This window comes from Myxine glutinosa, chromosome 13 (genome assembly GCF_964187855.1).
Source record: "Myxine glutinosa chromosome 13, kmMyxGlut1.1, whole genome shotgun sequence".
NCBI lineage: Eukaryota > Metazoa > Chordata > Myxini > Myxiniformes > Myxinidae > Myxine > Myxine glutinosa.
This window is the reverse complement of record NC_136273.1, coordinates 7,528,414-7,816,771: the sequence shown is the minus strand read 5'-3', so window position 1 is coordinate 7,816,771 and position 288,358 is coordinate 7,528,414. Positions and strand designations below refer to the sequence as shown.

At 46.8% G+C, this 288,358-nt stretch overlaps 2 protein-coding genes across 6 annotated transcripts in view; both read right to left on the bottom strand.

Moving 5' to 3' along the window:
* The window catches only part of LOC137438556 (medium-chain acyl-CoA ligase ACSF2, mitochondrial-like), a 179,302-nt gene extending 124,883 nt beyond the window's left edge, over nucleotides 1-54,419 (bottom strand). For 3 of the 5 annotated variants that reach the window (XM_078767047.1, XM_068133700.2, XM_078767048.1), the window contains exons 1-4: nucleotides 53,993-54,145; nucleotides 31,862-32,078; nucleotides 18,925-19,053; nucleotides 9,301-9,354 (exon numbers count right to left, since the gene is read on the bottom strand). In XM_078767047.1, the coding sequence (XP_078623173.1) occupies nucleotides 9,301-9,354; nucleotides 18,925-19,053; nucleotides 31,862-32,078; nucleotides 53,993-54,093 (501 nt within the window). In that variant the 5' untranslated portion in view covers nucleotides 54,094-54,145. Of the gene's footprint in view, nucleotides 1-9,300; nucleotides 9,355-18,924; nucleotides 19,054-31,861; nucleotides 32,079-53,992 lie in introns of all 5 variants that reach the window. The other 2 variants (XR_013621151.1, XM_078767049.1) reach the window with 2 other exon arrangements.
* A 68,893-nt stretch (nucleotides 54,420-123,312) lies between these two features.
* Nucleotides 123,313-275,601, bottom strand: LOC137438553 (medium-chain acyl-CoA ligase ACSF2, mitochondrial). Its single transcript, XM_068133694.2, has 16 exons — nucleotides 275,397-275,601; nucleotides 242,836-243,046; nucleotides 241,433-241,561; nucleotides 203,715-203,768; nucleotides 196,353-196,471; nucleotides 188,667-188,829; nucleotides 181,762-181,857; nucleotides 180,567-180,715; nucleotides 158,796-158,887; nucleotides 157,344-157,420; nucleotides 151,311-151,418; nucleotides 132,065-132,216; nucleotides 129,597-129,738; nucleotides 129,376-129,486; nucleotides 128,957-129,025; nucleotides 123,313-124,645 (listed from the first exon to the last, which is right to left on the bottom strand). The coding sequence occupies exons 1-16, from the start codon at nucleotides 275,486-275,488 to the stop codon at nucleotides 124,592-124,594; spliced, it is 1,818 nt and encodes a 605-aa protein (XP_067989795.2). The 5' UTR covers nucleotides 275,489-275,601; the 3' UTR covers nucleotides 123,313-124,591.
* Between the last annotated feature and the right edge of the window lie 12,757 nt (nucleotides 275,602-288,358).

The window sequence follows — 288,358 nt, the reverse complement described above, 5'->3', positions numbered from 1 at the left end:
TGTCGTTCATCCCGAAGATCCTTAAGCATCTGGAGGAGGCCGGCATGGAGCTGGTCAAGGCCTTCCAGCTCCTTGATCAGGCCAAGGAGGAGCTCGAAAAGATCCAAGGCTGCCGTAAGGAGATCCTGCTCACCAAGTTCAAGGCGGTGCTGCAGCGCAATCCCGACATTGGTGTGCTGAGGACAGTAGCTTTGATCCTGGATGGAGATCAGCACGGATCTGAGGTTGGTGTGCCGGCTGGAGTCAAGCTTGCCGACATCCCCCTCTTGAGGTACTGCCCCATCGTCAGCGTCGACGTGGAAAGGTCCTTCTCCGTCTACAGAAACGTCCTCACCGACCGCCGACACCGCCTCACCAAGGAGAACATTACCAAGATAATGATTTCAAACACCTACTTTAACCGTTCCTAAAAGGGTCTGTCAATTTCTTCTAGTCCTCTACTTATCAAACAATGCGGTTGCAATAAAGGTACCTGAACGTCATTTTTTACCTGTTTACTAGCCCAGAGTGCTTAATGTTGTGCAGGAAAAATCTTACCATTTTTTGTCCTTTTTTTGACTGATTTCTGAAAAACTTGGTAATAATAAAAAATGAATAAAACGGGGGGAAAAAATATTTCGGGATTTTTTCACATTAAAAAAATATATTTCCGCTTTTCAAAACATAAAAGGCCTATTTTCTTAACATAAAAATCCGTAGTCTAATTTAATCACTAACGGAAAGAGAGTTGCTATTCCATATGTGAGAAAATTGCATGCTTGATCAGGATCGCACACATTGCTCAGACGGCAGAGCCCTGGTTCGGTTCATCAGAGGACCTGTATTCGATTCCTGATCTGGGCGTGTAATTTTCCCACATATATCAATTAATATATATATATATTGTTGCAAGATTAAAGCTAGAGTACCGTTTTTTAAAAATGAACAAGAATTTAACTGTTTTTAATGATGTCATATGCAAACTTGATGATGATGATTTGTTAATCATTTCTCCTTGAAACCATTTTAGTTATTGTGTTTCTTTCTTTATGACTGTACATAACTGATCCTTTTCACTTTTGTAATAAAAGGAAGAAAAAGTCTGTCTGTCTCTCTCTCTCTCTCTGTCTGTCTGTCTGTCTCTCTGTCTTTGTCTCTCTCTCTCTCTCTCTCTCTCTGTCTGTCTGTCTGTCTGTCTGTCTCTGTCTCTCTGTCTTTGTCTCTCTCTCTGTGTGTCTCTCTCTGTGTCTCTCTCTCTTGTCTCCCGCTCCCTTTATTATATGTGCCAGCACTTATACGAGCCTCGACTCAGTGTACAAAAAAAAAAAAAAGATTAAAGGCTATCATGATGCCTCTGGCCCTTTACAAACAGTTGTTAACATGGGTCCTGTGAGATATTGTTATAAGTTAATTGTGCTAATTTGCTTTAATGTGCTATTTGAGGTTTTAAAAATATACTTCCGGATCCGGAAGGGTGGAGCTTAGCGAGCGTGCCATGCCGGCAATGGAGATGTTTGCTGTGATTATTGCTCCTGCTGAATGACTTTGGTTTTCGCTTACAATAAACCTTTGTTGATGAACTTCAAGGAGTGATACTGGATCCTGGAGGGATTACATAATTGGTGAATGAATGAATGAATGATCGTTTTAAGGCCATTTCCCCCGCTAGAGCAGGGGTTAGCCTGGATTACATAATTGGTGACGAGGAAAAATACATTCTTGAGATGGCGGTTTATGGAAAATTGGACGAGTTCCAGCCGGAGAGAGAGTCGTGGGAGGCCTACATTGAGAGCCATTCGTTTTACTGTGAGGCCAACCAGATCACTGATGAGAACAAAAAGAGGGTGATATTGCTGTCTATCGTCGGAGCAGAAGTATACCAAGTAATACAATCGTTGGTGTCACCTTCCAAGCCTGCAGAGGTAACATATGAGGAGAATGTGAAGAGGGTGAAGGAACATTATTCTCCGAGGCCACATAAAACCTTAACACGGTTTCGGTTGAGGGTGTGTGTGCAGCAGCCGGGACAGGGTATAAGTGTATACCTCACACAACTTCGAGAAATGAGTGAGCATTGTAAGTATGGAGCTCTGTTGGAGGACATTATACGGGAACAGTTCACCTTTGGGGTGAGGGATGAGGCTCTGTCTGCAGAATAAATTGTTGGAGTCTAATCTTGGATTGGGGCAAGCTATAGAGAAAGTCTCGGCTCATGAGGCGGCAAAAGGCAGAGTGGTGGCGATTCGTGAAGTGTCGAGCGGATTGGCGTTGAAATCGAGTGTTTGATGCAGGACTCAATAAGCTGTCCTGGAGGAGCAAGCTTAGCGAAGAATCTGATTCGGCTTATTCAAGGATGGGTTTCTGGAGGTGTGGAGGCAGACATGCTTCAGAAATCTGCCGATTTCAGAACGAGAAGTGTTTCTAATGTGACAAAGTGGGCCACGTTGCCCGACGCTGTATAACAAAGCCAGCGGTCACGCAGGTGTGCAAGCCAAAGCCGTCACGTTAGCAGTCAGAGTTGAAGCACTTGGAGATGTCGGGCATAGGCGAGGTCGGTGATAACCAATCACCAAAGGGTGTGGGCAGACGCAGTGAGGTGGAGTAAGATGTATCTACCATACACCAGGTGCCGGAGCCTATGTGTGTACACTCAACGTTGGAGGTGTGGACGTTCCGATGGAGATTGACACGGGGGCGTCATGCTCTGTCATCAACCAAAAAGTTTTTGACTCACTCGCACAGAAACCTGCCATGCTGCCATATCATCGAATAATCAAAACGCTTATAGGTGAGCAAGTCCCGGTACTCGGTCAAGTCGATGTAGACGTGGTGTTCCAGGGAGTGAAATGGATATTGGGACTAATCATAACCAAAACTGGTCCTAGCCTGATTGGCAGGAACTGGCTGGACAAGCTGAGATTTAATTGGTCAGAAATCAAGCAGTTGCAGTATACTGGGGGCCAAGGGCAAGACCCCGGAGCAAGCCTGATAAGCGAATACAAGGATTTGTTTAATACGGGAGTAGGACAAGTCAAGGGTATGAAGGCAAAGCTGGGCATCAGAGAAGGAGGAAGGCCTAAGTTTCTCAAGGCTAGACCTGTGCCTTTTGCATTGAAAGCCAAACTGGAGGCAGAATTGGACCATTTGGAGACCGAGGGAATAATTGAGAAAACCAATTACTCAGAATGGGCATCGTCTGTGGCTCCTGTTCTGAAAGCCAATGGCTCTCTTAGGATATGTGGGGATTACAAGTCAACGTTTAATCAGGTAGCAGTCGTGGATCAGTACCCAATTCCTAAGGTTGCAGAAATATTGGCTGTGATGAGCGGTGGTCAGATATGGTCTAAGTTGGACCTAACGGCTGCATATCAACAGCTGGAGCTAGAAGAGGGCTCTAAGGACTATACGGCCATTAATATCCTTTGCAGGTTGTATCATTACAACCCTATCCCCTATGGCATATCGTCTGTTCCAGCGATTTTCCAGAAATTCATGGAAGGCATATTAAGATCGATACCATTTGTAGTGGCTCGTCTGGACGACATCCTTGTGTCAGGCAGGAACCAGGAAGACCACCTTTTCACTTACGTGAAGTGTTTCATCGTCTGAGACAGGCCGGCATTAGGTGGAACCGAGCAAAATGTTTCTTCTTCGCATAATCCGTTGTCTACTATGGATACCGAATTGACAGGACAGGTACTTGGCCGGTCCAGGAGTCTGTGCGGGCCAATGTGGATGCTCCTCAGCCACAGAATGTGAGCCAGCTGAAAAGTTTTCTGGGGGTGTTGAACTATTCCCACCGTTTCTTTCCAAAAGTTTCATCGGTGTTAGAACCCCTACACCATTTGTTCCGTGAGGGCAATGCATGGGAATGGGGTGTTGAACAGCAGCGAGCTTTTCAGCATTCAGAGCGGTTGTTGACGTCGGCAGAAGTCCTTGTGCATTACGACAGTAACAAGCCGTTAGTGCTATCGGTAGATGCTTCACCCTACAGAGTAGGTGCAGTATTGTTGCATGTGATGGACGATGGTACCCAACGGCCTTGCTTCAAGGACTCTTAACCAGGCAGAACAGAACAATGCTCAAGTGGACAGAGAATGGTTAGCGGTCATTTTTGGAGTGAAACTACTCCACCAACACATTTGGGGTCGCCATGTGGAGCTTCACATTGATCATATGTGAAGTTGGGGTTATTGGGTTTATTGGGAGAAGACCGACCCATTCCACAGATGGCCTCTCCTCGTATCTTGAAGTGAGGTGAATGAATGAATGAATGAATGAATGATCGTTTTAAAGGCTATTTTCCCGCTAGAGCGGGGGTTGGCCGTATCTTGAAGTGAGGTCTGGAAGCTTTCTCAATACAGAAGTCAAAATACTACACAGTACTGCCTTGCTCAGATGAGGCTCTGTCTGCAGAATAAATTGTTGGAGTCTGATCTTGGATTGGGGCAGGCTATAGAGAAAGTCTCGGCTCATGAGGCGGCAAAAGGCAGAGTGGCGGCGATTCGTGAAGTGTCCCATACTGTTTTCCCATACCCATGGAACAGCAGACATGTGACAAATCCTCTGATGATGATGGCCTAAGCCACCAGCAACCTCTTCAACTTCCAGACATACCCCATATTCCTTGTCGACTTTCGGAAAACACCAACAATGAGTCAACCACACTCACCGCTGATCCAATTCCTTGTTGGTCATGTTGTATCATCGGCCTAAAGTGCGGTGATTAAAGCTGGTACTGCGACAACATCTGAAAGTATTTTGGTTGGATATTCGCTAACAACCCTGGTGTTGGGCTAGCGCTAGGGTGCCGGCTTAGGATATCCAAGGATCCTGGGTTCGAATCCCGGTCGATTGCTGAATGTTGGATATTCGCTAACAACCCTGGTGTTGGGCTAGCGCTAGGGTGCCGGCTTAGGATATCCAAGGATCCTGGGTTCGAATCCCGGTCGATTGCTGAATTAACGCCAGGGGGGTTGACTCAGCCTGGTCATCCTTCCGAGGTCAGCTAATTGAGTACCAGTTCACTGGTAATTCCCTGCTTGTCGTTAAAGGCGGCAAAAAGGGTTGGCGTCAGGAAGGGCATCTGGCCGTAAAACATTGCCTCAAAAAGGGGACCGAAAAACAACAACAACCACGGTTCCCGAAAAAGGCCAACCCCCGCTTTGTGGGGAAAAATGGCCTCTAAAGGTGGTTTTTTTATATTTAAATTCGCTAAGAAGGAAGGAGAGGTATTTATCCGTATTGGTGCAGTGAGGTTGACGAAGAAGGTTATGGCAGACATGTTATACAGGTGATCATTTGGTAATCACAGAGATCTTAATAAAAGTACAGTGCTCCAACAGGTTTGAAGGGCGGTGTTCACAATTCTCTGCAGGTATGAATGTTTATGGTCCAGGTGATGTCATAATCGTTCTTGATCAAAACTGTAGCCTTAATGTGAGGTCTAAAGTCAATCACACACATTCACAAAAGTCTTGTTTGGTTTTTACATACCAATAGTTCTCTTTACAACTACTTTAACCTGTTGATTTAGCAATCACTTTTTTTTTTTTTTTCCAGGACTTTGTAATTTTTTTCACATGATCTGAGGCTCGTAGTGGACCTGCCACACACACACACACACACACACACACACACACACACACACACACACACACACACACACACACACACACACACACACACACACGTGACGCAACTGTAACGTATTATTCTGACTTGTATTTGCATTGTTGTTGTGGTTTATCGGACGCGCTTATTCGTCAGACACGAGTGAATCATCACCGCGTCAATAAACGCGCTTTTCCGCTTCCGGCACGATGGAGTCTGCTTGAGTTCGTTACATGGTGTCAGAAGTTCGTTGATATTCACGCCATAAGCCGCCATTCGTCTCCATAAATATGGCATCTCCGAACTTTGATCATCCCTCGATCGACTGGGAGAGTCTGGATCTCTACCAGGAGTTTTGCCGGTTCAGAAATCACGTCAGTTTTGTCTTGTCAGGGCCGCTCGCAGACATAACGAAGCCTCGTCAAGCAGGATGGCTCGGAACGTGGATCGGCGAACAAGGTCGTCAAATCTACCAAACTCTATCTTGGGAGGAAGGAGAGAAAGACGACCCGCAGGAAGTGCTGAACAAATTCCAGAACTATGTGCAGCCCAGAAAGAACAAAAGAGTTGCCAGACACCGACTGAAACAAAGGCGCCAGCGGAGTGGTGAGTCTTTTGATCATTTCATAAAAGATCTGAGGATAATTCTCATGGATTGCGATTACCAAGACCCAGACGACATAATCGTCGATTGCATCATTGATGGCAGCCATGATAAGAGGGTCCAAGAGAAAATTCCTCTGACGTGTACTGACTTCCGGAATCGCTTCGCAGCTTCTCTGGAATACCATGTCGAGGGTCTTGGTAATCGCAATCCATGAGAATTATCCTCAGATCTTTTATGAAATGATCAAAAGACTCACCACTCCGCTGGCGCCTTTGTTTCAGTCGGTGTCTGGCAACTCTTCTGCTTACTGCAGAAGGAGTGCTACCAGATCCATTCAAGACGAAGGCAGTTGAGAAAATGCCACGTCCAACAGACAAACAAGGCGTCAAGCGTTTCCTTGGATTCGTTCAGTATTTAGGGAAGTTTATTCCCAACCTAAGTGACACAAGCAAGCCTCTCCGTGATCTCTGCAAGGCGGACGTGGAGTTCTCCTGGCAGTCAGCTCAGGAGCTGTCCTTCAAGAAGCTGAAGCAAGCATGTATTTCGGCCCCGGTCCTTCAGTACTACGATGTAAGTCAGCCAGTTGAAATACAAGCCGATGCCAGCCAAAACGCTGTAGGAGCCTGTTTGCTCCAGAACGGCAACCCTATAGCGTTCACATCACGCAGTATGACTGATACTGAGTGTCGCTACGCTATGATTGAGAAGGAAATGCTCTCAATCGTCCATGCAACAGAAGCATTTCACTACTATATCTTTGGAAAATCAGTAGTGGTTTATAATGACCATAAACCCCTTGAGGAAATCTTCAAGAAGCCTCTCCTATCTTCTCCCATGCGTTTACAGCGTATGTTGCTCAAGCTTCAACGGTATGACTTGGAGGTTAACTACTGCCGTGGTTCTGAGATGGTGCTCCCCGACACATTGTCCCGTGCACCTCTACCGGACACCGACTCAGAAGCTGGGAAAGACCTTGAGCCTGTGAACATGTTCCAGTTCCTTGCGATCACGAGTGGGAAATACCTCGAAATCCAGGAAGCTACTCTGAGTCAAATGAGCCTTCTCTGCGGTGTCATTGCAAGTGGATGGCCTGACTCCCGAAAGGAAGTCCCAGCACAGGTCCGTCCGTACTTTGACTCCAGAACGCAATTGGCAGTCTCAGACAGTGTTGTCTACAAAGGCATGCGCCTTGTCATCCCGCCAAGCCTCAGACCCAGAATGCTGAGCTTGATTCATGAATCGCACCTCGGAGTGAACAAGTGTAAGCAGCGTGCTCGTGAGGTCATGTATTGGCCCTCAATGAACTCTGACATCGAAGAAACTGTACGGAATTGTTGCAAGTGTGCAGAGTATCAAAGCGCTCAGCAACGGGAGCCTCTCTTGCCGACTTACACGCCTGATCTTCCATTCATCGAAGTTGGAAGCGACGTTTTTGACTTCGAATCAAAGCAGTATTTGCTCACGGTCGATTATTACTCCAAGTTTGTGGAGGTGGATTGCCTCAAGGACATTACAGCTCGCTCTGTAATCGAAGCTCTCAAGCAGCAGTTTTGTCGACATGGTATTCCAGAGAAGCTGCGAAGCGATTCCGGAAGTCAGTACACGTCAGAGGAATTTTCTCAGTTTTGCAAAGAATATGGCATAACTCACGACATTGTGTCCCCCAAGCACCAACGTGCCAATGGAGAGGCAGAAAGAGCGATCCAGACAGTGAAAAGGCTCTGGAAGAAGTCAGCAGATAAGTACTTAGCCCTGCTAGACTACCGCACCACTCCACTTGAAGGAATAAACTTGTCCCCGGCTCAGCTCCTAATGGGAAGACGCCCCAGAAACACACTGCCTTGCAACCGCACTCTTCTCATGCCTGCGCGGTATGACCATCACCTTGTGAGATCACGCCTTGACACACAGAAGGAGAAACAAAAATACTATCATGACAAGCCATCTATGTCAGATTTGCCACCGCTCCAGCCGGGAGACAGTGTTAGGATGTTGCCAAACCCGGAGGCCAGGCATTGGATTCCGGCTGTAGTTGAGGCGCGCCACAACAGCCCCCGGTCATATTTGCTGAGGACCCCAAACAATGTGTACCGGCGTAACAGGCTCCATCTCCGCAGAGTGCCTCATTCAGCCAATGTTGGCCCGGTGGGAAGTCAGCCACTCTCTCGCTTTTACTCTTCCCAGGACATGAGGGACTTCCCTGATCCCACCACTCAACAGGACACCCCAGTGGGGAACTGCTGCAAGTCCCCAAGTCCAAGTGAGCAAGCATCTGAATCCCAAAGTCTCCCAACAGTGTCATCGCCTCGAGCCACTGCATCTCCCAGAAATACCAAGTTCATCACAAGGAGCGGCAGAGCGGTTAACCCTCCCAGACGTCTGGATCTTTAAATTTAAATCAATTGATTCACGTGATCTGAATGTGATGCTGTTTGTTAATTAATTCATTGTAAGTTTTACTTTATAGAGTTATTTGTTTTGCTGGTTTCCTTTAAAGTGGCTTCCTTGAAAGAAAGGAGGATGTAACGTATTATTCTGACTTGTATTTGCATTGTTGTTGTGGTTTATCGGACGCGCTTATTCGTCAGACACGAGTGAATCATCACCGCGTCAATAAACGCGCTTTTCCGCTTCCGGCACGATGGAGTCTGCTTGAGTTCGTTACAGCAACACAGGACTGTTAGATGAGACAAACGGAAGTGCCGTCACTACCCGGAATAATCTGGGTACCAGCGACGTCATAACAATGGTGCTGCCTTTCTCCTACTCAGCGGGGCATTTCCTTCCTAAGGAGGAATTTCCTCTTCCCCATGGATGCTAACCTAATGGGATTGTCCGTGCTCTTATCCCTTTAAATGCTGATCACCAAGGAAGTAACCAGCACGTAACATCTTTCAAGTCTTTGCTATAACTCGGCCAGGATTTGAACCACAGACCACCCAGACTTGGAGCAAATGCTCTAACCATGATCAATAATTGAAGCTAGAGCACAAAGCAAATTGAATTAACAATCATAAAAAGTATCAATATTATGTTGGCAGGAAAGTTAATAAATAAACATTTGAAGCCGTTACAATGGAATGCAGTTGTGGAAGGCGAACCTTTTTCAGGGCAAACTCAAGTTCATCTTTCACGTAGATAGGATTTATTGCAACCTGTAGATAAAAGAAAGCATCACGATGTGTCATAGACAAAAGTCGATAACGACCAAAACAATCAAAACTTCTATAACGACCAAAATAATGAAAACTGCTATAACGACCAAAATAACCAAAACTGCTTTAAAAACCAAAATAACCAAAACTGCTATAAAAACCAAAATAACCAAAACTGCTATAATGACCAAAATAACCAAAACTGCTATAACGACCAAAATAACCAAAACTGCTATAACGACCAAAATAACCAAAACTGCTATAATGACCAAAATAACCAAAACTGCTATAAAGACCAAAATAATCAAAACTGCCAAAAAAAAAAAAATACGCAAAACTGCTATAATGACCAAAATAACCCAAACTGCTATAACGACTAAAATAACCAAAAATGTCATAAGGACCAAAATAACCAAAACTGCTATAATGACCAAAATAACCAAAACTGCTATAACGACCAAAATAACCAAAACTGCTATAACGACCAAAATAACCAAAACTGCTATAATGACCAAAATAACCAAAACTGCTATAAAGACCAAAATAATCCAAACTGCAAAAAAAAAAAAATACCCAAAACTGCTATAATGACCAAAATAACCCAAACTGCTATAACGACTAAAATAACCAAAAATGTCATCAGGACCAAAATAACCAAAACTTCTCTAAAGACCAAAATAACCAAAACTGCTATGTGATGAAATTATGGAATTACATCTGAGGCAGTTCTCTCTCTAGTGGTCACGCCTTTATAAGTAAGTTGGATTGAGGGTGAGGGGACTGTCTGCTTGAGACTGAGTTCAAGTTGGTAAGCTTTGTATGTTTCTTGCTCGTGGCTCCTTTGCATAATGATACTTTATATTACTGCTTGCTTATTGTATGCCATTCTTTTGTAGATGAGTGGAGACATTGAATAAAAGCTCACTCTACGGAGTTTGTGGAATGTTCATTTCACCACATTTCTTATTCAATCAACTTCCTCGCTTGAATGTGCCACTTCCTGGCTTGAACATGGACAAGCTGCTGAAGATTGAGCACTTCGCTGGAGATCCCCAAGCGCCAGATGCCGCCGAACATTGGGCCCATTGGTTCTGTGCTCTATCGAACTATCTGGCGGTCGCGTCGAACATTACGCCACCGCAGAAACTCTCGATACTAGTGTGTTATGTGACCACCTCGGTCTATGGCTACTTTTCTCATTGCGAAACTTATGAGGATGCCATCGAGACTTCGAAAGGTCTTTATGTCAAGCCAAATAGTGCACTGTATGGTCACCACATGTTGGCCAGCCTCCGTCAGGAGCCGTCCGAGACGCTGGAGCAATACCTCCAAGAACTGAGACGTCTCGGTAAGGATTGCCTGATGGAGCCTCGCACGGTTGCCGAATCAACGGCTGATTTAATGCGTGATGCATTTGTGGAGGGGTTCGCTTCGTCCGCCATACGATTGTGATTATTGGAGAACAAGACTTTGTCGCTTTATGAAGCTTTCGAGCAAGGACGAGTCTTGCAGTTGGCTCACACCCGCTCGGAAGCTTACGGCCACCCTTACATCATGGCGGGGGCTACCACGGACACGCGCACGGTGTGGCATGTTATGGCGGAGTGTTCTCTCACTGATGCCGCTGCGTCGGCTGGATCAATCGACGTGCCGCCGGCCCGGGATGAGGAGCCTTTGAGACAGGCTGTCGTGGCTTCTTCTTCTTCAGAGAACACTCCACGCTGTTATTTCTGTGGCAATAAGCATCACACACGGTCTCTTTGTCCCGCTAAAGACTCGCAGTGTCATAATTGTGGAAGGAAAGGACATTTGGCAAAAGTTTGCCACGCAGCAAAAACACGGCGCTCAACCCTCGCTGGGGCCGACTTACTCCCTGGAACCAACACTTCCCGGGCTGCGCGTGCTGGGGACCCCGGGCTATCGCATGGCCTCGCCCGAGCTGTGCTTCCGGTCCTCGTGGAGGGAGAATCGGCTGAGGCTCTGATTGATACAGGGAGCAGTACCAGCTTTGTCAGTTAGGCACTGGTGCAAAGATATGGGTGGACCATTGGCCAAGCTACACGACCCAGCTATATGGCCTCTTCGGGGTTGTACACTCGCACTAAGGGCTTGTGCATGGTTAATTTGGTTATCAACGATGTGGAATATTCCGGTGTTAAACTCTTAATAATGCTGGATCTGTGCGCGGATGTGCTGCTGGGACATGATTTCTTGCAGAGGCATGGTCGCCTCGAGATGCGGGTTTAACGTGGGGAGAATACACTTTCGGTTTGCGGACTGGCTGAGATGGCTATAGAGCCACCAGCTCTTTCCTAGCTTTATGACCGACTGTAAACCACAAACAGTAAAGTCTAGATGGTATACTCATGCTGACACGCTGTTCATTGCTGCCGAGACCAGGCGATTGCTGCGAGAAGGGATAATAGAGCCAAGTAATTCCCCGTGGAGGGCTCAGGTGCTGGTGGTGCATACGGGCAACCATAGGAAGCGCCTAGTCGTCGATTATTCGCAGACTATAAATAGATACACTCAGTTGGATGCGTACCCGTTACCCAAGATGAATGATCGAGTACACGACATGGCTACGTACCGAGTGTTTAGCACCCTGGACTTGAAAAGCGCATATCATCAGATCCCGATACGCGAGACGGACAAACCCTATACGGGGTTCGAATCTGGCCAGAGGCTATATCAATTTCACACATACCCTTCGGGGTGACAAACGGGGTGTCATGCTTTCAACGTGCGATTGATGACATTGTGGCAAAAGGGCAATTAAAAGACATTTTCGTGTACGTTGATAATATGACGATCTGTGGGCACGCTCAGGACAATCACGACGCCAACTTGCGGCGATTCCTGGACGTGGCAAAAAAGTACAATCTGACCTTCAATGAGGATAAGTGCCACTATGCGGCCAGGACAATCGACCTGCTCTGGTACATGGTGACCGGGGGTGAGATAAAACCTGATGCCGAGCGCCTGCGACCTTTGCTTGACATGGCACCTCCAAGTGATAAGGACTCGTTGAGGAGGGCCTTAGGGCTATTCCCCCATTATTCTCGGTGGGTGCAAGGTTACTCAGAGAAGATTAGGCCTTTGATTGATTGTAATGTTTTTCCCTTATCTATGGCTGCCAAGGCCGCTTTCCAGCAGCTGAAGGAAGATATCGCTGGGGCGGGGGTAACCTCCATAGACGACGCAATACCGTTCTTGGTCGAGACAGATGCCTCGAATTGTGTGATTGCAGCGACTCTCACACAAGGAGGTCGACCTCTGGCCTTCTTTTTGCTCACTCTGACCCAGAGTGAACGCCGCCACTCTGCTATTGAGAAGGAGGCGTACGCTATCGCGGAGGTGGTTAGGCGGTGGTGTCACTTGCTTCTGGGCAAGGAGTTTCAGCTAATGACCGATCAAAACTCTGTCTCGTTTATGTACGACCATCGTGTTTATGAACGTACAACGCATTAAGAATGAGCCGCCACGAGCAATTACATCCCCCTCCGCCACCGGTTCCAAAACCCTGGGCACGGAAGGTAGGCTTGGCTCCAGCGAGGACAGAGTATTCAGCTCCACTGTACCCCGCTCGTCACTCGGCCTGGCGCCGGGACTCTCCACACACAGAGCTAGATGCGACACTGACACGGTGACCAAACGTCCATCGCCCATCCATATGTGCGCATAATCCGGGTTTGCCTCAGGCACTTCCACTCGGGCAACCGCTGGCTCGTATTTACTCTGACGAACGATTCGCTTCAAATACGCAGGCCCCAGCTCGGCTAGCCAGCCGGGCAATGATCGACCACTCGCGCTGCATCTCTGGTAACGGAACATCCGATCATGGGGTGTTTCATTAGTGGCGGTACTCTGTTATGTACCACCACAAATGAAACAAACATGCTCCGTAGAGTAGCATTGGCAGCAGGAAAATACAAGTGGCGGCATGATCAGGTGCTGGCGGTGATAGTGCAAATGGTGCAACAAGAGGTGCTGAGATCAAGAAAGAGAAGAGTGGAGAAGGAGATCGATGGGGGAGAGGTGTTGTTTGTCAAAGAGGGCCAAGTGGTAAGAGGTGGAAAGAGGAGGAGGTGGAAAGCAAGAGGGCTGGCAGACCTAAAGCCACAATTGGTATTCCCAGAGGAGATGTGTGTGACAAGGTTGCGGCCTGACTGTTATCTGGTCAGGTGCAACAAGACAGGTCATCTTAGGGGAATTGTCTGTACCTTGGGAAGAGAACATGGAGGAGGTGCACGGTGGAAGAGAGGAAAGTACAGTGAGCTGGAGGCAGAGTGTCGGGAGAAGGGTTGGCGAGTTTCTTGTCAGCCATTTGAGGTGGTGTGTAGAGGGTATATTGGCAATTCCTTTTCTGCATTTCTTGCTCGGCTTGGAGTGTGTGGTACAAAAAGAAGGAGGATGTGTGACAAAGTTGCCCAGGTTGCCTTGAAAGGCTCACTTTGGATATGGAGGAAGTTTATGGAGGCACGTCAAACAGTGTAGGTTGAGGTTGTGGGTGGTGTTTCATTTCAGTCTAAAGGGTTAGTGACTGAGCGGAGAAATCAAGTTTTCTCTTGCGGCCACTTCCAGGGAGGTTGGCGACAGTGCCATGGACCTTAAACTTCCTGATAACATTGCGTATGGTGGACACAGGAACATAACGGTTTCTGGAGATGGACTTGTAGCCTTGAGATTGTCCATGCTTGGCTGCAATCTTGTGTCTGACCTCCCCAGACAATTCTCTGGTTTTCTTTCTTTTCTCCATGCTCATTGCGGTACACACAGTGCCACGAAACAGCAGAATGACTCCTTTTCTCTATTCAAACTGGTTGAATGACTGATTTATATATTGCAGGCACCTGCAACTCACCACAGGTGAGTTCAGTTCCGAAGTAAAGGAGAATCAGCTGCTTGAATGAATGAATGAATGATCGTTTTGAGGCCATTTTTCCCCGCTACAGCGGGGGTTAGCCTTGCGGGCCCCATGACCTCATGGTTCCCTTTTTGAGGCAGTTTTTATGGCCGGATGCCCTTCCTGACGCCAACCCTTAGTCACCTCTTACGATGAGCAGGGATACAGTGTATCTATTCTAAACCAGGGCACACACCGGGATCATTCATCCCAGCAAGCTGGTACTCAATTTGCCGACCTCGGAAGGATGACAGGCTGAGTCAACCCCCCTGGTGTTAATTCAGGGGGGTTGACTCAGCCTGTCATCCTTCCGAGGTCGGCAGCTTGAAGTCAAATTATTCCTAACAACTTCTAAAAGGTGCCAATAATATTGTCCGGGCCATTTTAAGATTTCTTTGTGAAATAAGCTAAGATTTAGGAATTTTTTCAGCTTTTTTTGTTTTGTTCCACTGCAAACCAAAGAAATACAAATGTGGATACCAAAATATTTATTAATTTCAACAATATTCTGGAAGAAATGGTGCATCATTTGAAAAAAGTGCAAGGGTGCCAATATTTTTGGCCACAACTGTATATAATACATATATACATACTCCTGATGCTGCTTTATTATTTTGGTCGTTATAGCAGTTTTGGTTATTACTGCTGTAATATATATTTATATATGTATACACATATGTATATGGTATAATATTGGGGCGGTTGGGATTATCCATTATAAAAAGAAGAAAGGCACTTCCAACCCAAACGTAAACTATATCTATTCTGATAATTTGAGTAATACGAAAAAGCAGACCCGGTCTCAGGCGATTTTCACCCGCTTCACAGGAGCTTCCTAAGGCCAAATAGACCCTGAGCCTCGGCATGCGTCCGCTTTTATTCCCGATGCGACCGCTCATTTCCAGTCACGTGTCGGTGAGCAAGGTCAAATAGAGGAGTGTTTATATTTTGACAAACCTTAAATTTTTTGCCAAATTTGTATCATTGATGGGCCGCTTTGCTCTTTTTATTACTTACACTTGATCTAGTGTTCTCTGTGTGGGGGTCAGCGTGTGTGTATGCTTGTTGTTGTTTTTGGGTTTCTGGAGCATGAACATGGCTGGTTTCGTGTCCGGGTTAGACGTGATGGGGTGTGAGTTGTCTGACTGTTGGAGTTCCCATTGGGGGTTGTATGTGTGTGGGTGTGGTGTTGTGTACTGAGCGCTGTTTCTTTCTCACCTTATCCAGTTGCTTGCACAATCCAGTTTTCACTATTTGTATTGGAGGTGTGTATTGTGTCGGTCTGCTCATGCCCACACCCACAAAGTACACACCTCTCATACAAATGGTAAAAACTGGATGGTATGTGACTTTGTTTGATTATTTATAACATACGAGAAGGGGGGAGGGTTATGTTTACTAACATATGTTTAGCTTAGTCAGGTGTGTAATTCAAAATACCTCTCCAAAATACCTCTCACTGCGTAATTCAAAAACACTTCACTGCACTGGAAAACGTGGGGACAGGACTACTGGACTGTGAAGGGTGCGGACTTGTAATACCCTCTCCTGCCTGAAGTGGCGCCACAAGATACACATTTACATAGAAGGTTTGCATCCACCCTTCTCGCCCACCACCTCCATCCAAGACAAAAACACGAAATGCACTAATTGGGGTCATGTTGATCCTATGTAGCAAGTCTGGATGTAATTGGCCTTGAACTGTAGGAGTAGCATGACAAACACACACACACCAGTCTGTGAATTATCGTAAAGCTTCCTCATGCACCTCATCATGGAGGAAGAAACATGGGTGTATCCAGTCTGTTTGAAGCCTTGGAGGGAACAGTGAGACAGAACAGCCTCTGAAAGACGATTCCATGGATGGGAGAATCGAGGAATAAAAGTATACCTGCATCATGGATTTTCTCGGTAGGTACAGCGAACCTAGAGAGAGGATGCAGCAATGTTGGACAATATTGATCGAAAACATAGACACCACCGACCTGCCTGTGTTGTGAAAGCACCGGACCTTGTGCTTCGGCCTCATCATGGGAGATTCCAATAATATTGAGATCTTTCAATTCCACAGACTCCAGGAGACATATATTTGATGCTGTGGTGCCAGCCAATCGAGGTAGCGGTATTGCATTGAGCTGTGGACAAAGGCATTGCAAACTGCGAGTATCTCTGATTTTCCAAGGAAAGATATGGATCGACAGAGGATACCCAGTTTTTGGCTGGCTTTGGAGGGCAGCTTTGCTCTGTGGTAGGCCCAGGAAAGGTCATGGTTGATTGTGAGGACTGGAAATTCAAGAGACAAAACCTCTTCCAGTGGACGAAAGGAAATAGATACGTGACTTTGGTTGATGATCTTTCCAAAGTGAGAGCGTGAGACTATGGGCTTTTCCAGGATTGAAGGACATGTTTGCTTTCTCAGAGCAGAATTTCCAGATTACTAGAGAGAGATGCAGCAACTGTCTGCCAAGCAGAGGAATGGGGTACTTCATGGCACAATGTGGTGTCATCAGCAACAAGGAAGAGTTTCCAGGGCATGATCATCATAATAGAGGTGAGGAACAAGACCGGGCCTAAAACAGTGCATCGAGGAACCCCAGCCTCCACTGGGAGAAGTCAGAAATCCAGGGATGAAGGTGGCCTTCTATGCCGACAGGCAGAGAGCTTGGTCAGCAAAGCAGGATACCATACTATGTCGAATAGACGAGATATATCCAGGGAGAGGGTCCTAAACTCTTCTTTGAGATTGAGGGTCTCCAACCATTGCTGAGAGAGGATCAGAAGCATGTCCAGCATTGAATGGCCGGGACAAGATTCAGACTGATGGTCGGAGATCAGACCTTTTGAAAACAGCAAGGACATGAAGCATCGATGGTTTCCATGACTTTGCTTGTAATTGGAATGCTGGTAGACATTAAAGATGCCATGGCATTTTTCAACAAGGAGTAGATGACGTATTGGTGGCATACAGGTAAATTCCAAATTCCATCTTTAACCTGGTTCAGAGAGGACAGAGAGACCACTGGTCTATTTCAGTGGTTCTTAACCTTTTTCTCAACAGGGACCGATAAATGACCACGGACTGTCAATTGAAAACCACGTAATTAATGGTCTTTACTGTCTGTACTTCAACATATCATACATCTATATGATGAAGCAGGAGGGTCTGCCTGTCCATTCCTGAACTACTTCCTCAGTTTTGGGGTACTAACTACTACTACTGCTACTACTACTACTACTACTACTACTAGTACTAAAGTCCGTCCCTGAACCACCTCCCCGCAAAACTTTCTGTGGAACGTTTTGGGGTCCCAGCAGGTGTCCCCAAGTGGAAGATTTCATAAATTTCTCAATACAATTATGATTTTGAGTTTCCAGCCGTACGAAGCTGTTCTCTTTCCACGTGTAAACTCATTCACAGATGTGCAGCTTTTGGGGTCCCTGCATGTGTCGTAGAGTGGGTGGGAGTTTTCATATAATTTCTCAAAACATATATTTTTAGAGATTTTGGGCTCCCACCCATGCGTAGCACGGGTACTTCACTAGTCTCTAATGTAATAACTTTTTACACTAACATAGTTTTCTTTATAATTACCTAGTTTAGCTGCCTTTGATGTCATCCGCCTTTTAGTAAACATGAAGTGCCTGATGGAATGACTTGAAAACTTGTTGCTGGACTCATTGCTGGAAAAAAAAAACACTGCCATGCCATGTGCTGTCATGGCACCTAAGAACCAGTGTGCGAAATTAACGCCAGCCCGACAGCCCATGGCTGGTAACTTTTGTCCCGGGCTGGTATCTTTATTGAGTTGCCAACCCGGTGGTCTGGATAGATTTTGCCCCTAACCCTAACCCTAACCCTAACCCTGAACACTCCTAAAATGCACCAATTTGACTCCTTATTTTCATCTCAGTTCTTCGGGCTGGTAACTTTTTCTTCGGGCTGGTAACTCTCAAAAGTTACCAGCCCAAATGGCTGGTAACTATATGCCCCAATTTCACACACTGCTAAGAACAGATCAAATATTACTCTTGGTCAGAGGCTCGGAGCGTGTAAAAAATATACATACCATGGAAACGTGGAAAGTGTTCATATCAACCCTTCCTCTCCCACCCCTCCCAACATGCAGCCAATGTGGTCAGCAGATGCTCAGAGTGCACCTGAGAGCACCTATATCCCAAAGCTTCCTGGCCCCTTGAGTGGGCCCCAGAGGACCCCATGCCTTGATGGCTTCGCACTCGCAGCATCTAGGTGCAGAGTATGCACACTGTTCCCATCATTTCAAGATCCCTCTCCCCCAACATTCAAAAAATCCTGGATCCTCCCCTGAAGTAGGTGATACATGTATATACTTGCTCCATTACATATAGCTTGATTGGGTGCTGCAAGCGGGTGAGTGACAGTAATTTTTGTTTTTTTGGAATTACTCCGCAGACCCCTATCTTTCCTTCTGCGGACCAGCAGCGATCCCCAAACCAGCGGTTACGAATCTGTGGTCTATTTGATCATATGAATGCCAGCATGGAGCCAGAATGATGTTTTGATCATGGGATACATCATGTTAGAAGAAACTTACATTGCATTACTCACACTTTATAACAGCCAATAAAGCCATTGTTATCCAAAAAACGTTACTGAAAATCATTAGAACAAAATGATTACTCACCAGAATGATGCCCGCATGTGCTGCTGCTAGTTGGGTGAGCACCCAAGACAGCGAGTTTGGCCCCAGCACTCCAATGCGATCTCCTGGTTGCAGGCCCAGGGCCAAAAAACCCTGGGCAAGTTTTTTTACCTGACAAAGACAGGGCAATAATAACGTCACAATTAAACCAGAAAAGTCTTAACTTGTAATAAAACACACTGTACAGCCTAAAGCAATTCAACCAAATTCTCCTTCATAGTGGAGAACAAACCCCAACCCTCCTTCATAGTGGAGAACCAACCCTCCTTCATCCTGGAGAACCAACCCTCCTTCATCGTGGAGAACCAACCCTCCTTCATAGTGGAGAACCAACCCTCCTTCATAGTGGAGAACAAACCCCAACCCTCCTTCATAGTGGAGAACAAACCCTCCTTCATCGTGGAGAACCAACCCTCCTTCATAGTGGAGAACCAATCCCAACCCTCCTTCATAGTGGAGAACCAACCATCCTTCATAGTGGAGAACCAACCCTCCTTCATAGTGGAGAACCAACCCCAACCCTCCTTCATAGTGGAGAACGAACCCCAACCCTCCTTCATCGTGGAGAACCAACCCCAACCCTCCTTCATAGTGGAGAACCAACCCTCCTTCATAGTGGAGAACCAACCCTCCTTCATAGTGGAGAACCAACCCTCCTTCATAGTGGAGAACCAATCCCAACTCTCCTTCATAGTGGAGAACCAACCCTCCTTCATCGTGGAGAACCAACCCTCCTTCATAGTGGAGAACCAACCCTCCTTCATAGTGGAGAAGCAACCCCAACCCTCCTTCATCGTGGAGAACCAACCCTCCTTCATAGTGGAGAACCAACCCCAACCCTCCTTCATAGTGGGGAACCAACCCCAACCCTCCTTCATAGTGGAGAACCAACCCTCCTTCATAGTGGAGAACCAACCCCAACCCTCCTTCATAGTGGAGAACCAACACTCCTTCATAATGAAGAACCAACCCTCCTTCATAGTGGAGAACCAACCCTCCTTCATCGTGGAGAACCAACCCTCCTTCATCGTGGAGAACCAACCCTCCTTCATAGTGGAGAACCAACCCTCCTTCATAGTGGAGAAGCAACCCTCCTTCATAGTGGAGAAGCAACCCTCCTTCATAGTGGAGAACCAACCCTCCTTCATAGTGGAGAACCAACCCCAAACCTCCTTCATAGTGGAGAACCAACCCTCCTTCATAGTGGAGAACCAACACTCCTTCATAGTGGAGAACCAACCCCAACCCTCCTTCATAGTGAAGAACCAACCCTCCTTCATCGTGGAGAAGCAATCCTCCTTCATAGTGGAGAACCAACCCTCCTTCATAGTGGAGAACCAACCCTCCTTCATAGTGGAGAACCAACCCCAACCCCCTTCATAGTGGAGAACCAACCCTCCTTCATAGTGAAGAACCAACACTCCTTCATAGTGGAGAACCAACCCCAAACCTCCTTCATAGTGGAGAACCAACACTCCTTCATCGTGAAGAACCAACCCTCCTTCATAGTGGAGAACCAACCCTCCTTCATAGTGGAGAACCAACCCTCCTTCGTAGTGAAGAACCAACCCTCCTTCATAGTGATGAACCAACCCTCCTTCATCGTGGAGAAGCAACTCCAACCCTCCTGCACAGTGGAGAACCCACCCTCCTTCATAGTGGAGAACCAACCCTCCTTCATAGTGGAGAACCAACCCCAACCCTCCTTCATAGTGGAGAACCAACCCCAACCCTCCTTCATAGTGGAGAACCAACCCTCCTTCATAGTGGAGAACCAACCCTCCTTCATAGTGGAGAACCAACCCTCCTTCATAGTGGAGAACCAACCCTCCTTCATAGTGGAGAACCAACCCTCCTTCGTAGTGGAGAACCAACACTCCTTCATCGTGAAGAATCATCCCTCCTTCATCGTGGAGAAGCAACCCCAACCCTCCTTCACAGTGGAGAACCCACCCTCCTTCATAGTGGAGAACCAACCCTCCTTCATAGTGGAGAACCAACCCCAACCCTCCTTCATAGTGGAGAACCAACCCCAACCCTCCTTCATAGTGGAGAACCAACCCTCCTTCATAGTGGAGAACCAACCCTCCTTCATAGTGGAGAACCAACCCTCCTTCATAGTGGAGAACCAACCCTCCTTCATAGTGGAGAACCAACCCTCCTTCATAGTGGAGAACCAACCCTCCAAGCGTGGGCTTGCTCCATGCTGACACTCCTGACCCAGGATATTATTTTTTTTCGGTTTTTCGGTGGAGGTTTTTCACGGTTTTTCGAAGCTGTTCCACGATCTTCATGCACGCTCAAAGTTAAGTAATTGTCACATTTGTATTTTTGTCGAAACTGTATTTATCTTACGTGTGTACCTTTTTGCGTGTCCCTCGGAAGATTATCGGTGTTAATCTTTCATACCTGTAAACAATAGTCGAGTATTTCGTGCCACGCGGCCTCGTTGTTGAAGCTTCCGACCTTGAGGCTTGGTTCTCTCCGGGGCATCCAAAGCGGTTATTTTTTCATTCGTGTGGTTGTCTAATTTCAACTCGTTATTTTATAGTCCATGCATTATTGTTTGTTTATAGTTAGTTTTGGTTTGAATTTCCTGTAACTCGTAATTAATTAATCGTGTTCTGCTCCGCGTGTGCGGCCTTGTACCTCCGTCGGTGTTTGTTAACTTAAGTACCCTACATCATGTTTTGCTTGGCTCTTAGATTTTTCCCTTCTACCCCGAACATAATACTCTTTGTCTAACGTTTTAAATCCCACCCCTCCACCCCCCAAAAACAAACAAACAAAAAAAATAACCAAAAACATTTATTTTCCTTTCTCCACGTGTGCTGTTGTCTCATCCTGTACATTCTGTCCAGGCGTGCTGTTCGCCCCGCCCCCACTATCTCCTTGCCATCCACCTTTTGCCCTGTTCACGTGACTCGTGGTGGTCCCTCTCGGCTCTCCCCCCGTTGGTATTTTGTGCATATAAGATTGTTCACGGTTCTGTTTAAATATTATTTAAATATGTTTAAACTTTCCCCTTCAGTGTTTTATTCAGTGGTATATTACAACACGCTGTTTTTCTTCCTATTTAAAAGGCTTTTTTCAATTTCCTCTCCAACTCATTCCATTTCAAAAAAAAGAAATTCAATCTCTGATACGTCTCCCTCACCACATGGTCTAAATTCACATTCATTCCACCCCTCCTCCATCGTTCTGAATCGGACTGCTAACTTGAAAATCACAACAACCCCAATTTGTTATCAATGTTCGTCTTTCATTAATCATCCACTTTCTAAACTCCCCTCTTGCCCCTCCTCTCCAAATCCCCCCCCTTGCACCGACACTCCTAAACTCCCCCCTTGCCCCTCCACTCCTAAACTCCCCCCTTGCCCTTCCCCTCCTAAACTCCCCCCTTGCCCCTCCCCTCCAAATCCCCCCTTGCCCCTACACTCCTAAACTCCCCCCTTGCCCCTCCACTCCTAAACTCCCCCTCTTGCCCCTCCCCTCCTAAACTCCCCCCTCACTTCTCCCCTTCAAAACTCCCCCCCAACCCCTCCCATTCAAATCTCCCCCCATACCATTCCTCTCCAATTCTCCCTCCTTCCCCCTCCTCCTCAAAGCTGCGTCCTCCCCACTTCATCTCCCTTCTCTCTCATACCTTCACCCCCCCCCCCAACCTTCTACTTTCCTCTGCCCCCCCTCAAACAACCCCTCACTGTGCCTCATCCCTTCACCATCAAACCTTTCATCCTCCTCATCCTTCCATTTCTTGGAACTCTTCTGTAATCTCTGACACACTATCAACTGCTCTCCCTACCTCCCCCTCTCATCCTTCATCTTACCCCACTCCTCCCCTCCCCTGTCCTGTACCCGATGCTCCCTCTCTCTCTTCATTAACGGTATGGACCTCAAACATCCAGGGCCTTCGCTCAAACCTGACTGATCTCTCCATACAGGTTGCTTCTGACAATCCAGACTTGATCTGCTTAACAGAGACTTTCCTCCTTCAAGATGTCTCTGATTCCTTAATATCTCTTCTTGGTTACTCCCTCCTCCGGTATGATAGACCTGAGCCTCATCTTGGTGGTGGGGTGGCTATCTTTATCAAAAACTCTCTTCCTCACTCTCCTTGCATTGCCCTCTCTCCTCTTCATCCCCAGGAGTACCTCTGGCTACGTCTTCCTCTCCACTCCCACCTTTTGTTCATATGTGTTCTGTACCGTCCTCCAAACAGTGATGACTCCATTTACATTTCACTGTCTGACAACATGGACCAACTTCTATCCACTCATCCCAACTCTCTCTTCCTCATATGTGGTGACTTCAACTGTCATCATGCCAGCTGGTTGGGTGTGGGTGCCTCTCTCAACCGTCATGGCACCTCAGCAAAGGACTTCTGTGACTCACTGGGATTGACACAATCTGTCAATTTCCCGACCCCGGATCTCAGCCAATGGAGTATCTTCTCTTCTTGACTTGGTTATGACAAACTTCCCTGCTAATGTCTGCTGCTCTTCTTCTGCTCCAATCGGTTCTTCTGATCATGTGCTTGTTAAAGTGGACATCTCTCTGGCAATTCTCAGAGAGCCTTCTCAGTGCCGACGAGTCTGGCATTTCACTCAGGCTAGCTGGCACGGCCTGCCAGCAGCCATCAATCATCTGGACTGGTCTCCCATCTCCACTGCCTCTTACATCAATTCTTCCTGGGAATTCTTCCAAAGCAAACTGCTCTCTCTCATGCACAGATTTATCCCATCTCGTCTTCAGTTGTCTTACCCTTCCTCTCTTCCATGGTACACTGAATCTTGTGGTGAGGCAGTTGACCTGAAACAACTTGCCTTTGCCTCTTGGAAGGCTAATCCAACTGAAGGCAATCTCAGTTCCTTCCACCAAGCTCGGAACAAGTGTGTGTCTACCCTCAGGAGTGCCAGGAAGCACTATCTCTCCACACTCAAGAATGAACTCTCAAACCTGTCTCCTTCCTCCAAATCCTGGTGGCGTCTGGTCAAATCCGTTTCTGGTGTTTGTTCCCCCTCCATCCCCTCCCTTACCTGAAATGGCCACACAGTTGACATCGCACGTGACAAAGCCGAATGCCTCAACTCTGTGTTTGCCTCAAAATCTTTAGGCCCAAACCCACTTCTCTCTGTTCCCACCTTTCCCAGTCGAACCAAACTGCTCCTGGACTCTGTGTCCTTCTCTCCTGACAAGGTGGAGGAGTTTTTGTCTAACCTCGACTCTGATTCTGCAACTGGACCAGATGGCATCAGCCCATGGGTCCTAAAATCCTGCTCTGCCTCTCTATCTCACCCTCTCTCTGTTCTTTTCACCCTATCTTTTGCTCAGGGTCATCTGCCAGCATCCTGGAAATCAGCAAACATTACCGCTTTACACAAAAAAGGTACAAAAACAGATCCTTGCAACTACAGACCAATCAGCCTGCTCCCAATTATCAGCAAAGTCATGGAATCCATCATTGCTTTGGATATGAAATCTTTCCTCTTCTCCAATGGCTTGATCTCTGATCATCAATTTGGTTTCAGACCAGGTCACTCTACTCTGGACATGCTGCTTCTGCTGTCTCAACATTGGATGGAGGCCCTCAATGCCAAACAGGAAATCAGAGCTGTCTCCCTTGACATATCACGTGCATTCGATACGGTCTGGCACACATCTCTACTCACCAAACTCTCCTACTTTGGTATCCAAGGAAATCTCCATGCATGGCTTGCGGACTTCCTCTCTGGTCGTAGTCAACATGTGGCCCTGAATGGATTTCTCTCATCTCCCCTTCCTGTTCAGGCTGGAGTTCCCCAAGGCAGTGTTCTGGGCCCTGTGCTTTTTCTGGTCTTTATCAGTGATCTCTCCGACTCTCTGGAAAATCCTCTCTGTCTCTTTGCTGATGACTCCACTCTCTGCCGCTCCATTTCTCTTCCCTCAGATCGGCAGTCTGCAGCCTCCTCACTCTCTGAAGACCTGGACAAAATCACAGACTGGTCAAACAAGTGGAACATGTCTATCAATCCTGACAAATCTCACACTCTTACTATGTCTCTCCGAAAAGATCGACTGGACAACCCTCCCATCTACATTCTCAACAATCCTCTCCAAGAAGTTCTGTCACTCAAGCTTTTGGGTCTCACTATCTGCCATGATCTTTCTTGGGAAAATCACATTTCCAAGCTGGCCTCCAAAGCCAGTTGCCGACTGGGCATCCTCCGTCGTGCGAAGTCCTTCCTAGGCACACCTGAGCTCCTCACCACATACAAGGCTTTCATCCGCAGCTCAATGGAATACTGTTCTCCCCTATGGGCCGGTGCTCCTGCCTCACACCTAGCTCGGGTTCACGCTGTTGAAACCAAAGCTTTCAGAATCAGTGGAATCTCCCGCGATGAAGCTGTCTCTGAGGGCATTTCACTCACTCACCGCAGGCAGGTAGGTGGTCTTTCTGTCTTCTACCGACTCCTCTCCGGCCTTGCTCCCCCAGCTCTCTCTGTGCTCTGTCCCCCAAATATTCCTACAGGTCACACAAGATCTGCCAGCAACCCTCTGATGGTTAAACTGCCGAAATCTCGGCTCTCTGCTCACCTTCACTCTTTCATTTGCTCTTTTCTCCCGCCTCTGGAACAAACTCCCACACTCCCTTCAATCCCAATCCTCCCTCCAGGTCTTTAAAACAGCTGTTCACCACCATCTCTTATCTTCCCCCATCCAAAACCTTGATCTTTTCTACCCCCACTAATTCACCCCAGATCCACCTTGTTTGAAATTCCAACTTCTTTCCTGGAAGTCCTGGCAGTGTCCATATGTTTTATACCTCTCCCACCCCCCCTTCCCATGCCTCCCCCCCAACGCCCTCTCCCTCCCACAGATCTCTCGATGTCTCCATTTCTCTCGGTCCCTGCTCTCAAATGTTGTGTTTGTGTCCTTCCCCCTCTCTCCCCATCTTGTCTACCGCTCCCGATGTTATATGTTTTATGTGTCGGTTTGTCTTTCTGTGTGATTAATGTTCGCTCTTTCACGAGCCTCGATCTTGTATCCAAAAAAAAATAAAAATACAAGAGTGTCCGGTTCCGACCAGCTCAATATGCCTCCTCCCACCCCTCCCCCCTTGTTGAGAGTAATTCAGCTTCCAAGAGGACAAGAGGAGAGTAGCAAAGTGGAAGAGACAAGAGTGTGCAGAGAGAAGAGAGTGGAAAGAGAGAGAGAGCGGAAAGAGCCAAGAAATAAAAAGAGCCAAGAGAGAGAGAGCGAAAGAGTCTGGTTACGGCCTTTTAGCACCTTCCCTGGCAGCCATGCACCACACTTTCACAAATTCTTGCGCATTCCCTAGCACCGGCCAATGAGTTGGTACGTCTCCAACATTGTAACGACATCATGTCAATGGAGTGTTGCCACAGCCATCACCCAAACCAATGACGTAACACCTTGCAGTGCGCCAATGGCAGTGTGCCCTTGGGGAGGTCCTAGTGACGGCCAGCACCATGCCGGATGCCTTGTACTAAGAGCACGGGCCGCAAGGGGGGTTTATAGACCCAAACATGAATCAAGACACTGTAGCGGTTACCGCTGGATGTACATAATCGCCTTGCACCGGCCAGAACACGGCCAGACGCGCCTCTCCCGGGCATGCCCGGACTCACTGTTCCCGGGCACGCCCGAACCTCCCGGGCACGCCCGGTCTCGTCTTTCCCGGGCATGCCCGCTCTCGCCTTTCCAGGGCTCGCCCAGAGCGTCCGGGCATGCCCGCTATCGCCTTTCCAGGGCTCGCCCAGAGCGTCCGGGCATGCCCGCTATCGCCTTTCCAGGGCACGCCCAGAGCGTCCGGGCATGCCCGCTATCGCCTTTCCAGGGCTCGCCCAGAGCGTCCGGGCATGCCCGCTATCGCCTTTCCAGTGCTCGCCCAGAGCGCCCGGGCACGCCCAGCCTCGACTTGCCAGGCCGCAGCCAAACACGCCCGGGCAGGTCCAGACTCGCCTTTCCAAGGCTCGCCCTTGATACCCGGGCATGCCTGGTATAGCTTTTGCCGGGCAAACTTCCCGACATAAATGTGTATATATATTGTTGCCCGAAAAACGGGCTTGTCAGAATACCTGAGCTGTTTTGTTTCAATAAAGCAACTCGGACGAATTCCGTCTTTGGTCGCGTCAATTCTTTCGACTCGCGTTGGAGCGCAGTTCCTTCATTGGTGACCTACCGACATGGATACGGCAGTGACGCTTAAACTGCCTACCTTCTGGGAGGCTCACGCGGCTGTTTGGTTCGCCCAGGCGGACTCCCAGTTCGCCCTGCGAGGCATCACCGCGGACGACACCCGCTTCCACCATGTTGTGGCGGCGCTCGGTTCCGCCACCGCGGCCCGCGCCTTGAGCCTCCTCCAGCACCCGCCGGCTGCTGACAAATACGACGCGCTGAAGACGCTCCTCCTCGGCGCTTTCGCCCTCTCACCGGCAGCACGCGCACGGCGCCTGCTTGACCTGCCCGAGCTCAGCGACACGCGCCCGTCCGAGCGCATGGACTATATGCTCTCGTTGCTCGGCGAGCACTCTCCGGCATTCCTGTTCCGGGAGCTGTTCCTCCGTCAGCTGCCTAACCCGGTACGCCTCGCCCTGGCTGGCACGTTGATCACGGATTCCCGCGCCCTCGCCAGGGAAGCCGATAAGATCTCCTCGGCGGGCCAGCACATCGGCGCGGTTACCTGGAGCCCGCCGCCGTCTGAGGCGACGCCCACGACGCCCGAGCGCCCTGCGCGGTTGGAGGCCGAACTGCCGGTGCAACTGGCGGCCGCCACGCCGCACCGCCCGCTTCCGACACGACGGCCGGGGCCTCCACCTGACCGGGCGTGGTGTTATTACCACGCCAGGTTCGGACACAAGGCTCGGACGTGCCGGCCCCCGTGCACTTTCGGCAGGTCGGGAAACGGCCGGGCCGGCGTTCATTCCCAGCCATGAGCGCCGGCCACTCGGGCAACTTGCTGTTTATTCGGGACAAAGCGTCTGGATGGCGTTTCCTGTGCGACACCGGCGCCCAACTGAGCGTCATACCTGCCTCCGAGCAGGACAGGCTGGACGCAGTTTGCGGCCCCTCTTTGGTCGCTGCTAATGGCTCGGCCATACGCACTTTCGGCCCACGCGTCGTCACCCTCTGCTTCGGCAGCCAGCGCTTTCAATGGACTTTTGTTACCGCCAGCGTCCCCGTGGCTTTGCTGGGCGCCGACTTCCTCTGCGCGCACGGGCTGCTGGTCGACGTCAAATGACGTCGCCTTGTCCACGCCGAGACCTTCAGCTCCCTGGCGTGCACAATGAGCAGCTCTGCGCCGACCGAACTGGCGTGCGCCCTCCCGGCAACGAACGAGTTCGCTCGCCTGCTCGTGGAATTCCCGGCCCTCACGCGGCCGACGTTTTCGGCCGTCGCGGTGCGGCACGGGATCGAGCACCACATACCCACTACGGGCCCGCCGGTCTACGCCAGGGCCCGCCGCCTCGACCCAGCCAAGCTCGCCGTGGCAAAGGCCGAATTCGACGCGTTGGAGCACCTCGGCATCGTGCGGCGCTCCGATAGCGCGTGGGCCTCGCCATTGCACATCGTGCCAAAGCCAGGGGGTGGATGGCGCCCGTGTGGCGACTACCGCCGTCTCAATGACGCTACCACCCCCGACAGGTACCCGATCCCGCATATTCAGGACTTTTCCGCCCGTTTGGCGGGACGGGTCATCTTTTCGAAAATTGACCTGATACGGGGCTACCACCAGGTACCTGTCCGGGCGGCCGACGTCCCGAAGACGGCCGTCATCACGCCGTTCGGCCTGTTCGAATTTTTGCGGATGCCGTTTGGCCTCAAGAACGCGGCCCAGGCGTTCCAGCGCTTGATGGACGGCGTGCTGCGCGACCTGCCGTTTCTTTTCATCTATCTGGACGACATCCTCATCGCCAGCACGTCCCGCGCCGAGCACCTCCTCCACCTCCGAACACTGTTCGGTCGCCTCAGCGAGCACGGCTTAATTGTCAACCCGGTCAAATGCCACTTCGGCGCGACGACCGTTGACTTTTTGGGCCACCGCATCACCAAGACCGGGGCCGTGCCGCTGCCGACCAAGGTCGAGGCCATCACCACGTTCCCGCGTCCCCGTTCCATCAAGGCCCTCCAAGAGTTCCTCGGCATGGTGAATTTTTATCACCGATTCGTGCCCCGCGCTGCTCAGCTCATGCGGCCCCTTTACGAGGCCCTCCGGGGCAAGCCGGCCAAGCATGACATTGTTTGGTCCGCGGCCATGGACGCGGCCTTCGCCAGTGCCAAACGGGCCCTCGCCGACGCAACGCTGCTGGCTCACCCGGTGCTCAACGCGCCCATCGCCCTCACTACGGACGCCTCCAACTACGCGGTGGGCGCCGTCCATGAGCAATGGGTGGACGGGGTTTGGCAGCCACTCGCTTTTTTCAGCCGGCAACTCCGGCCGAACGAGTTAAACTACAGCACGTTCGACCGCGAGCTGCTCGGGCTATTCCTGGCCGTTCGCCATTTCCGACACCTCCTGGAGGGCCGCCCGTTCACGGCTTTCGTCGACCACAAGCCGTTGGTCTACGCAAAGGCTAAGGTCACGGAGCCGTGGTCGGCCCGCCAGCAGCGCCACCTCTCCGCCGTGTCAGAGTTCACCACGGACATCCAGCACGTCGCCGGCAAAGACAACGCCGTGGCCGACTGCCTTTCGCGGGCCAGCGCGAACGCGGTCCACCTCGGCGTGGTCTTCACGCTCATGGCGGCCGACCAGACCACCGACGCCTCGGTGCAGGCACTCTGCGTGGCGGACTCGGGCCTCCGCCTGGCCGACATCCCCTTCGCGGGCACCGTCCTGCTCTGCGACGTCTCCCAGGGCCAGCCTCGCCCCATCCTGCCCGTTTCCTGGCAGCGCCGCATCTTCGCCTCCATCCACGGCCTTTCTCACCCGGGCCGGAAAGCTTCTCAGAAGCTGGTGTCGGCGCGTTTCGTCTGGCACGGCCTTCGACGAAACATCCGCGACTGGGCCAACGCCTGCACGGCCTGCCAGCGAGCCAAGGTCCACCGCCACACCCAGGCCCCGCTGGCACCTTTCGCCATGCCTGAACGGCGTTTCGACCACGTCCACGTGGACCTGGTGGGTCCCCTGCCCCCCTCGCGGGGGTTCACCCACCTGCTCACCATGGTGGACAGGACCACCAGGTGGCCGGAGGCCGTGCCCCTCACCACCACCACCACCGCCGACGTGGCGCAGGCGTTCATCGCCACCTGGGTCGCGCGCTTCGGCGCACCAGCGGACATCTCGTCCGACCGCGGCCCACAGTTCACGTCTGAGCTTTGGGGCGCGGTCGCCCGTTCGTTGGGGGTCACGCTGCACCGCACCACGGCCTACCACCCCCAAGCCAATGGGTTGTGCGAGCGGTTTCACCGCTCCATGAAGGCCGCACTCATGGCCGGCCTTCAGGACGACGGTTGGGCCGACCGGCTGCCGTGGGTCCTTTTGGGCCTTCGCACGGCCCCCAAGGAAGACCTCCAGGCGTCCGCCGCCGAGCTCGTCTACGGCCAGCCACTCCGCGTCCCGGGCGAATTCGTGCCTGACGCTACCAGTCCCTGGTCCGCCGCTCGCCAGCGCTTGGACCTCCAGGAGGCCGCCCGACGATTTGCCCCCGTGCCGACGTCCCGCCACGGTGGCCCCCAGTCCTACGTCCCCCCGGCGCTTCGCACAGCGGAGTACGTCTTTGTGCGTCATGACGCGCACCGGGGGCCACTCCGGCCGCCGTACGACGGGCCCTTCTGGGTCCTGCGATGGGGCGACAAGTCTTTCATCGTCGACTTCGGCGGCCGGCCGGACCGGATTTCTGTGGACCGCCTCAAACCGGCGCACATGGACGTCGACCGACCACCACAGTTGGCCCTTCCTCAGTTAGCACCGTGAAGGGGGCGAGGCCGCCCCCCGTCCACAGTTCCCCCCGCTCGACCACCCACCACCACGTCAGACCCCTCCCCACGACCCTCCAGGGGTCGCTTCGGCCGGGTCATCCGGACCCCCCTTAAATTGACCCTGCCGGTGCAGGTCGATTCTGGAGGGGCGTGTGTAGCGGTTACCGCTGGATGTACATAATCGCCTTGCACCGGCCAGAACACGGCCAGACGCGCCTCTCCCGGGCATGCCCGGACTCACTGTTCCCGGGCACGCCCGAACCTCCCGGGCACGCCCGGTCTCGTCTTTCCCGGGCTCGCCCAGAGCGTCCGGGCATGCCTGCTATCGCCTTTCCAGGGCACGCCCAGAGCGTCCGGGCATGCCCGCTATCGCCTTTCCAGGGCTCGCCCAGAGCGTCCGGGCATGCCCGCTATCGCCTTTCCAGTGCTCGCCCAGGGCGCCCGGGCACGCCCAGCCTCGACTTGCCAGGCCGCAGCCAAACACGCCCGGGCAGGTCCAGACTCGCCTTTCCAAGGCTCGCCCTTGATACCCGGGCATGCCCGGTATAGCTTTTGCCGGGCAAACTTCCCGACATAAATGTGTATATATATTGTTGCCCGAAAAACGGGCTTGTCAGAATACCTGAGCTGTTTTGTTTCAATAAAGCAACTCGGACGAATTCCGTCTTTGGTCGCGTCAATTATTTCGACTCGCGTTGGAGCGCAGTTCCTTCAACACAACCAAATGCATCCCTGTCCTACCTTGCCTGGGTAACTTGGCCGGCTTTACAAAGGACACGGACGAATTACACCTCCCTATCTACCTCCTTATGTTTACGATACCGCCCCTCATGGCATGCATAAAAAGAAGAAGATGTCTTCACTCTAATGGCTGCCTGGTTACAAAAAATGCTCCAACCAACACATAAACCGGACCATGCTAACTTATGATAGCCAATACGTACCCCCACCAACATAACAATACCTCCACTCCTCAAAAACAAATGCACTTGCTCACCTCCTCAAAAACCTGGTGGAAGGTGCGTCTTTCTCCTTCGTTTGCAAATATGAAAGCTTCTCGCTCAGGCCAGAGTTGTGCAGCACGTTCTATGCAGGTGCCAATGGTATCAGGCAGCAGTGGCGGTCCATTAGCACCGTGAACATAACTTTTGGCGAGCCAAGGCTGTGTGGGTGGTACGTCACATCCTTCATGAAGTCGAGCCGCTGGATAAGATCTGGTAGAAAGCAGAGTCCAAATAAAATTTTACACAAACAAGAAACGTTAAAGTGAGACAGAAATAAAAATTGCAAAAGCTGAGAATTAATTGCTCTGATTACAACCACAATTTTCACTTATTATGCAGGTATCAATTGAGGATCATGGAAGAACAGAATGACGGTGGCAATGTATCGACAGACAAGATAGGGCAAAGGGAAAACAGCTGGATGACAAAAAATGGATGCAACACAGTACAAGGAAAGAAAATTGCAGAGGAAGGGTGAGACTGTGGTCGAAGCGGCGTAGTGAGGCTCAGTGGTATAAATGGGAGACCACAAGGTGGTGATGGACAGCAAACATGAGATCATGTAGGGAAGATCTTATGAAAATGGAATCAGGAAGACAGTTAACCACTGGCGAGAAAATAAAGGTATGAAAGAATGGTGGGAGATTAGTGTTAAATTCAGACTTGGATGGGGGTGATATAGACTTTGGATTCAGATTCAGACTTGGATTCAGATGACGAAACCAGGTCGGTAACTGTGAGTTTTGCATACACTTGTGATAGTATCTGAATTTATCATCCATAATGACGCACTGCTAGATGGCCCCTCCAGAGCTTGGCAGGCAATGCAGACATGCGTGGCGATGACGTCATGACTTTCGCTCATTGGGTTGGAGAACCAAATTACAGATACTAATATATATATAAGAGTTATATATATAGTTATATATACAGATACTAATATATATATTGTTACGGTTTTTAGAGCCTTCACTTTGTAAATTTAGTATTAACATTTCCTATGTACATTTCCCCTTTAAAAAAACCAACCACCGTTTAGAGGCCATTTTTCCCTGCAAAGTTCCCTGCAAAGCGGGGGTTGGCCTTTTCGGGGACCGTGGTAGTTGTATGTTTTTTGGTCCCCTTTTTGAAGCAATGTTTTACAGCCGGATGCCCTTCCTGACGCCAACCCTTTTTGGTCAACCCTTTTTGCCGCCTTCAACGACAAGCAGGGAATTACCAGTGAACTGGTACTCAATTAGCCGACCTCGGAAGGATGACAGGCTGAGTCAACCCCCCTGGCATTAATTCGGCGATCGACCGAGATTCGAACCCAGGATCCTAGGATCATAAGCCGGCACCCTAGCCGCTAGCCCAACACCAGGGTTGGTTTAATTAAAGGTTCCCCTTTAATTGGCTGTTAATTGAAATGAGTGCACCGTAGCTAGTCCATATGCAAGCACGTAGGCCACCATAGAACCTTTCTATAGTTATTTCTTTATTCTATGTCAGTATAAGGCTCTGTCTCCCATTAATTGACTCTGCATTGCACCGAATTGAAATAAGATAGATTCCCTTTCATTGCCAAAAACCTCCATTGCCAACCGCATTACCAACTGCATTTGCCGCCATTACGCACGCGGCCAGCTCAGAGAAGAAAGGCGTGTCTCCACCTCATCATAGGAAGGAGGAGTGAGCCAGCCCCGATCAACCAACCAAGCACGAGGGGTTTGGCTTGAGAGGGCGGAGAGAGAACGATCGGGCAGTTTCGCGAACGTTCCAGGGTGTGGCGCTATAAAACCCGTCACGCGGCGCCCCCCACCAGAGTTGAGTTCAGTGGAGGAGGAGCAGCAGAGTTCAGTTCAGTGGAGGAGTGAGCACTGAGAGAGTTGAGTGAACAAACCGCAGTTTTGAGTCCACCGCAGCTGAACCAACCGCAGCTTTTAGACCACCGTAGTCCGGCCCCCCTGTGACACGCAGCTTCGACCCGCTGCTACACGGGAACCAGATTGCTGTGGGATCAGTGGCATCGGTAGCCGTCGAGGTCGAGCCCGGCGTCCCGGGCGGGAGCAAAACTCCAGCTGAACCTTCCTCCCCTTCCAGCCATTCGTTCCTGTCATTCCTATCATCATTCCCCGTGTAAGTCTGACTGTCGTCCGTCTTTTGTGTTGTCCTGGGGTTTAAGTAAGACTGCATAGGTAAGCTAGAATTGCTCTGTGTCCTTCTGATCCTTCCATCCTTCTGTAAATTATTTTCGTATCTTTCCTTCTCCTTGGTTCCTTTGATTGTGTAAATAGTAGTAATAAATTATATTTGTTCTTCCTTACCTTCTGGTTTCCTCACATCCGTTCGTCCTTGTCTTTTCCCAATTGAATACCTGTGGCACGATTTGGCCAACGTTCAAGAATCGGGTCTAGTACTTGCTAATGGTTTGTGCCGCGGCTGCTAATCCGCTCGGCAATTAACATCTTGTCCGCGGTCGCGAACGAGGTTGCTCACCTGCCTCTCCGGAGGGAGCTGGGCAACTTCAGGACTCACGTTGGTCAGTCGCACACAAGGGGATTAATCCCCCCTTGGTAAGGGAAAAAGGCCGACGTTGAGATCCGCAACAATTGGTAGTCAGGAGTTGGGATTCGAACCTGGGACTAAATTTATTTAGCCCAAATTTTGGACACCAATTGTGCTATTGGCCGCAACAATTGGTGTCAGGAGCGAGATTCGGACCTGAAGTGCGCTTAGCGCACTCAAATTACGAGTGGCCAAAATTTTATTTTATATTCCAAATTAAAAATCGTGCCATGGATGATCAAGGCGATCGGATGCCGGTGGGTAAGTTAGAAGGAGGGGTAGAAGCGACCCAGGACCCCATGGAGGAGGTGGGAGTAATAATGGAGGAGGAGAGCAATGAGGATGTGGTCGCGGAGGTTTCAGGCACACGAGATGGCGGCGCCTCGCATGAGGTGGGAGGCGCACAAAATGGCGGCTCGCACGTGGTAGCGGCGAGAGCTGCGCCCTTTGTGCCAACGGCTGTTGAAATGCAAGCCTTTATGGCACAGGTGGAGGCCCTTATTGTCAAGACGTATGAACGAATAGGAAATAGGCTGGGAAGCCAAATTGAGGAAATGGGAAATAATGGGAAAACCAAATTCGGGGGATTGAGTAAGGAGGTGGAAAAGATGGATGCAAGGCCAATGAGGGAAGAAGTAAGAGCCAACACCAATAACTTGGGAAGCAAATTGGAGGGACTCGGAAGCAAATTTGAGGGATTCGGAAGCAGATTAGGGGACAAACTGGAGGGCATAATTGGCCAAGCCAAAGAAATTAATGAGGGGTTGGCGAGGGGGCAAGCCGCATATGAGGTGAGGGAAGCCGAGAGGGAGGTTGACCGCAGGTTGGGCGAGAGGTCCCAAGGGTGCACGACGAGGTAAAGCAGGTCGAGAAGCGCTGGTTGAGCGAGGCGGAGGAAAGCGCGGGTAAAATGACGGGTGTAGAGATCGCGACCCGGGGTTTAGGGAAGCCGGCGACTGCTGAGGTAGGAGAGAAAATTTTATTAAAGCCAGCGGTCGTTGAGATGAATAAATAAAATGTAGTGGTGGGTATAGTTTAAATTGAAAAGACGACGGAGGTAGCCCGGGAATTGAAGGGAGAAATGGATTATGTGCAAAGTCCGTGCTCACACCCTGATGCCGTACTTGCTAATCCTTATAAAGATTTGCAGGTGCGCGTGGAGAAGAGGACCCCGAAAGTGAGACGGGCTGTATATGGTGCTAAGAGGTTTTTCGGCAGAGTGTTTAGCGCGAAGAGAATTGTCGCGCGCTTGGGATCGCGAAAGCACCCAGGCGTTCGTGGAAGGTCCTTTGTGTGTTGTGTTAAAGCGAATGGCACGCGTGTGAGGAAAAAGTGTGCGTCAAAGAGTAAGCGTGTTATAAAGTGTACGGAGTGTGACACAGAGAGTGAGAGCGATACGGAGTGTATGTGCGAGGGTGAGAATGACCCGGAGAGTGAGTTTGTGGAGTAGCGGGTGCGAGGATGCACGTTTGGGATGAACGGCGAGAGTGTGCAAGAAAGCACACCTGAGTTGGTTGTGGCGCGGGTGTGGGAGGGCCCATTGAAGCGCGTGAGTGGGTGGATGCGAGAGTGCACGCCAATGGTGAGTGGTACGGAGTACGTACCGAGGGAGAGTGCGCAAGACGGTGCGCGAGGTGTGTTAAGGAAGTGTGCGAACGACGAGTGTGCGCGAGAGGTGTGGTGTGTAACAGGGAGTGCGGTGGTGGAATGGATGGAGTGTGTGCAATGTACGGGCAGCGTTGGAACGCTGGGCTTGGTGAGTGTAAAACGGGTCGCGTATGCGAGTGAAGCATCGACGTTGACCGGGGCAGCGTTTAGGGTGACGGATAGCGTGCGCGGTGCGCTTTGTTGGATGCGAGGCCCGGCGCGGGTCGGTGTTGCGTCGCTTCTCTTCGAAGCGTCGTTGCCGATTCGGGCCTGGCCCCGCCCTGCACGGTCGAGTCCAGGCCTCGCCAGGCAAGGCGAACGGTCCGGTTCAAGGGCAGGTAGGAGGAAGCGGAGCGGTGCCCCCTGGCAGGGACGGGGTTCCGACCGTGCGAGATTGCGCCATCGGGCCAGGGACCGGAAGGTGCCGCGCCGAGATGGTGCGTGGAATCTCGGCCCGACCAAACCGCCTCCCTTGAACCGAATGCCGGATGGATTCAACCTGCAGGCGACCAAACCACCCGAATTCATTGCTCGGCTTTGCGAAGCCGAGTTTTAATGATGTGACGACGCACCGAAGTTCAGATATAGCGGACTGTGATGATGATCGTGTTTTGGATTCGAAATTTTGGGATATGGAATTTGTGATTGGTTGGAATTTGATGGCAAAATTGGTAGTGAGAGATGTCCGATGTGGAGGGATGGCAAATCCACCATCCCTCATCACACGGGGCACATGAGCTATCGGTTTATGGGGTTTGGCAGTGAACACTAGCCCGGGAGGGTTAGGATATAATGTATAGGGTCCTAGAGATGACCATAGGTAACTGAAGATTTAAGTAGCGACATTGGACAGGTAGTCGGGGACATAGAGAGATTAGTTTGGATTATAACGACGAGGGAGCGCAATAGTTTAAAGGGGCGACTGGGAAGCGCAAGTTTCAGAAGGGAGTAGTCAGCTTAGATGATGCCGTGTGTTTGAGAATCGAAAGTGTATGGAGCAGAGTATGAGGAACAATTGTGGTTGTGCATTGTATTGAATGAATGAAGAAGCCTGGGAGGAAGGAGGGTGCAGGAGGCACCAGGAGTGATTGCACAGGTGTGCAAATGAACAGGTGTATGGAGAATGGTTGTGTGGAATACATGGAGCATGGAATATATGGAGTATGGAATGTATGGTGTGGAGTGAGTATGGTGGAAACTGTGGAGTGGAGTGGATGGTGCGAAGGTGTGTATGGGGAGGATGGACCCCATCATGAATACCCGGGGAGGGTAGTTTAAGAGTTAGGTAGAGGGAGTAGGTAAATTGTGGTTGGATATTGGCATCTGTGGTGCGTGGTGGAAGAATGGTGTTTGGATGGGTGCATTAGTGTTGTGGAAATGGCTGGGCGTGTGGCCTGTTAGTGTGTGTAGTTAAATGGGCACTCCACCACTGTGAGGATGTCGGCCAGGTGAGGCTGCAGGTGGGCTCTGGGAGCCATTAGAGTTGTGGATGGGGCCCGAGGATCCGGAGGACGGACCCGGGTAGCCCAGTGCCAGAGAGGGCACCGAGTGGGGAGAGTGCCAGAGGGCCTTCCCCAGTTAGATAGGTTAGGGTAAGGAGCAGGTAAGCTCGGAGGCAACTGCAGTGGTGGAGGTGTGCAGGTGGGTAGACCTGCTGGGAGAGCCACTCGACCCAGTCCTGAAATTGTGCAAAGGCACAGGGAGTTGAATCGGGGGAATGAGACCCCAAATTGATGAAGCACCACAGTTTGGTCAATGGGAATTTGGTTCTTAGAACCGCATGGAGTAAGATGGCCAATGGGTTGGCAGGGAAAGACCCCGGGTAGTGTAAATTGTATTAAAGTCATTTAGAGGATAGTTAGGATTGAAATCTCCTTGCACCATCTACATCCACTCACCTGAGGTAACGACGGTGCTCCACACCATGCCATGGTTTGTTGGTTTTATTATTTTTGTGCAAATGTTTGGATTGTGAGATGCATCATGACGTGGGTGTGACATTGTGCTTTGTTGTTCCATCTCTTCCTCCTTAAGAGGGATTGATGATGAATTGGTGATGGCAAATTTTGGATTAGAGGGATTGTGGTGACGAATTTGGTATTAGGGGAAATATGGGGAAGACGTGACAGTAGCGACGAATTGGTAATGTGTAGATTTTTTTTGTACATACGGGGGTAAGGGGCAAGGGTAGAACAGGTGACGGGTGGGGTGATGTATGATAGGGACGAGCTTTTCTCCGCTCGGTCTCCAGGCGCACCTCACCTTGCATTGCCTTTATTGATGTGTACCCTTGTGACCTTATCCCTCGCTAACCTGCCCTCTCTGTCTTCCTTCCCCAACCCATGGATCGTGCTCTTTGGGGCACTGAGGGGAGCGTGCGGGAGTCCGCCATTGTGTGCCCGAACCCCCGCAACCAGCTGCCTGCATCGATGCACCACTTATGGACCACATGTCTGTGGCTGAGCACCACTCATGGACCCCACGGGTTGGGGCATGGCCCCTCTGCTGGGACCGGCCATGATGGCCCAGGATCTTGCTTGCGGACCTCGGTGACATGGCACCTATGCCACACAGGTGAACCACCCCTAGTCGGCCCCTGTGGGCCATAAATAAAAAGTGGACACGTTTTGTGCTTTTTATGTCCAAATAGGCCGACAGCAAGAAGACGAAAAAAGACAACATCTGGAAGAACATTGGCCAGCAGAGGGAGCCGAAGAACAAGACACCAACAGGGGTTTGTTTTGTTATTATGAACTGTGGTGACTGTGCACTCTGGTGCGTTTATGGTGCTCTTTGTTGGTGCTGGTGCGTCGATGCAGCGCAGGCTGTCTCCCCTCCCTCCCCCCCCCCCCCTCCCCCAAAAGAACAATCGCAGGTCCTGGGTTGCGTTTTGTAAATAGACCAAGTAGCGTCACTTGTAAATAATGCTCCCCACCGTACATGTTTAGTTTAAGAACCATTCCGCAATTCGGTTATCCTGTGGGTGTGAATCTGTTAGATAGGGTGCAATGCAGCAGAGGGACATACTTATTTGTGTTTTAAAACTGTCACACTCAGGGTCAGGTTAAATGTAGAGGGAACTACACCTACGTGCCACACTAAAGTTAAAGTTTTATAGGCCCGAGGACGTGCCTGGAGGATGAAGGTGCAGTGTTGCGGATTTGTAATTGTTGTAAATATCACCCTCTGTAAGTGTAATGAATTCTTGTAAATATCTCCGTTTGGTGTGTAAAGGTCAAAGGTCGTCCTCCTTAGTTACTCCATATACATACACGTAGCCAATCATATACCCTCTTAAATAGTTATCTCCTTATTCTATGTAGTTGAAGGCTCTGTTCCCACTAGTTGACACTGCATTGCATCGAATTCAAATAAGGTAGAATCCCCTGAAATATCCCCTTGGCCTCCGAAAACCTGCCAGCAAGGCGGCGTTCGCCGCTGCTGCTTTGGGGTTGTGTTCTTCTCCGCAAGACTCCATTAGCCACGAGGTAATCTCGGAGAAGAAAGGCGTGTCTCCGCCCCTCATCATCGGAAGGAGGAGTGAGCCAGCCCTTGCCGACCAACCAAGGATGAGTGGGTATGGCTCAAGAGGGTGGGGTTATAAAACCCATTGCATCAGCCCCCACCCAGAGTTGCGTCAGAAAGAAATGAGCCCTTGGAGAGCACGCGACGCACCCCACCTGAGCCGAGTTGAGGAGGGAGATAGGAGCACCGGAGCTGAATCACAGCAGCTTTGATAGCTGAACCACAGCAGCTTTGATTTCTGAACCACAGCAGCTTTGATTTCTGAACCACCGCAGCTTTGAACAAACTGGAGCTGAACCAACAGCAGTTTTGGCCACAGCAGCTTTGAGCGTCGAAAGCGGTTTTCGGCCGCGGCTACAAAGCGACGCCGCCGTGCGAACACGCCTGCGGAGGGGCGGCGGCTGCTCACTCCCAGCCCGACCCTTCTCCTGCTCCAGCTGAACCTTCCTCTCCTTCCTGCCATTCCTGTCATCCATCCATTCGTGTGAGTCTGACCGTAGTCTGTCTTTTGTCTTGTCCTGGGGTTAAGTAAGACTGTTTAGGTAAGTTAATATTGCACTGTGTCCTTCTGATTCTTCCATCCTTCTGTATTTATTTTATTATCCTTCCTCCTCCTTGGTTCTTATTATTGTGTAAATAATAGCTAGTAATCAATTATATTTGTATTTCCTACCTTTGTTCTTCTTTCCTTTACATCCGTTTCATCCTCGTCTTTTCCCTCATTGAATACCTGTGGCACAATTTGGCCAACGTTACGAATCGGGTCTAGTTCTTGTTAATAGTTCGTGCCGCGGTTGCTAAACCGCTCGGCAATTAACATCTGTCCGCGGTCGCGAACGGGGTTGCGCTCCTGCCTCTCCGGAGGGAGCTGTGCATTGGCAGGACTCACGTCGGTCAGTCACGAACAAGGGGACTAATCCCCCCTTCTTAAGGGGAAGAAGGCCGACGTAGAGATCCGCAACAGTATATTATGGAGCAAATTTAACACTCCTATACTAAACTGATATAATGTAACTAAAAGACTTACATAGCCTTACAATATAATATTAAATAAATGCAACTATAAGGCTTACCTAGCCTTACAATATTATATTAATCTCGATTATGTAACAAACAATTTTCTAATAAACTGATATCCAAAGGTTGAGGGTCATGTCCTTGATTTGTGACAGTGATTGTAACTAAATATTACACAATACCATAGTAACTTGAATCCCACACATTTAAACTTTATATGTTTAGCTAAGAAGATAAATACATGAAACAAAAGTACTGCCATTATAGAACTTACTTAGCTTTACACTAGTATATTTTAATCTCGATTATGAAATCGACATGTTATTTGCTTAGCTTTGATTATGTGGTATGACACGTCAGATTAAAACCAAATTTCACTCCCAGTAGTCTCGTTATATCATTAACCAAAACAAGAAAATAAACACATTTATCTAATGTAGTCAAATAATGGGTGATATAAAAGCCACTTAATTGTACTCGGTCTTCACATAAATAGCTCCACATAAATGTGGAATTATTCGCAAATCTCTTCATAGAAGTCGTCCAAGTCCTTCAACAAATCATTAACATTATCAACGAATGCTCTCACTGCTTCAGGTGTGTTCTCATGGTCATTATCTTTGAAGTGAGCAGCTATCGCAGTACAATGCTGATTAATATTTTCAATGCTGTCTTTCTCTTTTCTGTCATGCCAAGCTTTAAAGCTGTGAAATAGTGTTCTCCACATGGCTTCCATTGTGAGTTTATGTGCACGGACAGCATGGTTCCAAGATTTACCTTGCATCATTGTTTGTGCAACACATTCACTGTACACCCCAGCTTCGATCCAGATGTCTGAAAGACCAGACTGAGCAAAGTGCCTTCCGAGAACACCCAGGTAATTCATTGCTGTGTGGAACGATCCAAGTCGTACTATGACATCACTCAACTTCTCTGGATGAAGCCATACCAGCTCCTTTGCCTTATGATACAGTGCCTGATCCAATGTGATGACGGTTGTTGTTTGGCCCTGCTTTAGTGCAATTGTTTTGCTTCTCATTAGAAACGTCATTACAGTATCGAGGTCATGCGCTGGCGCTGGAATGATTGGAAGATAACTGACTGTAGTTACTTCTGCTGTGGATCTTGATAATGACTGATTGAAGCCGGTCCATGATGGCACGTTTTGAGTATCGCCAACTTCCAATCGACTCAGAACCCATAATAGATCAATCTTGCGGCATTCAGATGACCGAGAAGGTGGACATATCAGGCTATTCTGCGTTAAAGGCTGAGTGAAGCGTGGAGGAATGTGTTGTGCTGGAGCATCAGCAGATATTATACGATGGAATTCTGGAGGGACACTGCTGAGGGTTGTGCTTCTCCCAATAGTTGTATGCCCTTTGTTTAATATATTTGGTGGGCCCCGCTGAAATATGGCCATTTGCGTAACATGAAGAGTGCCCTTTCCGTCTAAAGTTTCTTCTTGCATATCGAAGTTATCAGCTGCGAACTGCATGAATTTGCCAGGAACAACACTTTCAGGAATGAAAGTGTTGTGATTATTCTGAAACCTTGATAATTGCGTTTGAGCTATTGAGGAATCTATTGTATTGATCGTAGGATAACTAATACTGTCACCTGCATCATGCAGATATTCTATAAGTTGTTTGGACCGTGTCATGTGGTGGACAAACAGTCCTGTCCCAATATGTTTTGGCGTATTCTTTCTCCCCATCGAGACGTTATAGACAATGTTTTGGCCAATGTTCAGGATTCGTTGATGCAAGGCGGGTGCAATGTCCTCATCGTTTGAACCTTGGTCTGAAGTGTCTTTTACATCAGTCTCATCTTGTAGAATCCATTTGATAAGTAAAGACTTGTTGGTACGCATTGTTCTGCCGCCTCTTGATTCAAATTCTCATAACCGCGATGACCTGCAGCTTCTTTCAAATCTGATTTCAGCTTAGTTGCTACTGTATGCAAAGCGTGCAGGAAATAGGATTCGTGACTAATCTCATCACCTGTACAGCTTTCTTTACATGTGGATATCTGTTGTTTTGCAATCATCGCCCCAATAGCATCTTCAGTGGTAGTGGCTGCAGGAATCAGAAGCAGAGGTTGGTTGGCTAGTCGCTGTTTGCGGAATATAATTCGGTTACCATAGTGCTTCTGTAGTTTGTGTTTCAAGACGTGTGTCCGGCATGATGGATTGAGAATTCCAGATCGTGTCATAAGATAAATGTATTTATCGGTCACAATGTCCATGCTATAGATGTGGCCACTCTGAAAGCCATTGCCTAGTATCTGTATCAGATCTTCTAGAGCGGGGTCCGTTGTAATCCCAGTGATTTCACTGGGGTGAATAGAACGGCTGATTTTGTCTGCTTTGTGTTTGCAGGAGGAATGGTAATGTGCTTCGTACGCTATCAAATCATTTTCCCCAATTTTGCATTTGAGGTTTTGATCATTCTTTGCCTGACTGTGGATGCTTGCAGCTACTTCATCTGACTGGACTCGGTGTACTTTTTCACGCTTACGACTCTGGCAATAAATACACTGCTTCCAGTCAACCTTACGTATTACTGTGCGTGTCAGTGGTTTTGTGCTTGAACTCGCATCACCCGCATCTCCTGCAGCAGTGGCTTCCATGTAACGTTTCTTGACAAGGTCAATGTTGGTTTGGTTTGTGAATGAAGCATAACAGTTTTTGTGCCATTTTTCCTGTTTATCACTGAGATTTGTTGTTGTTGCTTCTGATTGCAGTCGTTCTGTAATGTCAGTGGTTTCAATGTGAATTCTATCTTGAAGGGCTGAACATACTTTCGCAACGCCCTGATGACTAGCGTTAGACAAACCGTGAGTACCTTGGCAGAATAGGCATTTTAACCAATTCGTCTGCAACTTGCGCCTTTTAACAGGCATCACCACTCTAGGCTCAATAATCTCCTCCTGTTCCGTGTTAGACGCCATGGTTACTAGGGAGTAGGATTCATCAGCAGCAGAGCAGCAGGACACCGGTTTCAACGTACTGCAATACAAACGAAAAGTATAATAAATAAACATATCTAGGTCATTGATTTACAATTAAACGAAAATTTATTGACCTTTTGCCGCTGATAAAAAATGTAATTAGATTCTAAATGTAGTGAAATCGTATTCGTACTGAACCCGGGGTGATGCTCGCTGCTCGTTGACACCACTAGGGGCGCGACTATAAGACCCGCTGCTGCGGACGGTGCTCCGAGACTTCTCCTGTGACACGTTACATCTGGTAGACTCGCTAACGGTATGCCAGCATATAATATTCAGCTTGCTTGCATTGAATGTTATGAATGGTCCCATGTGATGCCACATCGTATACTTATTGCATTTCCTGCATTACAGGATGATGTCATGATCTAAATGGAATTAAACCACAAGTTGGACTAAAGTTGTGTGGACCTGATTGGTTTTCCACAACACTTAATTCCATTTAAATCTACCGACATGGCTGGCAACAAGACGCTGGCGGTTGCCATATTCTGCGCCGACCCGCAAGCCCCGGATGGTGGCTTGCAACTGAAGCACTGGCTCAGAACATTGGAGAATCATTTCGAGGAGCCTGAGACCGCGCCGACGGCTGCCGTGAAGCTAGCAATGCTTCATTCAAAAATCGACTACAAGGTGTACAATTCCATCGCTCAATTCGCGACGTACGACCTCTCGATCGCGGAGCTCAAACGGCTGTACATAAAGGAAAAAAGCCCGGTGTATGCATGATATTTGCTGCTAACGCTATGTCAGCAACCCAACGAGGCGATGGACCACTACGCCCAGGAGCTCCGGCAGCTCTTGCTGGACAGCATCAGGGAGCCACGGACTCCCGCGCAGTCTCAGGATGATCTTCTTTTAGACGCCTATATTGCAGGGGTCTCCTCCCAGGAACTAAGGCTCAAGCTCCTAGAGAAGACCGACCTGACCTTTGCTACGGCACTTTAGCAAGGGAAAGTATACACCGAAGCGCGGATGCAATCGAACACCTATGATCGCACGCGCCTCTTGGCGGGAACTACGCTACACGCCCGGCCGGAGAGTGCTACCGCCGAGGACGCGGACCTGCTCGCGGAACTCCGGGATGCTCCGGAGGAAGACCCAGTCCTGACGGCTGCCGCTACGGCCAGACCCAAGGCCTTACGTGGGGCCGCCTGCTTTTTCTGTGGGGGGCCACGTCATGCCCGGCCCGTGTGTCCGGCACGAGACGCAATATGTCATTTGTGCTCGCAAAAGGGACATTACGCGAAAGTGTGCAGGAAAACGGCACGCGGCTCGCGGCTGCGCGCGACCTTGAATGGGCTCATTGTGGAGCCTGCGAGCTGAGCCCGAAACCCGGCGCCTTACCCGGCTTCGAAGGGCAGGGCCCCTCTCTGCGGGCCCCTGGGCGCTCAGACGTCCTTGGCGGGCGTCACCGGACAGCCACCACAGTCTCATCCTCAATCGGGCACGAAGTACGTGTCCTTGACCAAACTCCGGGCCACGCAAGGGGCTTTGAAGCCTCGCCAAGCCCCAGCGGAACGTTCTCCTCGTGTCGTCCACGAGCTAACGGTGGCCCTCACCCCGGAAAAGGCGATTTCAAATACTACGGAGGCCTTTTCCTGCCAAAAGTGTCAAAAGGCGTTTTCAAATACTACGGAGGCCTTTTCCCGTCAAAATTGTCAGATTTTGAATCGCAAAACACCGGAATGCATGGGAAAGCCCTCTGATGGCATTAATGGATTCCTCATGGACAACGAATACTCCGGCCACGACCGCAAAACTGCTGCTGGCATAGGATCCACCCGCGAGGCTTGTCCGACCCATTCGGGGGGTTCAGTCCCACTCCCAGCAGGCTCGTCCGGCCTGGCTCAAGCCCTTATTCCCCTCATGGTCGAAGGCCATTGTGTTCGGGCCTTGGTGGATACAGGGTCTACGGATAGTTTTATCGACCAGCGACTAGTGCTCAGGCATGGATGGCGGATCTGGAGGTCTACGAGACGGATCTTCATGGCTTCCCAGGGGCTTCGACTCAGCACGAAGGGGGAATGCCGATTGAAACTCGTGCTAAAGGGATGGGTTTTTCCTGATGTACACCTTATGGTTTTACCTGCTTTATGTGCTGATATTCTGTTAGGACACGATTTTCTTAAGCTGCATGGACGTCTGGTAATGGAGTTTGGTGGGCCTGACACGCTTGTTGTGGGGGCGGACGACGCGCTTGCGGTGTGCGCCCTAGCGCAAATGGACATCCAGCCACTTTCGCTGTTCCCCCAATCTAACCTCCGACTGTACCCCTGTCGCGGTGAAATCACGGCGCTACTCTCGCGCAGACATGCAATTCATTGCGGACGAAACGGCTCAGCTCTTGAAAGACGGTATCATAGAACCTAGCAGGTCGCCGTGGCGCGCCCAGGTCTTGGTGGTGTGAAGCGAGGCCCACCGCAGACGCATGGTAATCGACTATTCCCAAACGATTAACCGCTTTACGCAGCTGGATGCCTACCCCCTTCCGGGGATGGACGCGCTGGTGCAACAGGTGTCCCAGTATTTGGTCTATAGCACTCTCGATCTCCGTAGTGCGTACCACCAGATCCCTATCTCTAGGGCGGATCGTATCTATACCGCTTTTGAGTCGGGGCAGCGGTTGTACCAATTTACTCAATTGCCTTTTGGGGTAACGAACGGGGTCGCTTGTTTCCAGAGGGCCATGGATGACCTCATTGCGAGGGAGCACTTAACCGATGTTTTCGTCTACCTCGACAATCTTACGGTTTGTGGATATGACCAAGGGCACCATGATGCTAATCTGAAGCGCTTCCTTGAGGTCGCGCAGAGGTATCACTTAACTATGAACGAGGATAAGTGCCAATACTCCCTACGCACGATAGATCTTCTGGGGTACACCGTGACCCATGGCTCTGTCGCTCCGGATAAGGAGCGTCTGCGACCTATGCTCGACATGGCCCCTCCCTGTGATCGGGCGTCCCTGAAGCGCGCCCTCGGGCTACTCGCCCATTACCCCAAATGGGTGCAAAATTTCTCCGCGAAACTTCGCCCCCTCGTGGCCTGCGACACCTTCCCACTGAGTCCGGCCGCATTGGCGGCCTTTGAAGGCCTTAAGGCCGACATCGCCCGAGCCGCCGTGGCGACAATCGACGAGAGCGGATCTTTCGTCCTCGAAAGTGACGCCTCGGATCAGGCCATCGCGGCGACCCTCTCCCAAGGAGGGCATCCCGTGGCTTTCTTTTCACGGACTCTTACCACCGCTGAGCGGAGACACTCATCCGTCGAAAAGGAAGCGTATGCGATCGTCGTCTATTCGGCGATGGCGCCCGTACTTACTCGGGCGGTGCTTCCAAATCATCACGGACCAGCAAAGCGTTGCGTTCATGTACGACACCTTACACGCCCAGCGCATTAAGAATGAGAAAATCACTCGCTGGCGTATCGAACTCGCCGACTTCTGTTACACCATCAAATATCGCCCGGGGAAGGATAACCGGGCCGCCGATGCCTTATCACGACCGGCTACATGCGCGGGTATCACCTCTTTGGAGGGCCTGCGTGTGCTGCATGCCACTGCGGGCCATCCCGGCGTAACGCGTTTCGCTCATTTTGTGCGGCGTGGCAATCTCCCATACTCGATTGACGATATCCGCCGTATCTGTCGCGACTGCGCTATCTGCGCGGAAATCAAACCGCGTTTCTATAACCCTCCCATGGGGACTCTGGTTAAGGCTACGAGGCCGTGGGAACGCTTGGCGATGGATTTCAAGGTCCCATTGCCGGTGTCGAGCAGCTCTCGCTATCTGCTCACTGTCGTCGATGAGTACTCGCGATTCCCCTTTGCTTATACGTGCGCGGACATGACTGCTGCCACGGTGATGCGATGCTTACAGAACTTGTTCTCAATGTTCGGGTACCCGGCCTATGTCCATACCGACCGGGGTGCGGTCTTCTTGTCTCAGGAGGTGCGCGGCTACCTGCTCCAAAATAACATTGCTTCTAGTTACACCACGCCGTACAGACCCCAGGCTAATGGGCAGATCGAACGCTTCAACGGGATTATCTGGAGGGCCATCATGCTCAACCTCCGGACCCTCGGCCGGGGCCTCGATAAATGGGCTTGGTCGCTACCTGCAGCGTTGAACTCGATCAGGGCTCTCCTGTGTATGGCAACCAACCAAACTCCCCACGAGCGACTTTTCCACCACCCCAGGAGCACGGGGTGTATACGGTCTTTGCCCAGTTGGCTCGCTGGGCCCGGGCCAGCCTACCTTAAACGGGCGGTTCGCGCGAGCAAGTACGACCCCCTAGTGGACAAAGTGCAGATTCTCCAGGCTAATCCTGAGCATGCTCGTGTGATGACGGCTGATGGCCGTGAGACTACTGTCTCCGTCCGTCACCTTGTCCCTTGCGGGGTCGCCGACCTGAGTAGGGAATCGGACGAACCGATCGAACCCATCTATGAGACTATGGCCTCTCCCGACGCTCCCATCGCCGAAAGTCTACCGACCCTCCCCTCGCCGAGTCTACCTGGGCCCGACGACTTGGAGTTACCCCCTTCGTCACCCGACCCCGATGACGCCGGGGACACAGGGATACGTGATGCCGTACCCGGGGAATTTCGGACGCGTGCTGGCAGAGAAATTCGCCGCCCGGCCCGATACGGTTGGGTCGACTGATGTTCCGCACCCTGTTCGTGCTGACGCTCACTCGCTTCTAGCCGCACTGCCGTATAATTCTGACGGGGGGAGAATGTAGTGAAATCGTATTCGTACTGAACCCGGGGTGATGCTCGCTGCTCGTTGACACCACTAGGGGCGCGACTATAAGACCCGTTGCTGCGGACGGTGCTCCGAGACTTCTCCTGTGACACGTTACATCTGGTAGACTCGCTAACGGTACGCCAGCATAGAATATTCAGCTTGCTTGCATTGAATGTTATGAATGGTCCCATGTGATGCCACATCGTATACTTATTGCATTTCCTGCATTACAGGATGATGTCATGATCTAAATGGAATTAAACCACAAGTTGGACTAAAGTTGTGTGGACCTGATTGGTTTTCCACAACACTAAAGAATAAGTAAAATGAATACCCAGATTAGTATGTGATAGTCTGGAATGAACCGGGCGCCAGACCTGAAAACATATGTATATACATGATATATGTATGCCATATGGACATTTTCGTTTTCATGAAAAATAAGGGGGTAGCCTTAGTTTTGCTTCACTGAGAGTTTATTAATGGTATACATTTCTTGATTATGTGATCTTATTTTGAAGTGTAATAAATGGGGATGATTTTGGTGTATCAAACATATAAATCGGTCATATACTTTTGGGGTTATGAACAAAATGATGGGGGACTAGAACCTAAACTGAAACGGAATTTTGACAAAATTTTGAAGTTTTTGGTGGCTTGAAGAATGAAAAGCTAAGATAAGGCCTTATGGTGATACTCTATGTGTGCAGTTTGTCTTTCCGGTCAATTTGATACCATACAAAGCTCCCCACGCTGTATATTTGTCCATGTAGATACGTTATACCAAATTCAGTAAGTGGTGGAAATGGTGTACACAAATGAATCAGCAAAATGCTTATAAATCGGTAATGCACACCTATCTAGAATTAAAACCGGGCATATCTACTGCCCATAGGACCCCTCCACCAAACTATATAGGTTTCAGGTATATACACTGATGCGTGAACGGAATCACTAAATAAGGCACTTTTTCCAATGTGGTTCCTGCACAAGAATACTGGCAAGTGTGCCCAGCAACCTTCTTCTGGTGAAATTGCCAAAATCAAGACTCTCTGCTCACCTTCACTCTTTCATTCCTCTTTTCTCCCGCCTCTGGAACAAACTCCCTCACTCTCTTCAATCCCACTCCTCCCTCCAGGTCTTTAAAACAGCTGTTCGCCACCATCTCTTATCTTCCCCCATCCAAAACCTTGATCTTTTCTACCCCTGTTAATTCACCCCAGATCCACTTTTCTGAAATACCGACTTCCTTCCTGGAAGTTCTTGCAGTGTCCATGTGTTTTATACCTCTCCCACCCCCGCCCCCCACCCCTTCTCACGCCTCCTCCCCCCAAGCCCTCTCGCTCCCACAGATCTCCCGATGTCCCTGTTCTGCACTGTTGTGCTTGTGTGCTTCCCGCCCCCTCCCCATCTTGTCTCCCGCTCCCTTTATCATATTTTCTATGTGTTCGTTTTTTTTGGGATTGATGTTAGCTCTTTTACGAGCCTCGATCCTGTGTACAAAAAAAAACCAAAAAAAAAAAACGGAAGTTTGTTTCATAAAGCAACCTTCACCAAGGCCTCAATTTACTATCCAAGCGACTGTACTGCAGAAGGTTGATCATATGAAAATACTGGGTGTTATAATCTCATCTCATCTGAAGTGGTACCTTCACATTCACAATATTGTCACCAGGTAAATGGAAAGTTGTTTATGTTGAAGATGCTGAAAAACTTTAACTTTGCAGTGGAAGATTTGCTCACCATTTACAAAGACTATGTTTGATCACTTTTAGAGGATGCTGTTCCAGTTTCGAATACCGGTCTCACAATCCGCCAAAGTAACGACCTGGAACAGGTGCAGAAAAGGGCTCTCCGAATAAATATAGGACAATCTTACATTCATTATGATCAGGCTCTTCAGTTTTGTGATATTCCAACCTTGAAACAACGCAGGTTTGAAATTTGTTTGACATTCGCAGGCCAACTACTAACATCTAATGAGTTTAGACATTGGCTTCCAGACCTCGGGCAAGACAGGACACAATACTCTCTTAGAAATTCATCTTAACTCTCACAATCACATGTAAAACTCAAAGGTACAAAAACAGTGCCATACCATACTTTCTTACGATTCATAACGAATAGTATACATTGTACTGTGGCGGACACGAAAGCTCACTGGCGCGAGGGCATCGTTCCGCGCACCAAGTGGGCGGCGGCCACGCCCGAGGGGTAGGCGTGGCCGCGGGATATACACCGGGCGCGCAGCCCGGAACGCTCCAGTGTTACAGTGGAGCTCTTGAATAAAGACTCTTACAACTTACCGCGTTGTCCGCTTCCTCCTTGCTTACAAGCAGCGCGCGTAACACCGCGCTTCAGTACTCTCTATTTTAACGACGTCCTCTTTAACAATTTTTAAAAAGAAAGTAATTATTTGTACATGTAAATCTCTTAAAATAACAATCTGCTGATTTTGATGCACCTATTTTCTAGAATCCTTCCCCTGTTTTTTGCTGTATTTAGCCTCCGTTAGTTTATCCTTCCTTATGATCATGTCAGAACTTGGTCCAAAACGGGGGTTTATGGTGTGCGTCCGCAACCAGATCACGACGATCTATGGACCAATTTTGTTCATGCTTGGCACAAAGACAGTACATGACGGTATACATATGCACATCATTTTGTGTTGTGATGCTATAAAGATGGCTGAATGGCGGCCATTTTAGTTGTAAAAACCTGATATTGACCATGTCCCCAACCAAATCTCTGACATACATGGACCGATTTTCTTCAGACTTGGCACAAACACAATCACGATAGTACACTGTACACATATGCAGAACATTTTGTTTTGTAATCCGACCAAAGATGGCCGGCTGATGACCTTCAACTCCATACAGCAAAATTACTAAAACCACGGGGGTAGGGGGAGGGTTTACACATTGGTTTGCATTCCCTGTCATTCCAAGTTTTTTTTTTGCATTTCTTGTCATTCCTTAGGATGTGCAGATGACAGGTCGTTCCATTGCACTTGTTTTTAAATTATTTATATGCCACATATACAATGTAGATGGTTTCCCCTTTTTGACTTGCAGTCATCAATTCCGTTTGTAAATTTGTCTGTGCTTTGTTATAATGTGCCTTTTTCATCATGTTAATTCGTACAAAATGTAATTATATTACAATGTACTATTTTGCTGCCATTTTTATTTTCTCAATGTTTGATTATTTATGATCGGTTGAATAAAATAATTTTTTACTACTACTCCGACTACTACTACGACTACTACTTACTACTTCTTACTACTACTACTATTACTACTGCTACTACTACTTACTACATGACACGACTGAGAATTCCATATGTGGCTGGGCTGTGTGAGAAAGTGAGAAGATCCTTCTCCAAGTTTGACATTGTTACATCATATAAATCACACATAATTCTGTGCAGCAGTTAGTTCATGTTGAGGGCAAGATCCAGAAGGATAGGAAGCACGACTTGGTGTATGGCATCAGAGGTGGAGACCCATCAGGCACCGAGACCTACATAGGAGAAACTCAGCAAACTCTTTAGGCCCAGAATGAACCAACATCGTCGTCCAGCTTATGAAGAGGCATTGAACTCTGCTGTATATACACACCTGAACCTGCACGGACACAGCTTTGATAAGTCACGTGGTCATCTTAGACACAGAGAAAAGTGGTTTGCTCTTTGCTCGTGGTGTAAAGGAATCCATTTGGGAAAGAGTTGAATCACCATCTCTCAACAAAAGTGGTGGTTTGCGAGTTCATCTGTCACGGACGTGGGACAAGGCTATAACATCATCTCTCCACGCAAAACACAAAACTACATGGACAGATGGTCGGTCGATTGGTCAGAGTTCATTTTAATATCCTTTTAATGCTCAGACCTCTGACTTGTCGGAGGGATGGAGGACAAAAATACAAATTGTGACACATTGTCCACATAAACAACTAGATGGTATTCATAGAATACTTACCCTGCGCAGTCAACTTGGTGTGAGCCAACTCTTCTGTTTATGAATGTTTCTTTTTATTTTTGATCCAATATGGCTGCCAGACCACGTGAGCGATGACATCATAAATTTATATTCTCGAAACAATTGTTGCATAGATCATGCTCAATAAATTTCAAACTGATCAGACCAAGCATTGTCCTTGTCGAATTATGACATCATAATTATGGCACCAATGACGTCATCATTAACAACACCTATTCCCCATATGGAGTTATTTACAATGAGCGACGTTTCCATTTTTTCCATGGAGCGGTTTTGGAGATATAGAGGTGCAACGTTTTTCGGTTTTTCCAAGATGGCGCCTGTAACACATGACCTATGACGTAATGATTATCATTAAAATATTCTAAAGGAGGAGGCGCTCCTATGGTGAAAATTTCGTGTCCATCAAACCAACAGTTGCTGAAAAAAAATTAATACTGATCGGATGGATAAGTGTTGTATTTGTCGAATTATGACGTCATAACGAAGGCACCGATGACATGATCATTAACATATCTTATTCCCCCATGGAGAGTCGGTGACAATGAACCAGGTCTCAATTTTTTGCATGGAGTGGTTTCCGAGATATAGAGGTGCGAGGTTTTTCCAAGATGGCGCCTGTACCACGTGACCTATGACGTCATAATAATCAGTAAAATATTCTACAGGAGGAGGCCCTCCTATGGTGAAATTTTTTTGTGAATCGGACCAAGAATTGCAGAGAAAAAAATTCACACTGATCGAATCAAGTGTTGTACTTGTCGAATTATGACGTCATAATTAAAGTACCGATGACATCATCATTAACATATCTTATTCCCCAAGCGGAGTACTTGACAATGAGCCATGTTTCAGTTTTTTCCATGGAGCGGTTTCGGAGATACAGAGTTGCAACCTTTTTTCGATTTTTCCAAGATGGCGCCTGTACCACGTGACATATGACGTCATAATTATCATTTTAAAAATTCCACAGGAGGAGCCGCTCACACTGAAAATTTCGTGCCAATCGGACTAAGTTGCAGAGGATTTTTTTTTCATCCTGATCAGATCAAGTGTTGTACTTGTCCAATAATGACGTCATAATTAAGGCACCTATGACATCATCATTTACATATCTTATTCCCCATGGGGTGTACTTGACAATGAGCCATGTTTCCGTTTTTTCCATTGAGCGGTTTGGGAGATATAGAGGTGTAACTTTTTTCCAAGATGGCGCCTGGACCACGTGACCTATGACGTCATAATATTCATTAAAATATTCTACAGGAGGAGGCGCTCCTATGGTGAAAATTTCATGTCAATCGGACCAACGGTTGCCGAGAAAATGAATTTTTCAAATGCAGACACGGCACTCACTCTGCTTCACTGCAATGCAGACACGTACGTACTCGAATGCTTAACCCCGGTTTTCGCTTCGCCAGCGCAGCGTAAATATGTGGTTCCCTGGGAGACTGTCCCTCCCTCAGCAAGTACTGAGTTTGAAAGAAATCATCATCTTTACCATAATCGTCCTTACCCTCAACATGGCGCCCGCTTTGAAAGCGACATGAGGTTTGGAATATTTTTCTTTTCAACGCTCCGTCTCCATTCTTGTTATAAAGTTCAGGAATATAAAACTTACGTTGTGTGGTCATATCCGCAACATCCACGGTAACCGGAGAGCCATGTTGTCCGGGATGGACGGGAGAGTGCACACGAAACCCCACAAAGTACACGGATCATGCTGAGGAATCAGATGACGCACTTTGAGATAGTGATATCGGATGTGCTTTTAAAATATTTGAAGGTTTGTTTGGTGTAGGCGGAGCCGAAGCCCTGAAGGGGAGGAGCGTCACGCATGAAGGTGCAGCGAGTGTCAGCAGCGGTGATGGTGCAGCAAGTGCAGGCAGCGGTGATGGTGCAGCAAGTGCAGGCAGCGGTGATGGTGCAGCAAGTGCAGGCAGCGGTGATGGTGCAGCAAGTGCAGGCAGAGGTGAAGCGCAGTAATAAAGATAGGAGTTATGGGGCTGCAGATTATTGTCAAAAAGTGCCTTAAAAATGGCGGAACTGGCAACTAGCTTCCTACCAGCTACTTTTGGTATTTTTATAAAGTAGGGGCCTTGACAAGTTCACAAACCAAAAATACCCAGAATACCTCTGGGGGGAACATGCTTAAATGACGTCATCGAAATGGCTGCCAAAATTGTAAAGTTTGGCATTGTGTACAGGTGCTGACGTGGAACCTAACCGTTTATATAGAAGTTTTACTGTCAAGAGAAAAAGCATCAGCCTTTTCCTGGGATGAACACTGTTTCATTTGTGGAGAACCAGAGAATAAAAAGAAAGGAATAAAACTTACAGCAGCGAATATGAAGCCAGCAGAAGTTCGTGAGAATGTGCTTACAATGGTTCTGATTACAAAAATTCTTCCCAAATACTTCACCGTGCAGTTAGTATTATTCGCAGAGACATAGAAAAACAAGAGAAAAATGACCACAGTGTGGTCACCAGCTGCGACGTGTAGAATCATGAGGATATCCGTTGCAATATGCGTATTAAAATGTATGCGCACGCGCTATTCAAAAAGGCACCCCAACAATTACAACCAACAACTGAATACCCTAATACCCAAGAAATTGATCTTAATGCATCAGCTGCGTTTAATTTAAATATTATTTAAATATAATTTAAATATTTAAATCAAATTATTAAATTAATTTAAATGCATTTAAATGCATTGCATGCATGCATGCATGCATTTAAATTAATTTATGATTTAAATATTATTTTTAATATTGTTGCGGATCTCCGACGTCGGCTCTCCCCTTAGCAAGAGGGGGTTAATCCCATTGTCTCTTATCTGGCCGACGCGATCCTGGGGGTTATCACGTTCCTTCCGGACGACGTTAACTAGGGTTGTAAGCCGACTTATTTTTACCTACTTATTAACGCCGCCCAGGAAGCAAGGAAATAACTCCCGCTCGAACCACGGATATTGATGCGATATGCCGAGCGGATAGCAATCCGCGATCCGAGCTGTTAACCAGTGACTAGACCCGATTATAGTGGTTCCGAATCATGCCACGTTTACCCAATGGAGAAAAGACTAGGACGATTGAGAGGAAACCAGGAAAATAGGAAGAACAGATTGGTTTATTAATTATGTACAAATAAGAAGAGGAAACGAAAGAATGTACAAGAAAGAAAGAGGAAGGAAAAGTACACAGGGCAGCCTTCGACAGTCTTATTATATTCCCTGGACACGGGCCCGATCGCTCTCAGATTCAGTCTGAGACGCAGACTCACGCGGGGATGTAGAAGGTAGGGTGGAAGGTCCGGCGATGGTGTTCAGGCTCCGGTCCGGCTCCGGTCCTCGACCTGTACCAGCAGACGAAACCCGGCAGGCAGCTCTCCACGTAGTGTAGGCGCGGACGGACAATTATAGTGACGAGGGAAGGGTAAGCTGGGCTAGTGCGACTTCGTAATATGTGGATCGGCGCTTTGACACGCGCTACCGGTCTTACTCGCCCAAGCGCCCCTTCCCCAATGTCTTTCGGCACGCTGCAGTTCTCGGCAATGCGTGCCGCACGCTCGCCCGTTGTAAAGCTGGTTGCCACAGCGCGTCTCTCCCTCTCGTAAAGCGCAATTCCCTTTCAATACCAATCTTTGGCTTCAGTCCTTTCGCAATGAGCACTGCTCCGTAAGTCCTGATCATAAGCCAACCTTCCAACGAGTCCTCTCCAACAAGTCCTTTCGAGGGCTTTGCGTGCGTGCTTTTATAACCAAGCCAGCGAACGCTCTCGGAGCCCAAAACCATGCCCTGTCAGGCGACCTCACCTCAGCCCTGGTTGGCTGGTGTTGGCTTACCGGCTCCGCCTTGATGGCTGGTTGACGTGGCCACACCTCCATCCTGGCGCTCCGCCCTCTTTTCGGGCCTTAACTCGTGGGTTTCTGGGCTGGTTTGAGCAGAAGCCCAGCGAGGTTGCAAACGCCGCTGGCCCTAAAGGGCGAGGGCGATGGCTAGCGCTTAATGGCGTCGCTTGGAGGGGAGGCTGCCAAACTGAACGGATGGGGACCTACTCTTATTTGTTTGACACAACGCAGATGCAACTACTGGACAGGGCTTTATCTAACACATACTAAGAAATAACTGACGTCCTAAGGTGACCTACGTGTTGCTTGTGGCCTATCTATGGGGTGCTACCTTTTAACCTTTAATGATGTTATATTTACAAGTGTGGGTTCTCAAAACAACAACAACAATAACAACATGCATTTTAAAGGCCATTTTCCCTGCTAGAGCGGGGGTTAGCCTTCTCAAAATGGGTTCTCAAAACCACAACAATATTATTAAATATAATTAATAATATTATTTTTAAGTATTGTTAAATATTAATATTATTAAATAGAATATTTAAATCAGATGCTAGTATCATTTTATTACAGATCAGGACACAGGGACCCTCAATGTAAAAACAAAATACAAAAACTTAATAAAAATGGACGCCATCTTGATGACGTCACTTGAACATGTTCCCCCAAGGGGATTCTGGGTATTTTTGGTGTGTGAACTAGTCAGGGCCCATACTTTATAAAAAATATCAAAATTAGCTAGTAGGAAGCTAGTTGCCACTTCACCCTCATTTTCATGCTCAATCTGCAGCCCTATTAGGGACATTGAAGGAAGGCTGAAGTCGTGACATCAAGACATCATGAAATCATGACATCAGGTCGGCAGGAAGAAGTTGGTTGAGGTACACCTTGGAGAAAATCATGCAGGGAAAGTTTACTCAGAGGTTTTGAAAAATAGATGCAGGATATTAGAAAGGGTTGTGAGGTAATGTTTTCTGGGATTCTCCCAAGATTACAAAATGGAATATAAATTATGAGCAGAGCGATAGATGTGAACCAATGGCTGGAAGAATGGTGTTGGGAGGAAGTGTTTTCATTTAAGAGGTAGTGGGGAATCATTTGGGGGGCAAAACAGGTGCTTCCAGAATGATGGCCAGATGCTGAATAGTAAGGGGGCAGCAAGGTTTGCATTCGGAATTGAGGAAGGAATTCAGTTTCGTTGTTTTAGGTCAATGGAGGGTGAGGAAGCTACAAAGGAAGGAACTGATGTAATTGTGATTGATAAAGCCACACAAGAAAATATCGTTTTAGGAAAGGAAAATTAAACATATTCCATACCAGGAGTTTAAATAATAAAGTGGAAGAGCTTGAGGCTAAAGTAGATAGCGAGTGGTATGCTTTAGTTCCGGTAAGTGAGACGAGGTTTAATGAGGAGAGTAACTGGAGGACAGGATTAGGGGATACAAGATGTATCGGTGTGATAGGAAGGAGAAAATAGGAGGAGGTGAAGCAATGTGGATAAAATACAGCATTGCATGAGAAAAAGAGGTGCCATAGGAGAGAATTAATGTAGAGATTCTGTTTGGGGAGAGATTAGAGATTGTAAAAACAATAATATACCAGTAGGATCCTTTTATAGGGTTCCTGGTATGAGGGAAGAGGAGGAACGAGTACATGCATCATTCAGAAGGGCATGTGGTAAGGTATTGATTATGGGGGATTTAAACTTTCCTGGGATAGATTGGGTCCAGGAAGAGGGAAAGGGCAGCGCAGATGAGGATTTCCGATATATATTCCAGGATTGCTTTGTAACCCAGTTTGTAGATAGGCCCACGAGGTGGAGTGCATGGTCAGGCCTCGTTTTAAGTAATGATCCTAAGATGGTGGAGGAGGCGAAGATAGGGGAGCATTTAGGACCAAGTGACCAAAACATAGTGTGCAAGTATTCTGTTAAGAGTTAAAGTTCAGGATAATAGAGTAAGACTATTAGCTTTCAGGAAGGCAAACCATGAGGGTATGAGAGAGAGCTGGGTGACGGAGATTGGGAGAGGCCAAACAGATGACAATCAGCATCGGAGAAATGGGAAACCTTAACCTTTATCTTTACCAAAAACTCTCTTCCTCAATCTCCTTGCACTGCTCTCTCTCACCAGCCATGGCACCTCAGCAAAGGACTTCTGCGACTCACTGGGACTGACACAATCTGCCAATTTCCCAACCCGGATCTCAGTCAATGAAGTATCTTCTCTTCTGGACTTGGTTATGACTAACTTCCCTGCAAATATCTGCTGCTCTTCTTCTGCTCCAATCGGTTCTTCTGATCATGTGCTTGTTAAAGTGGACATCTCTCTGGCCATTCTCAGAGAGCCTCCTCAGCGCCGACGAGTCTGACATTTCACTCAGGCCGACTGGGACGGTCTGCAAGCAGCCATCAATCATCTGGACTGGTCTCCCATCTCTACTGCCTCTGACATTAATTCTTCCTGGGAATTCTTCCAAAGCAAACTGCTCTCTCTCATGCACGGATTTATCCCATCTCGTCTTCAGTTGTCTTACCCTTCCTCCCATCCATGGTACACTGAATCTTGTAGTGAGGCAGTTGCCCTGAAACAACTTGCCTTTGCCTCTTGGAAGACAAATCCAACTGAAGGCAATCTCAGTTCCTTCCACCAAGCTCGGAACAAGTGTGTGTCTACCCTCAGGAGTGCCAGGAAGCACTATCTCTCCATACTCAAAAATGAACTCGCAAACCTGTCTCCTTCCTCCAAATCCTGGTGGCGTCTGGTCAAATCCGTTTCTGGTGTTTGTTCCCCCTCCATCCCCTCCCTTACCTCAAATGGCTACATGCCTCAACTCTGTGTTTGCCTCAAAATCTTGTGTCCCAAACCCATCTCTCTCTGTTCCCACCTTGCCCAGTCGAACGCAACTGCTCCTGGACTCTGTGTCCTTCTCTCCTGACAAGGTGGAGAAGTTTTTGTCAAACCTCGACTCTGATTCTGCAACTGGACCAGACGGCATCAGCCCACGTGTCCTAAAATCCTGCTCTGCCACTCTATCGCACCCTCTCTCTGTTCTTTTCACCCTCTCTTTTGCTCAATGTCATCTGCCATCTGCTTGGAAATCAGCAAACATTACCGCTTTACACAAAAAGGTGCAAAAACAGATCCTTGCAACCACAGACCAATCAGCCTGCTCCCAATTATCAGCAAGGTCATGCAATCCATCATTGCTTCGGTTATCAAATCCTTCCTATTCTCCAATGGCTTGATCTCCGATCATCAATTTGGATTCAGACCAGGTCACTCTACTCTGGACATGCTGCTTCTGCTGCATCAACAATGGATGGAGGTCCTCAATGCCAAACAGGAAATTAGAGCTGTCTCCCTTGACATATCACGTGCCTTCGATACGGTCTGGCACCCCGCTCTGCTCACCAAACTCTCCTCCTTTGGTATCCATGGAAATCTCCACGTTTGCCTTGCAGACTTCCTCTCTAGTCGTAGTCAACGTGTGGCCCTGAATGGGTTTCTCTCATCTCCCCTTCCTGTTCAGGCTGGAGTTCCCCAAGGCAGTGTTCTGGGCCCTGTGCTTTTTCTGGTCTTCATCAATGATCTTTCTGACTCTCTTGAAAATCCTCTCTATCTCTTTGTTGATGACTCCACTCTCTGTCGCTCCATTCCTCATCCCTCAGATCTGCAGTCTGCAGCCTCCTCACTCTCTGCAGACCTGGACAAAATCACAGACTGGTCAAACAGGTGGAACATGTCTTTCAATCCTGACAAATCTCACACTCTTACTATGTCTCTCTGAAAAGATCGTTTGGAAAACCCTCCCATCCATTTTCTGAATAATCCTCTCCAGGAAGTTCTGTCACGCAAGCTTTTGGGTCTCACGATCTGCCATGATCTTTCCTGGGAAAACCACATTTCCAAGTTAGCCTCCAAAGCCAGTCGCCGACTGGGCATCCTCCATCGTGCGAAGTCCTTTCCTTGGCACACCTAAGCTCCTCAGCACATACAAGGCTTTCATCCGCAGCTCAATGGAATACTGTTCCCCCTCTGGGCCGGTGCTCCTGCCTCACACCTAGCTCGTCCTCACGCTGTTGAAACCAAAGCTTTCAGAATCATTGGAATCTCCTGCGATGAAGCTCACTCTGAGGGCCTTTCACTCACTCACCGCAGGCAGGTAGGTGGTCTTTCTGTCTTCTACCGACTCCTCTCCGGCCTTGCTCCTCCAGCTCTGTCTGTGCTCTGTCCCCCAAATATTCCTACAGGTCGCACAAGATCTGCCAGCAACCCTCTTATGGTTAAACAGTCAAAATCTAGGCTATCTGCTCACCTTCACTCTTTCATTCCTCTTTTCTCCCACCTCTGGAACAAATTCCCTCACTCTCTTCAATCCCACTCCTCCCTCCAGGTCTTTAAAACAGCTGTTCACCACCATCTCTTATCTTCCCCCATCCAAAACCTTGATCTTTTCTGCCCCCGCTAATTCATCCCAGAAGCACGTTTTTGAAATTCCAACTTCTTTCCTGGAAGTCCTTGCAGTGTCCTTGTGTTTTATACCTCTCCCACCCCTCCCCCCCCTCCCACGCCTCCTTTCCCCAAGCCCTCTTCCTCCCACAGATCTCCCGATGTCGCTGCTCTCAAATGTTGTGTTTGCGTGCTTCCCCTTCTCTCCACATCTTGTGTACCTCTACCCTTTTATATGTTTTGTGTGTCTGTTTGATTTGGTTTTTTTTGTGTGATAAATGTTAGCTCTTTCACGAGCCTCGATCCTGTATACAAAAAAAGAAACAAACAAAAAAAAACTTTGAGTTCACATACTGATATGGACTCCACCTTCAGTAGTTGCCTCTTTTTGTGTGTGCGTGTGTGTGTGTGTGTGTGTGTGTGTGTGTGTGTGTGTGTGTGTGTGTGTGTGTGTGTGTGTGTGTCATGTGCTGCTGGAATGTATGATTCTCTTTTAAATGTCTGCACATTCAAAATCAAATTATTTATTAAAGCCCGACTGATGGCCTTTAATCTAGTAAATTAAAAATTTGAATAAATTTACAAATTCGAGAAGAAAGTATGGTAAACATGTGGTATTCTTTTATTTTTTTGAAACAACATAATTTACCATCGGCAATGGACTCGCTTAGCTGTATCTGGGACTGAACAGCATCAAGGGATGAAGTACCAACTACAGTACGAGTGCTCCAGTTGTATTCTTTTTGTTGCAATCCTCTTTCGTGTATCATCAGATGGCCAGCTCAGTGTCGTGCAGCCATGCCCTCGTCTCTGGTCGTACGTCGAAGAGGCCGGCTTCTGAAGGTGGTCTGCATAGGGGGCAGGTGGTCAGACGGTTCGTCAATGTCATGTTGCATTGTCAGACGGTTCGTGTACTAAATCTGTCCTGTATCGTTTTGGAAGTCTCCGTGTACGTCGGCCAGAGCATATCCAGGTGTATTGACCAAAGCATGTGTCTTGCAATTTACTTTGTTAGTTAGTGTTACGTCAGACTGAGTCTGTGAGAGGCATGGACTTGTGTGTCTGTGTGTCTGTATGTCTGTATGTCTGTGTGTCTGTGTGTCTGTGGGGACTTCACACAAAAAAGAGTTGTCGTTTGGTTTCCGGCCTTCTCGTCGAACTTTATCTCCCAAATTTTCCCTCGTTCTGGGTTCCGGAGAAAACGGTGCATTGATTTCCCCTGTCTGAACGATTAGAACAACCGTATGCCGAACAGCACGGCATTTTTTTTTTTGACTGATGAAAAACGAAGCGAATGCATGCGATGCGATACGCGTTCTACGCGTTACGGAGGTCGGGTAACAACATGGCGCCTGTGCATCACATGACAGCGCTTAACCAATCATAGGGCAGACCAGACCAGTTGAAACCGGGTTGACCGAACTCCCTGTCGACGGCTCTGGACGTCACGTGCTGATTATCGGGGCAGGGGTGGTCGGACGAGGAGGTCAAATGGAAATAACATCTATTAAAACAATTACAATGTATTAATTCAAGAAAGGATTTAAAAATCGACATTACTATTAGACAACTCTTGTATGGTGCTGTTCTCTATTGCGTTCTCATCTTGTGTAATACTGCGCATTGTTATTTGCATATTCTGTATCTATTATCTTATTCTAATATCTACCATCGCTTTCTTTGTCTTGCAGATTGATTGTTCATCGTTGTTGCTAATAAACCTGCATTCAATTGATACATTCTTGTTTATGAACAATCAACTCATCTGAAGATGCCTGCTGCAGTCTGACCCTTCCCGAGCTGTGTCTACGTTACTGACAGCACTGACAATGCCGTTGCTGCTATCCAGCTCTCCATCCACGCCATGACTCACACGTCCATTGCACCAGCCAAACCGGACAAAGTCAGCCGTCCTCGTATCCAAACCGGCGGTACCAGCGAAGATTGGCAATATTTCACCAGAAGATGGGATGGTTACAAGGCAGCGACCCAGATAATCGGCAATGATGTTCGCGTTCAACTCCTTGAATGTTGTGATGCTAACCTACGACGTGACCTCCACCGCAGCAACCCACGCATTGAAATCAAGGACGAGGCAGCTATACTACAAGCCATTCGGTCCCTTGCTGTCCGAGAGGAGAATACTATGGTGTCCCGCGTCAACCTCCACAACATGCGGCAGGACCGAGAAGAACCAATTCGTACCTACGCAGCCCGTCTGGCTGGTCAAGCTGAGATCTGCAAGTTTTCTGTTGTATGCTCATGCAATCCCCCTACTGATGTCGACTACACCAAGGACATGGTTCGCGATGTCCTATGTCGGGGACTCGCCGATCAAGATATACAACAGGACATTCTCGGCGATCAAAATCAGAACATGAGCTTGGAGGAAGTTCTCATTTTCGTCGAGGCCAAGGAAGCAGGGAAACGTTCCCAGAATGTCTTGCTCGATAGTGAAGGCGCTCATGGCACAAGCCAATACAAAAACTGGAAGAACAAAAGAGCCCTGATCACTACCGACAAGCAGGCGGCCATTTGTAGTTATTGCGGCAAAACTGGTCATGGCAAACAGCCGAACATCGACCAAAGGCGTCAATTCTGCAATGCCTACGGGAAAACATGCAGTAAATGCGCCACTCGCGGCCATTTTGCACATGTCTGCCGGGGAGGCACGAAAAAGGCGGACAACAAACCTACGGACAAATCAATGGATGCTCATGATGTGGAAGAAAGCAGCCAGGTCCACGATCTCCTCTGCTCTGTCACGGAACGAGAAATGGCCATTTGGAAGCCGCAAATTAAAAGGGCCATGGCCACCTTGTCAACTCCACTACACCTCGACCACCATATATTTGACCACCTCTCTGGCTGGACCAAGAAGAAGTCTCAACCACAGCCGTACATAAAACTCATAGCACGGATCGATAAGGAAGCTTATGACCATTTCGGCCAGCCACTGTCATCCCGACCAAAATCGGCCAGGCTCCAGGCCATGGCCGACACTGGCTGTCAAAGCTGCCTCACAGGACTTAATATTTTCCACAAACTCGGGCTGCGTAATGAAGACCTATTACCTGTCAACCTGAAGATGAATGCTGTTAACAGTGGAAGGGTCCGGATTATCGGCGCCACGCTCCTACACCTGTCTGGTCGCACAGCCAATGGCGACATTATTAAAACCCGACAAATCTGCTACATCTCACCTGACACACGGAACATGTATCTCAGTCATGAAGGCCTCGTGTCTAGTAGCTTCCCAACCATTGGCGAATCCAACACAGTTGGTGCTGCAGTGGCAGCAGTTATCGATGCAAATTGTAACTGCCCGGAAAGATCGCTTCCCCCTACACTGCCTACATCTATCCCATTTCCGGCCACTGACGAGAACCGAGAGAGGCTGGAGAAATGGCTACTGGAGTACTACAAAAGCAGCACATTCAATGTCTGCGAACACCAGCCACTACCCCACATGGAAGGTCCGCCTCTCACACTGATGGTTGACCCCGAGGCAACACCAAAAGCGGTGCACACCCCAGTGCCTGTCCCCTTACACTGGCAGGCAGAAGTCAAGGCTGGTATCGATCGCGACATCAGGTTAGGGGTTCTGGAACCGGTGCCAATTGGTGAACCAGTGACATGGTGCAGCAGAATGGTCGTCTGTCCAAAGAAGGATGGGACCCCACGGAGGACAGTTGATCTGCAACCACTGAATGCGCACTGCACACGTGAGACCCACCACACCCAGTCACCCTTCCATCAAGCAATGGCGGTGCCACATAACACCAAAAAGACGGTAACAGACGCCTGGAATGGCTATCACAGCGTTCCAATCAGAGAATGTGACCGCCATCTGACAACGTTCATCACACCATGGGGCCGATACCGTTACTGCACCACTCCCCAAGGTTACATCGCTTCAGGTGATGGATACTCCAGACGATTTGACGAAATTGTATCGGACTTCAAAAAGAAGTCCAAATGTATTGATGATACCATCATGTGGAGCGACACATTGGAAGAGAGCTTTTTTCAGACATACAACTGGCTCGACCTGTGCGGCCGTAATGGGATTACGCAAAATCCGACGAAATTCCATTTTGGTCAGGACACGGTCGAATTCGCTGGATTCGAGATCACCATGGACAGTGTACGACCATGCCAAAGGTATCTCCAAGCGATACAGGACTTCCCCACACCAAAAACAATTACTGACATTCGCTCCTGGTTTGGGCTAGTCAATCAGGTAACATACTGCTTCAGCATGACCGAGAGGATGCGACCTTTTCGGGACCTCCTAAAACCATCCACCCCCTTCTACTGGGATGCAACACCACAATCCCTATTCGAAGAATCAAAACGACTCATCATATCTGAAGTCGCAAATGGGGTCCGGATCTTTGACAAGGAACGGACAACATGTCTCGCAACTGACTGGTCGAAGGATGGGATTGGCTTCTGGCTCCTCCAAAAACACTGCAGATGCCCTGGTGAAACCCCACAGTGCTGCCCCGATGGCTGGAAAATCACCCTTGCTGGAGGCCGCTTCACCCATGCAGCGGAGTCGCGCTATGCTCCGATAGAGGGTGAAGCTCTAGCAGTGGCGGACAGCCTGGAAAAAGTAAAGTATTTTGTGTTGGGATGCAAGAACCTGATTATTGCCGTCGATCACAAGCCCTTAATCAAGCTTCTTGGCGACAGACGATTAGAGGACATCCATAACACGCGGCTTGCCAACTTGAAAGAAAGGACTCTAGCATATCGTTTCCGAATTATCCACATCCCGGGAAAACGACACTGCGTACCAGATGCGATTTCACGACATCCGTCGGGTGCCAGACCATCGGAACGACTGCCACTGGTGGATGACATTTCCTCCATTATGGATGTGGCCACATCGACTACACTAAGACAGCACACCTTGACTGGGCTGTGGACCACAGATGACGACACTGGCATGGAAATGGCTATTTCTATGGCAGCCATCAAGACACTCGATTCTGTGCGGTCCGTCACTTGGGACGATGTTCGGGACGAAACAGCAAGTGACACTCAGATGCTGCAGTTACTCAATTCTATTGAGCAGGGTCTACCTGCCAGTCGGGACGATTTCCCTGTGTCCATTTTGGAATACTTTCTCTTCCGTGAACACCTCTACACTATTGATGGCATAGTGGTCTACAAGGGGAGGATTATCATCCCACCGAAGCTACGGAAGCTTGTCCTTGAGAATCTTCATGCTGCTCACCAAGGAGTCACGGCTATGACCACCCGGGCCAGCAGCTCGATCTTTTGGCCTGGAATCACTCCCCAGATTCATGAGATGCGCAATCGCTGCTCACACTGCAATCGGATGGCCCCATCGCAACCAAGCGCTCCACCTACAGCCTCAGCTGAACCTGCCTACCCTTTCCAGTACGTTTGTTCAGATTACTTTCATCACAAGGGTCGGAGTTATTTGGTCACCGTTGATCGTTACTCTAATTGGCCAATCATTCAGCTAACAACTGGCGGGGCACAAGGCCTAGTGAAATGTCTGCGGTCGAACTTCGCCACTTATGGTATCCCCGACGAATTGGCATCTGACGGTGGGCCAGAATTCACGGCACATGACACCCAAGACTTCTTGCGTCGGTGGGGCGTTAACCATCGGTTGTCATCCACTGCCTTCCCACACAGCAACTGTCGTGCCGAGATCGCAGTCAAAACATCGAAAAGAATGATCACCGATAACACTGGTTCCAATGGTGAACTAGACACTGATCGGTTCCAACGTGCAATACTCCAGTACCGGAATGCACCGGATCAGGACATTAGGTTGTCTCCAGCCATGATCATCTTCAAGAGGCCAGTCAAGGACTTCATACCCATCATCCCAGGCAGATACTTGCCATCGGACACCTGGCGGGAAACACGCAACAATCGTGAGGAAGCTTTGTGCATTCGGCATGCCAGGGAGATCGAAAGACTCTCTGAACACACGACAAAATTACCTCCACTGGCCGTCGGGGACCATGTCCGGATCCAGAACCAGACCGGCCTGGAACCACGAAAATGGGACCGGACAGGAATCGTGATTGAGGTAAAACAATTCGATCGATACGTCGTCAAGGTGGATGGCTCCGGAAGAATCACTCTCCGGAATCGTAAGTTCCTGCGACGTTTTACGCCTTTCAGCATGACAACTCCCACTACGACTGGCAAAAGTGGCATGCTGCCAAGCGTTATGCCAAGCGTTATGCCAAGCGTTATGCCAAGTGTTATGCCAATCGTACCGAAATACTTAATGTCTGGTACCCAACCCATCGCCGCTCCAAGAGTCTGTCTCAATCCTGTTACCACTCCCCAGAAGGGTGAACCCCAACATGTCATTGCGCCGGGCTTACCATCACAGACATTCCGCTCCACTACCGCGATGACACCACCCGCGAGAGTCGCTAACCAACCACATGTGCAGACCACCGCCACACCTCCACGGTCACTGCCTATTTCTGCCCCCTTGACGGTTCGGGTGATGATGGACCAGCTGGAGGGGACTCCGGCGTCGGACAGGGCGATAGTGAACCACCCACCGGAGACTCCCACAATGGACCAGGAAATTACGAACTGCCCTCAGAGGACTCCGACGATTGATCGGGTGGTGACGGGCCGCCCGAAGCGGATTATCAAACCACCAGCCCGATTCAATTCAGAAGAATATCAATTATAAACTCATGTGATCCTTTTTCTCGGTCTCCAGTTTCGTTCTATTCTGTGTCACAATTGAACGTTTTTGGGAAAGGGAGATAGACAACTCTTGTATGGTGCTGTTCTCTATTGCGTTCTCATCTTGTGTAATACTGCGCATTGTTATTTGCATATTCTGTATCTATTATCTTATTCTAATATCTACCATCGCTTTCTTTGTCTTGCAGATTGATTGTTCATCGTTGTTGCTAATAAACCTGCATTCAATTGATACATTCTTGTTTAACTATTATTATGATTAAAATAGAATCAGAAAATCAACTTCCGGTGTCCCAAACTACCCCGAAAGCAACTTCCCGAAAATAAATATAAAACCATTGCTTTATTTTTAAAATTAATAAATAACGATGATGAAGACTTAAAATCTACCAATTAAACTTAACTCCTCATTATTTGACGTCTGACGATGACGGCTGATGACGATGACGGCTGACGTCACAAATGTATCACGTGGTAACGGTGTACGACGACGAAAACAACATATCAATGCACATTGTCGATGTAGTGTAGGCTGTTATGTCATTTCGTGTTTTTTTTTTGTTAAAAGCAAAATTCCACTTGATTCCTTGTCTTTGGGCTGTCACATGTTCGAAAAAATAGGTTGTTAATTTTTTAAAACGGATTAAGGGTGTCAAATCCAAGATGGCCGCCAAAATATATAAATTCCATTAAAACTGGTATTCTGAACACAGTATGAGGTCCAAATTAATGATAATACCCATAATTTCAATACCAAGGAGTTCAAAATCAAAATCCAAGATAGCCGCCACTTCTTAAATAACCACAGTACAAAAACTTAATGTTCTTGATAACACAAATTGTGAATGATGAAATAGGTCCATTTTGGTGGTAATGCCCACATAAGTAATGCTAGGCCGTTGGGGAAACATGTTACCGATTCGTTGAAATCCGTGGATGCCAGCCATAGTGAGAAATAGTGAGAAAATCCAATATGGCTACCACTGTTTTACACAAAGGTCCACATTGCTATAACAATGATAGCGTAATGTAATTTCCTGTTTGACCATATTTAAATATTCCTGTCTCACAATCATCCGTTTTACCTTACAAGTCCTCGTGTTCATCTCCCACAATGTTCTGAGCTGATTGTTCATTGTTGCTACAGCCGTAGTTCAAACAGCTACAGACCTCTGTGCATGGGAGTTTATTGCTGCGGCAACTACAGGAGTTTCCTTTGCATCCTGATTTGCAGCCACATTTTACCAGCTTAGTCACGGCCTCTGGTGCTGGAGGGTTCAAACACATCACCGGAAGAAATCTATTTTCCTCTGACTTCCATCCGTAGTCAGTGGGAGAAGGAAGGGACGGTTGACTTTCGCATGCCTGCATCCATATCATTGCGATATAATGTGCTCGCAGAATGTGTGGTGTCAATGATCCAGAGGTTGGAGGCAGACTCTCTCCCTCGGCCTGTCGATTTGAGTACAAGAACCATCGTAGTGCATTTACTTTGGTGTGTGTTTTGGATCTGTACAACAAGCAAACGAACCTTTCCAGTTGGTCAATTGCGTTTGGAGAGGGTGTAGCAGCAGATTTGCCAAGTGAAGCAAGTGAATCCAGTATCATATCATCGCAGGACATGAACACCTTCATACACCAGTCCTTTGTCCTGCCGGCGAACCTGCCACACATATCTGATCCTGTGAAAGAATGAAACCCGAGAATAGCTGAGGCGCGGTTAACTCCTAACTTTTCAAAGATAGGTTTGACTGCAATTTTCCTATTCAGTTTTCCTTTTCCGGTAAGGAAATATGTCTCAGCAGGTAGCTGTGGATACATGTGGATCATCAGCAAGAAGACATCGGTATCTGGAGAGTCTATTACAAGTTCTACATCGCCGTTAACTGTTAGGGCATGGAGCAAGAGTAACGTATCCGCTTCTTCATGACCGTGTTTTACCAATTCATCAGGCACACTTACATTGCCTTTTGTCTCAGTGCCGAAGGTTACCATGAACTTCTTCAATTTGTTGGCAGAGCTGTTGCTGTGATCCAGAGTCTTTGCAGCTAAATACTCTACAAGTTCTGCCTTGGTTTTGACACTTGAAAGGAAGTCCTTCAAGGAAATATTCTGGATCAGTGTACTATCTTGGATGTGATAGTAGGTCGAGTTTCCCTTTGTTCTCTTTTTTCTCATTTGCTCTTTCAGAGAACTTTCGACGTATCTGTCAAATACCAGTCTTACTTCGTCGTAGTTAGCTGCAATCCTGATAAGCTTTTCAAGAAATGACATGGCAAAATCACTGCATGTTTTCATTTTGTCTGTCTTGGAGATGGAGTTAACGAGGGCCATGCCATCTATGACTACAACTTTAAATTTCTCAGACATGTCGGACATGTCAGTTGAAGCTTCTTGCTCAGGCTGCGCTTCTTGTACTTCAGGCGCCTCGGCTTGGGGTGGTACTTCAGTTTGGGAGTTTTCACTCAATACTTGGTCGCCAGAAACACTCGGTATGGCATTAGCTGGATCGCTTGTGGCTTCTGTTGGGCTAGGTTGCTCCTTGGTAACTAGCGCTTCAAGATGATGAAGGACCTTAGCCTTGTCATATGCTAGGAGAAGTGACCCATCCGAAGCGAAAAGGGCACGTGGAACAATTCCAAATTCATACTTCCCAATACAGTCCTTTAGATCAAGGTCTGGACGGCTTCTTGATGCTACTACAAACCTCTGAAGGATAGTTTCAAACTGCCTCAAGTAGTTACGGATGTAGTAGTGTTGAATTGGTGCTGGATTGCTTTCAAACTGTCCCAACTTTGTGAGGATATCTCTAGATTCGAACATGGTCATGGTTTCTCTGACGGCATCTCTGAGGTTTTGACGGTTGCCTGTGTTCATGCTGATATCTTTCTGATATGCTTTTTCCAAATCGATGGACGCTTCACTTAGGAACACTTTCTCTTCTGGTGCTTTTGTTAGGAACCTGTCAAAGTAGAGATGGTATAGAGCAAGCAATGTTACAGTATGTGCTTCTAGGGACCTGTAGAGATGTTTTCCATTTAGGATTTGCGTTACGGTTGTTGGAGAATATAGTCCAGCTTCGACCCAAGCCTGGTCAATGCCGCTTCCTTCTGCCGTATTGAAATTGAATTTGAATTTGACTGCCATATTGAAATTAATTGTTTTTGAACTCCTTGGTATTGAAATTATGGGTATTATCATTAATTTGGACCTCATACTGTGTTCAGAATACCAGTTTTAATGGAATTTATATATTTTGGCGGCCATCTTGGATTTGACACCCTTAATCCGTTTTAAAAAATTAACAACCTATTTTTTCGAACATGTGACACCCCAAAGACAAGGAATCAAGTGGAATTTTGCTTTTAACAAAAAAAAAACACGACAGCCATTTTTAAGACATAGCAGCCTACACTAATGAGCTGGATGTTTTCTCGGGAGCTCGCGAATTATTCGTTGAAATTATCTCAACACACTCCTCCTCCTCCCCTCGTTCGATCTTTCTTTATTTCCCAAGATACGTCTTCGTAAGAAGACATCGCAACGAAGGTATCTTCTAGTTATACGGGTTTTCACAACATCAAGTGAATTTTATCTCCATGTCGAGTATTGATTGTGATTTGTGTGCTAATCGATGTACGTCCGGCATCACCTCCTCAGGAAAACGACGTAGTGGAGTTTATTATTTATTAATTACGAGTATAAAGCCCGTCAAAAATGACGGGTTGGAGCAGTTTTTGACGGTGCAGCAGCGGCGTGAGCGTGTTGAAGTCTGGGCCTAGTGACGGTGTCAGGGGTGCTTCGTAGGGTGCCTAGATCATCTTTATTTATTAGACATTCGACAGACGTAAATGAACACTCGTTTTACTCTCCGCACTTTGCACGTCACTTTCAGCGAATGTCGTCTCCCTGTGCCTTGTATTTATTGTGATTTTAAAAAAACGCTTCTGTACACCGCCCTTGAGGCTCGGTTTGCAAGCCGCCGTCTACAATTCCAATGTAAGACATGATTACTCTTATTTTGGGTCTTTAGAGTCCTCGGGGTCTTTTAGGTCCTCTGGTTCATTCGGGACTTTTGGGTCATTTGGGTCCTCAGGGTCTTTTGGGTCATTTGAGTTTTGAGTCCTCTGGATCTTTGGGGTCCTCGGGTCTTTGGGGTATTTTGGGTCTTTGGGGTCCACTGCACCCTCAGGGTCTTTAAGGGTATTTTTGGTGTTTTCGATTGACATCCCACAGACGTAAATTAACACTCGGTTTACTCTGCACACTTTGCACTTCACATTCAGCGAATTTCACCTCCCTACGCCATGTATTTATTGTAATTTTAAAAAACCGCTTCCATACACCGACCTTGAGGCTCGGTTTGCAAGCCACCATCTACAATTCCAATGTAAGAGACATGATTACTCTTCTTTTGGGTCTTCAGAGTCCAAAGGGTCTCTTGGGTCCTCTGGTTAATTTGGGTCCTTTGGGTGCCCAAGCTCTTTTGCATCCTTGGGATCTTCAGGTTAATTTGGGTCTTCAGGGTGTTTTAGGTCATTTCGGTCCTCTGCCTCTTTGGGGTCCTTGGGTCTTTTCAGTCATCTCGGTATTTTGGGTCTTTGGGGGTAATTTGGGTCTTTGGGTTCCACTGGGTCCTCAGGGTCTTTAAAAGTCTTTTTGGTGTTTTGGATTGTTTGGTTCTGTGGGGTCATTAAGGGTCTTCTGAGTATTTTGGGTTTTCAGGAACTTTTTGGTCTTCTGGGTCTTTTAGATTTTTTGGGGTCTTTGGGATATTTTAGGTCTCTGGGATCTTTTGGGTCTTTTTGGGTCTTTTTGGTCTTCTGGGTCTTTAAGGGTCTTTGAGATATTTTGGGTCCTTGAGGTATTTAAGGGTGTTTTGGGTCTTTTGGATCTTTGGGGTATTCTTAGTTTTCATGGTCTGTTTGGTCTTCTGGGTATTTTATTTTATTTATTTTTTTTGGATACTGAATCGAGGCTTGTGAAAGAGCTAACATTTATTTTACAAACAAATCAACCAGACAAACAAAATATATAAAAAGAGGGAGCGGAAGACAAGATGGGGAGAGAAGGGAAAGCACACAAACACAACATTTGAGAGCAGGGAGAAGTGTGGGGGGGAGGAGGCGTGGGAAGGGGGGGAAAGGTATAAAACACAAGGGGACCAAGGACGTCCAGGACAGAAGTTGGTATTTCAAAAAAAAAAAAAGTAGGATTTTGGGTGAAATTAGCGGGGGTAGAAAAGATCAAGGTTTTGGATGGGGGAAGATAAGAGATGGTGCTGAACAGCTGTTTTAAACACTTGGAGGGTGGAGTGGGATTGAAGAGAGTGGGGGAGTTTGTTCCAGAGGCGGGAGAAAAGAGGAATGAAGGAGTGAAGGTGAGCAGAGAGTCTTGATTTTGGCAGTTTAACCAAAAGAGGGTTGCAGGCAGATCTTGTGCGACCTGTAGGAATATTTGCGGGACAGAGCCCAGAGAGAGCTGGTGGGGCAAGGCCAGACAGGAGTCGGTAGAAGACGGAAAGACCACCAACCTGCCTGCGGTGAGTGAGTGAGAGGCCCTTGGAGTTAGCTTCATCACGGGAGATTCCAATGATTCTGAATGCTTTGGTTTCAACAGCGCGAAGGCGAGCTAGGTGTGAGGCAGGAGCACCAGCCCAGAGGGGAGAGCAGTATTCCATTGAGCTGCGGATGAAAGCCTTGTATGTGGTGAGGAGCTCAGGTGTGCCAAGGAATGACTTCGCACGACGGAGGATGCCCAGTCGGCGACTGGCTTTGGAGGCCAGATTTGAAATGTGGTTTTTCCAGGAAAGATAATGGCAGATAGTGAGACCCAAAAGCTTGAGTGACAGAACTTCTTGGAGAGGATTATTCAGAAAGTGGATGGGAGGGTTGTCCAGTCGGTCTTTTCGGAGAGACATCGTAAGAGTGTGAGATTTGTCAGGATTGAAAGACATGTTCCACTTGTTTGCCCAGTCTGTGATTTTGTCAAGGTCTGCAGAGAGTGAGAAGGCTGCAGACTGCCGATCTGAGGGATGAAGAATGGAGTGACAGAGAGTAGAGTCGTCAGCAAAGAGATAGAGAGGATTTTCAAGAGAGTCAGAGAGATCATTGATGAAGACCAGAAAAAGCACAGGACCCAGAACACTGCCTTGGGGAACTCCAGCCTGAACAGGAAGAGGAGATGAGAGAAACCCATTCAGGGCCACACGTTGACTACGACTAGAGAGGACGTCCGCCAGCCATGCGTGGAGATTTCCATGGATACCAAAAGAGGAGAGTTTGGTGAGCAGAGCGGGGTGCCAGACCGTATCGAAGGCACGTGATATGTCAAGGGAGACTGCTCTAATTTCCTGTTTGGCATTGAGGACCTCCATCCATTGTTGAGAAAGCAGAAGCAGCATGTCCAGAGTGGAGTGTCCAGGTCTGAAACCAAATTGATGATCAGAGATCAAGCCATTGGAGAAGAGGAAAGATTTCATATCTGAAGCAATGATGGATTCCATGACTTTGCTGATAATTGGGAGAAGGCTGATTGGTCTGTAGTTGCTGGGATCAGTTTTTGCACCTTTTTTGTGCAAAACGGTGATGTTGGCAGATTTCCAAGCAGATGGAAGATGACCTTGAGCAAAAGAGAGGGTGAAGAGAACAGAGAGAGGGAGTGAAAGAGCGGAAGAACATGATTTTAGGACCCATGGGCTGATGCCGTCAGGTCCAGTTACAGAATCAGAATCGAGGGTTGACAGAAACTTTTCCACCTTGTCAGGAGGAAAGGACACAGAGTCCAGGAGCAGCTGGGTACGACTGGGTACGGTGGGTACAGAGGGGGATGGGTTTGGGACACAAGATTTAGAGGCAAACACAGAGTTGAGGCATTCAGCTTTTTCACGTGCGGAGTCAGCCATGTGGCCATTTAAGGTGAGGGAGGGGATGGAGGGGGAACAAACACCAGAAACAGATTTTACCAGACGCCACCAGGATTTGGAAGAGGGAGACAGATAAGAGAGTTCGGTCCTGAGGACGGAGAGATATTGTTTCCTGGCTCTCCTGAGGGTGGACACACACTTGTTTCGGGCTTTGTGAAAGGAAATGAGATTTCCTTCCGTTGGATTTGCTTTCCAGGAGACGAAAGCAAGTTGTTTCTGGGCAATAGCCTCACCACAAGATTCCGTGTACCATGGATGGGAGGAAGGGTATGACAACTGAAGACGAGAAGGGATAAATCTGTGCATGAGAGAGAGCAATTTACTTTGGAAGAATTCCCAGGATGAGTTGATGTCAGAGGCAGTAGAGATGGGAGACCAGTCCAGATGATTGATGGCTGCTTGAAGACCGTGCCAGTTGGCCTGAGTGAAATGCCAGACACGTCGACGCTGAGGAGGCTCTCTGAAAATGGTCAGAGAGATGTCCACTTTAACAAGCACATGATCAGAAGAGCCGATTGGAGCAGAAGAAGAGCAGCAGACATTTTCAGGGAAGTTAGTCATAACCAAGTCCAGAAGAGAAGATTCTCCGTTGACTGAGATCCGGGTTGGGAAATTGACAGATTGTGTCAGTCCCAGTGAGTCACAGAAGTCCTTTGCTGAAGAGCCATGGCTGGTGAGAGAGGTACCCACCCCCAGCCAACTGGCATGGTGACAGTTGAAATCACCACATATGAGGAAGAGAGAGTTGGGATGGGTAGATAGAAGTTGGTCCATATTATCAGACAGCGAGATGTAGATGGAGTCATCACTGTTTGGTGGACGGTACAACACGCATATGAACAAAAGGTGGGAGCGAAGGGGAAGCCGTAGCCAAAGGTATTCCTGGGGGTGAGGTGGAGAGAGGGCAGTGCAGGGCGAGTGAGGAAGAGTTTTTTATAAAGACAGCAACCCCACCTCCAGGACGAGGCTCAGGTCTATCATACCGGAGGAGGGAGTAACCTGGGAGAGATACCAAGGAATCAGAGACATCATGAAGGAGGAAGGTTTCTGTTAAGCAGATCACGTCTGGTTTGTCAGAAGCAACCTGTATGGAGAGATCAGTTAAGTTTGAGCGAAGGCCCCGGATGTTTGAGGTCCATACTGTTAAGGAAGAAGAAGGGGGAGCATCGGATACAGAGCAGGGGGGGGGGGGGAGCGGTAGGGCAGGATGTGGAAGAGGAGGAAGAGGTAGGGAGAGCTGTTGCAGGTGTGTCAGAGATTACAGAATAGCTTGGAGAAAGGGAAGAATGGGGCGGACAAAAGGTTTGATGGTGTTTGGGTGAGGCGCAGTGAGGTGTTATTTGAGGAGGGGGAAGAGTGAGGCAGAAGGTTGAGGAAGATGAAGGTGAAAGTTGGAAGGGGGAAGAAGCGGGGAGGACGCTTTGAGGAGGAGGGGTGAGAGGGGAGTCTAGGAGGGGAGGAGTGAGGGAGAGTCTTGGAGGGGAGGGGTGTGGGGGGAGTTTTGGAGGGAAGGGGCAGGGGGGGAGATTTGAAAGGGATGGGTGTTTGGGAAGATTTGAGGGGGATGGGCAAGGGGGAAGATTTGACAGAGATGGGTGATGGGGAAGATTTGGAGGGGAGGGGTGTGATTGGATTTTGAAAAGTGTACGATTTATGGGAAACGAACATTTATTGCAAAATGAGTTTCTTGAGACATTCGAGTCAAAAATACGTTTGAGGACGCTGAAGGATGAAATTTGGTGTATGTTGACCTTTTGGCCTATGTTTACCTCAAAAATACTTGGAGGTTGAATTCACTGACCAGATCTTCAAATTTAAAGTCATTCGGATGAAAATTTAGGATTTTAGAAATTTGAAGAAGTTGGTGACTTTTTGGATTATGTTGACCTATTGACCCAAAAAAACAATAGGCTTCTTGCTTATGACCAACTCTACCATTTGGTGAAGTTTAGTGAAGATCTGTTGAAAATTGTGACCTGTAGGTGACTGACATACAGACAGATGGTCTGAGGGGGAGGGGTGAATTAAAAAGTATTATATATATATATTATATATAGTATTATATTATATATATATATATTATATATCCCCCCACACACATCCCCACACACACATCCCCACACCCCTCCACACATACACATCAGATCCTGGGGGGACAGGGCCTTCTCCATCGCTGCTCCCACACTCTGGAACTCACTACCTCAAACCATCAGAGACTCCTCCTCACTCACCACATTCAAATCATCACTCAAGACCCACCTGTTCAACACCGCAATCAACCCCTAATCGTCTCTTCTCCTTCTCCTTCCTTTCTGTTTGTTATTTAATTATGTATTTTTGTCTTTTTTGTCTTTGTTTTACGTACTATGTCAAAGCCTCATTGGGTTTCTTGAAAAGCGCTATACAAAATAAATGTATTATTATTATTATTATTATATATATTGTTACAGACGCGGTTGTGGATGTTGGTTTACCGAGCGGTTTGGTATGACCGCGTCTGCACAGTTTACCCGATTATACTCGAACGTTGGCCGAGTCGCGCTACGCTAAATCAATTGAGGAAAGGACACAACGGCTGGGTTAAAATGACACGACACCAGGGGTACAGTTCTCAAGACCTCCGGAGGAGGTTATAATATTTCGGAACGTTAGATTACAAGGACGAGAGAGACAGCATAGGAAGGTAGGCACTTAATCACGGTCTGATAGTAACCCCGACAGACCACAGATAAACAGGACAAAACTGACTCACACGGGGATTGATGGCAAGGAAGGGCAGGTAGTCGAGGCTCAAGGTGCACCTTGGCTCAGGGGCAGAATTGACCAGGTCCGGTCCAGAGATGCGGGAGGTCTCTCAGTGCTCGGAGGTGGCGACTGGTTCTCCTCACTTCAAGCTCGGGGCGCATCTGACGTCACGTCCGGTAAGTCGCTGCGTATATCCGGCGGGGAGTGACACGCCCTCGGCTCGTTAGCTCCGCCCCAGATGGAATCGGCCCGTTGCTTCTCATTGGGTGCGGGGGGTTACCGGGCTCCGCCCTTGACGAGGGGCCGACAGTCAGCCCCTTCGTGGTAACCCCGTCGGCGCACATGGGCAATGGCGGCTAACCGAGCCGGAGTGAGGACGCACACTCCCCGCGCGCTGTTGTTGTAGTTGTTGTTGTTGTTGTTGTTGTTGTTTCATGGGGAAGATGGGAGGAGGTATGGGGAGGTCCTAAACTCACTACTGGTGCCATACAATCACATTCTGGTGCAACGAAGAGTCAGAATTAATGGAAACGAGTCCTTAACTGACAGAGACTAAGAATAACTAGCAAGATGTCCGAAAGTTGTCTACGTGAGATGCGGTGGACCTGGGCACGACATTTAATGGGGGAAAAAGGGGAAGGTCGGTTCTACAGAGTGTTGTTTACAGACAATGGGACTAGGGAATGGGGGATTGGGGATAGTTGGGGAGTATTGGGGAAATAGAGGAATATTTACAAGCGGATATGGAGGCCAAATCCCATATCCGCAACATTGCACCCTTCTCTACCCTCGGGGCGTCCCGACCCGATAAATTTTTACCTATTTTAGTGTGGCACTCAGATGTAGTTCCCTCTACTATTAACTCTACCCTGAGTGCGACAGTTTTACAGATATTCACAAATGAGTAAATATGTCCCCCTGCGACGTTGCACCCTTCTCCTCACAGAAACACACCCACAGGATAACCGAATCGCGGAAAGAATTCGCAAACTAAACATACAGCCGGTAGGGAGCATTATTTACAAGACTACGCTGATATTTACACTACGATCCAGGACCTGTTTTTGGAGGAACACATGCAGATGTTATGCATAGAGAGAGCACGCATGCCAGCATCGATACACCAACCCACGAGTGCTCTGTGGCCTTACGGCCTTTAATAATGTGCAGAGCACCCCTTCCAAGCACCAAAAGCACCACCCCATCATGTACAATCAGCACCATCCGGTGCACCAATAAAGTGTTTATAAATCACCGGTGGTGTCGCAGCCGGCCGATGTTCTGCCGCTGGTCCTGCCTTCGTGTGGTGCACTTGGTGTTCTGGCTTCTTTAAAAATAAAGAAAGGCGCCAACCGCGTCCATTTCTTTATTGTGGCCGTCAGGGGGCCAACTATTAGTGGTTCACCTGTATGGCATAGGTGCCACGTTGACCCATAGGTCCATCCATGGGTGGTGCTTGCCCGCAAAAGAACTGCGGTCCATTGTGGGTGGCCACAAACATTGCGGTCCATATGGTGTATCGATCCCGGCAGCAAGCAGCGAAAGTGCAGGCCCACAACTGCGGAGCCAGCACCTCTCTCTCCTCTCTCTCTGCCCCAAAGCCAGATCCTCGGAGGTGGGAGACAAAAGAAGAAAACAAGTGAGTAAGGTGGTAAGGGCGCAAAAGTGCACGCAATACAAGATGATGCACACTGGGGGCACATGGGAACCAGGTGAGACAGGTACGTTCCTACCGTACGCCCCCCCCCCCCCCCACCAGGTAACCTACATGGCCCCTCCCTTACCCCTTACTGTATCCACAAAACACAACACTACCCATAAACATCTATTTTACAAATCAACAAACGTCCCTACTGTCTTCCCCGTTCCTCCCATAAACCAAATTCGTCTTCTCTCCCTCCTAACCAATCAAATTTGCCATTTTCAACTCTCATCAAAATTTGCCATCTCCAACTGAACATCAAAATTTGCCATCACCAATTCATCATCAGTCCCTCCTAAGGAGGGAGAGATGGAATCACCCCAATGTCTCATCCACGTCGTGATGCGTCTCACCAATCCACAGCAATCTCATTTCCTGCAACAAAACAAAGAAAACACAGGTGTGGAGTCATCATCACCACAGGTAAGTGGCTGCGTAATGGTGCGACAGGTTCATCAATCCTAACTATTTCCTAAATGACTTTAACAACTTTACATTACCCGGGGTCTTTCCCTGCCAATCCATTGGCCAACTTACACTATGGGTTCTAAAAACCAATTCCCATTGACCAAACTGTGGTGCTTTTCAATTTGGGGTCTCACTCCCCCGATTCATCTCCCGGTGCCCTCGCACAATTTCTGGGCTGTGGCGTGTACCTCTCCCAGCGGGTCTACCCACCTGCACACCTCCACCACTGCAGTTGCCTCCGAGCTTACCTGCTCCTTACCCTAACCTAACTACCTGGGGAAGGCCCTCTGGTGCTCTCCCCACTCGGTGCCCTCTCTGGCACTGGGCTACCCGGGTCCGTCCTCCGGATCCTCGGGCCCCATCCACAACTCTACCGGCTCCCAGAGCCCACCTGCGGCCTCACCTGGCCGACATCCTCACAGTGGTGGAGTGCCCAAACCAACTACACACACTAACAGGCTACACACCCAGCCATTTCCACAACACTAATGCACCCATCCACAATACCATTCTGCAACCGCACCACAAATGCCAATATCCAACCACAATTTACCTATACCCTCTACCTAACACTTACACTACCCGCCCCGGGTATCCGTGATGGGGGTCCACTCTTCCCCCATTCACACCTTCGCACCATGCACACCACTCCGTACCACTTACTCCAACTCTCTCCACACACCTGTACTTGCACACCTGTGCTCTCACACCTGGTGCCACCTGCACCCTTCTCTCCCCAAGCGCATTCGCGCTGATCCACAACACTCACTACTCATACACTGCTCCACACACCTGTCCAGTTCTCACACCTGTTCAATTCTCACACACACGGCATCATCTCAGCTAACTACTCCCTTCTGAAACTTGCGCTTCCCAGTCGTCCCTTTAAACTATTGCGCTCCCTCGTCATTATCATCCATACTAATCTACCTGCGTCCCCACTACAGGTATCAGTCACTAACTAAACTTAACGTCACCTAATGTCATCTTCGCTAGATCCCTATCAATATCCTAACCCACCCGGGCTAGTTTTCACTGCCATCAACCCCATAAGCTATTGCTCCTTTGCCCCCACTATGGGAAGGGTGGCAGGGATGCCCCCCTTACCCACCGGGCCCATCGCTCATCAATCCCCCAGTCCTCTGGCACTAATAAGCCCCCCTTATTCAGAGGTACTGGGTCCCGCCTCGGCATCTAAAGCCGAGGCAATCCACGGGGGCGCCTGCTCGCCGGTGTAAGGTCTTATCCGGTCGGCGTGGACGATCCGAGGGAGGGCTCGTGGCCCCATTTTGATCTTAATGACCACGTCACAGATTTGCGACAGGAAGACTCCTGGGCCTTGCCAGGGGGAGGTGAGTTTTGGGCACCTTCCCTTCCGCCTCCGGGGATTAAAGAACCAAATCTTCATCCCCGGAGCGTATTGACTCCCCTGGCTCCGGTCGTCGTACCTGCGCTTCATCTTTTCCCCCGCCAGATGGAGTTGGCGGCGGGCGAAGGCATGGACTAGCTCCATGCCTTCCTCTAGGTGACGTGCGTACCCCTCCCTCGGCGGGTTAACCACTGTGTCTGGCACGGGACCGCATAGCAAGTCGGCGGGAGCCCGTAACTCCCGCCCATACATAAGCAACGCTGGACTGCATGCGGTGGCCCCGTGCTGGCTGGTTCGGTAGGCCATGAGCAAATAAGGGAGATGTTCGTCCCAGTCATCCTGATGGGTGGCGGTGAACAGTGCCAGTTGTTGGATTAGAGTTCGGTTAAATCTTTCCACCATCCCGTCAGATTGAGGTCTTAAAGGCGTTGTTCTGGTTTTCCGAATTGACAGGAGACTGCACACATCTTTTAGCAATTTGCTCTCAAAATTTCGTCCCTGGTCGGTGTGCAACTCCTGTGGAATCCCAAGCCGGCACACAAATCCTTCCACGAAGGCCTGCGCTACCACCCCTGCTTCTTGGTTGGGGAGGGCGTAGGCCTCCGGCCACTTGGTGAAGTAGTCCATCACAACGAAGATGTACTTATTACCTAGGCGGGTGCGGGGTAGTGGGCCTAGGATATCCATGGCCACCCGCTCTAGGGGGGCCCCCACCTGGTGTAATTGAAGGGGGGCCCTCATCCTCCGTGCTGGTCCCTTTTTGGCAGTACAGGCGTCGCATCTCCGACACCAGTCCTGTATGTCGCGCCCCATATTCACCCAATAAAACCTCCGGCGTACCCGCGATGTCGTCTTTGTCCTGCCCAAATGGCCGCCGGGGCGGGTACCATGCACCTGTTGCAATATATCGGTCTTAAATTTGTTTGGGACTACCACCAGCCAGGAAGTTTTATCAGAGGGAACCTCCACCCACTTGCGATACAAGATGTTATCCTTCAATTCCAGGGTTTTCCACTGAGCCCAATATGCCTTTGTTTGCGCCCCGAGGGGGGTGACCTCTTCCCCATTAGGTCTTTGCCCCAATTTGACCCAATTGAACACTGGCCCCAGGACAGGATCCTCCTGCTGGGCCGTGCTCCATGCCAAAGTTCCGAATTCCTCATCTGCGGTTAGTGGCAAAATTGGCCCTCTCACCCGGGTTGCCCGGACAACGAGGGTCGGGTCCGAATCGCCCAATTGTTCCCTCTCCTCGTGTCTCGCACAAAATTTGCAGTTTTCCCCCAGACAAGGACGCCGAGAGAGTGCGTCCGCATTACCATGGGCCTTCCCGGCCCTATGGGCCACATCAAAATCGTACTGCTGCAACTTTTCCAACCACCTTGCAATTTGGCCCTCTGGTTCCTTGAACCGAAGGAGCCATTGCAAGGAGGAATGGTCAGTTCTAACCAAAAATTTCCGCCCGTACAAGTACGGGTGGAAATGGTTCATGGCAGCCAGCATAGCCAATAACTCTTTGCGAGTGACGCAATAATTTCGCTCGGGCCTACTTAAGGCCCGACTATAATAACCAATCACTCTCTCCACGCCCTCCTGTGTCTGAGACAAAACTGCGCCCAATCCTTCCTGGCTCGCATCCGTGTCCAGGGTAAATGCCCCGTTGCTAGTGGGGTACGCTAGAAGGGGTGCGGATGTCAGACACCCCTTCAATTTTTGGAAGGCCTCGTGGCACTCCCGTGTCCAATTAAATCGCGTCCCCTTCTCCGTAAGCCGGTGGAGGGGACGGGCCAACTCCGCAAATTTCGCCACAAAGCGCCGGTAGTAGGAGCAAAGTCCCAAAAATCCCCGCACCTCTTTGATGGTACGTGGTGCGGGCCACTCCTCTACCGCTTTAATTTTGTCTGGGTCCGTTTTTACCCCCTCACAACCGATGACGTGGCCTAAATAGGCCACCTCCTTGGCAAACAAGGTGCACTTGCTCGGGTTCAGCTTCAACCCTGCCTGTCTGAGGCACCCGAACACCTGGTCCAAATTAGCTACTGCCTGGGGGAACGTTTGGGCATGTACCAGGACGTCATCCAGGTACACCAGGCATGATTGCCATGGCATGCCGCCTAGTACATGCTCCATCAATCTTTCAAAGGTGGCGGGGGCGTTACACAAACCAAACGGCATCACAGTAAACTGATACAGTCCCTTACCTGTGGAAAATGCCGTTTTCTCCTTCCCTGCCCTATCCATCTCCACCTGCCAATACCCACTCTTGAGGTCCAAAGTCGAGAACCAATTTGAGCCCGCAACGGCATCGAGGGTGTCATCAATTCTTGGCAGGGGATATGAGTCCTTGAGTGTCACGCTGTTTAGCTGGCAATAGTCCACGCAGAACCGCGTGGTCCCATCCTTCTTTTTGACCAGCACAACAGGTGACATCCAAGGACTTCCCGAGGGCTCGATCACGCCTGCGTCGAGCATTTTTTCAACCTGCTCGTCAGCTTCCGCCCTCTTGCTCCAAGGGAGCCGTCGGGCGGCCTGACGAATAGGCCGGGCCTCACCGGTGTGGATCTGATGTTTCACCAGGCCCGTACGTCCAATATCCTCGGTGGACAGGGAGAAGAGGTCCAAATGGGACCCAACCAGTTTGTGTAAGGCCTCCCTCTGGGTACCTCCCAACTCTACGCTACTACGATTTACCATCTCGCAAATGGGATCGGGCCAATTCCTACTTCTTATTGAAGGCTCCCCCCGGGGTCGGCTCGGCTGGACGTTCTCGCCCCTCACTGTCGCGACTTCCTCAACTGGGGTGCAGCCAGCTACCCTCGTGCCCCTTACTATAGTGCGTGGTTCTGTACTCATATTTATTACTCGGACGGCCACTACCGGTCCGTCCGTTTTCACAAGGGTGCGGCCCACGATTAAACCCGGTATGGACTGCGCTGCCACCGGTTCGACCAGGCCGCAGGACTCCTGCCACGTTGGGCGAGCTGCCCACCGGGCCGGCACTATCGCCTCGGCCCTTGGGGGGATGGTCACGGCCTCGGAAGCCTCCAGCTCCGCTCTCTCGGCCGTGCTCACTCCCCCTAACGGCAGCTCTTCTACTCCCACCTGCAGGATCCCCCAGCACAAGTCGATTTTACAACCGCTGGCAGTCAACAAATCCAACCCTATTAAACATGGGTCGCACACCTCCGCCACCCAAACATCTATCTCCCTCCTTACCGACCCTAACTTGAGGGTCACAGAACCACGCCCTATGATCGGGGCCGTTACCCCGGTAGCAAGTTGCAAACTATAATTTTGCAGGCGCTGGATCTTATCCCTGCCACCTGCACTCGAATCAAGGACCACAGGGCTGATGATCGTGGCGCTAGCTCCTGTGTCCACTACGGCGTCTACCCCCACGCCGGCAATTTTGCATCTAATTGTCAGGCTACCGGTTCCAATTTGGCCACAATAAATGACCTGTCGCGTCAATGAGGGCTCTCCTCCATCCTCTTCTGCCGAACACCGCCCTACGTGCCCGACACCTTCTAGTTTCCCGGGGTCTGGCGGGGGGGTGTCTGGGGTCGGCTAACCCGCTCCCCCCTGGGCGGAGTTGAGGACCTCAACCGCCGGGGATCATCCCGGCGCGTGGCTCGACAGTGCCGCGCCAGGTGACCCAGACGGTTGCAAGTATAGCACCTCACCTGATAAGGTGCTTGCCTCCGGAATTCCAAATTTCCCCCCCTGTAGGTCCGAATTGGATTACCCGCTCGTGGTCCACCGCGGGCCACCTCCGGGGCCGCCTGCCATGGTCCAGGTCCCGCCAGGCGCTGGTCCACCAGCCTCCGGACCATGCCCGCCAGGTCAGGACTCACGTCGGGGGCGGGCCCCCTAAGGGGTCCGCCCTCCATCGGGGGTCCCACCTGGCGGACCGCCATTGCGAGACGCTCGCCCCCCCGGGCCAGGGGCCTCGCTGCTTCCCAACGGGCCGCAGCATCAGCCGCCTGGCTCAGAGTCTGCGGGCGCCACATGGCGAGCTGTTGCCGGAGCTCAATATCCGGGAGGGCCTGGATAAAATGGTCCAGCGCCAGGCTTTCCCGGGAATCCGCTGCCATGCTAGCATGTGCGATCCCCACTGCGCGGCGAATGTCGTGGGCAAGTTCCCCGATGGCTTCCTGGGGCTTGCGTTTTCGCAGCGCGAGCTGAGCTTTAACAAGCTCGCTCTGCTGTTCAATGCCGAATCGATTAATTAGGGCGTCGCGGAGGGCTGGCAGGGTGAGAGCACCCGCTGGTAATGCCGTCAGCACCTCCGCCGCCGCGCCGCGCAATGCGGCCACCAGGTGTACTCCACCTTCGTCCTCACCCCAACCGTTGCCCTTACACACACAGTCGAACTGCGCCAGGTACGCGCGTAGATCACTCTTGCCGTCATACGGCGCGAGTGGGACCTTGTGGGACCACCTCGTATGCGAGTTGTTGCCCACCTGCCGGACCCCGTGCGTCGCCCCTTGCGGGGTCAGCGCGGGGCCGAACCGGCCGGGCCCCCACAGTACATTACCCCCAAGGGGCTCTCGTGCCTCCCCGGTCCCTCCAACAACTACCCCTGTTGGTGTCGATGCATGGGTCACACCTCCGCAACCCGCTACCCATTCCATACCACCACAACCTTGCTCACCCACACCTCGCACCTCTCGTTCCATACCCTCCGGACCAGCCATACACCTCACTCTTGGCCTCTCAAGAACATCCGGGTCTATCTCGACCCCCAAGCTTATTAAATCACCTGGCGCATCATACGCACGACCATATTGGTCACCACTTACACCGGGTCCTCTTTCTCTTCGCTTCTCCTCCATCACCTGCGAATCCCTCATCCGGTTAATGAGCACATCATCACGATCCGAACACAGACTTTGGACCAATTCTTTTACCTCCTCTTTTATCTCTTTCTTATCCTCTCTCCGTCGCTTCTTAATTTCGCTCACCCCTTCTTCCACTTCTTCTAATTTCTGCTTCACCTCCTTCATCTCCTCGTGCGCCCCTTTAAGTTCTTCCTCTAACTCCACTTTATTTTTTTCTATGTGCTCCCGCACCTCCCGCTCTTTAACCTCCATCACCTCTACCACTTTGTTCATTTTCCTCGTCAGGTCCTCATGTACCGTCTGACACTCTTTTTTAATTACCCCTACGTCCTTTTTCATCTCCTTCTGTGTCGATTTTAAACCCTCTATTACCGCTGTGTTCTTCTTTACCTGGTCCCCCAACTCCTTTTGTCCCACTGTCAGTTGTTCTACTCCCAACGTCAACTCCTCTATACCCCCTTGCAATTTTACAGTCCCCTTTCTCACCTCCTTCTCCATGCGCTCCTTACAGTGCCTCACCTCCTCGCGCACTCCTCCGACCTCCTCACTCACACCTCTTCTGATCTCCTCTCCCATCACTTGCATCTCCTGCCCAGATGCCACCCTCATCTGCTCCATTTCCTCCCTGTGAGCATCCAGTTTGGTTTCTACCCCCATTCTGACCCCCTCTATCTGCTGCCCCATTTGTTTAACTTCCCTTTCCGCTTGGTCCCTCATGTCCCTCAATTTGCCTTCCATACTGTTTTCTAACCCCTCAGACCCCTTTTGCATCCCTTCCATTTGATTCTCCTGGGCAGCCATTCTATTTTCTACCCCCGTTAACCCCTCCTGTATTTCCCCTAATCTATTGTCTAATTTCCCAAATTTCTTGTCTAATCCCTTAAAATTATTGTCTAACCCCTCACCGGTACCCCTCGCTTCGTCCCTCATTACCCCCATTTGGTTTCCCATTACCCCCATTTGGCCCTCTAATCGCTCACTATCAGCCCTCAATTCGTCCCTCATTACCCCCATTTGGTTTCCCATTACCCCCATTTGGCCCTCCAATCGCTCACTCTGAGCATCCATCCGGTTCCCCATTTGTTCCATAAGGGCCCTCATTTGCAGGAGGAAAAGGTTCGAATCCACCAGCGGCGCTACCACGGTCGCGGGCGTGGTCGCCGTGGCCATGTGCGAGGCGCCATTTCGCGCGTCTGCTACCCTCACTGCTTCGCTCTCCTCATGTCCCTCAATTTGGTCCTGGATCGACCCTGCCTCACTCTCCTCTACCGGAACCCAGCCGTCTTGGTCTGCCATAGCGCGACTTTCAAAATTCGGGTTTTTATTTTCGTAAAACAAAATCAAATTTCGCCGTTATAATTTCGAGCGCGTGAAACGCGCTCCGGATCGAATTCCACTTCCCGACACCAAAATGTTACCCTTATGGTACAATTGGTGTTCCAAAATTTGGGCCTAACTGAATTTAGTCCCAGGTCCGAATCCAACTCCTCGACACCAAATGTTACAGACGCGGTTGTGGATGTTGGTTTACCGAGCGGTTTGGTATGACCGCGTCTGCACAGTTTACCCGATTATACTCGAACGTTGGCCGAGTCGCGCTACGCTAAATCAATTGAGGAAAGGACACAACGGCTGGGTTAAAATGACACGACACCAGGGGTACAGTTCTCAAGACCTCCGGAGGAGGTTATAATATTTCGGAACGTTAGATTACAAGGACGAGAGAGACAGCATAGGAAGGTAGGCACTTAATCACGGTCTTATAGTAACCCCGACAGACCACAGATAAACAGGACAAAACTGACTCACACGGGGATTGATGGCAAGGAAGGGCAGGTAGTCGAGGCTCAAGGTGCACCTTGGCTCAGGGGCAGAATCGACCCGGTCCGGTCCAGAGATGCGGGAGGTCTCTCAGCGCTCGGAGGTGGTGACTGGTTCTCCTCACTTCAAGCTCGGGGCGCATCTGACGTCACGTCCGGTAAGTCGCTGCGTATATCCGGCGGGGAGTGACACGCCCTCGGCTCGTTAGCTCCGCCCCAGATGGAATCGGCCCGTTGCTTCTCATTGGGTGCGGGGGGTTACCGGGCTCCGCCCTTGACGAGGGGCCGACAGTCAGCCCCTTCGTGGTAACCCCGTCGGCGCACATGGGCAATGGCGGCTAACCGAGCCGGAGTGAGGACGCACACTCCCCGCGCGCTGTTGTTGTAGTTGTTGTTGTTGTTGTTGTTTCATGGGGAAGATGGGAGGAGGTATGGGGAGGTCCTAAACTCACTACTGGTGCCATACAATCACATTCTGGTGCAACGAAGAGTCAGAATTAATGGAAACGAGTCCTTAACTGACATAGACTAAGAATAACTAGCAAAATGTCCGAAAGTTGTCTACGTGAGATGCGGTGGACCTGGGCACGACATTTAATGGGGGAAAAAGGGGAAGGTCGGTTCTACAGAGTGTTGTTTACAGACAATGGGACTAGGGAATGGGGGATTGGGGATAGTTGGGGAGTATTGGGGAAATAGAGGAATATTTACAAGCGGATATGGAGGCCAAATCCCATATCCGCAACAATATTTTGGTATAGAAAATGTTATTCACTAGTTGGACAGACAGACAGACAGACAGAATAATGCACAAGACCAACCAATATACAGTAAAACTCTTTCCAACGCGGGGGATACGTTCTCGTGTTGGAGGAATTCGCATTGGAGGTGTAGCGGTTACCGCTGGATGCACACAATCGCCTTGCACCGGCCAGAACACGGCCAGACGCGCCTCTCACGGGCATGCCCGGACTCACTGTTCCCGGGCACGCCCGAACCTCCCGGGCACGCCCGGTCTCGTCTTTCCCGGGCATGCCTGCTCTCGCCTTTCCAGGGCTCGCCCAGAGCATCCGGGCATGCCCGCTATCGCCTTTTCAGGGCTCGCCCAGAGCGTCCGGGCATGCCCGCTATCGCCTTTCCAGGGCTCGCCCAGAGCGCCCGGGCACGCCCGCTGTCGCCTTTCCAGTGCTCGTCCAGAGCGCCCGGGCACGCCCAGCCTCGACTTGCCAGGCCGCGGCCAAACACGCCCGGGCAGGTCCAGACTCGCCTTTCCAAGGCTCGCCCTTGACACCCGGGCATGCCCGGTATAGCTTTTGCCGGGCAAACTTCCCGACATAAATGTGTATATATATTGCTGCCCGATAAACGGGCTTGTCAGAATACCTGAGCTGTTTTGTTTCAATAAAGCAACTCGGACGAATTCCGTCTTTGGTCGCGTCAATTCTTTCGACTCGCGTTGGAGCCCAGCTCCTTCACTGGTGACCTACCGACATGGATACGGCAGTGACGCTTAAACTGCCTACCTTCTGGGAGGCTCACGCGGCTGTTTGGTTCGCTCAGGCGGACTCTCAGTTCGCCCTGCGAGGCATCACCGCGGACGACACCCGCTTCCACCATGTTGTGGCGGCGCTCGGTTCCGCCACCGCGGCCCGCGCCTTCAGCCTCCTCGAGCACCCGCCAGCTGCTGACAAATACGACGCGCTGAAGACACTCCTCCTCGACGCTTTCGCCCTCTCACCGGCAGCACGCGCACGGCGCCTGCTCGCTCTGCCCGAGCTCGGCGACACGCGCCCGTCCGAGCGCATGGACTATATGCTCTCGTTGCTCGGTGAGCACTCTCTGGATTTTCTGTTCCGCGAGCTGTTCCTTCGCCAGCTGCCTCACCCGGTACGCCTCGCCCTGGCTGGCACGTTGATCACGGATTCCCGCGCCATCGCCAGGGAAGCCGATAAGATCTCCTCGGCGGGCCAGCACATCGGCGCAGTTACCTGGAGCCCGCCGCCGTCCGAGGCGACGCCCGAGCGCCCTGCGCGGTTGGAGGCCGAAATGCCGGTGCAACTGGCGGCCGCCACGCCGCACCGCCCGCTTCCGACACGACGGCCGGGGCCTCCACTTGACCGGGCATGGTGTTATTACCACGCCAGGTTCGGACACAAGGCTCGGACGTGCCGGCCCCCGTGCACTTTTGGCAGGTCGGGAAACGGCCGGGCCGGCGTTCATTCCCAGCCATGAGCGCCGGCCACTCAGGCAACTTGCTGTTTATTCGGGACAAAGCGTCTGGGCGGCGTTTCCTGTGTGACACCGGCGCCCAACTGAGCGTCATACCCGCCTCCGAGCAGGACAGGCGGGACGCCGTTTGCGGCCCCTCTTTGGTCGCTGCTAATGGCTCGGCCATACGCACTTTCGGCCCACGCGTCATCACCCTCTGCTTCGGCAGCCAGCGTTTTCAATGGACTTTTGTGACCGCCTGCGTCCCCATGGCTTTGCTGGGTGCCGACTTCCTCTGCGCGCACGGGCTGCTGGTCGACGTCAAACGTCGTCGCCTTGTCAACGCCGAGACCTTCAGCTCCCTGGCGTGCACGATGAGCAGCTCCGCGCCGACCGAACTGGCGTGCGCCCTCCCGGCAGCGAACGAGTTCGCTCGCCTGCTCGCGGAATTCCCGGCCCTCACGCGGCCGACGTTTTCGGCCGTCGTGGTGTGGCACGGGATCGAGCACCACATACCCACTACGGGCCCGCCGGTCTACGCCAGGGCCCGCCGCCTCGACCCGGCCAAGCTCGCCGTGGCGAAGGCCGAGTTCGATGCGTTGGAGCACCTCGGCATCGTGCGGCGCTCCGATAGCGCGTGGGCCTCGCCACTGCACATCGTGCCAAAGCCGGGGGGTGGATGGCGCCCGTGTGGCGACTACCGCCGTCTCAACGACGCTACCACCCCCGACAGGTACCCGATCCCGCATATTCAGGACTTTTCTGCCCGTTTGGCGGGACGGGTCATCTTTTCGAAAATTGACCTGATACGGGGCTACCACCAGGTACCTGTCCGGGCAGCCGACGTCCCGAAGACGGCCGTCATCACGCCGTTCGGCCTGTTCGAATTTTTGCGGATGCCGTTTGGCCTCAAGAACGCGGCCCAGGCGTTCCAGCGCTTGATGGACGGCGTGCTGCGCGACCTGCCGTTTCTTTTCGTCTATCTGGACGATATCCTCGTCGCCAGCACGTCCCGCGCCGAGCACCTCCTCCACCTCCGAACACTGTTCGGTCGCTTCAGCGAGCACGGCTTAATTGTCAACCCGGTCAAATGCCACTTCGGCGCGACGACCGTTGACTTTTTGGGCCACCGCATCACCAAGACCGGGGCCGTGCCACTGCCGACCGAGGTCGAGGCCATCACCACGTTCCCGCGTCCCCGTTCCATCAAGGCCCTCCAAGAGTTCCTCGGCATGGTGAATTTTTATCACCGATTCATGCCCCGCGCTGCTCAGCTCATGCGGCCCCTTTACGAGGCCCTCCGGGGCAAGCCGGCCAAGCATGACATTGTTTGGTCCGCGGCCATGGACACGGCCTTCGCCAGCGCCAAACGGGCCCTCGCCGACGCAACGCTGCTGGCTCACCCGGTGCTCAACGCGCCCATCGCCCTCACTACGGACGCCTCCAACTACGCGGTGGGCGCCGTCCATGAGCAATGGGTGGACGGGGTTTGGCAGCCACTCGCTTTTTTCAGCCGGCAACTCCGGCCGAACGAGTTAAACTACAGCACGTTCGACCGCGAGCTGCTCGGGCTATTCCTGGCCGTTCGCCATTTCCGACACCTGGAGGGCCGCCCGTTCACGGCTTTCGTCGACCACAAGCCATTGGTCTACGCAATGGCTAAGGTCACGGAGCCGTGGTCGGCCCGCCAGCAGTGCCACCTCTCCGCCGTGTCGGAGTTCACCACGGACATCCGGCACGTCGCCGGCAAAGACAACGCCATGGCCGACTGTCTTTCTCGGGCCAGCGCGAACGCGGTCCACCTCGGCGTGGACTTCGCGCTCATGGCGGCCGACCAGACCACCGACGCCTCGGTGCAGGCACTCCGTGCGGCGGACACGGGCCTCCGCCAGGCCGACATTCCCTTCGCGGGCACCGTCCTGCGCTGCGACGTCTCCCAGGGCCAGCCTCGCCCCATCGTGCCCGTTTCCTGGCAGCGCCGCATCTTTGCCTCCATCCACGGCCTTTCTCACCCGGGCCGGAAAGCTTCTCAGAAGGTGGTGTCGGCGCGTTTTGTCTGGCACGGCCTTCGATGAAACATCCGCGACTGGGCCAACGCCTGCACGGCCTGCCAGCGGGTCAAGGTCCACCGCCACACCCAGGCCCCGCTGGCACCTTTCGCCGTGCCTGAACGGCGTTTCGACCACGTCCACGTGGACCTGGTGGGTCCCCTGCCCCCCTCGTGGGGGTTCACCCACCTGCTCACCATGGTGGACAGGACCACCAGGTGGCCGGAGCCGTGCCCCTCGCCTCCACCACCACCGCCGACGTGGCGCAGGCGTTCATCGCCACCTGGGTCGCGCGCTTCGGCGCACCAGCGGACATCTCGTCCGACCGCGGCCCACAGTTCACGTCTGAGCTTTGGGGCACGGTCGCCCGTTCGTTGGGGGTCACGCTGCACCGCACCACGGCCTACCACCCCAGCCAACGGGTTGTGCGAGCGGTTTCACCGCTCCATGAAGGCTGCACTCATGGCCGGCCTTCAGGACGACGGTTGGGCCGACCGGCTGCCGTGGGTCTTTTGGGCCTTCGCACGGCCCCCAAGGAAGACCTCCAGGCGTCCGCCGCCGAGCTCGCTCGTCTACAGCCAGCCGCTCCGCGTCCCGGGCGAATTCGTGCCCGACGCTACCAGTCCCTGGTCCGCCGCTCGCCAGCGCTCGGACCTCCAGGAGGCCGCCCGACGATTTGCCCCCGTGCCGACGTCCCGCCACGGTGGCCCCCAGTCCTACGTCCCCCCGGTGCTTCGCACAGCGGAGTACGTCTTTGTGCGTCATGACGCGCACCGGGGGCCACTCCGGCCGCCGTACGACGGGCCCTTCCGGGTCCTGCGACGGGGCGACAAGTCTTTCATCGTCGACTTCGGCGGCCGGCCGGACCGGATTTCTGTGGACCGCCTCAAACCCGCGCACATGGACGTCGACCGACCACCACGGTTGGCCCTTCCTCCGCGGCGAGGCCGCCCCCCGTCCACAGTTCCCCCTGCTCGACCACCCACCACCACGTCGGACCCCTCCCCACGACCCTCCAGGGGTCGCTTTGGCCGGGTCATCCGGACCCCCCTTAAATTGACCCTGCCGGTGCCGGTCGATTCTGGAGGGGCGTGTGTAGCGGTTACCGCTGGATGCACACAATCGCCTTGCACCGGCCAGAACACGGCCAGACGCGCCTCTCCCGGGCATGCCCGAACCTCCCGGGCACGCCCGGTCTCGTCTTTCCCGGGCATGCCCGCTCTCGCCTTTCCAGGGCTCGCCCAGAGCGTCCGGGCATGCCCGCTATCGCCTTTTCAGGGCTCGCCCAGAGCGTCCGGGCATGCCCGCTATCGCCTTTCCAGGGCTCGCCCAGAGCGCCCGGGCACGCCCGCCATCGCCTTTCCAGTGCTCGTCCAGAGCACCCGGGCATGCCCGGTATAGCTTTTGCCGGGCAAACTTCCCGACATAAATGTGTATATATATTGCTGCCCGATAAACGGGCTTGTCAGAATACCTGAGCTGTTTTGTTTCAATAAAGCAACTCGGACGAATTCCGTCTTTGGTCGCGTCAATTCTTTTGACTCGCGTTGGAGCCCAGCTCCTTCAGAGGAATCATTAAGCGTATGGGGAAATTGGGGATATGTTCCATTGTTCCAAGCTCCCAAAAAACTGACCCTAAAATAGCCTTCTTGCTTTTTTTTTACATGTTTATTTGTACGGAATGGTGCAGCATTATTAAATATACATTTAAATAAGCGTTAGTATCATAATAGTACTGTATTATTGCAAAATAACTCACCTTATTGTGAGGTGGTTGTTGGAGGTTTGGGTGATGATTTTCTGGTGGATGGTGTTGAATTGCTGGTGGAAGGGGTTGAATTGCTGGTGGAAGGGGTTGAAGTGCTGCTGGGAGCTGTTTAAGTAGGCCTAAATAATTGTGTTGTCGGCACTTGCCATTGCCTTTGCCTCTTCTTGTCTGGTTGGTTCAAATTGGGTCTTTTGGGAGCCATAATGATGTAAGCTCACTTGATGGCGGCAGGTTTGGAGATGGTGACAGGTGGCAGCTCGTGCCGCGCGTGTATATAAATGAAATAGTAACGAGAACTGCCACTTTAAAACTGCTGGCTGTGATGACCGGTTTACTCGCACCCACTTTTGATACAACCCCACTTTTGATACAACCCCACTTTCATTGGACATGCTTTGACACAACCCTCTTGGATACAACCCCGATACACACACACACACACACACACACACACACACACACACACATCCCCCCTACCCCCACCCACACATGCACACCCACACACAAACACCCCCACACCCCTCCCCCCACACACACACCCCTCCACACATACATACACACACACACACACCCCTCCACACATACACACACACACACATCCAACCCCCCTCCTCCACATGCACACCCCAACCCCTCCCCACACACACACATATCCACCCCCCCCCCCCCCCACACCCACACCCACACACACACACGCAAACACACAAACACATCCCCACATGCATACACACACATACATACATACATCCCCAGACCCCCCCCCCACACACACACACACAAACACATCCCCCCTGCCCCCACCCACACTCTCACACCCACACACAAACACCCCCACACCCCTCCCCCCACACACACATTCCCCCACACACACATCCACACACACACATCCGCACACACACATCCCGCCACACACACATCCTCACACACACACATCCCCACCCCCCCCCCCCTCACACACACACACACACACACACACACACACACCCCTCCACACACACCCCCACACACACATCCCCACACACACACATCCCCACACACACCCCTCCACATGCACACCCCCCCCCCCCCACATACACACACATCCACCCCCCCACCCACACACACATCCACACACACACACACACACACACACACACACACACACACACACACACAAACACAAACACATCCTATGGCGCACCTGTGGTGAAAAGTTCATGTCAGTCCGTGCACTGATTGCAGAAAAAGCGATTTTTAAAAGAAGATTAACCTGAAATTGCAGAGACAGAATTATTTAATTTATCCATATAGTCATAGTGACCTGGTCTGAAACCACCAAAAGGTTATACTGATCCACCGTTTGCCCTTCACATGACTCGTGGTGGTCCCTCTCGGCTCTCCCCCCGTTGGTATTTTGTGCATATAAGATTGTTCACGGTTCTGTTTAAATATTATTTAAATATGTATAACCTTTCCCCTTCAGTGTTTTACTCAGTGGTATTTTACAACACGCTGTTTTTCTTCCTATTTAAAAGGCTTTTCTCAATTTCCTCTCCAACTCATTCCACCTCAAAAAAAAGAAATTCAATATCTTATACGTCTCCCTCACTACATGGTCTAAATTCACATTCATTCCATCCCTCCTCCATCATTCTGAACCGGATTGCTAACTTGAAAATCACAACAAACCCAATTTGTTATCAATGTTCGTCTTTCATTAATCATCCACTTTCTAAACTCCCCTCTTGCCCCTCCCATCCAAATCCCATTGCACCCATCCAAATCCCAAATCCCTCCCCTTGCACCTACACTCCTAAACTCCCCCCTTGCCCCGCCACTCTTAAACTCCCCCCCTACCCCTCCACTCCTGAACTCCCCCCTTGCCCTTCCCCTCCTAAACTCCGCCCTCACTCCTCCCCTTCAAAACTCCCCCCCAACCCCTCACATTCAAATCTCCCCCCATACCATTCCTCTCCAATTCTCCCTCCTTCCCCCTCCTCCTCAAAGCTGCCTCCTCCCCACTTCGTCTCCCTTCTATCTCATACCTCCACCCCCCCCAACCTTCTTCTTTCCTCTGCCCCCCCTCAAACAACCCCTCTCTGTGCCTCATCCCTTCACCTTCAAACCTTTCATCCTCCTCATCCTTCCCTTTCTTGGAACTCTTCTGCAATCGCTGACACACTAACAACTGCTCTCCCTACCTCCCCCTCTCATCCTTCATCTTACCCTACTCCTCCCCTCCCCTGTCCTGTACCCGATGCTCCCCCTCTCTCTTCATTAACGGTATGGACCTCAAACATCCGGGGCCTTCGCTCAAACCTGACTGATCTCTCCATACAGGTTGCTTCTGACAATCCAGACTTGATCTGCTTAACAGAGACTTTCCTCCTTCAAGATGTCTCTGATTCCTTAATATCTCTTCCTGGTTACACCCTCCTCCGGTATGATAGACCTGAGCCTCGGCCTGGTGGTGGGGTGGCTATCTTTATCAAAAACTCTCTTCCTCACTCTCCTTGCACTGCCCTCTCTCCTCCTCACCCCCAGGAGTACCTCTGGCTACGGCTTCCTCTCCGCTCCCACCTTTTGTTCATATGTGTTCTGTACCGTCCCCCAAACAGTGATGACTCCATCTACATTTCACTGTCTGACAACATGGACCAACTTCTATCCACTCATCCCAACTCTCTCTTCCTCATATGTGGTGACTTCAATTGTCATCATGCCACCTGGTTGGGTGTGGGTTCCTCTCTCACCAGTCATGGCACCTCAGCAAAGGACTTCTGTGACTCACTGGGATTGACACAATCTGTCAATTTCCCGACCCGGATCTCAGCCAATGGAGTATCTTCTCTTCTAGACTTGGTTATGACTAACTTCCCTGCTAATGTCTGCTGCTCTTCTTCTGCTCCAATCGGTTCTTCTGATCATGTGCTTGTCAAAGTGGACATCTCTCTGGCCATTCTCAGAGAGCCTCCTCAGCGTCGACGAGTCTGGCATTTCACTCAGGCCGACTGGGACGGTCTTCAAGCAGCCATCAATCGTCTGGATTGGTCTCCCATCTCCACTGTCTCTGACATCAATTCTTCCTGGGAATTCTTCCAAAGCAAACTGATCTCTCTCATGCACAGATTTATCCCATCTCGCCTTCAGTTGTCTTACCCTTCCTCCCGTCCATGGTACACTGAATCTTGGGGTGAGGCAGTTGCCCTGAAACAACTTGCCTTTGCCTCTTGGAAGGCTAATCCAACTGAAGGAAATCTCAGTTCCTTCCACCAAGCTCGGAACAAGTGTGTGTCTACCCTCAGGAGTGCCAGGAAGCACTATCTCTCCTCACTCAAGAATGAACTCTCAAACCTGTCTCCTTCCTCCAAATCCTGGTGGCGTCTGGTCAAATCCGTTTCTGGTGTTTGTTCCCCCTCTATCCCCTCCCTTACCTCAAATGGCCACACAGTTGACATCGCACGTGACAAAGCCGAATGCCTCAACTCTGTGTTTGCCTCAAAATCCTTAGTCCCAAACCCATCTCTCTCTGTTCCCACCTTTCCCAGTCGAACCAAACTGCTCCTGGACTCTGTGACCTTCTCTCCTGACAAGGTGGAGGAGTTTTTGTCAAACCTCGACTCTGATTCTGCAACTGGACCAGATGGCATCAGCCCACGGGTCCTAAAATCCTGCTCTGCCGCTCTATCTCACCCTCTCTCTGTTCTTTTCACTCTTTGCTCAAGGTCATCTGCCAGCATCCTGGAAATCAGCAAACATTACCGCTTTACACAAAAAAGGTGCAAAAACAGATCCTTGCAACTACAGACCAATCAGCCTGCTCCCAATTATCAGCAAAGTCATGGAATCCATCATTGCTTCGGATATGAAATCTTTCCTCTTCTCCAATGGCTTGATCTCTGATCATCAATTTGGTTTCAGACCAGGTCACTCTACTCTGGACATGCTGCTTCTGCTGTCTCAACAATGGATGGAGGTCCTCAATGCCAAACAGGAAATCAGAGCTGTCTCCCTTGACATATCACGTGCCTTCGATACGGTCTGGCACCCAGCTCTGCTCACCAAACTCTCCTCCTATGGTATCTGTAGTGAAATTATACCAAGGTGAACCCAGGGTGTGCTCGCTACGGAAGGGGCGTCTATAAGACCCGGGACAACCGGGGCACGCGCGGACACTCCAGCGGAACTCACTGTGACATAGTCCTGTAGTTTGAATGGTATGTACGCCCCTAAATGCTGCGCTGACTGTCCTCTCTGTAGGACCATTGTTATATTGAATCAACCATTGCTGCTCATGAAATACTCTGATTTTAATGCCTGTTGCATGCATGTATTCTTACAGGATGTACTACAGATCTAAATGATATTAAACCTACCCAGAGGTCAAGTCGTGTCTGAGTTTGATTTTCACGACATTTAATATCATTTAGATCGCCGGAATGGCTGACCACAAGATGATCGTTGTACCGATTCTCGGAGCCGACCCTCAAGCTGAGGGATCAGCATCGGAGTTTGCTCACTGGCTCAACACGCTGGAGAATTACTTTGCTGCTCACGAAACAGAGCCCACCGCTGCGATAAAGCTGTCCGTGTTACAGTCGAAGGTCTATCACACCGTTTTCCGGAACATTTCCCGATTTGGGACGTACGCTACGGCTCCAGCCGAGCTGAAGCGCCTCTACGTAAAGACACGGAGCGCTGTGCACGGCCGGCATCAACTCTCTCAGCGGCGACAGCAACCATCTGAATCGATCGATCGCTTCGCGCAGGAGTTGCGCTACCTGTTGGCAGACTGCGTGCAGGACGTCCGGACCCACGAGCAAGTGCAGGACGACTTGCTCCGAGATTCATTCATCTCCGGAATTAATTCTGGAGTCTTGCGGCTCCGACTCTTGGAGGTCGCGGATCTGACATTTACAGAAGCACTACGGCTGGCACGCGTATACACAGATGCCCGAGAACAATCGACCACATATGATCACCCACGAGTCGTGGCGGGACCTCGCAACTCGCGCGACCGGAGAGGGCTACCGCCGAGGATATGGAGGGGGACCCGACCACTACGGCCGAGTCTCTGGGAGCTCCTGAAGCGGGCTCCGCTTCCGGCCTCACTGCTGCCGCCGCTGCCCGGCCACGGCCTGACCGGTATGCAAAATGTTATTTTTGTGGGAATCGGCAGCACCCTCGCTCTGAATGCCTGGCCCGGGAGGCGACATGCCACCTGTGCTCCACCAAGGGCCATTTTGCAAAGGTCTGCAGGAAGGCCGCGCGGGGACCTTGAATGGGCTCATCGCGGAGCCAACGGATCGAGCGCCGGACGGGGCGCCTCACTCGGCTTTGAAGAGCCGCCCTCCTTCTCGCGGGCCTCTGGCTACACGCCCGACCTTGGTGAGATACACCGGGCCGCCGAAACAAATGGCGCGAACGCGACCGGCCACAGCGCGACCGACCTTGACTGGTGTTCGAACGCCTACTTCAAACAAGCGACATGCTCCTGCTTTGGAAACTCCTCTCGAAGTGCGGCAAACGCAGCACGTGACTCGAGCCCCATCTGACGGCGGCTTTTACGAATTACATGCACCCACTTTGGCATATGAATCTGCAGACGGCAGAGATCTTTCTCACATGACGCGAGCGCCATCTGGCGGCGGCTCTTTTTTTTTTTTTTTTTTTTTGTATACAAGATCGAGGCTCGTGAAAGAGCAAACATTAATCACACAAAAAGACAAACCGACACACAAAACACAAAAAACAAGTGGAGCGGCAGACAAGATGGGGAGAGAGGGGGGAGGACACAAAAGAGAGGGGGAAGAAGGGGAAGGACACAAACACAACATTTGAGAGCAGGGACATCGGGAGGACTTGGGGGGAGGTGGGAGAGGATTAAAACATATGAACACTGCAAGGACTCTGGGGTGAATTACCGGGGGTAGAAAAGATCAAGGTTTTCGATGGGGGAAGATAAGAGATGGTGGTGAACAGCTGTTTTAAAGACCTGGAGGGAGGAGTGGGATTGAAGGGAGTGGGGGAGTTTGTTCCAGAGGCGGGAGAAAAGGGGAATGAAAGAGTGAAGGTGAGCAGAGAGCCTAGACTTTGGCAGTTTAACCATAAGAGGGTTGCAGGCAGATCTTGTGCGACCTGAAGGAATATTGGGGGGACAGAGCACAGAGAGAGCTGGGGGAGCAAGGCCGGAGAGGAGTCGGTAGAAGACAGAAAGACCACCAACCTGCCTGCGGTGAGTGAGTGAAAGGCCCTCGGCGTTGACTACATCGCAGGAGATTCCAATGATTCTGAAAGCTTTGGCCTCAACAGCGTGAAGCCGAGCAAGGTGTGAGGCAGGAGCACCAGCCCAGAGGGGGGAACAGTATTCCATTGAGCTGCGGATGAAAGCCTTGTATGTGGTGAGGAGCTCAGGTGTGCCAAGGAAGGACTTCGCACGACGGAGGATGCCCAGTCGGCGACTGGCTTTGGAGGCCAGCTTGGAAATGTGGTTTTCCCAAGAAAGATCATGGCAGATAGTGAGACCCAAAAGCTTGAGCAACAGAACTTCTTGGAGAGGCTTGTTGAGAAAGTAGATGGGAGGGTTGTCCAGTCGGTCCTTTCGGAGAGACATTGTAAGAGTGTGAGATTTGTCAGGATGGAAAGACATGTTCCACTTGTTTGACCAGTCTGTGATTTTGTCCAGGTCTGCAGAGAGTGAGGAGGCTGCAGACTGCCGATCTGAGGGATGAGGAATGGAGCGACAGAGAGTAGAGTCGTCAGCAAAGAGATAGAGAGGATTTTCAAGAGAGTCAGAGAGATCATTGATGAAGACCAGAAAAAGCACAGGGCCCAGAACACTACCTTGGGGAACTCCAGCCTGAACAGGAAGAGGAGATGAGAGAAACCCATTCAGGGCCACACGTTGACTACGACCAGAGAGGAAGTCCGCCAGCCATGCGTGGAGATTTCCATGGATACCAAAGGAGGAGAGTTTGGAGAGCAGAGCAGGGTGCCAGACCGTATCGAAGGCACGTGAAATGTCAAGGGAGACAGCTCTAATTTCCTGTTTGGCGTTGAGGACCTCCATCCATTGTTGAGAAAGCAGAAGCAGCATGTCCAGAGTAGAGTGACCAGGTCTGAAACCAAATTGATGATCAGAGATCAAGCCATTGGAGAAGAGGAAAGATTTAATATCTGAAGCAATGATGGATTCCATGACTTTGCTGATAATTGGGAGAAGGCTGATTGGTCTGTAGTTGCTGGGATCTGTTTTTGCACCTTTTTTGTGCAAAGCGGTGATGTTGGCTGATTTCCAAGCAGATGGCAGATGACCTTGAGCAAAAGAGAGGGTGAAGAGAACAGAAAGAGGGAGTGAAAGAGCAGAAGAACATGATTTTAGGACCCGTGAGCTGATGCCGTCAGGACCAGTTGCAGAATCAGAGTCGAGGGTTGACAGAAACTTTTCCACCTTGTCAGGAGGAAAGGACACAGAGTCCAGGAGCAGCTGGGTACGACTGGGTACGGTGGGTACAGAGAGAGATGGGTTTGGGACACAAGATTTAGAGGCAAACACAGAGTTGAGGCATTCAGCTTTTTCACGTGCGGAGTCAGCCGTTAAGCCGTTTGAGGTGAGGGAGGGGATGGAGGGGGAACAAACACCAGAAACAGATTTGACCAGACGCCACCAGGATTTGGAAGAGGGAGACAGATAAGAGAGTTCGGTCTTGAGAATGGTGAGATATTGTTTCCTGGCTCTCCTGAGGGTGGACACACACTTGTTTCGGGCTTTGTGAAAGTAAAAGAGATTTCCTTCCGTTGGATTTGCTTTCCAGGAGACGAAAGCAAGTTGTTTCAGGGCAACAGCCTCACCACAAGATTCCGTGTACCATGGACGGGAGGAAGGGTATGACAACTGAAGACGAGATGGTATAAATCTGTGCATGAGAGAGAGCAATTTACTTTGAAAGAATTCCCAGGATGAGTTGATGTCAGAGGCGGTAGAGATGGGAGACCAGTCCCGATGATTGATGGCGGCTTGAAGACCGTGCCAGTTGGCCTGAGTGAAATGCCAGACTCGTCAACGCTGAGGAGGCTCTCTGAGAATGGTCAGAGAGATGTCCACTTTGACAAGCACATGATCAGATGAGCCGATTGGAGCAGAAGAAGAGCAGCAGACATTTTCAGGGAAGTTTGTCATAACCAAATCCAGAAGAGAAGATGCTCCGTTGACTGAGATCCGGGTCGGGAAATTGACAGATTGTGTCAGTCCCAGTGAGTCGCAGAAGTCCTTTGCTGAAGAGCCATGGCTGGTGAGAGAGGTACCCACACCCAGCCAACTGGCATGGTGACAATTGAAATCACCACATATGAGGAAGAGAGAGTTGGGATGGGTAGATAGAAGTTGGTCCATATTATCAGACAGTGAGATGGAGATGGAGTCATCGCTGATTGGTGGACGGTACAACACACATATGAACAAAAGGTGGGAGCGAAGGGGAAGCCGTAGCCAAAGGTATTCCTGGGGGTGAGGTGGAGAGAGGGCAGTGGAGGGCGAGTGAGGAAGAGAGTTTTTTATAAAGATAGCAACCCCACCTCCAGGACGAGGCTCAGGTCTATCATACCGGAGGAGGGAGTAACCTGGGAGAGATACCAAGGCATCAGAGACATCATGAAGGAGGAAAGTTTCTGTTAAGCAGATCACATCTGGTTTGTCAGAAGCAACCTGTATGGAGAGGTCAGTCAAGTTTGAGCGAAGGCCCCGGATGTTTGAGGTCCATACCGTTAATGAAGAGGAAGGGGGAGCATCGGGTCCAGAACAGGGGGGGGGGAGGGGTAGGGTAAGATGTGGAAGAGGAGGAAGAGGTAGGGAGAGCTGTTGAAGGTGTGTCAGAGATTTCAGAATAGCTTGGAGAAAGGGAAGAATGGGGCGGACAAAAGGTTTGATGGAGATTGGGTGAGGCACAGTGAGGTGTTATTTGAGGAGGGGGAAGAGCAAGGCAGAAGGTTTGGGGAGATGAAGGTGAAAGTTGGAAGGAGGAAGAAGCAGGGAGGATGCTTTGAGGAGGAGGGGTGAGAGGGGAGTCTAGGAGGGGAGGAGCGAGGGAGAGTCTCGGAGGGGATGGGTGTGGGAGGAGTTTAGGAGGGAGTGGAGGGAAGGGGCAAGGGGGGAGATTTGAAAGGGATGGGTGATGGGGAGGATTTGGAGGGGAGGGGTGAGATTGGATTTTGAAAAGTGTACGATTCATGGGAAACGAACATTTTTTGCAAAATGAGTTTGAGACCTTCGAATCAAAAATACGTTTGAGGACACTGGAGGAGGGATGGAGTTCTGGATAGTTTATGGAATGTAGAAAGGAGGAACTGTAAGAGATGGTATTATATATATTTTTTGGAATGAATAGATTTGGTGAGCAAGACGAAAGCATCCTTTTGTAGGAAAAGAAGAAAAGGGTGTTATAATATATGAGAGAAAATAGTTGTTCAGGGGAGAGATTATACATTTCTAACCGCGTGATCGCGAACGAAGAACGAACGAGCAAAAAGAACAACAAATAAACGAATAAGACCTGGGAAGGAAAAAAATTTTGGGGGTTTTTTTTTTTTTTTTTTGTGAGTACAGATATTAAACAAGGAGGTACGGGGTGAACGACTGGTACGAAACAGAGAACGAAAATAATTTCAGCGCATTCGACGAATCGCTGAGAGAAAAACAAACCACAAGGTCTGAGACGGTACGGTAGTCTAAGCCTACGAGTACTAGGCCGCAGAATACTCGATACCATTAACCGACGATTGTAAATACATGTACGAAAAATTAGCACCGAAAATTTTCCAAAAGATACGCTATAGGTACATACACCGAAAGATAGATACAGTCTCGACAAAAACACAATTGAGAAATATCACTTAGCTTCGAAAGCGTGAGCGCATGGAGCAGCTTCGAAAAGACGTGACCTCACCGTGATCTCGCGAGATCTTACGAATTACATGCACCCACTTTGGCATATGAATCTGCAGACTGCAGAGATCTTTCTCACGTGGCTCGAGCGCCATCTGGCGACTGCTCTTACGACCAACACACACCCACTCTGGCAAATGAAACTGCTGATGAGCCAACTGACTTCAATGCTCCTGCTGAGGCCCAACCTGCCGACGCTGCCCGAAGGATTGCAGCCGGCGTGGGATCCACCCGCGAGGCGCGATCTTCTCGCCCGGCCGGTACTATACCTGCCGGGTCTGCCGGCCTTGCGCAGGCCATCATTCCGCTCACGGTCGCGGGCGTTTTTGCGCAAGCTTTGATTGACACGGGGTCCACGGATAGTTTTATCGATCAGCGACTCGTGCATCAACATGGGTGGCCGGTTCTCGGGACAACCCGCCGGATCTTCATGGCCTCTCAGGGACTTCGGTTGAGCACAAAAGGGGCGTGTCGATTGAAACTTGTGATAAAGGGACGCACGTTCCCGGACGTGTATCTCATGGTATTACCGGCTTTATGCGCTGACGTTCTGTTAGGACTTGATTTCCTTAAGCGGCATGGACGTTTGGAAATAGACTTCGGAGGGCCGGACACGCTCGCTGTGTGCGCCCTCGCTCAAATGGACATGGAGCCACTCTCACTGTTCCCCAACCTGACCACTGATTGTACCCCTGTAGCCGTCAAATCGCGGCGCTACTCTCGCGCGGACGCGCAATTCATTGCGGAAGAAACGGCCCTGCTCTTAAAGGACGGTATCATAGAACACAGTAGGTCACCGTGGCGGGCCCAAGTCTTAGTGGTGCGGAGTGAGGCCCACCGCCGGCTTTATTAATCGACTATTCGCAGACGATTAATCGTTTTACACAGCTGGATGCCTACCCCTTACCGGGGATGGACGCCCTGGTACGCCAGGTGGCCCTGTATTCCGTTTATAGCACTCTCGATCTGCGTAGTGCGTATCATCAAGTCCCCATCTCTAGGGCTGATCGCGTCTTTACAGCCTTTGAATCGGGTCAGCGGTTGTACCAGTTCACGAGACTTCCCTTTGGGGTAACGAACGGCGTCGCTTGTTTTCAGAGGGCTATGGATGACCTCATGGCGAAGGAGAATTTGACCGATGTCTTTGTCTATCTGGACAATCTTACGGTTTGTGGGTATGACCAGGAGCATCACGACGCTAATCTGAAACGCTTCCTCGAGGTCGTGCGGAAATATCGCCTAACCATGAATGCGGCTAAGTGTCGATACTCTCTACACACGGTAGACCTTTTGGGGTACACCGTGACCCATGGCTCCGTCTCTCCGGATAAGGAGCGTCTGCGCCCTTTGCTCGATATGGCTCCGCCTAGCGATCGGGCTTCGCTGAAACGCGCTCTAGGGCTGTTCGCCCACTACTCAAAGTGGGTGCAAAATTTCTCCGCGAAGCTCTGCCCCCTCGTGGCCTGCGACACTTTCCCCATGGGCCCGGCCGCCCTGGCGGCCTTCGAGGGCCTTAAAGTCGACATCGCTGGCGCTGCTGTCGCGACGATTGACGAGAGTGCCTCTTTCGTTTTGGAGAGTGATGCCTCGGATCATGCGATAGCGGCGACTCTCTCCCAAGGAGGCCGCCCTGTGGCTTTCTTCTCGCGGACTCTCACCTCCGCCGAGCGGAGGCATTCGTCTGTCGAAAAGGAAGCGTACGCGATCGTCGAATCAATTCGGCGATGGCGGCCGTATCTGCTTGGGCGGAGTTTCCAAATCGTCACGGACCAACAGAGTGTTGCGTTTATGTACGACACCTTACATGCTCAGCGCATTAAGAATGAGAAAATCACCCGTTGGCGTATCGAACTCGCCGACTTCTGCTACACCATCAAATACCGCCCGGGGAAGGATAACCTGGTCGCTGACGCCTTATCGAGGCCGGCCACTTGCGCGGGGGTTGTAACTTTGGAGGGGCTGCGCACTTTGCACGGCACTATGTGTCATCCCGGGGTAACGCGCTTCGCGCATTTTGTGCGCGAGGGCAATCTGCCGTACTCGATTGAGGACATCCGCCGCATCTGCCGTGATTGCGCGATCTGTGCGTAACTCAAACCGCGTTTTTATAACCCCCCTATGGGGACACTCGTTAGGGCTACTAGACCGTGGGAGCGCTTGGCGATGGACTTCAAAGGGCCGCTGCCAATGTCGAGCAACTCTCGCTATCTGCTCACTATCGTCGATGAGTATTCCCGATTCCCCTTTGCTTACACGTGCGGGGATATGTCGGCTGCCACGGTTATTCGGTGCCTGCAGAATTTGTTTTCTATGTTCGGGTATCCGGCCTACGTGCATACCGATCGGGGTGCGGTGTTCCTGTCCCAGGAGGTGAGGGGCTACTTGCTCCAGCATAATGTCGCTTCGAGCTACACCACCCCGTACCGGCCCCAAGCGAATGGACAGATCGAACGCTTTAATGGGATTATATGGCGGGCCGTCATGCTAAGCCTTCGGACCCTCGGCCGAGGCCTCGATAAATGGGCGTGGTCACTACCTGCCGCTCTAAACTCGATCCGGGCTCTCCTATGTACTGCCACCAACCAGACTCCTCACGAACGACTGTTCCACCACCCTAGAAGCTCCGGCAGTATCCAATCTTTACCCAGCTGGCTCGCCGAACTGGGGCCCGCCTATCTCAAACGAGCGGTTCGCGCTAGCAAGTACGACCCCCTTGTTGACAAGGTGCAGGTCCTCCAGGCTAATCCCGAGCATGCTCGCGTGTTAACGGCGGATGGCCGCGAGTCTACTGTCTCCGTACGCCATCTCGCCCCATGTGCGGACGACGACAGGGATATCGATGAACCCGTCTACGAGTCTATGGACTCTATCGAAGCTTCCCCTATGGAACTACCACTGTTACTCCCGTCGTCCCCCACTCCCGTGCCCGAAGGCGCAGGGGCGCCCCCTCCGACTCCCACCTCCGGCAGCTATTCCGACGCGGGGGACTCCGGGCTTGGGGACGCCGTGCCCGGTAGATTCCGAACACGAACTGGCAGGGAAGTTCGCCGCCCCGACCGCTACGGGTGGACCGACTGACGTGGATTGACGTGACCCATTCGTTTATTGCTGATGCTTGCTTGCAACCTGCCGAGCGGCAGTATAGTTCTAACGGCGGGGAGAATGTAGTGAAATTATACCAAGGTGAACCCAGGGTGTGCTCGCTACGGAAGGGGCGTCTATAAGACCCGGGACAACCGGGGCGCGCGCCGACACTCCAGCGGAACTCACTGTGACATAGTCCTGTAGTTTGAATGGTATGTACGCCCCTAAATGCTGCGCTGACTGTCCTCTCTGTAGGACCATTGTTATATTGAATCAACCATTGCTGCTCATGAAATACTCTGATTTTAATGCCTGTTGCATGCATGTATTCTTACAGGATGTACTACAGATCTAAATGATATTAAACCTACCCAGAGGTCAAGTCGTGTCTGAGTTTGATTTTCACGACAGTATCCATGGAAATCTCCATGCATGGCTTGCGGACTTCCTCTCTGGTCGTAGTCAACGTGTGGCCCTGAATGGATTTCTCTCATCTCCCCTTCCCGTTCAGGCTGGAGTTCCCCAAGGCAGTGTGCTGGGCCCTGTGCTTTTTCTGGTCTTTATCAATGATCTCTCCGACTCTCTGGAAAATCCTCTGTATCTCTTTGCTGATGACTCCACTCTCTGCCGCTCCATTCCTCTTCCCTCAGATCGGCAGTCTGCAGCCTCCTCACTCTCTGAAGACCTGGACAAAATCACAGACTGGTCAAACATGTGGAACATGTCTTTCAATCCTGACAAATCTCACACTCTTACTATGTCTCCGAAAAGATCGACTGGACAACCCTCCCATCTACTTTCTCAACAATCCTCTCCAAGAAGTTCTGTCGCTCAAGCTTTTGGGTCTCACCATCTGCCATGATCTTTCTTGGGAAAACCACATTTCCAAGCTGGCCTCCAAAGCCAGTCGCCGACTGGGCATCCTCCGTCGTGCGAAGTCCTTCCTAGGCACACCTGAGCTCCTCACCACATACAAGGCTTTCATCCGCAGCTCAATGGAATACTGTTCTCCCCTATGGGCTGGTGCTCCTGCCTCACACCTGGCTCGGCTTCACGCTGTTGAATCCAAAGCTTTCAGAATCATTGGAATCTCCCGCGATGAAGCTATCTCTGAGGGCCTTTCACTCACTCACCGCAGGCAGGTAGGTGGTCTTTCTGTCTTCTACCGACTCCTCTCCGGCCTTGCTCCCCCAGCTCTCTCTGTGCTCTGTCCCCCAAATATTCCTACAGGTCGCACAAGATCTGCCAGCCACCCTCTGATGGTTAAACTGCCGAAATCTCGGCTCTCTGCTCACCTTCACTCTTTCATTCCTCTTTTCTCCCGCCTCTGGAACAAACTCCCACACTCACTTCAATCACACTCCTCCCTCCAGGTCTTCAAAACAGCTGTTCACCACCATCTCTTATCTTCCCCCATCCAAAACCTTGATCTTTTCTACCCCCACTAATTCACCCCAGATCCACCTTGTTTGAAATTCCAACTTCTTTCCTGGAAGTCTTGGCAGTGTCCATATGTTTTATACCTCTCCCACCCCCCCCCCCTTCCCATGCCTCCCCCCCAATGCCCTCTCCCTCCCACAGTTCTCTCGATGTCTCCATGTCTCTCGGTCCCTGCTCTCAAATGTTGTTTGTGTCCTTCCCCCTCTCTCCCCATCTTGTCTACCGCTCCCGATGTTATTTGTTTTGTGTGTCTGTTTGTCTTTCTGTGTGATTAATGTTCGCTCTTTCACGAGCCTCGATCTTGTATACAAAAAAAAAAAAAAAAAAAAAAATCTGAGAAGCCAAATGAGGTTTCCTCTTCCTTGGCATCTCACAACTTTGTGTCAAATGTGATCGAGTTAAAAAAAAGGCAGAATTTGACCAAATCTGTTTTATTCGTTTGTTAATATACCTCAGCGATTGACAAATCTTCAATTAGAATTTTATTTGAGGTTAAAATGACTACGGGAGATCGTGTGATCATGATCACGTCCTGGAAGGACAAAATGGTGCGTTTCTTCTTCTTTCAACAACAAAGACTTGTAGCTTCGAGACCGTACATCCAATCATCTTGAAATTTTGCACACTTGTTCCGCTTGATGAGGGCGACATTGCATTAAAAATTCAAGTCGATCAATGCAGTGGTTCTAGAGTTAGAAGCTTTTGAGGATTTTCCTTCCATTATTTATTGCGGCCAAACCATGTGACTTATCAAAACGTCTCAAGTAACATTGAAACATACCCCTGTGGAAGTGTAAATTTATCAAGTAATTTTATGAGCCACAACCTGTCAAAATCGTGTGTTTAGAACCTACTTATCTTGTGTATAAGTTTTTTTTTATGATTCATAGAAGTTTATACATTCTTTCCTACACAATATATGCAGATGTTCTATATAATAAATCCTTGATTTATGGTCAAATAGCGAGTTTTATATGACAAACTAATAGGATCTGCAGTTTGCACAACCTGGACAGGACGCAGGACACCCGAGGTCATGAAATGCAAATGCTGTGTGCATTTCATATGAGTTTGAGACTGCACGTGTGATCCATGAAGTTGACTATTATTTTAACATTGTTCATAACAGACAATATATATGTATGTATGTATGTATGTATGTATATGTATGTATATGTATGTATATATATATATATATATATATATATATATATATATATATATATATATATATATATTATATATATATATATATATATATATATTATATATATATATATATATATATATATATTATATATATATATATATATATATATATATAATATATATATATATATATATATATATATATATATATATATATATATATATATATATATATATTATATATATTATATATATATATATATATATATATATATATATACTGAAACGCAAAAGAAACTTACCACCTTTGAAACCTTTAAATATCAACAATAACACTGCGTGTAGTAAATGTGTGAACTTATTTGTGGACAATAGTGTCCTCGCTGTCAGACAAAACGGTCACGGATGGTCACTTGAACCTTCAATGGTCACTTCATAGCACAGCTGTTGAACAGCCGTTTTGACTGTCAGTGATTAGCCAAGGGGTACGGGATGATTTTAATGAGCTGCATGTGATGTCTTGATATTGGCTTTAAAAAGGCCAGTGCAAAATGGGCATTTCAATCAACATGCCACGATTGTCAAGGGATCAACGGCAGCGTGCCCTGGGCATGCTGCAAGGCGGACTGAGCTACCGTGAGGTGGCACGTCGCCTTGGCTGTTCACAACAGACGATATCGGCCCTGGTGGACAGAGACACCCTCCACAACTCTGCAGATGACAGACCTCGATCAGGGAGGCCAAGAGTTACCACTGCAAGGCAGGACAGGCAGATGGTCTGAAGTCACCTGCGGGATCGATTCCATCCAGCATCCCACACTGCGGCAGAAACTCCGGGGCGTGCAAACCCACGGATCTCCAATGATACTGCACGAAGACGACTGCATGACTATGGTCTGACTGCCAGAAGACCATACAGAGGCCCCGTGATGACGGTTGCCCATCGCCGCAACCATCAGAGATGGTGCCAGCAGCATCAGCGGTGGACCTTGGCGCAGTGGAACGAGGTCGCTTTCAGCGATGAGTCAAGGTTCTGTGTGGACAGTCCTGATGGGCGTGAGCGTGTCTGGAGAAGAACTGGTGAGCGATATGCCGATTGTTGCGTGCGTCAAGCCAACAGGTGGGGTGGCCCAAGTGTGATGGTGTGGGCCGCCATATCAGGCCGGTACAGGACGCCACTGGTGGTTGTGGATGGGAATCTTAACGCCCCAGCGGTATGTGGATAACATCCTGCGACCTCATCTGCTGCAATTCCTGCTAGACCACCCAGAACTGAGAACCTTTCAGCATGACAACGCTCGTCCCCATGCTGCTCGCTTTACCACTGCATTTCTCCAAGGCGAGAACATCAACACCATGCAGTGGCCCTGCACTCTCCCCTGACCTGAATCCCATAGAGCACTTGTGGGATGAGCTTGGGAGACGCGTAGTTGGCAGGGCCAGGACACGGGCAGAGCTGCTTCAGACATTGAGGACTGAGTGGGACAGAATCCAGCAGCAATCCATCCAAAGACTGGTAGGCAGTATACGCCGACGATGCACTGCCTGTATCCAAAACAATGGTGGCCATACACGCTATTGAAAGGGGACTGACATTGCACCCTGTGCTGTTCTGTACTGTAGAACAAACTGATGAGATGGTGTATCTTGGTCAAAAACTTGACATGTCATCAATAAAATGCCAATGTTTCAATTAGCAATGGTTGGTTTGTTTTATTTTGAACTGTTACAATTTTATTACATTTCAAACAAGTGGTAAGTTTCTTTTGCGTTTTCGGTCTTTTGAAATTGGTCAAAATGGTCAAAATGGTCAAATGTTTCGGTCAAAATGCCCATTTTGCACTGGCCTTTTTAAAGCCAATATCAAGACATCACGTGCAGCTCATTAAAATCATCCCGTACCCCTTGGCTAATCACTGACAGTCAAAACGGCTGTTCAATGGTCACTTCATAGCACAGCTGTTGAAGGTTCAAGTGACCATCCGTGACCGTTTTGTCTGACAGTGAGGACACTATTGTCCACAAATAAGTTCACACATTTACTACACGCAGTGTTATTGTTGATATTTAAAGGTTTCAAAGGTGGTAAGTTTCTTTTGCGTTTCAGTATATATATATATATATATATATATATATATATATATATATATATATATATATATATATATATATAATTTTTTTTTTTTTTTTTATTTTTTTTTTGTTGCGGTTTTTAGAACCCTTCACTTGTAAATAATAATTCAATATAAATAATCCCCTGTAAATATCCCCATCTTCTAATGTTAAAAGATCGCACCCTAGCTAGGCCACAAGCAACACTTAGGACGCCTTAGGACCTCTTCAGTTATGTCCTTAATATGTGTTTTGTTAAGGCTGTGTTCCCAATAGTTTGAATCTCCGTTGTATTAATGAAATAAGAATAGACCCCAAAGCTCCCTCACAAGCAATGCGGGTGCTTTTCTACCCCGTGAGACGCCATTACGCACGCGGTCAAGCTGGAGAAGAAGGGGAGGAGTCATCCAAGCGCCGGGAATAAGGCGTGGCCCCGTCAACGCCTCATCAAGGGGCGGGGCCGAGTTGTTTTGCTCTCTCCCTGTCAGAAACCTCGCGACCAACCAGGGCCGAGGCGAGCTCACCGGTGGGTGTGTCCTATACGCGCGCGGCTTGATCGCAACACGCCCAATATAAGCGCCGCGCGCGGACTACTTACAGATGGGAGATGAGTCATGAGGCAGGGAGAGAGCAGAGCCAGAGAACGAGACCAGACACGAAGCTGAGTGAGAGAGTCGGTCTGTTCACCGCCGACAATACCGCGGCAATCCTAACCGCACTGCCTGCCGGGTTTCGCCGCGAACCAAAGCGTGAACCTGGAGCGGACCTCAACGCTTGAACCATCTGCCCCGGACCTTCCTCCACTGCCATCTGCCTGGACCTTCTCCTCTTTCCTGCTATTCCCCTTTCATCTAAGTGTGTTTGTACTGTCCTGGGCGTGTGCTAATATAAGACTGTTTAAGGTTGCTCTGTGTCCTGCTTCTTCCTCCTCTCTTGTACATTCTTTCCTTTCCTCTTCTTTTGGTTTGTAAATAAATACCTGTTCTTCCTTACTTTTGGTTTCTTCTTCCATCCGATCGTTTTCGTGATTTCTCCACTTGAGTACCTGTGGCGTGATTTGGCCGTCTGTTTTAATCGGGTTTAGTCCTTTTGTTAACGGCTCGGATCGCGGATTGCTAAACTGCTCAGCAATTCCATCTTGTCCGTGGTTCGAGCGGGACTTATCTCCCTGCTTTGCGGAGGGATTGGCAAAGGTATTTGGGAAATCACCTTGACCAATCACCCTGGCAAATCTCACCCTGCAACGGAGCGTTATAAGTTCCAGGACCGGAGACGGCCAGCTTAACAGGACAAGGGGATTAACCCCCCCTTGATAACGGGAATGCCGTACTCCGAGATCCGTAGCAATTGGTGTCAGGAGTGGGATTTAGAACCTGGGACTAAATTTTTTAGACCAAATTTTGGACACCAATTGTGCATATTGGCCGCAACAATTGGTGTCGGGGAGTGGGATTTGAGGCCCGAACCAAATTTTTATATAATCTGAAAAAATTGTCAAAATTTTGAGCAGCCAAAATTTTTATTAACATCCCAAATTAAATCGTGCCATGGATGATCAAGGCGATCGGATTCCGGTGGGGGGAAATGAGGGGGTAGAAGAGGGGTTAGAGGCGACCCAGGACCCCAGGGAGGCAGTGGGAATAATGGAAGAGGAGAGCAATGAGGATGCGGTAGAGGGGGTGGCAGGCGCACAAAATGGCGGCGCCTCGCACATGATCGCGGCAGCCGAGCCCGCGGCGCCAGTGATTATGAACCTTTTTATGGCGCAGATGATGGGGTATATGGCAAAAATGGTGGAGAAATCCAACAGAGAAATGGAACAAATGATGGAAAGGAACAGAGAGCAATTGGGCAATCAAATTGGGGGGTTGAGGAATGATATGGGAGACCAAATTGGTGGATTGAGGAATGAATTGGGAGACAAGATTGGGGGATTAGAAAACCAATTTGGGGGATTAGAAAATAAATTGGGAGGGGTAGAAAACCAAATTGAGGGATTGAGAGACGGGTTGAGTAATTTGGAACATAGAATGGGGGAGCAATTGGGAAGTCAAATTGAGGGACTAGAGGCCAAATTTTAGGGGTTGGACAACAAATTTGAGGGGTTAGACAACAGATTGGAAGGATTAGAGGGCAAATTAGGGGGCCAATTAGAGGACGTGGGTAGCCAAATTGGGGAACTGAAGGACTGGTTAGCGGGATTGGAAAATAGAATGGCCGCCCAGGATAACCAAATGGAAGGGGTGAAGAATGGGTTAACGGGGCTAGAAGACAAGATAGGAGGCAAATTGAGGGAAATGGGGGAGCAATCCGCCCGGGAAATTAAACAGATGGGGGATCAGATAGAAGAGGTCAAAACCGGGCTGGAAAGCAAATTGGATGCCCAAAAGAACGGGTTGGAGCAGATGAGGGCGGCATCTACCAGGGAGATGAAGAGATGGGGGAGCATATAAGGCGCGGAGTGAGCGAAGAGGTCGCGTGGGTACGCGATGAGGTGAAGCAGTGTGAGGAGCGCATGGAGAGGGAGATGAGAAAGAGTATGGTGAGGTTACAAGGGGGTATAGAGGAGTTGACGCAGGGAGTAGGGCAGCTGACAGTGGGACAGAAGGAGCTAGGGGAGCAGGTAGAAAAGAACACAGCGGTGATAGGAGGGTTGAAAGCGACCCAGAAGGAAATAAACAAAGAGCTTATAGCGACAAAGAAAGAATGTCAGATGGTACACGAGGGGTTGACAGAGGTTGGACGAGGTGACAGACGTTGGAGACGAGAGAACGAGAAGTTAGGACGCATATAGAAACGACCAAGGTGGCCTTAGAGGAAGAAATTCAAGGGGCGCACCGGGAAATAAAGGAGGTAAAACAGAAATTAGAGGAAATGGAAGAGGGGGTGAGTGAAATTAAAAAGAGACGGAGGGAAATAAGAAGGAGCTGAAGGAGGAAGTGATGGATTATGTACAAGGTCTGTGCTCAAATCGTGATGATGTGCTTGCTGACCAAATAAAGAGCTTACAGGTGGCGGAAGAGGAGCGAAGGAGAAGAGGCGCCGAGGTGAGTGGCGATATGCTCGGAAATGTCTATGGTGTGAAGGGAGGTTCAGTGAGCTTGGGGGTGGGTATAGACCCGGGCGTTCGTGAGAGGCCAATGGTGAGGTGGGCGACTGGTCCGGAGTGTGTGGAAAGAGAGTGTGTGCAAGGATGTCCGACCGTGGGAAGTACGAAAGGTATGAGTGAGCCAGGGTATGCGAGTATGGAGTGGGTAGCGGGTTGCGGAGGGGCAACCCAAGCATCGACACCGACAGGGGTAGTCTTTAGAGGAACGGGGGACGCACGAGAGCCCCCTGGGAATAGTGTACTGTGGGAGCCCGAACGGTTCGGCCCCGCGCTAGCCCCGCAAGGAGCGACGCACGGGGTCCGGCCGTCGGGCACCCACAAGGTCCCACTCGCGCTGTATGACGGCAAGAGTGATCTGAGGGCATACCTGGCGCAGTTTGAATACGTGTGTAGGGGTAACGGTTGGCATCCGGACGAAGGTGGAGTACACCTTGTGGGGGCGTGGCGGCGAAGGTGCTGACGGCTTTACCACCGGGTGCTCTCACCCTGCCCGCCCTCCGCGCGGCCTTAATTAATCGTTTCGGCATTGAACAGCAGAGCAAGCTTGTTAAAGCTCAGCTCACGCAGCGAAAACGCAAGCCCCAGGAGACCATCGGGGAACTTGCCCATGACTCGCCGCGCAGTCGGGATTGCACACGCGGACATGGCGGCGGCCTCCCAGGAAAGCCTGGTGCTGGATCACTTTATCCAGGCTTTTCCGGACCCCGAGCTCAGGCAACAGCTCGCCATGTGGCGCCCGCAGACCTTGAGCCAGGCGGCCGAAGCTGCAGCCCTTTGGGAAGCAGCGAAGCCCCTGGCCCGGGGAGGCGAGCGCCATGCAGTGGCGGTGCGTCAGGTGGGGCCCGTAACGGGTGGCGGCCCCCCTAGGGGGCCCTGACCTGGAGAGCATGGTCCGGAGGCTGGTGAACCAGCGTCTGGCGGGACCTGGACCATGGCAGGCGGCTCCGGCAGTGGCACCCAGTAGGCCACGATCAAGTGCCCCAATTCGGACCTTTGCGGGGGGGGGGGAATTTGGAATTCCGGAGGCAAGCACCTTACCAGGTGAGGTGCTATAATTGTAGTCGGCTGGGTCACCGTGCGTGGGAGTGTCGAGCTCCGCGCTGGGACGGACCCTGACAGGACCATCAACTCTGCCTCGTACGGGTCAGACTAACCGACCCCAGACACCCCCCCCCCCCCCCCCCCCGCCAGGGCCCGGGAAACTAGAAGGTGCCGAGCATGCAGGGCGGTGTTCGGCAATAGGGGATGGTGGAGAGCTCTCATTGACGCAACAGGTCATTTATTGTGGCCAAATTGGAACAAGTAGCTTGACAGTTCGATGCAAAATTGCCGGCGTGGGGGTAGACGCCGTAGTGGACACAGGAGCTAGCGCCACGATCATCAGCCCTGTGATCCTTAATTCGAGTGCAGACGGCTGGGATAAAATCCAGTGTCTGGAAAATCATAGTTTGCAGCTGGCTACCGGGGCAACGGCTCCGATCATAGGGCGTGGTTTTGTGACCCTCAAGTTGGGGTCGGTAAAGAGGGAGATAGAAGTTTGGGTGGCGGAGGTGTGTGACACATGCTTAATAGGGTTGGATTTGTTGACTGCCAGCGGTTGTAAAATCGACTTGTGCCGGGAGATCCTGCAAGTGGGAGTAGAGGAGCTACCATTGGAGGGGGTGAGCGTGGCCGAAAGGGCGGAGCTGGAGGCTCCTGAGGCCGTGACCATCCCTCCGAGGGCCGAGGCCATAGTGCCGGCCCAATGGTTAGCTTGCCCAACGTGGCAGGAGTCCTGCGGCCTGGTTGAACCGGTGGCAACGCAACCCATACCTGGTTTAATCGTGGGCCGCACCCTCGTAAAAACGGATGGGCCGGTGGTGGCCGTCCGAGTAATTAATCTTAGTGCAGAACCACGCACTATAGTAAGGGGCACGAAGGTAGCTGGCTGCACCCCAGTTAAAGAAGTCGCGCCAGTGAGGGGCGAGAACGTCCAGCCGAGCCGGCCCCAGGGGGAGCCTTCAATAAATGTTAGGAATTGGCCCGAGCCTATTTGTGAGATGGTACATCGTAGTAGTGTAGAGTTGGGAGGTACCCAGAGGGAGGCCTTACATAAACTAATTGAATCCCATTTGGATATCTTCTCCTTGTCCTCCGAGGATATTGGACGTATGGGCCTGGTGAAACATCAGATCCACACCGGTGAGGCCCGGCCTATTCGTCAGCCCGCCCAATGGCTCCCTTGGAGCAAGAGGGAGGAAGCTGATGAACAGGTAGACAAAATGCTCAATGCAGATATCATTGAGCCCTCGGGAAGTCCTTGGATGTCACCTGTTGTGCTGGTCAAAAAGAAAGATGGGACCATGCGTTTCTGCGTGGACTATCGCCAGCTAAACAACATGACACTCAAAGACTCATAGCCCCTGCCAAGAATTGATGACACCCTCGATGCCGTTGCGGGCTCCAATTGGTTCTCAACCTTGGACCTCAAGAGTGGGTATTGGCAGGTGGAGATGGATAGGGCAGGGAAGGAGAAAACGGCATTTTCCACAGGTAAGGGGCTGTATCAGTTCACTGTGATGCCGTTTGGTTTGTGTAACGCCCCCACCACCTTCGAGAGACTAATGGAGCATGTACTAGGCGGCATGCCATGGCAGTCCTGCCTGGTATACCTGGATGACGTCCTGGTACATGCCAAAACATTCCCCCAGGCCATAGCTAATTTGGACCAGGTGTTTGGGTGCCTCAGACAGGCAGGGTTAAAGCTGAGTCCAAGTAAATGCACTTTGTTTGCAAGAGAGGTGGCCTATTTAGGTTACGTTATCGGTTGCGAGGGGGTAAAAACAGACCCAGGCAAAATTACAGCGGTAGAGGCGTGGCCCGCACCACGTACCATCAAGGAGGTGCGGGGATTTTTGGGACTCTGCTCCTACCACCGGCGCTTTGTGGCAAAATTTGCAGAGTTGGCCCGGCCCCTTCACCGGCTTACGGAGAAGGGGACGAGATTTAATTGGACAAGGGAGTGCCAAGAGGCCTTCCTAGCATTGAAGGGGTGTTTGACATCCGCACCCGTTCTATCTTACCCCACTAATGAGGGGACATTTACCCTGGACACGGATGCAAGCCAGGAAGGATTGGGCGCAGTTTTGTCTCAGACACAGGAGGGCGTGGAGAGGGTGATCGCGTATTATAGTCGGGCCATGAGTAGGTCCGAACGAAATTATTGCGTCACTCGCAAAGAGTTATTGGGTATGCTGGCTGCCATGAGCCATTTCCACCCGTACCTGTACGGGCGGAAATTTCTGGTTCGAACTGACCATTCCTCCTTGCAATGGCTCCTTCGGTTCAAGGAACCGGAGGGCCAGATTGCAAGGTGGTTGGAAAAGTTGCAGCAGTACGATTTCAATGTGACCCATAGGGCCGGGAGGGCCCATGGGAATGCCGATGCACTCTCTCGGCGTCCTTGTCTGGGAGAAAACTGCAAATTTTGTGCAAGGCACGAGGAGAGGGAACAATTGGGCGATTCCACCCCCACCCTCGTAGTCCGTGCAACCCAGGTGAGAGGGCCAATTTTGCCACTAACTGCAGATGAAGAATTTGGAACATTGGCTTGGAGCACGGCCCAGCAGGAGGATCCCGTCCTGGGGCCGGTGTACGAATGGGTTCGATTGGGACAGAGACTTAATGTGGAAGATGTCACCCCTCTCGGGGCGCAAACAAAAGCATATTGGGCTCAGTGGCAAGCCCTGGAATTGAAAGGTAACATCTTGTATCGCAAGTGGGTGGAGGTTCCCTCTGAGAGAACTTCCTGGCTGGTGATAGTCCCTGACAAATTTAAGAACGTCATATTGCAACAGGTGCATGGTTCCCGCTCCGGCGGCCATTTGGGCAGGACAAAGACAACATCTCGGGTCCGTCGGAGGTTCTATTGGGTAAATATGGGGCGCGACATACAGGACTGGTGTCGGAGATGCGATGCCTGTACTACTAAAAAGGGACCAGCATGGAGGATGAGGGCCCCCCTTCAATTACACCAGGTGGGGGCCCCCCCTTGAGCGGGTCGCCATGGATATTCTTGGTCCACTACCCCGCACCCGCCAAGGTAATAAATACATCCTTGTTGTAATGGACTATTTCACCAAGTGGCCGGAGGCCTATGCCCTCCCCCAACCAAGAAGCCGGGGTGGTGGCACAGGCCTTCGTGGAAGGATTTGTATGTAGGCATGGGATTCCACAGGAGCTGCACACCGACCAGGGACGAAATTTTGAAAGCCAATTGTTAAAAGATGTGTGCAGACTCCTGTCAATTAGAAAGACCAGAACAACGCCCTTAAGACCACAATCTGACGGGATGGTGGAACGATTGAATCGAACACTGGTCCAACAACTGGCCTTGTTCACCACCACCCGTCAGGATGACTGGGACGAACATCTCCCGTACTTGTTGATGGCCTACCGAACCAGCCAGCACGGGGCCACCGCATGCAGTCCAGCGTTGCTCATGTATGGGTGGGAGTCGCGGGCTCCCGCCGACTTGCTATGCCGTCCCGTGCCAGACACCACAGATAGCCCGCCGAGGGAGGGCTATGCACGTCACCGAGAGGAAGACATGGAGAGGGTCCATGCCTTCGCTCGCCGCCAGCTCCAGCTGGCGCGGGCAAAGATGAAGCGCAGGTACGACCACCGGAGCCAGGGGAGTCGGTATGCTCCGGGGATGAAGATCTGGTTCTTCAATCCCTGGAGGCGGAAGGGTAGGTGCCCAAAACTCACCTCTCCCTGGCAAGGCCCGGGGGTCGTCCCGTCTCAAGTCTGTGACGTGGTCATTAAGATCAAAATGGGGCCACGAGCCCTCCCTCGGATCGTCCATGCCGACCGGGTAAGACCCTACACCGGCGAGCAGGCACCCTCATGGATTGCCTCGGCTTCATATACCGAGGCGGGACCCAGTACCTCTAATGAGGGGGGCTCATAGTTCCAGAGGACTGGGGGGAGGGGGGGGTGATAATGGAAGATGCCCGATGTGGAGGGATGGCAACTCTGCCATCCCTCACATCAAACCCGGGCACATGAGCTATAGTTTATGGGGTTGGCTGTGCAAACTAGCATGGGAGGGTTAGGATAAATTGATAGGAATTTAGAGCAATGACCATAGGTAACTTTGGATTTAAGTCGTGACATTGTACCTGTAGCGGGGACGTAGGGTAGGTTAGATGGTTGTTAACGACGTGGGGTGTGCATAGTGTAAGGGAAGACGGGAAGCACAAGTAATAGAAGGGCAATAGGTAGATTAGATGGTGCAGTGTGTTTGTAGTGAGAGTCATGAATGAGGAATTGGTATGGAAGTTCTTTGTGGTGAGGGTGATGAAGTGAGGAATTGCTCGAGAGAGATGTGTGTGTGTGTGTAGAGTGTATTGAGCAGAGTATTGTGGATGGGTGTGATTGTGCATTGGGTGAATGGCATTGTATGAGTGAATGTGCCTGGGAGGAAAGGAGGGTGCAAGTACCACCAGGTGTGTGTGAGCACCAGGTGAGTGTGAAATACAGGTGCATGGAGAATGGTTGTGTGGAATGGATGGTGTGGAGTGAGTATGGTGGAAAATGTGGAGTGGGAGTGCATGGTGCGAAGGTGTGAATGAGGGAAAGATGGACCCCCTTCACGGACACCCGGGGAGGGTAGTTTAAGAGTAGGTAGAGGGTATAGGTAAATTGTGGTGGATATTGACATCTGTGGTGCGTGTGGTAGAATGGTGTTTGGATGGGTGCATTAGTGAGACGAAATGGCTGGGCCTGTGGCCTGTTAGTGTGTATGGTTGAATGGGCACTCCGCCACTGTTGGTCTGTCGGCCAGGTGAGGCCGCAGGTAGGCTCTGGGAGCCAGTAGTGTTCAGTGGGGCCCGAGGATCCAGGGAAGGACCCGGGTAGCCCGACGCCAAGGAGGGCGGTAGCTGGGGAGAGAGCCAGAGGGCCTTCCCCAGGTAGATAGGTTAGGGTAAGGAGCAGGTAAGTTCGGGAGGCAGCTACAGTGGCGGAGGTGTGCAGGTGAGCGGACCTGCTGGGAGCGCCACACGACCCAGCCCTGAAATTGTGCGAGGGCACAGGGTGTAGAATAGGGGGAGTGAGACCCCAAATTGGTGAGCACCACAGATGGTCAATGGGAGTTCGGTTCTTAGAACCCATAGTGTAAAATGGCCAATGGTTTGGCAGGGAAAGACCCCGGTTAGTGTAAAATGTTAGTCATTTAGAAGATAGTTAGGATGGAAAATCTCTTCGCACCATCTACATCCACACACCAGGGTGATAAGACTCCACACCATGTTTGAATTTGCAAATGTTTTGGGAATGTAAGACGCATCTCGACGTGGGTGAGACATTGTCTGGTAATTCCATCCCTTCCTTCTTGGGAGGGATTGGTAATAAATTTGGCTTAGGTGGGAGTAATAAAAATTGGGATTGGTGACTAATTTGGATTAAGGGAGATAGGGGGAGGACAGGACGGATAGAAACGGAATTTGTAAATGTGTAAAATTTTGTAAATACGGGGTAAGGGCAAGGGTAGGGTAGGTGACAGGGGGGGTGACGTACGATAGGGACGGGCTTTCTCCGCTCGCTCTCCTGCGCACCTCGCTGTCGCATCACCTTGTTTTAATGTGTACCCTTGCGATCTTGCCCCGATGCTTGCTTGTCCTCCTTCCTCCACTCACGGACTTGTTCATTTTGGGCCCGGGGGGAGTGCGCAGGTAGCCGCAGTTGTGTGCCCGAACCGCCGCTGCCTGCCTGCCTGGACCGGTACACCAACTTATGGACAGCACGTCTTGCGGCCTAGCACCGCCATATGGACCACGGTTCTGTGGCCAAGCACCACACGTATGGACCCCACGTTTTGGGGCCTGGTACCTCTGCTGGGACCAGCCATTGTGGCCAGAGGAAATCTTGCTTGCGGACCACGGTGCGGTGGCACCTAAGCCATGCAGGTGGACCACCTTTAGTTGGCCCCTGCTGGCCATAATTAAAAAGAAGCAGACGCGTTCTGTGCCCTTGTTTTTATTATCACCAAATAGGCCGCAAGCAAAGAAGTCAACATCAAGAACAACATCAAGAAACCGGTCCAGCAGAGCAGGAGCTGAGAAGAGTCATCAGTTTGTTTATTGTTGAAATGTGTGAAATGTGCCCTGGATGGTGCTTTTTGTGCTTTATGGTGCTCTGGTGCTTTTGGGTGCTTTTTGTTTATTGGTGCTTATGGTGTATTGGTGCAGTGCAGTGCATGCTCTTCCTCTTATCAAAACATCTGCTTTTGTTTCCCCAAAGACAGGTCCTGGGTTCGCGTGTAAATACCAAATAGTGTCTTGTAAATAATGCTCCCCACCGTAAATGTTTAGTTTCAAAATAATTAAATAATTTCAAAATAATTTAAAAAAAAGTGGATTTGGGGTGAATTGACGGGGGTAGAAAAGATCACGGTTTTGGATGGGGGAAGATGAGAGATGGTGGTGAACAGCTGTTTTAAAGACCTGGAGGGAGGAGTGGGATTGAAGAGTGAGGGAGTTTGTTCCAGAGGTGGGAGAAAAGAGGAATGAGAGTGAAATTTGATATCCAGAGAGAAAACTCTAATTGTTTGTTGTGGTTCAGAAGCATCCATCCACTGCTGTCTGGAGACTCGAGAGTAACAACATGTCCATGGTGGAATTTTCCAGGTCGGATACCAAACTACTTGTCGAGCATTAGCGAATTAGAGGACAGAGTGCCTGAGTTCAGCTGCAATAATGGACGACATGACCGTTTATGATGGGGAGAAGGTTGATCGGTCTGCACTTTAGGTGATCTGTTAGGCAACACCTTTCTTATGGATGGGAATGGGAAAGATGTTGGAATTTTCCAAAATTGTGAAGTTGCTCACTCGTTGAACCTGAATTAATACTCATTCGCAATAATTTATATTAATACCCCAATCACGTGCGAACTGTTCCTGTTCTGCGCTTACCGCTTATCCGCTCCGCCAGCCCGTGTAGTCCGATTCGCTTATCCGCTTCAGCGGCCGAAAATCTTAGTCCGCTTACCGCTTATCCGCTTCGATTTTTAAAAAGCGCTTCGACGTTTTTAAAGCGATTTTTGACGTTTCTAAAGGGAATTTAATGCTTTTTAAGCCTAAATAGCCATTTCTAACTACTACAAAGACAAACAAAGCTTTTAAGATCAAAAATATACATTTTTATTTAAATAAAATTTATTCAAAATTTATTGAAATAAAGTTTTCCACTCGACTCTACTCTACTCTACAGTTAATTTAAATATAATTTTAATATATGCAAGTTACATTAAATAAAAATCAATTTGCCCGTCCTTTCTTTGACAAGAGAGTCTACTAGTCAACAGACTAGCAATCTGTTGACTAGTCCTCGTCTTCCTCCTCCACCGCGTGGGCCTTCTTGAGGATTTGGAGGTTGCCCTTCATGAAGACGAGGGCCTCGAAGTTCGGTGCAGCCAGGGCCGACCTCTTAGGCCTGAGGATGTCCGACCCGTAGCTGAACACGCGCTCGACCGAGGCAGAGCTCGGGAGCGGCGTGTTATGCCTGAGAAATAGAGTTACCCAAGCATCACGGAACTCGAGCGGGAAGAGATTGGGCGAGAGCCCCGGGTTCCCCCTCAGCGGCTTCCTCGACCAGCTTTCTCCATCTTGACGTTATTGCCGCTCTAGCGTCCAATAAAATATTCAGTTTTCACTTATTATTCACTTAAATAAATATTCACAATTCTAGAGTAACGGCTCAGGCTAACAGCTGATTTGGCGAATCGCGATGCGCTTTAATTTTTCGGTAGTCCGCTTGCGCTTATCCGCTTCGGTTTCCGGGGGTTGTTCCGATTCGCTTATCCGCTTCGAAAACGTTAGTCCGCTGCAGCGGATAAGCGGATAAGCGGACTTTCGAAGCGGACCGCCCACCTTTGTTAATACCCCAATCACGTGCGAACTGTTCCTGTTCTGGAAGCCCCTAAATCCTCTGTCCCCCAAAGGAACCCTGCCTTGAACTGTACCCACAGTATTCATGCAGGATGCTTCCTCTCCGTCTCATTCCAGGAAGTGGAAGTACGACCGGTTCATCTCGTCGCATCATTGTGCTCACAGCGCCTGCGGCACCAAGTGTAACAGCAGATGATGGAAAGGCCTCATCGTGGCGTTGTTTCTTTGATTTTAAAGTTCCTTTAGGCCTTGGACAGAAGAGAAGAAGCAGACCAAGAGTGAGAAGAGGAAGCAAAGAAGATTTATTCATTCACCTTTTGAACAAAGGTAAAATGTACTTGCATTTGACAGTTTAACATTCTCTTCCCAAATGATGGCTCATGATGCTCAGAACACAGGTTCAAATCCCACACAATACATGGATTTGTACATACATGTACATACATGTACATGTACATAATGGATTTGTTCATCGTCTACTCGAGTCCTTGTAATTCACAATAAAGTACATGAGTGTATAAATGATGAAAAAATGTATATCTCGGATATAAATTCCTTATAATGAAGTAGAAATAAAATGCAATTGATTAAAACCTGCCCAAGGGCAGACATACATGATTCCGTAAAGCGATGACGACATCATTGTGAAAGCTGAGATTTGCACACAGGTAAATGAACCACAAAAGGGGATAAGATATGATAATAAGCCGACAATAGGCCGATAATACAACATAATGGATGCGATAATTTGGAGAAGAGCTGCAATGGCTTGTTATGCGGACATGCGCAGACACAGACGCACACACAGAAACACACGTGTACAGAAACACACACAGAAACACATGTGTACAGAAACACACACACACTGTACACAAAACACACGTGTACACAGACACACACATACATACATACACACACATATACACACATATACACACACACACAGAGAGAAACACACACACATGCGTACACACAGAAACACACATACATACACACATACACACAATGTGTACACAGACACAGACACACATGTACACACACAAATACACATGTACACACACACATGTGTACACACACACACACAAACACACACACATGCGTACACACAGAAACACACACACAGACACACACACACACACACACACACGTATACACACACACACACACAAATACACAGATGTACACACACACGTGTACACACACACACACACATTCGTACACACAGAAACACACACACACACACACACATGTATACACACACACAGAAACCCACACACATGTACACACACACACACACACACAGAGAAACACACACACATACACACACACAGAAACACACACACATACACACACACAGAAACACACACATACACACACACAATGTGTACACAGACACACACAGGAAGTCAAAACGATCAGCTTATGAAATAAAAGACCCCGCAGTGTGAACGAGGCGTGTCCGTTTCATTCCATGATTGCGGAGACGTGCAGAAGTTCAATCTCAATCGCAGGAAATTGCACAGATATTGTAGTCGAGGCCACAGAGGTATTTGCAGCTTCACTTCAAACCCAATATCTTGTTCACATCATCTCTCAAGTGATGTTTCTGAATCTGCAGAATAAGGTGCAAGATTTAGGATCTGAGACCTGGGACGGACAAACAAAATATTCCACTGTTCCACTCATGCCATATAATTCATGGAGAAACTTTGGTGCCGGGTCTTATCAGACCAGGTCACACCAAAGGTAAAGGCCGCAAAATGCCCAATAAGCTGCCGCATGAGAAATTCTTATTATTTAGTTTGCATGGCAACATTTTGCCATTCTTATATTTCCAAACGATAATTTAATAGTGTTAGAGGTCCAATCACATCTTAAAACCCACAGCGACGAATAAAAACAGGACTGTGGGTCCTGAGGCTCACCTGGTTCAGGAGCAATAATCACTCGCACTCCCGGCAAACCCCCTTACACCATTATATTTTCTATTCTGTGAACAGACTTTGGTATTTGTATATCATGGGTGGTGAAGGTTGAAGTCACGTTTCGTTGGAATAATGTGTGTACATTCTGAGAAAACGACAAATACCTATTTTGGGGGGTAAACCCCCTAGTACATCCCCTTCGACCCTGATTTTTTCCTTAATGCCGTGAACCAACGTTGTTGCATCATGGTTGATGAAGGTTGTGGTCAGGTTTCATCAACATTGTGTGTAGTTTCGGAGAAGAGAGTAAATCCCCCCCCCCCCCCCCACTCCTGTACACCCCCTTAATGAGCGCAGATTTTGATGCAGTCAATACACCTTCGTTACACACCAGATATGAAGCTTGTTGCCAAGTTTCATCAGAATCGTATTTGGTTCAAGTGATAATGACTGAAGTGTTTATTGACTCACTCACTGACTCATGTTTGCTCGAATGTCCAGGTGAGCTAACAAATAATGGATTTAATTTTAACTGTGGAGAGTGAGACAAATAAGCAGACAATTAATTACCAAGCATGAGGAGATAGATGAAAGACGAAACCTGATGTGGCCCACTTACCCAACAATGACACCTGAACACCTGCTTAATTAAGCCTTATGGCAGACTCACACAAAGACACAGGACAATAAGGTAGTTGGGGAGGCTGGGTGGTTTGGCCTTTTCTCGTTTGAGGCAGGTGCGGACTCGGGCAGTGTCGATGTGCTGGTCTAGCTTGAAAGAGAGTGTGCAGTACACTGCAAGTCAGGAGTGCAACCCAGTATGAGTCATACTGAAGCACGATGATGACCCAGACCGACTCCTGGAGTGCCACCCAGTATGAGTCATGCTGTAGCACGATGATGACCCAGGCCGACTCCTGGAGTGCCACCCGGTATGAGTCATGCTGAAGCACGATGATGACCCAGGCCGACTCCTGGAGTGCCACCCGGTATGAGTCATGCTGAAGCACCATGACAACCCAGACTGACGCCTGGAGTGCCACCCAGTATGAGTCATGCTGTAGCACGATGATGACCCAGGCCGACTCCTGGAGTGCCACCCAGTATGAGTCATGCTGAAGCACCATGACAACCCAGACTGACGCCTGGAGTGCCACCCAGTATGAGTCATGCTGAAGCACAATGACAACCCAGACTGACTCCAGGAGTGCCATGCAGTATGAGTCATACTGCAGCACGATGACAACCCAGACTGACTCCAGGAGTGCCATGCAGTACGAGTCATACTGCAGCACGATGACAACCCAGACTGACTCCAGGAGTGCCATGCAGTATGAGTCATACACTCATACTGCAGCACGATGACAACCCAGACCGACTCCAGAAGTGCCACCCAGTATGAGTCATACTGCAGCACAATGACAACGCAGCCCGACTCCAGGAATGTAACCCCGTATGAGTCATACTGCAGCACAATGACAACCCAGACCGCTGCACAATTGGACTGCACATGCGTGCTGGTGCCTACTCACAGATGCTCAGACTGCAGCACAACTTCTGGCACAGCCCATCCGCATGGCGGTTAGTATTATCCCAGCCTGTGATGTCACTGTTGCTTCCTCATTGACCGTGCCGACAGAAACATGGTCTCTCCATGACGTCACTCCACAATGCCCCACCTTTTCAGATTCCATGTCCCCGAAGCACGTGACCCAGGAAGTAAATAAAGGCCGGGTTAAAGCAAATGGGAAGTACACAACTGGAGGGAAAATAGAAGGATGGCTGGTGGGAAGATAAAGGTACATCTCTCCCATCGATCCTAGCAGCCCTAATTGGAATAATTATAGGGCGACTTATTCACAAACACTAGCAAAGGTAACCATCACTTACAGGGGTTTGTAAAAGTTTCACCTGAAATAAGCAATTTTGTTTGGAGTGTATTGGTAGAAAAGGGAATTCAGTGTAAATATTCAGTGAGCAGATGTCACAATAGGTGGACCTGGTAACATCGACAACCTCGTTCCAAATTCTACCCTCAAGGATTTCCAATCCGTGTTTTTTGTACCTCTGAAGAACTGCTCGGGAATGCGGGTGATATTATGGCTGGGAAACGGATATAGGCACGTTTTTGGCCGACCACCTGACGTGCTTCATTCCTACCGCCTGACTACCCAACCACCTGACGTGCCTAAATCCTACCGCCTGACTACCCTACCACCTGATGTGCTTAATTCCTACCGCCTGACTACCCTACCACCTGACGTGCCTAAATCCTACCACCTGTCATGCCTAAATCCTACCGCCTAACTATCCTACCACCTGACGTGCCTAAATCCGACCGCCTAACTACCCCACCACCTGACGTGCCTAAATCCTACCGCCTGACTACCCACCACCTGACGTGCCTAAATCCTACCACCTCACTACCTTACCACCTGATGTACCTAAATCCTATCGCCTGACTACCCTACCACTTGACGTGCCTAAATCCGACCGCCTAACTACCCCACCACCTGACGTGCCTAAATCCTACCGCCTGACTACCCACCACCTGACGTGCCTAAATCCTACCGCCTCACTACCTTACCACCTGATGTACCTAAATCCTACCGCCTGACTACCCACCACCTGACGTGCCTAAATCCTACCGCCTCACTACCTTACCACCTGATGTACCTAAATCCTATCGCCTGACTACCCTACCACTTGACGTGCCTAAATCCTATCGCCTGACTACCTACCACACCACCTGACATGCCTAAATCCTACCGCCTCACTACCTTACCACCTGATGTGCCTAAATCCTATCGCCTGACTTCCCCCACCACCTGACGTGCCTAAATCCTACCACCTTACTACCTTACCACCTGACGTGCCTAAATCCTACCGCCTCATTACCTTACCACCTGATGTGCGTAAATCCTATCGCCTGACTACCCTACCACTTGACGTGCCTAAATCCTATCGCCTGACTACCTGCCACACCACCTGACATGCCTAAATCCTACCGCCTCACTACCTTACCAGCTGACGTGCCTAAATCCTATCGCCTGACTCCCCTACCACTTGACATGCCTAGATCCTATTGCCTGACTACCTGCCACACCACCTGACATGCCTAAATCCTACCGCCTCACTACCTTACCACCTGATGTGCATAAATCCTATCGCGTGACTCCCCTACCACTTGACGTGCCTAAATCCTATCGCCTGACTACCTGCCACACCAACTGACATGCCTAAATCCTACCGCCTCACTACCTTACCAGCTGCCGTGCCTAAATCCTATCGCCTGACTCCCCTACCACTTGACGTGCCGAAATCCTATCGCCTGACTACCTGCCACACCAACTGACATGCCTAAATCCTACCGCCTCACTACCTTACCAGCTGACGTGCCTAAATCCTATCGCCTGACTCCCCTACCACTTGACATGCCTAGATCCTATTGCCTGACTACCCTACCGCCTGACAGAAGATCACCTTATTTCCATACCAACTGATTGGTTACACCTGAGCTAATTTCCAATTGCTATTATAAGGGGGGTGGACACGTATCCAACCAATATATTTTAGTTTTGTGTTTTTAATGAATTTTCTGAAATTTGTATTATTTGTTTTTCACTTGGAATTTGTGGGTTACGATGTGTAAATAAAGGTGGAAAAAGTCTGATTTAATGCAATTTAATTCCAGGCTACAAGGTAACAAAAGGTGAAAATATTGAAAGAGGCTCTAGACTTTCTGTATGTATGTATGTATGTATGTATGTATGTATGTATGTATGTATGTATGTATGTATTTGTGTCGATAAAAGCATGTGTACACTTGTACTTTCCTCTCCTTTCCTATGCTTTTGTACCTGCAATGCTTACCTGTAGACATGGCATTTTTCAAGTGATTCACTGACATCATATTTCACTCCCGGAAGGAGCAGGTATCAACTGTGATAGAAAATGGGGGAATACAGACGAACGGGAATAAAAATCAATTTTCATACCTTTCCTGTGACTGTAAGAGGGAAGCTTTCCAGAAAGAGCACGTATTTGGGAACCTTGTAGAGTGCCATCTGGAACACACATAGAAATAGGTAACAAAACAGATTTGGATACAACACCTTGGTTAGTTACAGTGGATTATCATTTCACACAATCAATATTGAGAGAATAAATTACCTGCTTTTCTTGGATATTATTTTTTTATTGGAAGCGTCATCATCAGGAAACAAATCAAGGTTATTTGTTTTTTTCTTTTAAATGTGTTTAGGGAACGTCGTGACAACTTAGCGAAACAGACAATGATGCGACAAATGATGATAATATTTGAACATTTATTGACTTGTTGTTTCTGCATCATCATCAATATTGTAATCAGTGGTTATTGTTATTGTCTATGATTTTATTAATGTTTGTAACATGCCTTTCCCTTGCAGAATTCCTGTAGCTCTTCTTCAGAGACGCTTTTTCCTGCTTTACGTTTCACCACCGCACACACCGCCTCCCCGAGCCGGTAATCGTGTGCACCGACAACCTGAGCAAAAATGAAGAAGACACAGTTCGCTCAAGCTCACTCAAAATTACTTTTTCTCGTACTTCAATCGATACATCAATTGTCTGAGATGAAGTTCAATAAATCCTTACGTGGGCCTCCATGACGTCGGGATGCAAGTACAGGATCTTCTCGATCTCAGCTGGATAGACGTTCTCTCCACCACGGATGATCATATCTTTGGAGCGCCCAATGATGCTGCAGTAGCCAAAAGCATCCAAAAAGGCGATGTCTCTGCAAGGGAGAGCGGATATTTACATTTATACATGGATTTGACCCATTAGGAAGAACACGTGATGAGACAAATCTCGATGAGCCAAACAGCACTCTCAGGGACTCGGTCCCATGAAGCTGACGAGGATAAAATAACAGCTGTTTGGCTTTATGGCATTTAGCTTGTTTGTGCCCAAATGGAATTTAACTGTATTCCAATGACTATGGCCTGATAGTGTTTGACTTGCGCTAAGTTATAATCTGACTTGTGTTCAAATGAAAGTTTGATTGATGGATGGATGCTTTGACTTGAAGCAGGAAGTCGGAGTTTTGCTCACTAAACACAGGCCTTGACCATGTTTGCACAAGTGCATATCATTCCAACTCTAAACCAGCTACAATGGTGGTAATGGAAAATTAAGGAAAGAGGGATCTCAGGATGTGTATAAAGTAGTGGTAAGCATGTCATGTGTGTCTATGTCAGGCTTATATATGTGCACAAATTCTAGTCGAGCAGCATGCCAAGTCAATGCAAACAGAACCTGTGACAAACAGATGTCACAAGTTAGTCCCACAAAGCTAATTTCCTCGAGTTCCAAACCCCTCCTTTTTTGCTTACAGACCATCCTTATTTACCCGTCCGTCCATACAATCAATGTGTGAACGTAAGGGACAAGGACTACTTCCTTTTTTCATGCAGAGAGAAGAAGACACTTCTCCCTGCACTGACACTGAGACACTTCTCCCTGCTCTCAAATGTTGTGGTTGTGTGCTTCCCCTTCTCTCCCCATCTTGTCTTCCGCTCCCTCTTTTTGTATATTTTGTTTGTCTGGTTTGTTTTGTTTGTTTGTTTGTGAAATAAATGTTAGCTCTTTCACGAGCCTCGATTCAGTATACAAAAGAAAAAGACAAAAAATGTCATAGCCCCTGTGGTTTTAGTAATTTTGCTATACGAAGTTAAAAGCCGTCAGTCGGCCATCTTTGGTCAGATTACAAAGCAAAATGTTCTGCATGTGTATACTCTCATGTATTGTCTTGGTGCAAAGTCTGAACAAAATCGGTCGATGAATGTCCAAGAAATAGTTGGGAACACGTTTGAGTAACAAAATGGCCGCCAGACGGCCATCTTTGATTGCATCGCAAAACAAAATGATGTGCATATGTATACCATCATGTATCGTCTTTGTGCCATGTATAAACAATATCAGTTTATACATCTCCGAGATATGGTTGTGGACACACGGACGGACGGACGGTCTAAGTCCCAATCCAATCCATAAGCCTCCGTTTTAGACTAAGTCCAACGGGGGCTAATAACCATGAGGGAGGCATGATGTGAAAGAGTACAAATGGTCATACTGTGATATAGCAAAATTCTGAGAGAGAGAGTTAGATGAACACTCAGAGGCCGAGACAATAAAGAATAAAGCACCAAGGGTGATGAGAACGAACAAGGGGAGCGATGTTCATGCAATGCTTGTTGTATGTTATCTACAATATAAGACAGATGTGTTGCCATTTTTTCTGAGTTGGCTGAATGGATCTTCGTCAAACTTTCAGAGGTTCATCAGTGAGTGCCTGGGGGTGTTTTAGTCCCCCAAAAAACTATGGAAAAAAAATGTTTTTTTTGGAGTTAAAAAAAAAATTAAAATAAATAAATAAATCGCTCGATTGTGCCCACGCCTTTTTAAATTAATGACAGTTATATACAAGTACACATTCGCATAAATAAATACAAAACAATCACCAGATATTTTAATACAGATACATCAAACAATTCCAGAAGTGTATGAATTTGGTAGTACGGCGGCTTCTTGTTCCTGATCGGCATCACAAGTAACTCAGAAACGTGAGCCACATTCACCCACCAGCATATATATGAACCCCAATCCTCTCCTGCCTCCCCCTCCCTTCCCCTCCTCCCCTTCCCCCCTCTCCTCCCCCTCCCCTTCCCCCCTCTCCTCCCCTCTTCCCCCCCTTCCCCCCTCTCCTCCCCCCTTGCCCCCTCTTTCTCCCCCACCCCCCCTTCCCCACTCTCCCCCCTTCTTTCCCATTCCCCCTCCCTCCTCTCCCCCCTTCCTTCCCCTTCCCCCTCCCCCCTCTCGCCCCTTCCCCTCCCACTCTCCCTCCTCCTCCCCCTTACCCCCTCTCCTCTCCCCCTCCCCCCCTTGCCTCCCCTACCCCCTCTCCCCTCCTCCTCTCTCCCCCCTCCCCCTCCCTTCCCCCCTCCCCCCTCCGCCTTGCCCCATCCTCCTCTCCCCCCTTCCCTCCCCTTCCTCCCTCCACCCCCCCTTCCCCCCCTGTGCCCCCTCACCCCCCTTCCTTCCCCTTCCCATGCATTTCTTACCCTGTATGGTACCAGTTGTCGGCGGTTATAGTAGTTGCTGTATTGTCCGGATCATCCCAATACTCACGCATCACACAATATCCACGAATACACAGCTCTCCTGGCACTTCAATTGGCTGAATCTCACCTGAGCTTGTATCCACCACCTTAGCCTACAAACAGAACAATAATATGTTCAATCATATTTGGATTTAACATTTTCCTGGTTTGGAACATAAATAGACTCAAACATATATTCATAACAGCGTATGCAGTACAGGTAAAGCAACAGCTCATTTTAGATGCGGAAACTAAGTTTGGATCAGTTCATTTTATTTTACTAGCAACGGTACCCGTCTTACGGGCTGGGCTTCAATTGGGAGGCCCAAATGAAAAGGTTAAATATCAGAAATTGAAGGCCTTTTGTATTTTAAACGATTCATATTCATATTAGTAAGATATACTTCTAAAAATACTGTTTAGATTTTGATGATTTGCATGTGATATTTAACGGATGTTTATATAAATCGCGCCTCCAAATTGAAGCCCTGCCCTCAGGGCGGGTACCGTCATATATGATGGCGATACAACACAACTTCGCATCGCAGTGACGGTGAGCACCAATATGGCGGCTGTAAGACCCTGCTATTTATCGTTAGGGTTGGCGGCTGCGAGAATCCAAGGGAATGATTCCTTGTGAGATACCCGTGCTACGCATGGGTGGGAGGCCAGAAGCAAACAGGCAATGCAGATACGGCGAATGCTAAAGCATGAAACCAATAAATTCCACATTCCTGTAGCACCTTCAGTCACACATCAGACATGGACAGCAAGTTCGTGAATGATGTCCATGAAAAACGTACCCGTTCGCAAACAAACGGGTACGTTCACGCATAGAAACATCGATCGTGGGTCCGTGGTGAATCTGCATATGGCGATCCGCGAAGTTCACGTTCAGAAAGTAGAAACCATCATGGCATGTCGTCATTCACTTGAACTCAATGTCTCTTTTGTCATTCCAAACAACATATCTCCAATCACAAATTAATCACAAAATAAACTTTTAACAACATTGTTAATGTTTCCTTCATTGTAAAAACTACCAAATCAACAGTTAAAAGGATTTTGAGCCGATAGCTGTTACGGCCTTGGCAAGATCGAGGGACACAGCGATCTGTTAGCGTATTCACCGCCCAAATAGCTATGTGGGATTCTCTCATGTAGAGATTCAACCCGTGTCCTTATAAACTATCCGTGGGTATCCGTGTCCTTATAAACTACCCGTGGCCTATATAAACTGTCCTACGTTTGAACTTTCGCCGAGGTCATTATTTACTTTTAATGATGTTTATATGAATGAATGAATGAATTATCGTTTTGAGGCCATTTTCCCCGCTAGAGCGGGGGTTAGCCTTGCGGGCCCCATGACAATCATGGTTCCCTGTTTGAGGCAATGTTTTTATGGCCGGATGCCCTTCCTGACGCCAACCCTTGGTCACGCTCTTACGATGCGCAGGGATATGGTGTGCCTATTCTAAATTGGGGTACACACCGTGATCATTCATCCCAGCAAGCTGGTACTCAATTTGCTGACCTCGGAAGGATGACAGGCTGAGTCAACCCCCCTGGCGTTAATTCAGTGATCGACCGGGATTCGAACCCAGTTTTGTTTGTTTCGAAATGTTTATATACGAATTGAAAAGAAGATAATTGGTTTTGGGTCGTCCTTCCCGCATATCTCGTGGGGTTGTGAGTTGGATAGATGGCCGTGATGGCGGGGAGGGGGTTGGAATTCTCTCAAGCAGGGATTCAACCCGTGTCCTTATAAAAGGTCTTTGTCCGAGGTCACCGAGTCCGATCGATGCAGCTGTGCAGCGATCGGTGCAGCCGTTTGTGCGGCACCCGGTGCAGCGATCGGTGCAGCCGATCGGTGCAAACGTGGACTCACACACTGCCACATCCTGCTGATACTTGCTCCCGCATGACGTTATTTTCCCGGGTGCCTCACAAACGGCTGCACCAATCGAGATTTAACGGATGTTTATATCAATCGTTTAAAAGAAAAAAAGCCTTCAATTTCTGATATTTAGCCTTTTCATTTGGGCCTCCCAATTGAAGCCCCGCCCGTAGGGCGGGTACCGTTGCTAGTTGTCAGAATGAAAACATCGTCACAATGAACGTTATGCCAACGCGAATGTTATGCGGGAGTCCAAACCTGAGAATGCTGGAGACAAAAGCTGAAATTGGAAAAACAATATAGCCTATTTTACTCCAGGGGACCCCAGGATTAACCACCCAAAATATCGTTGCGATCGGTTCAGTCGTTTTTGCGGTACCTTCGAACGGACAGACAGACAGGCAGACAGACAGACGGATATTTGGTGAATTATAGTAAGATACTAGCAAACGTACACGGCATTGCTGAGCAACACAGAGTCGCTTTGTGATGGGAATATTAAGAGAGGGGAGAGATAGAGGAGGGCAGCAGAGAAGGAGAGGAGATATAGGAGGGTCAGAGAGGAGGATGAGGGGAGTGGGGAAGGGGTGGAGGGAGAGAGAGAGAGACAGGGGTGGGGGAGAGACGAGAGGGAGAGGGGGAAGGGAAAGGGGTGGAGGTAGAGAGACAGAGAGGGGTGGGGAGAGACAGAGAGGGGTGGGGAGAGACAGAGAGGGGTGGGGGAGAGAGAAAGAAAGAGAGAGTGATGGAGAGACAGAGAGGGGTGGGGAAGAGAGAGAGAGGCAGAGAGAGGTGGGAGAGAGAGGGAGGGAGGGGGGCAAGGGGGAGAAAAAATAGAGAAAGGAGAGTGGGGGGTAAGCAAAGAGAATGATACAAACACACACACATACCTAATTGGGATATCAGTACCCAGCGATTTTGTCCTAAACAACACAGAAATCAAGAAAATGACCAAATACCAGGACCTCAAAAATGAGGTCAAGATATCTTGGAAGCTGAAGAGCATTAAAATTGTACCAGTGATAATTGGAGCAACAGGAATGATGAAGAAGAACCTCACTAAGATTTTAAAAAACATCCCTGGGAATATTACCACAAATGAACTACAACTGGAGGCAATCCCGGGTTCAGTGACTATCCTGAAAAGAGCCCTTGCAACAAAACACTGAAAAAGTTGAACAGTTTGGTCCATACACCGTGATCCCTTACTGAAGAGGAGGTGGATAATTTTGCTCCTGGGAGGACTCCGTTCCACCCCCTGATTCCTGCAAATGGAGATAACAACCAACGACATGTACACACATACATACACAGACACACACACACACTCCCCTATGAGCACTTGTGAGTGAACCGTTGCTACTAAGGCACAGCAACCTGTTCGGACTTCCGTTGTGTTAATCAATACAAACACATATGCATAGGGTAAATCAAAATGACAACCCTCAACTTGAAACATGGCTTTGTTCGTCGATCAATGTGCTTTCTACTTTTTAAAGGAAGGAAATACATGAAATAGACTATATAAGGAGGAGGGAGCAGGCCCACATACTTTTAATTTGATCTTTAACTTTATTAACCCAACTGGACTATGTCCAGCTGAGTTTTTGTCGACACCCAGTGTCCGTTAAACGTTGTCCGTCGTCCGTCTGTCATCTGTCTGTCTGTCTGTCGTCTGTAAACAATTCGACGTCCGCTCTAAAAGTCACAAATATTGATCAAATTCGATGAAACTTGTTATGCAGCATCTTTAAGACATAAACTAGTTTGGGATTGCATTTGGGCGTTGCACGCCCAAAAATGGGCGCAGCAGGGCGGCCATATTAAAAAATCAATTTTTGTCATATATTTTTAGCACATATAAACGATATAGTTTGTGGTTCTATCATGCATATTCTAACCATATTGATTGAGACCAGTTGAGTTCAGGTTCCCTGGAACCTCTCTAGTTTATTTTGCCTTCCTAACTCTGACGATTTTCCCCATGGAGTACCCAGGTGCAACTGCAGAAGCCTTCACGCCGATCCTGCTGGTTAATTATTTTCCTTGCACTTAATAAAGTTAGTGTCTTCAGAAAGACTTTTATTCACACCCCTTGACTTACTGAGCACAGTTGATCACCCATCTAACATCATCTCTACCGTGAAACATGGTGGTGGCAGCATCATGCTATGGGGATGCTTTTCAGTGGCAGGGTCTGGGAGATTTGTAAATTAAAGCGAACAATGAATGGAGCCAAATACAGACAAATCCTTGAGGAGAACCTGCTTCAGAGTGTGAAACACTGGGCCGACTGCAGTGAAGGTTTACGTTCCAACAAGACAATGACCCCAAACATACACCCAAAGCAACACTGGAATGGATTCAGAACAAGAACATGAAGAAAGTCCGTGAGTGGCCCAGTCAAAGCCCAGTCCTGAATCCCATATTGAGAATCTGTGAAAGATTTGAAGATTACTGATCATCGACGCTCCCCATACAACTTGACAGAGCTTGAGCAAATCTACAAGGAAGAATGGGAGAAACTCCCAAAATCCAGATGTGCAAAGCTGATACAGACATACCCAAGAAGACTCTAAGCTGTAATCGCTGTCAAAGGCGCTTCTACGAAGTATTGATTCAGGCAGCTGAATACTTATGCAAATTAGATATTTCTGTCTCATTTTTAAATATTTTGTAAAAATGTGTAAATTTTTTTTACACTTTGACATTATGGGGTGCTCTGAACACTTTCTGAACGCACTGTACATTTTCCCCGCTGGAGCGGGGGTTAGCCTTGCGGAACCCCATGACAATCATGGTTCCCTGTTTGAGGCAATGTTTTTTTATGGCCGGATGCCCTTCCTGACGCCAACCCTTGGTCACCTCTTACAATGCGCAGAGATACGGTGTACCTATTCTAAATTGGGGTACACGCTGTGATCATTCATCCCAGCAAGCTGGTACTCAATTTGCCGACCTCGGAAGGATGACAGGCTGATTCAACCCCCCTGGCGTTAATTCAGCGATCGATCGGGATTCGAACCCAGGATACTAGGATCCCAAGCCGGCACCCTAACCGCTAAGCCAACACCAGGCTATATCTTCTTCTTCGATCTATATTATTATTATTATTTATTATATATCTATATATACAGGGGGCTGCAAAAGTAGGTATACAGTAAGGATTATACCAGTATTATAATAGTAGTGCTAGGATTCATTTAATACTAGAATTCATTAAAATCATTATTACCATTTTAAATATTTTTATTTTCGTAATTGTTTCTATAATACATCTATTATTTGCAGGTGAAGTGGAAATTTAACGATGGCTGGTAATTCAACGGACGAGGAGCGCAAATGGATTTTGAAACAGTACTGGAAGACAGAGAATAGTGAACGTGTGCGAGAGCAGTGGCGAGAAACATTTGCATCGCCTCCACCAACGAGGCTCACGATTTACCGGATACGTGACAAATTTGAGAGGACGGGGTCTATCCACAACTCGCCGAAGAGTGGTCGACCAGTCACCGTGACAACGCCAGAGAATGCAATGCAAGTCGCCCTGGCATTTACCCAGAGCCCTCAGAAATCGAAAAACAGGGCGTCATCTGAATTGGGTATTGAACGCAGATCGTTGGGTCGTTTGATGCACCGTGCAGGACTGAAAATGTACGTGCCACGATTGATACTTGGTTTATTAGAGGATGACTCGGATCGGCGTTTACAATTTTGCGAAGCCATCCTGAACGAGGAACGAGAGGGTGACAGCATTCTGCCCAAAACCGTGTGGTCCGATGAAGCAAACTTTAAGCTATCCGGTGCCGTTAATCGGCACAATTGTGTGTACTACGCAACTGAAAACCCTAAAGTCACGATTGAGCAACAGCTCAATCAACCTGGGGTGACAGTGTGGGCTGGCCTGTCCTGCAAAGGTGTCGTTGGACCTATCATTCTGCACAGGACTGTCGATCAACACGTGTATCTGAACATGCTGACGGATACAATCATTAGTCCTTGAGCCAACCGGCCATTTTTTGAAGTGAATGCTCCGGGGGGGGGGGGGGGGGGGAGTAATTCTCATTATGATTTTCCATTAGACCAATGTCTCAAGTGTCAGAAAAGGTGTGATGGACATCTGAGAACGGTAGCTTAGTGCCCGGATGGACGCCATCTTTGAAACCACCCAGCTCGAAAATGCCCATTTGGTGGGGTACATTGTTGCACGTGTATCTGGACTTCTATACTAGCTATCGATGTGCGGTTGACGACTAAATATACGTCCGATGTGTACCGTCTAAATAAAAAATAATATGAAGCATTTTGTTTTAGATTAATTATTATAAAAATCAATTATCGAAAAAAAATCATATATTTTTCAATATTTTATTATTAGACTTGTACTTTTTTTAGTGAAACAACACTGGTATGATTTTCCAAATTATGCATTGTGCTACACCGTTTATCTGTCTATAAAAATAACACAAAAACTAAAACATATCATCCACCACGAGTGTACACAAAAAATATATGAAAAGGCATGCACTTTCCACAAACCGAAACTATGTCAGTTGGAATTTCCCGCCGATAATCAACCCACAGAACCCAGTGCCGAAAGTGACGTCAGTCTATTCTATATCTATATTCTATATTCTATATCTCAGTCTGAGATTTGTTGCGGTGACCTGATTAATTTCTGAGGGGGGGGGGGGGGGTGGGTGGCTTAAGAACTAAAAGTGAACATGTTAGATGGCGCCACATACAACTCTATTATAGAGTTGTATTGTGGCGCCATCTAACATGTTCACTGACTTGGATGAGTATGTCTATGTAAGCTGGCGAGCTTTTCGGATATCGGAGTAATCTAACGTCAGTCTTTTTGTTCTTTCAGCTGAGATGGCCGGTGTCGAGGCGAAACGGGCGAAGATTGAACCTGAGTCCGGAACGTGCATCCTGTGCAGCAAGAAGTCGCCACTCTCTGAACTAAGCAAGGCAGCGGGCAACAGTTCTTGGAAGACATTGTGTGACGCAGCCGCAGTTAGAAACTTTTATCCAATTCTAAAGCTAGTCCAAGAAGGCGCAGTTGAACTTCCTAATATTCCAATATTATACCATAGGGCTTGTAGATCAGACTTCACTCACAAAAACCACCTAGCTACTTTGACCAATGCAGCTAGAAGTTCTTCAGTTGATACTGGCGATGCGGTGCGACGGCGATCATCACGGGAAGAGACAGGATCAACTTCAACGGTCTACGATGATAAATGCATTTTTTGCCAGCGTGCTTCCAAATTCATAAAAGGCAGTCGTACCCGTGAAACAGTTGTCTTGGCTGTTGAACTTCGAGCAGATAAGACAATAAGAGATGCTGCGACAGCTCGCAATGATGAGAGAGTTTTGGCATTGACTACACGAGATATGGTTGCAGCTGAGGCTCACTACCACTTCTCCTGCTATAGAAACTACACACGGCCCCAAAAACCTCAAGTAGAAACTGACATTGAAGATAATATCGAGAAAAAAGAAATGATACGATGTATATTCAATTTCATTCGCACTGACTTGTTCTTGAACCCGAGGATTGTTCCAATAGTTGATGTTGCAACAGATATCCTGTCTTCAGATACATTTTCAGTTGATGTTCGTGACTCCATCAAGAAGAATCTGCAGCGCACATTACAAAGAGAGTTTGGAGAATCGCTCATCTTCTTCAATGTGAAACACCGTGTATACTTGATGCCCGATAATCTGACAAAGCGAGAGATTGCTGCAGAGTGCGTAAACCTGAAAGCAGAAGTGAAAGCATTTGAACGAATGGACGGTGAAAGTAACATTGTGCGTGCAGCTACTTCACTGCGACACCAGATCAAAGATGCTCATTACAATGAACGTTGGCCGCCTCAGCCAGCAGAACTCACTTCAGATTACGTGAAGATACCAGATTCTCTTCGTGTATTTCTGCATACTTTGATTTGCGGGAGTGGGGGTAGCTCTGCGCGTGCCGACACACTGGTATGGTCGATGGCTCAAGATATCATCAATGCTGTACACCGGGGTACCATCAGAACATCGAAGCATGTCCTACTTCCGTGGGTCATGAAAACGCTCACCGGTAATACAGAGGTCATCAGAATATTGAATCGACTCGGGCACGGATGTTCGTACACAGTTCTGGAAGAAATCGAGACAGCGCTATGCATAGACAAATTAGCAAGTGTGGAGAAAGATACAGTACCACTTCCGTCACATGTGCACCCTTCGGTCCCGACTGTATTAGCATTCGATAACATCGACAGGCTAGAGGAATCGCTGAGTGGTGGCGGAACATCGCATCGCGTCAACGGTATCATCGTCCAACCGAAGTCGCAGTCGTGTTTGCCGCCCCAACCTCCATCGGCAGTATCCAAAGCAGATAAGAAGCAATCTATCCCGTCATCCAGCGATTTAGTTCCAATATACAGCGGTGGGAAACGAGAGGGCCCACCTGCAATCAAGCCTGCAGATCTTTCTGACACTCTTGCAGGCGCAACATCCCTTGCGCAGCGCCGAAATCACGTATGGATTATGACTCGCATGCTGGAACCATGCGACCAGACAATCAGTTCGTGGACTGGTTTCAACATCATGACTAGAGATCGTGTTCAGGTGACGGAAGATGTAGTTGGCTACCTGCCGACTATAAACGCGCCTGCCACAGATATGGCAACAGTGCAAGAAATCCTCAGAGAAGCTCTGAACATCATGTCATCACTTCAGCTTGAGCGTATACCGGTGGTGCTAGACCAGGCACTATTTGCTAAGGCGACCGAAATAGCATGGAAAGATGTCGATCGATATGGAAGAATCGTGCTCATGATGGGGAACTTCCATACCATCTGTAACTTCATGTCGAGCATTGGGAAAATGTTTGGAGATGCAGGCCTTCGGGATGTAGCTGTTGAGTCAGGAGTAATCGCTGAAGGTTCCATCAACAGGGTTCTGGAAGGCAAGCAATACAACCGTGCTGTGCGACTCCACAAGTTGATGTACGAGGCACTAATGCGCATCATTTGGAAGGGCTTCCAGGTGTGGATAGAAAGCAATCATCCTGACAAGGAACCCCAGATTCGAAGCACTGACCTCAAAATTCGCAGCATCAAGGAGGATGTTTGCCACGAGACTCTCGCTGCTGCTCTCGATGATGATTCATGTGTACAGAGCTTTGACATGTTCGCGAAATACCTACATTTTCTGCGAACCAAACATGGAGACCTGGCTCGCTTCTGGATGATGTATATTGATATGGTAGAGACCCTGCTGGGGTTGATTCGTGCGGATAGAGAAGGCGACTGGATGCTTCACTTGGCTTGTGTCAGAAGAGTGATCCCTTGGTGTTTCGCAATGAACAAGGTGAACTATGCTAGATATCTACCAGTGTACTATGCACAGATGACGCAACTCCACGAAACATGCCCCGAGTTGTACAGGCATTTCAATCAAGGCTACTTCTCCGTACAGCTTAGACCAGGGAATCCATTTGCCAGAATCGCTGTTGATCAGACAACAGAAGAAACAGTAAACAAAGATACGCAAACAGCTGGAGGAACACGAGGTTTTAGTCTTCGACAAGGGGCTGTGTCACGATACTATCTAACTGCAGAAAATCGGGCTACTGCACTGAGGCAACTACGAGAAACTATCCTTGTGAATGGCAGCGACACATCTCACGCCAAGCACCCTGACTTGTCTACTTCTCGCATCAAACGTGATGAGTCTGGCGTCACAGCTATCTGTGATCTACTGGAAAATGACTGGACCAATCCATTCGCCGATGATCCGTCATGTCTTCTCAGTATATCTACCGGAGCGGCTGCGAGGGAGGACGTTTCTAATGACCTACTCAACACCCTGCAAAAGGGGGAAGCGGCATATCAAAGCTTCCAGAAACGTCTTGAAGAGGGAACAGGCTTTCATGACACATTGAACAAGCTAAAGTTGAAGACCTTTGGTAAGATCAAGCAGAAAGTTGTGAAGGGCACAAACAAGGAGATCGTCCTGAGAGCTGACAGACAACTGTTTGCCACCATGATACTCATCGCCAAGACAAGGAACCTCGACATGCAACTTGTCCTTTGTCACCCACTAGGGCCGTTACCATGGTCTTTGGCAAATGTTGATGGGTCAATGAAAAAAACGAACAAAGCTGCACTTGCGAAACACATGGAAGGTCTTGTGGAACCAGCCGAGAACGTTGACAAGCGAAGTGCAACAATAATTGATGCGATGGCTCTCATACAAAAGATGCATGGCGAGAACGATACGTTCGAAGAACTATCTGACCGCATCCTTGCTGCAGCGCTTCACGCTGGTCAAGGCAGTGAGTGCATCGATGTTGTCTTTGACACATACATAGAAGAATCCATCAAAGCAGCTGAGCGTGTGAACCGCGGTTCAAATGAAGGCATCAGTTTCAGCGAGATCAGACCCGCACACAAAATCATGAACTGGCGGCGTCTCCTTGCTTGCAGCCAGACAAAGGAGAAACTGGTTGTGTTTCTGGCGGAGTCGTGGAAACATGAAACAAATCGCGAAAAGCTAGGCAACAGAACACTGTATGTCACCTGTGGTGAAAAATGTCTGGTACTGACCCGCGATAGGTGGAAGTTGGTGCAAGCACTCGAATGTAGCCACGAGGAAGCAGACACGCGTATGTTTCTCCACGCAAAGCACGCCGCTACCCACTACAAGACGATCATCTTAGTGGCAGATGACACCGACGTTCTGATCATCAGTCTTCATCTCAGCAGAACCATCGATAGTCAGCTCTTCATCAGACGAGGAACAAAGGTTCGAGTCAGAATGATCGACGTTGGAAAGTTGGCTGCGGTATTGGGGTCTGGAGTTTGCAGTGCATTGCCAGGGCTTCATGCATGGAGCGGGTGTGACACTGTGAGTGCTCTGGCTAGCCAAGGAAAGATAAAGGCTTTGAAGCTTGTGCAAGCGAATGAGCTGTATCTTCAAGCATTCACAGATCTGGGATCTTCGTGGAATGTACCAACAGACGTCTTCAATAGCATTCAGGCCTTCACGTGTCAGCTGTACGCCAAGAACACGAAGATCGTCGGTGTTAATTCGCTCCGTTATCACATGTTCTGTGCAAAGAAGGGCCAGATCGAATCTGGACAATTGCCGCCTTGTGAAGACTCCTTGATGCAGCATACGCTTAGGGCCAACTATCAGGCGGCTATCTGGCGACGCAGCCTTGAAAACCTACCAGACGTCCCAACACCATCAGCAGGACATGGTTGGGAACTCGATGATGGCGGTTCGCTCACAATCCGATGGATGGCGGGTCTACCAGCTCCAGATGTCGTCTTGAATCTCATCTCATGCACATGCAGAAGGACGTGTCGACCGTCAGATTGCTCCTGCATACTGAATGGGCTGAAGTGCACTGTTGTGTGTAAGCTGCAGGGATGCTCCAACATGGTGCAGGATGATGCTATCGTGGCTCAGGATGCCAATGACTCTGATGGCGACTCTGATGATTAACTTTGTGTGCACTGTATATTGTATAGCATATGTTGTTCTCTATTATAATGCAGGCCAAATTGCCTGAAAATCTTTATAGACAGATAAACGGTTTAGCAAAATGTATAATTTGGAAGATCATACCGGTGTTATTTGACTAAAACATGACATGTTCAATGATACCTCCGCTTGCTTATTAGGAATATACATCGTATGGTGTTAAAATCAGCTCCATACGTCTTTCCAAACTCTAGTAATGAATAATTAATATAATTGGCGGCCATTTTGAAATCCAAGATGGCCACCAAAGTGCAGATTTCCTATGTAACAATTTCCGCCTGCTTATTAGATATCGTATGGTGTTAAAATCCTCTCCGTACGACATTCCTAACTTGCGTTATCGTCAGAATAGATAATGCCAGCGGCGGCCTAAGTCATTTTATGCCTCTTTACATTTATTTGTTGTAAACTCGTGGTGGATGATATGTTTTAGTTTTTGAGTTATTTTTATAGACAGATAAACGGTGTAGCACAATGCATAATTTGGAAAATCATACCAGTGTTGTTTCACTAAAAAAAGTACAAGTCTAATAATAAAATATTGAAAAATATATGATTTTTTTTCGATAATTGATTTTTATAATAATTAATCTAAAACAAAATGCTTCATATTATTTTTTATTTAGACGGTACACATCGGACGTATATTTAGTCGTCAACCGCACATCGATAGCTAGTATAGAAGTCCAGATACACGTGCAACAATGTACCCCACCAAATGGGCATTTTCGAGCTGGGTGGTTTCAAAGATGGCGTCCATCCGGGCACTAAGCTACCGTTCTCAGATGTCCATCACACCTTTTCTGACACTTGAGACATTGGTCTAATGGAAAATCATAATGAGAATTACTCCCCCCGCCGGAGCATTACTTTTGGTCTGGCTCAAGGACTACATACCACAGGTACGCGAACAACAGCAGCAGGACGACTTCTACTTTCAGCAGGATGGGGCGCCACCGCACTTCGCACTCACTGTGGGTGCGCTACTTGACAAAGAATTTCCCAACGGGTGGATTGGACGTCGGGGAGCCGTTGACTGGCCACCACGTTCGCCGGATCTCACCCCTATGGACTTCTTTTTCTGGGGATGTGTAAAAGACAGCGTTTTCGCACGCAAGCCACGTTCTGTTGATGCCATGATTCAGTTCATATGGGAGGCTTGCCAGGAAATTGATGCTGATAAAGACCTTTGTGCCAGAGTGTGCATGGGTGTCCACACTCGACTAGTGGAGTGTGTGAATGCCGGGGGCAAACAGTTTGAACATTTGAGGGATTAATATGTTTATTATTGATATGTTATTATTGATATGCTTGTATAATCAATAAAATACGTTTTGTGCGCACGTTTTGTTTTTCATTACTGTATACCTACTTTTGCAGCCCCCTGTATATATTATATATACTAGGGCATGCCCGTACTATATATATGCCCGTACTATATATCTATCTAAAATTATATCCCCCCCCTCTATTTACATGAAATGGTTTGGTCCATTCGCAACGCCAAAGCGAACGGCGAACGGCTTGCGAGTACAGTGACAATCCCCCCCTCTCTATTTACATGAATGGTTTGGTCCATTCGCAACGACCACAGAACCCCCCCCCCCCCTCTATTTACATGCAATGGTTTGGTCCATTCGCAACGCCAAAGCGAACGGCGAACGGCTAAATCGCCATAGCTCGGTAAGTACTTGTCCGATTAATTTCAAACCTTGAAAAGGCACATCCTCGGGTCCCCAGCAATATACCTGGCAAGTTTCAAGTATATCGGACCGGTAGTTGTCGAGAAATCGTTGTCGCATACATACACACACACATACACACAGAGATTAATGGAATTATAGATAGATATATACAGACTTGGCATTTAATATGGAATATTTTTTTTGTGGGGGTGAACTTACTTTTCAAGATGACTTAGAACCAAAAGTTCATTGGAATTATGTTGAAATTATTCTAGATTTTGTTCATGTGACCTTTAAAAGAAACAAAAACCACATTTGACATTTCGAAACAAATAAATTGATCCTTGAAAGTGATGTAAACTGATATCGAACTCAATTCACGGACAGTACTGTGTTAAACTTCTGTACGTTTTGCAGAAGTATCTCTTTATTTTGCACATTAGCCAAAAAAAATTTCAACAAAAACAAAAGCTAAATTATGACTGGGATTACGGACAGTAAAATTACAGTTCAGTACTTCGTGTAACCCCCACGAGCATTCAGGAGAGCACGTACACGTCGAGGCATGCTGTTCACGAGATTTGCCAAGGTTTGGACAGGAATCGCTTGCCATGCAGTGACAATAGTCTGCTGCAATTCACGCACAGAGGTGGGCTGCTGCTCCAAGTTGTCAATTTGACGCGTTAATTCTGCCCACAAGTTCTCTGTCGGATTCATATCCGGGGACATGGCAGGCCACTCCATATGCTCTACACCACGGTCAGCAAGAAAGTGTTGGATCATGCGAGCACGATGAGGCCGTGCATTGTCATCTTGGAAGACAAAGTTTCCTCGAAAGGCTGCATGAGCAAATGGAAGCAATGTTTCTTCCAGAATGACCCTGTACTTGAACTGGTTCAGGTTTCCATTCAGAACAACCAGGTCAGTTTTGCCCCCTGCATGAAAAGCAGCCCAAACGGTCACCCCACCACCTCCAGCTTGGACTCTTGGCACTATACAATCTTCGTTGTGGGCTTCATGCACTTGTCTGCACACTCGGACGCGGCCATCTTGACGATAGACCATAAATCTAGACTCGTCACTGAAGGTCACGTGATTCCAGTGTCCTGGCTGCCATTGACGGTGCTCTCTGGCCCACTGCAATCGGCGCTGGCTGTGTTATCTGGTCAGGCGTGGCTTTCTCAGGGGACGCCTGGCACGATAGCCTGCTTGAACCAGTCATTGGTTGACTAGCCTTCTGGATACAGGCACATTTGTCAGTTGCTGCCACTCAGCCCTAAGCCGATTAGCTGACTTGGTACGGCCATTGCAGACTAACAGGTGCAGCTAGCGATCATCTCTCCTTGTGGTTCTGCGTGGACGTCCTGGCCTCGGTATTGGAGTAGGGACACCCCTTTGAGCATTTCGTTTCAGGATCTTTGACACCTGACCTTGAGTGATGCCATACTGCCGAGCAATAGCATGCTGTTTCATGCCAGAATTTCGTAAAGCCACAACTCCATGACAAACAGCATTGTCAAGTTGACGGACCATCTCCAGAGGAAGTGGCAATAACTTTTGTAGACGTGCAGCAGTTGTTTTCCACTAATACAGAACGCAACAACCCTTATATACCCGATTGTGAAGCTAATCGTCAAATGTACCTGTCCTTATATTTTGTCACGCCACCTGTGATATAATCCTGTTATTGACTTCTTGCTGCGAAAGACAATCATTGACATGGTTCTTTCAACAAAGACATCACCAAAGGGTAAAATAAACTCACCAGATTGATATACTGAGTTCAGAAAGTAAACCCAAGTCAAGGAAAAAAAATATTCCATATTAAATGCCAAGTCTGTATATATATATATATATATATATATATATATATATATATATATATATATATATATATATATATATATATATATATATATATATATATAAGGAAACCTCTGAAACAAAAAATGTCGGGACGGCCCCGGGAAGGTTATAGGCAAGGTGGCGAGGCCAGTGGAGGCTGCCTCGGCCGGGCTGGGCCCATTTCGCAATTAAAAGCTGAGCTGAATTATAGTCGTCAATCTTCTACAGCCGTAAGTAAAAGCTGAATTATAGTAGTAAATGAACGAAATGCGACTGCGGCCGGATAGTCAAACTCCGCTGCTTTGCAACACAAAAAAAGTTCGTTTTTTTGGATTTTAAAAAATCGCTCTATAGTGCCGAAGCCTTTTTGATTAATGACAGTTCTATACAAGTACACATTTGCATAAATAAATACAAAACAATCACCAGACATTTGAACACAAATAATAAAACAATTCCGGAAGGGTCGAAGTTGGTGGTAAGACTTCTCCTTCTTCCTGAACATCATTACACTTAACTCAGAAACGTGATCTATGGTACATTCACCAGCATTTATTGAATAAAATTTTTTTTTTTTTAACACCTTTAGAGGCCATTTTCCCCGCAAACTGGGGGTTGGCCTTTTTCGGGCACCGTGGTTGTTGTTGTTTTTGTTGGTCCCCTTTTTGAAGCAATGTTTTACGGCCGGATGCCCTTCCTGCCGCCAACCCTGTTTGTCGCCTTTTTACGACAAACAGGGAATTACCAGTGAACTGGTACTCAATTAGCCGACCTCGGAAGGATGGTCAGGCTGAGTCAACCCCCCTGGCGTTAATTCAGCGATCGACCGGGATTCGAACCCAGGATCCTCGGATCCTAAGCTGGCGCCCTAGCCGCTAAGCCAACACCAGGGTTAAATGTTAAATATTGAATGAAAAGGTAAAATGATGATTTGACATTTGTGATGGATTCTGATTTGGATGTAATCGCTTTTCCATTCTATTTGCCCTCATTTCAAATATTTTAATGTTCCTTTTTCGCTTGAGCAACGCCGGGTACTCCAGGTGTAAACGCTTATATACTATACTCGGGATACAAATACAACTTTGTCTGGGGGGGTAACATAGGCTATGTGGCCGCGACCTCATTCGGAGTTGTGGGGGACCGGGAGAGGGGTGTAAATTCTCCATGTAAATGTGTACCGTGTGGCACCACCTGGTGATGGTGGCAGAGGTATCACAATTTCCATTTTTACCTGTGCAACACTGAGGTTAGAGGGTATTACAATTTCCTTTTTTTACCTGGGCAACACTGAGGTTAAACCACTCTTTGCACGGGTAAATTTTTTCTCCTTCTCTTCCCCCCCCCCCTCCCCCAAAACGGAGGAGCCTGTCAAAGCCACCGCCTCCCCACCCTCTTCCCCCACCCCACCCCAAAGATGTATATGTCGTATTTCTTTCCCCTCCCTCACTTCTCCCCTCCCCACCCCCTTCCACTCCCCTCCTCACCTCTCCCTCTCCTGCCTCCCCTTCCCCCCTCCCCCTCCCCCCGGCAAGTGTATATCTTACTTCTGCTAGTAAGATATACACTTTGTTATAAGGATTGCTAACGTCTTAGATTTTTCAGATTTCACTCCAGATTTTGATACTTTAGTGTACTGGATCTTTCATGTAACTTGCAAGTCCCTTCACTCGTCCAATGGCCTACGAGAGAGAGAGTTTAACTTCCCAGTATTTTGAGTACTGTTCTCCAACGACAACCATTATTTTTATTTTCTGAAACTTTTCAAGATCGTTCCTATTATGTTGAGCAAGTCGAGAATGCCACACTGGGGAGGGAAGGGGTGGTTTGGGGGAGGGTGGGCGGTTAGCATACTCAAGCACAGTGTGAATGTATGACTTTTTAATTTTTAATATTTATTTTTGTATACAGAATCGAGGCTCGTGTAAGAGCTAACACAATGAACATGAAAACATGCACAGACACATAAAACATACAATGAATTGGGCAGGAGACAATAGGGGGAGGAAGAGGGAAGCACACAAGCATAACAACAGTAGAGAACAGGGACGTCGGTAGATCAGTGGAAGGGGGAGGGCTGGGGAGGAGGGAGGGGTACACGGTATAAAGCAAATGAACACTACGAGAAATTTCACTACTAGGAATTTCAGGAAAGAAGTTGGGGATTGAAAGAGGCAGATTTAGGGTGTTTTAACGGGGGTAGAAAAGATCAAGGTTTTGGATGGGGGAAGACAATAGATGGTTGTGAACAGCTGTTTTAAAGACCTGGAGGGAGGAGAGGGATTGAAGAGAGGGAGAGAGTTTGTTCCAGAGGCGGGATAAAAGAGGAATGAAAGAGTGAAGGTGAGCAGAGTCTTGAATTTGGCAGTTTCACCAGAAGAGGGTTGCTGGCAGATCTTGTGCATCCTGCAGGAATATTTGGGGGACAGAGCACAGACAGAGCAGGGGGAGCAAGGCCGAAGAGGTAGAAGACAGAAAGACCACCAACCTGCCTGCGGTGAGAGAGAAAGGCCCTCACAAGCAGCTTCATCACGGGAGATTCCAATGATTCTGAAAGCTTTGGTTTCAACTGCGTGAAGCCAAGCTAGGTGTGAGGCAGGAGCACCGGCCCAGAGGGGGGAACAGTATTCCATTGAGCAGCGGATGAAAGCCTTGTATTTGGTGAGGAGTTCAGAAGTGCCCAGAAAGAACTTCGCACGACAGGGGATGCCCAAATGGCGACTGGCTTTGGGGGCCAGCTTGAAAAGGTGGTTTTCCCAGGAAAGATCATGGCAGATAGCGAGACCCAAAAGCTTGAGTGACAGAACTTCTTCAAAAGAGGGTTGTTCAGAAAGTGGATGGGAGGGTTGTCCATACTGTCTTTTTGGAGAGACAAAGTGAGAGTGTGAGATTTGTCAGGATTGAAAGACATGTTCCACTTGTTTGACCAGTTTCTGATTTTGTCCAGGTCTGCAGAGAGTGAGGAGGCTGCTGCCTGCCGATCTGACGTTTGAGATATGTAGCGGCAGAGAGTGGAGTCATCAGCAAAAAGATAGAGAGGATTTTCCAGAGTCGGAGAGATCATTAATGAAGACCAGAAAAAGCACAGGGCCCAGAACACTGCCTTGGGGAACTCCAGCCTGAACAGGAAGGGGAGATTAGAGAATTCCATTCAGGGCCACACATTGACTGCGACCGGTGAGGAAGTTCGCAAGCCATGCGTGGAGGTTTCCATGGATACCATAAGAGGAGATCTCGGTGAGCAAAGCGGGGTGTCAGACCATATCGAAGGCACATGATACGTCAAGGGAGACAGCTCTGATTTCCTGTTTGGCATTGAGGACCTCGTTTTAAATGGAAACAAACTCCTCCTGGGGCACTGAACTTTTTCAATCTGTTCAACGTGTGCCCATATCCCCGTTTTAGACAGCATATCTTTTATCTGTTTATCCCACATCAATTTATCCTGGTTCCCCAAACCTAGAAGTTTGATTTCCCTCAACTTCTTCGACATTCTTACCAATTCTAAGGACTGGCAGTTTTGGAGTCGATTGCTTCAAACATATTTGCATGCGTTTGCATTTTAGCAAACTCAGGGTAAAATGGTTCTTCTTTGCCCATTCATCGAGGTCATGGATTGACAGTGAGTAATCTTAAGGATGGGAAGCTATTTTAATGTGAAAAATAATATCCTGGAGAGAATGCTGTGAGTATATTTCTAACCTCAAGTCCACAAAATCCCCTCGCATAAAGAGGCTTTTTTAGTTATTTTTACCTGCGACATGTCACAGGTCTACAGGACCTCCGTATGGTTGTTGTTGGGGGTCAATTTTTGAAATGTGCACCCATTGGTTGGACAGCTGCCAAACCCCACACACATTGATTAGCAATTCACCGGACCGGAGTTATCCGTGACTAGTGGCCTCGGGTCCAGAGGTCAGGGTGAAGGTCCGAGGAACCCCCTCATGGTAAATCCCGAATGCCAGTCGGTAACAATATATTGGTTCCAATTAGTTGCAAAAAAAATTTGGAATGAAAATAAAGTAAAACAACGACCTTTAATTAATTTATTTATTTATTAAAATATATGCTTGTTACATTATTACAAAACACAAAACAGTTGTAACATGTATTTTTGTCAACAAAATTACTCTGTGTTCCTTGTGTTCCTCTCTGAATTCCACTCTCTTTTCCACTCTCTTGGAAACAAAATAACTCCATGGTAAGGGTTTCCTGTGGGGCATCTTACCTCGACATGTGGCATAATAAATCCCACGGTTTCTGTTTTCTCCTTCATCTCGCCTCGAGGGTAGTTCGAAAATGTCAGCGGACTGTTTTCTGTTGTTCCATAACATACCTGTATCACATATCACATCGTTTACCATATTGTCACAAATTTCACAAAGTAATTTTGCAGTTGACAACGGTTGATATTATTCAAGTATTCAATCGTGATTGAAAATATTTCGCAGTAGTAATTGGAAAGACATTACATGACAGCTGCCTTACATTGACACAGCAATTTAAGTTGAGGAATTGCTTGGACATCACATCCAGGACAAAGACATCAGTGTACTTCCACATACGTAAATGCAAATATACATGTATATTTATACAGGTTTCCATACAAACACATTTTAACAAGATGGGCCTTGCTTCAAAATAACTACACCTGGTCACTCTGCAGATAAACTCCTCAAGATTAATCTTCATATGGAGGCAAACGTGTGCGTTTGCATGAATCTCACGTGCAGGGTTAGCGTTACTATTTGATTTGTGTGCCAATTCTCCCCATAAATAATTAATCATGCTGGAGGCACGTTCTCTGTTTTTTCCCAGTCTTTTCGCACCATACTTCCTTGTTTAAAATCATAACAAAAAAAAAAAAACATTTCCTTCTTTGTTCTTTTCGTCGTTCGTTCTTCGCCCACGTGTTTCACCTCCATTTCACCCCCATTTTCACCCCATTCCCCAGATCGTTTCACATTTCCAGCAACTCGTAATAAATTAATCGTTTCTGTTTGCCCTGCGTGTGCAGCCTTACCTTGACTGTTCACGTGAGTCGTGGTTGTCCCTCTAAGCTCCCTATCCCCGTTGGTAATTTTGTGAATATTAGAGTGTTCTTCACGGTTCTGTTTAAATATGTCTAAACTTTCCCCTGCAGTGTTCTATTCAGTGGTATATTACAACACGCTGTTTTTCTTCCTATTTAAAAGGTTCTTTTCAATGTCCTCTTCAACTCATTCCACTTCAAAAAAAAAATTATATCTCTTATAATTCTTCCGCACCACATGCTCTAAATTCACATTCATTCCACCCCTCCTCGATCGTTCTTAAACGGATCGCTAACTTGAAAATCACAATAAACCCAATTTGTTATAAATGTTCATCTTTCATTAATCATCCACTTTCTAAACTCCCCCCTTGCCCCTCCCCTCCAAATCTCCCCCCTTGCCCCTCCCAACCTAAACTCCCCCCTTGCCCCTTCCCTTCAAACCCCCCCCCCCCCCCCCAACCCGTCCCCTTCAAATCTCCCCGCCTACCATCCCTCTCCAATTCTTCCCCCTCCCACCTCCTCCTCCTCAAAGCTGCCTCCTCCCCACTTCATCACCCTTCCATCTCATACCTCCACCTCACCCAACCTTCTACTTTCCTCTGCCCCAGACCAGCCATGGCACTTCAGCAAAGGACTTCTGCGACTCATTGGGACTGACACAATCTGTCAATTTCCTGATCCGGATCTCAGTCAACGGTACATCATCTCTTCCAGACTTGGTTATGACAAACTTCCCTGCAAATGTCTGCTGCTCTTCTTCTGCTCCAATCGGTTCTTCTGATCATGTGCTTGTTAAAGTGGAAATCTCTCTGGCCATTCTCAGAGAGCCTCCTCAGCGTCGACGAGTCTGGCATTTCACTCAGGCCGACTGGCACGGTCTGCAAGCAGCCATCAATCATCTGGACTGGTCTCCCATCTCTACTGCCTCTGACATCAATTCTTCCTGGGAATTCTTCCAAAGCAAACTGCTCTCTCTCATACAGATTTATCCCATCTAGTCTTCATTTGTCCAACCCTGCCTCCCGTCCATGGTATACTGAATCTTGTGGTGAGGCAGATGCCCTGAAACAACTTGTCTTTGCCTCTTGGAAGGCAAATCCAACTGAAGGCAATCTCAGTTCCTTCCACCAAGCTCGGAACAAGTGTGTGTCTACCTTCAGGAGTGCCAGGAATCACTATCTCTCCACACTCAAGAATGAACTCTCAAACCTGTCTCCTTCCTACAAATCCTGGTGGCGTCTGGTCAAATCCGTTTCTGGTGTTTGTTCCCCCTCCATCCCCTCCCTTACCTCAAATGGCTACACAGTTGACACCGCACGTGATAAAGCCGAATGCCTCAACTCTGTCTTTTCCTCAAAATCTTGTGTCCCAAACCCATCTCTCTCTGTTCCCACCTTACCCAGTCGAACCCCATTGCTCCTGGACTCTGTGTCCTTCTCTCCTGACAAGGTGGAGAAGTTTTTGTCAAACCTCGACTGATTGTGCAACTGGACCAGACGGCATCAGCCCACGGGTCCTAAAATCCTGCTCTGCCGCTCTATCTCACCCTCTCTCTGTTCTTTTCACCCTCTCTTTTGCTCAAGGTCATCTGCCAGCATATTGGAAATCAGCAAACATTACTGCTTTACACAAAAAAGGTGCAAAAACAGATCCTTGCAACTACAGACCAATCAGCCTGCTCCCAATTATCAACAAAGTCATGGAATCCATCATTGCTTCGGAAATCAAATCGCTCCTCTTCTCCAATGGCTTGATCTCTGATCATCAATTTGGATTCAGACCAGGTCATTCTACTCTGGACATGTTGCTGTCTGACTCTGGACATGTTGCTGTTCTGCTGTCTCAACAATGGATGGAGGTCCTCAATGCCAAACAGGAAATCAGAGCTGTCTTCCTTGACATATCACATGCCTTTGATACGGTCTGGCACCAAGCTCTGCTCACCAAACTCTCCTCCTATGGTATCGATGGAAATCTCCACGCTTGGCTTGCGGACTTCCTCTCTGGTCGGTCAACGTGTGGCCCTGAATGGATTTCTCTCATCTCCCCTTCCTGTTCTGGCTGGAGTTCCCCAAGGTAGTGTTCTGGGCCCTGTGCTATTTCTGGTCTTCATCAATGATCTCTCCGACTCTCTGGAAAATCCTCTCTATCTCTTTGCTGATGACTCCACTCTCTGCTGCTCCATTCCTCATCCCTCAGATCGGCAGTCTGCAGCCTCCTAACTCTCTGCAGACCTGGACAAAATCACAGACTGGTCAAATAAGTGGAACATGTCTTTCAATCCTGACAAATCTCACACTCTTACTATGTCTCTCCGAAAAGACCGACTGGAAAACTCTCCCATCTACTTTCTCAACAATCCTCTCCAAGAAGTTCGGTCGCTCAAGCTTTTGGGTCTCACTATCTGCCATGATCTTTCTTGGGAAAACCACATTTCCAAGCTGACCTCCAAAGCCAGTCGCCGACTGGGCATCCTCCGACGTGCGAAGTCCTTCCTTGGCACACCTGAGCTCCTCACCACATACAAGGCTTTCATCCACTGCTCAATGGAATACTGTTCCCCCCTCTGGGCCGGTGCTCCTGCCTCACACCTATCACGGCTTCACGCTGTTGAAACCAACGCTTTCAGAATCATTGGAATCTCCTGCGATGAAACTAACTCCGAGGGCCTTACACTCACTCACCGCAGGAAGGTTGGTGGTCTTTCCGTCTTCTACCGACTCCTCTCCGGCCTTGCTCCCCCAGCTCTCTCTGTGCTCTGTCCCCCAAATATTCCTACAGGTCGCACAAGATCTGCAAGCAACCCTCTTATGGTTAAACTGCCAAAATCTAGGCTCTCTGCTCACTTTCACTCTTTCATTCCCCTTTTCTCCCGCCTCTGGAACAAACTCCCTCACTCTCTTCAATCCCACTCCTCCCTCCAGGTCTTTAAAACAGCTGTTCACCACCATCTCTTATCTTCCCCCATCCAAAACCTTGATCTTTTCTATCCCCGTTAATTCACCCCAGATCCACTTTTTTGAAATTCCAACTTCTTTCCTGGAAGTCCTTGCAGTGTCCTTGTGTTTTATACCTCTCCCACCTCCCCCCAAGCCCTCTCCCTCCCACATTTCTCTCGATGTCCCTGCTCTCAAATGTTGTGTTTGTGTCCTTCCCCTTCTCTCCCCATCTTGACTACCACTCCACTTATTTTGTGTTATAATTGGCGGTTTGTGTCGGTTTGACTTTTCTGTGATTAATGTTAGCTCTTTTACGAGCCTCGATCTTGTATAAAAACTCTATCAGAATCCATATTCAGATCTTCACCAAAATCTAATCATTTTGTCCTTGTCACATACCCTTGTCATCTCACCTGCCAAATTTCATCCGAATCTGTCCACAACTTTTTGAGATGTCTTGTTCACAGACAGACAAACAGACAGGGGTGAAAACATAACCTCCATCCACCTTCAGTGGCGGAGGTAATAAAGAAAAATACAGGTTTCATTTATTCCCAAATGATGCAAGACAGGCATGTACAGGCCGAGTCTGGACCACACATGTGCCCCACAGGGAGAGGCATGTGCAGTCCTAGTCTGAACCATACATGTGTCACAGGGAGAGGCATGTGCAGTCCTAGTCTGGACCACACATGTGGCACATGGACAGGCATGTGCAGGCCGAGTCTGAACCACACATGTGCCCCAGGGAGAGGCATGTGCAGTCCTAGTCTGAACCACGCATGTGCCCCAGGGAGAGGCATGTGCAGGCCGAGTCTGAACCACACATGCCACAGGGAGAGGCATGTGCAGGCTGAGTCTGAACCACACATGCACCCCAGGGAGAGGCATGTGCAGGCCTCGTCTGGGCCACACATGTACCCCATGGAGAGGCATGTGCAGGCCGATTCTGAACCACAAATGTGCACCAGGGAGAGGCATGTGCAGGCCGATTCTGAACCACAAATGTGCCACACGGAGAGGCATGTGCAGGCCGAGTCTGGACCACACATGTGCCCCAGGGAGAGGCATGTGCAGTCCTAGTCTGAACCACGCATGTGCCCCAGGGAGAGGCATGTGCAGGCCGAGTCTGAACCACACATGCCACAGGGAGAGGCATGTGCAGGCTGAGTCTGAACCACACATGCACCCCAGGGAGAGGCATGTGCAGGCCGAGTCTGAACCACACATGTGCCACAGGGAGAGGCATGTGCAGGCCGAGTCTGAACCACACATGTGCCCCAGAGAGAGGCATGTGCAGGCCGAGTCTGAACCACACATGTGCCACAGGGAGAGGCATGTGCAGGCCGAGTCTGAACCACACATGTGCCCCAGAGAGAGGCATGTGCAGGCCGAGTCTGAACCACACATGCACCCCAGGGAGAGGCATGTGCAGGCCGAGTCTGAACCACACATGTGCCACAGGGAGAGGCATGTGCAGGCCGAGTCTGAACCACACATGTGCCACAGGGAGAAGCATGTGCAGGCCGAGTCTGAACCACACATGTGCCACAGGGAGAGGCATGTGCAGGCCGAGTCTGAACCACACATGTGCCCCAGAGAGAGGCATGTGCAGGCCGACTCTGAACCACACATGTGCCCCAGAGAGAGGCATGTGCAGGCCCTGCCTCCAGCCCCCAAGACGCCGCGTGCCACAACACGAGCCGAGACTAATTATGTGGAGGGGGAATTAAAGGAAATGAAAGAAGATGTGCAATATGAAATACAGAGGGATGACAGGAAAGATGAGGAACTATCTCGACAAGAGTCCTGATAGTTTTAATTGTGGTAATTAAACAACAACGAACACCGAATTGGGAATATCTGTCCAGAAATTAACCCCCTTACTCCCAACGGCATTTTCGTCACATTGTTGCGCAGGCCTGATGAGACTAATGGCCTCCCCTGTCCTTGTAAGTGAACTCAGGTTAACAAATAGCTGCATACGTGTCCTAAATATTTTAGGGTCGACCTCCAAAGTTGAGCCATCCACTGATTCTGATAATAAATAAATCGTTTTTTTCATGCCATGCATATAGATAGGTCTTCACCGTGTTAGTTCATTTTTTCTTTCCATTTTCTGCAAGTCTTTGTGTTTTCCAAACCGAATTCCAGTTTTTCATCAGTCTTTTTCAATCCGAGCAATGTTTCCCTATCAATCACTTAAAATGCCAATCTCTGCCAATTACCCATCAAAAGCACCATGTTAATCATTTTTATGCACAAAACAATGACTTGGTTCACTTACCACAGTACTGGTGACTTGCATTTCTTTAATCACCCTTTTCACAAATTCAGGAGGGCAAGGAGAGCCTGCCATAACGGCTGCACACATTCAACACAACTTTGTTTACTTTTGCCAAATCATAACAATACATTATTTACACATTGCCATTTTAATGGCCTTTCATATCAATTGCAATATTGCACAATTAAAATACAATTTTCTGGCATTTCACCGAAAGGATCGTTTTCAGGCATGTGCAGGCCGACTCTGAACCACACATGTGCCCCAGGGAGAGGCATGTGCAGGCCGAGTCTGAACCACACATGTGCCACAGGGAGAGGCATGTGCAGGCCGAGTCTGAACCACACATGTGCCACAGGGAGAGGCATGTGCAGGCCGAGGCTGAACCACACATGTGCCCCAGAGAGAGGCATGTGCAGGCCCTGCCTCCAGCCCCCAAGACGCCGCGTGCCACAACACGAATAAAAACGAATGATCGTTTTAAGGCCATTTTCCCCACTAGAGCAGGGGTTAGCCTTGCGGGTCCCATGACAATCACGGTTCCCTGTTTGAGGGAATGTTTTTATGGCCGGGTGCCCTTCCTGGCGCCAACCCTGAGTCGCCTCTTACGATGCACAGGATGTCACGGTGTACCTATTCTAAACCGGGGTACACACCATGATCATTCATCCCAGCAAGCTGGTACTCAATTTGCCGACCTCGGAAGGATGACAGGCTGAGTCAACCCCCCTGGTGTTAATTTAGCGATCGACCAGGATTCGAACGCAGGATCCTCGGATCCCAAGCCAGCACCCTAACCGCTAAGCCAACACCAGGCTCATTCATTCATTCATTCATTCATTCACCTAAAGGATCAAAGTGATGATTACAGGTCAGATCAGGAGCTTGCCTAGAGATTCACCATAGGCGTAGTTTGACTTCTCCATTTGGGTGGGGGGTGGGGGGGGCAAGGGCTTAATGTTAATAATGGGTAGCGAGGTCTGACTTCCAAAATTACTGTTAGTGTAGTTACAGTGTACGTGAAATCACAAATACAGTTTACGTTCATTATTGTTACTCACGTTTACATACGGGATGTTTTTATCGTAATTGTAAACTAATGAAAAAAACGATCGAAAACGATTTCGTGACGATCGGTTTAGAATTGTGACCTGTAGGCCGGTGACAAACAGACAGACAGACAGAACCACAAACGCACCTGACCAATATACTTGAAAAATCGATTTTGCAAGTAACAAGCAGACAGACAAACAGACAAACACACAGCGGTGAACAAATAACCTCCATCCACCTTCGGTAGTGAATAGATTAGAGTAGATCTGAAAGTGAATATCTATATTCAAGTATGTCTGCAGGCGGACTCTCACACTCACTGGCACATAGAAGAATTACAATCGGACGAGGCTAATAAAATACCAAAATTAATAAAACGTTACAAATCCAGGTGCTGACCAATTTCCAGTGAGGAGATGTCATAATTGTGAATGTTGAGCTCAGACAGCATGTCAACGTACATGGTTGGGACACCATATACGATTGTGCACCTGAATGCAAAAACAAAACAAAACAAATATTTAGTTAAAATGTAAGACTCGTTCAACAAGTGCACAAAAAGTAGGATAATACAAAGAACTTGAGATTTTCTTTCATCACAAAGACTCAGAAAGTTAATATTTCAACAATAGTGGCCTAAAAGTGGGTCTGGTTCACTCATCTCAGCGATGGTGGTGAAAATGTTGCAACCACTTGTTCAAGAGCGTTTTGTCAAAGCAAACGCACTTTTTTTTTTTTTTTTCATCACAACGTTCCCCAACAATACTCTCAGGTGTTCTTTGATTTAAAAATAACAATAACAATGCGACTGTGTCACCATTATGCCTCCGCATAGTCCCACAACGGGTAGATGCCATCGCTCTGCATATGTGTAGGGGATCACGTTTGTGAAGTTTCGTTTTGATCGGATAAGGTTCGTTTGTCTATCCAAGATGGCTGCCAAACCACGTGACCTATGACATCATTTTCAAACTATAAGCAACAGTGCTGTTAGATGGTATTTGTAAAATTTAGCATCAATAGGGTGAGCAGTTTCAGAGATATAATCTATATTATAATAGCCGTAGATGATTCTGTCTGTTGGACGTCTGTCCGGGGTGTGGCTTACTCGGTTTGCAGAGTAGCTCCACCCATTCTGGGAGAGGCTTCATATAAACAAATATCCACCATTTTATTAACTCGCGTAGCTTTGAGGCCTGTTTTGTAGGCCCGTGGTGTCTTGCTCTCTCTCCCAGTTTTATTTCAAATCAAATTCGATATATCATTTCATTTTTCACAGTCGCTAACATAGTTTTAGACTCGGTTGAAAAAAAACGGGAAGAAAATCCGATGAAAGTTGCCGTTTATAGAACGAAATGAATTCTCAAAGGCCTGTAACTTCAAGGCCATTGAGTCTCTCTCACACCTTTATCTCCAATCTAACTCACCATCTGATTTCATTTTTATCGATGGTTTTAGACTCGGTGTCAGCAATAATTGAGAACATTCCACACACGCAGGAAAATGCAGAGATATATTTTTTTAAATCGCATCATGATGTATCATACACCGCCCAACATGACACCGACGGCAACGTGTCGACATACATTAAAAAATCGCTTTTGCTTTTCCGTTAAAATATATTACTTTTTCGTTTGATGACAGTCGTCACAAAAACGTCAACAATGATGCCGACATATATTTCTTCGTTTTTATTTCATTCAACATTATTATCCGGAAGTAAAATATGTTTCAGGAAATTACCGAGAGATATTTCTTCGTTTTTTTAAATTAGTTATGTGCGCATACACTTCAAATAGGTTTATTTGAAATCTTTAATTTTCCACAATATAATTTACTTGCCATTTATCATTTGATGATTACGAGACAAATTCCTCTTGAGGATCGTGACAATTCATGCGCTGCGTGGAAACTTCTATTTCCAAAATGAATGAGACGATCGATGAAGAACGCAGACTTGAACAGGATGTAGCAAGAAAATGAATGAGACGGGCGAACGAGTCCATCGACGAACGTCAATGCAAACTTGAACATGATGGAGCAAGAAAAAGAACGAGACGGGAGAAAAACGAGAGAAACGAGACGGGGAAAAGCCGATTGGAGAGGCGAGTGAGGGGCGATTGGAGAGGAGAGTGAGGAGCGATTGGAGGGGAGTGTGAGGCACGATTGGAGAGGAGTGTGAGGGGCGATTGGAGAGGAGTGAGGCACGATTGGAGAGGCATGTGAGGCGCAATTGGAGAGGCGTGTGAGGCGCGATTGGAGAGGAGTGTGAGGCGCGATTGGAGAGGAGTGTGAGGCGCGATTGGAGAGGAGTGTGAGGCACGATTGGAGAGGAGTGTGAGGTGCGATTGGAGAGGAGTGAGGCGCGATTGGAGAGGAGTGTGAGGCGCGATTGGAGAGGAGTGTGAGGCGTGATTGGAGAGGTGAGGGATTGGAGAGGAGAGGAATGTGAGGGATTGGAGAGGAGTGTGAGGGATTGGAGAGGTGAGGGATTGGAGAGGAGAGGAATGTGAGGGATTGGAGAGGAGTGTGAGGCACGATTGGAGAGGAGTGTGAGGCGCGATTGGAGAGGAGTGTGAGGCGCGATTGGAGAGGAGTGTGAGGGATTGGAGAGGTGATGGATTGGAGAGGAGAGGAGTGTGAGGGATTGGAGAGGTGAGGGATTGGAGAGGAGAGGAATGTGAGGGATTGGAGAGGAGAGGAGTGCTAGGTGGAGAGAGGAGAGTGTCAGGTGGAGAGAGGAGAGTGTCAGGTGGAGAGAGGAGAGTGTCAGGTGGAGAGAGGAGAGTGTCAGGTGGAGAGGAGTGAGGGGTCACATATGTGAAATAAATAAATTGTGTTCATTACACCATTTCTGGATCTGATGACTTGCCAGTAACCATTTTGTAAAAATGAATGTGCAGCATCTAACTCAATATGTCGAAATGTCACACACGTCCATGCCCGTGGGATTCCCACGGGTGACCCCACTAGTTATTGTATATTTTCCTTCAATCCAATATGGCTGCCAAACCATGTGACCTATGATGTCATAAATGTAATATTTCAATACAAATGGGTCATAGATCATGTGCATGCAATTTCAGATTTTTAGGATAAGGAATTCGATTAAAACATTTTTGGCTGGTATACCACTTCACCCATTATGTCATCATTATCATGCTTTTGTTCCCCATTGGGAGTACTTTATAATTTGAGTTGAAAGACTCCGCAATAAAACAGGTCTCACAGTTCACTCCCAGGCCTACAAGGACCATCTACAACACTATAAAGATGCCCTCTCCCGCGCCCGCTCCGCCTACTACTCTCAAATTATCCACTCTGGCTCCGGAAACCCAAAAGCACTCTTCTCTACAATAAACAAACTCCTCAGCCCCCTGAACACCACCACCCAGTCATTCACAATAGACAACTGCATCTCCTTCCTTTCATTCTTCCAACGCAAAATTGAAAACATCTACAACAGCTTGACCACCGCCGCACCCGCTCCCCCTCAAACCACCTGCCCTCCCCCCCCTTATCCTGCCATCCCCTGTCTCAATTCTCCCCAGTCTCCCCTACTGACCTCTCTGAACTCCTCATAGGAATGAAAACTGCCACCTGCACTCCTGACCCCATCCCCTCCAGCTTTGTCAAGGCCTCCCTTCCTGCTCTCTCTCCACTTTATCATTGCAACCATAAACTCCTCCCTGTCTACAGGCATCGTCCCACCGTCCCTCAAAATTGCTGCTGTTACCCCCATTCTGAAAAAACCTGGATTAAACCCTGACACCCTAAATAACTTCAGACCCATCTCCAACCTATCCTTTCTGTCAAAAGTTTTGGAACGCGCTGTAGCCACTCAACTCAAACATCACCTCTCTGCCAATAACCTGTATGAAACATTCCAATCCGGATTCCGCTCCAACCACAGTACTGAAACTGCTCTGCTCAAAATCACCAACGACCTTCTCCTCTCCTCTGACGCTGGCAACCTCAACATTCTCATCCTCCTCGACCTCAGCGCCGCCTTTGACACCATCGATCACACCATCCTCCTCACCCGACTTGAAACCACCTTTAACATTACCGGCACTGCCCTCTCTTGGATTAAATCATACCTCTCTGACAGACGCCAGTTCATCTCCATCAATAAATGCAAATCCCCCACTGCTCCCCTCCCCCAAGGTATCCCCCAAGGTTCAGTTCTTGGCCCCCTCCTCTTCATCCTTTACCTGTCCCCCCTCGGTCACTTAATCCGCCGTCATGGTCTCCAATTCCACTGCTTCGCCGATGACATCCAGCTTTTCATCTCCACCAAGTCCATCTCCACCGCCACCCACTCTATCCTGACAAACTGCATCACTGAAATAAAATCCTGGCTTCAAATCAACTTCCTCAAACTTAACTGTGATAAATCTGAAATAATCATCATTGGCCCAAAAACGCTCATAAAATCCACCCATAACTTTGCCCTCAACATCGATGGTATCCCAGTATCCACCTCCCCTCACATCCGGAATCTTGGCATCATCTTTGACCAAACCCTCTCCTTCGACAAATACACTAAACAGATCACAAAGACAGCCTTCTTTCACCTGGAAAACATCGTCCGTCTCCGTCCATCCCTCTCCTCCGTGGCTCCAGAAACCCTCATCCACGCCTTCATCACTTCCCGTCTGGACTACTGCAATAGCCTCCTTTATGGTTCACCCTCAACAATCACCAATAAACTCCAATACATTCAGAACTCCGCTGCCCGTCTACTCACCCATTCCCGGACCCGTGACCACATCACCCCCGTCCTTTACAAGCTTCACTGGCTCCCCATCTCCCAGAGAATCCAGTACAAAATCCTCCTCTTGACCTACAAAGCCCTCCATAACCTGGCCCCATCCTACCTGGCTGACCTCCTCTCCAGACACACTCCCACCCGCAACCTCCGCTCTGCTGGTACCAACCTCCTGACCCCCCCCCCCCCCCCCCATCCGGACCAAATTTAGATCCTGGGGGGACAGGGCCTTCTCCATCGCTGCTCCAACCCTCTGGAACTCACTACCTCACACCATCAGAGACTCCTCCTCACTCACCACATTCAAAACATCACTCAAGACCCACCTGTTCAACACTGCATTCAACATTTAACCCACAGCATCTAACCCCTGACTATCTCCTCTCCTTCTCCCTCCTTTGTGCTTTGAATATTTCCCTATTGATTCTTCTTTTTTTGCAATTGTTTTTATGTTTTGCTATGCATTATGTTTTGCACTCTGTCCAAGCGTCTTTGGGCTCCCTGAAAAGCGCTATATAAAATAAATGCATTATTATTATTATAATGTGCCAAGTTTCAAATTTTTCCATTCAGCGGTTTCCGAGACATAATTTTTTAATTATTTGCGTTTAATCCAGGATGGCTGCCATACCACGTGACCTATGACATCACAATTACCATAGAAACATTCTGCATGGGTGTCACTCCTGCCCTGAAAGTTTCGTCTCAATCGGGCATGTGGTTGCTGAGAAAAACTAGTTTTAGCCCGTACGGATGGACGGACGGAAGGACAACCCGAAAACATAATCCCTCCCGCGACTTTGTCGGCGGAGGCATTAAAAAAAAAGCCTCAAAAAGCAAAAAAGGTTCAACCACCAATCGGCATTGCCATAGCTTTCCTCATCTTTCAGATAGACAGGAGGCCTCTGCTTCCCTCTCTGCAGACATTGATGGAATCAAAAACTTATCATGTTTGTGAACTGTTCAAATAATCCACAGGAATATGATGATGCCGTGAACCAGAGTGAAGAAAGTGTTACATGTCAAAAACAAAAAGGTCACATGTTGCCGAATAATTTGATGCTCAGTTTACCCATGAGCCAGATTACGTGCACTGGAACACAAACATAAACAAGAAAGAGCAATCAGAGATTGCAGACCCTCACCAGGACGTGCGTTCAGTGGTTTTAAAGGCTTTTTGTTAAAACAAATATGGCGGCCAAACCACGTGACCCATGACATCATCATTTTTTTTTTCTCCACCAATCTATCTCTAGATGACGCTCAAAAAATTTCATTTTGATCGGATCAAGTTTTGTACTTGTCGAATTGTGACGTCATTCTGGAGGCACCTATGACATCATTAATATATGTTATTCCCCATGGAGAGTTCTTTACAATGAGCCATGTCTGAATTTCTTCTACGCAGCATTTTTGGAGATACAGAGGTGTAACGCTTTTCGTTTTTTCCAAGATGGCGCCGAAACCACGTGATCTATGACGTAATAATTATCATTAAGAATTAAACAGGAGGAGCTGCACCGGTGGTGAAAATTTCCTCTCAATCGGATCAATGCTTGCAGAGAAAAATCATATTTATTCTGTGCGGACAAACAAACAGACAGACAGACAGACAGACAGTCAAATGCAATCAATACCCTCTCCTCTGGCGAGGGTAACAATAACACCACTTGGTAGAGAGCACACTTCCACCAGACTGAACAGTTTACATTTTGTACCCACTGATAGTCCACAGATCTGGATTCAGACCTGAACCAAAATTTAGTCGCCTTGTTCTCGTCACCGAACCAACTCATCCACCTCGTTTTGTCATAATCCGTCCACAACTTTTTGAAATATTGTGCTATACGTAGTATATAGTTTTTGGCCCCATCACTCAATGGTGAAGAATCACTCGTATCCGTATCTTCATGAGAATCGAATACATTCGTCCTTGTCACATCCCCAACCTGTCCACCAAGATTCCTCCAAACCCGTCAATAACTTTTTGAGATATCGTGCTGCATATCGTTTTTGGCCCGATCTCTCAATGATGACGAAACACTTCAAAATTCTCGTATCTGGATCTTCACCAAAACCGAATCATTTCGTCATTATCACATACCCAACATCTAAACCAGGGGTTCTTAACCTTTTTCACTGTCAAGACCCCAACGGATTGCCCACGATGTCCCCATACCCCCTTCGCCAGACTGTTGACTGACCAAGGCGCACTGAAGGTGCAAACAGGACAAATAATATATTTAGCTGCACTCGATTGTGGGACCTCTTCATGGATCCTTGGAACAGGTGGGACCCATTTGCCAAGCCTGACTGCCCGAGAAGTAGCTGTTGAGGACCCTGGGAACAGTTGGGATCTTGTTCGTGAACTCTCGTCCCACAAAGCCCACCTGGCACCATGGAGAAAGTCCCTGTCTCCCTCTGGCTTTAACTATGTGAGATTGTTTATCCAGTCCAACAGCACAGTTCATTTTCCAATCGGCGGTTTTGTCAGTACTGGACAGAAAGTGTTTTTTCCAACGTTTTAAAAACACTGAAAGAAACAATAGGTGTGGAACAAACAACAGCTGGTGATGCAATCACATGGATAACTCGTGCTTTATTAAGATGCTCGCCATGATGGATTAGCATGCCATCACAACAGGAAGCTGATAAAAACAAAAAGAGAAAGAAAGGAAGATCATCACAAACCATGAACAGCATAATTTGCAGAACAAACAAAACTAGAACAGTACTCAGTGGAGAGCATACCTCGGCCAGGTGAACAGTTTACGTTTTGCATCCACTGATAGGCTGGATCTGGATTCGGACCTGAACCAAAATCGAGTCGGCTTGTTCTTGGCACTTAGCCAACTCATCCACCAAGTTTCATCTGAATCTGTGCAGAACTTTTTGAGATATCATGCTATATATCGTTCTTGTTTCTATCACGAAATGGTGAAGAATGACTGACATAATTCCAGTTTTCTTGATGCCTCACTTCCTATGTACCACACTTCCTGTGTCCTCACTTCCTGTGTTCTGGGATCATTGTTGTATAAAAGCGGGTCAGCCGACGACATGCAGGCTGCGTACGATCCGCTCCATGTTACGTTCCCTCTTAAGGACTTCAAGCCCTGCTTAGGCCTCTTCTTGTGCACCTGGCCACCATTGTGTTGATTAAAGCCTACCTAAAGAACTACTTGTCTTTTTCTGCTTCTCCTATGATATGACAATTTAATCAACACAGTTATGGACTGGCTGCTTCAACCAGAACGCCTTGACGCGGATCTAAACTCAAGTTCGGCTACTGACGAATGGACACACAGGTTTCGGACCTTCAAAATCTTTGTTGTACTTCCTCCTGAAGGACTCGACAAACTTCTTCTCCTGACAAACTTTGTCACGCCAAGGATCTACAAAATCATCATGGACTGTGTCACCTACGAGGACGCCGTTGAAACGCTGAAGGCCGTGTATATAAAGCCGAAAAATGAGATTTTCGCACGCCACCTTCTTGCTGCGCACCGCCAACAAGTCAGCGAATCCCTGGATGAATACCTACAGGCTTTAAAGACAATGGGTAAAGACTGTAATTGCCAAGCCGTGATCGCAGCTCTAGATTCTAGAAGGACTTATTAGAGATTCATTCATCAGTGGACTACAATCCCCGTTGATCCGCCAATGCCTCCTAGAAAATAGGACCTTAGACCTAGCGACCATGTTCGACCAAGCACGAGCCATAGATTCGTCATAAAAGAGCTCTGAGCAATATGGGGCGTCACCGGGGTCATCGTATAGTGCCGCCGCTGCTGAACTGAAACAAGCTGTTCTAAATCCGTTACACCCAACTATCGAGTCAACCGACGCTCCAACAGTATCAGCTGCTACCGGCAGCAAATGCTTCTTCTGTGGTTACTTGAAACACCCACATACAAGGTGCCCCGCACACGAGGCTACATGCAACAAATGCGGGAAGAAGGGGCACTTTGCTAAAGTCTGCTGCTCGTCACCAGCCGCCGCTGCCGCGGGCGCTACCTCAGCGCCAGCAAATCGCCTGACCCTTGCCTCTGTGACATCTGCAGCCATCTCTCCGGCGCTATCAAGAGCATCCTGTAAAGTTGCCATTAATGAAATTGAGGCTGATAGCCTCATCGACAGTGGAAGCACAAAAAGCTTTATTCACCCACACCTCATCAGGCGACATTTGCTAAAGTTTTACCAGTCGGGTGAAGCTGTCTCTATGGCCTCAGCATCGCTTTCAATGAGGACGCTTGGATTCTGCATGGTCAATTTAACCCTGAAAGGACAAAGCTACCAAGACGTGCGACTGTCCATACTCCCCGAGCTCTGCACAGACGTTATCCTCTGGCAAGACTTCCAGAAACAGCATGACAGCGTCACACTGAAATTCAGTGATAACCTCCCACCTTTAGTTTTCTGCAGACTGACCACACTACGCGTTGACCCCCCAGAACTGTTTGGCAATCTGACGGCGGAATGTCGCCCTATTGCCACCAGGTCGCGTCGGTACAGCTTCGACGACCACAAATTCATCGAGAAAAAAACTCAGCGGCTACTGATTTCATGGTAACTAAAGACAAAAGCATAAGAAATGGCTCGCGATTGACTATTCTGAGACCATCAACTGATTTACGCTACTCGATGGGTACCCGCTACCACGTATCGATGACACAGTGAATAAGATCGCCCAGCATCACGTCTTCAGCACCATCGACTTGCATAGTGCTTACCATCAAGTACCCAGAAGGAACCAAGACAAGCCTTAAACGGCCTTCAAATCGAGCGGAGGTCTTTACCAGTTCACGCAAGTCCCATTTGGCATCACGAACCGTGTATTTTGCTTCCAACGCATCATGGACTACTTTATCAAGGAAGAGAAACTATGTAATCGAGGAGGGTCAAATGCGGCCAGAGGCTGAGCATCTTCGGCCCCTACGAGAGCTACCCATTCCGCATAACATGAAGTCCCTCCGCTGGATCCTCGGACTTTTTGCCTACTACTCTCAGTGGATTCACAACTATTCAAGCAAAATTTGCCCCCTCAGTGCCACAAAAGCTTTTCCCATCTCGAAGGAGGCTGAAACTGCCTTCCACCAACTCAAACTGGATATTGAAGATTCAGTGGTCAACGCAATCGATGAGCCAATACCCTTTGAAGTTGAGACCGATGCATCCGAGTTTGCTATTGCCGCAACGCAAATTGCCGCAACGCAACATGGCGGGGCATCCAGTAGCCTTCTTCTTCCGCATACTCCAAGGATCCGAAAAACGTCATGCATCGGTCGAAAAGGAATCTAAGGCTATCATCGAAACTGTCCGCCACTGGAGAAACTTGCCCACAAGCTTCATATCGAATGCCTAATTAAGGTGTATTGACCGCATCCAAATATGTGCTAAATAAGGGGATGTATGGGGGTTTTGACCCCCACTCCCCCCCCCCACCCCAAAATAGGTATTTGCTCTCTTCTCCTAAACTACACATGCAATTTTGCTGAAACTTGCCCACAACCTTCATCACCCATGATGTACCACTGTTTCTTTGCAGCATGAAAAAAATCAAGGTCTAAGGTTGACTGTGGGGGGGTTTGACCCCACTCAAAATAGGTATTTGCTCTCTTCTCCGAAACTACACACACAATTTTGATGAAACATGGCTACAAAAGCTTCATATCTGATGCATAACAAAGGTGGTATATTGACTGCATCAAAATCTGCTCTCTTTATGGGGGTCGAGGGGGGCTTTGACACCCTCCCCCCCCCCCCCAAAAAAAATAGATATTTGATCTCTTCTCTGAAACTACACATTCTCTTTTGATGAAACTTGGCTACAAGCTTCATATCTGATGCCTAATGAAGGTGTATTGACCGCATCAACATCTGAGCACATTGAAGGGGATTACAGGGGGCAGGAGAGGTTGATCCCCTAAAATAGGTATTTGCTCTCTTCTCCGAAACTACACACACTATTTCAATGAAACTTGATCACAACCTTCATTGCCCATGATGTACCAAAGTTTGTTCACAGCATAAAAAATATCAGGGTCTGAAGGGGTCTGTTGAGGGTTTGAGTGATGCTCTAGAAAAGTTCATGTAAAGTGGCACCAATTTGATTCATGCAGCTGCATGAAGAAGTAAATGTATTGTATTTGCCAGATGTAGGGTGCTCCTTGATATCAACTTTTCTAGAGCATTACTGGGTTCCTCCTATGAACACAGGGGTAGTCCAGCATGCACACGATATTTTTTGAATGCCCCTTCTTTTCTGTTGTTCGACATTTTCTACAAGCTATGGAATGTCCCTTCTTTTCTATACTTTGCCACATGGACACTATACCATATAAATGGGCCTTTTCAATGCACCTGGCATTTTCCCAAGAATATAGATGAGGAACAAGATTGAGCCCAAAATAGTGCCTTGAGCAACTCTGGTGTCTACTGGGAGAGGACAGGAAAGAATAGGGTTGCATTGATGGCAATGTGTTGACTCCATGAGTGGAGGAAGTCATAAATGCAGAAATGAAGGTAGCCTTCTATGTCACAAGCAGAGTTTCGCTTGCAAAGCAGGTTGCCAGACTGCATCAAATAACCAAGATATTTTCTTAACACATTTAGTTCTTACTAGGGTATGCCCGTACTATATATATATCTAAAATTATATCCCCCCCCCTCTATTTACATGAAATGGTTTGGTCCAAAGCGAACGGCTTGCGAGTACGGTGACAATCCCCCCCCCTCTATTTACATGAAATGGTTTGGTCCAAAGCGAACGGCTTGCGGAGTTTGGTAAAGAAATCGCCATAGCTCGGTAACTACTTGTCCGATTAATATGAAACCTTGAAAAGGCACATCCTCAGGTCCCCAGCAATATACCTGGCAAGTTTCAAGTATATCGGACCCGTGGTTGTCGAGAAACAGCGGTCACAGACAAACATACAAACATACAAACATACAAACATACAAACATACACACAGAGATTACTGGAATTATAGATAGATTGTATCTGGCTTGTTATTCTTTGAGTAAATGAAGCTGATCTCACTGACCATTCCTCAATGGAATCACTGCCATGTCGGATGTGCATAATCTTACTGTAATTCACCAAATGTCCGTCTGTCTGTCTGTCTGTCTGTCTGTCCGTTCGTTCGTTCTAAGGTACCGTAAAAACTGCTGAACCGATCACAAAGATATTTTTGGTGGTTATTCCTGGGATCCCCTGGAGTAAAATAGGCTATTTAGTTTTCCCAATTTCAGCTTTAGTCTCCAGCATTCTCAGGCCTGGACTCCCGCATAACATTCGCGTTCGCATTACGTTCATTGTGACGTCTGTGACGATGTTGTTTTCCCGGGTGCCGCACAAACGGCTGCACCGATCGCTGCACAGCTGCCCCGATCGGACTCGGTGACCTCGGACAAAGACCTTTTATAAGGACACGGGTTGAATCCCTGCTTGAGAGAATTCCAGCCCCCTCGCTCCCCGCCGTCACGGCCGTCTCTCCAACTCACAATCCCATGAAAGGACTTTGCCGCGTCGCGAACGATTTGAAATCGAAGTTAAGTGATTGTTCCCATTTGTATTTTCGTTAAAACTGTATTTATTTATGGTGTTGTACGTATATTGTGTCCCGACGAAGATTTTTCGGTGCAAATCTTTCATACCTGTATTGAAAATCGTGTTAATTCGTGTCGTGTCTTGAGGCCTTGTACAGTGTGCACTGTACAACCTTGAGGCTTTGTTTTTCTCAGCGGTCCGTCGTTTGTGATCCAATAACTTTCGTTCTCTGTATTCCCAGTCTTTTCACCCATAGCCTACTTCCTTGTGTAAATCTCAACTCAAAAAAAAAAAAAAAAAAAACATTTCCTTCTCTGTTCTCATTCGTTTATTCATTCTTATTCGTTCGTTCGTTCGTTCTTCGACCACGTGTTTCTCCCCCATTTCCCCAGATAGTTTTCACTCATTAACCTTCAATGTTTACACTTTCCCCTCAAGTTATGTATTCCGTCATATTTTATAACACCTTTTTCTTCTTCTTCTTTAAAAGGCTGCTTTCGACTTGCTCACCAAATCAATTCATCCCAAAAAAAATATCCATCTCCTATAGTGCCTTTTTTCTACATTCCCTAAACTCTCCTGCACTCCATCCTCCATCCAGCGTCCTTAAACGTATTTTTAACTCGAAGGTCACAAGAAACTCATTTTGCAATAAATGTTCGTTTCCCATAAATCGTACACTTTCAAAAATCCAATCTCACCCCTCCCCTCCAAATCTTCCCCATAACCCCTCCCCTCCAAATCTTCCCCATCACCCCTCCCCTCCAAATCTTCCCCATCACCCATCCCTTTCAAATCTCCCCCCTTGCCCCCTCCCTCCTAAACTACCCCCTCACCCCTCCCCGCCAAGACGCCCCCTCGGCCCTCGCCCCTCCCCTCCTAGACTCCTGCCTCACCCCTCCCCTCCAAATCTCCCCCATATCCCATCCCTTTCAAATCCCTCCCCTTGTCCCTTCCCTCCCAAACTCCCCCCTCACCCCTCCCCTTCAAATCTCCCCACCCTCATTGCTTCTCAATTTCCCCCCTCTCACTCCCCCTCCTCAAAGCGTCCTCCCCGCTTCTTCCCCCTTCAAACTCTCACCTCCATCTCCCCCAACCTTCTGCCTCGCTCTTCCCCCTCCTCAAATAACACCTCATTGTGGCTCACCCAATCACCATCAAACCTTTTGTCCGCCCCATCCTTCCCTTTCTCCGAGCTATTCTGAAATCGCTGACACACCTTCAACACCTCTCCCTACCTCTTCCACCTCTTCCACATCTTACCCTACCCCTCCTCCCCCCCTGTTCTGTATCTGATGCTCCCCCTTCCTCTTCATTAACGGTATGGACCTCAAACATCTGGGGCCTTCGTTCAAACTTAACTGATCTCTCCATACAGGTTGCTTCTGTCAAACCAGACGTGATCTGCTTAACAGAAACTTTCCTCCTTTATGATGTCTCTGATTCCATAGTATCTCTCCCGGGCTACTCCCTCCTCCGGTATGATAGACCTGAGCCTCGTCCTGGAGGCGGGGTTGCTATCTTTATCAAAAACTCTCTTCCTCACTCGCCCTGCACTGCACTCTCTCCACCTCACCCCCAGGAATACCTCTGGCTATGGCTTCCCCTTCGCTCCCACCTCTTGTTCATATGTGTGTTGTACCGTCCACCAAACAGTGATGACTCCATCTACATCTCGCTGTCTGATGATATGGACCAACTTCTATCTACTCATCCCAACTCTCTCTTCCTCATATGTGGTGATTTGAACTGTCATCATGCCAGTTGGCTGGGTGTGGGTACCTCTCTCACCAGCCATGGCTCCTCAGCAAAGGACTTCTGCGACTCACTGGGACTGACACAATCTGTCAATTTCCCGACCCGGATCTCAGTCAACGGAACATCTTCTCTTCTGGACTTGGTTATGACTAACTTCCCTGAAAATGTCTGCTGCTCTTCTTCTGCTCCGATCGGATCATCTGATCATGTCCTTGTTAAAGTGGACATCTCTCTGACCATCCTCAGGGAGCCTGCTCAGCATCGACGAGTCTGGCATTTCACTCAGGCCAACTGGCACGGTCTTAAAGCAGCCATCAATCATCTGGACTGGTCTCCCATCTCTACCACCTCTGACATCAACTCATCCTGGGAATTCTTCCAAAGTAAATTGCTCTCTCTCATGCACAGATTTATCCCATCTCGTCTTCAGTTGTCATACCCTTCCTCCCGTCCATGGTACACGGAATCTTGTGGTGAGGCTGTTGCCCAGAAACAACTTGCCTTCGTCTCCTGGAAAGCAAATCCAACGGAAGGAAATCTCATTTCCTTTCACAAAGCCCGAAACAAGTGTGTGTCCACCCTCAGGAGAGCCAGGAAACAATATCTCTCCGTTCTCAAGACCGAACTCTCTTATCTGTCTCCCTCTTCCAAATCCTGGTGGCGTCTGGTCAAATCCGTTTCTGGTGTTTGTTCCCCCTCCATCCCCTCCCTTACCTCAAACGGCTACACAGCTGACTCCGCACGTGAAAAAGCTGAATGCCTCAACTCTGTGTTTGCCTCTAAATCTTGTGTCCCAAACCCATCCCTCTCTGTACCCACCATACCCAGTCGTACCCTGCTGCTCCTGGACTCCGTGTCCTTTACTCCTGACAAGGTGGAAAAGTTTCTGTCAACCCTCGACTCTGATTCTGCAACTGGACCCGACGGCATCAGCCCACGGGTCCTAAAATCCTGCTCTGCTGCTCTATCTCACCCTCTCTCTGTTCTCTTCACCCTCTCTTTTGCTCAAGGTCAACTGCCATCTGCTTGGAAATCAGCCAACATCACCGCTTTGCACAAAAAAGGTGCAAAAACAGATCCTAGCAACTACAGACCAATCAGCCTTCTCCCAATTATCAGCAAAGTCATGGAATCCATCATTGCTTCGGATATGAAATCTTTCCTCTTCTCCAATGGCTTGATCTCTGATCATCAATTTGGTTTCAGACCAGGTCACTCTACTCTGGACATGCTGCTTCTGCTGTCTCAACAATGGATGGAGGTCCTCAATGCCAAACAGGAAATTAGAGCTGTCTCCCTCGACATATCACGTGCCTTCGACACGGTCTGGCACCCCGCTCTGCTCACCAAACTCTCCTCCTTTGGTATCCATGGAAATCTCCACGCATGGCTGGCGGACTTCCTCTCTAGTCGTCGTCAACGTGTGGCCCTGAATGGGTTTCTCTCATCTCCTCTTCCTGTTCAGGCTGGAGTTCCCCAAGGCAGTGTTCTGGGCCCCGTGCTTTTTCTGGTCTTCATCAATGATCTCTCTGACTCTCTCGAAAATCCTCTCTATCTCTTTGCTGATGACTCCACTCTCTGCCGCTCCATTCCTCTTCCCTCAGATCGGCAGTCTGCTGCCTCCTCACTCTCTGAAGACCTGGACAAAATCACAGACTGGTCAAACAAGTGGAACATGTCTTTCAATCCTGACAAATCTCACACTCTTACTATGTCTCTCCTAAAAGATCGACTGGACAACCCTCCCATCTACTTTCTCAACAATCCTCTCCAAGAAGTTCTGTCGCTCAAGATTTTGGGTCTCACTATCTGCCATGATCTTTCTTGGGAAAACCACATTTCCAAGCTGGCCTCCAAAGCCAGTCGCCGACTGGGCATCCTCCGTCGTGCGAAGTCCTTCCTCGGCACACCTGAGCTCCTCACCACATACAAGGCTTTCATCCGCAGCTCAATGGAATACTGTTCTCCCCTATGGGCCAGTGCTCCTGCCTCACACCTAGCTCGGCTTCACGCTGTTGAAACCAAAGCTTTCAGAATTATTGGAATCTCCCGCGATGAAGCTATCTCTGAGGGCCTTTCACTCACTCACCGCAGGCAGGTAGGTGGTCTTTCTGTCTTCTACCGACTCCTCTCCGGCCTTGCACCCCCAGCTCTCTCTGTGCTCTGTCCCCCAAATATTCCTACAGGTCGCACAAGATCTGCCAGCAACCCTCTGATGGTTAAACTGCCGAAATCTCGGCTCTCTGCTCACCTTCACTCTTTCATTCCTCTTTTCTCCCGCCTCTGGAACAAACTCCCTCACTCCCTTCAATCCCACTCCTCCTTCCAGGTCTTTAAAACAGCTGTTCACCACCATCTCTTATCTTCCCCCATCCAAAACCTTGATCTTTTCTACCCCCGCTAATTCACCCCAGATCCACCTTGTTTGAAATTCCAACTTCTTTCCTGGAAGTCCTGGCAGTGTCCATATGTTTTATACCTCTCCCACCGCCCCCTTCCCACGCCCCCCCCCCCAAAGCCCTCGCCCTCTCTCAGATCTCTCGATGTCTCCATGTCTCTCGGTCCCTGCTCTCAAATGTTGTGTTTGTGTCCTTCCCCCTCTCTCCCCATCTTGTCTACCGCTCCCTATGTTATATGTTTTATGTGTCGGTTTGTCTTTCTGTGTGATTAATGTTCGCTCTTTCACGAGCCTCGATCTTGTATACAAAAAAAAAAAAAAAAAAAAAAAAAAGGACGACCCAAAACCAATATAAACATCATTAAACATCATTCGTATATAAACATCATTAAAAGTAAATAATGACCTCGGCCAAAGTTCAAACGACATTTAATCTCCAGATGAGAGAATTCCACATAGCTATTTGGGCGGTGTATACGCTAACAGATCGCTGTCTCCATCGATCTTGCGAAGGCCGTAACAGCTATCGGCTCAAAATCCTTTTAACTGTTGATTTGGTACAGTTACATGTATCGGGAATTTGGTACACGTGTCGGGAGTACATACGACATAGCGATTGTGAATGTGACAGCTCTGAGGCGTCTTTCGCTTGGCATCGCAGTGACGGCGAGCACCAATATGGCGGCTGTAAGATTAAAATCTGGCTTCATGCCCCCTCACCACCCAAAGCCTTCAACCAGACATATTAACACACTCCACCCTGCTACCATATTGGTGCTCGCCATCACTGCATGACATTGTCAACAATGGATTTGTCACGTGGATTTGAAACACGATGGTGTGGCGGGCACAAGGGGCAATAATTCCGCGCACCAGTGGGTGGCGCGAGCGTCCAGGCGGGGAGCGAGAGCACTTGCCCCGCCTTTCGACCGATCGGCCACGCCCCGGGATTAGGCGTGGCCTCGGCACATATATGCGGGCTCTAAGCTCGAGCCCGCCCAGTGCTGAAGTGCGAGCTCTAAAATAAAGACTCTTTGATTGTACCATCGCGTTGTGGCCTACCTCTCTGGTAATCGAGACGTGTGTGCTCAGCACCACACTGGTGACCCCGCTTGGGTACAGCCGTTGCTGACCCCTGAACGCGCCATGGCTACCAACGCCATCGCAATCAAACTCCCAGAGTTTTGGGAGGCGCAAGCCGACGTTTGGTTTGTGCAAGCCGAAGCCCAATTACAACTCCGGGGTATCACGGCGGACGAGACCCGGTACTTCCACATGGTCGCCACCCTCGGTCCCGGCACTGCCGCCCGCGTCGTATCCATCCTTCGGCGCCCGCCGGGCGACCACAAGTACGAGGCCCTCAAACGTCTCCTCCTCGCCGCGTTCGGCCTCCGTGAGCCGACCGCCTCCTTGACCTTCCCGCCCTCGGCGACACACGACCATCCATACGGATGGATTTCATGCTGTCCCTGCTGGGAGAACAGCCCCCGAATTTCTTATTCCGGGCACTGTTCCTACGCCAGCTACCAACAAAGGTGCGCCTCGCGCTGGCCGGGTCCAAAATAAAGGAACCCCGCGCCCTGGCGGGAGAGGCCGACAAGTTTTTCGCGGCCTGCGACACGCGGTCGGTTTACGGTGCTGCCGTGGTGGATCCCGGCGCTGCGGCTACGGCGCCCCCTGCTCCTCTCGTGGCCGCTGCTGCGCCCCGCCCACCACCGCCGCCGCCACGACCACCGCCGCCAGCACGGCCGACGCGGCCGCCACCACCGCAAACCTGGTGCTACTACCACGCCAGGTTCGGCCACAAGGCTAAAACGTGTCGCCCGCCGTGTTCTTTTGACGGGTCGGGAAACGACCGGACCGGCGCTCATTTGCGGCCATGAGCATCGGCCGTTCCGGCAGCCTCCTGTTCATCACGGACACCTTGTCTGGGCGCCGTTTCCTTTGCGACACAGGAGCGCAGGTAAGCGTCCTCCCCGCCTCCGCGTCCGACAAGCAAACCACGGGCCGGGGCCCCGCTTTGCTTGCCGCCAACGGTACACCCATCTGCACATTCGGGAAGCGTTGCCTCTCACTGCGGTTCGGAGGGCAGCACTTTCAATGGTCGTTCGTCACCGCCAGCGTGCCAATGGCACTGCTCGGTGAGGACTTCCTATGTGCGCATGGTCTGTTGGTCGACGTAAAGCGCAGACGGATCGTCCAGGCTGAAACCTTCAGCTCGCTCGCTTGTTCGCTGAGCAGCTCATTGAGCAGCTCACTGAGCGGCTTGCCAAGCGGCTTGCTGAAAGGTTCCGTCCCGGCGAGTTTAGTTTGCACGCTTCCGGCAGCGGACGTGTTTACCCGCCTCCTCGCCAGTTTCCCGGCCCTCACGCGGCCCACCTTCTCAGCGGTGGCCGTTAAGCACAGGGTGGAGCACCATATACCCACAGTCGGGCCGCCGGTCTATGCCCGGGCACGCGGACTCAAGCCCACGAAGCTCGCCATGGTGAAAGCGGAGTTCGCCACGCTGGAGCGGCTGGGGATCGTACGGCGCTCCAACAGCGCTTGGGCTTCTCCTCTCCACATTGTGCCGAAGCCCGGCGGAGGATGGCGGCCGTGCGGGGCCTACCGCCGGCTCAATGATGCCACCACCCCCGACCGCTACCCGGTCCCGCATATCCAGGACTTTTCCGCCCAGTTGGCAAACACGACCGTGTTTTCCAAGGTGGACCTCATCCGGGTCTACCACCAGGTCCCCGTCCAACCGGACGATATCCCGAAGACGGCCGTCATCACCCCTTTCGGCCTCTTCCAGTTCCTGAGAATGCCCTTCGGGTTGAAGAATGCGGCCCAGGCGTTCCAACGGCTTATGGACAGCGTCTTGCGTGACTTACCTTTCCTTTTTGTCTACCTGGACGACATCCTAGTCGCGAGCGCGTCCCGGGAGGAGCACCTGCTCCACCTCCGCATGCTTTTCGAATGCCTGGGCCAGCATGGCCTAATCATCAACCCCGCCAAGTGCCGTTTTGGCGTCGCCACCATCGACTTCTTGGGGCACCGCATCACCAGGCACGGGGCCGTCCCTTTACCGGCCAAGGTGGAGGCGGTCAGGGATTTCCCGCGGCCCCGCACGATCAAGCGGCTCCAGGAGTTCCTGGGCATGGTAAATTTTTACCACCGCTTCGTGCCCCACGTCGCCCAGCTCCTCCGCCCCTTGCACGAGGCCCTACGGGGCAAGCCGGGCAAAGGTGACATCGCGTGGTCGGAGCCGATGGCCGCGGCGTTTGCGGGCGCAAAGCTGGCCCTGGCCGACGCCACCATGCTGGCGCACCCGGTGCCCGATGCACCAATCGCCCTCACCACCGACGCGTTGGACTACGCGGTGGGCGCGGTGCACGAGCAGAGGATGCGTGGTGCTTGGCAACCACTGGCGTTTTTTAGTCGGCAGCTTCGCCCACACGAACGCCGCGAAAGCACCTTCGACCGCGAGCTGCTCGGGCTCCACTTGGCGGTCCGACACTTCCGCCATCTACTGGAGGGCCGCCCGTTCATGGCTTTCGTCGACCACAAGCCCCTTGTGTTCGTGATGGCCAAGGTCGCTGAGCCATGGTCGGCACGGCAGCAGCGTCACCTCTCTGCCGTGTCCAAGTACACGACGGACATCCGTCACGTGGCGGGTAAAGACAACCCGGTGGCGGATTGCCTTTCCCGGTCCGTGGTGCACGCGGTCCACCTCGGGGTCGACTATGCCCGGATGGCGGAGGCGTCCAGGCCTTGCGGACTGCCCCGGCGTCCAGGCCTTGCGGACTGCCGTCAAGGGCCTCCGCATCACCGAGGTGCCGTTCGACGCCGCAGGCGCGGCCCTCCTATGCGATGTCTCCCTCGGCCGGCCTCGCCCCATCGTGCCCGCTGGCTGGCGGCGCCCAGTTTTCAACTCCATCCACGGCCTGTCCCACCCGGGCACGAAGGCATCCCAGAAGCTCGTCGCGGCAAAGTTCGTCTGGCATGGCCTCCGGAAGGACGTCCGCGACTGGGCCAGGACGTTCCTCGCGTGCCAGCGCGCAAAGGTCCACCGCCACACCCAGGCCCCGTTGGCCCCGTTTGCGGTGCCCGAGCGCCGGTTCGACCACGTGCACGTCGACTTGGTGGGACCTCTGCCCCCCTCGCGGGGGTTCACCCACCTCCTCACCATGGTGGACCGCACCACACGGTGGCCGGAGGCCGTCCCATTGGCGGCGACGTCGGCGGCTGATGTGGCGCAGGCCATCATCGCCACTTGGGTTGCCCAGTTCGGTGCCCCCTCGGACATCTCGTCCGACCGCGGCCCCCAGTTCACCTCGGAGCTCTGGGCCACGGTGGCGCAAGGTCTCGGGGTGAAACTACACCGCACCACGGCCTACCACCCCCAGGCCAATGGCCTGTGCGAGCGCTTTCATCGCTCAATGAAGGCCGCGCTCCGGGCCAGCCTCCGCGACGGCGGCTGGGTCGACAGACTCCCCTGGGTCCTGCTGGGCCCCAGGACGGCGCCCAAGGACGACCTGCGCGCGTCCTCGGCGGAGCTGGTTTTCGGGCAACCACTGCGGGTACCGGGTGAATTTATCCCCGAATCCACGGCTCCTTGGTCCGCGGCGCCACAGCGCTCCGCCCTTCAGGAGACCGCCCGGAAGTTCGCCCCAGTGCCGACGGCACACCACGGTTGCCCGCCTTCCCACGTCGCCCCGGAGCTTCGCACGGCAAAGTACGTCTTCATCCGGCACGACGCCCACCGGGCACCGCTACGGCCCCCGTACGACGGGCCCTTCCGCGTGCTGGAGACCGGGGACAAGTTTTTCACCATCAACATCGGCCGTGCCCCGGATCGCATCTCCGTGGACCACCTCAAGCCAGCCCACCTCGATCCGGACCACCGCAAGCAGCTCTGCCTCCGCGTTGAGGCCGCCCCCCAGCAGTCGGACCCCCGGCACCCCCAAACCCCGCCGTCCCGCTACCCCCCAGCCCTGCACCCATCGCCAGGGGGCGTTTCGGCCGGGTCATCCGGCTTCCCCGCAAACCCACCCTTCAGGTGCGCGGGAATTCTGGGGGGGCGCATATGGCGGGCACAAAGGGCAATAATTCCACGCACCAGTGGGTGGCGCGAGCGTCCAGGCAGGGAGCGAGAGCACTTGCCCCGCCTTTCGACCGATCGGCCACGCCCGGGGACTAGGCGTGGCCTCGGCACATATATGCGGGCTCTAAGCTCGAGCCCGCCCAGTGCTGAAGTGCGAGCTTTTAAATAAAGACTCTTTGATTGTACCATCGCGTTGTGGCCTACCTCTCTGGTAATCGAGACGTGTGTGCTCAGCAGCACAATGGAATAATATTTACCGATATGAACAGTGATGTGGCTTTTATTGAAATTCTACAAATACTGTTTAGATGCGATTTGATGATTTGCGTGTGATATGATATAACGGATGTTTATATGAATCGTTTAAAATAAAATAAAAGCCATTAATTTCTGATATTTTGCCTTTTCATTTGGGCCTCCCAATTGAAGCCCCGCCCATAGGGCGGGTACCGTTGCTAGTTATATAAATGCTTCCCAGTCACCCGAGTGAGACTGCTTATTTGGGAAAGAATCACAACGATATTGATATGCTTTAGCAGAGATAAGTATGTTAAGAAACTTTCCTTCGACTATACTGTCAGTAATGGCAGTATGAGCGACTTACCTCTCTTTCTGCACAGCATTGAGAACACAGGTTGCATCAAACCCAGGAGAAGGGAAGCAGAGGGTAGCTCCATGGATAATGGAAACCAAGGTACCACCAACACAACCAAAGCAATGGTACAAAGGAACAGGAGTGCAGATTCGTGTTTCCTACAAGTTGGCAATGCAGTGGAAGTGCAAACTTGGAATGAGCCACATGCAGCTCCATCAGGTACACAAATATAATAAACATGCTCCTGCCTCACACCTAGCTCGGCTTCACGCTGTTGAAACCAAAGCTATCAGAATCATTGGAATCTCCCGCGATGAAGCTAACTTTGAGGGCATTTCTCTCTCTCACCGCAGGCAGGTTGGTGGTCTTTCTGTCTTCTACCGACTCCTCTCCGGCCTAGCCCCTCCCCCACCCCCTAGCCCTGTCGGTGCTCTGTCCCCCAAATACTCCGACAGGTCGCACAAGATCTGCCAGCAACCCTCTTCTGATGAAACAGCCAAAATCAAGACTCTCTGCTCACTTTCACTCTTTCATTCCTCTTTTCTCCCGCCTCTGGAACAAACTCCCTCACTCTCTTCAATCCCACTCCTCCCCCCAGGTCTTTAAAACAGCTGTTCACCACCATCTCTTATCTTCCCCCATCCAAAACCTTGATCTTTTCTACCTCCGCTAATTCACCCCAGATACACTTTTCTGCAATACCGACTTCTTTCCTGGAAGTCCTACCTGTGTCATGTGGTTTTTACCTCTCTCCCCCGCCCCTCGTCCCACGCCTCCCCCCCCCCCCCTCAAGCCCTCTCCCTCCCACAGATCTCCCGATGTCTCTGCTCTCAAATGTTGTACTTGTGTGCTTCCCCCTCTCTCCCCATCTTGTCTCCCACTCCCTTTATTTCGTCTTATGTGTCCGTTTTTTTTCTCATTAATGTTAGCTCTTACACGAGCCTCGATCTTGCATACAAAAAAAGAAGAAAAACCAAAAAAAACAACATGCAGGTGTGACGAAAGAGGTGGATAATAAAATAACTACTTTTAAATATTTTCAAATAATTAAAATCATTCTGTAATCAATGTTTAGATTTAATCGACCATGAAATTGTTTTTAGTTCAGCATACTGAAACATTTCCCAAAATTACCATCTCGTTACAAATCCGGTTCATCGAGGTGATCAAATTAATGATTCTGTGGTTAATACAGGAAGCGTACCCGCCAGTTGTATCCCATACGTAGGCCGAGGAAGTAAGCATTGTTGACAATGTTGTGGTGGGTCAACACCGCTGCTTTGGGCTGCCCAGTTGTTCCCTACAAAAACAAATCAAAATATGTACAAGAAAATATAAATACATCGCATGAGCGGAAAAGATGACAAGACATGTATGTTGACCACTATTTATTTGGAACATTAAGTCCTGAGAAGAGGTATCTAATTTTACTGCACTTACTTTTTCAACACCACTACTTTCTTTTTTTCTTCTTCTTTTTCTCAACAGGGACTAAGACTCATGTAAGACCTGTTGCAATGCACACAAATATGGAGACAGAAACAGCAGCTAAGACAGGACTTGACATCAGACACACAGCCGTTGACCGTGGGGGAAGTAACTTCACAAAACACCGTGGTTGCTGGTGGTGCCATTTATCGGCGGCGAATTTTTCCGATATTCCAGGGTCTTGTCCAAATTCACCTGGCTCTGGCTTTGACGTCAATAATCCACAAGCTCTCCTCAGTGGCAGTGTCTTGCAAGCCAGCTCTCCACAAGATTCGTCTTCGTATTAGTCCCCGGTGCTCCGATTGCACAATCGCACGGAACCTCGGTGACGACCTCCCACTCTGGATTCACCGCGCGGCCCATTCGATAACTCGATCGGAGATTTCTAAATTCCAAATTTACCACACGACTCACCTGAAAGCCTGATTCGGGCCTGTTTTGCCACGTGGCTCACTTGAATGCCCACTTGTCTTCACCGACCACAGTTTTTTTGAGCAGTCCGTCTGTTACGAATTCCGGGTTTATGGGGGTTACAATTCAGGTCATTTCTTATTAATGTATATTCTATTAAAGGTTGTTGTGATTAAAGGGTCAGGAGCCCTTCTGGGAAAAACGAGACCGGAAACGGGATCGTGAAGAAGAGGAGGAAAAAAAAGAGAGAGGGCGGCCATCTTAAGCTTCGAGAGCTCCGACGCGAGCGGAGGCGATCGTTACCTTTTGGAACGGAGTTGGAAAAGCCCGTCTGGCGAGAGTAGTTACCTGCACGGGGTGATTGATTGCCGGTTACGTGTCAAGGTGCCGTGTGGTCCTGGACGGAACCAAGCGCCCGGCGCTGTTCGAGAGATTGGAAGGAGACGGTTGAGAGTTGAGACTGCAGCTCGAGACCGAGCCGCCGAACGTGAAGGACAAGGGAACTTTGCCTCTGTGAACCGAAGTCCACGTGTCAGGAGAGCGCCGGATTACTGCGGAACCTGCGAAGTCGGGTATCCTCACTGAGGTTGTCGAGTACCCTCACTCCCAGCCCCGGATTGGAATCGGACCTAGATTCCACGATCGCTGGATCGACTCGACATCACCTGGGAGGCGTGCAGAGACATTGGGGGCAAGGGCCGTGAGTGTTGCCAACACTGTTGTGGGTTAAGGTGGCGCCACCTATACTATAGATAAGGATTGTATGGAAGTGCTGTAAACGCATTGTGATTCCTGTGCGGGATTTGGGAATATATTGGGGTTTGTTCGTAACCCTTGGTGTGGACTCGTTATTGATCGACTTATTTTCACCCAAGGACCATACATCTTTCTGCCGGGGCTCCCCTCGAGGTTGACCCCGTAACAGAATTGGGGGCTCGTCCAAATTACAATTTGCGGATTCGCAATTGGGTCTACGTCCGGGATCTATAAAATTTTCTAAATTTTAGTCCGGGAAAGAATTCCCAAGAGTGGGAACTTTTCCAACGTTCCCAAAATTGTTTTGCTCTGCCGACAAAACAACAACAAAAAAAACACAAAAAAAACAATAGCAATAATAGTAATACTGTTGCTTTTCTTTGTTGGAAATTTCTGGGGTGAAGGTTAACAGGTGTTACCAGTAGTCACCATGGCGTTTGTGGCACAGAACTTTGCGGTAACCCCTAGTGAGGCACAGTTCCGAGCATTACTAAAATCGGACCTCTTGAAATTGGCCAAACATTTTAACTTGGAGGTCCGAACTAATTTGAGGAAGGCAGAGTTGCAGACCACGGTGATACAGTCTATGGTGGGATTAGGAACATGGGACGAGTTAGCCTGGGAGTGGCTACCCGAAGAACCAGAAGACGTTGAGCTCCGGAAACTGGAGTTGCAATTACGGAGCCAGGAACGGATCAAAGAAGAAGAAAGGAAAGCAGAAAAGGAAAGAGCAGAAGAAGAAAGGAAAGCAGAAAAGGAAAGAGCAGAAGAAGAAAGGAAAGCAGAAAAGGAAAGAGCAGAAGAAGAAAGGAAAGCAGAAAAGGAAAGAGCAGAAGAAGAAAGGAAAGCAGAAAAGGAAAGAGCAGAAGAAGAAAGGAAAGCAGAAGAGAGGAGAGAAGAGAAACAAGCAGAGGAAAGGAGAGTGGAACGAGAACTCCAGGAAAGGTTAGAAAGGATGAAAACAGAGGAAAGGAAAGCAGAAGCAGAGGAGAGGAGAGCTGCAAGGGAACTCGAAGCAGAGGAGAGAAAAGCGGAAAGGGAATTAAAGGAACGTGACATGGCGCTTCAGCAAGAAATTAAATCCAAGGAGCTGGAGTTAATGAGAGAACGGGGAGAGGTACCACCCTTGCTGACTGGGCCGACACCTAGCCAGAAAACCTGGGATGTGGGCAGACATGTGAGGCTGGTTCCACCCTTCAGTGAAAGGGAAGTCGCTAAATTTTTTCCACACTTTGAGAAAGTGGCTCGACAGTTAAACTGGCCGGAGGAGGCCTGGACCATACTAGTGCAAAGTGTGCTGGTGGGTAAAGCTCAAGAGATTTATTCGGCGCTACCAATGGACCAATGTGCAGATTATGAGGTATTGAAGAAGCACATTCTCAAAGCGTATGAGTTGGTTCCTGAAGCTTACCGGCAAAAATTCAGGAATGCCAGGAAGAGGGAGAGTGAGACCCATGTGGAGTTTGCCAGAGTGAAAGAAAACATGTTTGATCGGTGGTGTGAGTCAAAAGGAGTCGGGAACGACTTCGAAGCATTGCGTGACTTGATCCTGGTGGAGGAATTTCAACAGTGTGTCCACAAGGACATCAAAGTGTACCTGCAGGAAAAGAAAGTACCGAAGTTGTGGGACGCAGCCACCATGGCAGATGATTATGCCTTAACACACCGGATAGGGGTCCACGAACCTAACTCCTCGCCTAGATTTCCGCAGGGGAGTTGTGGAACAGCAGGTGCGGAGAACGACAATACATGGCGGCGGCCTCGAGATGATTATGGGGACAACGCTGATACCTGAACTGTTCGAAATCAGAGGGCGACGGGCCCTAGACAAACTTATTTTCCGGGGGGCCCGAGGCAGACCACGAGTTTTTCCTCCGGGCCTACTTGCGCTTTTTGCAAGAAACCTGGACACTTGATGTCCAGTTGTTACCTCATGAAAAGGGAAAACCCAGAACGGAGTCCGACTATTACAACTCCGAATGCGATGGCAAGCGTAAGAAATCGCCCACAGAAGAGTTACCAACCATTTATTTATGAGGGGTTTGTCTCACTCGAGGGAGACTTGACTAACCCAAGACCTGTTAGGGTATTGAGGGACACAGGAGCCCATCAATCCTTAATGCTTGAAGGCATTTTGCCATTGTCAAAGAGTACCGCAACTCGTGATAGTGTTCGGTTACAAGGGATCGGTGGCTGTGTTAGGGCCCCACTTTATGTCATCCATTTGGAATCCGATTTGGTGTCAGGACCGGTCACCGTCGGTTTACAAGCCACGCTTCCTGTAGAGGGAGTATCTGTGATTATCGGGAATGATTTGGCCGGGGGGCAAATTTATGGTAACCCAAGGGTGGGTAAAGAGCACCGCAGGGGAAATAACACCACCCCAGCTCGGGATGGCGACAAAAGTACCAAGTTATTTGTAGGGGGACTGAACTTCAACACAGAGGAAGAAGTTCTGACCTCTGTCTTCAACAGATATGGGCCGCTGGTGGAAGTGCGGGTGGTAAAAGACAGGGAAACGCAACAGTCAAGAGGGTTCGGCTTTGTCACGTTTGCAAGCACAAAAGACGCCAGGGAGGCAGAGAAGAATTGGAATGGTAAGGATTTGGAGGGTCGGACCATAACAGTAGGGAAGGCATTTCGTAGGCGTCGAGAGGTCTACAGAAGAGGACCACTTGGCGGTAGTTTTGGTGTTGGCAGCAGCCGATATTACTATGGAGGCTCCCAGAGTTACGGCATCTCCCGAAAGAAGGATTGGCAGAGGACTGGCCGAGAAGGAGACCGCCAGTCAGGTGACTGCTGGGACAAGGGGTCCCACCGTAACTGTTAGGAGTCCGGAGAAGTTGAAGCACTCTATATACGGCGGAGCCGCCGAGCCTGGGCTCCTACACGGACTAACCGTGAACGCCACGTTCTTAAAGGCGTCCCGGTAGGGAACTTTCCTGCACGGACTAACCGTGAACTCCACGTTCTTAAAGGCGTCCATGTAATGAACTTTCCTCCCCGGACTAACCGTGAACTCCACATTCCTTAAGGCGTCCATGTAGTGAGTACTCAGCTGGGCCTCCCAAAAAAGTGCTATCTAGTTGTGTAACTTTGGGGCTTTGGTCACCACCCCTTAACCGTCATCCAAGAGAAACTATAAGTTGTTGATGCTTGTTCCAGAGGGAATTACCTTTGGAATCTCTGGGGGTTTTGTGAAAGTTTGTTGCTTTATTTTTGAGATGTGATAATGGTGCCCGGGGGGAACTGATGATTTGGGGTGTGAGTTATTTTGGTTTGTTTATCAAAGTTGGCCTGCAAAGAAAGTTTTCGCTGGGTTCAAACTTTCTTTCTTGAAGGGGGGGAGTGTTATGAATTCCGGGTTTATGGGGGTTACAATTCAGGTCATTTCTTATTAATGTATATTCTATTAAAGGTTGTTGTGATTAAAGGGTCAGGAGCCCTTCTGGGAAAAACGAGACCGGAAACGGGATCGTGAAGAAGAGGAGGAAAAAAAAGAGAGAGGGCGGCCATCTTAAGCTTCGAGAGCTCCGACGCGAGCGGAGGCGATCGTTACCTTTTGGAACGGAGTTGGAAAAGCCCGTCTGGTGAGAGGAGTTATCTGCACGGGGTGATTGATTGCCGGTTACGTGTCAAGGTGCCGTGTGGTCCTGGAAGGAACCAAGCGCCCGGCGCTGTTCGAGAGATTGGAAGGAGACGGTTGAGAGTTGAGACTGCAGCTCGAGACCGAGCCGCCGAACGTGAAGGACAAGGGAACCGTGCCTCTGTGAACCGAAGTCCGCGCGTCAGGAGAGCGCCGGATTACTGCGGAACCTGCGAAGTCGGGTAGCCTCGCTGAGGTTGTCGAGTACCCTCACTCCCAGCCCCGGATTGGAATCGGACCTAGATTCCACGATCGCTGGATCGACTCGACGTCACCTGGGAGGCGTGCAGAGACATTGGGGGCAAGGGCCGTGAGTGTTGCCAACACTGTTGTGGGTTAAGGTGGCGCCACCTATACTATAGATAAGGATTGTATGGAAGTGCTGTAAACACATTGTGATTCCTGTGCGGGATTTGGGAATATATTGGGGTTTGTTCGTAACCCTTGGTGTGGACTCGTTATTGATTGACTTATTTTCACCCAAGGACCATACATCTTTCAGCCGGGGCTCCCCTCGAGGTTGACCCCGTAACACGTCCGAGACACAAAGGCCTCATTACCCTCCATGTACACCACACACCCGCACTTCCCCCATCCTGACAAGCAATATTGGCCCTACATTATGGTGAGTACACCTGTAACTGGTCATCTAATTATCCGTTTGTTCTTTATTGATCTCTAATATATATATATATATATGAGACTAGCAGAAGTACCCGGCATTGCCGGGCGGGGGAGGGGGAGGGGAGGAGAACGGGGGGAGAGCGAGCCCCTTGGTAAAGCGAGCGATTTTTTTTTTCATAGCGTCATAGCGTCATAGCGTTCATAGCGTTTCATAGCGTCATAGCATTCATAGCGTTTCATAGCGTTTCATAGCGTCATAGCGATTTTTATTTTCATAGCGTCATAGCGTTCATAGCGTTTCATAGCATCATAGCGATTTTTATTTTCATAGCGTCATAGCGTTCATAGCATCAGAGCGTTCATAGCGTCATAGCGATTTTTTTTTCATAGCGTCATAGCGTTCATAGCGTCATAGCGTTTCATAGCGTCATAGCGATTTTTTTTTTCATAGCGTCATAGCGTTCATAGCGTTTCATAGCGTCATAGCGATTATTTTTTTCATAGCGTCATAGCGTTTCATAGCGTCATAGCGTTCATAGCGATTTTTTTTTTCATAGCGTCATAGCGTTCATAGCGTCATCACGTGATCGCTCTGAGCGAATCAGTGCCCACCTGCTCTGATTCCGTTGATTCCGTGCGCTGAAATGCGCTGAGGTAAATATGAATAAAAAATATGGATCGTCAAATATTTTGAGTTCGGCCATGTTCGTCCCAGGCTCAATGGCGATGTCTATGCCAAATATCAAGCACGTAAGCCTCTCCGTTTAGGAGTCTATCGGTAACATTACACACACACACACAAACTGTGTTTTATATATATATATTAAAGTTATGTGAGGGTGACTGAATATGTGCTCTGGGAACGCATCCCCCCATTATAACATTACATTGATGGGAATATCTCTTCTGGTTAACGTCGTTTTGCTCAACGTCACACTTTCTAGGAACGCATCCACGACATTAAGTGTAAACTTGCTGTAGCGTGTTTAAATTAACAATTATTCAATTCATTTCAGAAAATAGCACTGCACTTTGCAAAAAAAATCTATTCTGAGTACAAGTCGGGGCCCGGACTTCCAGGAAAAAAGTATCGGCTTGTACGCCACAAAATACGGAAATTCACGTACAAGATGGTCCTCAATGAGCCACAGATAAATAAATTAAAGTAAAAATTGCACTCTCACCGATGTGAACTGAATATTGATGGGGTCGTCCATGTCCAGTGACTTTTGTATCCGATGAAGTTGCTTTTCACTCTCAGATGTTGCTGCTGCAGAAATATCAGAAAAGGATAGAGTGCCAGGCAGAGACTCGCCCATCATCACCAAGGCACGTAACTCCGGTAGTCTGCATACCAAATCAGGATGGAACAGTTCACAACCATAATATTGCTAATGGGACATGATACATTGTTATGGATGGACCAAAAGCATGGATGGACTAGATGAGCAATACTTAACTTGCATATTATATTGAAATGCAAATGCAATATTTTATTTGAGACAACCAAGGACATCAACTTTCTTTTACAGAAGGAAATTAAAGTGGAATAAAGATTTCCCTTTGAATCATCCTTGAATGACTTTCAGCAGCCAAATTATGCAAGTTCTACCTTAAATGATCTCGGCCCTCCTACTCCCAAACCACTTCACTTCGATTAAAGGTTATATGGGTAACTTTTACGGCACTCGGTAGAGCGCATACCTCCACCAGGTTGAACAGTTTACGTTTTCTATCCCAATGTTAGGCCGAATCTGCAACTCGACCTGAACCAAAATCGAATCGGCTTGCTATTGTCACCTAACCAACTCATCCACCGAGTTTCGTCCGAATCCGTCCATAACTTTCTGAGATATCATGCTATATGGTATATTGTTTTTGGCTCTATCTCTCAATGGTGGAGAATCGCTTTTAAAATTCCAGTATCCAGGTGTGGACATGGATCTTCACCAAAATCTAATCAATTGGTGCCACACACCGAACCTGTCCATTAAGTTTCATCTGACTTTGAGATATCCTGCTCATAGACACACAGACAGACGAAGAAATAGGTGAAAACATACCATACACCTTTGGTGGCGGAGATTATGATACATCTATCTGATTAAAGGAATACTTCCTTACAGGGGTGGAGACCACAAGGTGAAAGGTAGTTGTGACGGGCTAACAGGATAGCTCGGAAGTGGTGTACAATCTTTTGAGCTTCATCACCTGGGTTTGGATTTATTTATTTTTTTCAACTGGGTTTGGGTTTTTCAACTGGGTTTTGGGGTTTTTCTGGGTTTTTCAACTGGGTTTTTCTGGGTTTTTCAACTGGGTTTTTCTGGGTTTCAACTGGGTTTCAACAACTGGGTTTCAACTGGTTTTCTGGGTTTTTCAACTGGGTTCAACTGGGTTTTTCAACTGGGTTCACCTGGGTTTGGATTCAACTGTAAAACCAAGGGGCTGGTGTTTCCCAGATAGGTCGTTGCATCAATGAGTGCACCATGGACGAGTCTCCCGAAGGGAAGTTGGGGATCTATCTGTGAGCATCAGCTGGTGGATGCTAAATATTCCACAATGTATTTCGATGAAGATTCAGAGTAATCACTGGTACCCTGGCCAGATTCCTGCCATGACGGGTAGGGGCACTGCATCGGCGACACAGCTGTGTTTCAGTAATGCTACAACCAGCAAACAAATTAGTTACTGAATTGTGGTTCAATGACGACTGTATGAAAGGAGGCTGCTCCAACCCCACTACCCATCACCAATCCACACACAAGCTACCTGCAGGTCCTGCCAATATCCGCATACTCCATTTAAAATTCATCGAGGTACCTACATATAATGCAATTCAAATCTAACTACCCCTCCACTACCACTACCTTTCCACGGAGACCATTCCATTTATTAACCACTCTGACTCCGCCCCCCCCCCCCCCCCCCATTGCCTTAATACTGTCCAAACTATCCTCTTCTTTACTCTCAGGCTATATGGCCCCTGATCCTAACACTGTCCATTCTACTGAAAAACCCCACTGCACCTGTCTTGTCCACATCCTTCATTATCTTAAACATCTCAAATCAGATCCCCTCATAATCACCTCCTTCCTAATGTATAAAATCCCGTCTCCTTCAGCTGCTCCTCATCGTTTCGTCGAGCGAGCCCTGAAATCAATCTAGAAGCCCTACGCTGTATCCTCTCTATCTATGGCCTCTGTGTTCTTCCTCAGATGTGTTGACCAAAACTAAACACAACTCTAGATAAGAAAATAATCTTTCTTCCACCAAACTGCACATTTTATACACAACAGCCCAAACACCCCTCCCTCCATCATGCACTTTAAGCATGTATGTAATGTATAAATGGCTGGATTCTTGGTCAGAAAACAGGAAATCAAGTTATTTACCATCATACTCAAATATGCAATTTGGTGTCTGTGTGTCTGATGGTTTTTTGACCGCGATACATTCCGTCGTTACTTGTCCAATCTCAACCAAACTTGACAGGACGACTAAGGGTTACACAATGAAGGTTGTAGCACATTAATCCCCCCCCCCCCTTCCCCAAGGGGGGTTTATCCCCTGAGCGGGTTTTCCCCGCCATTGCCGCCAATGGGGTTGCATGTTGAGGTGTATATCCATGCTAAGTTAGCATTATCGTGGCGTTTTTCCAAGGCCGTTTCGAATAACAAAACTAATGATAATAGTATAATATTCATGTTATTACAAAACAATATTCATACCAATAATATCCCACCTCGCTAAGGTGTTTTTCCTCTTTGAACAAACGTCGAGTCAATGTTTATAAATAGCTTTATATCATGGCATTTTTGTGGGAGCAACGGCCCAACAGCCTCTACCAGAAGTAAAAATATTATAAACCACAAACGCTTATGCTTAGCTTTTTTAACAGTCGCTAACGCTGTTTATAACACTAAATAAAGAAATTTGGAGGAATCCTGACATCCGTAAGGTAAGTTTTACTGACATAACTGAGCGAAGATCTACTGTACTCTATATAGTCCACAGCGTTGGGTAAACAATCTGACCCTTTCTGCCACCAACGTGACGTTTTTCGTAGCAAACTTTTGAAACTCGCTCCTGCTGTTTAACACGAAACTGAAAGAGAGGAAGCCTGGGTTGTGCTCATTTGCCAAGCAGCTAGCTGGTGCTTGCCAAGCCAGCTGTTCCTTAACGGTTTTGAATGGAGTGCTTGCTCGAATGCTTAAACCACATGGCGATCTCTCCACAAGAAGCTTGCACACACCCAATGTTTATTATATTTTTTATCACATACAAACATTAATCACAAAAAGAAAAAAAACGGACAGACAAAACATACAATAAAGGGAGCGGGAGACAATATGGGGACAGAAAGGGAAGCACACAAGTACAACAGCAGAGAACATCGGGAGACCTGTGGGGGGGGTGGGGGGAGAGGGCTTGGGGTGTGGGGCATGGGAAGGGGGGGGGGTGGCAGAGGTATAAAACACATGGACACTGCTAGGACTTCCAGGAAAGAAGTCGGTATTTCAAAAAAGTGGATCTGGGGTGAAATAACGGGGGTAGAAAACATGAAGGTTTTGGATGGGGGAAGATAAGACATGGTGGTGAACAGCTGTTTTAAAGACCTGGAGGGAGGAGTGGGATTGAAGAGAGTGGGGGAGTTTTATTCCAGAGGTGGGAGAAAAGAGGACCGAAAGAGTGAAGGTGAGGAGAGAGTCTTGATTTTGGCAATTTCACCAGAAGAGGGTTGCTGGCAGATCTTGTGTGACCTGTAGGAATATTTGGGGGACAGAGCACAGATAGAGCTGGGGGAGCAAGGTCAGATAGGAGTCGCTAGAAGACAGAAAGACCACCTACCTGCCTGCAGTGAGTGAGTGAAAAGCCCGCACAATCAGCTTCATCGCGGGAGATTCCAATGATTCTGAAAGCTTTGGTGTCAACAGCATGAAGCCGTGCTAGGTGTGAGGCAGGAGCACCAGCCCAGAGGGGAAAGCAGGATTCCATTGAGCTGCGGATGAATGCCTTGTATGTGGTGAGGAGCTCAGGTGTGCCAAGGAAGGACTTCGCACGACAGAGGATGCCCAGTCAACGACTGGCTTTGGTGGCCAGCTTGGAAATGTGGTTTTCCCAGGAAAGATCATGGCAGACAGCGAGACCCAAAAGCTAGAGTGACAGAACCTATTGGAGAGGATTGTTGAGAAAGTAGATGGGAGTGTTATCCAGTCGGTCTTTTCGGAGAGACATCGTAAGAGTGTGAGATTTGTCAGGATTGAAAGACATGTTCCACTTGTTTGACCAGTCTGTGATTTTGTTCAGGTCTGCAGAGAGTGAGGAAGCTGCAGATCTGAGGGATGAGGAATGGAGTGGCAGAGAGTGGAGTCATCAGCAAAGAGATAAGAGAGGATTTTCCAGGGAGTCGGAGAGATCATTGATGAAGACCAGAAAAAGCACAGAGCCCAGAACACTGCCTTGAGGAACTCCAGCCTGAACAGGAAGGGGAGATGAGAGAAATCCATTCAGGGCTACATGTTGACTACAACCAGAGAGGAAGTCCGCAAGCCATGAGAGGAGATTTCCATGGATACCATAGGAGGAGAGTTTGGTGAGCAGAGCTGGCTGCCAGACCGTATCGAAGGCACGTGATATGTCAAGGGAGACAGCTCTGATTTCCTGTTTGGCATTGAGGACATCCATCCATTGTTGAGACAGCAGAAGCAGCATGTCCAGAGTAGAGTGACCTGGTCTGAAACCAAATTGATGATCAGAGATCAAGCCATTGGAGAGGACGAAGGATTTGATATCCGAAGCAATGATGGATTCCATGATCTTGCTGATAATTGGGAGCAGGCTGATTGGTCTGTAGTTGCTAGGATCTGTTTTTGCACCTTTTTGTATAAAGCGGTAATGTTTGCTGATTTCCAAGCAGATGGCAGATGATCTTGAGCAAAAGAGAGGGTGAAGAGAACAGAGAGAGGGTGAGAAAGAGCGGCAGAGCAGGATTTTAGGACCCTGGGCTGATGCCGTCTGGTCCAGTTGCAGAATCAGAGTCGAGGTTTGACAGAAACTTCTCCACCTTGTCAGGAGAGAAGGACACAGAGTCCAGGAGCAGCTGTGTTCGACTGGGTAAGGTGGGTACAGACTACAGAGAGAGATGGGTTTGGTACACAAGATTTTGAGGCAAACACAGAGTTGAGGCATTTGTCTTTGTCACGTGCGGTGTCAACTGTATAGCCGTTTGAGGTAATGGAGGGGATGGAGGGGGAACAAACAACAGAAACAGATTTGACCAGATGCCACCAGGATTTGGAGGAAGGAGACAGGTTTGAGAGTTCATTCTTGAGTGTGGAGAGATATTGTTTCCTGGCACTCCTGAGGGTAGACACACACTTGTTCCGAGCTTTGTGAAAGGAACTGAGATTGCCTTCAGTTGGATTAGCCTTCCAGTAGGCAAAGGCAAGTTGCTTCATGGCAACTGCCTCACTACAAGCTTCAGTGTTCCATGGACGGGAGGAAGGGTATGACAACTGAAGACGAGATGAGATAAATCTGTGCAGGAGAGAGAGCAGTTTATTGTCCAGAGAGACCAGTGCAGATGATTAATGGCTGCTTGAAGACCGTGCCAGTTGGCCTGAGTGAAATGCCAGACTCGTCGATGCTGAGGAGCCTCTCTGAGAATGGCAAGGGAGATGTCCACTTTAACAAGCAAATGATCAGAAGAACTGATTGGGGCAGAAGAAGAGCAGCAGACATTTGAAGGGAAGTTTGTCATAACCAGGTTTCGAAGAGAAGATGCTCTGTTGACTGAAATCTGGGTCGGGAAATTGATTGATTGTGTTAGTCCCAATGGGTCACAGAAGACCTTTGCTGAGGTGCCATGGCTGGTGAGAGAGGTGCCCACACCCAGCCAGCTGGCATGATGACAGTTGAAGTCGCCACATATGAGGAAGAGAGAGTTTGGATGAGTTGATAGAAGTTGGTCCACGTTGTCAGACAGTGAAATGTAAATGGAGTCATCACTGTTTGGAGGACGATACAAAACACATATGAACAAAAGGTGGGAGCGGAGAGGAAGCCATAGCCAGAGGTACTCCTGAGGTTGGGGTGGAGAGAGGCAGTGCAAAGAGAGTGAGGAAGAGAGTTTTTGATAAAGATAGCAACCCCACCACCAGGACGAGGCTCAGGTCTATCATACCGGAGGAGGGAGTAACCAGGAAGAGATATTAAGGAATCAGAGACATCTTGAAGGAGGAAAGTTTCTGTAAACCATATTACATCTGGATTGTCAGAAGCAACCTGAATGGAGAGATCAGTCAGGTTTGAGCGAAGGCCCTGGATGTTTGAGGTCCATACCGTTAAGGAAGAGGGAGGGGGAGCATCGGGTATAGGACAGGGGAGGGGTAGGGTAAGATGAAGGGTGAGAGGGGGAGGTAGGGAGAGCTGTTGATAGTGTGTCAGAGAAAGGAGAAAGGGAAGGATGAGGAGGACAAAAGGTTTGATGGTGATGGGATGAGGCACAGTGAGAAGTTGTTTGAGGGGATGGCAGAGCAAAGTAGAAGGTTGGAGGAGGTGGAGGTATGAGATAGAAGGGGGACGAAGTGGTGAGGGGGGAGTTTTGGAGGGGAGAGTTGAGGGGGGAGTTTTGAAGGGGAGGAGCGAGGAAGAGATTTGGAGGGGAGGGGTGAGGGGGAGATTTTGAGCTGAGGAGCAAGGGGGAGTTTAGGAGGGGAGGGGTGGGGGGGAGTTTAGGAGGGGAAGGGTGAGGGGGAGTTTCAGAGGTGAGGTGTGAGGGGGAGTTTAGAAAGTGGATGATTATTGGGAAAAAAAAACATTTATTACAAACTGGGTTTATTGTGATTTTCAAGTCAGAGATCCAGTTGAAACCGTTAGAGGAGGGGTGGAATGAAGGTGAGTTTCGAGAATGTAGGGAGGAAGAAGTGTAAGAGATTGAATTTTTTTTTGAAGTGGAATGAATTAAAGAGGAAATTGCAAAAAGCCTTTTAAATAGGAAGAAAAACAGCGTGTTGTAATAAACCACTGAATAAAACACTGCAGGGGAAAGTTTAAACATATTTAAATAATATTTCAACAAAACCATGAAAAGCAATCTGGGAAAAGTCCGTAAGTGAGGATGTGGATTTGAGAAAGAAGGAGAAAGTTCTGAGTGAGTATGGAGGAAACGAGTTGGAAAGGCTGGAGAGGTGGAATAAAAAGGAGATAAAGGGGGCGGGGCACAAGGCGAGACAAGGGGGTGGGGCACGAGGCGAGACGAGGGGGCAAGAGAACAAGCACTTGTCCGTGAGGAGAGAAAGAATTAATAAAGAATTGTTTTTTTGTTTGTTTGTTTTTCGTATTTAAAACGTTAGACAAAGGGTAAGATGTTCATGGGAGGTAGGGGGAGAAAAGAAAATCAAATAAATAAGCAAGTACAGCGAAGGATAGAACTTGTATTCACAATATACCGACGGGGGGGGGGGGGAGGGGGGGAGGGAGCCAAGAGAGACCAGGCCACGCACGAGGTGCGAACAAAAGGCGACTAATTACACACAAGTTTGCAATAATTACAAAACCAAAACTAAATAGGAACACACAATAACACATACGCAATAAAATAACCAGTGGAAATTTGACAAAGACACGAATGGGAAAATACTCAAACTTCGATGCCATGGAGAGATTGAAGCAAGCCTCATCGCTTGAGGGACCGGAAGGGCAAGTGAGACCCAACCATAGATCTACTGTAATCTATATACCCCAAAGAGGAATGACCCTTCCCGCCACTCCCATAGTGAGCAGGTGTACTAGTTGAGAAAATAAGGAATTGAGGGGATTGTACAATGTTTCAACTGAAGGTTGTGCTGATTTAGTTTCTATGGCAATACCTTTTGCTGTGCAAGGCACCTGGATGGCTACCTGGTAGCTCTGGGCAGATTTCTGTGAGCATCCCATAATAATTCTGTGTTTTGTATGCTGAAGCGCTCACAAGCGCCTTACAACCAACCTGCAGCCATTCGCACGAGACACAATATGTAAATATTAAAAAAAAAATCAATTGTTGATGCTCTCTTATAAAGCATCAAATTATATATCCACAGTCAAATATCGATGATAGTGCAATAGAAGTAGTAATATACACAAAGAATTAAGTTAAGCACCCCCCCGTTTTTTTACAACCTCGCACATTACAAGTTTGTTGTCGTCAAAACAGTGTAATATACCCATGATATTGCTATATTTTCTGGAGAAGTGATATTATGGTCACATAAAAACATAACAATCATGCCGTTTTCAATATTTTATTCTGAATAATTTAAGGTGAAATTTTTTGGGAATTTTAGGCATATTTTCACCTCAATTTAAGTATGGAGCTATAGGTCCATCACGGACAGTGTGGATGACGTTTATGTTTTCTAACGTACAGTCATTGTTCTGAGAAGACCTCTAGCGATCTTTGCGTCAATAACGTGTGTAGGACCCACGTGATCGGATCACTGACTCAACCCTACGTCTCATAGACCCTGTAAGCCGTCGTATGCGTTGCTGTGGCAGGTTGTTCCATTCCCGATGTAATGCACGTTCCAATTCATCCAGATTGGCTATTGGAGGGACCATCTTCGCAATTTGTCGTCCCAACATGTCCCAAACGTGCTCGAGGGGGTTCAGGTCAGGACTGTACGCAGGCCAGGGGATGGTTGTCACAGCACCTTGCTCCATCCGATCACGTGGGTCCTACACACGTTATTGACGCAAAGATCGCTAGAGGTCTTCTCAGAACAATGACTGTACGTTAGAAAACATAAACGTCATCCACACTGTCCGTGATGGACCTGTAGCTCCATACTTAAATTGAGGTGAAAATATGCCTAAAATTCCCAAAAAATTTCACCTTAAATTATTCAGAATAAAATATTGAAAACGGCATGATTGTTATGTTTTTATGTGACCATAATATCACTTCTCCAGAAAATATAGCAATATCATGGGTATATTACACTGTTTTGACGACAACAAACTTGTAATGTGCGAGGTTGTAAAAAAACGGGGGGGTGCTTAACTTAATTCTTTGTGTATATTAACAAGTCAGGAGACGACGATGGTTCACGAGTGAGCGGTATTCAATGACAAAGGACGGACTATAACCGAAACAGGCCCAGACTGGGGGGTCGCGGGCCCACGTGGCAGGTGGCGGCCCCCAACATGCGGTGTACATGCCTATTTATACAAAGGGGCCCAATGCGCTGTGTGCAGGCCTTTAAGAGCCAGCTGTATGTAATTGTGTGTGGTGCTGGCCTGGAAATGTCAAAACGAAGGTTACTGACCTTGAAATGAGATAGAAAATAATGTATAATCAGTTATGAGGTTAGTTAGCTACACAATACCGAAAATTCGGTTCGATTCCGACAACTTTGAAAATTTGACCTTTGTGTCCTTCAAAGGTCAAAGGTCGAAGATTCTGAAATTTGTTGGAAAACTTGTATTTGATGATGTATGTGATAATATAAGATCATGTACGACATTTCACCCTATCAGGAAGCGAACAATGTAATAAAACCATCAAAATTCGACTTTTCTAAATTTCGTGACGTTGCGACCTTGACCTTGGGGCGAAAATGAAAAATCGAGCTCCGTGGGGATAGACACATGACATTGGCCTAACCAAATACCAAAACCCTGTCAGATTCCACCAACTCCCTCGGAGAAGATGTAGCTTGAACTCGATTACCCCCTAAAAAGACATCTTTTTCGGGCGTCGCTCTGCCCACAATGGGCGCAATACGCTCACTCTAGGCAGGACACAACTAGATCATGATATCAACCTCCCACCGATGTTTCATCAAGATCGGATGATATCATCGGGTAGTTATGCTGCGGACAGACACACAGACAGACACACCCATGACGAATATAGTGGTCACTCTGATAACTCGTGAACCAATAAACACCATTGCTTAACGCACACATTATACAAAGCTACAATGTCTCGGCTTGCAGTTAGAGAACACGCACCCGAATTATCACAAAGGCATATCATAAAGAAATAAAATAGAAAAAAAATCTAATCAAAAGGACATCTTTATCTCATAAAATGTAAAAGCAGGGAAAAACTTATCTGAGCAAACAAAGAAAAAGGTCTGAATAACTGAAGGATGGCAACCATTGCGCAGGCATGACTGGCCTAATGATTAACTCTTGAGTTTCCCTGTAAGAGCATGCATGTACACATATTTTTGTTTTAATAAACCATATATATATATATATATATATATATATATATATATATATATATATATATATATATATATATAGTTGCGGTTTTGTGTTTTTATAATAAAGGTTAATTTCTCCTCCTAGTTTAGTTACACTACAACATGTAGCCTCGTTTAAGCTCAGTTATTTCATAGTAAATGTAAGCGTAGACCTTTCCTGTGTTTAGTTTTGCGTTGAGTAGAATAATGAGAATTAGGTACCCTTTTAGGTACCCTTACGATGCTTATGCTGCCTCGATGCTTTTGGATTTGGCGCGAAATACCACGAGGCCGGCCTGAACAAGTCGATCAAGGCCGAAGGAAGGCGGGGCAGGAGGAGTGGGAGTGACGGTAAGCACGAGCCGCCAATCAGGGCTTGAGGAGAGTGGCTTACCACTGCGGCAAAAGGCAGGGCTTAGAACATTCGATGCGGGCCAGGGCGTGGCGATATAACCCTGTGCCCAGAGCCCCCGCCTCAGTTATGAGAAGGGAGGCAGACGAGTTATGAGAAGGGAGGCAGACGAGTTATGAGAAGGGAGGCAGACGAGTTATGAGAAGGGAGGCAGACGAGTTATGAGAAGGGAGGCAGACGAGTTATGAGAAGGGAGGCAAACGAGTTATGAGAAGGGAGGCAGACGAGTTATGAGAAGGGAGGCGTGGTGTTGAGTTGAGTTCTCAGTTATGAGAAGGGAAGCAGACAAGTTATGAGAAGGGAGGTGCGGTGTTGAGTTGAGTTCTCAGTTATGAGAAGGGAGGCAGACGAGTTATGAGAGGAAAAGCGCTCTGTTGAGTTACAAGTTGAGTTCTCAGTTGAGCTGGAGTCAGATCCCCGAGAAGTTGGAGGGCAAGTTGCGCTGAGTTCAGTTACGAGAGTGAAAGCACGCTCTGCGCAGTTGTATTAGTCATGCTGTGAGAGACAGCTGTGCCGGGCCAGAGACATGTGTATATTTCCTCCTGCCTGCCTTTATCGAGATACGTGCCACGAAGATTTTCCCGCCTGCCTGCCTGTCTTCACCGGGGAATGTGCGGCGACCGCCAGAGGGCCACGCCGGGTGAGCTGTTCCTGGACGACCAAGGCCGGCGCGTTCAGTGCATGAACAATTCTTCCTTCATCCCCCCGAGTGTGCGTGGGCCCATTGTCTGGGTTTAAGTAAGACTGCTTAAGACTGCCCTGTGTCTCTGCTCCTTCTACCACTGTACATTGTGTAAATAATAATAATTAAATCTGTTATTCCTTTGATTCGACCGTTTCGTCTCTTCCATCATTGACTTAGCGTGGTACGAATTATATTGCTCTGATCAGGTTCCAATAGCAAGGTAACAGCACGAACCACGTGGTACACAATCCGCTCGGGTGCACTCAAATTGCGTGTGGTTCGTGCGAGACTCGATCGCCGCTTCCGCGGCGGCGTGGGTACTTAGGTACGTGCAAAAATTGTCCCGAAACCCTGTCCCGCGTCTGACCGGAAGTGGCGCCCCAGTCTCGCGGTTTGTAGACCCAAGGAGAACAAGGGGCTTAATCTCCCCTTGGTAAGGGAACGGGCTTCGTGCAAAACCGCAACAATATATATATATATATATATACGTACGTACGTACATACATACATACATACATACATACATACATACATACATATATATATATATATATATATATATATATATATATATATATATATATATATACTGTTGCGGATCTCAACGTCGGCCTTCCCCTTACCAAGGGGGGATTAATCCCCTTGTCTCTTATCTAGCCGACGTGATCCGGGGCTATGACGTTCCTTCCGGTCAGCGCTGAATAGGGTGGTAGGCCGAATTGTTCCTATTACCTAATTACCAGCGCCTCCCAGGAAGCAAGGAAATAACCCCGCCCGAACCACGGTTGTCGTGGAAACGCCGAGCGATAGCGAGCCATGATCCGGGCCGTGAACAGGTGCTAAACCCGATCCGAGCGGTTGTAATCGTGCCACGCTTACCCAATGGAAGAAATCACTAATACGGTCGGATTAAGAAGAAAGGAAGAACAGATTGGTTTATTAACACAATGTACAGTGAAGAAGAAGAAGCAGAATACACAGTGCAGCCTTATTAACAGTCTTAACTTATCCCCTGGACAAACGGGCCCGCACACACACAGACACACACACGGGGATGTAGAAGGCTGGGTCGAGGGTCCAGGGATGGCGTCCACAGCTCGTCCTCCGGGTCCCCGACTCGTACCGCGAAGAAGATGGTAGGACAGACGGCAGGCGCTCCTCGTGGCTCGTTGGCGCGGTTCGGACAATTATCGGGGGAAAGGTACGCTAGGCTGGTGGTTACTTCGCGGCTCAGCCGTGTATGTAATAAACGAACTGGCACTATATGCGCTCCCAACCATTCGAATGGCGAAGTGCCTCTCCCGCCGAATTCCTCAACAATGCGCCACTGATGCGAGTTCTTTATACAGGGCTTATACAATGCGCTCTCCCAGCAAGTCCGGTCAATGAAGCGAGTCCTTCACAATACCAATCTTGGCTTCAGTCCTCTTGATAAAGCGCAATAGTCCTGTTACAAAGCCCCTCGCTCATCAGTCCTCTCAATAAGTCCTTTGTAATGCGTGAATCGTGCGTCCTCTCGAAGGGCTTTGCGTGTGCGGTTATATAGCGCCGCCCAGCGAACCCTCTCAAATTTGCCAGCCGCTCTTTAACCACACCCCTCACGCCATTCCACCCGAGCCCTGGTTGGTCGTTGGCTCTTACCGGCTCCGCCCTTGACGTCTGCTTGACGTGGCCACACCCCGACCTCGCGCTCCTCCCCCTTTTCAGGCCTACCTCGTGGCATTTGGCTGGTTTGAGCATCCCAATGCGAGGGGCAATATCAACAATGGGGCGCAGACTGGATGCTGCCCAACGAGGTAGATTTGGAGGGTGGGCCGCAAAATGAATGGGACCTACTCCTATTTATTTTACACAACGCAGGTATTACTATTGGGAATGGCCTTATTCTACACATATACTAATGACATAACTAATGTTCTAAGGTGGCCTACGTGTTGCATGTGGACTAACTATGGGGGCAAACCTTTAACCTTTATTAATCAATATTTGCAGCCTGGTGTTGGGCTAGTGGCTAGGGTGCCAGCTTAGGATCCTAGGATCCTGGGTTCGAATCCCGGTCGATCGCTGAATTAACGCCAGGGGGGTTGACTCAGCCTGTCATCCTTCCGAGGTCGGCTAATTGAGTGCCAGTTCACTGGTAATTCCCTGTTTGTCGTAAAAGGCGACAAAAAGGGTTGGCGGCAGGAAGGGCATCCGGCCGTAAAACATTGCTTCAAAAAGGGGACCAAAAAACAACAACAACCACGGTGCCCGAAATAGGCCAACCCCCGCTTTGCGGGGAAAAATGGCCTCTAAAGGTGTTTTTTTTTTGTTGTTTTTTATCAATATTTACACTTTCAGAACCGCAACAATATATATACACTCCGACATCGACATTCACAGGATATAAATTGAAGTTGGAACAGCAAATGTGGAGGCATTGTTTCAATGTAAAAAGGGGGGATAGGTTCCGGACATTTCAAAATCCATGAATGGTGAAGCATTTCAAATGTGTTTTGAAGCTGTTCAGGGTGAATAGCGTGGCGACAGAATCAACCGATGATGGGCTCAAGGAACAGCTTGAAACGTTAGACATTTAAAACTTTCGTCCCAGTGATCGATTTTATTTTTGTCCTCACACATATGTGTATACTGTATATATATATAATGAAGAGGTGGTTGAGGAAGGTGAGGAAAGTGAGGAAAGTAGTGATGAAAAGAGAGAAAATGGTGAAATCTATAAAGATGATACAATAAACCCTTAAATATCGTGCGTTACATTCCCGAAAATTGCTGCGATGGAGGAATGTCCTACGTGTTCTCCTCTATGTTTGTGAGACTCGGACTCTTGAAAAAGGCCCAAGACACTCAAAAGCTTTCCATATGCGATGTCAACGCCGGGTTTTGATGGTATGACCGAATCTCAAACAGGACCATTTGTGTTTGTGAGATCACGAGACTCGGCCCGATCACACTCGATACTGCAAGCAGACGCTATTCTCTGCTTGGACACGTCCGGATAATCAGTGAACATGTACCAGCTCATATCTCCCTGGAATTTGCCACGAATCTTTACCACGGTCATTGGCCTGATCTAACCTGGGGCAACCCTTGAGGATGCCCAAGACTTTCCTGGTTAGGCCTGTGTGCCAATGAGATTTTCCTTAGCCCACGTGAATGTTGGCAAAAGGCGGAAGACTGACAGTTATGGGGGTTGCTACGTCTCTTGGTCGGACATTCTGAATTTCCAGTTGTTCCTTCCTGAGAGTTTGATTCTGTCGCACGCCACACACCATGGCGCACGCCACAAGCCGTGGGATTACAGTGTGGATATGGGGATACCCGGGGCACCCCTCACTTTCTCGCCCAGTTCTTCAAGGGACGTGTGACAGGACATCCTTACTCTCTCTACATCCAACTAGATCAGGCCCGTCCCTCACGTGAGCCATACACCAGACACTTATTCTTACCCCTGCTATTACTACATGGTTCAAATGTCCTACAAACGAAGTGAAATACATATTGTGCTCAGGCTTTATAACTGGCTACTGCAGAAAACAAATATATTAATACATTTTAAAATTATAATACAGTGGGAGCTAATTTGTTTGAAGTATGAAAGAAAGGTTTCTGCCTTAGCCGTTCTGCCTTACCTGTTTACCTGTATTGGCTTAGCTGGTTCAGTTGTCTGAGATTATAAACTTATTTTATCAGCAGGGTCAACACATATTAGTGAGTGGTCCAGAACCCACCTTTTCCCACTACTACAAGCTTTAATAAAACGATTTGAATTGAAACTCGAGAACCTAATTAACTGGGTGAAGAATCATAAATATTAGCAAGTATAAATATTATGTTTGCACAAAAGTTAATAAATAAATATTTAAGTTGCTGCAATGGAACGCAGTTATGAAAGGCGAACCTTTTTCAGCGTAAACTCAAGTTCATTTTTCTGGTAGATGGGATTTATTGTGACCTGTAAATACAAGAAAGCATCACAATGCGTCACAGACAAAAACTCTACATTACAGCTACAATGACCAAAACAAAAAATCAGCCTCAGGTGTTCAGAGCAGGTAATTACAAAATAGATTGCTGGTATATATATATATATATATATACTGTATATATATATATATATATATATAAAACATCATACAAAAAAGGTTTAGAAGTAGAAACCAGGAGGTTAATATAAAAATAGATGTTAGAATAGTGCAAAAAAATAGAGCAAACTCCCATCCACGGGGTCGCAGGTGGCGGATAGCGAAACGGCCTCCAGATATGGAGGTTAGCTGCAAATACACAATGAGCCGTCTCCGACCAAACACGGGTTGCCCTTTGGCAAGGCATAGTACCCGGATGCCACCCGAACCAGGGTCACGGTGAAGACATTGGGAGGCAGGATGTTGGATGGTGGATGAAGCAAATTCGAACAGTCTTGGTTCATTCCACTTAGTGGCAAGGCGATACGAACAGTTACTGCTGATTGTTTCGGTGAGGCACAAATGCCCTGAAATAGGGTACTGCTCACACTCGTATGGACTGGTGACCGCGAGTGTAAATACTAGCTACCGAAAGCAAAACATGACACGAACAATTTCAAAACATTCATCCCGCATCGCTCGTTGTGCGGGCAAACAAGGAGCGCGTCCTGCTAATGAGGCTCAGGTTGCAGTCGAAAAATCAGCTACTGAACTTTATACTACACTAAATACAAAAAACAAATCAAGACTGATGAAAGGAAAGAGACGTATATATTGCTACCTTAAATGTGCAAACACTTTTAAAAGTATCAAAAACACCAGAACTAATATCCTCAGTTGAAGCAACAAAACAAGACATCATCTGCCTACAAGAACATCGATTTATACATGATGACATGCTGATAAAACAAGAACATGTTGGCAAAAATTGGACACTAATAACCTCTTCTGCCTGGAAAAATAGCGTAAATGCATCTATTGGTGGAGTAGGTATGCTTGTTAGTCCCCACGCATACAAAGCTCTCAATAAAGTCGAAAAGATATCATCGAGAATTATGATAGCTACTTTTAATGGAAACCCTCAAACAGTAATTAGTTGTTATAGTCCCACAAATGTACACAATGAAGTAGAAGTTGAGAGATTCTATCAAGACCTATCATCAGTAACCAGACAGGTACCGAAACATCACATGTTAACTCTTGGAGGGGATTTTAATGCACAACTCGGATCATCAGAAGGCTTTAAATTTTCATATCATGTTCGCACTAACAGAAATGGCACAATGTTGAAAAACTTCTTAAAAGAGAATAACCTTTTATGTGCAAAAACCACTTTCCAGAAGAGACCAGGACAGCTATGGACACATTCAGCACCAAATGGAACAAAAGCACAACTTGACTTCATTATTGTTAATCGGAAATGGAAAAACAGTGTCAGAAATTGCAGAGCATTCAACTCTTTTATAAGCATAGGATCAGACCATGGCATTGTATCTGCAAGGATCCGCTTGAGCCTTCGAGCAAATAAAATGAAATCAAAAAGTAAACCACTTTATGACTGGTCTTGTCTCAAAAATAACACACAGATTAGTGTCGCCTTTTCACTTTGTTTGAAAAATAGATTTGCTGCTCTTCAAGAACAAAATACAACAAACTCGCTGAATAAAACATTTGCCAATTTTGAGACAGCCTGAAGAGAGTCTGCTTCGGGTACCATTCCTTTGAAACCAAAGAGGAAAAGTCAGATCCCAGGGGAAACAGAGGAAATATGCCAGAAACGCAAAGAGCTACACAAAATGTCAGAAATTAAAAACTCTGCACCTTCAATGGAAAACATCAGGAATTACAACGAAGCACGAACTGCACTTACTGATTCTTATGAGAGAGAACAGATTGACTATCTCCAGAGAAAAATTGATATGATAAATAATGCTACGTCTGTGGTATCTGTGGCCACAGTAACAAGCAATCTGTGGCCTGGAAAACTGTAAACGAGATAAGCGGACGGAAATGCGTAAACAAATCCAAACTAAAAGCATCCAGCCAAGAAGAACGATTGAAACTCTGGCAAGAGCATTTCCAAAGCTTATTAGGGAAGCCACCTACAATCAAGGATGAAGTAATAACTCCTGTGATTTCAGATGAACTCGACATCAAAAAAGGTCCCTTCACCATAGATGAACTCCATAAAGCTCTTAAAAACATTCAAAACGGGAAAGCCTGTGGTCTAGATGACATTCCAGCCGAGATTTGGAAACTAGGTGAATTCGATGAGATTTTACTGAATTTATGTAATGCTGTATACCATCAAAATCCAATAGATAGATGGACAGAAGGATGTATATTGCCTTTTCAGAAAAAGGCGACCTAGGGCTTACAAAAAACTATCGAGGAATCACTCTAACATCAATAGCGGCCAAAATATACAACCTGATGTTATTAAACAGAATCAGACCGCGTATAGAACCAGTTCTGCGAAAAAATCAAAATGGCTTTCGTACTAGTAGATCGACCTCCGGGCAAATCCTTACTATTAGAAGTCTTCTTGAAGGCATTAAAGCTAAAAAAATCTTCCTGCTGTTTTCCTATTTATTGATTTCTCGAAAGCTTTCGACTCCATCCATCGAGGTAAGATGAAGGAGATACTGCTGGCATTCGGGATACCTCAGGAGACAGTTAATGCCATCATGATGCTGCATAAGAACTCGCATGCAATAGTCCGATCACCTGACGGCGATACAGACTGTTTTGGCATCATGGCAGGAGTTTTACAGGGTGATACCCTCGCTCCCTACTTATTCATAATATGTCTCGATTATGTGCTACGCAAAGCAATAGACACCAACAATGAACTTGGATTTACCCTAAGTAAACGGAAAAGTCGGCGATACCCATCCAAGAAGATTACAGATGCAGATTATGCAGATGATCTTGCGGTTCTAGCAGACTATAACAATGATGCAGCGACACTACTACACAAGATTGAAGAAGTAGCCAGCCAAATTGGTCTCTACATAAATGCCTCGAAGACAGAGTACATCAGTCTTAATCAAGATCAAGTTGTAGACATAAAATCACTCAATGGTGAAAACATCAAAAAGGTTGACGAATTCACATACCTGGGAAGCAACATCGCCTCCACAAAAAGAGATGTTGACATCAGACTTGGAAAGGCTTGGGGAGTTTTAAACAGTCTAGGCAAGATTTGGAAATCTGCGCTTCCAATATAGCTGAAACGAAACTTCTTTAGAGCAGCTGTTGAATCAGTTCTTGTATATGGGGCAATTACATGGACCTTGACATCATCACTAGAAAAGGCCCTGGATGGTGCATACACTCGCATGCTCAAAGCAGCCCTTAACATCTCATGGAAAGAGCACCCCACAAAATATGAATTGTATGCAAAAATCCCACCAATCAGTGTAACCATACGTCAACGTAGATTAAGATTCGCTGGGCACTGCTGGAGAAACAAAGATGAGCTCGCAAGCGATGTTTTACTTTGGTTACCAACTCACGGCAAACAGGCACCAGGGAGACCTGCGAAAACATATATCGATCAGCTTACAAATGATACTTGATACTTGATACTTGAACCCTGGTGTTGGGCTAGCGGCTAGGGTGCCAGCTTAGGATACCTAGGATCCTGGGTTTGAATCCCAGTCGATCGCTGAATTAACGCCAGGGGGGTTGACTCAGCCTGTCATCCTTCCGAGGTCGGCTAATTGAGTACCAGTTCACTGATAATTCCCTGTTTGTCGTAAAAGGCGACAAAAAGGGTTGGCGGCAGGAAGGGCATCCGGCCGTAAAACATTGCTTCAAAAAGGGGACCAAAAAAAACAACAACAACCACGGTCCCCGAAAAAGGCCAACCCCCGCTTTGCGGGGAAAAATGGCCTCTAAAGGTGCTTTTTTTTTTTTTTTTTTACAAATGATACTGGGTGTCTGGTTAACGAACTACCTAATGCCATGAGTGACAGAGATGAATGGAAGAAACGTGTCATGGAATGCCGAGCAAGCTCGACGCAGTAAGTAAGTAAGTTGTTTATATATCACTCCACCATTCCTCACCAAAACATCGCAAAAACCAAAACAAAATTGTACGCAAGTTACTCATGAGGATTAAAAAAGAGCAATACAAGATTCAAAACGACACCTAAATCAAACATTGTAATATTAGTTACAATTGCAACACATATTTGATGTGCAAGGAACTTTGGAGCAGAAGGAGGCCAATTGGCCCATCGTGCCTGCGCTACATCAACACCGGATACCATCACCCATCAGTAGTGTAATAATGTTGGTTCTGGGACACCCCAAATCCCCATTCACTTACATGTTAATTTTTCCATTCCCTCATTGCCCCTAAACACCTCTATTTCTCTCACCCTGTTCTTTACGAACCTTCTAACCTTTTGACATGTTATCCTTATTCATTAGACCACTTAAACAATGGTCCTTCTGTGTGAACCTGTGATCCTTCTGACCTTATGGACCTTTTAACCTTTTACTCTTAATATCATCTGGTGAATCATCTTTGACCCACTCAAACAACGACCCTACAAATATTTGTTTATGTGTGGGAAATAATTTAATTTTCCTACAACTCTCCTCACCGTCTAATACATTAACAAAAAATATGTTTGAGTTTGGTTCTTTCTCAAGATATTTTAACTGAGCTAAAATAAAATGATAAACCTCCCTCAATGTTCTTGTCTGAGCGCCTCCTCTCCCACATACCATTTTTAAATTAATGTATATATTTTCCTGACAACCATCAAAGTTTTCCGTCCACTCAAAAATATTTTTATCTTTTTTACCCAACTCACCGGTATTTAAATTAATTCTCTTATTTGTTTTGTGAACTTTTTTACCAGTTGCCTTTTCAATTATACCTATTTGATATTTTTCACATTCATTATGTTTTCCATTTATATACCAAGGTTGATTACACCTCCACTCTTTAGTCTGGTTGATACTTGGTTCTATCATTTATATAATAGTAAAAAAGGCGGCGGTAGCCCGTTAAAATCCCCAACCCCCCCTTTTTAACTTATCACTTATATATATCTTATCACTTATATATATCTTATCACTTATGTATATCTTATCACTTATATATATCTTATCACTTATATATATCTTATCACTTATATACTTATATAACCATAAGGGAGACTATCAATTCCATTTTCTAAAATAAACCTCTTATCATCAAAAGCCCTCAATGCTTTCTTATTTATCTCTTCTGAATATAATTGATGTTTATAACTTCTTATTCCATTAATCTTTCTAAACTCTTCTTTCTTTGTTGTTAAACAGTTATAATAATCCTTAAAGTTTATTGTTTCTTTAATAACATTTTTCTTTACACCTTTTAACTTCTTATCAGTCTTTTCAACGTTATTCACAATGTATTTATAAGCATAAGCTTTTGACCTCAATCCCACAAATTCACTCATAACATTTCCTCCTAATTCATCCTTGAACTTTCCAATCACCTTTTTATTTTTAGAAGAGAACAACTCACTCTCTGGACTGTAATTACTCGTGTCATAGATATTAATGTCTCTTTTCATGTCTGAATAAACATCGTTGGTATTAATTTTCAAAATAAAACTATCTGTATCCATATAAAGTAGATTAACATCATTTTGATATTTCTTCCTCAAGTTATTATAAAAGTAATCATACATTAATGACTTTGATAAATCAAGAATTGATGTTCCAATATAAATAGGTTTGTTCATTTCAATACTCTCTGTAATCAAATGGATCGCACAAAAGTTCTCAGTAAAGACCTCAGCTCGAGTAAAACTCGGTCTATTAATTAATTTTGATGCTTGTTCCCAAGATGTTGATAGTCTGATATTTTGTCTTTTCCTCACATTCTCCATAGTCTTACCAAAGACCGCATTATTCATCAATTTATAAAAGTCTTTCTCAAAATCTGTTTTTGACTCTGTTCTTCTTTGTGTATTAAAATCAATGTACCCCTTTAACCAATGACTTTGATTGAACTTTAGAACCCTATGGATCTTCTCTACTCTTAGACCTTTTGATAAATATTGTCGCAAATTTCTTTGGTGTAGAACATAATTTTTCTTGTTATATAATGTAGTAAGTAATTTTTCTGTTGATTCACCTATATCAAACGATCGTTGATAATCACTCAACCATTCTTTCTTTGGACTTTCTTTCTCACAAGCAAATGGGAGATCTTTGTGTAGGTTATGGAGTTCCTCTGGATATTTTAAATCAATTTCAAAATAATAACCAACTTTTTCTTCATCCAATTCTTTTTGTGTAGAGATACATACATCTTGTAAAACGTTTTTGTAGTCTTTTTCCTTTACCCATCTAAGTTTTCCATAAGGAAGAGCCTGAGACATTGCCCAGCCATACAGGTTGTTCGCGTCATAGTACATCAAGTAAGAACTCTCTTTCGTTGGATCATAATTTGGAAGATATTTGTTATTTGCTTTTGCGTATCTACTCGAGCAGACTTGTGAAATTCCACCTCTTTTTGCCTTTTCAATCATCAAAAGCATATCAACATCGGTTATCAAATCCAAAGCTTGTTTTGTCATTTTCAACATCGCACTCCAGGCCAATCCAGGTGCTGTGTAGTAGTGAGCAGGATCCAATCCATATCCAGTGCGACAAACAGATCTAAAGGCTTCAAATACATCGGCCAATAAAAGCACATCAGTTTTGAGATACAAATCGTGATACTCGCCAAGATTCTTGATGTTATATTTTTCCCAAACATTTTGTGCGTGTACATAATCTTTATCAGATATATTACTGTTGTTTAATTTGTTTTAGAAATTTTCTTTTGAAGGAAGTTGTGTTTCATTGAATCTCTCAAATGAGTCCATATAGTCATAGGGGTAAATTCCCTTTTGTGTTAGAAAATCTTTATCTAAAAAATACTCTGAAAGACATGGAAACTCTTTTAGATTTTGAACCAAGTTAGCCAATGGACTTGCCATGAATTTAAATGTATCAATAAATCTGATATGAGTAATAGGAGATGTGTGAATTGTTTTTGTGAATGAAATGTATTTCTGATCCGTGTTTGGAATTGCTGAGATACTTCCAGAAGTCTTTGAGAGTTCCTTGATAAATAGATGTGTATCATAATGAGCGTTGTTATGAAGAAAGACAGGAATGAAAGAGGGGAGTTGATAATTAATATTACAACTTTGATGAGCCGGACCTCTATATTTACCAGTGAGATGACAATGGTCTCTAACCTTTAGACCTTTACCAATTTTCTTCTCACAAATATGACAGTCAACCTTTGGCTGTCTAAATTCTCTTTTTTCTTTACTTGTTAAGGACATTGGTTTATTGGTTTCTCTCATTATCTTGGTTAATCGGACACAGTCTTTTTCTAGTCGTTTCACAAACTCCTCTGGGGTATTTGAGCCTCTATACACCTCTAACTTGTTATATTCATAACCAACGGATGATTTGATATAATAACAAAAACCACAAGGAGTATGTTTTTGATATTTATTTGTGTATGATTCTTTTGGATCTGGAGAAGCAGTATCTATTTTTTCTAGAATACTTTCAAAATCAGCATATATAACAAATGGATGTTTGATCTTTTTATTTTCATCTTTGAATGTGATCTTTGAGCCTTCTTTAGGCATATTGATTACCGTTGATTTATGTTCGCCACAATAATTTGAATGTTTATCTAATCTTTCTTGTGAATTGAAGAAGTTAAGACAACGCAAACAAATATATATTTTATTTGTTCTCTTACAGACTTGTGGTTTTATTAATTTAGCAATATCTTTGATGTATGTATAATGTGAATTTTCCTCTGAATTAAAATATAGAAGATTAATATGAGTTTGTTTACAATTGTCAGAAAGCTTTAAAACCTGAATGTTGTTTGTTTCTGTTAGACCATAAACATTAACTGATAAATTATTCATCTTTTCAAATTTAGGAATATCATTTAAAGTCATCGGAAACTTTAGATCTTTCGTATTTAATGTATTCTCATATTTTTTATAATGAGATACTCTTTCATCATGAAAATGTGGAGGATGTAAGTGTGCTAAAATAGACCAGAGAAAACATTTATTGTCTTTATTTTTGATATTGATAACTGCTTTTCTATTTTTGATAACACTGGGTAAATCAATGTAAGAAGAAGCTTTTAGAGGATCTGATTTAAGAATATGAATGTCTATGTAAATAATTTTTCCTATATTGAATCCACTTCCTACGATTGAATTATCCACATCTTGCTCTTGTTTAATAAGTTCATCATAGACTCCTGATGTTTTAAAATCTTGATATGAAGATATAAAGTGTGGCTCAGTTCTCATGTATGGTGTATCTATAACCCCTTTATCCTTTGTCATTTCTAATTTTACCCCCATATAAAATTTAAGTGGTTTCATTTCTTTTAGTGTTTTTTCAATCAATGTTTGAATAGCAGAGCAGGTTTGACTATTTCTACAGCATCAACTATAGACTTTGGTTCGGGAGGTTTGAAGTTAAAGATTCGAATCCTGATATGTCTTTTGAAAGCACCATCAGTATTTTTAATAGTAAACAATTTTGACAAGTGTTTGTTAGTTTTAAGATGGGCTTTAAACCCCTTCTTGAGGATGGTTGTTTTACAGACCTTACAATGTTTTGTTTTAGGTGGAAGAGGGGAAAGTTTGTTAAGAATGTTGTCTGTATGTTTTGCGGTGAGAATATGTTGTTTATAATATTTTACTTCCTTCTCGCAAGTATCACAATAAACCATATTTATAGCGTGAGAAAACGTGGTGTTTTATATATATCGCTGTGCTTAAAATAAAACACTTTTGAGCTTTACAGCTCCGTTTTATATATATCGCTGTGCTTAAACTAAAACACTTTTTCACTCAGAATCATCTAAGTCATAACTATCACATGAATACTCAGAATCATACTCAGAGTCATCAATAAAGCTACTCTCATAACTATCATTTGAGCACAAACTATTAGTATCATAACTATCATCTGTGTTCAATGAAATACTATCATCACCATCGTCCGAGTTCAATGAAATACTATCATCACTATCGTCCGAGTTCAATGAAATAGTAAAATCTTCACTGCTGTAATGACTCATATTTAATTAGCAGAAAAAACCTTTCCATCTATACCAATATACTTTCTTTCATTAACGGATTCAATCTCTGTGATGAAATCGTCATCCAAGTTACGACACTGATGTTGTTCACCTCATGGCCGCTACGCGACCCTTTCGCGGTTCCTATATATATCAGCGCGGACAGGAGATGTAGATCCATCACCGCGATGTAACTCTAGAGCTCCTCTGGGCTTCCATAGAAAGGTAACGATTCTGCTATATGTATCATAAGCTTTTATAGTCATACCACCTGTCCGCACCTGTATTCACCTGTAAGTAATATTAATACAATGTTTATTGGTTTCTCTCTAGATGCTGTCGAGAACGAATTTCGATTAAACCTACCTTATGGGTTGATGTTGTATCTTGATTTCACAACACTTAATCGAAATTCCTCTCCTGACATCGCTCCTGCAATGCTCGCCTCGGAGAAGAATGCCCAGCGGAGGACCCGTCGAGCTGGCGCCAGCTACGGAGCTCCGACTACTCTCGCCACCGGGCTGCCTCAAAAAGGGCCGGATACGATGGGGACCTCGCAAGCCTTTTTGCGGGACCGCGTCGTCAAAACGCAAACTGCTCTCCTGAGGCCCGAAAGCCGGAGCAGGCATGACGGACTCCGGCACGGCGCCTGCTGAAGGAGGCCACTGGGAAATGACCTGGGCCGCAACCCCGTCGGAACAACGGACCCGCTTGGAGCCGAAGGTACGAACCTCGCTTCGGTTACTCGAAACGCTAACGGCTCCGTCCGAGAGAATCATCCTAGATTTGCATGCCTCGGCCCGAGATGAGCTTCCCACGCGAGTGATCACGACTCCCATGACGGCCATGCCTCCACACGGCCGGCACACTCCGACCACTCGCTACTCGGTGGAACCATCTCCTCCGCGCGAATCGCGCACTGCTCGTCGGAATCACGCCGTCACGACCGGCTCACTCCGACCACTCGCTACTCGGTGGCCCATCTCCTCCGCGCGAATCGCGCACTGCCGCGCGAATCGCGCACTGCTCGTCGGAATCACGCCATCACGACCGGCTCACTCCGACCACTCGCTACTCGGTGGCCCATCTCCTCCGCGTGAATCGCGCACTGCCGCGCGAATCGCGCACTGCCGCGCGAATCGCGCACTGCTAGTCGGAATCACGCCTTCACGACCGGCTCACTCCGACCACTCGCTACTCGGTGGCCCATCTCCTCCGCGCGAATCGCGCACTGCTCGTCGGAATCACGCCGGCACGACCGGCTCACTCCGACCACTCGTTACTCGGTGGGTTCACCTCCTCCACGCGAATCGTCGTGCACTGCACCCACCGCGTGCTAATACTCTGGGCGGCCCACGATTCCATTCTGATTCCGATCACCTCCTCGCCGCGAAGCCGCACGTTGCTCCCTTCGCGGGCCCTACTCGGTGAGGCCGGCGATTCCTATCGCTGCTCGCCGGAAACACCTCCTACGCACGAATCGTGCGCGCTGCACCCATCGCGGGCCCTCTCTGCGTCGCCGGCGATTCCTATCGCTGCTCGTCGGAACCCCTCTTACACGCGAATCACGCGCCGCACCGTCGCTGGATGGAATCCCTACTATGCACGACGCGCCAGTTGCGCGCGCCGCATCTTCGCTGGATGGACCCCTTTGCATGCGATTCCTCTCGCAGGCCCTACTCTGTGGGGCCGGCGAACTCCGCTGCCCGGAATCGCCTCAATGGAGGCTCGCTTGGGCCCATGCGAGGACTCGTCGCAGCACGGATGAGTTTCTATGGACGTCGAGCGGGACCTTCATAGCCTTTCACGACACTCGGGCTTATGCTTATGATGGTTGATCGTATACCTGGCTACCATGTGTATTCTATAAGATGATCGTTCTTCTTCGTCCTTTGTTTTACTTGATTTGGTGTTCCCGATCTTCAAACGGCCGGCATCGTTAAACACCTGCGACCATTGTAAAAATGCTGTGCATGGAATGTATGTGAACCGAATGCTTTCATTCCTTTTCCACACCCCGCGTTTCACCCAATTAATTTAATTTGATAAGCTGTTGGATTGAGTTAATGTGGTGTTGGTGTAGAGCAGGCTTGACGGACCAAATGGCCTCCTCTTCATCCTTCATGCTCAATGCACCTCAAATGAGATGCTACTTCAGGGCGTTATATGTATTCGCTCCTTAGACCCGACAGCAAAACAAACGAGACGCTACTTCAGGTCGTGCAGTCTATCGCTGCCAAGCATGCTCGCCATCTCGACTCGGCGTGCTCGCCCCTCGACTCGGCGGGCTCACCCGCACTGGATCAACAGGCCGAGCTCAACTTTCGGTTTCCCTCGTACGCGGTGCGCCCTAGATATTACTTTCACCGTCGGCCGGGTTCGTATGCCGTATGCCGATCTCGAGCTCGCTCGAATGCTGCTGCACGCGAGACGTTAGATTTCGGAGTGCTACTTTACTCCGTCTGGGGATACCGCTCAGCTAGAACTCGCCGTCAAACCCGCCCGACCTAATTGATGACGTCGTCGACTATATCACGCGTTCGCTTTACAGCGTCATTCACGCGTTCGCTTTACAGCGTCATTAACGTAATGGCGTGCTTCCCGCGATCTCATCGGGGATTCGTTTACCTTTCCATGTACCTTGGTAACTACGTACCAAATGTCCTTTACGTAACGACATAAACAACGTAACGCGGCGCTACCTCAGGGTCGCGCGCCAGCACCGTTTAGGGAGTACACGGTGACCTCGTGAAATGGTGACATTGAGCGTCGCGCCCGACTCCCTTGTCACCTGCGCATGTAACGGGGGCACCGTACTGCCTGCTCGCCCTTGACTCTGGGCTCGTTGTTATCGGACAGAGCTCTTGCCTCGTACATTTCGAGACTGCGAGACGCCTCGTCTGATTCCATTTTCCCTCTGCCCCAGTCTGACTGTGACTCAGCCTGACCCAGACTGTGAAGGTCGTCTGTCTTCGGTATGCAGCGCGCTGCAGCAACCTCGGTGGGGGGGGGGGGGGGGGGATCGGGAGCCTTAACAGATGTTTCGTCTACCTCGATAATCTTGCGGTTTGTGGATAGTATGTCCAAGGGATATGACCATGATGGATCCAAGGGATATGACCATGATGCTAATCTGCCGCGCTTCCTTGAGGTCGCGCTGGTCCCTACGCACGATGGATAGATTTTCTGGGGTACACCGTGACCCATGGCTCTGTCGCTCCGGGTAAGGAGCGTCTGCGACCTTTTCTCGACATGGCCCCTGCGACCTTTTCTCGACACGGCCCCTCCCTGTGATCGGGCCACCTCGCCCCTTGTAGGGGGCCCGGGAGGTTATTATTATTGTTATTGTTGCTCGCCCGGGTGCCGTCCGGTATAACGACTCCCACCTCGCCCCTTGTGGGGGGGCCCAGGATGGCGTCCATGGATGCCTTTGTGTCTTTGAGCGAGACTTTGAGACCATGGATGGTCGATCCGAGCCATTCCATGCAGGTGTTGAATGGATGGATTGGTCGGACATCCGTGGATGGACAGCCCATCCGGGGCGATGGCTGTCTTTGGGTCTCTGTGCCATTGCGTCCGTGGATGGTCGATCCATCCGCGGTCCGGCTGGATCCGTGCCATGCAACGATGGCGTTAACTGGATGGATCGGTCAGACATCCAGGATGGCCAACCATCCGGGACATCTAGCATGACAATCATGACAATCCGGGACGACGCTGGGACGAACATGGTTTGTCCAGCCGGGACTCTCTCGGTCTGCCGATCTTCTCCGATCCTCCGCGCGCGCTGTACAGCTGGACAAGCTTGCCATATGCATCCCGGAGGTCCTGCGCGCTTCGCTGGAGAGGCGCGTTTCGGTCGTTTGTGCGTCGTCATAATCAGCCATGCCGGTCGTCCAGGCAGCCTTCAGAGGCCGCTCGTGTCTCGTGCGATCGCTGCCAACGGTAGATTCGCGTGCCGCAACATGAGCTTGTAATGCGTATGTACCCTTGGGAGCCAAGGCAGGTACAGACCTACTGTTTCGGTCGTTTGTGCGTCATCGTAATCAGCCATGCCGGTCGTCCAGGCAGCCTTCAGAGGCCGCTCGTGTCTCGTGCGATCGCTGCCAACGGTAGATTCGCGTGCCGCAACATGAGCTTGTAATGCGTATGTACCCTTGGGAGCCAAGGCAGGTACAGACCTACTGTAATGGTCTTACTGTAGTGGCCTCCTGTCATGTAATCTTACTTACTGTTAAGGCTTACTGATTTACACATCTTCCACATCGACACCTCTTCCTGAAATGTGTTGCCTTGCGACGAATAGACATGGCTTACTGAATTACACATCTTCCACATCGACACCTCTTCCTGAAATGTGTTGCCTTGCGACGAATAGACATGGCTTACTGGTTTACACATCTTCCACATCGACACATCTGCCTGAAATGCGTTGCATTGCGACGAATGGACAGTCGCTCTTCGTCATGGCACACCTTATGTAATGAGTTGCATATCGCAAAGGTACACCTTATCCATCTAGCTACTGTGCCGACTACCTCACTGTTCAACGAGGTACAACTATCTACTCAGACTACCCCACTGGAAGACTACTGCTACCCACGGGCTCATCGTCTTCTCCCTGGGATGAACACTGCTTGCTCGGTCCGATATCTTCTTGACTGGGACTTCCTCCTCGATACATCTATAGCTGGGGATTGATTGCTAACCAGGCTAACAGGCTGAAATGCAGTAACCCTGCCATCGGGATTGATGGCCCCTTGGACGTTCGACCGGCAGTGACATCTTTCCAATGTATTTCGTTCTTTGCATTCCTAGGTATCCCTCTGTATGTGTCTGCTGTTCTTCACCGCCTAGTTCGGATCTAAGCGCGGGGAGAATGTGATGAAATCGTCATCCAAGTTACGACACTGATGTTGTTCACCTCATAGCCGCTACGCGACCCTTTCGCGGTTCCTATATATATCAGCGCGGACAGGAGATGTAGATCCATCACCGCGATGTAACTCTAGAGCTCCTCTGGGCTTCCATAGAAAGGTAACGATTCTGCTATATGTATCATAAGCTTTTATAGTCATACCACCTGTCCGCACCTGTATTCACCTGTAAGTAATATTAATACAATGTTTATTGGTTTCTCTCTAGATGCTGTCGAGAACGAATTTCGATTAAACCTACCTTATGGGTTGATGTTGTATCTTGATTTCACAACAATCTCTACATTTTTAATATCAAAAGTTATCTTTAAATAATCTCTAACTATCATAGAACGAAATGACATTTCACCAGAAATATTAACATCATTCATTTTACTTAGATCTACACCCTTTGGATTATTAAAGTAAATACAAATTTCTCCACGAGTATTGTTGATGGTCTTATCATTCTTTTTCAAAGTATCGTGGTCAATCACTTTTTCAAGCTTTGAATAAATTGCCAGGAGTAGAGGAGAAACTTTTGTTAGATTTACTTTAATGGATGTCTTTCCAGGTATAGTTAGAGCTCTTCCTTTAAATGAAATAGAGGGGCTCATGTTATTTTCCATAACTGGTTTTACCCAAAAATTTCCATATTTATCTTTGTTCAATTTAACATCTTTGACATATTTTTCTATATCTTTCACCGAAGTAGAGATTGATTGAAATTTGTCTTTTGTGCTTTGAAACATTGTATTTATTAATGAATAAACTTGCGTTTAGTTTAAGTAAAAATTTACCATATAAATATGATAAGTTCTGAAGGATATTTAGAATTTCCAGACTCTCCATATGATAAATTAGAGAATTGTCTGGCTTGTGATAGAATAGGGCTTAATAATGAGGGTTCATATAAACAATGTATTTTCTGTGATTTAATTTTAATTAATGATAATAAAAAATATAAAAAAATATATAACTCTTTTAAATTAGAACCAAAAATGAATTACTTTACAAGATTAATAAGAGAGATGAATGTTAAGTATTGTGATGATAATACACCATTTCTTTCAAGGGAAGATACTATTTGTATTGAGGAAATGTATAAGGGTTTAATGATATTTATTATTCAAAATAATTTTAATGGAAATGTTAATACAAGATACTATATAAATAAAATAATGAATTATTTTGAAATTAAACCCGAACTCAGGATAAAATATAGAGTTTCTAAAATAGCTCAAAAAAAGTTAGATGACTTGTTTTCCAAATATATAAATGAATGATTTTTTACCCGTTTGGGAAAATAAGATAAAATTTAATAACCATAAAAACATTCCAAATTCATTGAGATGTCTAATAGTTGGTTCAAGCGGATGTGGAAAAACCTATTTACTTTTAAAGATGCTCCTTGGTCCTAATTTTTTAGATTATGATAATTTAATAATTTTTACAAAGTCTAGTTTTCAACCCGAGTATCAACTACTCTCACAGGGTTTTAATGCAGGTCTTAAAAAGGAAGACATTATCGGTTTATTTAAACTTCAAAACAAACTAAATGATTATAATATTGAAGATATAATACAATTATTTTGTGATACACAGAAATCAAAATCGAAACCAAAACCCATAACTTGTATTCTCAGTGATAATACGGATGATATACCTTCACCTCAAGATTTAGATAAATCAAAAAAGAACCTCGTCATCTTTGATGATTGTGTTAATGAGAGAAACCAAACAGTAATGGATAGCTACTATACAAGAGGGAGACATTCTTCTTGTAATTGTATATATCTTAGTCAATCATATTTTCAACTCCCTCGACGCTCAACAAGAAACAATGCCAATACTTTTATTTTATTTAAGTTAAATTCAATAGATGTAAATAATTTTTGGAGAGATAATTGCTCTACGTTATGTAGTAAAAAAGAATTTGAAAATTATATGAAACACACGATTGAAAAATATAAATATATTGTTGTGAAACAAGATGAGATATTAAAGGATGTATTTTTATTTTAAACATAATTACATATATAAATGATAACTATTATTATTAATCTTGTGGGTAAATCTGCTTCAGGAAAGAACTTTCATAAATCTAAACTCTTGAATAGTAAAAATGAAAAGATTGTAAGTTTTTTTTAAAAACACCCTATGATTCGTTTTGTGAGTACTACAACCAGAGCAAAGCGACCAGGAGAAGTAGAAGGGAAAGATTATTACTACATTTCAATGGAGGAACATATGCGATTGAGGAACGAAGGTCAAATATTTGAGGAGGTCTCTCTTGGTTCTACAAAATATTCACATTGTAAGAGTGAGTTAAATAAAGTAAAATCTAATGGTCTTGGGATTTTAGAAACTAATCCTGAAGGAATGAGACAAATTATTAAACATTTGTGTGGTGATAGAGTTAAGATTTTATCATTCGGTTTTGATATCGATGAGGAGACTCAACGCAAACATATGAAAAGCAGAGATACAAGTATTAGTGAAGAAGAAATAACAACTCGTATTAATACCAATAAAGAATTTGATGAAATATTTAAAGAAAAGGATTTATTTCAACACATTTACTATAATGAGGAAGAAAAGGAAAATTTTCCCATTGACCTTTACAATTCATTAAATGATATTTTTCAATAAATAAATACAGAAAATGAATACTGAAGAAAGAGCAAGAAAGTTTAAAGAACATCAAGAGTTGGTTTCAAAAGTTGTAAAACAACAGGAAGAGATAAAGAAGAAACGGAGACAGAAACTAACTGGTGAAGAAGCCTTTGAAAGAAAACAAGAGAAATTTTTTAAACCGCTTTTAAAAACTCAACACCCTACAGTTCCCACGGTAGAATTTACTCCGAAAAAACTTCAAATGCTCAAAGATTTTAGTCAGATAACAAAACAAGAACTTGGAAAATTAGAATATAATGATGAAGAATTATTTCAGAAACTTGAGGAGGTAAATCAACCCCCTAATTATGTAGTGGAAGCTCTTCAAAACAATGAATATTTGGCAGATTCAAAAACCAGAGCAGGTCTCATTCCAACAGAAGAACCAGCAGTGTTTCATCTTGTGAAAGAAAAGGTATTGGTATTTAATGATGAATTGATGTTCTTGAGTTCTACTCAACCAAATGTTAAATTAACTCCAAGATTAATGTTTCTTCTAACAAACCCCGGATTCAGCGGTTCAAAATATTTTGAGGAACCACTTGATATGGAAAGAGAGGAAGATAGGGTATATATTGAGTTGCTAAATGCACTTGATTATGGAGTTTCTGTTGCTGGTAAAAGTAAGAAGAACTAGAACGGGCACTCGGTAGAGCGCATACCTTCGCCGCAGCTACTTTTGTTGCCAAAATAAAAGACTACAAGATCTGTGTAGCAAAGCATTTTGGCATTAGTTTCATACAAATTGGACACAAATTGACCGCGCTATGGTAAAAAGACGATTTTGACCTTTTCATGACCTTGACCTTGACCTTTGACCCGATCGATTCCAAAATCTAATCAAATGGTTCCCGGATAATAACCTATCATCCCACCAAATTTCATGCGAATCGGTTGAATACTTTTTGAGTTATGCGAATAACATACACACACACACAGACATACAAATAAATACACAGCGATCAAAACATAACCTTCCGCTTTTGCGAAGGTAATGAGAAGGAGAAACATATTATTGATGCTTTAAGTAAGCTTGGTTCAGGTGTTAGTTTTCTTCCAAATGACCCATCACAATTAGTTAATAGGCTATTATTGTTGTTAGGTAGTAAGAAGGCTGGAAACAACAATTGTTTTAATGAATCCTCAGCCATTTTAGATCAGTTGATGAATATGAAAATAATTAATAAATGTCAATACAAAGATATTTTATTAGATATTAAATAAGATGAGAAGCACAATTCTTAGTTTTAATTTCACAACGAGCGATTACACAGCTTCATTCCCTTACCCACTACAACTTGACCCCCTTACCTCATATGAGGCATCTTTATTGTCGATGGAAACTTACAATACCCTTTTTAATATCACAGAGAAAAACAACAAGTTTAGTTATAATCCAGGAAGTGGATATAAAACTATAACCGTTTCACCCGGAGCTTACAAGATTTCTCAAATATCTTCAGAAGTCTCTCGCCTTATGAAAGAAAAAGGTGATGAACCAAAAAATATGGTAATAGACATTCAAAAACACACTTCAAAATCAACGATTAAGCTTAAAAATAATTATAAAGTTGATTTCACGATTGAAAATTCGTTCAGAGAGCTATTGGGTTTCTCTTCAAAAAAGATTGAAACTAACGGGACGTTTTACAGTGATAATGTTATCCAAATATCCTCCGGTATAAATTCAGTATTAATTCATTGTGATTTGATTGATGGTGCTTATAACGATGGAATAAGAACAAATACAATATTTTCATTCAGTGCATACTCAACCCCGATTGGTTATAAATTTAATATGGAACCAAAAAATCTTGTCTATTTACCTGTGTCAGGAAAAACCATATACAGAGTAAATTTTAGGATAACCGACCAAGATAATCGTATGATATCCTTTAATGATGATATTATATCCATCAAAATTCACCTACGTGAAGTTTTTCAATAAATAAATAATGGTTATTGTGAGAAAACATGAGTTGGGAAAATATAAAATAATTACAGGGGAGGGCATGTACCTTTCACCATACTATAAGGGTGAAGGTATGTTTCTTGGGAGAGGATACTATAAACCTAAGAGACAACGAGGTGTAGGTCATCAATTTCGAAATAAAGGAGATGGGATAATTGATACTCTAATGGGTATTGGTTCAACCATCCTTAAACATAAAGACCTAATTGGTTCAACTGCTTCTGCCGTGGGTTCAGTTGCGGGTGCTATAAAGAGTATAAAAGATGCTCAAAAGGAGTCTCATAAATTACAAGCAATCAAAGAAATAAAAAAAGGTAAAACTCAACTATCTTCACAAGAACGACAAAAAATCATTAAAATACTTGGGTCAGGGTTTCAACAATTTTAATGCCATATAAATACAAGTATGGAAGCGATTGATAGTATCTATGATTTGGATGATACAATTATCATTTCAAACTCCACTAAAAAGGAAGACTATTTTAAGGTAAATGCTATAACAGGAACAGACTGGAATTCAAACGGAACAAAAAGTTTTGAAATAAATAATCAACAAACTTACTTGAATATAGCTGATAGTTTCTTGCTGTGTAAATTTAAATTCACTAAGGCTGCGAATAATACTAATGCTACACTCGTAAATGATTTCTTCTGGAAAATGTTTGACAGTGTCCGCCTGTATATTGGAACACAAGAGGTTGAAGCGGTTGATTATGTCTCTGCTACATCTGAAATGATGAAATTTACACTATATTCGTTTAGTGATAGAATGGGTAAGGGAGCTGTTGAAGGTTTTATTCCTGATATGTCAACGGGAACAAATGCTGACCCCGGTTATAGTCAAAGGAAGTCAATGTATAATGATGAAACAAAAGCAGAGAATAGTTTTACCGTAGCAGTACCTCTTAAAGGTATATTTGGATTTTGTGATTATGATAAAGTTTTGTATGGGCTTAAAATTAGATTTCAACTACAAAGGAATGATAATGTAAATAGATTGCTTTTTGGGGCTCAAAATGCTTTTGGTGATAATAATAAATTTGTTATTAATGATTTGTGTTGGTATATTAGTGAATATACTCCTAATCTTAAAATGGAAGAGATGTTAAATAGAAGACTTAACTCAAAGAAACCACTAAATGTATCATACCTTAAAAGAAGATGTCAACACGTTAAACTGGAACACACTACCTACACTTGGAATTTGGGTGCTCTTCAAGGAAAGCCACGATACCTCTGGCTCATTTTTAAAAAACCAGATGGAGAGGACGGTACTAATAAGAATAATGCCCTGAGTGATAATGCTAAGGTGAAACAACTTCGGGTTTCTCTTGATGGCACATTTTATCCGCGAGATAGATTGGAAATTGATTGGGAAAAAAATGATTATGCGGAAGCCTACAAGTCCTACCAAAAGGTGTGTGAAAGTAATGGTAATAATGATACTATTTTGGATATGGTTGCGTTTCAAAAACTTTATACAATCTACGCAATTGACCTGAGTTCTCAAAAGGAAACTATAAAGTCTAATCGAGTGGATACTTCTCTATACATTGAAAGAGGGGAGAGTGAAGAGGTTAATGCATATTGTTTGCTTTTGGAGGAAACAGAATTACAGATTAATACAGATAATGGTGTTATGATTAATATCACATAGGTTTTTTCTCATAAATAAATGGTAGGGGTATATGTTAATCAAATCAATCTTAATAAATTAACATCTTGTATTCAAAATCAAAAGCCTTGTATTATTAATGTTAATACAATTCAAAGAAAAGGAGCTGTAAGAATTGATGTTTTACTCACACACACACAAGTAAAAACACTAAATGATACTGGTTCACTTAAAATTAAAATGACGAAACCTATGTTAAAGAAATATTCAATAGACGAGTCAAGAGGAGGATTTCTCCCGTTTCTAATTCCTTTATTTGATGGTTTAAGTGTGGCGGGAGCATTGACTGGTGGTATTTCAGCAGCGGTAAAAACTGCTAACGAAAGGAAGGCACAACTAAAAGCTCAAAAAGAATTGGAAAGACATAACAAGGAGTTGGAGAAACAAATTAGTGGAAGTGGTGTAATTGTAGATTTTGCTCAAAAACTTGAAAGTCTACCTGATAAAGCTAGATTGTTGGTTGGAGATATGCTTTCCTCTATCGCTCAAGCGGGTGTTAAACTAACTAAACGGGGTAATGGAATGTATCTTTCTCATAAATAAATGGATAAATGGTTTAAACAATTTGGAAAGAATACAACGTCAAATATAGAACTAGCTAAGTATTGTAAAACACTAAAAATTGATAATGTGGTTATTTGTATGAGAGATGAATTAATACATATAAATAAGAATACAAAGAATATTATTATGAATTTAGACACACAGAATGGTTCTCATTGGGTTTGTATTCATAATAGTCAGGATAAATATTATTTTGATAGTTATGGTATGCCACCACCTGTTGAAGTAATACAATTCTTACAGAATGGTGTTTATCAAACATTTCAAGTTCAAGAAATTAATTCTAAATGTTGTGGTCAATTATGTTTATATGTATTATTTCAACTCAACAATAATGAAAATTTTTATGATATCATTTTTAATCTAATATAAATGACTTATGTTGGAAAAGATGGTTCTATCTTTGGAAAATCCTCTCAGGATATTGATTTATCAAATTATTATACAAAGGCACAGGCTGAACGACAAAAATATAGTGTAAGTAAAAATATTAATATGAAGAATACTTATAAATTAATCAATTATCCAAACCCTACAGATGCGAATGACTTAATTAGATTAAGTGATTTATCACAATATATATTTTTAAAGAAAACAGCACGTTTTGTTAAACAAGTAAAATTTACAACCACAACACCTGGTTATACTGACCATACACCTTTCCTCATTGAATTTAACTACCTGCTTACAATTGAATTTTATAAAGAAGGACATATAGTTAATATGCGAATTAATAAATGGGGGTATGATATGCCTGATTTAGGGTATAATTGGTCTTTTTCAATAAACATAGAAGACCTACATGATTTTAATCAGTCTCGTAAAGAAGAATATTATCCACTTGGTGAGGATAAGGATTTATGTGGAAGTACAATTAATAAACAGAAAATACATGGTTTTAAGAAAAGAAAAATATATGATAGTATAGCGATGGTTAGCATGACAAAGAAGGAAGGTCATGAGATAAGGATAGAAAGCCAAGGAATACAAACCAATTTGGTAGTGGGAAGATGGGGTGGTATTACCTGTCATAATATTAATCTCACATATATTTCTGATACATAAATGGCAGGAAGAAGACTACAAGAGAATTATAATTTTTGTATTCAAGGATACCTACAAGAAAAGGGTGCTCGGTATTACATACCTTATGATTTGGAGCATATACATGGGAATTTTGTCATTAAAAACTGGCCTTATACTGATATTGTTAAACCCACAAATAGAGACTTGTTTAAAATATTAAATAAAAATGAACTTCTCAAAGTTATGAAATATAAAACTCTTTTAGAAATCGTCAACAAATCTTATTGGTATCCTATTATGAGAAAAATAATTATAGATACAAGAATATCTCAAAATCCAGATGAGTATATGTATAATATTCTTTGGGGCTCAAGCTCAAGGGTAGCAAGGGATGAGGAAGGAGTTAAAGAAGAGGAGGAAAGAGAGAAGGAGGAGAAGGAGGAAAGGGAGAAAAAGAAGAAGGAGGAAAGGGAGAAAAAGGAGGAGGAAAGGGAGAAAAAGGAGAGGGAGAAAAAGGAGAAGGAGGAGAGGGAGAAAAAGGAGAGGGAGGAAAGGGAGAAAAGAGAGAAGGAAGAGAGGGAGAAAAAGGAGAAGGAGGAAAGGGAAAAAAAGGAGATGGAGGAAAGGGAGAAAAGAGAGAAGGAGGAGAGGGAGGAAAGGGAGAAAAGAGAGAAGGAGGAGAGGGAGCAAAGAGAGAGGGAGGAAAAATATAAAAAGATGGAAATCAGTGAGATTAATAAAAGATTGAAGGTATTACAGCAAATAAATCAAACTCAACGCACTGAGGAGGAAAATAAAGAAATGAAAAGTCTAATGGAAATATTATTTTCAAGAATAATGGCGTCAATGTCTTCACTTTCAGGGAGGAGATTTAAACGAGAAAGTGGTGAAGAAGAAGAAGAAGGAAAAGATTATGTGGTTGATGATGTTGGTGTTATTGACTTTAGTTAGTTTTATTTGTAAATAAATGGAGGAGAGAGTGAAGGCATTCCTTAGGATTCTTTATGTTTTAAAAATTAAGATAGAAATGTATATGTTGAAAACCAAAAAGGTTTTGATCCTCTGTCGGAATTTTTCTGATAAATAAATATGAGTTATTGTCTCAAATGTAAAAAGAAAACTAAATCTAAAAATATCTCTTATGTTAAAGCTAAAAATAATAGAGTTTATCAAAAAGGAATATGTCAAGTGTGTGGCTCTAAAAAGTGCCAATTCATCTCACCTAAAAGAGGAGGAGACATACAAAGGTTTCTCTCAGGAAGTAAATTTACAACAACTGGAATTCCAGAGGAATTACATCTACCTGGATATTCGTTCTGTGGTCCTGGAACAAACCTAGATAAAAGATTAGATGAGGCTGACAATCCTAAATCTTGGTCTAAACCTATAAATAGGGTTGATGAAGTGTGTATGAAGCATGATATTGCTTATGGGAAAACCGCTACATTGGATGAAAAACATGAAGCAGACAGAGAAATGTTATATAATTTGTCTTTGATACAAAATCCTACATTGAGAGAGAAAGTTGATAGGTTTATTGTTAAAAAAATGATAAGTGTCAAATTAAAACTTGGTTTTGGTTATTCACCCTCAAAAAACTATTAGACTCCAATGATGTTATCAAGACTGAGGAGCTTTTGGCTAATGAATTACACAAACCTATAATCACAAAGTTTAAAAGAAGGAAAGTTTATTCTAAATACACCGACCACATATGGTCCGCTGATTTAATTGAATTGAATAATGACAGGGGATACAGGTATGCTTTAACCGTTATTGATTTGAGGAGTAGATTTGCCTGGGTTGTTCCGTTGAAAAACAAGAGAGGTAATACTTTAATGTTAGCCTTTAAGCTAATATTTGATAGGGATAAAAGGAAACCAAAAAAGTTATGGACCGATGAGGGAACAGAGTTCTATAACAAAATATTCATGAAATTTCTTAAAGGGGAGGGTATTAAATTATACAGCACCTTTAATGAAGGAAAAGCAGTTGTTATTGAGCGTTTTAATCGCACTTTGAAAGAGAGACTATATAAAAAATTCACACAACTCGGTTCTCAAAAATGGGTGTATTTAATTCAGGATATTGTAGATAATTACAATAATACAGTTCATTCATCAACAAAATCAAAACCATCGGAAACATTTACAAAATTAGAATATGAAAAGGAGATTAATTTGAGAAAGCCCAAGTTTAAAGTTGGTGATATTGTAAGAATATACAAATGGAAAAGTCATTTTGAGAAAGGTTATACACAAAAATGGACTCGTGAATTATTTTAAATCATTGATGTAATGGATACAGTCCCTTGGACCTACAAATTATATGATTTAAATGGAGAAGAAATCTTGGGTTCATTTTACTCGCAAGAATTACAAAAAACACAAGTAAGCAGATAATACCCTTGAAAATAATAAATAAATAAATAAAATGTAATGGGGATACGTTTTTAAATCTGTGAACCCCAAACACAGAATCCCACAACTTTTTAGTTGGGGCTTAACTTTTGTGTGTGTATAATGGGGATACGTTTTTAAATCTGTGAACCCCAAACACAGAATCCCACAACTTTTTAGTTGGGGCTTGACTTTTGGGTGTGTATAATGGGGATACGTTTTTAAATCTGTGAACCCCAAACACAGAATCCCACAACTTTTCAGTTGGGGCTTAACTTTTGTGTGTGTATAATGGGGATACATTTTTTAATCTGTGAACCCCAAACACAGAATCCCACAACTTTTTAGTTGGGGCTTGACTTTTGTGTGTGTATAATGGGGATACGTTTTTAAATCTGTGAACCCCAAACACAGAATCCCACAACTTTTCAGTTGGGGCTTGACTTTTGTGTGTGTATAATGGGGATACGTTTTTAAATCTGTGAACCCCAAACACAGAATCCCACAACTTTTCAGTTGGGGCTTAACTTTTGTGTGTGTGTGTATGTGTGAGTGAGTCATAATAATATACAAACCCTAACCCAACCCCATCCCTAACCCAACCCCATCCCTCACCCAAACCCATCTCTAACCCAAACCCATCCCTAACCCAACCCCATCCCTAACCCAGCCCCATCCCTAACCCAACCCCATCCCTAACCCAACCCCATCCCTAACCCAACCCCATCCCTAACCCAACCCCATCCCCAACCCAACCCCATCCCTAACCCAACCCCATCCCTAACCCAACCCATCCCTAACCCTCACATTCAAAATCCCATCCCTAACCCAACCCCATCCCTAACCCAAGCCCAACCCTAACCCTCACATTCAAAATCCCACCCTAACCCAACCCCATCCCTAACCCAACCCCATCCCTAACCCTCACATTCAAAATCCCACCCTAACCCAACCCCATCCCTAACCCAACCCCATCCCTAACCCTCACATTCAAAATCCCACCCTAACCCTAACATAATCTTTTTTTTTCTTCTTTTTTAAATACGTATTTCATTTTTTTTTTCTCCTCTTCCTCCAATTCTGTCTTTCAAGGCTTTCAAGTTTGAAGAAGTAGAAATGGGAAGAAAGAATTTTCCAGCATTTTCTTCCTCGAACTTTCTTGATATTGCTTAAATCAAGCGTCATTAAACAAAGAACATTGTTCATTGCTTTAGAATGCAAAGAGTCTCCAAGATGGACCCCACAGGTAGAGTCTGCAAAATAAAACCAACTTTCCAAGTTCCCAAGGTATAACCACATTCCTGTTGAGCCTCCAAGATAGGTATCACATTCCGAGTCATCAAAACAAAACCCCCATTCCGAGTCTCCAAAAATATAACCATCTTTCCAAGTCTCCAAGGTAGAACCACAATTTTCAGAAATATTGGGGGTTTCCGTGATAAGTCTCACATAGTATAACTGCGGACCATCAGGGAGAACTCTCCTTGCCCAATTTTTTAGGGTTTCTATGATGTGTCTCACATAGTATAACTGCGGCCCATCAGAGAGAATTCCCGTTTCCCAATTTTCAGAAATTTGTGGGTCTCCAATGTATGACTTGTATTCTGACTCATCAAGGTAGAACTTGTTCAGTGGGTTTTGTTTTGATAACTCACAACAAGTATCATCATGGTAAAACTCTTTTTCAGGATTTTGTGGATCTACAAGGTATAACTCTTTGACTGGATCATCAAGGTAGAACTCGTTCTGGGGGTCTTGGTTGTTCAAAAAGTCTTCAAACAAAAAAATAACTTAATCCCAAGTTGTGTTAAAAGCAGAATTTTCATTTCGTATCTCAGATACAATTTCCTGTGAAAGAAAATAACAATGTATTAATTTAATACAATATTTTTATTTGTATAAATCAAGCTCTATGAATATTAAAATAAACTTTGTTAACTCTTACACGAGTCTCATCTAAAAAAAAAAAAAAAATTTAAAAAAAATTAAATAAATAAACAAACTTACCTCCATTGATAAGAGGTTCGAGTCCAGTTCATCAATCTGAAGGTTGAGTTCTACACAGGTAGTAGGACTCCAAGGAATAGCAAAGTTATCCCATTCCATTTCGGCATTGTAGTCCATTCTCAAGTGAAGCAGAAAGCGTGTTTGAAAAAGCCTGTGTGGTCGGTGCCTTTTATAAGAAGGGCTGGGTGTGTGTCATTTCCTGTGGAAATTCCCTGGGCAAACCTGGGCGTGTCTTAACTGGAAATGATGTGATGGAAATTCCCTGAAAATGATGTAATGTATTACCTGGAAATGATACAATGCTGAAGAGTTTATAAAGTGGGTGGGACTTAACAAAGTGGGTGGGGCTTAGCAGAAGTGGGCGGGGCTTAGTAAAAGTGGGCGGAGCCTAGTAAAAAAAAGGCGGCACTGGAGGCGCTCAGACAAGAACATTGAGGGAGGTTTATCATTTTATTTTAGCTCAGTTAAAATATCTTGAGAAAGAACCAAACAAACATATTTTTTGTTAATGTATTAGACGGTGAGGAGAGTTGTAGGAGAATTAAATTATTTCCCACACATAAACAAATATTTGTAGGGTCGTTGTTTGAGTGGGTCAAAGATGATTCACCAGATGATATTAAGAGTAAAAGGTTAAAAGGTCCATAAGGTCAGAAGGATCACAGGTTCACACAGAAGAACCATTGTTTAAGTGGTCTAATGAATAAGGATAACATGTCAAAAGGTTAGAAGGTTCGTAAAGAACAGGGTGAGAGAAATAGAGGTGTTTAGGGGCAATGAGGGAATGGAAAAATTAACATGTAAGTGAATGGGGATTTGGGGTGTCCCAGAACCAACATTATTACACTACTCCCATCCACCACAAAAGTGGTTTTAAAGGCTTTTGTGTTAAAACAAATATGGCGGCCGAACCATGTGACCGATGACGTCATCATTTTTTTCCCCTCCACCAATTTACCCCTAGATGATGCTCAATAAATTTCATATTGATCGGATGAAGTTTTGTACTTTGTCGAATTTTTGTCGTTTGTTTCTCAAATTCGAAGTTTGTCGAATTATGACGTCATTATGGAGGCACCTATGACATCATCCATAACATATGTTATTCCCCAAGGAGAGTTCTTTGCAATGAGCCATGTCTCAATTTTTTCTTTGCGGCGCTTCAGGAGATATAAAGGGGCAAAATCTTTCGGTTTTCCCAAGATGGCGCCCGTACCACGTGACCTATGACGTCATAATTATCATTAAAAAGACAGACAAAACAGACAGACAGACAAATGCACTCAAATGCAATACCCTCTCCTCTGGTGAGGGTAACAAGAACTACACTCGGTAGAGAGCATACCCCCACCAGGTTGATATATATCGCTTTTGGCTCCATCGCTCAATGGTGAAGAATCTCTTTAAAGGTTAAAAAAACATCCTCGTGTCTGGATCCTGATCCAGAACGTCACCAAAATGGAATCAATTCGTCCTTGTCACACACCCAACCTGTCCACAAGATTTCGGCCGAATCCATCCATAAGTTTAAAATACCGTGCTATATATCAGTTTTAACCACATCAGTTATTGGCGGGTAGTCCTTCCAGAGTCCATTTTGTACTCAAGTCCTCCACCTGACCTTGCCTGTACAGGAGGTTTTACACCATACAACCTTATCCTATTCTACTCTAAGGTTTACAATCACTGCCCCCATCAGCGCACATGTTTCGTATGACTTACTCTAACAGATTCTTAACACAGGTGGAATTCTACCCGACTGAAACACATGAACCAAGTTGCTCTTACCACATCCTAGTTGTGAATCCTCCCCACCCCTGCCTCCTTCCACTTAACAACATGCATGGAAACTGGTATCATCAACACATCAATAACTCATAAACACAAACATATCACTTTCCCAGGGACATGCTCTCCGAAGATAAGTTAGTTTGGAAAATAGGATCTGGTAATATCTCCGATGCACAGGACAGGCCTATTGCAATTTCCCCTTAAACTACTTTGAAAGACTTATTTTCTTGTTATTTTCTTGCCATGCTTTCATCCATCACATCAGGTGTGACAATGCCCAAAATATACACGACTGCCATGCCTAAAGGTCACCATTTTCCAGCAGAACTGAAGCATGGGACAGGGCATCAGCATTTGCCATGAAAGTGTCTTCCACCTACCGATTGAAGAACTAGAAAAGAGGTGAGATTTGTGCAAAATTTGTCCTCCATAATGCTGAATGATGATCAGCTGCCACACACACATGATGATGTGCACTACTCTTGTGCAGCATTAACGATGTGACGGGAACATATTCACCGTGCACATCCTGATGGAGGACAAAACATGAGTGGATTAATTTGATCCACATTATTTAATTTGTATGTACACTCACCTCTGAGCAGTCTAGCCTGTGTTTGGATCTTGGCCCAGCTACAAACTGTCATCCTAGTGTCTCACAGGCAGGGTGAGGCATCAATGTGTGTGCCGTCCCTCGGATGGACATTAAACTTGGTGTCCCGTCAGCCAGCAATAGTTTGTGGATGTTAAAGATCGTGTCCTTCACAAAGAGTAGGAGAGCTATCGCCGACATCCTCGCCAAATTTCTAATTTCTGCCCTAACCTCTAACGGGTCTTCCATCAGCAGCACAGCCGCACCTCAGCCAATGAGGTTAACCGCAGTCATGTGCTACATATGAAAGAAGTCTTCAAAAAAGGGAGTGAAAAAATATATATATTGTTGAGGATTTGGGAATTGTGTGTGTAATTTGATGTAAAACTTGTTGTCAATATCACCCTCTGTAGTATCAAGGTCAAAGGTCGCCCTTTGTTAATCCATCGCACACACGTAGCAAATCATAGATTTCCCCTCGGTAGTTATGTCCTTAATATATGTCAGTATAAGGCTCTGTGGTCCACTAATTCATTGCGTTGCATCAAGTAAATAAGATAGGTCCCTCCGACGCCCCCATGGCATCTTCAAAGTGCCAGTAACTTTGGATGGGGTTTGTGGCATCACTATTGCCAACTGCATTGGGCGGTTGGCTGCATTTGCCTCCAGTGAGCACGCAGTCGGGGCGGAGAAGAAAGGCGTGTCTCCACCTCGTCATCAATGGGTGGAGCCAGGAGAGCCCGAGCGACCAACCAAGGCTCGGGGGTTTGGCTTGAGAGGGCGGAAAGAGAACGATCGGGAAGGTTCGCGAAGGTTCGGGGGTGTGGTCAATATAACCCGCGGCGGGACGCCCACACCTCAGATGAGATACGAGAGACGAGCCCTGGCAGAGCACGCGACGCACGAACGAAGTCCTTAGAGAGCACGCGACGCACGAACGAAGTCCTTGGAGAGCACGCGACGCACCAGCACGCAGCAGCGTTAACCACAGCAGCTTTTGGCTTCGACGGCAGTTACCCCAGCCACGAAGGAACGCGCCGTGCGAGACCGATCAAGACCAGGGCGGCGGCTGCTCCCTCCCGGCCTGACCGTGCTCCGGTCCGAGCTGAACCTTCCTCTCCCTCCAGCCATCCACCTCCTGCCATTCCTGTCATCATCCCCCGTGTAAGTGTGATTGTCATCTGTCTTTCATGTTGTCCCTGGGTATAAGTTAAGCCTGTTTAAATAAGCTAGTGTGCACTGTGTCTTCTTCTTCTTCTTCCATTTATTTTCTTATCCTTCTTCCTCCTTGGTTACTTTTGAGTGTATAAATAGTGGTAATAAATCATATTTGTTCTTCCTACGTTCTTCTTCTTCACATTCGGTCGCTTTAGTGATTTCCAGATTGAGGTACGTGGCGCGATTCGGCCGACGCACATGAATCGGGCTTGGTCTTCGGTAAACGGCTCACGCCGCAGTTCGCTTCGCTCGGCGCAATCCATCCATTAGGCTGCAGCCGTGAGCGAGGGGTGTTTCCTTGCGTGCCGGGAGGCGCTGGTATTTAGGTCATAGGACGGTTGGGCCTAATACCCTACCCAGTGCCGACCGGGCATGACGTCATACCCCCGGGACCACGTCGGTCAGTCATAGAAGAGGGGATTAATCCCCCCTCGATAGGGGGAAGAGGCCGACGTTGAGATCCGCAACAATATATTAAATTTTTTGTTACGTCCAGTTGGGCTTTGTTGGTCATTAAATTCTATTTTCTGCCACGAAGGCCTTGTAGTCCAAGCCATTTAGCCCAAATATGGGGCCAGATAGGAAAAAACTGCAACACTACATATCAGTGCGAAATTGTATGCAGTAATATATACCAGATAACATATCAAAAGTCTAAAGCTCTAAAAATATGGGGTGTCTGTCAAAATCACTGGTACATGGACCCCCCTTTTCATCCTTTTGCGGTACGATTTGTTCACATTTTGCGATACATTCCGAGCACATGGTATATAATTATACTTTTAATATCAGGAATTACAGCATGTTACAGCCCCAGTACGGCCCGTACGGAACAAAAATATAAGCACGTAAACAAAATTCCCAATAGCTAAATACTGATCACTGATATGCAAATACATGAATCACTTGTCATGACTGTTTCAGAATTATGGCACATTTTGTTGATTAAAATCACAAACTCATAATAAAATCACATATAGAGAAACTAATAATACTGACTCATAAAATACTGTCGGAAGTCAAGGATTCGCTTAAAAGTAAAAAAATGTCCACAATTAACTAATTCATCTGCATGTAACAGTCTATAACAACAGTCCACTACCTAATCATCATTTTCCTCGTCATCGTCGTCGCTGAAACTGTCCAGGACGGAGTTGGTGCAGTCAGATCCACGGCACTGACCACAAGCAGGTGAACACTCCAAGTTGTTCTTGCGGCATGTACACCGTGCGGACCCACAATCGGTCGAACAGTTGCACCGGATAACATTAAACAAATCCTGAGGTGCTGGAGGGAGGTCGGTCATAACAGGAACAAGATTGCCATCGCTCATTCTCCAGCCCCAATCCACTGGTTGTAGGCTGTTGTTTCCTTTCCACTGCTGTATTTGCAGATACACCCGTCTGCTGTGATATCTCGCTGCAGCAGATGTGGGCGGTAAGGTCTGTGGGAGTATCTTCGAAGTCTTGACTGCGACCTGTTCACAAAACCGCTTGTACCTGAGGGAATCCAAACTTTCATCAGGTTTACCCTTGTAGAGACACACGAGTGCTATCTCTCCTGCAGCCTCGACCACATCTGGTGATGCATCCTCAGCCAAGAACTGTTGGGATTGAGTTTGGAAGAGTGTGCTCATCATGAATTTCTTCAGTGACGCTCCTTTGCCAAGGCCGTACAGTCGAGACGTCGTGTCACATCCCAATACCGCGTGTATGAATAGGATGCTTTCACACACAGCTGCACCTAGCTGACGTTTCATGGACTTCACATTCCAGATGTGGTTTGGTTTTGTAGTGGATTTTGCCTGACTATACATAAACAAGTCGTGTGCTTCTAGGTTTGCGTAGAAGCAGAGCAGGACGATCAGATGTGTCTTCTCCTATAAGGGCTGTGTTCCTCATGTTCGCCGAACTGACTGCGGTCTGGACGATTAGCAGGTCAGCATCTTCCTGGGAATGATGGGTCTGGCATCCAGAAAGCCGGAGGTATCTGCTCAACATGTTGATGAAGTTCTGTTTGTTGTTGAGGTTTCCCAGGAAGATGTCTTTCTTCATGGTCAACTTCATGTCATCAGTGAAAGTCACTTCTGGTCCACCTCTACCTGCTGCTCGCCTCTGGTGGGTCATGTGCTTGGTTGATTGACCAAGATATCCATCAAATATTACGATGGCCTTTCCGTACTTTCTTGTAACATAGTCACAGTGGAGCATGCAGATCTCTCGATATGTTGGTGAACCACGTGGCCATGGTATACGGTGCAGCAGACTTCCACCATCCAAGACATACTGGATTTCGCTGATTGACTCTATGGTACCTGGTTCAAGTTTAGACCAGATAGCATCTCCGAGTACGGACTTCTGGGCTTCACGTAGCATCAGCTTTTCATCAAACAGCGCAGGTGGATGAGGGCATAACTCAAAGCGAAACATCTCTTCCTTATCTTCAGCAGATTTTGAGATGATGATGAGACGCTGGAATAGCAGTTCTGGGTCTATCTGTACCTGGTCTTTACCAACTCGCACAGATGATCTGGCCTTCAGAAATGTGGTGGCTTGGTCTTTGCGCTTGAACGTGTAGTGGACAACTGACTGATTTGTCATGGAGTGCATGATCTTGTCTCCAATGAGCTTGGCATTGTCGACATCAACCTTACTGCCAGCGTTGACACCAGTCATTATGTTCCTGAGGGATGGATGACACTTGAAAGGATTTCTGTCAACTAGAGCGACCTGTAGTGTACTTGTATCTTGCATGTCGCGATGCTGCCTGGTTTTGCCCCTCTCTTTGTTCTGTTCACCTGTGCTGTACTTCACTCCAGTGAGCTCTTGCATCGATCTGTTCGTCTCCGAACAAGCCGGCATGGACAAAAGCCACGTTAACCGTTGTTGCTCTGTCATTCCTCTTCCTCTTGTTAACCCCCCGCTGGTCTTCATACTTCTCATGAGTACTTGCTCAATCATCAGGTCTGAGGAAATTCCAGCCCAAGCTCTACTACTTATTCGGGCGACATGGAAGCCCTGAGTAAACTTACGGTGCACATCTGGATAGTCCTGTTCTAAGCTGTGCATTATTTGCAGGTAAATCCTGGCAGACTTAGCATAGAGTGAATGACCTGAGGCTGCTACATATGGTAACATATCAGATACAGCTTCGAGGTGCAGGGACCAGTTTCCCATACGCTCGGCTTTGATGAATTTTCTTAAGATCTTCACCATATCCATATACTGTAACCACAGTTTCGCTGTTCGGTCTTTGGTCAATGATTCTGTCTGTGTTTGAAAGACTTTGCTGATCTTGTCAAGGATTGGATCACTTGCTACATCGTTGGAAGATCGTGTGCCTTTCATCAACGCATCATACAGGGTCCTTGCTTTACTCACATCTGGATGAATCACATCATCATCGGCCAAGCCACTCATTGCATCTTCATCCCGAACTGGCAAGTCTTCTGCAGTTCTGTATTGTGTTCCTCCAAGAGGATCAGACAGGAGGAGTGCATTCAGGACAGCATCCAGGAGGATGTGTGCCCGTACAGCCCTGGAAATTGCTTTTCCTGTTAGGATGTGATCCACTGCATTTGGTGCGTATATGAGTTCTAGCAGCTCCTTCAACCCAGAACCACCCATGAGGTGCCCTATGCTGCCAAGGAAGCTCATTTCCATATGAAAGGCACCTAGCCTTACCACAATACGTCGCATGGGGCTTCCATCTGGCTCCGAGAGAATGATCGACAATGCCTTCCACCATAGTGGCTGATCAAAGGTGATGATGGTAGGTACATCATGTTGTTTAGCATGTTGCGCAATGTAGTTGAGAGTGGAGTAGATGCATGTAGTGTCGCTCGAGCTCAAATCAATCATTGGGAGAAACAGGACAGACGATTTTGAATGCTGGACACCACGATGTAAGAGTTGCATCATCCCGGACCATGCAGGTCTTGGTATCTTGAACAGCAGTGACGTCTTCCACAGTACATCAAGGTTGGCTGTGGGATCATGGGCTCTCATGATAGGCACGCTCCCATAAGTCAAGGTTGCAAGTGCCTGGTCGTCAGCTCTATGGTACTGTATCTGGATTCTTCCAGTTGTTTCTATGTCGCTGGCAGTGACCTGAGCTCTAGGAATCGGATGTCCTTGTGTTGTTCCAGGGGTAATCATGGCTATTATCCCCATGCCATGGAAGGTGTTGTGTCCGTCTAAGGTTCTAATGTTGTGGTCGACGTTGTCAGCTGCATATTGAACAAATTCTCCCTTGTGGTTGGGTATGTCTGTACCCTGGTATAAAGCTGCATTTTGGTTGAAACGTGTGACTTCCTTGTATGAGCTGCAGTACCCATGTGCATGCAGTGAATCAATAAGGAAACGAGAGGCGAAATGGTGCTGCAGCTGCACCCCTAGTGCAATTTGCAGTGGAGCAATCAGGACACGTGGTCGTGCAGCTTGCATTATAGCCTGACCAATTGAAGCTATCTTCAGCTCTACATCTTTTGCCTTCAAGATCTTTCCAAGAAAAATCTTCAGAGTATCAGGAAGAAAGTTGAGGCTGGTGTCTTTGAACTCAAAGTCTTCCGATGTTGGGTATGTTTCATTCCCTGTTTCCACTTGCTTTATGTCATCCAGTATGAATTTAGCGGCAGCTTCCAGGATTATTTTCTTCTGAATCATAGGATCCTTAGACTGGTTTGCATGAAACTCCAAAAGTACACTGTCAGCTGTTTGCCTCATCGTTGCAACATTCGATTTGCCATTAACTGTTGTGACAATGACTCTGTCGCCAAAGTGTTCAATCAGTCTGTCTTTCATATATCTTTGAGAATAGGACTCGGCATTTGAGTCAGCAAGATACTCGGCCATTTTGTCCACCAGATCAGAGATTGTGTTTTGTTCGTCGTCATTTTCCTCAAGGAATTCAGTCACCTTTATAAATGCCTGACATCTGTCATCCAGAGCAGGACGACCGCCTTCGTGTGGTGATTTGTATCGTCTACCCAATTTCTGTTTCTTCTGTACTGTTTCATTATGTACAAAATTCAGAGGGATCAGTTTCCCTGTCCGGAAATTTGAACTGCATACCTGGTGATACACGGCATCTGCCGCTGGAAGGTCACACACAATGAGCAGTCGAGCCCGAACAGTATCGGCCCATGCATCGTTCCTTGTTGAGCACTTTTGCAGAAGACTATCTTTACATTCTGTAAATGTGATAGAGTGGACATCTCCTTGTTGTTTCCTGTTATCAAAGTTCACCTTTGTACCACAGAAGAGGCAATCTGCTTTGAAGTTGAAGGCTTCCTCTGCTGATCAGAGCGATACACTTGGGCCTGGTCTGTGTGTATCTCTGATACTCTGTGCTACCTTTATTGGATTGCAGTATACACGTCGGCATTCTTGATGAACAACTTGACCTGGAACAGTCTGTATTGGGTCACTGCGCTGGTCACTAACAACATTAATAGTCCGACTTCCCTTTTCACGAAGTGTCACTACTGGATTATCGTTGTTGGTGGATTCATTGCAGAACACACACGAATTGGCCGCCATTCTTCAGGGTTGGATTACCTGCAAATATAGAAAAGTTGAATATACTATTACTGTATGTTATTGCCAATAGACCTAAACATACTAAATACATGTCATTGATGGGATTAAAAACTAAGATATATATGGTTCACAAACAAATAATGATGTACCGTCGCTTGCTGTGGAGTGAGCAGTCTTTGTAAAACGGGGTGTGGTTAAATAAGACACTAAAACAGTAAAAACTTCACTTATATATACAATATTGTACAGTATGATATCCTTTATTTATTATATCGTGCTAGTGATTAGGTCCAGTGTATAAAATAAGCAATAGAAGTTCAGAGAGCGACAATAATCATAGCATGCGGCATATGTACGTCTTTTAACATGGGGCTAAATGGAGAAAACTTGATTGCATTATTTGAGAGTCACCCCATATTTTTAGACCTTTATACTTTTAGTATGTTATAAAGGTACCTTGAGGGTAATCAATACTAATGAGATCGGTAGTGTTGCAGTTTTTTCCCCGTCAAATGCTAAATGGCTTGGACTATTGTGCTGCAGTCAAAGAGTTGACAGTGGTTGGAGAGAGATTGATGGGCATTGTAATGTTCTTGAAAAAGAGGCCCAATTTTGAAAAGAAGAGAACATTGAAATGAAAAAAATCCATCAATATATGTTTTTAACTCCTAACTTGACAACAAACTATCGGACTGGTGTTTTGCCGGCAGGCCTTTACATCAAAAAACAGCTCCATTTGTCGGATGAGATGTTAATCATGGGACCCATCTGACAACATCCATTTCTGGTGGACATGTTAAATATCCCATGGCGTTTTACAACTAAGAGTGGACGAGATATTGGTAGCACACGGGTAAATTTAAAATTCATACTCTAACCTGGTCCAGAGTAAACAGGTGCACTATTGGGTCTTGTTGATTATACGAATGCCAGCATGGAACCCAAATTATGTTCTTGAGCATGGGATACATCATGTATTACGTGCTCCTCCCCAAACCCCAGTCACGGTGTACCTCCGAGCCTCGAGAGGAGTCACGGCAGAAAGATGTGTTATTCTGTGTGTCAAAGATCAATGGTGAAACCACACCAATTGTTACCAACAAACAAGTATTGTATTAAGGTCACACAAGAATAACAGTACAATAACAAAAGTAATCAATTGTACAACCAATATATCATTCCTATGATGGTACCATCAGTTTCGTACAATATAACTCACTGTGCTCCAAGTGAGCGCAAATAACATTCCCAATGTCTCTGTCCCAGCTTCAAACCAAAGTCGATCCAGGCTTCAGTGATCGTCAGAACGATGTTGTATCGAGACCAGAATCCTGCTCGGTTGACAGTCACACTGCCAAAGATGGGCAAAGGTGTCCTCAAAAGGCGACTGGGAAATCACACATTCGGGTATGGATGTTCAACGGCTCACAAACGGCGAACCACAAATTAACCTTCGGGTATGGACGTTCAACGGCTCACAGACAGCGAACCGCAAATTCCCACTCAAAATCCACGTTGCACACACACACCAGATTAACGTCTGGATGGTTGTGAAAATGGTTGAAATGAGGTGAAGAACCTGGAGCGATGCTTAGTCCGGCGCGAGGCAAAATGGCCAACGGTCCGTTCTCGAGATGTAATGGCATGCCAATGATTCTCTTCGGAATCAACCGCAAAACCTGTCACGCAGGTTTATCTGTCACAGCGATAACAACTCTGTCGCAGGAATCCCTTTCCCAGGAAACCCCAAAGTTCACTCGTGACCCTCGTTCGCCAGTGTTTGCTCAAAACCTCAACGCCGCTCGGCTTCTTCTCCGACCTCACTTGCTCCACCTCCTTTTCCTTCTTCTTCTCCCTCTTCTTCTTCGTCCAGTTCCCGATCCGGTTTCCGGTTTCTTTTTAAAACATTAACTTTTTTTACCTTTTGAAAACAGTAATCTCTATTTCACTTAAACGATAACAATAATAGTACATGGAACCAAAAATGTTTACAGTGGATGAGAACCACAACAACGGAAGTGACGAATCCGTAACACATGTCAGAAGAAACTTACATTGAATTATTCACACTTTATAACAGCCAATAAAGCCATTGTTATCCAAAAAAACGTTACTGAAAATCATTAGAACAAAATGATTACTCACCAGAATGATGCCCGCATGTGCTGCTGCTAGTTGGGTGAGCACCCAAGACAGCGAGTTTGGCCCCAGCACTCCAATGCGATCTCCTGGTTGCAGGCCCAGGGCCAAAAAACCCTGGGCAAGTTTCTCTACCTGAAACAGAGGGCGATAAAATGCCAGAATCAGAGTTGATGCTGGTTAAAATGATTCGATGCTGGTCTGTTAAGAAGAACATGTTCTTCGATCCTGGAAAAATCTCACCCTGTCACTCCTGAAGTATCGACAATCTATTTCCATGCTCAGGTACTGGAAGAAGTCCAGTCTATTGACCTAGGTCTGACCATCAGTCATGACTCTCTTCCCCCCCCCCGCCCCCCGCCCCACCCTCCCTCCTTGGCCAACCATATTGCAAAGCCGGCCTCCACAGCCAGCTACAGACTGGGAATCCTCTGCCATTCCAAGTATTTTCTTGAAAAATCAAAGCCATTCATAGTCTACAAGGCCTTTGTCCATAGAATGATGGAGGACTGCTCTCTCCAATCAGCTGGCAGTTAGCATCACATGTGTCTTACCTGCATTCTGTAGGACCTAAAACACTCAACATTGGAATGTCATGTAATGAGGCCAAAGCACAAGCTCTGTTCCTCTCACATCACAGGCAGATCGATGGACTGTTTTTGAGCAGGCTCGCCTTGGTCTCGCTCCCTCTGCTAACTCATCCCTTTGACCCTCTTCACCACCAGGATGTACACGATCTCCGAGCAAGCCCCTCCTCGGTAAACTACTGAAATTCAGATGGATTGCACATCTCAACTCTTTTGTTCCTCACTTATCCAATATAGGGAACTGCCTTCCAAATGCCGCTCTATCCCACTCGTCTCTCCGGGGCTTCAAGCAGGCAGGGTACGAACAACTCGTATGATCCCCAATTCTTATCCACAATCTTTGTTACCCCATATTAACCCTCTTACTTGCAGGTTAGTGTTGTGTTTTTGTTCTCTCCCACTCTCTCTGTATGTTCATTCATTCCCCCTGATTATTCTGTGCAACCGTTGCCCCACTCTCCCACCGTCGATTCACACCTTCCATCACCTTGCTCTTCCATATGCCCGATTCCGCAAGGTATAACAAAAAATGCAACCAGAACAGCCATACACCTTCAAACAAAATGAAATGTACAGCTTAAACCAATTAAACCAAAGCGATTCTTCATGGTATCACATGGCTGAGCAATTAGCAGAACAATATTGAGAGTGAAATCGTTTGTGCGGTTCAAATACTTGTTATTTACACCACATATCGTATTAGAAATGTTTTGTGCAGTATGAAAGTACAACATGGTTTTCAAACTGAAAAGGAAATAATAAAAAGCATTCCTCACACAATTTTAAAACTTCTACTCCTCAAAAGCCAATGCAATTGCTCACCTCCTCAAACACCTGTTGGAAGGTGCACCTTTCTCCTTCATTTAAAAATACAAGAGCCTCTCGCTCAGGCCAGAGTTGTGCAGCACGCTCGAGGCAGGTCCCAACGGTACGAGACAGCAGTGGTGATCCTCTAGGACAGTGGATGTAACTTTTTGTGAGCCACGGCTGCATGGGTGGTATGTCACGTCCTACATGATCTGCTGGATAATGGCTGAGGAGGGAATGGGGGGGGGAGCAAAGAGTCAATTTGATGTTTTACAAAAAGAAGAGTCGAAGTGAAACAGAAATCAAAATTGCAAAAACTGAGAATTACTCACTCTGATCACAATCAAATTTTTCACTTTTTACACATTGAGGCTCATGGAGGATCTCATGGAGACATGGAGACAAGGGTCATGGATTGAAAAAAAAATTGAAAAAAGGGAAAACAGTGGGATGACAACAAAGGGATACACCACAGCACACGGAGATAAAATTGCAGAGGAATGGCAAGAAAACAGTCTCAGTGGGTGTAGTAAAGCTCAGCAGTGGAAATAGGGCGATACCATGAGGAACAGTCTTGAAACCTCGGAGGGAAGATCTCGTCAGTTACACACTCAGTAAGGGAGTTCCACAGGTGAGAAAAAACAAGAACACAAGTTCTCAACGAGGACACAGCCCCAAAATGCACCTTAAAATTGGACATGAATACGTATAGTCATTTAGTTATCGAAATGTACAAAATAAATATATAAAATAAATGTAGAAAAATAAAGGTAAATAAATAAATAACCCAAGGCGGTATGTCAACAGTTTGATCGAAGTGTCTGTCTGTCACCTGCTTGATGGTCACGTGTATATAAATAAGTAAATAATACAAGTTGTCATGCAGGTTGTGGAAGGTAAAGTGAATAAAAATAAAATAATTAAAAGTCGTGTTCTGGTGAGGTGTATCAAAATAAATAAATATTTCCTGGTCAAACCACACCTCTAAGATGGGTATATCACGTGCCTCAATGCCTCATGCACAGATATTCATTGCATATGTGTATGTATATATATATATATATATATATATAGATAGATACAGTATATATATATGTGGTGAATATCAAGGAAATGCATCCAGTCATTTTTGAGTCAAGCCGGCTGGCCGAACAAGGCCCAAAATATAAGCCCCAGCTGGGATATTGCAGGTTTGTGGGCTAAAAAGGCAGGAAAGAATGGAGGTTTTGGAGTGTTTGATATGACTTGGATCGGCAAACAATGAAAGTGTTTCCTGACGCAACACATGCGAACTTCAGGAGGGGCGAGGTGGAAAGGTTAGAGGGTAGGAATAGTAAGACGAGGACAGAGCCCGTAAACTGAAAGACCAAAAACCTGCCCACAATGAACAATAAATCAGACCCCAGCTGATCAGACTCGGTGGTGTCATGGTTAGAGTGTCAACTCCGAGTTTTAGAGGTTGGTGGTTCAAATCCCGGTCATACCAAAGACTTTAAAAATGGTCACTTGCTTGATGCCCAGCATAAAAGCATTAGGAAAATGTGGAATTGGCGAGATCTCGCGAGATTTTGTGGGCGACGTCACGGATTTTCGAAGCTGGACACATTCTCCACGTTTTCAAAGTTGTCATTGTTCACAATTGTATTTTGTCGAAACTGTATTTATCTTTCGGTGTGTGAACCTATAGTGTGTCCCTAGGAAGATTTTCGGTGTTAATCTTTCATAAATTAATCGTTTATGTTCGCCCGGCATGTGCGGCCTTGCAGCCTCAGGCTTCCCCGGTCTCCCGTCGAAGTTTGTTCACTTAAGTTTCTTCCTTCGCTGTTTTTGTTTCGTTCTTAGATTTTTCCCTTCTCCCCCGAACTTCTACTCTTTGTCTAACGTTTTACCCCCCCCCCCCCCACCCCCCAAAAAAACAACAAAAAAAACAACAACATTTATTTCCCTTTCTCCACGTGTCTCATTGTGTGCTTCTCATCGTGTGTGCTTTTGTCTCATCGTGTGCTTCTGTCCACATGTGCAGTGTCGCCCCGCCCCGATTATCTCCTTGCCTTCCACCTTTTGCCCTGTTCAAGTGACTCGTGGTTGTCCCTCTAAGCTCCCTCTCCCCGTTGGTATTTTTGTGAAGAACATTGTTCTTCACGGTTCTGTTTAAATATGTTTAAACTTCCCCCTGCAGTGTTTTATTCAGTGGTTTATTACAACGTGCTGTTTTTCTCCCTATTTAAAAGGCTCCTTTCAATTTCCTCTCAACTCATTCCACTTCAAAAAAATATTCAATCTCTTATAATTCTTTCTCACTACATGCGCTAAATTCTCATTCATTCCACCCCTCCTCCATCGTTCTCAAACAGATCGCTAACTTGAAAATCACAATAAACCCAATTTGTTATAAATGATTGTCTTTCATTAATCATCCACTTTCTAAACTCCCCGCTTACCCCTCCCCTCCAAATCTCCCCCCTTGCCCATCACCTCCTAAATTCCCCCTTGCCCCTCCCCTCCCAAATTTCCCCCTTGCCCCTCCACTCCTAATCTCCTCCCTTGCCCCTCCCCTCCTAAACTCCCCCTTGCCCCTCCCCTCCTAAAATCCCCCCTCGCCCCTCCCCTTCAAAACCCACCCCCAACCCCTCCCCTTCAAATCTCCCCCCCTACCATCCCTCTCCCCCCTCCTTCCCCCTCCTCCTCAAAGCTGCCTCCTCCCCACTTCGTCTCCCTTCTATCTCATACCTCCACCTCCCCCAACCTTCTACTTTCCTCTGCCCCTCCTCAAACAACCACTCACTGTGCCTCATCCCATCACCATCAAACCTTTCGTCCTCCTCATCCTTCCCTTTCTTGTAACTCTTCTGTAATCTCTGACACACTATCAACTGCCCTCCCTACCTCCCCCTCTCATCCTTCATCTGACCCTACCCTCCCCTCCCCTGCATCGGATGCTCCTCCTCTCTCCTCATTAACGATATGGACCTCAAAAATACGAGGCCTTCGCTCAAACCTGATTGATCTCTCCATTCAGGTTGCTTCTGACAATCCAGACTTGATCTGCGTAACAGAAGCTTTCCTCCTGCAAGATGTCTCTGATTCCTTAATATCTCTTCCTGGTTAATCCCTCCTCCGGTATGATAGACCTGAGCCTCGTCCTGGTGGCAGGGTTGCTATCTTTATCAAAAAATCTCTTCCTCACTCTCCTTGCACTGTCCTCTCTCCACCCCACCCCCAGGAGAACCTATGGCTATGGCTTCCTCTCCGCTCCCACCTTTGGTTCATATGTGTTCTGCACCGTCCACCAAACAGTGATGACGCCATTTACATTTCGCTGTCTGACAACATGGACCAACTTCTATCAACTCATCCCAACTCTCTCTTGGCGACTTCAACTGTCATCATGCCAGCTGGCTGGGTGTGGGTTCCTCTCTCACCAGCCATGGCACCTCAGCAAAGGACTTCTGCGACTCATTGGGACTGACACAATCTGTCAATTTCCCGACCCGGATCTCAATCAATGGAGTATCTTCTCTTCTAGACTTGGTTATGACAAACTTCCCTGCAAATGACTGCTGCTCTTCTTCTGCTCCAATCGGTTCTTCTGATCATGTGCTTGTTAAAGTGGACATCTCTCTGGCAATTCTCAGAGAGCCTTCTCAGTGCCAACGAGTCTGGCATTTCACTCAGGCTGGCTGGCACGGCCTGCAAGCAGCCATCAATCATCTGGACTGGTCTCCCATCTCCACTGCCTCTGACATTAATTCTTCCTGGGAATTCTTCCAAAGCAAACTGCTCTCTTTCTCATGCACAGATTTATCCCATCTCGTCTTCAGTTGTCTTACCCTTCCTCCCTTCCATGGTACACTGAATCTTGTGGTGAGGCAGTTGCCCTGAAACAACTTGCATTTGCCTCTTGGAAGGCTAATCCAACTGAAGGCAATCTCAGTTCCTTCCACCAAGCTCGGAACAAGTGTGTGTCTACCCTCAGGAGTGCCAGGAATCACTATCTCTCCACACTGAAGAATGAACTCTCAAACCTGTTTCCTTCCTCCAAATCCTGGTGGCGTATGGTCAAATCCGTTTCTGGTGTTTGTTCCCCTTCCATCCCCTCCCTTCCCTCAAATGGCTACACAGTTGACACCGCACGTGACAAAGCTGAATGCCTCAACTCTGTGTTTGCCTCAAAATCTTCTCTCTCTGTTCCTACCATACCCAGTCAAACCCAACTGCTCCTGGACTCTGTGTCCTTCTCTCCTGACAAGGTGGAGAAGTTTTTGTCAAACCTCGACTCTGATTCTGCAACTGGACCAAACGGCATCAGCCCAAGGGTCCTAAAATCCTGCTCTGCCGCTCTATCTCACCCTCTCTCTGCTCTTTTCACACTCTCTTTCGCTCAAGTCATCTGCCAGCATCCTGGAAATCAGCAAACATTACCGCTTTACACAAAAAAGGTGCAAAAACAGATCCTTGCAACGACAGACCAATTAGCCTGCTCCCAATTATCAGCAAAGTCATGGAATCCATCATTGCTTTGGATATCAAATCCTTCCTCTTCTCCAATGGCTTGATCTCCGATCATCAATTTGGATTCAGACCAGGTCATTCTACTCTGGACATGTTGCTTCTGCTGTCTCAACAATGGATGGAGGTCCTCAATGCCAAACAGGAAATTAGAGCTGGCTCCCTTGACATATCACGTGCCTTCGATACGGTCTGGCACCCCGCTCTGATCACCAAACTCTCCTCCCATGGTATCCATGGAAATCTCCTCGCATGGATTGCGGACTTCCTCTCTGGTCGTAGTCAACGTGTGGCCCTGAATGGGTTTCTCTCATCTCCCATTCCTGTTCAGGCTGGAGTTCCCCAAGGCAGTGTTCTGGGCTCGTGCTATTTCTGGTCTTCATCAATGATCTCTCTGACTCTCTGGAAAATCCTCTCTATCTTTTTGCTGATGACTCTACTCTCTGCCGCTCCATTCCTCATCCCTCAGATCGGCAGTCTGCAGCCTCCTCACTCTCTGCAGACCTGGACAAACTCACAGACTGGTCAAACAAATGGAACATGTCTTTCAATCCTGACAAATCTCACACTCTTACTATGTCTCTCCGAAAAGACTGACTGGAAAACTCTCCCATCCACTTTCTCAACTATTCTCTCCAAGAAGTTCTGTCGCTCAAGGTTTTGGGTCTCACTATCTGCCATGATCTTTCTTGGGAAAACCACATTTCCAAGCTGGCCTCCAAAGCCAGTCGCCATCTGGGCATCGTCCATCGTGCGAAGTCCTTCCTTGGCACACCTGAGCTCCTCACCACATACAAGGCTTTCATCCGCAGCTCAATGGAATACTGTTCCCCCCTCTGGGCCGGTGCTCCTGCCTCACACCTAGCTAGGCTTCACGCTGTTGAAACCAAAGCTTTCAGAATCATTGGAATCTCCTGCGATGAAGCTAACTCCGAGGGCCTTTCACTCACTCACCGCAGGCAGGTTGGTGGTCTTTTTATCTTCTACCGACTCCTCTCCGGCCTTGGTCCCCCAGCTCTCTATGTGCTCTGTCCCCCAAATATTCCTACAGGTCGCACAAGATCTGCCAGCAACCCTCTTATGGTTAAACTGCCAAAATCAAGACTCTCTGCTCACCTTGACTCTTTCATTCCCCTTTTCTCCCGCCTCTGGAACAAACTCCCCCACTCCCTTCAATCCCACTCCCCCCTCCAGGTCTTTAAAACATCTGTTCACCACCATCTCTTATCTTCCCCCATCCAAAACCTTGATCTTTTCTACCCCCGCTAATTTTCACCCCAGATGCACTTTTTTGAAATTCCAACTTCTTTCCTGGAAGTCCTTGCGGTGTCCATGTGTTTTATACCTCTCCCACCTCCCCCCAATAAATGGAGAAGATTGTCATGGGGACCGCAAGGCTAACCCCCGCTCTGGCAGGGAAAATGGACTTAAAATTCATGTTGTTGTTGTTGTCCACTTCCCCCCAAGCCCTCTCCCTCTCACAGTTCTCTCGATGTCCCTACTCTCAAATGTTGTGTTTGTGTTCTTCCCTCTCTCTCCCCATCTTGTCTACCGCTCCCCTTATTTTGTGTTTTGTGTGTCGGTTTGACTTTTTGTGTGATTAATGTTAGCTCTTTCACGAGCCTCGATCTTGTATCCAAAAAAAAAAAAAAAAACTGTGAAAAGAACAATGGCAAACCACCCAGCAGTGCAGGCCTTGTCAAGAAAATGCTTCAGCAACATCATTGTTCTGTAAAGAGCATGGTACATCAAAATGAAATCAAAAGATAGCTTGCCGACGAGATTCTAACGACATGGACGGCCTTAGAATCCAGAACCTCTGGGGGGAGACGGAGTGGGGTGAGGTCAGTTTATGAAGCAGAAGTAGAATTCCACATTCAGAATCCATATTCCTTGAATCCATATTCCATGTCACACAGACACAGGTGTCTTTGTATGCCCATATAAGCTGAGCAAGGTGGAGGAGGGGCAAATGGAGGGACAAAGTGAGAATATGGATCTTTATTGCACCAAAGGACAGGTTCCAAGTGACCAGTTGTTCATTTACTCCAGATCAGTAGAGACAGATGCTGCCCCAACCTGCCTGGTGCACAGTGATCTGAAAACGATCGATTGAAGACATGTTATTGATGCATATCAAGAACACCATTGGTCCCAGAACGTTGCCTTGAGAGAAACTAGCCTCGAAATGTAAAGAATGGGAATGGAATGGGAACGTAATGAGAAAGAATTGACATTGTGTTTGAGATCGAGGGCATCCATCCAGTACCAGCAGAGACGAATCAGCAAGTCCAGGATGGAATGACATGGGCAGAAGCAAAACTGTTCGTCAGGGGTAAAGGAAAAAAATAAGCCTTGAGGAATGCTGCAATGTTCGATTCCAACTTAATAATCATATTTAGTAAAATAAGTGTGGGAGGAAATAAAATCCCATTGCTACCTCTTGCAACGAAGGTGGACCGAGGTTACGTTTTCACCCGTTTGTCTGTCTGTCTGTGAGCAGGATATCCCATAAACCTGTAGACGGATTGAGATGAAACTTGGTGGACAGGTTGGGTGTGGGACAAGGACGAAATGATTAGATTTTGCTGAAGATCCGGATCCGGATACTAGAAATTTTAAAAGTGATTCTTCACCATTGAGAGATCGGGCCAAAACTATACATGAAGAAGAGGTTCCTGAGAGATTCACGCAATCTCAATTTTGCGCAGAATGGGGCTCATAAAGCACCGTGTTAATGAGGATACATGAACCGGACACGCTATTTCCAGGGTAGAAGACCCACTACCTCCGGAGACATAAGAATGAATGAATGAATGAATATTAACTGTAATAACCTCAAATAACTATAACCCCACTCGTAGAGTGCATAGTCTTGCCTCGCACACTCATCCTGAACAAAAATACCTTCATTAACTGAACACTGCTATGATGGTCCACATGCCTGTATCATCCATGCACCCGATTATGTCACATACATTCCCATTATCCGTAGCTTTTTTGATTATTAGGATATCATGCTAGTTGGGCTAGCGGCTAGGGTGCCGGCTTAGGATACCTAGGATCCTGGGTTTGAATCCCGGTCGATCGCTGAATTTAACGCCAGGGGGGTTGACTCAGCCTGTCATCCTTCCGAGGTCGGCTAATTGAGTACCAGTTCACTGGTAATTCCCTGCTTGTCGTAAAAGGCAACAAAAAGGGTTGGTGGCAGGAAGGGCATCCGGCCGTAAAACATTGCTTCAAAAAGGGGACCGACAAAAAGAACAACAACCACGGTCCCCGAAAAAGGCCAACCCCCGCTCTGGCAGGGAAAATGGCCTTTAAAATGCCTGTTGTTGTGTTGTTGTTGTATTCCCCACGGCTCATCGATCATATGTATGAAGTTTCGCATAAATTTGTTAATCGGTTCTGTAAAAGATGTTTCTTACATTTTTATTTTCAATCCAATATGGCTGCCAGACCAGGTACCCAAAGTCATCATAAATTTAAATCTTCTCTCACTTCGGGTTGTAGATCAGATATGTGAAGTTTCAGATTTTTAGTACATCTATCTATAATTCCAGTAATCTCTGTGTGTATGTTTGTATGTTTGTATGTTTGTATGTTTGTATGTATGTATGTATGTTTGTCTGTGACCGCTGTTTCTCGACAACCACGGGTCCGATATACTTGAAACTTGCCAGGTATATTGCTGGGGACCCGAGGATGTGCCTTTTCAAGGTTTCATATTAATCGGAGAAGTAGTTACCGAGCTATGTCCAAAAAACGATTCAACCAATCAGAGAGCAGCGAGCTATCACGTGTGCCGAACGTGGCGAACAGACTCTGCCTCGGACGGCACATTTGAGAGCGTATTCATTTATTTCACGTTGGAAAACTATGTTGCCGTTAAACTATGTTTTAAAACTAATTAAAACTAATTTGCGATTCATCGTAACTGCGATTTGCGACCTTCCGGACAGTGAAGACTGCACTTCCGGCAGCCAATCACAGAACGCGTTATTGCGTAGGCGTGGCCGATGTGAGAGCGAGCCGAGCCGACCGCGTGCGCCATTACGGTTCGTAATTCGATTTCTTCCGGAGAAAATAATAATTTCTCGATTTCTTATGCGCATTATTTCTCCCAATTCAGTCAGAGCGAAGGGCGGAAGCGAAGAGCGTTGTTTTTTTTGTTTACGGGCGTACGGGCGTACGGGCGGGGTAGAGCGTACGGGTTGCGTTATTTTTTTTTTTTGGCAAGGAACGGGCACCCACGTACGGGCATGCCCTAGTTGATTTCAATTCAATCAATTATGGCCACTTCACCCTATATACCCCATGGGCATGGGAGGTCGATGACATTTTTTGTTGAGCGGTTTCAGAGAAAAATATGTCAAATCTGAATCCAACAACAGCAAGTTTGTGCATCTGGGACAAATAAAACCAAAGATACAGCGTCGCATGCGAATGCTATCCTACCCTCAATATTTTGGGAAACTTATTAAATGTAATTTTCCCAAAATGCCATGATTTTTGGAGCTTGCCATCACACATACACATGATATTCATGATTTATAGCCACATGACAAAATGTAGTACTGCTGGTTTGGGTATCCCCCCACCAGGGGTGGGCCCTGCTGCTCTACTAAAACAGTTCTGGCCTACATCCACAAACCTAATCAGACACGGGGGAAAATGTTACTTTTTGGGAAAAAAATGGCAAAGGTCCAGAAAGGGCAAAGGTCTCCCGATGTCCCTGCTCTCAAATGTTGTGTTTGTGTGCTTCGTCCCCTTCTCTCCCCATCTTGTCGACCGCTCCCCTTTTTATATACTTTGTTTGCTTGTTTGTTTGATTTGTTTGTTTGATAAATGTTAGCTCTTTCACGAGCCTCGACTCTGTATACAAAAAGAAAAAGAAAAAAAAAGCAACCAACATTTAGAAACAATCATTCAAGTTGTTCTTTTGAAATGCAATCAGCGATATTAATACCTTTTTGCAATTAATCTGTGTATTTTAAACAAATAAATAAATACGAGTCATCTCAAGCACTGCTGACTTGGGTCCAATCCAAAAAAGTCCATTCTGGATCAAAGTGTTGATGTGCCAAGTTTCATATTTTTAATATTTTAAGTTTGTTTTTCATATCTTGAGCTTAACCGCACGACGACATTGTGCATCACGAGAAACTTGTGGGAGAAATATATTCCGTGCATTTTTGAGCCTGGCATCTACAGCAGTCCATAAACAGGAGAGTAGGAGAGTGTTCCTGGCACAACAATGCCCATGAGATTAGGGGGTGGGGTTGGGGGTCGGAGGGGTGGTGGGTAAAGCAATGTAAATGACCTCAGGGAATCAGGTGAATAATTATTATTCAAGCCGATACATGAGGTTATTCATTAAACTAAATGAAAGGTATTTGTACATTTGTCTTTCACATCAATAACTATGTTTATTGAGCAATTCTTGGTGACCTTCTACTTGGACATACTTCATGCAAGGGCACCATGGGGCAAGTACCTCTGCAAGATACAATCGACTTGAAATACAGCAAGCCACAATATGGTCAAATCTGGCAATGTAATCAAAACATTCCCACATCTGTTCACAGCCCTGAGGCAAGGAAGCAGACATACCAGATTTTCCCTGCTAAATGGAATGTACCGACAACAGCACAATCTGGCTGTCTAGCCTAATGTTCCACTGAAAGAGGAAGGAATTTGCAATTTGGCCTGGGTTCTGGTGATAGCTCACCCATGATTTTGTGAAACACCCCTTTTGGATCTTTAATGTTTACCAATGACCAATGCTGGCAGGTGGGTCCTCCAGCTTAATGTCCATCTGATTAACTTTAGCTGGGTCAAGATTCCAACTCTGTCTAAATAGTTAAAAGGGGAGTGCACATACCCTTAAGCTATCCTGTCAGTTCTGGAGATGCCAAGATGGACCCAGGATTCTTTTTAAAAAAAAATTGTGTACATAGATAAGGCTCGTTACTAGTACACTGGTCGGATAAGGATGCAACAGGCTAAAATAACAGTGAGAGGGGGGAAACACCAACAACAGAGCTGAAGGACAAGACATGGAGAGGTGAACAAACAATGGGTGGAGGGAGGAAGGACGAGATGGATACAGAAGGGAACTGTCAGGAGGGAAAACTGGAAATTTGGAAGGAGAAAGGATTTGGGTGGGGTGGGAAATTAACGAGGGCAAAAAAGATCATGGTTTTGGATTGGGGACGATCTCATGGTGGTCAACAGCTGGAGGGAAGAATGAGAATGAGATTCTCACTATCTGCCATGATCTTTCCTGGGAAAACCACATTTCCAAGCTGGCCTCCAAAGCCAGTCGCCGGCTGGGCATCCTCCATCGTGCGAAGTCCTTCCTTGGCACACCTGAGCTCCTCACCACATACAAGGCTTTCATCCGCAGCTCAATGGAATACTGCTCTCCCCTCTGGGCCGGTGCTCCTGCCTCACACCTAGCTCGGCTTCACGCTGTTGAAACCAAAGCGTTCAGAATCATTGGAATCTCCCGCGATGAAGCTATTCCGAGGGCCTTTCACTTACTCACCGCAGGCAGGTTGGTGGTCTTTCCGTCTTCTACCGACTCCTCTCCGGCCTAGCTCCTCCCCCACCACCTAGCCCTGTCGGTGCTCTGTCCCCCAAATACTCCTTCAGGACACACAACATCTGCCAGCAACCCTCTTCTGGTGAATCTGCCAAAATCAAGACACTCTGCTCACCTTCACTCTTTCATTCCTCTTTTCTCCTGCCTCTGGAACAAACTCCCACACTCTCTTCAATCCCACTCCTCCCTCCAGGTCTTTAAAACAGCTGTTCACCACCATCTATCTTCCCCCATCCAAAACCTTGATCTTTTCTACCCCGGTTAAAACATCTCAAATCCACCTTTTTGAAATACCAACTTCTTTCCTGGAAATCCTAGCAGTGTCCATGTGTTTTATACCTCTCCCACCCCCTACCCCTGCCCCCTCCCCCCAATCCCTCTCCCTCCCACAGATCTCCCGATGTCCCTGTTCTCTACTGTTATACTTGTGTGCTTCCCCCTCTCTCCCCATCTTGTCTCCCGCTCCCTTTATGATATGTTTTATGTGTCCGTTTATGTTTTTGGTGATTAATGTTAGCTCTTACATGAGCCTCGATCTTATATACAAACTTGAAAGTTGGCTCCCGTGAAAAAAAGAAAGAACGTGAAAGTTGGCTCCACAGGCAGGAAAAAGAAGAACAAATGATTAGAGGTGAGCAGTGATCCTGGATTTAGGTAGTTTCATCAGAAGGTAGTTTTAGGGAGTTGAGCCCCATCCACGGACAGAATTAACAAGGCACTACCAGGTTTTAAAGGTGGGAGATAGGTTTGAAGGTTCATTTTTAAGGTTGGATAGGTGTTGTTTTCTGGCTCGCCTGAGCGTGGACACACACTTGTTGTTGGCTTTTTGGAATGCATAGAGATTGCCTTCAGTCAGATTAGCCTTCCAGGTAGTTTCAGAGCAACTGCCTCACCACAGGATTCAGTGTACAATGGGTGGGAAGAAGGATGGAATATTGAAGACCAGATGGGATGTATCTATGCATGAGAGAGAGCAGGTTTCTGTGGAAGAATTCCCAAGCTGAGTTAACATCAGAGGTGGTAGAGATGGGAGACCAGTCCAGATGATTGATGGCTGCTTGCAGACCGTGCCAGTCGGCCTGAGTGAAATGCCAGACTCGTCGGCGCTGAGGAGGCTCTCTGAGAACAGGCAGCACAGTAGTAAAATTAACTTGAGATCAAATCTAATGGAAGTGACTGGCGTACGCACACACCTGAACACCGATGTGTGTACGCACACTCACCTCCAAGTTGTCTAACATTCCCAGATTAGCAACTGTGTCCGAGGAACACAAGCTCTTCATCTTGGGAGGCCCTCAAACTTTACCTTTATTTACCTTTTTGCTAACTGCCATGCTGGAAGTACATTAGCAAGTCTATAGTTAGCGACGTTTCCTGGAAATACCTTCGTATTTCAGCCATATTTGCGTATGTAATAATTGGATGGCCTCCGAGCATGCCATGCATTCGGTAAATGTAACAGTGAAGCTGTAAAGTATCTCGACAAACTGCGATCAATTGTCGTACGCGTTTATTCACTCTGCCGATCAAGGCCCGATTCACAGCAGCGCCATCCGAGCTCTGGCGTAGGGATACAACCCGGTCCCGGTGTAGGGATACAACGGTGAACATTTGCACTGCATACATGACATCCTCCCCTTTAAGTCCAAAATTACCAAGAGCAATACGTGCTAGATTTCCAGAATTGACATTTCAAAAGCAACATTTCCAAAACATGTGAAAATATGTGTGCAAACGGTTATGATAATAATGAAAATACGTGAAAATAGAACATGTGTCAACGTGAAAAAAAAACATCTTCAAAGATTCAACCGGTCGGGTGCTTTTCTCTCACGCATTGAGCGTCGCGGTGTACCAGTGGATACAGAGTCCGAGGTGATTCCTTTGGGTCGCGGTGTACCAGTGGATACAGAGTCCGAGGTGATTCCTTTGGTCTCCACGAAGGGTGTAGCGTTTGCAGAGGTTTTCGGGGCATCCGAGCCGGCTGGAGCGGCCACGACGATCTCCGGCAGTGGCGGGTCGAACTGTTGTCCTGACTGTGACGATGCTACAGGCTCCATCGACTCACAGTGACGGTAGGTTATGTGGTCCTGATGTCGACGAATTTCGCGGCCGTCCTGCAGGCGAATCACACTGGACAGTGGACCTGGCTTCTCGATGATGTCTCCCGGTAGCCACGTCGCACCTGCACCAAAATTTCGGGCAAACACTGGATCTCCAATGTTGATACATCGACTGTTGGACGTCTTATCATGCACCAACTTTTGATTAAGCTGGCTTTGATAAACATTTGATGATATGTCTGGTTTGAGATTGTCAAGTGTCGATCTCAAGTGTCGTTTCATCAATAACTCAGACGGAGCTGCACCGGTTGTTGATTGTGGCGTGATGCGGTATTTGAACAGGAGACGAGACAGCTTTGTTTCCAGGGTTCCCTCCTGAAGTTTCTGCAATCCGGATTTGATGATTCCCACGGATCGTTCGGCCAAGCCATTTGAAGCCTGGTGATGTGGGCTGACAAACTTATGTTTGATGCCGTTCCGACGTGTGAACTTGGCAAACTCGGTACTGGAAAAACACGAACCGTTATCACTCACGATCATCCTGGGCAGACCATGAGTGGCGAAACAGCGTCTGAGTCTTTCGATGACAATGGCTGACGTAGTACCACGCGTCACATAGGCATCAATCCATTTTGTGTGCGCGTCCGTAATTATTAGAATCATGCTGCCGTTAATAGGCCCGGCATAATCGAGATGTAGGCGATGCCACGGTTCGCTGGGCCATTCCCAGGGATGCAGTGGCGCTTTCGCAGGTGTATTCCGGGTGCTCTGGCAGGGGTAACAATGTCGAACATGATGTTCGATATCAGCATCAAGATTCGGCCACCACACATAGTTTCTGGCGAGTGACTTCATCTTCACAATCCCGGGGTGACAGTCATGGATTTCATCCATGACCCTGGAACGCAGATTTTTCGGGATCACGACACGACATCCCCAGAGTAGGCAACCATTTTCCACGCTGAGTTCGTTTTTACGTGCTTTAAAAGCCGCAAAATCTGGGTCACCCTCAGGTAGCAAATGCCATCCAAGCTGTACAGCCTGGACAGTTCTGGACAGAACGGGGTCTCGTCGAGTATGAGTGCGGATCTGGCCAGAATCGACAGCACAATCTTCCAGATGATCCATCAGTGCGATAATGGATCCTGGTGTAGGCGAATCATCAACGGATTCTGGAAGGGGTAACCGACTCATGGCATCTGCATTTGTGATAGACGAACCGGGCTTATAACATATGGTGTAGTCATAAGCAGCGAGAAACAGGGACCAGCGGATGATCCTGGGCGGTAGTGTGTCAGATGTCGCCTTAGTTGGACCAAACAGACTGATCAGCGGCTTGTGATCAGTGCGAATCGTGAAATGATGTCCAAGAAGGTACTGGCGAAATTTGCCAACGCCGAAAACGATTCCCAATCCTTCCTTGTCAAGTTGGGAATAGTTTTTCTCTGCCGGGGTCAACGTTCTGGATGCAAATGCAACCGGTCTTTCTGTACCATCAGGCATCACGTGCGATAATACACTCCCCACTCCATACCGACAGGCATCGCATGTCAGCACAAGATCCTTCTCTGGATCAAAATGAACGAGAACATTGGACGATTTGAGCAGATCCTTAGAGGTCTGGAATGCTGATTGTTCACTAGACCCCCAGCTCCAGGAGACTCCTTTCCTCAAAAGCCGATAAAGGGGGCCCAAAACGTCGGTCACATTCGGGATGTAACGACCATAGAACTGAAGCAAACCGAGGTATGACTTCAATTCGGTCACATCTCGTGGAGAAGGAGCATCCTTGATAGCTCGGACTTTCTCATCTGTCGGGTGTAGACCCTCGGCATCAATCGTATGACCCAGGTACGTGACTGATGGCACCATAAACTTGCACTTGTCTCGACGCAAACGTAGGCCGGAGTCCGAAATCTTCTTCAGAACTCTCTCCAGGTTCTGTAGATGTTCCGCGTCCGTACGACCAGTAACCAGAATATCATCCTGGTAACAAACGACATTGCGTTCGGCGGCAAACAAACTGTCCATGACACGCTGATAAATTCCAGGTGCAGATTTCACTCCAAAACTAAGTCGGTGGTACCTATACAACCCACGATGCGTGTTGATGGTAAGATACTGTTTCGAATTCTCGTCCAAGCAGAGCTGTAGATAGGCGGATTTGAGATCGAGTTTCGTAAAAGTCTTGCCTCCCGTGAGACGAGCATAGAGGTCTTCGATCCTCGGGATTGGATATTTATCCAATGAAGAACACCTGTTCACGGTCATTTTATAATCTCCACATATGCGGATGGACTGGTCCGATTTTATGACTGGAACGATGGGCGCCGCCCATTCGGCATACTGGATTTGCTCGATGATCCCCAGATTTTCAAGATGATCCAGTTCCTTGTCAATCCGCTCACGCAGGGCGAAAGGGACTGGGCGAGCCCTGCAAAATATAGGATTGGCATCCCGGTCAACCCTGAGTTTAGCCGTATGTCCTTTCAAGGTTCCAAGCTCATCCTTGAAGACATCCGGGTACGTATCCAGCACATTTTTGAGTGTGTATGCTGCGGTAGGAGAAACGTTGGCTGCCCGGAGTTGATGAATGCTTTCCCACTTCAGTCGAATTATGCTCAACCAGTTCCTGCCGAGTAAGGAAGGGCCCTTTCCAGGAATGACGATCAGGGGTAGGTGAAACTCACGGTTATCGTAGCCCACCGTGACATCACATGTACCGCAGGGAACAATCTTCTCACCTGTATAGGTGGAGAGTCCATAGGTAGTAGGTTTCAGATGGGGTCGGTCAGCATCACTCCACAGGTTTGTGAAAACAGCATGGCTGATGAGCGAGACGGCCGCACCAGTGTCGACCTCCATTTGCAATGGTCGATTGTTGACGACAACATTGGCAAGAAGAGGGTCCCGCCTATGGTGAGAATCAATATGAAGCAGGTCATACGATTCTGAGTTGTCGGAAACAGAGCTCACCTGGTCAAGCTCGGGTTCCTCCGAACCGATAAACTGATGAATCTTGTCAGCAGCTTTTCCTTTTCCCGATTTGCGAGTGATGCAAGCTGGAGCAATATGGCCAGTTTTCGAACAGAAATGGCAGGTGGCATCTTTGAACCGACACGTCTCCGGAGGGTGCTTTCCGTTGCACCGAAAACAGTTGTTGTGGGTTTGAGACTGCACTGGCTTCTGACGAGGAGCCTTGTTCCAACGTTGTGGCTGAACATGATCCAACCGATTCACAGCAGGGCTGGTACCAGATGAGCGAGTGGCACCGATGCTTGTAGCGTTGCGTTCAGCACTTTCCATGGAAATTGCGGTGTCTCTGGCATTTTGGAACGTCAGTCTTCTCTCAGCAAGCAGGCGTCTACAAGTGCGGTCATCGGACATGCCAACCACCAGCAAATCACGAAGCATGTCATCAATCGTGTCCCCAAACTCACACAGATGTGACAGTTTTTTGAGGTGTGCAATGAAGTCTGCGATCGACTGACCTTGCTGCTGTCTGCACATGTAAAAATTAAACCGACACAGGATGACTGAAGGAGATGGGTTGCAATGTTCCTTCAAAGCGGCCTTGAGCTCTGCATACGTGAGCTCCTGGATTGTCCGAGGCCGAATCAGGTTTTTAACGAGTGTGAACGTCTCACCTCCGCAAACGGACAGGAAGACGGCCTTCATCAGGCCTTCGGTCGCAATGCCGTTCGCCTCGAAGTAGAAAGACAATCGCTCAGAATACGTGTCAAAATCCCCCTCATGAGGGTCGAATTCATCGATATGGCCGAAAGATGTCATGGTCTAGATGTTTACCTTCGTCGCCATGTAAAGTATCTCGACAAACTGCGATCAATTGTCGTACGCGTTTATTCACTCTGCCGATCAAGGCCCGATTCACAGCAGCGCCATCCGAGCTCTGGCGTAGGGATACAACCCGGTCCCGGTGTAGGGATACAACGGTGAACATTTGCACTGCATACATGACAGAAGCATTTCCACACCGTAGGTCATAATCATACCCATGAGCATGGCGAAGTTGGTGAAGGACTGAAGGTCCATTCACGAAACAACTTCGCTCTCCCACTTGTTGCGTCTTCTCCAATCTCACGAGAGTTCCCTCATTCCTCATTCCTTAACCCTCTGCTTCTTTCCACCTATTCTCCTCCATTTTCAGTTTTCACCAATTCCCTCACAACTCAGTCCAGTCTCCGGCTTTCATCGATTCACTGGCAGTGTACCATAATGCTTCTGGTAGGGGTATAGAGCACATTCATGGTGAACAAAAGCCCTTATAATATAAGAAAGTGCTAAATGTGTGACAACCCAACCAACACACTAACTCTGGGCCAATGGCAGCCCGATGTTAGGCCGATGTGATTTTCTCCAGTGGGCCAATGTCGGCTGGTGATGTCTTCACTTTAACAAGCAAATGCAAACGTTGGCCTGACGTTGGAAAATAGACGTTTTTACAACCAATTGCTGTTACTTTTACAACTGCTTTTACAAACCTTTACATCGTCCAGCTATAATGTGTATATTTTGTCAATAAAGAAGGATTTAGTTATTTTAGCATTTCGAAGTTGAAATTTCATCAAGAACAACAAAGGGGAATCAGAGATTGCAAACCCTCGCCAGGATGTGTTTTCAGTGGTTTTTAAGGCTTTTGTGTTAAAACAAATATGGCGGCCAAACCACGTGACCGATGACATCATTATTTGTTTTCGAAACTAATTTATTCCGAGATTATGCTCAATAAATTTTATCTTGGTCGGATGAAGTTTTGTACTTGTCGAATTATGACGTCATAATGGAGGCACCTATGATATCATCATTAACATATTTTATTCCCCATGGAGAGTTCTTTACAATGAGCCATGGCTCAATTTTTTCTATTCAGCGCTTTTGGACATATAGAGGTGCAAAGTTTTTCGGTTTTTCCAAGATGGCGTCCGAACCACGTGACCAATGACGTCATCTTTTTTTTCTCCACCAGTTTATGCCGACATGGCGCTCAAGAAATTGCATCTTGATTGGATGAAGTTTTGTACTTGTCGAATTCTCAAATTATGACGTCATAATGGAGACCTTGGGCCGAGAGAGTTAAAAATTGGGCACAATCTATTCCAGGGCAAGACAAATATGTGTGCAAAGTTTGGCGATTCTACGTGCGGTGTAGACGTAGTGCTGTGCACAGACAAACAGACAGACAAATTAACCGATCAACATACTTGCCAGAATCTTTTCCAGCAAGTAACAAACAGACAAACAAACGGACTCAAATGCAATACCCTCTCCTCAGACGAGGGTAATAATTACGCTGGTCAACAGCCAAATTGGTTCTGACTTATTTTCAAATGTTTGAAAATAGCCTGGTGTTGGCTTAGTGGTTAGGGTGCCTGCTTGGGATCCTAGGATCCTGGGTTCGAATCCCGGTCGATCGCTGAATTAACGTCAGGGGGATTGACTCAGCCTGTCATCCTTCCGAGGTCGGCAAATTGAGTAACAGCTTGCTGGGATGAATGATCACGGTGTGTACCCCGATTTGGAGTGGGTGCACCGTTTTCCTGCGCATCGTAAGAGCGTGACCAAGGGTTGGCGTCAGGAAGGGCATCCGGCCATAAAAACATTGCCTCAAACAGGGAACGATGATCGTCATGGGGCCCGCAAGGCTAACCCCCGCTCTAGTGGGGAAAATGGCCTTAAAACAAATCATTCATTCATTCATTCATTCATTCATTTATTTTCAACTGTTTCTAACTAATTTGGTGCCTACGAATCCGAATCTGACCTTAAAATTTCGCTATCACGTAACCTTGACGTACGTAGTACATCATAAGTGTGGAAAAAATCTTAAGAGCATGCGAATTTCTTGATTAGGTCTCAATAAGTCTATTTATTGTCACAAAAAATAATATGAACTTAGTTTTTATTTACATCACATAAAAAAATGTAAATCTCCAAAAATAATATGAACTTTATAAAATATCACAAAAATAATATGAACTATATAAAATATCACAAAAATAATATGAACTTTAAGTTTTTATTTACATCACATAAAAAAATGTAAATCTCCAAAAATAATATGAACTTTATAAAATATCATAAAAAATAATATGAACTTAAAGTTTTTATTTACATCACATAAAAAAATGTAAATCTCCAAAAATAATATGAACTTTATAAAATATCACAAAAATAATATGAACTTTAAGTTTTTATTTACATCACATAAAAAAAATGTAAATCTCCAAAAATAATATGAACTTTAAGTTTTTAATTACATCACATAAAAAGTGCTTCTGAACTTTACTTTTGCGTTTGTCGGAGCAATCACTTTCACGCTGTAAAGTCCAACAGTAGTCGCCCATCATGTTTGGATTGAATCGGCCTTGATATCGAGTCTCCATGATGGCAATTTCCTGGTGAAACCTTTCTCCATGTTCGTCACTGACATCGCCAAGATTTTGTGGAAAGAAGTCCAGATGAGAATGGAAGAAATGTATCTCGAGTGACATTCGAGCACCGAGCGCCTGGCAACTCCTCAACATCTTGTCCACAAGCTCTTCATAATTTGGTGCTCGAAAGTTTCCAAGGTAATTGTTAGCAAGAGTCGCAAAGCTATCCCAAGCAACGCTTTCCAGCTCAGATAGTCTCGTTACAAAGTCCTGATTAGTGAGGACAAGACGAATTGGAGGACCATTGAAAACACCCGCCTTGACTTTGGCCTCAGATACAATGCCTCGGAACTTCATTAGCAAGTCGTGGAAGCCAGCACCATCTTGATCCATGGCCTTCACAAAGTTCTTCATCAAACCAAGTTTCAGATAAAGTGGTGGTCAGAATACCTTCTCAGGGTCAACAAGAGGTTTGTGAATTTCAAATGAAGTGGTATTCCTATGGTATACTGGTTCTCAAAAAACTGGATGTGCTAGTGAAAATTGGATATCATAATCGAAATCTACAGGTTCATGTTGGTTAGAATCACCTCAAAATATACTAGAACCATAAAACTTTAAAAATTTTGTTGACCAGTGTTATTGGTGTTTCATTGTGTAATTATTTCCCAGTTTTTGACAAGGAAAAACTTTCAACTCTTCATCAAGTTGATATATAAACAAGAAATATGGCCACTTTCAGCCAGCTGAGCAAGTACGTGACATAAAATGCAAACATCACAGCACTTTCAACAGAGAAGTCCTGACGTAAATCCAAACCATACATGGCTATACATCTATTTTGGAGCATGTGCATGCACTTACGACTTTGCTTATTTATGATCAGACGCCCAACTTTCTATCTTCCATCTTCTATGTCCTTCCTTTATATCCTTCAAAAAACAATGTGAGTACCCTCGCTCCATGCCATCTTATTGCGTCAGCGTCTGTTTTACGGGTGCAAGCGAATTGGTGTTGACCTTTGGCAAATAAAATTCATCACTTTCAACCGTGCGTTGTGCATCATCTAGCGTTTCTTTTTGGAATGTTTATTTTGACAAGTCGCTTGTTGCGTAGTTACATCAACTTGAAACTTTTTCCAAAAATTACGACTGCAGAAAGTCCTCTATTTACATTGTTTCACTTGAACGTTGCTCGAACATCACGGACAAGTTAGGAAAATCACTCCATTTAAAATGCATTCAGTCATTACAACATTGCTTTGAAAAATAGAAAAATTAAAAATATAAACAAACTTTGATACTTTGGACTTTGGACAGCTAATATAAGATAACATGCTCACACAGTACGACCACATCAAGTCTTGCAGGAATAACTAAAGGCAGAGATAACATGATGGATCATTTGGAACGATTGTTAAGTGTTTGGATCAAAGATCCAGGTCAACCCCTGTGAATTTGATGATACAGGAAAAAGCAAAATCCCCATTTCAGGACATAAAGAGCACGGTGAGGGCTCAGCTTGCGTTGTTTCACCAAAAAGTACTTACACCAATGTAAATATGACTTGCAGTACACGAATTCAGCTCCATCGTCGCCAGTCCCCAATATGCGACTTTCAAAATGACATGATCCGTCCCAAAAATGCTTGGCACATATCCACCAGGAAACTGCCGAGTTTGGGGCAAAATAAAATATATTGCGTGTCCTGAATAAGGATTGTTTTCTGAAATGGCTCACAAAGCTTAATAAAGAAGTCAAAAAATATTTGGAAAAAGCACATGAGAGAAAGCGCTGTGCCACTGCACAAACAAATCCATGAAGAACTTTTTCAGCTCTCCGAATGAGCAGCTGCCCGTACTGCAAACGCCCGACGATGTGGGCTGGCGTGTGCTACACAAACCCCATGACGGATCGCAACCAGTGAACTGAGTGTGTATCTGGATTACATGCTTCTGAACACTCATGGGAAAGACATCTGGGGCTCATGAATGTACAGGGTAAGTTTTAAATTATGATATTTACTATTAATCATGTTGGGAGGCTGGAGCGGGCTCTACCAGAGCTGTGAGGGCTGTTGTTAATATATTGTTTCTTCAGCTCCGGGGCTTCAAGAGAAATTATACTAGATTTTTGCATCCATTGCCAAAAGTTGATGTGTGAGTGTATAGTGCGGTATGATATGTCATGAAAACAGCTCCGGTAGGATTTTTGTGCAAAAATTGTTTTTTTTGCTTTATCCGATTGATTTGGGGTCAAATTATAGGAAAATCCCCTCTGGGGGGTCACTTTCCAAACTTGGGGCACATGAACTGACCCCACCCCTATCTTCGCTAATAATGAACCGATTTTCACAATCTCAGTGTCATTTTAGGGGTTTTAGATGATACTGAGTCCATTTAGCACACTGTCAAAGTTATTATAAGTGATTTTCTGCCCGCTCCCCTTGATGAGGGGGGGAGGGGGGGTTCCATATCTCATGGATTTCAGTCCACGATCATGTCTTAGTGGCCATCACTATTACTATTGAAACCTATGACTTACAGAACAGATTATTCATCGTCATCATCCACTTCGTCATGTCAGCCTACATCATTCTTGATCGCATTTCCACAGTCAGCGCCATAGCATTTACAGAGAGAAGTGCAAGGAAGTCCATTCTTGCAGCAACTGCACCGCCCTTTGCATCCCGATTTTCATCCACATTTGGTCAGCTCTATCACAGCTCGAGGGGCGGGTAGGATGAGACACCTCATGGGAACATAAAGTCCTGAACCTTCCTTTTCACTCCAGCCATTTTGTTCAATAGGAAGCAGAGTCGGACAGTTGGTAGAGCACGACTTGTCACGCATGTCTATGTAATTTGCACGTGTGATATGGGGTAGTAAGGCAGCACGAGTAGGATGCAACATCTCTCCTTCAAAGTTTTTCGAGCGAAACAGCTCCCACCTCAGCGCCGGAAGGGTTTTGGGACCTGTCAAGCAGCACACACTGCAGACAAACTGCTCCAAACCTTTAACCTGTGGTGACAGTTCACCATTGACAAGCTCCGTCGGGATAGGATCTTCACCAAGCTCTCGGAAGCAGTTGATGGCATCGTCATTTTCATCAAGCTTCATTTAGGCACCAACCCAGGTCCTCTTGGTGATACCCACAAACTTCCCACCCCAATCAGCGCCAGAGAAATTGTGGAGTCCAATGAGTCCTTGACATTTCCGATGTCCAATCACTTGCACTCGTTCCACCACATCAATTTCTCGGTACTTCGCGCCCTTGCCAGTTAAAAACTTGACGGGTTTGAGGTCCAAGGCGACCACAAGAGACCAGGTCGAGGAGAAGCATAAGAACATTGGTGTCGGGTGACCAAACATGTATGTCCCTCCAAGGGCTATCAGCTAAAGAAGCCAGGACTTGATTAGGAATCAGTGTGTCCGCCTCTTCGTGTGCATGTTCTTCTTCGAAATCATGGCCCTTGATCTTCATGCCATACCCAACGACCAGCTTGAAGGTACTGTTCCTGGAGTAGTGTTTCAGCAAACCCTCGGCCAACATAGATGTCAAGCTACTCTTGGTCCTTGAGGCAGACAAAAGCTCCTTCAATGACATGGTGAGCTTCATTTCTGAATGAATCTCGTATTCTGTGGACGTCACTGCTCTCTTCTGGCGTGTCTTGTTCTTTAGAGACTGGTCAATATAACGGTCAAACACGACTCTACCCTCATCATAGCCAACCACCATCCCCTTCGATTCCTTTGATGAATGTCTCCAACAGGTCCGAAATATTCTGCATTGTTGGCGTTTTCTGCATACACTGAAGCACAGCCACAATGAGAACTCGGATGACTCGGGATGGACGATCTGCCATTGCTACATCAGGCAGAGGGGCAGATTGAAGTTCCGTCGTTGCTCCTTCGACCGCATGCATCAGACTGGCATTGTCTGTCAGAATATAGAAAGATCCATCAACAGCGAATAGGGAGCGTGGCACCACTGACATTTCGTCATCACCGATCGTCTCCTCTAGTTTTGGTACCAGCTCAGGTTGGGTTCCTTGGATTATGAGAAATCTGCCGAGCAGTTCACGTTCCTCGCGTAACTTGACCACCTTGTCACCCACACAAACTTTTGTTTTTTCCATCCAATTGGAAAAGGTCTTTAGCTTTAGCTTCTTCATGGAGTCCCAAACAGAGAGTGTGGATGTGGGCAGCAATCTGGTATGAACGAACTCTTCAAAGCGCTTCTGACCCTTCTCTGGAAAGTGATGAAGATCATCCTTTGCTTGTTCGGTTACAAGAGCTGATGAAACGAGGCTTTTCAACGGAGATTTTGCTGTGAAAGGATTCCCCGCACAATGCAACTCGATGCATTGACAAAGCTTCAGGGCGTTTTCACTTGACCTCACAGCAACATGTCCCGAGAGCTGGTAGTGTTCACTTCGCTCAGACGACTTGGTGGATTGAGGGAAGCTGCTCAAGTACTGCTTCACAATGTGAGCGAGATGAGGTGTGGTGGTAACAAGTCGGTCCAGTGCCGCTTCATCTTGACTCAATCCAACCATCCCACCATGGCCCTTCAACTCTGATCTCCTGCTCGAGGGTCTGGTCGGTGAACAAGTGAGTGAAGGGAACCTCTGATTTTGCAACAACAAAGTCTCCAGACTTCAGTGCGTTCCATGTAGTGGGGTCATCCTGTTCTAGGGCATTCATTTGTCCAAGGTACTGTACTGTTTTATACATCCAATTTAAGACTGTAAACAGCTTTACATTGTATTCCCATTTGCTACCAATCAAGGAGCTAAAATATACCTGGCTTTATCAAAAAATATTAATTGATACCCCCACAGGGTTTATTTCTGGGCCATCTTGAAATGCATGATTGACACACCCAAGGTCATGAATGTGAAATTGACATGTGTTTGATATTTCTTATCTCCTAAAATGAAGAGTACCTTACCTGTCTGCATGCAGCTACCACCTGTTGGTCAAAGACAGAACTGAAATAACTTACAAAACTTGCATTAATTAAGATTGTGAAAATCAGTTCTTTCTTGGCGGAGTTAGGGGCCGGGTCAGTTTTGGGGCCCTTGACAGAAAGGGATTACTCAGCTGAAGAGGGGGGGGGGTCAAGGGGTCACAAATATAATTCCAATGACTATGACTCTGTGCTAATTGAAATTGGTATCATCTAAAACCCATAAAATGACACAAATTACATGAAAATTGGTTCATTATTAGCGGAGATAGGCACAGGATCAATTTGGGGGTTCTCAGAATGGAAAGGGATCACCCAGAGGGGGTAAAGGTGTCATAAAATCACTTCTAATGACTTTGGATGTGTGCTAAATGGACTCAGTATCATCTAACACCCCTAAAATGACACTGAGATTGTGAAAATCGGTTCATTATTAGCGGAGATATGGGCGAGGTCTGTTTGTGTGCCCCAAATTTGGAAAGTGACCCCCCAGAAGGGGTACAGGGGTCGGAAAATGTGTACCCCATCATTTTTCAATAACTTGACCGAAAATCAATCAGATAAAGCAAAAAAATCAATTTTAGCACAAAAATCCTATGGAATTACACTGCATACCGCACTAGTATGTGTGTATTATAACCATGTCAGAGGCTAGCTTGTACCAACAGGAAATGGGACGAACCCAACACGTCCCATCCACGGACATTACTCGTGTTCGTATATTTCCATGAGTATTTAGGATTTGCATTTAGGAGCAGAACAATTATGGTGAACCAAGTTTCAAAACTGCCACTCTTTCATTTAAATACTGAAAATTATGTTTCACACATGATTTGAATCACACAATTCACATTAGTGACGGCAAGTTAAAAGTTAAAAGTGCCCGTCGAGCCAAAGCGAATCACTGTGCGCACAAGCAGAACAGAAGGGATGCAAGAGAGGATGTTACGGCATAATAGACCAACTACGACTAAACAAGACCATACTCAAAAATTGCAATACGAAAAGAACCAAATTATCCAAAGCATGGATAGATCATAAAAAAAGCTTTTGATTGTTTCCCACATTCATGGATGATTAAATGCATGCAAATGTTCAAGATCAACCCCCAAATCATCAAACCGATAGAGAAAGCAACGGAGCTTTGAAATACCACATTGACATTACAGCAAACAGAAGGAAAGATCAAAATGTCAGGAGTGAAGATACGTCGAGGGATCTTCCAGGGAGACAGCCTTTCACTCCTCTTGTTTTGCCTGGCCCTGGACCCACTGAACATCTCATTAATGAGCAAGAACATGGATACACCCGGACATCAAAAAAGACAAAGCCCAAAGAGACAACAGGAATGGCACTCAGTAGAGAGCATACCTCCACCTGGTTGGCCATATCACTCAATGGTGAAGAATCACTTTAAAAATTATACTAGCTGGATCCGGGTCCGGATCTTCACCAAAATTGAATCGATTCTTCCTCGTCAAACACCCAACCTGCCCAACAAGTTTCGTCCAACTCCATCCATAACTTTTTGAGATATCCTGCTATGTATCCTTGTACAAAGCGTCCTTGGACAAGATTAGTGTCCTTGTGTTTTATACTTCTCCCAGCCCTCCCCCCCTTCCCACGCCTCCTACCCCCAAGACCTTCCACAGATCTCCCGATGTCCCTGCTCTCAAATGTTGTGTTTGTGTGCTTCCCCTTCTCTCCCCATCTTGTCTACCGCTACCCTTCTTATAAGTTTTGTGTGTCTGTCTGATTTTTTTTTTGTGTGATAAATGTTAGCTCTTTCACGAGCCTCGATCCTGTATACAAAAAATAAAAAATAAAAATGAAAAATGAAAAAATAAAAATCGTTTTTGGCCCCATCTCCCAATGGTGAAGAATCACTTAAAAATTAAATAACTCTCGTATCCGAATCCAAATCCAGATCTTCAAAATCTAATCAATTCGGTATTGTCACACACCCAACCTCCCACCAAGTTTCGTCCAAATCCATCCACAACTTTTTGAGATATCCTGCTATTTGTCGGTTTTAACCCCATCTCCCAATGGTGAAGAATCACTTTTGAAATTCTCTGATCTGGATCTTCACCAAAATCTAATCATTTCGTCCTTGTCATATACGCTACTCTCTGCCAAATTTCGGCCGAATCCGTCCACAACTTTTTGAGTATCCTGGTCACAGACAAACAAACAAACAAACAGACAAACAGACAGATGAAATATCACTCATAGAGGGAAACATGGCAAAATACAACAAAATATAATGGCACTCAGTGGAGCATCCTTTTGACCTCAAAAATAATGAGTGGTTGAATTCAGTGACCTGATATGCAAATAATCTTCAAAGTTTAAGTTAATCTGATGAAAATTGACAATTTTAGAAATCTGGCCTATGTTGACCTGTTGGCCTATGTTGATCTCAAAAATCGTTGGTGGTTCAATTCAGTTAGCCGATCTGAAAATCCGATTCAAATTTCAAGTCAATCGGATGAAAATTGAGGATTTTAGGAATTTGAAAAAAGTGGTTGACCTTTGGCCTATGTTAACCTTTGGGCCTATGCTGATCTCAAAACTAGTTGGTGGTTGAATTATTTTAGCTGATATGAAAATCATATTCAATTTCAAGTCAATGGGATGAAAATTGAGGATTTTAGAAATTTGAAAAAAGTGGTTGACCTTTGGCCTATGTTGACCTTGTGACCTACGTTGACCTCAAAATAGTTGTTGGTTGAATTGAGTTAACTGATGTGGAAATTCCATTCAATCTTCAAGTCAATCTTCTGCTGTCTCAACAATGGATGGAGGTCCTCAATGCCAAACAGGAAATTAGAGCTGTCTCCCTTGACATATCACGTGCTTTTGATACGGTCTGGCACCCCGCTCTGCTCACCAAACTCTCCTCCTTTGGTATCCATGGACATCTCCATGCATGGCTGGCGGACTTCTTCTCTAGTCGTCGCCAACGTGTGGCCCTGAATGGGTTTCTCTCATCTCCTCTTCCTGTTCAGGCTGGAGTTCCCCAAGGCAGTGTTCTGGGCCCTGTGCTTTTTCTGGTCTTCATCAATGATCTCTCCGACTCTCTTGAAAATCCTCTCTATCTCTTTGCTGATGACTCCACTCTCTGCCGCTCCATTCCTCATCCGTCAGATCGGCAGTCTGCAGCCTCCTCACTCTCTGCAGACCTGGACAAAATCACAGGCTGGGCAAACAAGTGGAGCATGTCTTTCAATCCTGACAAATCTCACACTCTTACGATGTCTCTCCGAAAAGACCGACTGGACAACCCTCCCATCCACTTTCTGAATAATCCTCTCCAAGAAGTTCTGTCACTCAAGCTTTTGGGTCTCACTATCTGCCATGATCTTTCCTGGGAAAACCACATTTCAAATCAGTCTCCAAAGCCAGTCGCCGACTGGGCATCCTCCGTTGTGCGAAGTCCTTCCTTGGCACACCTGAGCTCCTCACCACATACAAGGCTTTCATCTGCAGCTCAATGGAATACTGCTCTCCCCTCTGGGCTGGTGCTCCTGCCTCACACCTAGCTCGTCTTCACGCTGTTGAAACCAAAGCGTTCAGAATCATTGGAATCTCCTGCGATGAAGCTACCTCCGAGGGCCTTTCACTTACTGACCGCAGGCAGGTTGGTGGTCTTTCCGTCTTCTAACGACTCCTCTCCGGCCTTGTTCCTCCAGCTCTCTCTGGGCTCTGTCCCCCAAATATTCCTACAGGTCGCACAAGATCTGCCTGCAACCCTCTTATGGTTAAACTGCCAAAATCAAGACTCTCTGCTCACCTTCACTCTTTCATTCCTCTTTTCTCCCGCCTCTAGAACAAACTCCCTCACTCTCTTCAATCCCACTCCTCCCTCCAGGTCTTTAAAACAGCTGTTCACCACCATCTCTTATCTTCCCCCATCCAAAACCTTGATCATTTTTCACCCCGCTAATTTCACCCCAAATCCACTTTTTTGAAATACCAACTTATTTCCTGGAAGTCCTTGGTGTCCTTGTGTTTATACTTCTCCCATCCCCCCCCCCCCCCCTTCCCATGCCGCCTCCCCCCAAGCCCTCTCCCTCCCACACATTCCCGATGTCCCTGCTCTCAAATGTTGTGTTTATGTGCTTCCCCTTCTCTCCCCATCATGTCTACCGCTCCCCTTTTTATATACTTTGTTTGTTTGTCTGTTTGATTTGTTTGTGTGATAAATGTTAGCTCTTTCACGAGCCTCGATTCTGTGTACAAAAAAAACAAACAAAAAAAAAATCAGATGAAAATTGAGGATTTCAGAAATTTGAAATGGTTGTTGACCTTTGTTCTATGTTGACCTTTTGGCCAATGCTGATCTCAAAAATAGTTGGTGGTTGAATTCAATTTGCTGATATGTATATCCTATTCAAATTTCAAATGAATCGGATGAAAATTGAGGATTTTAGAATTTTGAAAAATGTGGTTGACCTTTGGCCTATGTTGACCTTTTGGCCTAATTTGATCTCAAACATAGTTGGTGGTTGAATTCAGTTCACTGATATGAAAATCCCATTCAAATTCCAAGTCAATCGGATGAAAATTGAGGATTTTAGAAATTTGAAATTGTTGTTGACCTATGTTGACCTTTTGGCCTATGCTGATCTCAAAAAGAGTTGGTGGTTGAATTCAGTCATCCGAGATGTAAATCCTTTTCAAATTTAGTCAATCGGATGAAAATTGAGGATTTTAGAAATGCGAAAAAAGTGGTTGACCTTTGGCCTATATTGACCTTTTGACCTCAAAAATATATAGGATTTTGTTGGACCACGAACTCTACCATTTGGTGAGGTTTCGTGAAGATCGATTTAAAATTGTGACCTGCAGGCAAGTTTAAGTGAGCGGACTGACAAACAAACACACAAACACACACATGAAAAATCACTCATAGAGCGACACTTGGCAAAATAAAACAAAGCAGAATGGCGCTCAGTAGAGCATCCTTTTGACCTCACAAATAATTGGTGGTTGAATTCAGTTCGCTGATTTGAAAATCCTATTCAAATTTCAAGTCAATCGGATGAAAATTGAGGATTTTAGAAATTTGAAAAAAGTGGTTGACCTTTGGCCTATGTTGACCTTTTGACATTTTGACCTCAAAAATATATAGGATTTTGTCAGACCACGAACTCTACCATTTGGTGAAGTTTCATGTAGATCGGTTTAAAATTGTGACCTGTAGGCAAGTATAAGTGAGCGGACCGGCAAACACAAACACACAAACAAACACACAAACAAACACACAAACAAACAAACACACAAACAAACACAAACCAGAGTGATCAACATACTTGCGAAAAAAACATTTTTTTTTCGAAAAAAAAATGTTTTTTTGCCAAGTAAGAAACAGACAGGGGTGAAAACATAACCTCCATCCACCTTTGGTGGTGGAGTTAACAACAGGCTTCTAACGTTACTGCCTTGGAAGCCAAAACAACAATAATAAATAATTATTAATAATAAACCAACAATCGTGGCTTCGAACTTTTAACACTGGATTGGAAGAATAAATATAAACAAACCGAAAGTCTCTCTACTCTTGCTATCTTCGCATTTTCTTCCTTATCTTATTTGCTATTTTTCATCACCGCTGCTCTATTCTGCATCTTGCAAACCAAGACTGGAACAATTGTGTTTTCATTCATCAAACTGTTATCAATTTGAGTAATGCAAACAGGAAAAAACGACTTTGTTAACTCAGTTATTGAATTCAACTACTTCCTGTTATTTATTACATTCACTTGGTGAAAACAAGCAAAAAAAACATTTCCCACAATCTTTAACATCCCATTAGTTAACTTGATCCCATTGCTAACCCATTGGTTAACTTGATCCCATTGCTAACCCATTATTTATCTTGATCCCATTGCTAACCCATTGGTTAACTTGATCCCATTGCTAACCCATTATTTATCTTGATCCCATTGCTAACCCATTGGTTAACTTGATCCCATTGCTAACCCATTGTTTATCTTGGTCCCATTGCTAACCCATTGTTTATCTTGATCCCATTGCTAACCCATTATTTATCTTGATCCCATTGCTAACACATTGGTTAACTTGATCCCATTGCTAACCCATTATTTATCTTGATTCCATTGCTAACCCATTATTTATCTTGATCCCATTGCTAACCCATTATTTATCTTGATCCCATTGCTAACCCATTATTTATCTTGATCCCATTGCTAACCCATTATTTATCTTGATCCCATTGCTAACCCATTATTTATCTTGATTCCAATGCTAACCCATTATTTATCTTGATCCCATTGCTAACCCATTGGTTAACTTGATCCCATTGCTAACCCATTATTTATCTTGATCCCATTGCTAACCCATTGGTTATCTTGATCCCATTGCTAACCCATTGTTTATCTTGGTCCCATTGCTAACCCATTGGTTAAATTGATCCCATTGCAAACCATTGTCTTGATCCCATTGCTAACCCATTATTTATCTTGATTCCAATGCTAACCCATTATTTATCTTGATCCCATTGCTAACCCATTGGTTAACTTGATCCCATTGCTAACCCATTATTTATCTTGATCCCATTGCTAACCCATTGGTTATCTTGATCCCATTGCTGACCCATTGTTTATCTTGGTCCCATTGCTAACCCATTGGTTAACTTGATCCCATTGCTAACCCATTATTTATCTTGATCCCATTGCTAACCCATTATTTATCTTGATCCCATTGCTAACCCATTGGTTAACTTGATCCCATTGCTAACCCATTATTTATCTTGATCCCATTGCTAACCCATTGGTTAACCCCATTGTTTATCTTGGTCCCATTGCTAACCCATTATTTATCTTGATCCCATTGCTAACCCATTGGTTAACTTGATCCCATTGCTAACCCATTATTTATCTTGATCCCATTGCTAACCCATTGGTTAACTTGATCCCATTGCTAACCCATTGGTTAACTTGATCCCATTGCTAACCCATTATTTATCTTGATCCCATTGCTAACCCATTGGTTAACTTGATCCCATTGCTAACCCATTGTTTATCTTGGTCCCATTGCTAACCCATTGTTTATCTTGGTCCCATTGCTAACCCATTGTTTATCTTGGTCCCATTGCTAACCCATTGTTTATCTTGGTCCCATTGCTAACCCATTGGTTAACTTGATCCCATTGCAAACCATTGTTTATCTTGATCCCATTGCGAACCCACTGTTTAACTTGATCCCATTGCAAACCATTCGTTAACTTGATCATATTGCCTACCCACTCACTGTTTAACCTGATCCAATTGCAAACTATTGGTTAACTTGATCCTATTGCTAACCGATTGTTTAACTTTATTCCATTGCTAACCCATTGGTTAACTTGATTCCATTGCTAACCGATTGCTTAACTTGACTCCATTGCTAACCCATTGGTTAACTTGATCATATTGTTAACCCATTGGTTAACTTGATCCCATTGGTTAACTTGATCCCATTGCTGACCCATTGGTTAACTTGATCCCATTGCTAACCCAGGGGATAACTTCATCATATTGCTAACCCATTGTTTAACTTGATCGATGATGCACAGATAGACGACCGAAGACTATAAGATTACCATTCTTACCCCATGTACATCTCACTACGTGTTAAGTTGTTTGTTTGTAACGAAATCCTTCACGAAATGTGCGTGACCCGGTCACGTGACATGAAACCCGACACCACGAGGAGCCGAGAACTCAAACTTATATCATGTGATGCAAGTGAACATTTTACAAAAACAACAATTCAAATTGTGTAACTTTGTCCACAAAACATGGACATATACAAATACTGTACATGGAACGGATCCGGGAGAGAAACTCTGAGATTTGTTTGTTTTGTAAAAACATCCTCGGCGTGTCCGACAAAAACCGACATTAACTTGTACATTAACTTCACGAACTTGATGCTTGGAAAAGGACAAGAGTTTGAGGACATTTTTCTCTCCAACGCCAGAATGTCCATGTCCATCCTTGTTAAAGTTCAGGAATATCAAACTTACGTTGTGTAGGTACATCGACCGTAACCGAGGAGCCATGTTGTCCGCGATGGTCGGGAGAGGGAACACGGAGCCGCACAAAGTACACGGAGCATGTTAACCAATCGGAGCACGCACCGAGTTAGTGGCGATCACCGATCGGATCCGGGAAAAGCCCTTTTGCGTTGTTTTGAATTTGTTCCATTGGTGTCACCTCGACGACACCAATGGGAGGAGGAAGGGGAGGAGCTACGTGGATCGTGTTTCCACTTCGTTGCCAAACCACGCCCCTTCTGGAAACCCCGTCGGGCCAATGCGAAATGGACGTTACGAAATATTTGGAACATTTTCGTTCTCCAGTTACCATTTGCTCATGTAAAGCGGTGACGTCTGTTTATTGTTTTAACTCAGAGGTAAATGATGTTGCTGTTTTTTTTTTTGTTGTTTTTTTTTTGTTTTGTATACAAGATCGAGGCTCGTGAAAGAGCGAACATTAATCACACAGAAAGACAAACAGACACACAAAACAAATAACATCGGGAGCGGTAGACAAGATGGGGAGAGAGGGGGAAGGACACAAACACAACATTTGAAAGCAGGGACCGAGAGACATGGAGACATCGAGAGATCTGTGGGAGGGAGAGGGCTTTGGGGGGAAGGCATGGGAAGGGGGGGGGGGTGGGAGAGGTATAAAACATATGGACACTGCCAGGACTTCCAGGAAAGAAGTTGGAATTTCAAACAAGGTGGATCTGGGGTGAATTAGTGGGGGTAGAAAAGATCAAGGTTTTGGATGGGGGAAGATAAGAGATGGTGGTGAACAGCTGTTTTAAAGACCTGGAGGGAGGAGTGGGATTGAAGGGAGTGTGGGAGTTTGTTCCAGAGGCGGGAGAAAAGAGGAATGAAAGAGTGAAGGTGAGCAGAGAGCCGAGATTTCGGCAGTTTAACCATCAGAGGGTGGCTGGCAGATCTTGTGCGACCTGTAGGAATATTTGGGGGACAGAGCACAGAGAGAGCTGGGGGAGCAAGGCCGGAGAGGAGTCGGTAGAAGACAGAAAGACCACCTACCTGCCTGCGGTGAGTGAGTGAAAGGCCCTCAGAGGTAGCTTCATCGCGGGAGATTCCAATGATTTTGAAAGCTTTGGATTCAACAGCGTGAAGCCGGGCCAGGTGTGAGGCAGGAGCACCAGCCCATAGGGGAGAACAGTATTCCATTGACATTATTGACATTGACACTGTTGGACATTAAACTAGAAAATGTTTGCCTATGGGCAAACACTATGGTTTGCCTATGGTTGCCTATGGAAAATTTATACACTACATATAGCCTGGTGTTGGCTTAGCGGTTAGGGTGCCGACTTGGGATCCTAGGATCCTGGGTTCGAATCCCGGTCGATCGCTGAATTAACGCCAGGGGGGTTGACAGCCTGTCATCCTTCTGAGGTCGGCAAATTGAGCACCAGCTTGCTGGGATGAATGATCCCGGTGTGTACCCCGATTTAGAATAGGTACACCGTATCCCTGCGCATTGTAAGAGGTGACCAAGGGTTGGCGTCAGGAAGGGCATCCGGCCATTAAAAACATTGCCTCAAACAGGGCACCATGATTGTCATGGGGCCCGCAAGGCTAACCCCTGCTCCAGTGGGGAAAAAATGGCCTTAAAACTATCATTCATTCATTCATATTCAAGGGCTATGTCCGTCCGTCTGTGAAAAAGGAGAACAGACCTTCCAGCCCACAGAATTATTCTAATGGGTTCTAAAGGGTAAATTTAAAGGGTAATTGACGTTATGCATCGACGTCACGAAGCACCTAACAACCAATCGCGATGCCATCTTATAGGGCAAACAAGCCATCTTATAGGGCAAACAAAGGCCCTGACGACGCGTTCATGTGTGAGGCAACTAACTGCGTCATACTCATTACACATGGTGAATGAATCATAAAAAATGTTTTTTGGTGAAGTAACAATGGATGTAGTAATGTTTGAAATGTTTCTGTAGAAATTTATACACGACATATTTTCTGTGAACAATAAATGAAGCTGCACATGATACGTGTACACATGTTTTGAAGGTGATACAACTGTGACAATAAAACTGCTGCAACTTTATGTTACTTGTCATTTTGTTTTGTTCCATGTGCGTATTTAACAATGTGTATCAACAATAAGGCGATACTGTTGATCCATAAAATAACACCTCCATGATAATCAGTCCACAGGAACTACTCCTGGACAAAGATTTACGAGAGCACACGCAACTTGTCCGATTTTGTTCGCAGTTGCTTCTGGCGATGTCCCATCATTCATCAGTGTGCTGGGAATGCGATTTTGGAGTGCAGTATATTTTTGTTTCACCATTCCAATTACCCGTTCAACATGGATCCGAACACAAGAAAGGTCTCTGCTCCAGTCAACTTCTCCTTTTTCAAGTTGCTTCTTTCCCTTGGTGAATGGGGGCACCTTCACCTCGGCCATCGCCATTCCACAATATTCATCAACAAAAAAACCACGATCGGCAAGCACAAGATCCCCTGGCATCAGTTTATTCATGAGGTCACCGTTTTCCGTTATCTCGGTGTCTGTTGCCCTTCCTCCCCAATACTTACTTAGGAAGCATATTGAGCCCTGTGGTGTTATACCAATTAGAAACTTTACAGTTGAATGGTGCTTGTAGTTGCTCCACACTTGTGTCCTTGCCAGTAAATCGGACGGCTGCTCCATAAACACTTCAGTGCAGTCAATAATAACTGCACATTTCCTGAAAAATTTCCTGAACGATGACGGCATACTGAGACGTAGAGCGTCACGACTGGGCCAGTGTCATACTGAGACGTAGAGCGTCACGACTGGGCCAGTGTATGAGCGACTGAGTCTTTACAAACATTACATCGAGAACGCGGTGGAAGTTTCGTGAAACAGTTGACTGGCTGACTCCGAATCTGTAAACTCGGTCCTCGTCAGAAATGTTCAATCGCAACTTCATGAGAAACATTAGCACTTGAGCAAACTTTGTGAGTTTTTTACACGTTGGGAGAACACGTGATGTAAACGTGAAGAGTGGAAAAAACATTGCCCAAGAAGGAAGTCCCGTGTAAAATCGGAGTTTTGCATCGTTGTTCTGAAAGTGTTCTTCCTGCAGACCTGTTGCTCTTATCTTTTCTTCCAGGTCACACACTTGAGTTCTGAGGGCAATATCGTCCTTCTGTGGTTCCTCCACGTTTTTTTCCAGTGCACGAATGTCTCTGAAAGACAGTTCCGTTTGGGTTTCAGTCCCTGCAACAGGTGGAATCTGCTCATGAATGGGGACTGCTCAGGATTTGCATTGCGTAGTTCCAGCAGTATTGCTTGCCCTCTGAGAGGGGGCGCCCTTCCATTCCTAAGGGTGTGTGAGGTCATATGCATAAGGTCCATTCTACACTCTAAAGGGTGATTCTAAATGGGTAATTCTAAAGGGTAATTCTAAAGGGTAATTCTAAATGGTAATTCTAAAGGGTAATTCTAAATGGTAATTCTAAATGGTAATTCTAAATGGTAATTCTAAAGGGTAATTCTAAAGGGTAATTCTAAAGGGTAATTCTAAATGGTAATTCTAAAGGGTAATTCTAAAGGGTAATTCTAAATGGTAATTCTAAAGGGTAATTCTAAATGGTAATTCTAAAGGGTAATTCTAAATGGTAATTCTAAATGGTAATTCTAAATGGTAATTCTAAATGGTAATTCTAAATGGTAATTCTAAAGGGTAATTCTAAATGGTAATTCTAAATGGTAATTCTAAATGGTAATTCTAAATGGTAATTCTAAATGGTAATTCTAAATGGTAATTCTAAAGGGTAATTCTAAATGGTAATTCTAAATGGTAATTCTAAAGGGTAATTCTAAATGGTAATTCTAAATGGTAATTCTAAATGGTAATTCTAAAGGGTAATTCTAAATGGTAATTCTAAATGGTAATTCTAAATGGTAATTCTAAATGGTAATTCTAAAGGGTAATTCTAAATGGTAATTCTAAATGGTAATTCTAAAGGGTAATTCTAAATGGTAATTCTAAAGGGTAATTCTAAATGGTAATTCTAAAGGGTAATTCTAAATGGTAATTCTAAATGGTAATTCTAAAGGGTAATTCTAAATGGTAATTCTAAATGGTAATTCTAAAGGGTAATTCTAAAGGGTAATTCTAAATGGTAATTCTAAAGGGTAATTCTAAATGGTAATTCTAAAGGGTAATTCTAAATGGTAATTCTAAATGGTAATTCTAAATGGTAATTCTAAAGGGTAATTCTAAATGGTAATTCTAAAGGGTAATTCTAAATGGTAATTCTAAAGGGTAATTCTAAATGGTAATTCTAAATGGTAATTCTAAAGGGTAATTCTAAATGGTAATTCTAAATGGTAATTCTAAATGGTAATTCTAAAGGGTAATTCTAAATGGTAATTCTAAAGGGTAATTCTAAATGGTAATTCTAAATGGTAATTCTAAATGGTAATTCTAAATGGTAATTCTAAATGGTAATTCTAAAGGGTAATTCTAAATGGTAATTCTAAATGGTAATTCTAAATGGTAATTCTAAATGGTAATTCTAAAGGGTAATTCTAAATGGTAATTCTAAAGGGTAATTCTAAATGGTAATTCTAAATGGTAATTCTAAATGGTAATTCTAAATGGTAATTCTAAATGGTAATTCTAAATGGTAATTCTAAATGGTAATTCTAAAGGGTAATTCTAAATGGTAATTCTAAATGGTAATTCTAAAGGGTAATTCTAAATGGTAATTCTAAAGGGTAATTCTAAATGGTAATTCTAAAGGGTAATTCTAAATGGTAATTCTAAAGGGTAATTCTAAATGGTAATTCTAAATGGTAATTCTAAAGGGTAATTCTAAATGGTAATTCTAAAGGGTAATTCTAAAGGGTAATTCTAAAGGGTAATTCTAAATGGTAATTCTAAATGGTAATTCTAAAGGGTAATTCTAAAGGGTAATTCTAAATGGTAATTCTAAAGGGTAATTCTAAAGGGTAATTCTAAATGGTAATTCTAAAGGGTAATTCTAAAGGGTAATTCTAAAGGGTAATTCTAAATGGTAATTCTAAATGGTAATTCTAAAGGGTAATTCTAAAGGGTAATTCTAAATGGTAATTCTAAAGGGTAATTCTAAAGGGTAATTCTAAATGGTAATTCTAAATGGTAATTCTAAAGGGTAATTCTAAAGGGTAATTCTAAATGGTAATTCTAAAGGGTCATTCTAAATGGTAATTCTAAACGGTAATTCTAAATGGTAATTCTAAAGGGTAATTCTAAAGGGTAATTCTAAATGGTAATTCTAAATGGTAATTCTAAAGGGTAATTCTAAATGGTAATTCTAAATGGTAATTCTAAAATGTAATTCTAAATGGTAATTCTAAAGGGTAATTCTAAAGGGTAATTCTAAATGGTAATTCTAAATGGTAATTCTAAATGGTAATTCTAAAGGGTAATTCTAAATGGTAATTCTAAAAGGTAATTCTAAATGGTAATTCTAAATGGTAATTCTAAAATGTAATTCTAAATGGTAATTCTAAAGGGTAATTCTAAAGGGTAATTCTAAATGGTAATTCTAAAAGGTAATTCTAAATGGTAATTCTAAATGGTAATTCTAAAATGTAATTCTAAATGGTAATTCTAAAGGGTAATTCTAAAGGGTAATTCTAAATGGTAATTCTAAAGGGTAATTCTAAATGGTAATTCTAAATGGTAATTCTAAAGGGTAATTCTAAATGGTAATTCTAAATGGTAATTATAAAGGGTAATTCTAAATGGTAATTCTAAAGGGTAATTCTAAATGGTAATTCTAAATGGTAATTCTAAGTGGTAATTCTAAAAGGTAATTCTAAATGGTAATTCTAAATGGTAATTCTAAAGGGTAATTCTAAATGGTAATTCTAAAGGGTAATTCTAAATGGTAATTCTAAATGGTAATTCTAAATGGTAATTCTAAATGGTAATTCTAAATGGTAATTCTAACGGGTAATTCTAAATGGTAATTCTAAATGGTAATTCCAAAGGGTAATTCTAAATGGTAATTCTAAATGGTAATTCTAAAGGGTAATTCTAAATGGTAATTCTAAATGGTAATTCTAAAGGGTAATTCTAAAGAGTAATTCTAAATGGTAATTCTAAATGGTAATTCCAAATGGTAATTCTAAATGGTAATTCTAAATGGTAATTCTAAATGGTAATTCTAAATGGTAATTCTAAAGGGTAATTCTAAATGGTAATTCTAAATGGTAATTCTAAAGGGTAATTCTAAATGGTAATTCTAAATGGTAATTTTAAAGGGTAATTCTAAAGAGTAATTCTAAATGGTAATTCTAAATGGTAATTCTAAAGGGTAATTCTAAATGGTAATTCTAAAGGGTAATTCTAAAGGGTAATTCTAAATGGTAATTCTAAATGGTAATTCTAAATGGTAATTCTAAATGGTAATTCTAAATGGTAATTCTAAATGGTAATTCTAAATGGTAATTCTAAAGGGTAATTCTAAATGGTAATTCTAAAGGGTAATTCTAAATGGTAATTCTAAATGGTAATTCTAAAGGGTAATTCTAAATGGTAATTCTAAATGGTAATTCTAAATGGTAATTCTAAAGGGTAATTCTAAATGGTAATTCTAAATGGTAATTCTAAATGGTAATTCTAAATGGTAATTCTAAATGGTAATTCTAAATGGTAATTCTAAATGGTAATTCTAAATGGTAATTCTAAAGGGTAATTCTAAAGGGTAATTCTAAATTGTAATTCGAAATGGTAATTCTAAATGGTAATTCTAAATGGTAATTCTAAATGGTAATTCTAAATGGTAATTCTAAATGGTAATTCTAAATGGTAATTCTAAATGGTAATTCTAAAGGGTAATTCTAAATGGTAATTCTAAATGGTAATTCTAAAGGGTAATTCTAAATGGTAATTCTCAATGGTAATTCTAAAGGGTAATTCTAAATGGTAATTCTAAAGGGTAATTCTAAAGGGAAATTCTAAATGGTAATTCTAAATGGTAATTCTAAAGGGTAATTCTAAATGGTAATTCTAAAGGGTAATTCTAAAGGGTAATTCTAAATGGTAATTCTAAATGGTAATTCTAAAGGGTAATTCTAAAGGGTAATTCTAAATGGTAATTCTAAATGGTAATTCTAAATGGTAATTCTAAATGGTAATTCTAAATGGTAATTCTAAAGGGTAATTCTAAATGGTAATTCTAAATGGTAATTCTAAATGGTAATTCTAAATGGTAATTCTAAATGGTAATTCTAAATGGTAATTCTAAATGGTAATTCTAAATGGTAATTCTAAAGGGTAATTCTAAAGGGTAATTCTAAATGGTAATTCTAAATGGTAATTCTAAAGGGTAATTCTAAATGGTAATTCTAAAAGGTAATTCTAAAGGGTAATTCTAAATGGTAATTCTAAATGGTAATTCTAAAGGGTAATTCTAAATGGTAATTCTAAAGGGTAATTCTAAAGGGTAATTCTAAATGGTAATTCTAAAGGGTAATTCTAAATGGTAATTCTAAAGGGTAATTCTAAATGGTAATTCTAAAGGGTAATTCTAAATGGTAATTCTAAATGGTAATTCTAAAGGGTAATTCTAAATGGTAATTCTAAATGGTAATTCTAAAGGGTAATTCTAAAGGGTAATTCTAAATGGTAATTCTAAATGGTAATTCTAAAGGGTAATTCTAAATGGTAATTCTAAAGGGTAATTCTAAAGGGTAATTCTAAATGGTAATTCTAAATGGTAATTCTAAAGGGTAATTCTAAATGGTAATTCTAAAGGGTAATTCTAAAGGGTAATTCTAAATGGTAATTCTAAATGGTAATTCTAAAGGGTAATTCTAAAGGGTAATTCTAAATGGTAATTCTAAAGGGTAATTCTAAATGGTAATTCTAAAGGGTAATTCTAAATGGTAATTCTAAATGGTAATTCTAAATGGTAATTCTAAATGGTAATTCTAAAGGGTAATTCTAAATGGTAATTCTAAATGGTAATTCTAAATGGTAATTCTAAAGGGTAATTCTAAATGGTAATTCTAAAGGGTAATTCTAAATGGTAATTCTAAAGGGTAATTCTAAATGGTAATTCTAAATGGTAATTCTAAATGGTAATTCTAAATGGTAATTCTAAATGGTAATTCTAAAGGGTAATTCTAAATGGTAATTCTAAAGGGTAATTCTAAATGGTAATTCTAAAGGGTAATTCTAAATGGTAATTCTAAAGGGTAATTCTAAAGGGTAATTCTAAATGGTAATTCTAAAGGGTAATTCTAAATGGTAATTCTAAAGGGTAATTCTAAATGGTAATTCTAAATGGTAATTCTAAATGGTAATTCTAAATGGTAATTCTAAATGGTAATTCTAAAGGGTAATTCTAAATGGTAATTCTAAAGGGTAATTCTAAAGGGTAATTCTAAATGGTAATTCTGAAGGGTAATTCTAAATGGTAATTCTAAATGGTAATTCTAAATGGTAATTCTAAAGGGTAATTCTAAATGGGTAATTCTAAAGGGTAATTCTAAATGGTAATTCTAAATGGTAATTCTAAAGGGTAATTCTAAATTGTAATTCTAAAGGGTAATTCTAAACGGTAATTCTAAATGGTAATTCTAAAGGGTAATTCTAAATGGTAATTCTAAATGGTAATTCTAAAGGGTAATTCTAAATGGTAATTCTAAATGGTAATTCTAAAGGGTAATTCTAAATGGTAATTCTAAATGGTAATTCTAAATGGTAATTCTAAATGGTAATTCTAAATGGTAATTCTAAATGGTAATTCTAAATGGTAATTCGAAATGGTAATTCTAAATGGTAATTCTAAATGGTAATTCTAAATGGTAATTCTAAATGGTAATTCTAAATGGGTAATTCTAAATGGGTAATTCTAAAGGGTAATTCTAAACCACTTCCGGGTTCGGTTGCGAGAGGACGCTGGCGTTGCATATTCGCCGCTTCTCCGACTGGATGGATGTACAGGGTCTGCTTCTACTTTTCTGACCTGACATCTCACACCTGTCCTGCCTTTTCACACCCGCACGTGCCGCGTGTTCTCCGGCTGGATAACGGAATCTGCTTTTGATGGTACGGAATACGGAATCGAAAGGCCCGCTCCCGTTGTTTGTGGCCGTGGCCTTGTTTGCCGGTGGCCTTGTGGTCTTGGTGGCCTTGTGGCCTTGTTTGCCGCTGTGGTCTTGATTAGCGGCTGCAGTCGTTTGCCGCTGCGTTTGCCGCTGCGTTTGCCGCTGCGTTTGCCGCTTTGCCTCCTCGACCTTGGCCTCGTACTCGTCCCTTCGCTCCTGCCTGGCATGGCTCTGAAGTACTCCGCCGCAAGGCTTCTTCTGCTCAATACCCGCTCCACCCCATCATGCATCTCTGCCATCAAATCAAATGGACTCCTCCGACGACCCAGGTACATTCACCGTGGCTCCGGTCGCAAGTTTGTTTATTTGCAATCAGGTCACTCCATCCCCGTCCTCTGGTCGGCTCAGCGCACTCTCACTCTTCGTCCCAGCGCACCTGGTCACAGCAACCCACACGATCGCACCTCTTGCCTACGAACCCTGGCTAAATCACCTGAATTCATCCCTGCTGTTCAAAACAACATCAAGCTCACCCTGTTCAACACCCGGTCCCTCAACAATAAATGCCTCATCCTGAACGAATACATCCTGGATAACAAACTGGACTTTCTCTGTCTCACCGAAACCTGGCAACAACCTCTGGACTACTACACACTCAACCTCACCACACCCAATGGATATTCCTACGTCAATAAACCACGCTCGGAGGGCCGAGGTGGTGGAATTGCCGTTATCCACCGTCAAGACATCAAGACCAACCTCATCTCCATCTCATCTGCTCCATCATTTGAACACCTGGCTTTAAAACTCTCTGGTCACACGCAGTCAGTCATGGCTGTCGTCTACCGCCCTCCCAAACCACACCCATCATTCCTGTCTGACTTCTCCTACTTTCTGACCCAGCTATGTTCCCTCTCCCTCTCAATCCTCCTCCTTGGTGATTTCAATATCCACATGGACTCCACTGACTCCACAATAACCACTGACTTCACTGATTTACTCACCTGCTTTAACCTCACTCAACATGTCGACTTTCCTACCCATATCCGTGGTCACATTTTGGACCTTGTCTGCTCCACTGGATTAAATTTGCACCATCTCTATGGCTCCGACCTCACCCTCTCTGACCACTTAGCCATCACTCTGACCATCAACATCCCCGCCCCAACACCAAGGCATTATCGCACAATCAACTTCCGTAAGCTAAACGCTCTTTCACCTACCTCATTCTCATCCACCCTCTCTGAAAAAATGTCCACTTCTCCCTTCATTGACCTCCACACCCCTTCCGACCTCACTGACTACTACAACCACACTCTCTCCTCCTGCCTTGACCAGCTTGCGCCTGTAAAAACCAAAACAGTTTCTTTCACCCATTCTGCTCCCTCGTTTACCCCTGAACTCCACCTGATGAAAACTCGTGCTCGCCAACTTGAAAGACTCCGCAATAAAACGGGTCTCACAGTTCACTCCCAAGCCTACAAGGACCACATACAACACTACAAAGATGCCCTCTCCCGCGCCCGCTCTGCCTACTACTCTCAAATTATCCACTCTGGCTCCGGAAACCCAAAAGCACTCTTCTCGACAATAAACAAACTCCTCCGCCCCCTGAACACCACCACCCAGTCATTCACAGTAGACAACTGCATCTCCTTCCTCTCTTTCTTCCAACGCAAAATTGACAACATCTACAACAGCTTGACCACCGCCGCACCCGCTCCCCCTCCAACCACCTGCCCCCCCTTGTCCTGCCATCCCCTGTCTCGGTTCTCCCCAATCTCTCCTACTGACCTCTCTGAACTCCTCATAGGAATGAAAACTGCCACCTGCACTCTTGACCCCATCCCCTCCAGCTTTGTCAAAGCCTCCCTCCCTGCTCTCTCTCCACTTATCATTGCAACAATAAACTCCTCCCTGTCTACAGGCATCGTCCCACCTTCCCTCAAAATTGCTGCTGTTACCCCCATTCTAAAAAAACCTGGTCTAAACCCTGACACCCTAAACAACTTCAGACCCATCTCCAACCTACCCTTTCTGTCAAAAGTTTTGGAACGCGCTGTAGCCACTCAACTCAAACATCATCTCTCTGCCAATAACTTGTATGAAACATTCCAATCCGGATTCCGCTCCAACCACAGTACTGAAACTGCTCTCCTCAAAATCACCAACGACCTTCTCCTCTCCTCTGACGCTGGCAACCTCAACATTCTCGTCCTCCTCGACCTCAGCGCTGCCTTTGACACCATCGATCACACTATCCTCCTCACCCGACTTGAATCCACCTTTAACGTCACCGGCACTGCCCTCTCTTGGATTAAATCATACCTCTCTGACAGATGCCAGTTCATCTCCATCAATAACTGCAAATCCCCCACTGCTCCCCTCCCCCAAGGTGTCCCCCAAGGTTCAGTTCTTGGCCCCCTCCTCTTCATCCTTTACCTGTCCCCGCTCGGTCACTTAATCCGCCGTCATGGTCTCCAATTCCACTGCTTCGCCGATGACATCCAGCTTTTCATCTCCACCAAGTCCGTCTCCACCGACACCCACTCTATCCTGACAAACTGCATCACTGAAATAAAATCCTGGCTTCAAATCAACTTCCTCAAGCTTAACTGTGATAAATCTGAAATAATCATCATTGGCCCAAAAACGCTCACAAAATCCACCCATAACTTTGCCCTCAACATCGACGGTATCCCAGTATCCACCTCCCCTCACATCCGGAATCTTGGCGTCATCTTTGACCAAACCCTTTCCTTCGACAAATACACTAAACAGATCACAAAGTCAGCCTTCTTTCACCTGAAAAACATTGCCCGTCTCCGCTCATCCCTCTCCTCCACGGCTGCAGAAACCCTCATCCACGCCTTCATCACCTCCCGTCTGGACTACTGCAATAGCCTCCTCTATGGTTCACCCTCAAAAATCACCAATAAACTCCAATACATTCAGAACTCCGCTGCCCGTCTACTCACTCATTCCCGGACCCGTGACCACATCACCCCCGTCCTTTACAAGCTTCACTGGCTCCCCATCCCCCAGAGAATCCAGTACAAAATCCTCCTCTTGACATACAAAGCCCTCCATAACCTGGCCCCATCCTACCTGGCTGACCTCCTCTCCAGACACACTCCCACCCGCAACCTCCGCTCTGCTGGTACCAACCTCCTGACCCCCTCCATCCGGACCAAATTCAGATCCTGGGGGGACAGGGCCTTCTCCATCGCTGCTCCCACCCTCTGGAACTCACTACCTCACACCATCAGAGACTCCTCCTCACTCACCACATTCAAAACATCACTAAAGACCCACCTGTTCAACGCTGCATTCAACATTCAACCCACAGCATTTAACCCCTGACTATCTCTTCTCCTTCTCCCTCCTTTTGCTTTAAATATTTCCCTATTGATTCTTGTCTTGTCTTTTTGATTCTTGTCTTATATATATGCCGTATATCGCTGCTGTTTGTTTTCTTGATTCTTGTCTTTTTGCAATTGTTGTTTTCATGTATTGTTATGCATTATGTTTTCCACTCTGTCAAAGCGCCTTTGGGCTTCTGGAAAAGCGCTATACAAAATAAATGAATTATTATTATTATTATTAAAGGGTAATTCTAAATGGTAATTCTAAAGGGTAATTCTAAATGGTAATTCTAAATGGTAATTCTAAAGGGTAATTCTAAAGGGTAATTCTAAATGGTAATTCTAAATGGTAATTCTAAAGGGTAATTGTAAATGGTAATTCTAAAGGGTAATTCTAAATGGTAATTCTAAATGGTAATTCTAAATGGTAATTCTAAATGGTAATTCTAAAGGGTAATTCTAAATGGTAATTCTAAAGGGTAATTCTAAATGGTAATTCTAAATGGTAATTC

Excerpts from the sequence above, each read along its gene's own strand:
- LOC137438553 (XM_068133694.2), bottom strand. The coding sequence starts at position 275,488 with ATGCTCCGTGTACTTTGTGCGGCTCCGTGTTCCCTCTCCCGACCATCG. Across the intron at positions 243,047-275,396 it reads GGTCGATGTACCTACACAAC|CCATTATCCAGCAGATCATG; the intron begins GTAAGTTTGATA and ends TTCCCTCCTCAG. Across the intron at positions 158,888-180,566 it reads AATGCTGTGCAGAAAGAGAG|GTGCACAATCGTATATGGTG; the intron begins GTAAGTCGCTCA and ends TTTTGCATTCAG.